Genomic DNA, 288358 nt, shown 5'->3' with positions numbered 1-288358 from the left:
GCAACTACCACGATAAAGACTTTGAGTTAATGAAAGCCTGATTTTATGAAAAGAGAATATGGAACTTTTGTCCCTTATTGTGAAATGTTTGGTAGTTACTGTATTTTGTTTTGATTTGCTACCTTTCCCATTCCCGAAGATCCTAGGTGATCAACTAAATCAGGATAAATAGGATCACTTTAACAGCTATGGTTAAATACTTTTCAACAGAGCAATCCTATGTCAATGTAAGGGATAGTTACAGGTAGGTAGCCGTGTTGGGCTGCCATAGTCAAAACAAAATAAAAAAAATCCTTCCAGTAGCCCCCTTAAGAGACCAACTAAGTTTGTTATTGGTATGAGCTTCCGTGTGCATGCACACTTCTTCAGATACTCAGTATACCCTGCTCTTTGGAATATGGCTTCTGTCCGATCAGTAAGTGTCCTGGTGTGAACCTTGTGTCTCTGGGAACCTAAGCCAGAACAAGAAAATAGTTTTCCATAGCTGAAGCAATATATTGTCTAAGGTTTGGAGGGATATAGGTATTGGCACATTCCTGAAGGAACCTGAGTAGCCCACAAGTTAACTTACCAGCACATCCTTATTTTGGATGACGGTATCAAGGCCCAGTCAGCTGTTACCAGCACTTGCACAGTGCAGAATGAACACGTTGATGTTACACACTGAAAATGGCACTTGAAACATGTTCTAGGCATGCATGCCAAAGGTATAAATCCCTTTACCTGAAAAACGGGTGGCTCTTTGATTTGTGCTGATACTATATGGCTGTTATTAGATATCAAAGGCTGACAAATGCTTTTAAAGTACACTGGATGTGTTTTTGCACTTGGATTACTTCAAGACTGAACCTTTAGAGCTTGATTAAAATCTTCCCCACACATCTTTATCCCCAAATGCAGGTGTGGGGAACTAGATATTGTGAACTACAACTCCTATCAGCCCCAGCAAGCATGGTCAATGGTCAGAGATGTGGCAGATGTAGTTCAGCAACATCGGGCAGGCCAAAGTTTTCCCCCAACTACTAAAATGTGAAACAATGTCCCCTCAAAACATACCTCTTTTTGCTTAGCTAAAGCGGTGTGTATTAGGCCTTATGTCTTCAGAAGGATTGCTGGCACGTAACATGGGCCAGGTCTCTTTTTATTAGTTGTCACCATTCATATCCATCAATGAATGTATCATATTGCATCCAGACCATCTTCTAAGAAGCTCTGATGTTCCCAGGTGATCATCTAAATTAGTCCCGGACTCGCTAAGCTATCTGATAACATAACTTCATCTGATACTACAACACAGATTTTTCCAGACATGGTTATAATACAGTTCAAATGAATCGCAAAACATTTTCCCTGCCACTCAGCCGCAGGTGAGAAAGCCCAGCAGTGCTATTTAAGGTTTTTCCAGCACTTAGCTGGGTAAGCAAAATCACAACTATCAACAAAACTTCAGAATATAATATGTGATAGACATATTCTTTTTTGAAACACAAAGATCCCAGAAAATCAAAGTTGATTGTTTACTGAAATCTTGCATGACCTCAGCTTGGAAGAATGGATTGCTTCACTTTCTAGGTAACTCTGTGATACGCAACTTCACTAAATACAATGGCTTTAAAGCAACCGTTAATCTTTTGTGGAAAAAGTACACTATGAGCTGTGGAATGCATTGAATCTGTTCTCTTTGAAACCTCATCTTTGTTCCTAGCAATTACCATCTGGTTCTGATTTTGGACCGGCTGATTCAGTGACGGAGGCTATCCGAGCTTCTGTACACAGGATGGTGTTGAGGTTGTTTATTTCCCCCCCAATAGATCAAGGGCTCTTTTTTATTTTTAAAGAAGTAAATAGAACTTAGTCAATTAAAGAGGATATAAGGCAATCTGTCAAATGCCAACAGAAGCAGAAAAAGAATCAAAGCAATCTTTTATAAAGTCCCAGTCAATGAGTGCACACATTTTACTTCTCTAATTCACAAGAAGTCACAAGAATCACAAGAAGTTCTTACATGGTAAATTTTGTTAATTTTTGTTTTAAAAAAACAAATCTGATGGCTCTCAGTCAATTCAGTTAGCATTTCAGAGTAAAGAGAGGAGTTTTGATTTCAAAACTGCACTGGAAGGTTAAACACACATTCAGATATTGGAAGAGTTGCCCACATCAGTGATCTCCAAATCTTTGAGCCAGCTGGCTCTTCTTTCAGACTTCATATTGGCCTACATTGGATGGCTAAAAGACAAGACTTCAGTGATTCCTTCACAAATTATAATTTCTTCATTTGTTTGGCTTAAGCTTCTCCTCTCCATCCACAAATTTATATTGTTTCAAAGGTTTCCCCACAAGGTCGTAACAGATTGATCTGCAGGTGGCCTTTGCTTGTGGATTTATTGTTCTGTTGAAATGTCTACTTGATTGGTTTTAGCTAAATTTGAAACTGCCAAAAAAAAATTGCATTCCATAATTTTTATGGTTTCCTTTCTTTTGCCTTCAGCACTGTTCTGCCCAAGGATGAAAGCAGATTCTTTAAGTACTGTTTAAACACAGTAGTAGACTTTAAAATCCCATGATCAGCAGTTACTAAACTATATGGCAGGAGGAGGGGCTCAAGAGCCTTTGTGGAAGGAAATCACACCACCATGTTGAAATCATTTGGATGTAATACTAAACCATGGTTGAGCATGATGTGTACAAGACAGGAGATTGGAAGCATCTACCTTCTGTGTTTAAAGTAGTCAGAGTTTGTTTTTATGTCTTTAAACTAGGATGGAGGACAGATCAGTCTGTTCCCAGTCCTTGTCAGTTTTTTATATGTCCTTTCACAAGCACATTCCCTCCTCTTCCTGCATTAATCTGTCATTTTTTAAAAAAGAAATCTATATATTTAAATACATATTTTTAAATACTTTCTTGAAAAAATTGCACTTCTGAACATACTTTGAGAAGAGAGCATGTATTTCCACATATTTAAATAGGCATTTTGACACATTTTCCAATAACTAGAATGCAAAATTCATAGAAATGTGAAATCTGCAGGATTACCACTTTATGAGCCTCACATTGGTCCAAGAGTTGTGGATCAGATCAGTTCATAACAGAATTCACAGAGTATCCTTTCATCCTCAAGCATCCTTACTTTGGCTTATGGGGAAAAACACAATGGTTTTAAATGTATTCTTTCAAACTATTCCTCTGGTGTCTGTTCCTGGCTTGTACCAATATACCAAAGTTTAAACTAACCGCAGTTGGCTGGTTTTAAGTGGAAAGTGTATTTTTCCAAACTATTCCTCTGACAATCACTAGAGGGAGAAAGGAGGCTAAACTTTGGCTCACTGTTATATCTAAACTAGGCCTATGCTCCTCAGAGCAGGCATTCCTCATGTGCCATTAAATCCTTCTCTCTGCCAAGATAGAAAAAGTGGTACCATCATATGGAAGGAAGGAAGGCAGATGCAGTGAAATTTTCTGATGCAGTTTGAGCTACAGGGGTGGTGGGGGTGGTGGGTGGGGGTGGAGGTTCCCCAAAACACCACCATTGCCCAGAAAGTATGACCCTGATCCCTGAAATCTGACATTCTGGGCAAAGGAAGGAACAACAGACTAGATTGCAACACTGGGCTATTCAGCTGCAGGAAGTAGAATGCCTGCCTTGTATTTTGGGATCCAGTTGCGCGCGCGCGCACACACACACACACACACACATATATTCCATGTGTGTATTCAGAAGAGCTGGTGCAGTGGGGTGGTGCTGTTGAGCTGCCCTCCTGATGTCAGCCTTGCTGATGCCCACCTGAATGGTTTGTGGGTGAGCAGAGGAGTGTAAGATTGGAGAAGCATGGACACACCAGCAGGAGTTCTGAATTGACTCCACCAGTGTGCCCATGTGGCCCTGACTTCACTTCCACCCTGCCCTGCTCATACACCATCCAGGTAAATGGCTGTGATACCTGTTTTGGAAGGGTAGCTCCACAGCTTTGCCCCACCATGCCACCCACTCCTGTGTATATCTGTTTTAGTCCTAGTGAGTGCCTTGAATATCAGTCCAGAAAACAACAGTGCCTTAAATACCAAAATTTGGGATATACTGCCCTAGAGCCAGTGCTTTTTTTCTAAAAAATGTTTAGGGATACTCTCATATTCCTACTCATATTGAAATATTGCCCCTCAAGGAGGCCAAACTTAGATTCACAAAATGTTTCACGTAGCCCCAGAAAAAAGCACTGCCTAGATCTATCTGTCATCTATCTATCTATCATCTATCTATCTATCTATCTATCTATCTATCTATCTATCTATCTATCTATCTATCATCTATCTATCTATCTATCATCTATCTATCTATCTATCTATCTATCATCTATCTATCTATCTATCTATCATCTATCTATCTATCTATCTATCATCTATCTATCTATCATCTATCTATCTATCCATCTATCATCTATCTATCTATCATCTATCTATCTATCTATCTATCTATCTATCTATCTATATCTATCTATCTATCATCTATCTATCTATATCTATATCTATCTATCTATCATCTATCTATCTATCTATCTATCTATCATCTATCTATCTATCTATCTATCTATCTATCATCATCATCTCTATCATCTATCTATCATCTTATCTATCTTTCCATCTAGAAGCTCAGTAGTGATATTGGCTTTGTGGTGGTTCCTTCTCCTCTCTCTTTATGTAGAGTTATATTTTTTACTCCAGACTATAAAGATCTCCAGATTAAAATTACCTCCCTTATCATGCTTGTGTGAAAACACTGTCGCTCTGGCACATGTGTCAGCTTGGGAGACACTCCAAAGTCCACAGAGGTGAATGGAAATACTCCATTTGACTGCAGTGGGCTCCACTAGGTATTGCCATTGATGAAGTCGTCCAACTGGCTTGTCTACCGCACAGAGATCCCAAAGCTGTTATTAATCTTAAACTTGGTTGAAAAAGAAACTAGTCAATAGCTGCATTCAAAAGCTATTTTAGGGAAGTTTGGACAGCAGCTATGAATTCACATGTTGGACAAGGAAAAATTCCATATAGAGGGCTTTATTCCTCTAGAAGAGGAAAGCAAACTGAGGAGGGAACTCTTTGCTCCAACAGAAAGTAGACAGTGGTACCTCGGGTTACATAAGCTTCAGGTTACAGACTCCGCTAACCCAGAAATAGTACCTCGGGTTAAGAACTTTGCTTCAGGATGAGAACAGAAATCGCGCGGTGGCGGTGACGCAGCAGCAGCAGGAAGCCCCATTAGCTAAAGTGGTGCTTCAGGTTAAGAACAGTTTCAGGCTAAGAACGGACCTCCAGAACAAATTAAGTATGTAACCAGAGGTACCACTGTATCTGCAACTCCCCCCCCCCCCCGCCCAGTATTGATGTGCGAGTTACGCTCAGTTCAGTTTTTAGAAGGATTTGCAAATTTTGAGCAGCAACATTGGCTGTTTGGAGAAAAGTGAAGTTTGTTTCCCTGCCCAAGAGTTCTAAATTGGCTGACAATGTGGAAGTTGTAGCACAAAGGTTGTGGAAGGTGGTGAGGACAGTTTCTAAAGGCCCAGTCAACCTGTTAAGAATTCTAGCTTAGCATGGGCAAAGTTTTCTTTTATTCTGAGTCTTGTGTGAAGTTTTGTGTTCATGCTTGCAGCTCATAAAAATAAAGAGCTGGGTGGCAAATGTAGGTCATATCTTGATCAGAAGCTGACAAGTCAGAATTAGTTTGAATTAAATGGTAGAAAGACCTGCAGTCAGCATAACTTGGAACTTTAAGACAAAGAAGTGGTGTTGGGTATATGAGAGAGAGAGAGAGAGAGAGAGAGAGAGAGAGAGAAGGGGGATGTTAATTGCTTTTTTTTAAAAGCATTTCTATGGTTAATATTTCAAAAATCAAAATTCATACTAGATGACATGGGGTTCTAGGAAAGCAGATTAATACTAGGACTTTTGTTCCATATTTTAGGGAGTCTTGGGGGACAATCCAAACTCAAGATCCACAACAAATAACAATAAAACAGGAAAAGCAATATAAAATCCTCAGATATTACAACTAGTATCAGTGGCCTGACACAGCAGAGGCCTACATCGTATAATAAATTACAATAATTAAAAATGGAACAAACATTTCAGGGCAATGGAGTTTAACTTATAATGAAATGAAGTTTTGCCATATGGGAAAATTTGCATCCCAGTTGTCTTGTAATACATTATTCACACTTTAGCAGCATCACTGGGCTCCTGCATCTTTAACAGATAACTGACAAGCAGAATTTCAGCTGGTCTCCTTTTTTGCAGCATGCTGTGATTGTGAAATGCAGCCCCTTTGGAATTCCTGCTTGTCCCACAGCTGTGAGTTGCTAACTTAGCACAGTGAGACTGGGCAATCCAACTCTGCAAAAGGTGTCCCCCAAAACACACTAATTTGTTTCTTTTTCTTGTTTACCTTTACCTGAACCCTTTTAAAAAAAATGTAACTGAGCTCAAATACAGCTAGGCCTTTCTTTTTCCACATTCCCATTAGTGAGCATTGTAAGAAATAATGTTCCTTCTCCTTGCTTCTAGAGTTACCAGCTTTGGTGTTTTGGCTCTAGTTCAGTGCCTCAAACGGCATTCTGACATGCAAAAATAAAGCAGGTGAAGCATTTCCAATGATTTCCTCTCCATGCTAAGAAAAAGTGGCTTCGTTGATTAACAAGCTGCTGTTAACGGCACAGGAGCGGGGCCATTAACCTGTCAAATCAGCCTGTACCACTGTTCAACCTTGTGACACAATTCCAAGCCTTTTTTGTATGCATTCTTTTTGCAGAAATAGTCCCAGAGATAAAAACAGCTGGAGTCCCACAAGAGAAGAGTGGACCAGAGCTCAGTCCTTGCTGCTCTGCATGGAAAAGATCCCTCTCATTCTTCCATTGTAGGACAGCCTTTCCCAACCTGGTGCTCTTCAGATCTTGCTAGACAACAATTCCCGTCATCCCTGACTATTGGCCATGCTGGCTGGGCCTGATGGCAGCTGAAGAGAAGCAACAGGATGCGGAAGGGTGCTCTGCAAAGTGGAAAAACCCTAGCTGTTGGCATGCAGAATGTTTTTTTTACCGGAATGCACAAGACTGACATCTTCAAGATTCTCTGTGAAAAAGGCATTGATGAAGTCGAAACACTTCCCCCCCTCCCAAATCAGGGCTCTCTCTGACATTTAAATCATGGGATTGGTAAAGCCAAAGCTCTGTAAATAAATAAGCCAAGCTTGATGTATTCCCCCTACACGCAGCATTTTCATAGGCAAGAATGTCAGAAAATGTGCCTAACTGGCTTATTCTGTTGGTAGTTCATGGAAAAATGATATGTAGATGGTTAGCATTCAATGCCAGGATCAACATGCTTTCTTTTCCTAGAAGCTGGAGATTTAAAGATTTTTTTTCTCCATCAAATGGATTTTTGCAAGGATTTATATATCCTGCAAAACTTGGCTTGACCTATATTATTCCTTACCCCACTTTGGAAAATTATTTTTTTTAAATAAAAAATACCACCCCCCTCAATCTGTCATAAAAACAGAAAAGATGGACCTGCTTAATGAAATGCAAAGGATTCATTGCAGGCATTTCTTCTTCCCACCTTTTATTTGCAGAATATTTAATTAGTATAATTAGCCGATGTGTCATAATGCTGCTTAATGTAAGGCCACCCAAACTTTGCCCGGCAGGCCCTTTTATGAACACAAATGACCTCTTAAAAAGAAGAAGCAAAAATACATATTGCCTCTGCAAAACCTGCAGGTGTTAAGGGGAGGAAGTGTTTGTAGGAAGAAAACAGCTGGTGAACAAATTAAGCTGCTGTATACTGACTGAAGCTATTGGTCCACCTAGCTTAGGGATGAGGAGCCTGGTACCCCTCCAGATGTTGTTGAAGTTCTCATCCCATCAGGCACAGCTAGCATGGCCATTGGATAAGGTCGATGAGAGTTGTAGTCCAGCAACATCTGGTTCCCCATCGCTGCTCTAGGCCATTGCTCTCTGTGAGAAGCAGCCACTCCTGACATAGCCGACAGTGAGGTAGGACTCACCTGACCTCCCTCTGAGCTGCTATTGCATACTAGGGAGGGATGGTTCACACCTGCTGATGGAGTGAATCCGGTGAACCTGCTACCGTGTTCACACCATACCAACCTCATTACTGCCTCCCTCTCTTTGCCCTGGTATGCCCGAGTGACTCATCCAGAAGGAGGTCAGGTGAGCAGTGCACCCCCATCATGGTGTCTGCAAGTGCTTGGTGGTGTGAAGTGGAGGTCTTCCCCAGTCCTGTAAATACATCTCCCATTAGCAATATGAGCCAAGTGGAGTTGGAAATCCAATGTGTTTAATGCCTTAGGTAAAAATTAGAATAAGTTCACACCACAAAAATTAAGTTGCACAGTAGAAAAACAATGTACTCTCCTGCTTCCTACTTTCATTAATTTAGAATCAATTTAATGCATCTCATTTTAGCTGAGTTAGTTTCATTATAGGTAAAAATCACAAAAGATATTGGAGGACAGAGCTGCCCTGTGCTTCCTAAGCTAGCCTACTGCTCTCAGGGGCAGTAGAAGACATAATCCCTTTGCTAGTGTTCAAGATAGGTTGATTCAGATTCAATAAAGATTCAGCTGACACTAAAGTCTGTTTTCTGCTCATGGAATTGAAGGGAAGGGTGTCATCTTGTACTTTGCCTCAGGCAGCAAGCTGACTGGGCTGGTCGTGACTGTGGTTGCTGGAATCGCTGAACTATCTCTCCCACTTTTGGTTCCTGTTTTGACAGGAAAGTGTGTGGTGCATTTTGAAATAAATAAATAAATATGTCTCCTCACCCGCAAACCATTTGGATGGTTTCTGAGACTGACAGAAAAGCACGTTATAAACAATAAACACAAGATAGTTTAATCTTTAGGAAACGCCTAAGGAGCATAAACAACTGGCCAACCATGTCAACAGATTGTCTCCCAACAAGTTTTTTGTGGTAGGGGTTGTCACTGCATTTAACCGTAGAGAGGCAATCTAGTTATGAAGTCTGTGTTTGTGTGACTACATTGTGGTTGGGAGTGCTTGTGTGAGTATTCTGGGTGTGACAAAAACCAGCTCTGAGTTCACTGATGCTATAGCACCAAGTCCCATTAGAAGTTAGGGAATGAGGAAGCAATATAACAGAATAACAGGGTTAGAGAGGGTCTAACTGGAGCAAGCTAAGTGGATTTATTTTTCTAGTCAGCTCTTGGAGGAGAGGGAGAATTGGCAAACACTCTGCTGTTGCCCATGCTGTTGATGGGTGCCTCCTCTTCCACCCCTTCCAGAAAAGTTGCTTTCTATTAGCAAAACCCATCTCCACCCCTTTGTTATTTTTTAGCCGATTATTGAGTACACTGGTTAAAGTCCCAGATACTGAAAGAAGAATAAAAGTGCCCTAACAGGCACTGGTTTGTTGTTTTTGGTGACTACATGAGAAATGAAAACAAATAAAGCTACTTGCTTTTCTAAAAGTAGCTCTCTTGTGGTGCTTGCGGTGGTTATTCCCCTTGTCCAGTTTCACTGAATTCGTGGTCTTTGCAGCAAGCAGTTCCAAACCCCTCCCCGCAATTCGCACTCAGGGGAGGAAGACTGCACAACTCATCTTGTATATCCTCTCAGACTTAAAAACAAAACAAAACACAGAGAGAAACGCAATGTTCCCAAACTCAAGACTACAGTACATAGTTTGGTTGCTTTGTCCATTAGGAATTATTGTTTCCCATTAGAGTCTATTACATTACAGTTGGTAATGGGTGACCACAACCTGTGGGCATTTCTTAGCTCTCCTTAACAACAACAGCACAGCTGTGTCCTCTGAAGCAATCTTTGAGCAGCAGGAATAGTTGAGAACTGGTATAAATTATAAAGCTTTTGGCTCAACACCCAGGCCCTTTTCCCAATATAAGTCTTTAAAAAAACAAAACAAAAACCAGCCCCTTTTATAGTCACCTCAGAAATACTGCTATGTGCCATACGAATGTTCGTGTTTAATGTGCTTTCCTTTGTTTTAATATGGTTTTGCTAAAGTCCATAATGAAACACAGAGCAGCTGTTTACAGAAGGATACATTAGAGCCTCCATCCCAGGATGACTGCCACTGGCATTTCCATTTTGGCACGAATCTGCGAAGAACTGTATTTAGGAATTTTTAATTTAATAATTGATTCAATTAGGTTTCAAATTAGAATGGGGGCAGTGGTTGTTTTCCTTTTTTCCTCGAAATAGAACACACCTCTCCTGGCAGTTGGGCAAGCACCGAATAGAAGCCAGGCTTCATTCGACGTACAGGCTTGAATCCATTACATACAAAGATGACCCAAGAGATTTCTGTTCAAGCCTTACCTCTTCCACAGAGCTGTTGTTCAGCACTGGGCAAGTCACTATCTCTTAGCTTCAGCTCATCTATAGATTGCACTCTACATCACAGAGAGAACACAACAAGTGACAGAAAGCACACAGTGGCAGCTACAGTCCTCAACACACATATCCCTATTGGACTCGATAGGCCTGGACACTTTCTGCTAAGCACACAGAGAGCTGGAATCTTATACAGTGGTACCTCAGGTTAAGTACTTAATTCGTTCTGGAGGTCCGTTCTTAACCTGAAACTGTTCTTAACCTGAAGCACCACTTTAGCTAATGGGGCCTCCTGCTGCTGCCGCACCGCCAGAGCATGATTTCTGTTCTCATCCTGAAGCAAAGTTCTTAACCTGAGGTACTATTTCTGGGTTAGCGGAGTCTGTAACCTGAAGCCTATGTAACCTGAGGTACCACTGTAGTCCTACAAGAATCAGATGAGATGAGATAGGGCTGCAACTCAGATATGCCGCAACCTGAGATTTGCTCATTGAGGGAGGTTCATCACATTTCATACACATGACAAAGAAATCCCATGACGGCTCTTTGTCTGTTACTACTGTTATTGTTGTTGTTTGCTACTTGACAAAATTTCTATTCTCATGATCAACTCCCTGATCTTTACAGAGCTGCTCTCTAGACGGCAGTGTTGCTGCAGACATTCATTACTGGAAAATGGAAAAACGAGCAACTATTTACAGGAATCTCAACTGTGTAATTTTGGCTTTTACTGAGGTATTGGTATTTTCGCATGGCCTTCTTTGATGGTGTAATCCAGATTAATGCTTTTCTCTGTTAATATAAAATGCGGTCATCCCCAAATATTTTAGCTCTGGTGTGGCCATACCAGCATTTCCCTTTCAAAACCAACTTCTATGGCACATTAAGACATAAATGAACATTATTTTCCATGTTCCATGCAATAAGAACAAGACTAGAGCTTTTTCAGAAATCCCTTTTCTTGCTGTCCTGCTAAATAACTGAAGCAAGACAGGGAGCAGCGTGTCTCGGGGTTGCTTTAGGGTAACCAACGAGGTGGTCTGCCACCACAACCACTTTATATTTTATATAGCATTTTGAATTTGCAATAGATTTGCTTTCCTTCAATCTGTTTCTCACTGAAAAATGTCACAAGGTGAATCATTATTATCCACATAGAGTACAATCCTGTGCATGCCTCCTCGGTGCCTAAGTCCACATGATGCTAAGTGCATCACTGCCAATCATAATGTGGTTAAAAATAATAATGCACCTGAGGGCAATTTTAATTGGGGTACACAGCATGCAGGGCAGGGATGCTTACTGCTCCCACATCACAATAAGAATATTCCCCACTGGTTCCAAGGGCACTACCTGCAACATGGTAGGGGTTTTTCATTGAAATCGGAGTGAGGGCACCCCCCCTTGCTGCACTCCTAAATAAAATCACCTCATGCCCATAGTTAAAAACAAGCAACAATGTGATTTGGCATGATTCAATTAGCATCACAGGTAGGTAATTCCAAATTATTATTATTATTATTATTATTATTATTATTATTAATACCCCGTCCTCCCCAGCCAAGGCCGGGCTCAGGGCAGCTAACAAGCAATAATAAAAACAAGTTGAATGAATACAACTTAAAAACAAGATTAAAATACAACATTAAAATATTGAAACATTAAAATATTAAAATATTAAAATGCAGCCTCATCACAGGAGGAGAAAGGAAAAAGAAAAAAGAGAGGGGGAGGGAATCAAATTGGCTCCAAGCCAAAGGCCAGGCGGAACAACTCTGTCTTACAGGCCCTGTGGAAAGGAATCAGATCCTGCAGGGCCCTGGTCTCATGAGGCAGAGCGTTCCACTAAGCCGGAGCCAGAGTTGAAAAGGCCCTGGCTCTGGTTGAAGCCAATCTAACTTCCTTAGGGCCCGGGACCACTAGGGTGTTGCTATTTATGGACCTTGAGGCTCTCCGTGGGGCATACCAGGAGAGGCAGTCCCGGAGGTACGAGGGTCCTAGCACCTTAAATCTGACCCTGTACTCCACCGGGAGCCAGTGCAGCTGGAAAAGGAGCCTCGCTGCTGCATTCTGCATCCGTTGGAGTTTCTGGGGCAGCTTCAAGGGCAGCCCCGCGTAGAGTGAATTACAGTAGTCAAGCCTGGAGGTGACCGTTGCATGGATCACTGTGGCGATGGATAGGATGTATCCTCACTCACAATGTAAGTGAGGATAAGATTGTATCCTTACAGTGGAATCCTACACACATGTTTTCTCATAAGTCCTACTGAGTTGCCTTCAATTATTACTTGCAGGTAAGTGTGTTTAGGATTTTAGCCTTAATCTTCTCAGCTGCCAGCTCATCACTTCATCTGAGTTGACCCCATAGCAGAAGAAGGAACTGAGTTCTCTCAACCAGACTGTGATGCACCTCTTGTTGCACTCTAGATTTTCTGTTTCTAGCAGTGCTTATAACTTGTCTTTCGCTATAAAGTGGGTGGGGATTGTGCTGTAGGGAAGGGCTGAATATATTCAAGGCAGCTACATTCCAGCTCAGAATCCACATGTCGGGTTACTGTTGCAGCTGTCTTGAATCAATACTCAATATACCACCACTCTGTGCATTTACAAGTAACACGTCACTGAAGTTCCTTCACACCTTTGACTGGTAGTGATGTGTCATTAGCATTGGCTGCAGTTTACCAGAAGAGCTGCTGCTTTTCAAAATGTCAGCCCAGTCTGTGGTGGGAGCTTTTTAAAAAAAACATTGTGCCTTGAGAAAGCTGAACTAAAAGAGATGCAGCTGTCACTAACTCTGCAGACATAGTGCAATATCCCAAAGGAGCACAAACATATATTTCATAGGGGCCTGAGGTGTTTAAGAAAGCATCTTGTAAAATGGGAAGGTAGTTTCCAATCCATTATAAATTACTGGCCATCATTCACTAACCACAACATACAGTAGTTGTGTACATAAGACCAAGATTCTGTTCTCCGTCTCCTATCCACAAGAATCCAGACAGCCACAAAAATTACTGAAATACTTAACGAGTCTTTTACTTGCATCACAACTGACTGGCCTGCCTCCTGTAAGTTTTTCGTCTAAGTTCTGTGGTGGATTTGCTGGTCAGATTTTGAATGTCTTATCTCCTTGCATTGTCTCAGTGGCAACCCTTTTGAAAAAGGGCAGATGTACAGCAGACATAGCAAGAAACCTGTATTAAAGACTCTCCTCCCTGGAAGGGAGGGGAGTGGTTGTGGGCGGGAGCCTGAGCTCCGCCTCCCCCACTCACCTGGCTGGTGCCCGCCCCCCCCTTCAGCAGGCATTGTCAGCATCCTAAATGCTGCGGCGCCAGCTCTTCCTCGGCCTCATTCGCCTTCCTCGAACCACAATCCCAGATTCTATTTGACTTGCTGTCTGAAAGCATATACAGGCGTCCTCCAACTTGTGTGGGGGTTACATTCTGAACCCCTGCACACATAAGTGAAATTGCGTAAAGAGAAGAGAAGAGTTTTGGATTTGATATCTCGCTTTATCACTACCCGAAGGAGTCTCAAAGCGGCTAACATTCTCCTTTCCCTTCCTCCCCTACAACAAACACTCTGTGAGGTGAGTGGGGCTGAGAAACTTCAAAGAAGTGTGACTGGCCCAAGGTCACCCAGCAGCTGCATGTGGACGAGCGGAGATGCGAACCCAGTTCACCAGATTCCGAGTCTGCCGCTCTTAACCACTACACCACACTGGCTCTCAGTGGGGATAAGAATAAAAAACAAACAGCTGGATAACTTATTAGATCCACCGGTCTTGTGCCCATGTATCCCATAGTGCCATAGTATGAAGGTTACCCTCCCAAATGTGCTTTGGTGTCTCTTAGGTTTCATTCCTAGAACTGTGCATGTTCCTGACATCAGACTTGCAATTTTCAATCCGTGATGTTTGAACCTGCAATGACACACAACATATTGATATGTCTTCTCCATTTATCTTTCTTTTCCTACTAGAAAGGTGGAATTGTTCAGCCTTTCATTTAAGTGAGATTTATGCATAGTTTTCAAATAAGGTTCTGCCCCGGAACCTTATATAGGCATCCCTATAGACAACACCAGGTCCTGGAAATCAGGGAAAACCTGGCTGCACTTGATCACCACTGCATGATGTTCATTCATGTGTAAAATGGATACAATTTCTGTTTTTCACCTATCCATCGTTAGTGGTATTTAAAATTTTAGGTAAAGTTTACAGACACGTTGCTGTCTGAAAGCATATACAAGTGTTTTCCAGTTAGCATGTGGGTTACGTTCCGAGCCCCTTCCAGGACTCGATAAAGTAAATATGGAGCAAGATGGAGAGTTAACAATTCATTTCTAATGCTATTATAGTTGCTTTTCAGAAGCTGTCACACGTTCATTGCTACTCTTTGTTAAGATCGTTTTAAGCTTCTTCTTTTGATGGATCTTGAATTGAGTTTCACATTATGAAGTAGTGGTAGCAGCAGTCCAGACTTGATGATTAGCATCTTGTGAAAAATCCTTCATGTATAATATATTAACTCAGTCCAACCCTACACAAAGTAATTTCCATTGAGTTCAATGGGGTCTCCTAGTATAGGACTGCAGCCTTAATTATGAAACTTTTGGGCAGTTCAACTTCTTTAGTGAATGATGTATGTGCTGCTCAACCTTTGGAACAAAATGTACGCCAGCCAAATGCTGTATGTTTTCTTTTCATTGTTTGCTTGACTCTCTCCTCTGCCCGCCTCATGGATTAATATATTTTTCCTTCAAGTCATCTCTGGCTGTATCTTCTAAACTTGGTCAAGTCTAAAGATTGGGAAAAGAACCAGCTTTCTGTTCCCTTCATCAGTCTGATGTCTACATTAAACAGGTGTTTCAATGGATTGTATTTACTGTGTGTGAATACAAGCAGTTGGCTAAAAACCTGGGCTGTATTTCAATATGAATTAAGCTCCAAACCCTTTGTTCAGTTCTGTTCTAGGTTTTCATCCTGAAGGTCTTCACAAAGCTTGCTAACAAAACAGTTCTCATTTCCCCCTTGAGAATAAGCAGTTCCTACTGTTCTTTGCCCACTAGATACCAAGGACTCAGCTACATTAGTAAAAAACAGTGAGTTGAATGTGCTATAAACATGCAACACCAGATGGTGCCAGAGAGCAGGAAATTTTAAAATACAGTTTTCCATAGAGATTTTTTTCTTTTGTTAAAGAGATCTAATTTCTGACTTATTTATAGTGGTCCCCCCCCCCCGTGTGTTTAGATCTACCCCAAGTGAGATGCTTCTTGTGTTTAATAAGGAATTGTGCATTGCTGGTCGGTCCAGTAGAGCTGTGCTGTTAGCAATAGCATTTTCTTTCATTTGTGCTGTTGCTAGGCTTTGTAACAGCATAGCTGTATTGATCAGAACAGGATATAGAAACAGATATGAAAATGCTATGCTTTTCTTTTATGGAGTTCCCTGTATTTCATGTATACTGTATGCAGCATTATAGACACAAATAGATTGTGGTGGTTTGTTGGTATTGATTTTTAATGAAGCAATTGGCTCTTGCCAGGAATTGAACTTATAACTGTGTCCAGATAGCATATCATCTGATTGGTCATTTTCCACTTTGAACCTAAGGTCATTTGATCATTTTGAACCTTAAGGTCATGAGAGCTTCTCTGCTTTCTTTGGCTCCAGCCTCCCAGCAGCCCTTAGAAAAAACAGAAAGGGGATGCAGCTACTGCTAAGCTGCTGAGCTGCTCCAGTAAGATCCTATTCCTTGAGCACGTCCTGCCTGCTGACTTGCTCTGCACCGACTCTTTCTTTCCTGAACCTAATCAGTAACTATTCTGCTCAGTTGTTACCAGTCTGCTTGTCCTGATCTCATTCTGCTTGAGCCTATTCATTTGTCTCCTGATCCAACTTTGCCACTGATTACTCACCCTGTCCCCTAAATAATTGACTGTTTGGCCTTTTCACTGCTATCATTCCAAAATGAAGATTAAGGGTGGCACATGGCACAGAAAGATTCTTCTCCAGACAGTTCACACCAGGCAGGTTGGCACAGTGATTGAAATGTGTGTGATCAGATGGTATCTCAGAACTGCTACATAGTGCAAAACTAACTGGTCATCCAAGCACACTGTTTTCCTCTCCATCCATGGCCAGGAAGTGCCCTGGAGAAGTTCCTATGCAGGGCAAGATATTGGTAGCCATCTTTTGTTTCTAGCACCTGGGTATTTGGGACCATGGGCATAGTGCTCCTAGAGGGGCACTCCCTCTTTAGACGGCAATGTGTATTACAGTACAGTGGTACCTCAGGTTACAGACGCTTCAGGTTACAGAATCTGCTAACCTCGGGTTAAGAACGTTGCTTCAGGATGAGAACAGAAATCGTGTGGTGGTGGCGGCAGCAGCAGCAGCAGCAGGAGGAGGCCCCATTAACTAAAGTGGTGCATCAGGTTAAGAACAGTTTCAGGTTAAGAATGGACCTCTATAACGAATTAAGTTCTTAAACTGAGGTACTTGACTTCAAAATCTGATGAGCCAGTCCTGGTGTGCTTAGGGATCCTATTGCTCGTTCTGTCAGGGTGATATCTGCCCTCAAGTCCTGTCCTGACAGCAAGTGTGGTACCCTCAAGTGTGACAATTCTATTCCTGCTCATCCGACAATATTGAAAGCCAGACCCCAGAATGAGAAAATAATAGTCCCATTAGTACAAGGTACAGTATTCTTGCCTTCATAGAACCACCAGCAAGGTAAAGAGGGAAGGAGAGAGAAAATTTGTTTCAGATTTTTGAATTAAAAAAAGTCAAAAGATAGTGCTGTGCCTTTTTTTTTTTATAAAAAAAGCATAAACCTCTAACATTTGAGCCTGCAAAGCTCAACAGTGTGTCAAAGGGATTGCCAGCCCTGCTCATATAGGCTTCCTTTTTCTCCCTCATCCATGTGGTCCTAATTGACCCTTTGGCACTAAGTCTTCCTGAACTAGTTGTAGCATTTGCAGACTTTTACTCATCCACTAAGTTTTTAGATGGAAACTCTGTCTCTGTGCTTAAAAAAAATATGTGTGAAAACAAAAGGACATTGCTGAGGCTATTTTCAGCGCTTACGGCAGACACTTTCCTATTGCATTCTCTTTTATTAGATATCATGGAGGGGCCAAGTTTACTTCTTGATTATGGACACACTGCTGTATCAAGTCTGGGCTCCTGACCAAGCAGCTGATGGAAATCCAATTATTACCTTGAATAGAATATAGGGGCCATGAGTAGCGCATGCTGGGATTGTAATTAGAAACTTCCAGGCCATCGGCTGAATGCTATTTACTCTGTAAGCACAGTTCTTCACCCCTCTACTACTTCATTTACAGCAGGGATGGCGGAGCTGTCACTTTCCATATGTTTGTTAGACTACAACCCCCATCAGCCCTGGCCAGCATAGCCAATGGCCAGGGATGATGGGAGTTGTAGTCCAACAAGGAAGGTTTCAGGTTCCCCTTCCTTGATTTACAATGAAACCCTACGCATTGGAAGTAAATCCCTCAGTGTTCAATGGGGCTTACTCCCTTGTAATTGCATTTAGGTCTGCAGGTTTCCTGCCTAGTATTGTGCTTCATTTTGCTGTGAGAGATCAGGAAATAACCTACAGTAATACAGCTCATCAGATATATAATTACAATATGGAGACAATTTATATAAAACTTGAGTTTGTATTCATGGTATGTAATCTGAGCCTGGATAGTTAATTCCATTCAGCTGCTCTAAATAAATGGAACAGTTTAAAGGTCTACCTGGTCTGTGTCTTAAATCTCACACATTTCCTGTGCCAGTTGTTAGGGAGAAGCTTAGTTCAAATGTGCATACCCTAGGGCTATATATGTGATCTAGCTTTGCTCTGAGCAATGAGAGTATTACTGTGGTGAATGGGGAAAGCCCTTATTGGATAAGTCAGCAATAATCCCAGCACATGCCAGTCATAAACAGGAGGATGCACCTTACCCTAGCTTATTTCCAAAGTCAGCACCACATCTGAGGCAAGCAATAAATCAGCCAGTCAACTGCATAATAATATAGGAACTGGACTTTTATTGTTGCGGCACCTATCCTTTAGAATTCTGCCCCGTTACATCTTAGAAAGGTGCCGCCCTGGACTCCATTGGGAAGAAAGGGGAATACAGAAATTTAATACATAATAGCTTGAGGACATAATGAGTTGCTAGGTTGGCAAACATTGCAGCACAGGCTTTTCTTGAAGCCACTATGCATTGAAAGGACAATAGGGAGGCTCTGAGAAGGACAGGCCTTGCCATGAGGTAGAATAAGACCCCAGGCAGCAGGTATGCAAAGTGGATGGAGTTGAGTGGGCCATTTGGCCTGCCCTGTGCCCCTGACCTAGGCGCCAACTCTGTGGGGCACCCACAAATTTTCAATGAAGGGAGCCGTCCTGCCCCCCAAGGTTCTACTTGGTGGCACACACATGCTTTAAAGCACATACCACTGTGCCTTGAAAGGTAAGTTGGATAAGCTGAATTTTAGTATGTGAGGCCAGTTAAAAGGTTTTTAGAAGAATTCTGCTCTGTATTCTTCCAGGCCAAGAGTTATATGTTGCACTAATGAAACAGCATAAGACATGGAGGCTGATCAGATCAAAGCACAGGCTTCATTAATTATCACTTCTGAAAGTTGGCCTGTACTAAACTCACAGTGATGATACCTTCGTTTAGTGCAATTTCCTGCATGCCTTTCCTCTGAAAGGGAGACAGCTAAGTCTGGAGTTGCATTCACCCATCTGGACCTGTACTGACGGAGTAACAAGATACTGTAGCTTTCTCTTTTAAGTCAGTGCGGAAAGTGCTTCCCGTGTCAAAAATACTTAAGACATAACAATAATTAAAAGTCCAAACTCTGTTAAAGGAAAGGTTACCCTAGGAGTAATCCAACACTTTTCAGTGTTTGCTTATATGCTGTCGTCATTGGAAAAAAGGAAAGCGCTGCTGTGGACTCAAAGGTCCCACAGAATAACAGTGTGTTGCACCGTCCATAGGAAAACATTGGCTGAAGTGTGCCTACAAGTATTTACAATAGCCTAATATGGAATTGATTCAATGTGGCTTCTGATACGGCGCTCTACAGATGTTCCAATGAATACATGTGGGTCTTGGGTGCATTTCCTCTCTCGTGTTCCAGGCATGTCATGGGAAGCTGGAAGGAGAAAGGAGGAGGGTGGGAGGCGAGGAAGAGGAGAAATGGAGTTGGGTAGGTCAAATGGCACAATATCTTGTGCTAGTTCTGAGCTTTTCAACCCATGGCTGTGCACAGATACACCCATAGCTATCTATGTGATTGCTATGTTTGGCCACATGAGCATCAGGCTTCAGATGCCACATGTTGAGGTATCAGACTGTATGAACCAATTCTTGGTCTGCATGCTTGAGCTGCCTTGGCTTGGCATGTCGGCATGTCAGACCAGTCACACTATAAAACCTGAGTAAAGCTGAGTACAAGTTGTCCCTTAGGCAGCTAATGAAGTTAATGGTGTACATTTTTCTTCCTCATTTTATAGTGTGAACATAATCCTTAACAGACACATTATGAATTCAGCTGGCTTGCTTCATGGAACCCAGGAATGTTTTTGTAAAAATTTTCAAAGGTGTGTGTGTGTGGCAGGGAGTATTTTCTCATTTCACAGATTACTTTTGACAGCGCCATCATGATGCTATGACTTTGACAGGGATCCACGTTCTTAATGGCTAATCCCCTGTTCAGTCCTGGGATACAAAACGTGTACAATGTAGTGTGCAACACTTTTCTCTCTCTTCAAATTGCAGCACTCCCTAAAACCGCAAATGAAATTGCCAAAATGTGGTGTGCCTCATCACATTGAGGGTGTTATTCTACAGAAGCACACAAGTTTGGGCTGTGAAGGCCCATGGCAGAACATCAGCTCATTTCTCCTTACTATTGGGTTTCAGGTGGAAATTTTGTGAGCCAAGAGAAGCCTTTAAAGAAGATTATTTTAGAAGCACATTGTGGCCTTTGATGTTCCAAAAAATGGCACATTTGGGTTTTTAAGTAGTATCTCTTTTTTTGTTTACATCAATACAACAATAACAACAACAAAGAGAATATTATGAGCGGGGTAGAAGTGAAAAGGGGACAGAGTCTTCATAGATTTTGCTAATTTAAATTTGTATCTAATTTCTGTAGTTTGCCATATGGAGCTAGTTCATGTGTGGCAAGTGAGGATAGGTCATTGGTTAGTTGGTCAATTGCAAAGTTTATTTTCTAAGCATTTGTCCTCCAGTTGTATGCTAGTCATTTTAAATGTAAGCAATTTTTAAAATCTCTCTCTTGAAGTTATATATTTTGTCACAGATCCTTCTTCTCTTTCTCTCTGTCCCTTCAGCCCCCCATAAAATATTTGAAGGGGCCAGCCCCTCCCCAGTTGATGAGCATTGCCATTTAAATGGTATGTGTGTGGTTAATTATGTGGGGCAGGACTTACCTGGACCCCCCCCCCAATATTTTATTCAAGTTGGCACCCCTGACCTAAATGCTGGCCGTGCCTAACGTGCGCAGTGTTGAAAAGAGTGTTGGAATGATTTTAGGTCTGTACTTAATTTTCTTTCTCAGAATATTCTCATGGCAGTTATATTCCCTCTCATGGAGAATATTGGGAAGGGTGTTAGCAGTCTCAGTGACATGGTTTATTCCATGAGTGGAAAGAGGAGATTGAAGGGGAAATAGCTTTAGAGAGCAAAGGGTGGTGTTTTCCTAACTCATCCTCTTAGTGCAAGGATTATCACAAGCACAATGAGACTTCTGCTCCTCTCCTGCCACCCTGTGCGCTGCTCCAGAGAATTGAGGAAGCACCTGGAACAGGTTTAAGGGGCACATGTGGAGGGAAGAGGGTGGAAGTCCTTAAGCTGAAGAACTGAGACTAACTGCTACATTGAATACAACCGAAAGTGTTTTATCTGATCACCAGATCCAGAGGTCTTCCAGTGCTCTGTGGTACATGAACACTGATCAACCCAAGGCGTTCACATTCAGTAGAATTTGAAAAGAAAGTATGTTCATACATTATGAAAATACATGAAGCCAGGTTTTTTCCCCCAACAGGAACTCATTGGAACTCAGTTCCAGCAGCTGTCAAGTGGGCGCCATTGCCATTCTAAGAGAACGAGGGAGGTTTTTCATGGGGAGTTCCGGCATCTCTTTTTCTAGAAAAATTAGCATTGCATGAAGCGATCCCTGAGATATACCACATGGATTGCAAACCCTTCTCATGCACAATGTTTTAACAGGAGAACCATGTGCGCAACAGAGGTCCTGCACATGGAAGAAGCCTTTTAACTGGGGCTAGTGAGAGCAAGTATTTGTTCAACGTGCTAGACAAGATTCTTTATTATTATTATTATTATGCAACATTTTGTCTCTTTGTAAAACTCTCAAAGAGTCACGTAAGTTATCATGCGAAGAGGAAGGGAAAATCTGCTTGCTGGAAGACGTACAGCATATTTCTTTAAACTTATGCCAACTCAGTCTTTGCGCTTAATGCTTATGTAGCCATTATGGATCTGGTCTTGGTGGAAGCAGTGACAAAGTTTATCTTCACTGGTTAAATTTATGAGATGAATTTAAGAAAGATATTGTGAGACCCTTGCTAATCAAAAAGGTCTGAACAATTACACTTTTCTGCAAATGTTTCTGTTTTATGTCTAAGTATGTAATTAAGGTCCTGCTGTTCTTGTATACTTGTATGATTTTAGGGTATCTGAGACCATTTCTAGAGTAATTCCTGAAAAACATGATAGCTGCCTTTTTTTTTTAACGGCAGTTCGATACTCCGCGGGCGCTATCTGGCTTTTTTTTTTTTAAAAAAAGAAAAACATGATAGCTGTCACTGATTTTTTTTAAAGCAGTACTGAAATTAAATATGCCAATAATTCAAGTTTCTATTCAGTGAAAATCATGAGAATTCCAAAGTAATCTTCTTGCATTAATTAAGGCAATATCAAATTGCTATCGAAATCCCTCTACTCAGTGTTATTTTTCTAGAAAAAGAGGTGCCGGAACTCACCATTAACCTTGTTCTCTTATTGCGTGTCTATTCCCGCCCCCTCCCACTGAATGGAATAAATAAAGACACAGGACACGGAATTTAGGTTAATGGGCGAAAAATGGCCACAACTTTATTGATTACAGGTAAGAGCGGTATTGGCTTTAGGCATTGGCCCTATCAGACTAACCGGTATAACCGGGAAGGGTTAAGCACCAACAGGGGGAGCCCCCGAGATGCACATCCCTGGGCGCTCCCCGAGGGGTTACCGCTCGGGAGCGCGCTTTAGGCCCTAGCCTCCGTAGGTTTCGGACGAGGCGACGCCCCCCGGAGTCCTTTAACGAACTACCCCTCAGCATTTTGGGGGAGGTGATGGCGTTCCTCCCCCCATCTCATTTGCATAACAATACCCCTGCCAATGCCTAACCGCCAAAACCAAGAAGTTGTGACGTTTGCTACGAGGTAGGCGAAAAAACCAAGTGGCTTCCAAAATATAGCCAATTAGCCAAATGGAAAAATTCCTACCAGGCCCCTTGCGGCGACCAGCCGAGGCCCATAGCAAAGTCCAGCTTAGAACCTAAAGGGTGGGAGGGAGGGAAACCGCAGCTGCTGGAAGGAAAGAAAGAGGCGAGTATGGGCTATCCCGACCTTAAATGTCCCTTACTCGCCCCGCCCCCGCCTCCAGCCGATTGGCTGGCGCGATGAATAATGCATACTAATGATCCCGGGATTCCCTTGTTCTCGCGGGGCTGTAGTCAGTCCCGCGAGAGTGTGAATGGGTCGTGAGAACCGCAAAACCCCCTCCTCCTGATGTCGGAAGTGGCATTATGGCAATGGTGCCCACTCAGGGGCAGAGGAAGGGGGTGCCGTGGGGGCAGGCTGTCTCAGGTGGGCGCAGTGGCGGAACAAGCCGATGGGGCCCCACAGAGCATCCTGCCCCGGCTCGCTCCGCCCCATGGGCGGCTGGCCCTCCCCTGGGTGAAGGGCACGCATGCTGCCCCAGGGGCCCCATCGGCTTGTTCCGCCACTGTGCCCACCTGAGAGGTGCCAGAACTGAGTTCTGGTGAGTTCCAGCTGGAAAAAAAGCCTGCCTCCACTGCCAGCAAATATGGCCCTAATAAAAGACCCTAGTAAAAGAAAGAAAGAAGCAAAGAAGCTTAAAACTGAAAGTAGATTCTAGTAAAAGACCCTATAAATGACTCTAGAGCAGGCATGTCCAACAGGTAGATCGTGATCTACCAGTAGATCACTGGACGTCTGCGGTAGATCACTGGTAGATCATTGGCTCCCCCCAAAGAAGCTGAACAACTGTGGCTCCCCAATAAAAAAGCTCAACATTTTACCTCCTCCCTGAAACAACTCAACAACTTTAACTCGAACCCCTCCCCCAAAATGGGCTTTCCTCCTCCCTAAAGAAAGCTCAACAACTTTGACCTGAACCCCCCAAAAGGGGGGAGATCACTGCCAGTTTTTAACTCTGAGTCTCTTGGGAGTTGGCCACCCCTGCTCTAGAGGAAGGCAGGCAGGCAGGCAGGCAGGCAGTGAAATAAAAGAAATATATATTTTTGGAACTTTTGATAAGGTGTTGTAGGGGCATTATGTAAGGAAAATGGATGCACTGTACCAGGGTAGATGAAAAGATCAGGAAACATATGGTTTCAATTATTTCACTTGTGTTGCACTTATTTTATTTCTTAAAACTATATCTATACTGCCTTTCCTTCCAAAAAGGATCAAAGCAGTTTGCAAACAGTAAAATAGCAGAGATAATATAATCATAAATCATACCCATAAAACATATCAATAAAACACACCATTAAAATATTAACATCAGTGACAGTATTCAGGGTGCTAAAAACTGGCATGAATGGCCTGGGATTGCTTGAGGACAACAGATAAGAGAAATTATATTCATTTGTGAAATGGCCTAATGCTTTTGAAGCTACCAAGTGGAAATCTAAAAATATATTCTAGTTGAACAGTGCACTCAGGAATAGTTTCTAGCTTCCCAGGCATATCTAAAAATAGAGAGGAAATGCATATTCTAAAGTTCAAGCGTGACTTTATGTCTAGTCGCGTAATTTTTAAGAGAAATAAACACAGATGAATCTTTTCCTTCAGCTACATGTTTGAGGTTTATATGAGCAAATTAAGCTATAAATATACCTTATTTAACCTCCATATCTTCTCCAGTGGAAAGTTGGTTGCTGCCACAACTGTTCTTGCCACATTGTTCTGAAACTTTTTAAATTATAAGATTCCCTCCATTATTATTCCCTCTGTTATTGCACAGGGATTCCATTTTGTAGCTCTAGTGCATTAATATGTCTATAAAAAGTTGCAGCAGAGATGGAAAAGCAGTTACATATGCACTTTGATTTTCCACTTTGTATAAGGCATGTTGGAGTGCTTGTACTTCTCAAAAAGAATTCTTCTCCCAGTGGACAGAGTGCTTGTGTTGTCATAAAAATACAATAGAAAAGTGAGCACTCACGGAAAGCTCCACAGTGGCATTCTACACTCTTTAAGAAATAATAAACAAAGTTTCATTTGGCATGATTTACAGTTTTTCTAAAAACTGGCTATAATTTTTGTGACTAATAGGTTTGGAACCAGCTTTGCTCCCACAGGTGAAGGGGAGAAGAGAACTTTTGCTGATATTTATTCCTATTATAGCTTCCAGCAATACCTCTTGCTCTGCGTGGGAAGTACGGTTGGGAGTTGAAGGAGGAGGATTCAGCAAATACTGCTGCTCCCTTCCTCCACCAGTGAGACCCCTCCACTGGCTCAAAAGCCTTTTGTAGACAGAATGACATCTTCTGTCTGTGTTCTGAATGTAATCAATTCCTATAATGCTTTCATAATAGGTAACTCAGTCTTTTGGGCACATTAACATATTAATTATGGCACAAGCTTTCATCGACCAGAGTCTAGCTGCATAAAGTGTTACCCTTAGTTGGGAGGTGTTTGTGTGTTTGTGTGTGAGAGAGAGATCCATTCTGGGCAAGAGAATGGAAATGGGGCCAAAATGGCTGTGAAATGCAATAAGGGATGTCTGTGGACTTAACTGCATGTTACGTTAATAGTATGCAAGGTAATCATGTTGCGGTTTTCTTAAAAATTAAATATGAGGCCTAAAGGGGAAATAATCATCAGCCCTGAAACCCATGGGAAGGTTTAAGACTTCCTTTCCCAGCCATGAGCCGAGTAAAAATCCTTCCCCAATTAGTCTGGAGGAAGAGGGGGCTTCCCATTGGTGTCACTGAGAGTTTTCTTTCTCCTTTAATGCTAATTAATGCAGGTTTTTTTATTTAAAAAACCTGATATTGTGACTGTTTTTATGCAGTGTGGGCATAGATTTTTATAACGAAGAATAGCACAGGTGTGGGATGAGGGAGAAATTCAATTTGGTTCACATTTTAATGCAAAACTCCCTAATGTATGTTAGCAAGTCACTAAAAGAACACAGATGGAGTCCAGAGAGATGAGAAATCCCAAGAAGTGGTGGGAACTGAATGAAAATAGTGCATAGTTCTCTGCTGTGATTGCATCTTGGTTTTCTTCCTTGAATGTGTGGGATAGGCAAAACAGTTTGATGTAAAATTGTGTGTAACTCAAAGAAATTCCACAGCAAAGGTGCTTCTTGATCTGTAGCCCTCTTCAAGTGTTTAGCCTAGACATGTGAGGCCAAAAGTGTTTAAAGGGATTGCTGCATGTATGTCAGACTCAACCTCTGAATGTGTGGGAAATGTTTGGTTCTTGGTAAGTCCATTGGTACTTGCCAAGATCAATTCTAAATGCTGCATAGATGTAAACCAGATCATTTTATTAGCACCATACTCAACACTAAACACTAGATGGGGAGCCAACACACTGGAAGTTGTGACATCAGTTCATCGGCTGTCTTCCAAGAGATGTTCTTTTAAATCTTAGTATAAATCAGAAGATAGATCACTAGGCCCTTTATATTGGCAAATGGACTTACTGCTGAATGAGATAAATGAACAGAGAAGGAAAGGTAAGCCAAAAGCCATCTTCACGTTGCAGACCTTTTCTTCCTGATCTGGAATTTCCTGACCTGACAATGATTAGAGGAGATGCAAGAAAGGCAGCAAGTCTCTGCTCATCTCCAACATTATTTGTCAGCTGGTTTCCAATTTTTATATTTGTTCATTTAATAAATGTAGGCTCAACAGAGCTTCCGGCAGACATGCATTCGTTTTCAGTTCCTTCCCCCTCCCCACAATTTCCAGTTGTGTTGTCTTAGGTGTAGTCTTCCTCTAATATCTTCTCCCACCTATAATACTGCACAGAGGGTTCTCCCTTCCCCTTGTGTACCTTCCTGTTTCCCACAGCTGAATGTTGAAGATCCATCTAGGCATTTGCAACGTAAGAGGTAAAAGTTTCAGCTGTTCCTCTAAACAACCAGCACCCTGGACAACTTCCCAGAAATACTGGGTGGTATCATTAAACCTCCTCACTCCCTGCCCTACTAGATAGATGTGATGGATTGCTGCTGTTAGCAAGGAGGGTGAAGAGAAAACATAAAATTCCTTAAAGAGGTGAGACATTGATCTCTTCCATAGAATTGTGTTCTATTTTACAGTGGTTGCCAGTGGAATCTGGTGGGAATAACCATAGGTAATTGTGCTTTGCCCAAATCCATTGCAGTATGCTTCTATAGGTTTATGTTGCACAATACACAATAATAATGCTGTCCAGCTGTAGCATTTCCGAGCACAATTCAAAGTGTTGGTGCTGACCTTTAAAGCCCTAAATGACCTCAGCCCAGCATACCTGAAAGAGCGTCTCCACCCCCATCGCTTAGCCTGGACACTGAGGTCCTCCGCCGAGGTTCTTCTGCTGGTTCCTTCACTGTGAGAAGCAAAGTTACAGGGAACCAGCAAAGGGCCTCCTTGGTGGTTGTGCCCTCCCTGTGGAATGCCCTCCCTTCAGATGTCAAGGAAATAAACAACTATCTGACTTTTAGAAGACATCTAAAGTTCAGGGAAGCTTTTAAGGACTGATGTTTTTATTATGTTTTTAGATATGTTGTAAGCCGCCTCTGAGAGGGAACAATCAAACCACCCAACTTTGTCTGAAGGGGTGGCAATCACCTCCACTTACCTTGTGATCTCATTCTTCTCTTGAACTTTCAGGTTCTACATGTCATGAAGTAGTGATCCTGTGAGCAAGTATCGCTGGGTGGGGCCCCTCAGGCAGGTGTTAACAAGTAGTCCCCAAAGTGGGAGCATGTGATGGGGCTGGCTGGTTGCCAGCATTCCCTAGCCCCTATAAATCTTTGAGTTAACTTGCTGTGGGAGGTTAACCACGCCATGTTTTAGACTTGCTGTTTGATGTTCTATAGCTGGTGCCAGAGAAGAAGCCAATAAAGCCTGGTAACTTGGTCGGTGCCTTTGTGTGTGTGTGTGTGTGTGTGTGTGTGTGATTGATTAATACCTTGGAGGGGGGACTCAGGAAAGCAACCCGCTCCTTGACACTACATGCCCTGTAAGTGGTCTGTGTGTGTCCCATCAGTATTAGAGACAATTACAATATTCAAGTGGTAAATGTACACATAGTTTGGATCCAGAGAAGCATGAATAATACTCTGTTCACACTATGGGGCTTTCTGGCATCTCTGTCTCTGTTTCTCTCTCTCTCTCTCTCTCTCTCTCTCTCTCTCTCTCTCTCTCTCTCATTGCAGCCTTCAAAGGCTACTCCTGAAGACTGAGGGAGTCTCTGGAGCACCTTGGGGTGGGGCCTGAGGGACCTGCAGCAGAACTGGCGAATAACAAAATGGAGGGGGAGCTGGTTTGCGAAAACAGAAGTGACTTTCTTCTCACGCAAGGCATTTGGATCCAAGCCCACATATATACAATATTGGTTAACCCCTGAAGATGTAGTATTTACAGTAGGAACATCACTTGAGAACATGCAGTGAATTAACGGAAGTCTTATGGACAGTGTAAGGTTATAAAACAAGAACATGGAGCAATTTTAGGGAACAGTCTGCAAACAGAAGAAAGGTAAAAATGGCTGACCCTTTGAAATTTCATTTGGTCAACGGCCAAGATAGATACTTGGGATTAATATATTTCTAATCACTGAAGAGCTGACAAATTAATGGAGGATAAAGCTATCAATGGCCACTATGGGAGAACCATCTGGGCCAAATAATAAAACCTGTTCCATATTGTCTGAAGGCTTGGAATAAGTTTAGATATAATCTGAGCCTGTATATCTTTCCATTTTCATCACTCAAAGTTCAATTCCAATTATATGGGGTTTTGAGTATTACAATTTTGAAATATTTTTAAAATGATTCATTATCTTTTTACTCTTTATGTTTCTATTGCAGGTAAAGAGGATGTTGTAGAAGAGGTTTTCTCCCCAGGATTCAGACTAGAAGGGAAGAAGACTCAGAGGCAAGTAAAGCAAATTAGCACATTTATATTGCTAATCAATAAATAATAGTATTTTGATGCCTGGGCTGAGACCTCATATAAGCCAAGCTTTGAAGTTTCCCATGTGCATTGCGTCAGCTGAGTCAATCTCTGAACTACTTCCTTGGTCTTTAGGGACAGCATTTCCTGATCTCTGTGGCTTCCCAAGTCACATAGCTGGGCAACGCACATATAACCACAATTGTTGTAGCCAAACAAAAAAGCTTAACTGACTGACTATTCTACAGTGCTTATTTTGTGGTGCTTTTCTTCTTTGAATCTGCATCCTGTCTGCAACGTTTACTTAGCCCTGGGATTGTCATTCTCTCCCCCCCCCAAAACCCCCTTTCCTTTCTGAACAAGTATCTGAAGCTTTTTCATACAGAGGGACATAGGAAACTGCATAATACTGAGTCAGACCATTAGTCCATCTATTGTCTGCACTGACTGGCAGCAGCTGTCCAGGATTTCAGACAGGGTTCACTCCCAGCTGTACCTTAGATGTCGGGGATTGGACCAGGGTCCTTCTGCATAAACACAAGATGCTCTGCTGCTGAGCTATGGACAAAGCGAGACCACTGATTCATCTAAGTCCAGTAGTTCCTCCAAGTGGCTGTGGCAGCTCTCTAAGAACTGAGCAGAAACCTCCCCAGAAATACTGTGTACAGTGGTACCTCAGATTACATACGCTTCAGGTTGCATACACTTCAGGTTACAGCCTCCGCTAACCCAGAAATACTGCTTCAGGTTAAGAACTTTCCTTCAGGATGAGAACAGAAATTGTGCTCCGGTGGTGCGGCAGCAGCAGGAGGCCCCATTAGCTAAAGTGGTGCTTCAGGTTAAGAACAGTTTCAGGTTAAGAATGGACCTCAGGAACAAATTAAGTACTTAACCCGAGGTACCACTGTAGTGAATCTGGCTTCCAAAAATGCAGAAGTTGGCCTCCCCCAATATATTACTGTCAGGGAACTGACATCAGAGCGAGAGGCGGAGGCAGGGCTCCAGAGCGATGCCAGAGAGGGGACCAGCAGGGGGGAAGGAATTCAGCGCAACACCAGTAGAGAAGGGAGGGAGATGGAGGAATTGGAGACTGGTCTCCAAGACCCTGCATCAGAGACTAGTGGAGAGAGCGCTGGCACACCCCTGCCTTCCCCTTACTTGCGCAGACGAGTTCCGCGCAGGGAAAATAGGAGGAGACTTGGCGTCAAACAGCTCTTATGCTATAAAAGGTTCAAGAAACGCCCACTGACAGATTCTGCAAGCGACTGACCGGCCACGGATTGTGGGCTGTCAGCCAAGGCATGGTGAACCAGGCAATCGGACACAACTAGCAGGCAACTTACGCACAAGTAACCCCTTACAACCATTACAATTACAAACAAAACCAGGAACCGAAAGATAGATATACTAATGAGCAGGAGTGACCGGCACAGTGGACCAGTGCCTCACTCCTGATCCTAATGTAACTGTGACTTACCTGGACAGTGTGGGGGTAAGCAGAGCTTGTGAGGGGCAGTACCTGCTCAGCCAATGCTCACTTGCTATTCCTGCTCATAAGGTTTCCCCTGGCCTGACATCGAGACATCTCTGATCACCGTTAACAACTCAGATGTTTTGATGTACCAGACAAATCAAGTGTAACTTGAAAGAAGTACAAAATGTTCTCCCCCTTTTTTAGAATCTTACTCAAAAGAAGTGAGTGGAGGAAATGTATAAGTTCACCATCAGAAGGCAGAGAAGGAGTAGCCATCTGGAAGCAGAAATGGTTGGTGGTGTTTCACCGTCACCCATGAAGCCCATCTCAGAGGTTAGTTATGCATGGCCCTGTAGATGTTCGCTGTACAGATGGTACATGACACATTGAAAAAAACTAACACAAAACAGCTGCCTGAGCATAAACAGACTCTTTGAGTGATTGTTCCTTTTCCCTGGGGAAAGGGCATGTTTGTCCTGGTTGGCATGGTCACAGTCTTCTCAGTGGCAATACCAATAGGACTGAGCAGCACATGTTCTGTTCTGCCATTGGCCCTATCTCTTCCCCTTCCTTTGCTGCTGCTGAATTGTGTCAGAAGTAGAAGTAATGTGGATTGATGGATGCAGACAAGGTATGTGGAATCTGTGGGCACATTCCAGCTAAACACTATGTATTGATTTCAATGGGAGAGCAAGGCACCTGCTTAATGGTTTCTCATTGAAATTGTGCTGAATTCTGTGCCCTTACATGCACATCTAAAGGCTCCAATGTATGGGGAACATAACAATTCTGAGTATAATAGCACTGGTGGAATTTGTATTTGAATCACCTGCATTGGAATATTATTTATGAGAAAATGAAAGCGCAGCGAAAATGTTTCCTGCCTGCTGTTACCCAGAAGGTGTAGGGAGATGGGAACAAAAATGAGAAAACAAACCACCTCAGTAAATGGGTTTGGAGATTAAGAACCTGAAATGAAAAAACCAAATTGATGGCAGTTTGTAGATGATCCAGCTATAACTGGACATCAACAGGAACACTTGGCTGCACATGTAGCACTATACCCCTGGGAAAATGTGGCTGTGAGTATCGTGTCAAAGAATGGTATATATTGCCTTCTGGGTAATATACTCCTGGCAGGATTTCTCTTCCTCTGTGAAGGGAAATCATGTTACCAAAAGTTCAAAGCTGCCACCTATGAAAATGTCAACACGGTTCACAACTGGCACATGACAGATTTCAACCTCTTAAAATAAACGTACAGGTTATATTATGAACTCTGAAAATACATATGAACAGTAAAAGTACTGCTGCAGCAAACATACGATAGGTAGTGACCTAGGAAAAATGTCTGCTCTAATGCTTTAACTAAAGAATTTAAATGTGCAAAAGTCATTAAACTGTTTGGTTTTTTAAAAATCTATTTTAGGACGAATTCTCAGTTCTTATATCTATCATATAGTTTCTTATGGTTCCATTCAGAGAATTCCCAGATTGGTCTCTATCCAAAAGCATATTTAATACTCAGACTGTACTGAATTCTGTCCCATGTCGATCTTTTGGCCAAAAATAGTCATTTCTCTCTCTCTCTCTGTGCGCACATGCAAAAATATATCCAGAAAGTCCTTTGGTTGCAAGAATATTTACTTTTAAAAATTCTTGCCTGGTGTTCCAGTTGCTGCTGCATTATTCCCCACCTTCCAGTTACTGTTTCTATTGGCTTCCTGGCTGTAGCCACTGGCAGGTGGCAGTGTTTGTCTCCTACCTTCACAATTAGTCACATGACAGATACTAGCCAATAGGCATCATATAGTGAATGCAACAATACATCACTAAGTAGCCAACCAGATTTGGTTAATATGATGACATGACAAAAGATAAAGGCAAGGCTTTTCCTTCATGCAGAGCTTTCCAAACTTTTCATGTTGGTGACATACTTTTTAGACATGCGTCATTTCGTGACACAGTAATTCAGTTTTACTGACAAACCAGAGGTTAAACTAACCCCTTTCCAGTCCCGGGAGGAACGTGGAGAATGTTCACGCCACACGCCTACACACTGCAGCCAACACACTAACGTGTCATGACATAGAGTTTGGAAAGCTTTGCCTTAATGTGTAAGGGCAATGATTTATGGATCCATCAGATCAGTTCCAAACCAGTCAGACCCACTCAGGCTGCATATGAAGAATACATTTAAAGGACCCCCTTCCAATAATCCTGGAAAATGTAGCTTGCTAAGGGTACTGGGAATTGGAGCTCTGTGGGGGTAGACTATAGTTCCCAGAAATTGGGGGTTTGTACTTTTAATGTATGGTGTGTACACAGCTACCGTAAATGAGTGAGAGCTACACTTCATTTAATTCTTCATTTCAAAAGACTCTATCCTGATTTGGGTGTTTTTTAAAAAAAACCCCAAGCATTTATTAATATAAATTAATTTTGTACTTTTTGTGTTGGTTTTAGTGATGGAGTAAGAATGCCTTCCGATATTTCAGGGCCTACAGACAGATCATTAGTGCCCCAACAGATATCTTGTCTGGATTAAGATTCAATTTATTTACATTGACATTTGTTGTATAAATTTCCTAGGCTCCCTGGGATTAGAAGATAGAAATGAGAGATAAGAGCTAGGTATCATCATCGGGATGATGCCATCCCATCCCAAATCACTGAATGACTTCAACCGCTTGTTAGATGGGAGACAAAAAAGGGTGACTTTCTGAGGCACCTCATAAATCAAAAGGCTACCAGATAATATTGATCTTTTAGCGTCTAATAAACGGAGATTTTTTTTCCATCAAAAACTTTTGAAAGAGTATTTTCTTAGCGTTTGCACAAAATTCACAGGTTTTCAGTCCTCTGAAACAGGGTAGACTGACATTTTAAACATTAGATTAATGGTCTATTCCCAGTGGTGTGGTATAAAGTGTTTCCTTCTCCTATCATTCCGATAATTAATACATTTATACATCACAACACACCCGTACTTAATACTGCAGCACAGTTTCTTTTGCTGCGCCCTCTTTATTCTCCTCCATTCTCTCTTCCTTAATTTCCTTTCTGGTTAGGGTACAGGCCCAAGTCCTACATCTCAGTCGTATGCTTTCCACAAAGATCCTGTTCATTACTACTAACTTCATGACTTGGGCAAGCTGTCTTCAACCCTGACCTCTAATTCACACTGTAACCTTGAGACTCTCTGATTGCCTCAGTACCAAACTGCTCTTCCTCCCATGTTCCTTACATGACCCCTATGGCGATCCTCCTGTCACAGTTTAGACATCCCAAACTCTAACCTTATTGGACCTTTCTGGTTGAGTTGGATTCCATCTCTACCTGCCTCTAGACCACTAGTTCTCAACGTTTCCTGATCCATGACCTACTTTTAAGCCCAAATAGGAGCCGCTTCATTTTTTGTCACCTTATGCTTATTTTTCTGTTCTTTTTTGGGCCCCACTCATTCATTGGCCACTGTTACACATCCACATTCCTTATTCCCTCTGTGACTTTAAATGAAATGGGGGAGAAGTTAGATTAGTGAAATGGAATGAAAGATATATCAAAGCATCTTTTGGATAATATCCTGTCCATGCACTTCAGACAAAGATGTCAAAATCGGGAAGAAGGGTTGTGCTGGGTTGAGAACCAATGAAATAAAAGATTATGAGGCTGTTTCATGCAGTATTAAAACTGATTCTTCAAGTAAATTCTTCAATAATTGCCTTCGAAGAGTTCTTATCCAGATGTAATAAATTTGCGCTCTCCTTGTATCTCATAAAATCTCTGGACTGTGTTGACAACAATTCTAATATGGCTTAACAGAAAGAAGGGAACAGAATAAAAATTGCCACAATGAAAGTTTATTCCTAGCTAACGAACTACAGTGGATGCATTTAACCATTTAAAATGATTTTAACTTTTAACAAATGAAAACATGGGTTATTTTTTATTTATTTCACATGAGTCATTTATGTTGCCTCAAGGCAGGTAGAGATAAACCTTTTAATGCAATTCTATTAAAGTTTGGTCTTTTTCTCTTTTGCTTCTCATAATTTCCATTTGCTCTAATAAAAACCTTTATTTGCTTCATCTGCCTTTCTAGCTGCAATCTTATGCTCCCTGAGAGGGGTTCCCAGAGACCCTAAGGTTTTTTTGGAAGTCCTGCTCTCCAGGGTCAGTGAGAAGTCCAGCCTAGGAGAAAGAGATCTGACCTTATACCTCTTTGAGGTTGTAGAAAGGTATGCAGATAGTTCTCTTCTGATGGTGGAGGCATCCATAGGGGTGTGCTGGGAGATTCTGTGGATCCATAGGATCCCAAACTTTCCTGTTCTCTAGGCACCACCATTCCCATGAGAATTGGGAACAACCTTACTAGCCCTGGAGTTGGCATATTTTATCTCTTTTTGAAATCAGTGGGAAATAAGCTTTTCTTTGAAAGTCAAAGCGCCCTGAACAATGAACGAGGGGAGGCCTCACCACATCCTCTGTCCTGCCAGCATAAGCTGGCATGGTTCCTCCAACTTTGCTTCTCCCTCCTGCTCCAGAACTCCATGGGATCACTCTTGCCCAAGAAGTAATTTGAATTCTTCCAGTTCAACACTCAAGAAACCGTGGCCCTCCAGAGTTTGCTGGATTGCAACTCCCATCACCCCGATCAATTTTTGTGCTGGCTGGGGCTGATTGGAGTTGGAATCCAACAACTTCTGTACTCCCAACAACTTCTGGTCTTTTACCTTCTCATGGTAAAAACATTATTATTGTTTTTGTTTAAGAAGCTTAGGGTGGCATGCATAGGGTAAACAGAGAGTGGTCAGCAACAGCCAGCAAGGATCAATCTTCTTTTATTTTTTAATTAATTTTCTTTTCTCTCATTACAAATATACTTATAACATACAGCTTACATCGCATCCCTCCCTCCCCCTTTTGGACTTCCCTCAACTTCCATTTTTGATTTATTAACCTCATTTGTATATTCTGCTGTTTTCTACAAATATCATATTTTTCCTTTTATTACATTATCTGTTTCCTATCCATAAAGTTGTGAATGTTTATTTAGATCCATCAGGTCAATATTCTCTCTTTGTTTCTGCAAATATAAAATAAAAGGTTCCCACTCTTTTTCAAAATCCCTATTGTCCTTTTCCCGAAGTCTGTGTGTTAGCTTCACCAATTCCGCACAACTCATCAGTTCTTCTTGCCATTGTTCTTTTGTTGGAATTTCTCCAGTCTTCCAATTCTGTGCTAACAGTATTCTCGCTGCCGCCGCCACCACTTACATAAATAGTGTCCTTTTCTCTTTTGGCAGGTCTTGCCCTAGGGATCAATTTTCTTCTAGTCCAAGTTTCTCAAGAAATGGGGGCAGAGGGCCATCCATCTATATGTCACCTGGCTATTCTTACGGGAATGGCAGGATAATCCGATCAATCAGCCTTCCATTTCTTATCTATCAATTTCAAAGAGATGTGTAAATATAAACGCAAAAACAGAGAAATAATAGGTTGGTATTTTTGCTGGGATCAGCAATTAAGAATGGCAAAACCATATGACTGCAAGTGGATTCCAAGAACAGAAATCTGTGTTTATGTGAAATTCATCAGGAAATGAACAAAGAGACAAAAGCTTTTCTTATAATATTGGCTGTCCTGAAACACAGTGAAGTGCAATTCCAGATTACCCTTCATACCCTTTATTTAACCCTTGTGAATTAGATTTAAAAAGAGGGAGGGGTGGATTGTTTGTCAAGTGGGGTGTTTTAACTTTGCAGACTGGCTTCTTTTGCAAGTCAATAAAATGAATTTGCATCTTCCTTCTAGAGGGGAAATTCCCTTTTTCCTCAGACTGTCATACCTTTACCAAATGTGTGTAGATTTATACCTGCCTTGCATTCTTAGTAGGGCAAGTAGTGACCAGTAATCTAATTAAAATGTCAAAGTGAGCAGTCCATTGTGTATATTCAGCTAGGCTGTGAAGAGAAAGCAATTCTGTTTGTTCCCTTATGAGGAGCTTTCATCACATACTTCCTTCCAAAGTAATTCCATTTGTTGGCTAGTAACCTTGCAGAAGAGAAAACAATTACAACCCAAGAATCACTTCTGTGTCCTGGCTGGTCTATTTATCTCTTTGTAACAGGGTTATACATCTGTCATTTCATCAGATAGTTTCCATCATAGTTGGACCTTCTTGATAGACATGTTTTATGCATGTGTCCTTCTAAATCACACCCTTTACACACACACTCCATTCCACTCTACTCCACCAGATTATCGCCGCCATGTGGGAAACATTTTATCGGTGTGTTCCTCAAAGTATCCAGCAAGAGAGGAGTAGTAAAAACATCTGAAAAATAATACTTCAAGTACTTTTGGAATTCAAGCAGTGCATTGCAGCCTGAGGCTGGGACTCACATAGTCAGCCACTAGTTGTCAGATGTGGGTGGGTAATCAAGTTACACGAAAACATACTGCGTGCATATCTGTGAAAAATTGCCTTTCGATTGCAGCTCATCCTCACTCAGGGAAGTTTCTAACTAGAAAATTGTGAGGGCTGTGCATATAAGCACCAAAAGTGTGTTCAATCAAATTTTTTACAATTATTAGATACTAACATCCATTCAGTCTCCCTTTTGTTTTATCTCATAAAGGCTCATTCACAAATAGGGTTGAGAGAACCCATCAATTGTGGCTTCTCTCAGCTTCTCATTTATACAACCTTAAATTTGGTTCTCTGCATTTCCACATCAGTTTGCATTTTTTAAAGAAAAAACCTAATAAATATTCATCAGCATTTTAGTGTGAATCTATTCTAGCAAACATGTTTTTGCAGAACAATTTCCCCTACTGCAATGCATTTTTGTTATTTTCACCAGTGCACACATTACCACAGTATATGCATTTTTGTGCACATTACTTGGGTGGGGAATGGCACTGCAATTTTGGAGAAGTGTGAATTTTGAAAGATGGCCATGTTTCGGTTTGCATATTGTTTCAGAACTGAATGTGAACTGAATGGAGTATCCCCTCTGTCCCTGCATCCCTGTTCACAAAAGCCTGCAGATCACTTGATTGATTTACATTTATTAGTGAGGCTGCTGGTTCACAGTTGTCAGGTTCAGGATACACATTTGTCCAGTTGATAATGCTCAGCTATATTATGAATCAAGCATCATTTCCTTTAGAAGGTCTTTTCTAGCCTGAAATGTAAAATGAGGTTTGGTGCTAATGCAGCCAGCATTCAGCAGACCAGGTGTCCAAATCACTTCAACATTTACCCTCTTACAAATTTCTGTGACACTATAGTACATTTTATACCGTCTTCTCCAAACACTCACTCTATGCATGGAGGAGGGAGCAGTATTGCACCACTGGCCACACTAACAATGTTGTCATTCCTGCTGGACCCACTCCAATATAATACTGTACTGGTGTTCATGATTTGATTATTGGGTTAGGCAGATGTGGAGTGTCAGGGGTAGACACAGAATCATAGAATTGATGCGAGGTCATCATTTGATGCCTTCCCCCCAGCCCTTGCAGCATGGCTGTGGGCTTTGCGAAGAAAGTGCAAGGCTCTGGCAAGATCCTAGAGCCCTTCCTCCTCCTCCTCCCCAAAGCCTGATAAGTGCTTGCTTGGCTTTGGAAAGGAGGCAGGAGAACTCTAGGACCTTGTCAGTGTCCTCACACCTCTTTCATAAAGCCAGGCTTTGAGAAGCCCCCCCCCCGGGCTGTGCACCCAGTGCTGCTGCACCACTCACACTCATAGCTGTCAACCTTCCCTTTTTTTGCAGGAAATCCCCTTCCCGCTGCTATCCCAAATTGTTAGATATCCCGTAGACTGTCCCTGGGACAGGTGAGGCTGCTGATGCCTTATTTTCAAATCTGAAAGTTGACACCTATGCTCACACTGCCATAAATCCTCCTCAGGTTGTGTGGAAAGCTGAAATAGGGCACTTCCAGATTGCCTGTTTATCGAATATATGTTTGAGAGCATGGTGCATCAAAACAGGTGGCATTCCATACTCCTCAGTGCATTTACTCATCACTTTCCTTCTTGCAAAAAGGAACAGCATGATTGGGGACGACATGATTGTTGTCCATAGCTCCTAAACCAACCATAATCATGCAGCTTGATTTTGCTAGTAGGTGGTTGAATCCCACCCCCCAAGGTAGCAAAACTCTGGAAGTGTCCTGTTCATACTTTGGAAATGACACCTTTAACACCTTTTGATTTTGCTCTCTTAAAATGGCCTAGCATCCTGCAAAGCTCTCTCTCTTCCCTCCACCCCCCTCTTAACCAACTGGGTATATTTATTTTATATATATATATTTTACTGTATCACATCTTTCCCCCATATGTTTATTTAAACAATTGCACTGAAGCATGGCTTTCATACTTTGATCCCAGCTTCCTTGCAGTCTTTTATTAGATTTTTTTAAGGAAGCTTGAATGTAGCCTTCAATTGTTATTGTTAATCACCAAGGCAATACATGTACCTCTATGCAGTGTAGACTGTCAAAGGTTCAAGTCACTTAGTTATGGCTAACATTTATGTAGCTCATCATTAGCCCTGTGACTTCCTGAAGGAGCTCATAGTTTAAAAACTACAGTTAACACTACAGTGTCATGTTCAGAACTGTTGCGAGATCCCACGGAAAAAGCAGCTGAGCTGGAGACATGAGGTGAGGCTGAGAGCAAAGTTGCTGAACCAAGTCAGCAACCATTGTTTACATAAAAATGTTCAGACCATCTTAACCAAATGGCATAGGATACGTATGAACGAGTACATGCAAAATTGATTTAGATTGGCTATAGACTGACCTGTCCATCCCTTGTGTAGCCTCGCAAATTGAAGTTGTACAGTGAGGGGAGTTTGCTACTTCAGTGAAAACCTGGCCATAGTTAAAAGCAGGTTAATGGAGAGCCTTTTGTAGATTTTGTGAATGCACAAAGGACAAAAGTCTGTTTGCATTCTTTGCATTCATTTTGTGGCTTGACATTTAAGCATAATCCTTGAATCAGGGCGACTGGAATCTGGTGCATAACAATTTCACTTCCTGCCTGCACTGATTTTTCCCAGGACATAAGGTTGAAACTCTGTGTAGGTTTGAGATGCTGCTGTGTTGCTGAAGAGATAATCAGATATTATCCATCACTAGCAGGATTTATTTTATGAACTTTGATCTTTTATTACATTGTTTCTTCAAAGGCATTGTTTGTTCAATTGGATTTCTCCACAAAATAACAACAAATACTTAGTCAAATAAGAGCACTTGTAATGATGTTAAAAAATACAGGGTATATAATGCCTTTTATTGGGTTCATTAATGTCCAAAATGCTGAAGGTGCGAGCTTTGGAGTCACATAAAACTTATCAGATTTAAGTGCTCAAAGCAACAGTAATGAAAGTATAAATAAATAAATTGAAATTCTATAAAAGAAGTCAGCATGAACTTTTTCATTATTCAGTAAGAAGCAAACCATTGTTCAACTTGCCTGCTGATGTGTCCAATTTTATTTTACCTATAACAAATGCTAATTATATCCTGTTAACATTTGCAAAAGCACAGCCATAATATTTTGAACAGGTGTAGCTTCTGTTTTAAATGCAGAACAATGAACGGGAATGCAGACATCTCTTGAAATTTGCAGTTCTCTCATTTTGGAAATGTAGTTCTTCAGCTAAGTAATAGATACCAAAATGCATATGCAAGAGTAAAGTGTGCACAAAAATGCATTCATATGAGAAAATAACATAAGTAATGCATTACACTGGGGAACATCATTTTGCAAAATTGTATATATTTGGGCATAATTGCATACAAAAATGCATATGGTAGGCAACATTCACATGCAAATGCTGATGAATTTTCATGAGCACCTTTAAAAAAAGCAAACAATAACCATAGACTAATATGGGCACATGGAGAACTGAATTTAAATTTGGAAAAATGAGAAACAGAGAGCAACAAAAAATGACAGATTTGCCCTTCCCTCCTAGTGGGAATCTTTGTAAATCAAGGTGGGTGAAAGGGATGGGGCAGAGGAAAGGAAGTTGCCTTCCTCTATTTTTCAGGTACCCCAAATGGCTGCAGTTTTTTTTCAGCCTTTGCAGTACCAGGAAACATCCATAGAACTGTGAATAGAGTTCCACATATGTAACAGGGCTACCCTGCATTCTCCTTTGTACTGCAGCTTTTTGCATTGCTTCAGAAGTCATTCCTGATTATTGAGGGACCCTCCAGAATGTTGTGGGATATGGCATGGGAAGCACAGCAGGAGAAAGAGGAATTGCCAGAAATCAGAGACCCTTCTTGTACAAACTAGGGTGTCTCCGGTATTAATAGATTTAAGGCTGCCACCCTATAGCCACTCACCTTAGCATAAGTTGTCTTCGTAGCCGAGTAAGATTGTCTTTCATGAACACGGTCTTAACAGTGTGTCCATAGGTGACTGTGGAGGCCAATTCACAACCTTCCACAGTGGGGACATAGGTTTCTGGGTGGGAATTGATCAAACGTGCCTTCTTCTTAACTCGTTTCTCTCTTTCATCCTGAGTTTGAGGGTCTTCAAAGTCCATGACACCTTTGGTAAAGGCTTTCTCTAACTGGAACACTCGCAGGCCAGTGTTTCCCAATTGTCAGTGTTTATACTACAATTTTTTTTAAGATTTGCATTGAGAGAGTCATTAAACCTCTTTTGTTGACCACCAGCATCACACTTTCCATTTTTAAGTTCAGAATAGAGTAGTTGCTTTGGAAGATGATAATCATGCATCCGAACAACATGACCTGTTCAACAAAGTTGATGTTGAAGAATCATTGCTTCAACATTGGTGATCTTTGCTTCTTCTAGTGCACTGACATTAGTTCATATATAATGTATTTTTTTCCGGAGATACCGTTGGTGAAATCTTTTGAGGAGTTGGGGATAGTGTTTATAAGTGGTCCATGTTTCACAAGTGTACAGTAAGGTTGATAGTACAATAGCTTTGTAAACAAGCATTTTGGTTTCTCTGTGAATAAGTAAGCCTCACTGGACTCAATAAAGGACTGTAGCTCAGTATTAGAGCACTAGGACTTTGCATATGAAATCTGCTGGGTTCAGTTTCTGGCATCTCTGGATAGGGCTTAATGATAACTCTGAGCTTGGTGTGAAATCTTGTTCTGAAAGGTAACTCAGAACTCTATTTGAAATCCTGGAGAATTGCTGCCACGCAATGTTGATAACACTACCCTAGATGGACCAAAGACCTTACTTGAGATAACACCTGTTCCAAATAGACATGTATAGGACTGCATTGTAAAGCTATTGTGACATGCTAACGGTTTGCCTGTAATGCACCTTTGAGCATAGCTCAAAACACGACAATAAAATTCGGGAGTCACAAGGACTAAGGAAGAGTGCAAATGCTCTGGTTGCTCATGGAATTATCATTTCATTTTATATGTTTTTTTAAAAGACACCTCTACTGTAGGCAAGGGGATATTTCACTGAAGCTGGGCCTGTCATTTTCTACTGAATGCCTTTACAAATATATTTTAGTTATCAAGACCTAACCCGCTGCTCACTCAGATTTGGCATGCTGGAAAAAACTTGCAAACAAGGATTCAGACTTCAGTGTAGACATGGGGCAGTCAAGATGCTAAAGAGGTCAAATGCTTTGATAGAGGAGGTCAAATGCTTTGATAAGGAAATGGCACAGTAAGCAACAGTTTAAGCTAAAACAATTTTGTCTGGGTAGCAATGGTCATATCAAATTAGTAGTCATGGGAATTACACATACAATTTCCCCAGATGCCTTTGAAACTGCAGCCTTAATTTTTATTGGTCTAAGGAATAAGTTGAAACTTATTGAGCAGATGACTATTTAAAAAGAAGATGCTTTAGCCACACAAAGCAGACCTCCATTGTAAATCCATCCAGAAATAGCTACCATACAAGTCCCCAGTGTGTCATTTTCTTGCCGGCATGTGCTTTTTCAGACAATTATTGTTTGCATGCTATTCTGGAACACCAAAAGTTTACGAGCTGTGGCTAAATATGTCATCAAACTCGTTTGTTAAAGTGTCATTAATGGGGTTTGCTTTGAACAATGGAGTTCTGAAGCTTGCTCTTGGCGCATGGCAATGACCAGGATCTGCTTCGTTAATGCAACATAATCAAGCATGAAGTGGTGCCAGCAGAATTATGTGGCCATGTGTTGTTAGTGCAGCACTGATGCTATGGCAGTGTGACATGCTGATAAAGCAACGGCTTGGATCTAGACTTTGCTCCTGCTGATGGAAGCATGGAAGTGACTTGTTCCAAATTCCCTTCCTCACTGCATCTCCTTGCACCCCACAAAATTCTGCTCCAGAGGGATGGGGGACTCTCCAAAAGCATTCAAGGGATTTCACTAGGTTGTAGGGGGGAAAGGAGAATCTGCCAAAGTCCCCCACCCCACTTGCTGCCCGTGGAACCTCCTGATTGGATCAATAACATTTTGTAGATGTAAGGAGCAGTTCCATTTGTGGAATACCAAGTTTGGATCTAATCCAGTTATGGCACATTATTATGCCCATCTGTGCAGAAGGAAGGTAAGAATATAGAGTTCCACAGGGCTTTTTTTTCAGCCAGACCTCAGCTCTGGCACCTTTCAGGTGGGCACCATTGCTATTCTAAGAGAACAAGGGAGAAGTTCATGGGGAGCTTCGGCACTTCTTTTTCTAGAAACATAGTACAGTGGTACCTCGGGTTAAGTACTTAATTCGTTCTGGAGGTCTGTTCTTAACCTGAAACTGTTCTTAACCTGAAGCACCACTTTAGCTAATGGGGCCTCCCGCTGCCGCCGGAGCATCTGTTCTCATCCTGAAGCAAGGTTCTTAACCCGAGGTACTATTTCGGTGTTAGTGGAGTCTGTAACCTGAAGCGTCTGTAACCTGAAGCGTATGTAACCCGAGATACCACTGTACTGGGATTCCAGCACAAAAGGATTATGACTCTGATCAGCATTTCAGAGGGTATTTTGTGCACTTTTTTTGGTTCCAGGGCTGTAGGGAGAAGGGTCAGTTTTGAAGTATAGCTGTGTTTTGGTTCATGTACCACTTTGAGAAGTGTTAATTAGGAAGTTTCTCATTTAAATGTTAACCAAACTGAAGTTCTACTCCACCCGTGTGAGAACCAGCATGATTAACACTCAGGACTTGTGCTGTGAGCCTTCCACAGGGACACCAGCAGCTTCCCAGAAGAGATTGCAGTAGGTGAAAATGACTTAGAACAGCCATGCGAAACACTACCAGGAGACTGCCACGTGGTTTTGTCACCAGGGACAAAAGGGAATAGTGTAAATGTTGCTATTATAAAATATTTAAATCTGTCCAAGGTGGACAGAAATGTCCTGACAAGCTGCCCAAGCCTTAAGAAAGTGGGCTTATAACAATGAACAAACCCTGCCAATGTTAGGCCCTTCTCCCTAAGAAGCTTCACTGAGTTTAATGAGATACATACATGTGGATTAAGATCCCGAGTGACTAGTTTTCTGTCTTGTTGCATTTTATTGAGTTGCTCGGTAATTCAATCTCAACAAGGCAATTGTCCAGTGGGTGGCGAACAGCATGTTAACCTTTCCACAAGTAAAATATACCCCCAAGTCTCTTGCCTGTTATAAAGGCAGTTGATCTGGCTTGGTTCATTTTCCACTCAGCAGAATGTCATACATGGTTGAACTATAAGAAGCTGTGGAGGGGAGGGTGAAGAATGAGGAAAGCAGCCAATAAAAATCAAGTGAGGTTTACTCATTTTCCCAAAGAGATACTGCTGACCTGCCCTATTCAACTCAACAAGTCTCCTTTACATTCCCCATCTGATTTCAGTACTGCATATGAATGAACAAATGTGTTATATCTTGCCACTAGAACGTTCATTTAAATAAACATGCAAGGGAGAGATAAATACTGGGCAATTGATTGCATACCATAAACTCACTGTTAAGTCATTTAACTGTTGTTTTGATAGGATGGTGTTCTGTCAAATCCTTGTGTTTATTCTTGGAAGAAATTTCATAGACTTTTCAAAATGGAGACATATTTGATAGGAACATTACCATTCTTCATAGCCTACAAAAACAAGAATTACAAGGAAGGATGCATACTTTGTTCCAGCCTTCAATTTCTTCAGCTGCTTTGCATCCCTTATTACCCAAGTGCATGGGTGCATGGATAAAACACTGCAAAACAGTCATCTTAAGGTGATAACACACTGGAAAAAACTTTAAAATCTTTACATGTTATTACATAAGTGTATTTGTGTGTGTGTTTTACAGATGCACTTATGTGCTCCACAGTATAGGTAAGCCACCATTCATGAAATACCTTGATATAATTGTACATACATATTTGTTTTGTGGTCTTTTAATGCACACACAAACATTGGTGAAGCAGCACAAAAAATAATAGTCTTGTAATCACTTGTACAATCAAATCAAATCTACTAATGTCTCCCCTCCCATCTGCAACAGAACTTTCTTCCCCCATCCTCCTTCATGCATGCCCTTCCCCAAATCTGCTCCGGAGGGTAGAGGGACCCCTAGAACATATTTGGCACCAGAATTTTTAGTTTCCCAGGATTTTCAGTCTTTTGGTTTTATTTGTTGTGACTTAGTGGCCCTTTGGATATTTCTGGAATTTTAAGACCTGTGAATCTTTGGTGCTGCCGTGGGTTTGATTTATTGATGTTATCTTCTGTTGCTGGCTTGATGTGGTATTAGATTTCATAGTTTTCATTTCGTACGCAACAGTTTTTAACTTTTTCTGTCAGTTGTCCAGAGAACTTTAGTTATGGGTGGCATATAAATAGTGTAAATAAAGAAATACACCATGCAGAATCCTATTCAGAATTCATATTCCTAAGCACATAATAGGAAGAATACTGTAATGGACTTCGTTAGCACCCCCATGCTGGTAATTGGAAATGGAACCGCATAATATTGTGCCATCCCTTGAAGTAATTTTCTTTGGATGGAGGGGCAATAATGCTATGGTTATTCACATATTGGGGCCTATAGAAAAGCAACAAGAGTGATACTCACCATATAATCTCAATGCCATATTCTCTTCCTCCAAAATGCTGGAGTGGAATCCTAAGCTTCTCAAAAATAAATAAATGCAACTTTGTTTTTCTCTTCTGCAGGGCATAAACAATGGGAACACTTGCAGTCAGTTAATTAATAGTTACCCTATATATCTACTGTTGTGGGGGAGGGGGAAGCACTCTCTTTACTTGCGCCATTTTAGTAATATATTCAATGTGATCGGACTCTTACCAAACGAAACCTCCATGGCGTAAAGTGTTTTCCAACCTTTGCAGGGTTTTTACCAAATTCACTTTAACTTTAAGGCAAGAATCAACTACACTCATTTCCACCTTCATTTTCTTATCTTCCTTCTGGTATCATATATTGTTCGCTCCCTAAGTAGGTATTGAAAGTATGCAAGAACTTTTCAGAATATTAATGGCTTGTCAACACAGGGCCAAAATAAATGTACTGCTATCCATTATAAGTAATGAACACTGATCAAGAACAATCCTAGACGGCCAGAGATAAAAAACTGTAGCTAAGAAACATAACCAAAGAACAGGCTTGTGTGCATTCAAGCCTAGAGACACACACAGCCTATGGTAAACCATAGTTCAGGGCTGCTTGTCTGCTTTTGGTTTTTATTTACTCAGCAGCAGCTCTAGAGACAGAGCAACATCTCTAACAGTTCAGACGTTTGATGCCAAGCCACAGTTAGCACAAATTATTGTTTGTAAATCCACTTAAAACCATTGCTCCCTACGCTGGTTTGCTGGTCCTTTGCAAATCATGGTTTGTCAATACAGTGGTACCTCGGGTTACAGATGCTTCAGGTACAGGCTCCACCAACCCAGAAATAGTACCTCGGGTTAAGAACCTTGCTTCAGGATGAGAATAGAAATTGCGTGGCGGCAGCGGGAGGCCCCATTATCTAAAGTGGTACCTCATGTTAAGAACAGTTTCAGGTTAAGAACGGACCTCCAGAACAAATTAAGTTCTTAACCCGAGGTACCACTGTACAGAACTCACGGTGAACCATAGTTAAGGTTCCTTAACAATGAAGTGATGTGATGTCTGAACTGGGTCTGTTCTCATGACTCAACCATGCTCAACTACTTATTTGTACATTGAGGAGAATAAAGACATATATTGACACTGGGGAACCCCCCCCCCCGAGATAAATGAATAATTTAGAATTGCCCTAATATATAACAGACACATACAGTTAGGTTTGTCAATGTGGAAGGCAGATAGGAAGAGGGCAGTGATCAAAATTATTTTAGATATGAATCACCAAACGTTTACATCGGCCTTACTGATATTACTGGAAATTTCCACATGACTGGTGGAAATTATTTATTATTTACTTATGCAAGTGGATGTATTTCCTGCTGTATCCCAAGGGTTAGAGGTTTGGCTACAGCACTAAGATTAAAATTTGATTTTAGAAATCCTAACTACAATGCCTTTTGAAATACCAAAATACAATATGAGACTTACAATTACTTGCCTTTAAAAGCCAACTGCAAAGGAAATGTCTTGTAATGTTTCTTGACAATGCTAATTAAGTCCCACAGTTGGACAAGTTCCCTAAGAAAGAGAGGCTCCACCACGGAGAATATCTCTTGTTATGCTCTTGTGGAAAAGATGACCTGTGGCAAATGACATCATCTAGAGGTTTTTACCGATTGATCTTTATCAGGCTAAAGCAGACCATTAGAAGGGAAAAATGCCTATAGCTTGGAGAAACACTTAACAACTTTACAGTTTATTGGACCAAAAATATTTTTCTCTTTGTTCATGATTTTGGGAGTACTGTTTATGTTGATTTAAAGTTTCAAAAAACTGATGGAAGTAATTTAATGCTTAATGTCGGTTTAATGTTGCAGTGCTCATTTTACTACAGATGACCTGTGTATTCTCTCTTAAGGGCCAGATTCAACTAAATAGTTCTGCTAGCAGAAGCCAGTGCAACGAGTCCCACTAGCATAATAGGGTCCCCCCCTTCTCCTTTGACCACCCAAAAATTGACTCAGAGTTTTGGGATAACACTCATGGGGAGGAAGAGGGGAGATCGTTCTGCAGTGGAATGATAGTAATGTTGAATTGCACCCTAAGTCCCCCTCCTGGTATTTGGAAGAACCATTTGTGCTACTGATATTATAATTATATACCAAGGAATGCACACCGCCATGCATGAGGATTAATCAAAATACCAGCACATTGGTTTCAGTGTGAGATGCACACTAGTCTTTTCTCTACAACATGTGTTCTTCAGAGCTAGTATCCTGATGACTTGAAAATGTATATGACCCACTCTGAGCCTTTAGCCTTTAGAACAGGGCAGGTTATAAATCTAAAAAAAGAATTACAGTACTGCTGGTAAATGAGGCCAGAGAAATCCCTTTCATGAACCATGCCAATGGAAAAAAAGCCTGCCAAAATATACTATATAGCACAGAGTTTCTACCTCCTTAAAGACATTGTGCAGGACATTGATGAACACAAGCAGTGAGGTGTCTTTTAAAGACATGCACAATTAGCATTAGTGGCATGAAAAACTGGATTAAGACTGTGAAGATATGTATCATCCTACTTCCCTCTGTGGCTTGAATCCATAGAACTTGCACTTTCAAGCCAAGTGGCTGACATCATTACTCTGTCATTAATCCCTGGCTTGTGTTACAGACTTACAATGGAAAGAAAACATTGTTCCAGAAAATAGTTGAGCATGCAGTGATCTAACCTTGAAGTTGTTTACCAATTAGACAGCTTTCCAATACTCAAGTACATGTGTGATTTAAATATCCCAGAAAGGAAGGCAAAAATGTAATAGTCATGTACAGAACTTAACACAGGAATGGGGGAAAGGGAACTATTGAATTGGATCATTGCCATGACATGGAAGGTGGCTGGGGCCCCGTCAGATGGGTGGGGTACTATTATTATTATTATTATTATTATTATTATTATTATTAAATAATCTTTATGAGAATGACACCTAGCAAGTTGAGGAGAAAAGAGAATGTGGCCTAGTTTCCTAACCCCTCCCTGCATATCTATATCTATATCTATATCTATATCTATATCTATATATCATATTAATAAACTAGAGACTCTTGTCTTAAACATCAAATATAAGAGTCTATGTTTGATATACACATTTTAAAGGGGCACAACTAACCTCCGTTTACCCATATGCAGTTGTCATTTTCGTCAGTCTCCCCCCAGTGGATCCAAGTGTACCTCTGTCTTCCTTGCTGTTTAATCTAGTATAATACCACTTTTGTTGACCTCTGTCCTCAGCTAGTAGCCTCTCATAGAGTAGGGATATGGAACCTCAGTCCTGGAGGTCAAATGCAGCCCTCAGGACCATTCCAGGTCATGCCTGACCCGCACCACACACCCCTCACCTGCTCTGCTTCTTCCTCAAGTGCTGTTGCTTGCCTGGAATGTTTACCTGAATTGAGATAATGCCTCTTGCTTGTCTGGATTGAGAGGTGTGCATGTAGAAACCTCTGAGTTACTGTAGTAGAACCTGCTGTGCCAAGGTAAGAGTCACATCCATTGCTACACCCGCCTTGGCCTCTGGCTGCACCCACTGCTGACATGTGGCCCTTGGAAGGGAATGCAGCTTTTGGGGTGGGGTTTCCCACCGCTGCCCTAGAGAATCCACTATTAAAGGATTGCTTGTATCTTTCCCAAGTGTTATGAGATGAATTGCTTAGGAACTATGAGCACGATCCAGTGCAAAGTCCTGCCTCTTGCATAACTCCCACCCAGAGCATGCATAGAACACCTGCCTGGTGGATTGTGCTTCTAAAAACCCATCCATCTGTTTAAATGGGCCTAAGAAGACATTCAGCTCCACTCTGCAAATCTTTGCACCCCATAATTGTCCTGGTTTTAAAGATATTGACCTTGGGTGCATTTTTTTAAAAAAACAAACTCTCCAGGATGTTCTTTGAAAACCAAACAATGGTTTGCTATCATATCTGGAATCAGGATGTGATAATGGGGTTAATGGTGTATTGCTTCTGCTGTTATATAATTCAGTCAAATGGAACATCCAGTTGGTCTGTGAAAGGATAACCTGGTCCAAGGAGAAAATCATAGTGCTGGAAAATATCTCTAAGATTGTTGAATCATTATTGACAGAATTCACCTTATCTAAAGCATACCAACAAAATATGGTCTGAAGCTCAACATCAAAAAACCTAAGATCCTTCCTGGCAAATAGAAGGGGAAGAAATGGAGGCAGTAAGAGATTTTACTTTCTTGGGCTCCATAATCACTGCAGATAGTAACAGCAATCACAAAATTAAAAGACGCTTGCTCCTTGGGAGAAAGGCGATGGCAAACCTAGACAGCATCTTAAAAAGCAGAGACATCACCTTGCCAACAAAGGTCCGTATAGTTAAAGCTATGGTTTTCCTAGTAGTGATGTATAGAAGTGAGAGCTGGACCATAAAGAAGGCCGAAGAATTGATGCTTTTGAATTATGGCATTGGAGGAGACTCTTGAGAGTCCCATGGACTGCAAGAAGATCAAACCTATCAATTCTTAAGGAAATCAGCCCTGAGTGCTCACTGGAAGGACTGATCGTGAAACTGAGGCTCCAATACTTTGGTCACCTCATGAGAAGAGAAGACTCCCTGGAAAAGACCCTGATGTTGGGAAAGATGGAGGGCACAAGGAGAAGGGGACAACAGAGGACAAAATGGTTGGACAGTGTTCTTGAAGCTACTAACATGAGTTTGACCAAACTGCGGAAGGCAGTGGAAGTCAGGAGTGCCTGGTGTGCTCTGGTCCATGGGGTCAGGAAGAGTCAGACACGACTAAATGACTAAACAACAACAACAAAGCATACCAAAGAGATGGATGTTTAATTTCCTTTTTCAAACATCCCACAGAAAGCTGAGTAAAAATATGTTCCTTTTCCAGTTATTCCATTGTATATAGTTAAGCTGCTGAGCATTTCCATAGCTGCGCCCTGCCTCAATTACTGCACAGTAGTGTATATTATCTTGTTATTTGTTTCTGCTGCCTATTTGTCTGGAAATTGTATTATGTTAGCGAAACAGGTTATGCATCCTCCTACTGAGTATATTTTGTAAGCAAAGCAAGGTTTTTTTTGTTTTTTTTTAAAAGAAACTAGGGTTGTTGTTTTCTTAGTGCCTTTGGACAAGAAAAGTAAAATCGAGTTATTACTCAATCATGATGTTCGCAAAATAGCCTCCTGCTGAGTTTGTGGAATTGATTTTTCCATCCAAAAAGATCATCAGAAGTCATTTATCTTGTGTCATAGGTTGACTAGGCTAGAGTGATTGTTCTTATGCAAATGAAGGGACAGATGTGCATTTACCTAGATTCAAACCTTCTGGTGAATTTCCGCAACAGGTTGTTTTGGCCTCTTCTTTCACATAAATCCAAATCAGCAAAGGACAAAAATGGGAGGGTCTGAGCTAATAGACTGCCAAGCCTCTTGCGCTGAAGTCTTTATGATTTGTAATATTTTATGAGCCAAATCCAGATGGACTTAATTAAAAATTATTTCCACTGGTTTTATGAAAATGAGTCTGAAGAAGGATCAGAGAGAGAGAAAGGGAACAGCATAGTGGTCTTGAGGCAATGTATGCTCATAATTGGGTCAACTTTCATGAACTTCCAAATTTCAGTGCATTGCCTCTTGATATGGTGTAGATTTTCTAACCAATGTCCTAGCTCTGCAAAGCAGGATTGGACTCCATTCTGAAACTCCAATCCAATAATTGTTTTCTCCTGCTTGTAGCCATAGGCCATTGAAAAATTCTGCTGCCATTTTAAAAAAGATGAAGTGTATGGTGCAAAAACATACACTTAGGAGAGAAATCAGTAGATAGATAGATAAATAGATGATAGATATAGATAGATAGATGTTAGATAGATAGATGATAGATAGATAGATATAGATGATAGATAGATAGATAGATGATAGATAGATAGATAGATAGATGACAGATAGATAGATGATAGATAGATAGATAGATAGATAGATAGATAGATAGATAGATAGATAGATGATAGATAGATAATAGATGATAGATGATAGATAGATGATGATAGATAGATAGATGATAGATAGATAGATGATAGATGATAGATAGATGATAGATAGATGATAGATAGATAGATAGATAGATGATAGACCCACACCTGAACATACATTTTGAGCACTGTGCATCACAGGTACCACCTGTCTGTCACTTATGTACTGCAGGTACTAAACACGTGAATGAGGATAAGATCACATGGAAATGAAAAAGTTAAAAGTTTTAGAAAGGAGAGCAAAGCATTCAGGAACTTAGGACTTGTACAAGTTGAGATGAACTCTTAATCTTGGACAACATTGTGGGGACAGAGTGCCAAGATACAGGCAAACAAAATAATGAATGGTTTTCTCTTTCACACAAGGCAACCAAGTGTACCCAATGAATTTAAACCCATGCATTAAACATGAATCCACACCTAGGAAAAGGGTAGGAACCGAACCATTTCAAGGCTGCCACACACCCAGGTTGCTTGTGGGGCCCACAGAAGCAGTCTGCAGCGTGGTGGACTTGAGAGCCACTAATGGTAGCCCAGCATGGGGAGAGGCATTAGTCAGTAGGTGGGCTACTGATGGTGAGACCCTTACCACATGCCATGGCCAACTCTGGCTGTAACCATTTTCAACCCATGATGGACTGTGTGTATTCATTGCTCCCACACAATGCATCACTTGTCGCTTGGGGCACAATCAGAGCATACAAGTGTGCTACTTTTATTTCTTACTGAATAAGTGCATTCTGTCCAGAGGTCAAACTCAGCAAACTATCCAAAAATTTAATGTTGCTAATTTGAAATGTGGCCATGTGCATTTCGAACGTCTATCACAGATTCCCATTCTTCCCAGTTCACTTTTCAAATATTATGACACCTTCTGAACTTGAAAGGAATTAACTTCCATTTCCTATTGCAAACTTTCTGCTTCCAGCTCAGCACACTTTAATTTGAGAGCGGGGGATGTATTGGCTAGAAGCAGCTTCTGAATCTGACACAGTAATTTCCTCCCCCCCCCCTCACTCAAATGTCCATGTCTGTCCAAGTTTTCAGTAAAAGCATTCTTTCTGTTTACAGCGCGGTACCATGACATTTAAATTTGTGTATGCGCGATGCCATCGAGACTGTTTTTCATTGCAAGTTTATTTACTCTCTCCAAGAGTTTGACATTTGAAGTGTTGACTTTTGTCAGTGGAAAAAAAATTAAAGGAAAATTGCTTGCAGGGTACCCACTGCTGCCTTTTAGTCATAGAAAACAGGCAGGAGCTGCTGCGATAATATGAAGTGGAATAAAACCCATTTTGTGGTTCAAAGGCACAAATTAGACCTTTCCCCCCTGATGTTCTGACATATGCTGAGAAAGACAAGCATCGTGTCATCTTGTCCCGACCACTTTCTGTACTCTTAGAATTGAGCAACTTCAGTGACGAGCTGCCTCAATGGCACAACGCAGCACATGTTCTCAAGCTAGAATGACTCACCAGTCAAAATGATACATGAGGCCAACTGAAATTAATCTGGCCTGTTCTTCCAGCAAGCATGACTGTTTTTGCAAAGTGTTCTGAGGCGAATACCCTTAAGTTTTCAGTAAATAGGGAAATCCTATTTACTGAAAGTCATGGCACAATAGTGAAGTTCCATTCATTCATTGTAAAAAAGGAAAAAAAGAAACATTTTAATAATAACTAGATTTTCAAAAGCAGAAAAGGTAACTCTGAGGATAAATTTTACACAATTCTTAATAATAATAATAATAATAATAATAATAATAATAATAATAATAATTTATTTATATCCCACCCATCTAGCCAGGCCTCCCCAGCCACTCTAGGCGGCTTCTAACAAAATATTAAAATACAGTAGTCCATCAAACATTAAAAGCTTCCCTAAACAGGACTGCCTTCAGATGTCTTCATATATTTATAAGATGCCTTCAGATATTTATTCAATTTTGATCCTCCCCTTCTTTCAAAAGGAGCCCAGGGCAGCAAACATATCAATAGTAAAAGGCATCATAAAAACATTCTAAAAATTTACCTCAGCAAGTGATTTCAGGGTTGTCAGGAACAGAATGTCTCAGCTATCAAATGCCTAGATCATCCAGAATGTTTATAAATCACTCCTCAATTTAATAGTGATGGATGTACCTGGCTAGAAAGGGCATTACACAAACAGAAGCAAGTTGATACTCCTGTGACAAGTTGGAATCCAGGAGTACCCCCAGATTATGAGCCTGTACTTTCAGGGGGAGTGCAACCCCTCCCAGAACAGGCCATGCACCTAATCCTCAGACATGGGAACTGCCTACCCATAACATCTCCATCTTATAAGGATCCGGCCTCAGCTGATTGGTCCCCATCTAGTGTATCACTGCTTCCAGACACCCATCCAACACCTTCACATCCTCTTCTGATTCTGATGGAATTGAGAGATTGATCAGCATGTTACCAGCATACTGATTACACCATGCTCCATATCTTCGGATGACAGCCACCAGCAGCTTTATATAGAAGTTAAAAAGCATAGGGTGCAGAATGCACAGCTCAAAAACTACGAAGCCAAGCAACTGTCTCCTAGTACTACTTTCTGGTAGCAGTCCTGCAGGTAGGAGCAGGAGACCAATCAACATAATGCAGAGGAATTATGTGGTATGGGAGATTCCGTTCACTTCTGTATGTCTGCTTTTCAGTATGTGGACCACATTTCCCCTTTGATCATTCCTTCTGTGTTTGACAATTTTTAAGATGCTCCCAGTAAATTTCTGCCAGTTGCTTTGCTCATCTGATTCATCCATTGTTTTATCATCTTTCTTCCAGAGAAAATATGTTTGTCCCAACATCTCAGTCTAATTCTTTCCCCAGCTCCCATTTACAGCCAGTTATTTTTAAGCTTCAAAAGCAACTGATTGCATCCACATCCTTTAATGTTGCTGAAAAAGTGGTCAGGAGACAATTTCATAACGTTCAGGCATCTGAATCCACTTTATGAGGCACAACTGTGGAAGCTGATGAAAGTTAATACGTCACTTAACTAAAAAGTTACTAGGGCATGGAGGAGTGTGGGAATTTTCCCCAGTACAACTAAGATTTAGGAATAAACAGAATAACTAAAATGTCTATGATTATTTGCACTTTTCCATCCAGCGCACATGTAAGGGACAGGAGCACACCACTGAACTATGGTTCAGGTCATACTGAAATAGTAAGAAATAGCATGTGGTACAGAACTTGGACTTCCACCTGCAATCGTGTGTGTGTGTGTGTGTGTGTGTGTGTGTGTGTGTGTGTAGATAGATAGATAGATAGATAGATGATAGATGATAGATGATAGATGATAGATGATAGATAGATAGATAGATGATAGATAGATGATAGATGATAGATAGATAGATAGATGATAGATAGATGATAGATAGATGATAGATAGATAGATAGATGATAGATAGATAGATAGATAGATAGATAGATGATAGATAGATAGATAGATAGATGATAGATAGATAGATAGATAGATAGATAGATAGATAGATAGATGATAGATGATAGATATAGATAGAAAATCTCCCTGTCCATAGAAAATGCAAAAGCGTTAAGTATGTTTGAGAACTGGGGGCTTGAGTTGTGAATTCCCTTCTGTGAACAAGATGAGCCTAATTCAAGCCAGGTAAAGACCCCTTTGAACATGGTTTGACTTAAATTGGGACTCACACCCTGCTTCTACCATGCTCTCTATTGCCTGTTGTTCCCCCTCTTTCCCCAAGGTAATGTTTTTGGTTGTTGGGAGGTGGTGGTTTGGAAAGGGCTAACAGGCAATGGCAAACACCTAGCCAAACAGGAAAGGCCATATGGAGCCTCACTTCCAGTAGTAAACACTGCCTGTTGTTTGAGTGTTCCAACGAACCTTTTAAAAAAGCTCTCAGATTTTCAGACAATGATTCAGAGTAATAGTGGAGAGAAAGGAAGGCACCAAATGCTGGGAGGAGACCCAGAAGTAGCTGTGCCATCACCCTTGTTGCCATTTACTACAAGGTTGCAGCTGTGAGTGCGTCAGGGACTTCTGCCGGTGTGCTCATGCTAGTGCACTGATACTCCTGAGGAGACCTCAAGGATGATCATTAATTGCTCAATGCATTTTGAACAGTATAACTGTTCTTCAAGGGTGATGAAAAACAGCCCCAAACTCACGACAGCTCACTTACCTTCAATGTGTTGCACAAGTGCACGCAAGACCTGCAATAACATGCTACAGTATACTTTCACCTCTTAGTAGCAAATAACCTGTTCAGGGTTCAAGCTACCTAGCAATTCCTTCATTTGGGATACCATAAGCTGTTAAGGGCCCAAGAAAGCCAATTCACCACCAACCCCAGTTTTCCAGCTTTCTTTCCCAGTTGACACTCAGAGTTTTCTGGCCCAGTTCCTCTTGACCCCTAAACATGCTAAGTTGTCATCAGACTGCTGGGGGGGGGGATGTCTTTTTGAGTGTTTTTAAGTCTCTCTGTGTGTGTCTGGTTGGTACTTCTGCATAATCTTGGAGCGTGCTGATATGCTAATACCTCCCTATTGTGCCTCAGTGGCTCCATTTTGGATCCAGTCTAGTTGGCACATGGGCACTAAGGATTGTGTTCAAGTAAATGCTACCCAGAGTAGGATTAAATTAATGACTCCGTTTGCTCTTAGAAGGAATTAGATCTGATTCAGTTCTTTCAAAGAAAGAACAAAACTGTATTCCTTACTATTTCTAGACAGTTATGTTGTGTGTGGAAGAAGATAGCTTTTATTTCTCTTTTATATAACTGAACTATATTTGCTAACGTTATGTCAGAGAGAACCTAAACTGTCTCCCACTCTCTCTCCAGGCAGTTTCTGTCCATATGTGGAAAGCAATTTTGTTTTTTCTTTGACAGAATGTTATCAGATATAGTTAACTTAAATATAATTAATGTTGTGCCCAAAAACTTCTCCTACCACTTTTCACCTTCCATAAAAGTAGTGGGGCAGGGACTTGGTTGCTTACAAAGGGGAGGAAATTTTTTCAGCAATGCTTTTTTGGGTGTTGGCTTACTTTAATTTAAGGTAGGTGGTTTAGCAATGGGTGTTGTTTGTTTCTTAACATTTATAAAAACAGTTTGTGGCTACTCACAATTGCAGCATAGTTCCCTGGGTCCAAATGCCACAGGAATGATGCTACATCATGATGTAGTGTCATTTATAGAGCATTATTGGGTAATAAAAGATAGCTTCCTCATGAACTGCCAATGGGACAGCCATTTTTCTTTCTTTTTTATTTTTTTGGCCTAGAAATGCCCATAGAAAGGGCCCAACTCAATGGCATCCCCTTGCTGGTGTAACAAGTTGTGGGGAAACTTTTTCTTAGTGTAAAAAATGGGGGAAGCAAACCTAAGCTATGTCTTTAAAATTTCTCTGTGAATTTCCCACCCAACACCTTGGGTATTTTCTTTTTGCTCCATGCACACATGCCTTCATGCCATGAGCTTTGACACAGACTGAAATTTAATTCAAAACTTTTTAAAGATAATTTAGCTCTTTTGAGTTTTTGAACATTTTTTTTAGTTTCCTCTGAGGGAAAAATAATAATACTCAAAACAGTTTGGGAAAGTATATTTAATTATTCAATCAAGACAACTCTAGAACATATAATTGTTTTCCAAAACAGGTGCTGCCTTTGAAATTTTACCTCAACCGAAAGTTGAAGTGTATTTGGAAGTTCCTTCTTGGGGGGGGGGGATCTGAGATATTTTTGTGGGATCCAAGGGAGTTTCGGTACACTGAGCAAAATGAGGCCTCCGTGAATGTGTTGGAAATGAAGTTTCCATGACCATGTTGGTAAGGCCTAATGCATACCGGCGACATCTGGTTAAAGTAGATTTTAGTGGCTAGAACCCATGAACACAAATAGCAAATGTGAGAGGTCAAAACTGTCTAAACAGGGATTGCAGCCATGGGATGTAAACCAGAGAAACACCATAAGCTCAGTGTCTTGAAAAATGAGGAGCCAGTGTAAATTTTATGACACAGTAATGATATGATTCTTGGATTCAATAAAATTCAGAGTGCATCAAGTTTTCATTAACTGCCAAATAGCCAACAGAGTAAACCAACTTTTCAGAGGGAAATATGCGTTAGCAGGTTTCAGGTATAACAACAAAGAGTCTTGTACCTTGTGCCTTAGAAGCAAACCAATTTTGCTATGGCATAAGCTTTTGTGGACCTATAATCCTCATTTAAACGTATGTATATACAGTACATGAGGGATGGGGATTGTAACAAGCAAAGCTAGAGGGAAGTAAAATGCAAAAATTACAAATCATGACAGTTCCATTAGAGCAGTTCCATTAGAGCAGGCATCCCCAAACTCAGCCCTCTAGATGTTTTGGGACTACAATTTCCATCATCCCTGACCACTGGCCCTGTTAGCTAGGGATGATGGGAGTTGTTGTTCCAAAACATCTGGAGGGCCGAGTTTGGGGAAGCCTGCGTTAGAGCTAGAATGCCTGCCAAAAAACACATTGATCCTGCACAACTGTGATAGTTGATAATTAACTCAGCATTGCCAATTTGATTGTTTAACACCAGAAATGTGAAAGGGGTTATGCTTCATGCATGTGATGTAATGAACTGTTCACAAAAGATTATGCCAGGTGTTTCCAACCTTTTTTTGGGGGGGGGCAGCAGGCACATTTGGAAATTTGAAACAAAATTTTTTTTTCCTTTCTTTTCTTTTTTGTTTTGACTATGGCAGACCAACACGGCTACCTATCTGTAATTGGAAATTTGAGAAAGTCTTGTGAGCACTAGTCACAAAATGGCAGCCATGGGGTGTGGCATGACACAAAATGGGTGTCACACCTGAAGAGAGATGGGACCACAAAGTGGTGCAGCCATGCCTCCCATCAATGAAAAGAAAAATGTGTGTGTATTGGCCACTGCTATGGTCACTTCCAGAGAAGCTATTTTCCCCTCTCCAGAACAGAAGGGAGGGTGAGTGTGGGCATATTTAAGGGGATATCTTCAATGTTGGAGATGGTGAGGCAGTGTGAACAAGAACTGTGCAGGATGAGGACATTTCTCATGAAATGTGAGTTTTTGAGGGGTGAGACCTTTTGTAGATGCCATAGGGGATACTGATGCTCATACAGGTGTCCATAAGTGCCACCTTGGTGATCCCTAGCTTATGCCATAATAAAGCTTGTGAGCATTGAAGGCACCACAAGACTCTTTGTTGTTTTTATTTATATAAAAGCATAAAAATGAATTTATTCTGAATAAAGTCACATCTAACTGAACATGGCCATACAGAAAAGTCTGGGCAAAGTGACTTGAATATAAATAGTGGGCGTGATAAATCAATACATTTTTATTCAGGAAACCAAGGGAGAAAAATCCCCATTCCTCTTTGTAACATATGGACTTTGGTTTTCTAGCAAAGGAATGATGCTGTTGATGCTATTCATTACATAACACTCAAAGGCATGGTTCTGTCAGATCTTAGTTTAGGCCAGTCTTTGAAGTAGGTCTTTGAATTAGGCCTTTCAGGATTGAAAAGAAAATATTTAATTCAGCATATGATCGTGTTTATTCAATTAGTAAATTCTGTCCTCATAGTCAACCAGTAAAAGGGCTTGGTAAAGGCGTTACATTAAAACCTTGCACACCACAAGTTCCTATGTACTTTTAAGTTTGGGGCATTCAACTTGTTAAGTTGTGGGCGAACATATCAGACGACACAGCGATTCTTCAAACAGCTCTTGTTTATTCAGAGGCCAGAACAGAACTGAACTGAAGAGCTCAGTCAGCCTGCTTATATAGAGCTCCAGAACAACATAACTGTAGCAACTTTCTAAAACTATCCAATCACTGAACGTCACTTTCGATCCTTCATTTGCATAACTATCTACAGTATCCCCCTGCTGGCCCAGGGTGAGAACTTCAGTACATTACATAACTATATCTGTTTGGCGCCAGAATTTGACTATATGTTGCCCAATTGCACCTGCTGTACTCCTATTAGTTTTGGAAAGCTTTCCATTTTGGTTCATCATTAGTAAGCTTCAGGGGGACTATATTCTCATTTTATGAGCATCTCCCTAGCCCAGAGAACTATCCCCAAACACAGTAAAGATGTTCACTGTGGAAGGTTTCATAGCTCTTCCATGCACCCTGTTTATTCCAACCATTCCTTTTATGAAAATCATGACTTGCTTTGGGTGCAATGGGCATCATCTAGTGACAAACACTATGGAAAATGGACTGACCATTGCTCTGCTGCATGCATGCTCAGCTAGTGGAGCACAGAGACTGAACTATGAATCTCCTGAATCAGGAAACACCTGATTCAGTTCTCATCTGTGCTATGAACTAGATGATCTTATAGGCAAGACACTCTCACTTCAACTTCAAAATCCCCAGTTCTGGGATAATCTAACGAGAATAATAAAAACCTACCTTACAAGGCTGCTGTAGGAATTACAATATGATCGTGTTTGTGAAGCTAATCATTATTATTCATTGAAATGTTTGCTTGCAGTTGCATAGTGTGTGAAGGAGCCCTAAGATAGGTTTGGGTGCATGCGTGCCACTTACGGCAAGTTCACTGGCAAAGACTCTGTGTCAGGAGCAATGTTTGGTCCCCCACACAGAAGAATGAATGCCTAGAGTGACTTCAACTTGTGGAACACCATCAAACATCACCGCAGGGTTGCAGCGTGTTGCAAGCCAAAATAAAAAAGTAAATAACAAAACTCGCAAACATGCAGAGCTTATCCATGCATAATTTTGTTAGTGTAAAGCCAAGGAACACATCAGCTATTGGCACCTTATGTGTTGTTCACATCCAGATGCTACTGAAAGCACCTGCTAAGCACATATTTGTTTCAGTGTCCATGGCCTGATTTATTTTTGATTGATGCACTGCACTAACTACAGCAGGGGTAGTTAACCTATAGACCTCCAGATGTTGTGCAATAAACCCCATCATCCCTGAACAGGCTGATGGGAGTCCCGTAACATCTGGAAGGCCACATGCTGGCCAACTCTGAGCTACAGATTCATTTAACACCCACACAGCATCACATTTCTCAGAAAACAAACTCTAAAACCAATACTGAATTTGAACATGCAAAATTAAATTGAAAAATAAAAAAGAATACATCTATCCAAAATATTGGGAATTGTACTATAGCTTCTGTTTTATCAAGCACATTCTTTTGAGTTATGGCTTGTGTTAGAAAAGGGGCCTTACAGATAAGTGTGGATTACAGCTATTTAGAGTTGCAATATAGAATTATGGAAATTCCTCATGATGGTGAGAAACTTATCCTTCCTTTAACTGGAAAAGGTGGGGAACCTTAGGCCCATGGGCCAAATGCAGCTTTCGTACAGACCTCAGGACTCTCACCAGGCCATATCTGTCCCTGGCCACTCCCTTTCTTCCCAGGTCACACCTCCCCTCAGCCTTACTGGCCTAGCATTGCACCCTCCACGAGTGTTTATCCCTAGCTAGGGTTGGCACATCCCATCAGAGGTGGTTTTAGGACAGTGTGGCCGGTTCCCCGCACTGGGTGCCGAGCAGAGAGGGCACCTGGTAAGCACTTGCCTGGCTACAGAAAGAAGGCACGAGGGCTCTGACAGGGTCATAGAACCCTCCTGCCTCCCAAAGCCTAGTTAGCACATGCACAGCTTTGAGAAGGAGGTGGAAGGCTCTAGGACCCTGTCAGAGTCCTCATGGCATGAGGACTGGATGGGGGGGGGCAAATTTTGATTTAGCTCAGTGTGCCATAGTACCAAAGTCCGTCTCTGGTCCCATTTTGCCGCTTGAGGTCAAACAGGAATTGCTGCCCTGTGCTGCCTGCCACCAATTTTGGGTGAGGTCAAAATTTCACATCAGAAATTGGTGCTGATGCCAGTGCCATTTCTCTGCCAGCTGGGGTGCAGTGGATGGTACACCAGAGGAGGTGCTGCCTCAGGGGCTTTCTCCAGCTGAGGCGACGGCTTCAGCCCACTGCATGGCTGGGATGGGCCTGTCCCTAGTGTGAATGTGAATGTGTACTTGAATTCTGAGAATGCTTCTTGCTTTCTTGGATGGAGAATAAAGTGTGTGTGGGTGTAGAAACAAGCCTACTGTCTAGAAGTAAAATTAACATTTGTTGCTTCTTCTTCTTCTGACCCTGTCCACCCCTGATATGTGGTCCCTGGAGGTTTGTTTAGAAGGGAATGTGTCCCTCAGGCTGAAAAATATTTTCCTCTGCTTGCTTTGCTGCCATGGTCCTTATCTAAAGATGATTTCAGACTGTAAACAAGGATGGTTGTGTGAGATTTTTATTCCCACCCTTCCTCCCAAAAGTGTCTGGGGTGACCACACAACATCTTAGTTTAACAACAACAACAAAAGCAGCTCATACTTCTTGAGTAATGTGAGGAGGAAGAATTCAAGCACCTTGCCTACTGTTAGAGAAGCACACTTTGTGTACATAAGCTTATGCATCTCACCTGTGAAATACTTGATGTACTGCTTCAAAGAAGTGAATTCCTTATTTCACTTGTTTGAATGTCCCCTCATGTCTGGAGGTCTGAAGTTGTCCAAAGTTCACTCCTGAAATTGCACTCTATCCATTTCTGTTCGTTATAATCCAGAGAGCCTTTTTCCTGTCAAGTTTTGCCAATTATCCCTGTGAAGGCGTCCCTAGATAAGAAAACAGCAAGAGAAACTTTGGTGGTGAAACAAAAGTATCTTGTTGTAAAAAGAAAGAAGGGAAAAGAAGATCAAATGCCCCAACAACTCTGTACTTAAGACAACACTTTTGATGCCAAAGGGAATGTGTTAGGTCACTTCTTTCATCCAGCCTCACTCCCCAGTTCTGCCTAGGCCAACTCCTTTTCAACACTCCTTTTGGTCAGTTCCTCCCAAAAAAACCTCTTTAGAAAGTGCAAAGCCCATGAAATTCTCTGGATCATGTCCTCAGGCTCTTAAGCTTCTCAGCTCACATAAGCAACACACACATTAGCAGCTAAAAACAGAGCACCATAGTTCCCCCCCCCCCGCATTTCAAGTCACATTTGCATTTTGCTGAGAGAGGGCGGGGATGTTATCACCTAATGCATATTACCCGCTTGGTTTCCCCATCCCTTGACACCCCTCCAACTCAAATTTATATGTGATGGCTGCCTCAGGTGTTAATATCTCTATTTAACTGAGAAGTGAATGTGGCTTATGTATTCCTTTTGATTGAAGCTGGTCTGAGGAAAAACACACCACACAGCAGCATTTCTCAAGAAACTACACAAAACTTTGCATCATGGCAACATCATTTGTACACAGATTCAAAAGCCAGTGGTAGGAGCACACTGGAGCCAGCGTAAACAGCAATGTGTACACAGCTTTAATTCACTTTTCAATGACTTCCAAGTTTTACATTTACCTTACTTATGGGCAGCTTTGAACTGCTTCTTAGAGAATAAATGGAGATGCTAGTTTTGTCCAGGTACAAGTATAGCCATACAATTGCTGCCTCTAATAGGCCTGATTCATACAACCGGTTTACCAAGTCAGTTGATGGTAGTGTTAGAAATGCCCATTAAGTGTATGTAAGTTCTTGACCTCCTTTGACTTCACTAACAACAAAAGATATACACTAAACTCTGTTGTTATCAGGTCTTTGTAACACTGGGACCACAAAGCCCTCAGCTAGGTATATCTTTCCTTAGGAAAAGACAGTTAGCAGGCAATACAATAACCCTATTCAACAATTTGAACAGATGTCATTTCAATGAGGGAGCAAAGGTGATTTCTGTTACTCTAGAGGGTCGGACCTGAACCAATAGATTCAAATTACAAGACAAAAAAATTAGACTAAACACTGAATGAATTTCCTGGTGGTATGAGCTGTTTAACAGTGGAACAGACTGCCTTGGAAGATAGCAGACTCTCCTCCATTAGAGATTTTTAAGCAAAGGCTGTATGGCCAGCTCTCAGGGATGCTTTAATAGTCATTTTCTATGGTGGCAGGAGATCTGACTTGATGGTTTTTAAGGTCATCTCTATAATTAAGGATAGAGCGGTACCACAGGTCATAGCTTGGAGTTGGGAGGTTATATTATGTATAATGCCCAGTTGTCTCCAATATATTCCCAAACCATTCTCAGAAGACACTGAATTTTATTTCCATGACATATTAACCTCTCTGTGAATAATGCATTTCAACACCCATGATTAAGGTAGTAAAAATGGTGGTTTTGGCATAAGAACTCCCAATCAGCTAAGCAAAAATTGAATTTTCAGTAAATCAAATTAGAGAGACCTGTTAGTGTGCTGCAAGATTTCCATGTAATATCAAATCAGTCCCTTTGGTGCCATCATTTCAAGAATATTTTCACATGACTATAAATTTCCTGGGCATGCCCCTTAAAGCCCGTTCTAGCCAGCATGTTTGCCAAACTAAGCACTTCTCCTCCACAGCCCACAAGCTTCAAATGATACAGGATAAAATAAGCCAACTCTCCTTTCCTGACTTAAAAATAATCCACAAAAATCCTTCTGACAAACATTCTACAACAGCAAGTGTCAGCCATCATTTCTTTCCAAGATTCTAAAGCCAAGTCAGAAGCAATGGAAAAAGTTGTTCCTTGTACTATGCTGATTAAACAGGCCCATTATGTTCCATCAGCAGCCCTAATAGAGATAAGACATATCTGAAGTCAATTAATGGGGAGCTGTTAGTTTTGACCTCACCACGCAGGTATGCTATTGCCTGCAAAATTATTTAAACAGCCATTTTTTTAACCAAAGAATATGTGGACTCCTGATTACAACAACCTTGGCAAAAATAAGGTGAAAGATAATGTAGTTCTCAGGCTGCAGTTACTTAGGTAGTAAATAAGAGCCACTTGTGCATGCAGTGGCAAAAGTGTGGTTATTAAGAAGGCCATATATGCAGCGCTAGTTGAGGGTGGTGAGGAAATATCATTGCAGTTTTATTCATTGAATGCAAGACACATAGGTCAGACAGAACAAAGCCACAATCTGTACTCTAACTGACATATAGACAGAAGTTGCATGCCTACACCAACATCTGAGGATGCTGTTTATTCTAAGGTTACCAGACATCCCCGTTTCCCAGGGACAGTCCCCAGATTTACAAACCAGTCCCCATACAAAATCCATTGAGGTTGAAAAGTGTCCCCGGATTCATTGAAAGAACTCTGGTAACCTTAGTTTATTCCTTCAAGCTATGAAGTCACCAACCCACTTGTCCCAGCTATGCTAGAATCCATGTCCAATGATAATTATGGTGCAAAATTTCCATGCGCATCTGGGAGACATTCAGAATCCATCAAACCAGCACCATTTAAGGTGCTTCTTAAAGTCTTCCCTTAATCTGGACAGGATGGCTAAATTTCAGGTTGTTTATTGTTTCAGAAAGTACAGATCAGGTAGGTTCGCCTTTAAATGCTGACTCCAACTTAAATTGGGGTTAGATAGCCTGGGATAGTTCTATGTTCAGCTCCATTGTTTTGCAAGTTGCCCTGGCACTTTGGTGTAAGGCAACAAAATAAGCCAGATAGATAGATGAGAGAGAGAGAGATGTTTTGGGGAAGGGAAAGATATATATGTAATGCTTAAGATGGAATAGCTCTGAGTTAGAGGATCAAATCTCTGCCTGTGAATTGTAAATGGCAATTTATGCATGCAGATAAATTATCAGTGCCTCTGGCTGGATCCAATGATGTCCTATATAAAGCAGAAATTCTGTGGGAGTTGATATGTTTCGTAGATACAGCTTGTGTGGTGAGAGACTCACTAGAGATCTAACTGATAAAGTCTCTACTTTATGTAGCCCTTCAGGAGTTTACAGAAGGATCAGAAACTGTTTGAATATCTGTGCTTTACATTCACTTCTGGTCTCTTATAAAATATATTTCACAGTCCAGAATATCTAGCCAGATTCAAATAGTTTTGGATTAGTTTAAGAGAAGGGGCTATCTGGAACCATTCTGGCAAGCTCCCCGCAAGTAAGCATTATGATGTGTTTCTTTAATTAAGAGGCTGTGGCCAACAGCTGTTGTAATCTTATTGGACTGGTAGTGTGGACATGCTTCACTGCCACCGCATGCTCTGCTGTTCTTCCTTCAAGCCATTTGCTTTCAGTAGATGCTGAGTTTTGTTCTCAGCACTTGCTACATAACCCGCAGGATATTGGCAGTAAGCACTCCCGTTACTCACAGCCCTCGTTAGCCCTCATTAGCGTGGTGTCAAAGATAAAATGCTTTCATTCCACCCACGGCAAAACCAGATTAGAATTTTGAGTTTGCAGCTTGAGGCCAGGCGATTCACTTTTGCCAGTTATCTGACATACAGGTCATTCACTGGTGAATACTGCATGAAGAATTTACAAAATTTCTAAAATAGCTCCAGAAGCATTGCAGAAATATCCCTATGTCGACAAAGCAATGGAATCTTGGAAATTGTGACATTAAAACAAGACCGAATATAATCTTTGCTACAGAAAGCTCACTCTCAACCACTCCACCCACTCCTTAATGGCCAGAAAACCCCTCATGGATAGAAAAGTGTATCAGTTTTTCCTACATTCTTCATGGAAAATGCCAGGAAAATTTATACCTTCCACTCTCAAACCACTGTATTCACTTGGGCATGTGTATAAAATCCTAGGAAAGGGATAACTGCGTGTACGTGCTTCTTTGCAAAGATAGTTCTTTTAATATCGAATGTGATATGAAAGCAATTCAGGGAGATGGTAACTCCAACATGAAGTCAATGCAGGACTGAACACATGTTGATGAGGGGAATGAAAGTTTATAAAAAAACTGAAGCGATGGATTGCTGCGACCTTTCGCTACTGCTAAACAAGGGTTTTGATGACGTAGCTGCACTAAACCATTTTTACTGAAGACATCTTGAATTGCTCTTGGTTCAGATTTATCTGTCTCCTAATGTGCAAGGTGCATTGTGACTTTTTCAAGTAAACTGCCTCCCCTTCCTCAAGTAGGAGCATTATATAAATGGGAATTTCATTTGAGATCAGTTGCATCTCCTGGCTGCTTTCTTTCCTTTATGAGAACAGAGTATGGAGAGCAAGGGGAAGTCTATTTCTTAGCTGAAGTGAAAATGAGGAAAAGTTGAAAAATTCCAGTTCCATGGTCCATATACAAGACATGACCTCAAACAAGGAAGCCAGAATTTCAGTCCTCTAACTTGAGGTGTCATTTCACTAAAGACGCTCCTCCCTGGAAGAGAGGGGAGTGGTTGTGGGCGGGAGCCCGAGCTCCGCCCCTAGCAGGGGGCGTTAGCCCCCTGCCTCCTCCTCTCACCTGGCTGGCGCCCACGCCCCTCGGCAGGCACCCAACCAGGTGCCTCCGAGGGGGCGTTTACAGCAGCCTTTTGCTGCGGCGCCAGCTCCTCCTCGGCCTCATTCTTCTCTCCGTCGTCAGCATGAGCAATGGTCAAGGATGATAGGAGTCAGAGTCCAGCAATATCTTGAGGGCACCATATTTACCATTCCTGATCTAATGCAAAATCTGAAGCCTGGATAACTGAGCACAGCTTTTAATAAAACTGAGTGTTATCCTAAACAACATGTTTCAGCCTAATTTACTCCCTTTCTTTATTTTGGATATGACTACAACTTTCCCCCAAAGGCTGGCCAATTTCAACAAACATGTTTCAGCTCAGGGAGATGAAATGCTTTTAGCTATTCCTTTCAAGTTGGGGTTACTGCTATTAGCTTCAAACACACTTGTCTGATTTCTTCACGTTAGAGCCAGTGACCCAGAGTGAAATTTTAAATTTTAAAAAAAATTACTCAAAGACATGTTTTAGATTTTGGAACACAGAAATTGCCAGAAGAAAAATGCTTGGAACCAACCATGGATGCAAACTCATCACAGTAATAATGTAGGCCACTATATTTTATAGGGGTGTGTATATCTGTGTGTGAAATAAACCTTCATTCTGCTGTTTGCTTATGAGAAGTGGAAGTAGTTGAGTGCAAAGAGACATTGAGGAAATGAAGTCCCTCGTGTTGCCGTCAACAAAGCCATAATCTCAAGTCATACACAAATTATTAGAGGACACAATCAACAATTAATCTTTTCCTCATTCCGCACCCTGCCAGCATGACAGCATCTGGTGACACTTTGTTAGGTATAGTTAAGCCAAATACAGAAAACATAATTGTGGATTGTGGGACATTATTAGAATTTCTAGATTGTCCCTAACACCCGTGAATTAGATGCAAAATATCCACTCAATAGAACCATCCCAAAATAGAACCATTTCTCATAGCCAGTCTAAATGTCATTTCCACTGTGGGAATCAACATTCTCTTGATGATGACCTACCTGCCAAGTGGAAGCAGAACTCTTTGTTGGAAACACTATGCAATGTTTTCCCACATAAGTGTTGAGGGTGAGGAAACTCATTGTTCAGTTCACATAGACAGTTTTGCACTTTGATGATACAACCTGAGATTGGGAAATCTACCACAGAATTATTGTGGCAGTCTATGCTACTTTGTATGGTATTTCTGTAGAATGGTAATGAAAAACCTTTTTCAACTTAGGTTATTATACTATTTATATGGTTTCAGTCTAAAGTATCCTTAAGTCACAAGAGTGCTAATATTTATTTAAAACACTTTGATCCCATCTTTTCTCCATGAGCCCAAGATGGCTGCTGTGAGGGGTCGACTATAATTTCTGGGACCCTTTGGGGGAAGTCATGTGGTTTATATGTCCCTTAAATGTATGGTGTGGATGTGATCCCACAGTTTCTCTTTGGTGGTGTATTTAGCAGTAATTCATTTATATTGTAGGGCAAATTCCATTTTCAAATTGCAGCTCGGAGCCATAAAAATGAATGGCTCCCACAAACTATAAACACACATGAATGGCTCCCACAAACTATAAAGTTCTGTTGCCATTATTAATGTTAGTGAAATAATAGTAATGCAAACAATTTATTTGTTGAATAAAATATTGTTTCCAAAATCTTTAGAACATTTAACCACGAGAACAGTATCTGGATTGCATATTTATTAATTCAAATGATCAATTGTGGTTAACATATGACAAGAGATAGTAACCCGTTGGTGGGAATTCAAAAGGAGTAGAATCAATAGAGGCTAAAGGGATTTATTAATAAACCAAACCCCAATGCTTTTCAAGGTGTTCTCTTCATTGGGGTGGACTTGCTTTTTAACAAAGCCGCCAATAACCAGTTCTTCTAAATGTATTTTAAGAGAATGGTAAAGGATCACACTGTAAGGAGTTGATTCCATATGCTAACTGTGACCAAAGCCACAGCAGCTCCATTTTGGAGGGATCTAGCAAGAGCAATTACTTCTTATTGATACATATAACCTGAGAACCTCTAGAGGTCAAAAAGCAATGATAAATTTATTTCTGCTTGGTATTATTTTATTATTTATGTTAATAATGCAGAACATAACCACACAAACCCGGCTTATAAATGGCTGTGGATAATACAACAGAAAGTTACCAGAAAGGAGATTCCGACATCAGAAAGAACTTTCTGGGGATAAGAGCTGTTTGACAGATGAACAGCCTCTCTCTCAAGATGGTGGGCTCTCCTTCCTTGGATGTTTTTAAGCAGAGGTTGGATGGCCATCTGTCATGGATGCTTCAGTTGAGATCCCTACATTTCAGGGGGTTTGGCTAGAGGACCTCAGGGTACATTCCAGCTCTACAATTCTATGATTCACTGGAATTTAATCCCAAGTAAAGGGCGTAAGGTTTATGCTGGCGTCCTAAAAGTTGCCTTGGAGTAACCCCCACTGAACACAATGATACACCCAAATAAATATACACAGAATTGCACTATTAGGCTGCAATCTGAGGCACACTTACAAGGAAATAAATCCCGTGGAACACAGGGAGACTTGCTTCTGAGTAAACGTGCCTAGGATTACACTGTTTTTCTCTTGGTTATACTAATCTCTTCCTCTCATGTTTTACTGGTTTCTGAAGCGGTCAAGTTTTCAGTAAAGCAAAGCCAGCTCGCAAAAGTAGCACGAGGAAAATAAAGGCAAAGGTTGTGACCATTTCATCATTTGGGTAACTTGAAACAGAAGAGAAAATAGCGGAAGGATGAAAGGCTTTCATTTTGTTTCCTTCTGTTCAGTTTAGATCTTCAGCTCTATGTATTAAAAGTCCAGGAGGAAAATATTAAGGGGAATCTAAACGTTGGCTAAAAACCTGACACAGAATCACACTACAATGCATTCAAATTAGATTTCCGTGCAGCTGGAGAGAAGTATTCTGAGATTTGAATAGGTTGGACTCCACTCTCCCCTTGATCAAAGACTGCACATTTGCCAAATAGTTGAAGCACTACTTGAAAGCTCCATCCAAGAGGCACATCATAAGCCCCTTCCAAGAGGCACTTCATAACTGGTGATGTGTATATAAGTGTGTGTGTGTGTGTGTGTGTGTGTGTGTGTGTGTGTGTGTGTGTGTCCATTGTATCCATATTTTACTCAATTGCATATCACAGACTGGCTGGACATAGAGGAATGGTGGAAGGCACCAGCTGGGTAAAGCAATTCACAGATAGTAGTAGTAGTAGCAGCAGCAGCAGCAGCAGCAGTAGTAGTAGTAGTAATAATAATAATAATAATAATAATAATAATAATAATAATAATTATTATTATTATTATTATTATTATTATTATTATTTTATACCCTGCCCTCCCCGGCCAGAGTCCGGCTCAGAGCCGCTAACATCTTATAAATAATACAATATGCATAAAAACAATCAAGTGATTAAAATGCATCCCAAAATAATTCAAATAAATTAAAGTTAAAGTTAAAACTGGACAAATGACAATCCTTAGGTTAAAATTAAAAGCGGTTAATACTAGCCAGGACCAACTGTTTCCATGTATATTATAAGGACCTGTGAGCGGGCTGGGAGTAAGAATGGGAGAAGAGGCATTAAAATGCTGGTGAATTTTTATGAGGACTTTGGAAAATGAAAAAGAAAAAAGAATGATGCAGAAATGTGGAGAACTTAACTTAGAAAATGAGAAAATGAGAAACCATATCTGACACGTTGGCCCATTTATCCTCATTCCTCTTGTACTTCTAATTGTGGGGGGGGGGGGAGTGGGTTTTTTTTAAAAAAATGCCTGAATAGAATTCCTTTGTTCTCGTGTTTGAATATCAGAGGGAGAACCTAGGGCAAAAACAGGGACAATAGCTATACATTATCTATCTATCTATCTATCTATCTATCTATCTATCTATCTATCATCTATCTATCTATCTATCTATCTATCAACTATCTATCTATCTATCTATCTATCTATCTATCTATCTATCATCTATCTATCATCTATCTATCATCTATCTATCTATCTATCTATCTATCTATCTATCTATCTATCTATCTATCATCTATCTATCTATCTATCTATCTATCATCTATCTATCTATCTATCATCTATCTATCTATCTATCTATCTATCATCTATATCTATCTATCTATCTATCTATCTATCTATCTATCTATCTATCATCTATCATCTATCATCTATCTATCATCTATCTATCATCTATCTATCTATCTATCTATCTATCTATCTATCTATCTATCTATCATCTATCTATCTATCTATCTATCTATCTATCTATCATCTATCATCTATCTATCATCTATCATCTATCTATCATCTATCTATCATCTATCTATCTATCTATCTATCTATCTATCTATCTATCTATATCTATCATCTATCTATCTATCTATCTATCATCTATTTATCTATCTATCATCCATCTATTTATATCTATCTATCTATCTATCTATCTATCTATCTATCTATCTATCTATCTATCTATATCTATCTATCTATCTATCTATCATCTATCATCATCATCTATCTCTATCATCCATCTATCTATCTATCTATCTATCTATCTATCTATCTATCTATCTATCTATCATCTATCTATCTATCTATCATCTATCTATCTATCTATCTATCTATCTATCTATCTATCATCTATCTATCTATCTATCTATCTATCTATCATCTATCTAGCTATCTATCATCTATCAAACAATCATGTATCTACCTATCTCCAGGGAAGCATGAGGGTTTAACTATAAACTAGCCTTGAGTTCCACATAGACCTGATTATGAAAACATTCAGAATAGTTAAACCCCACCCCCACCCCATTCTAGGTAACATTTTTCTGGGTTTGTTGGACATCCTCTTACAATGTAAAGATGCCATTGTCTAACTATCCAATATATACTCTGTATGATTTAACCCAGACAAAAATGTTTTCAAATAATATTCCTCAGAGGGGAAATTGCCTCACTGAACTCTACAGGGAGGATGGGGTGCCTGGCTCCGTAAAATTCTTGCAATAATCTGTTTCCTTTGATGCCACTGCGCTTGTTCCAGAAGGCCCTCTAAATGGCACTATGCCACTGGGGTCCCCTTGGGGATTCACACAGCCAGCTCAGAAACACTGAATAGAAAGATAGTTGGGAGCAAAAGCCACCTGAATAAGGTAATTTGCAATACATATTTTTGTACTGAATATTGTACTTCTGACCTTGCCACACTGTTTGAGGGAATGCTTCCTGCTCTCTTTGTTTTGTCTGGCTTGTGGAATTCCCATGGAGTTATTGCTTCAGGCTCTGACAGCTTCAAATGCTTTGAATACATAATAGGGCAACGTTCTGTGGATTGTAAGGGTTCGATATGCAGCAATATCATATGAAGTATGTCTTGGCTTATATCAATAAACCAAGACGGACACTGTACATTTTGAGGGCTGTAGCTAATGTTAGCCATGAAACCAAAGGAGTCAAGTCTCGTGATTTCAATGGCTGTACTCTGAGTATGGCTTAGCTGTCTCCATGACGCTGTAAACTTATCCGGCCTACTCAAACCATGTCCTTGCTATCCAAACTCATATTCTAATTCCCTGCCCCCCAAACCATCATTTTTGTTTTGAACAATGGCAGCTCTCTGGCTCTAGCCATCATGTGGATACATGTGTGCAGATTATTTAATAAATAAATATGGAAGCACCACCAAATTTCTGTGTCCAAGTCTTTCTCTCTCTCCGCCCCCCCCCCTGGTTTCCCATAAAAAAGAGAAGCAAATGTAAATCCCCTTTTCATAGTACCAAACAAGTGAGTGACCGTGGCTCAGTGGACTGACACTTGCCCTGGCCTATGACACCTGAGATATGTGTTTTCAGGATCCACCCTATTCTTGTGACTGTAATCTGTTTTAGCTATTGTTAATTCAGAATTTTAAACTGTTGTAATCTGCCCTTTGAGCTGCTAGTGAAGGGCAGGTAATACATGTAACAACAATTTATTTTTTTATTATTATTCATTTTATAAAATTTGTTTACCACTTGGCTGTAAAAAAAACAAACCCTCAAAGCGGTTTGTGCTGCTGCTGCTGCTGCTGCTAAATGTTTGCATGCAAGAGAATGCATATTGAAAACTGAAATGTTGAAATTTTCAGGATGGGATCTAAGTAAACAGAACCAGAGGAAATCTCCAAATCCTGGGGAAGCAATGCCAGGCAGAGTAGGGATGGAAGAATCCAACAATTTTGGTTCTATTCGTTTCTCATTTTCCAGTCTTAAATTCAGTTCTACAGGTTTCTGCAAAAATATGCTAATGTCGTTTTTAAAAAATCCTCTTGGGAATTCATCAGAATTTTAATACAAATTTCTCCAAATAAACACATTTCTGTCCGCAATTTTAACTAAGGTATAAAATTTTGCAATTTCTCCTATTAGAAGACATTATGGCATGTTATTTCCACTGATATGTTCATTTCTATACACATTTCCCCCCTAATATAGACCTTTGTGTAACCTCTGTTTAGCTGGAGAACTGCAGTGCAAAATTCAGATTAGTGCACATTTTGAAAGATGGCTGTTTCAGACCACGCAAATTTGATAAACATGGCTTTAAATGCAAAGTGAACTGAATTTGCCTCCCATCTCTAAGTCATAGTAAAGGATTCTGAGCCAGACAGACCAGTCCTATGACTCATGATGAATTCACCCTCATATGTTCATAATCATTTTGCCATCCCTTTAGAAGTCTAGCAAAATGGGTGAATGCTCTGATGTCAATATATCTGCTTCTGAAATGCTGTCTAAAATCCACGAGGCTTACTCCCAAGTAAATATGGTTAGTCCAAAAATGCAACCCACTTTGACAAAGATTGAACCCATAATTTCACAGCTGTCATCGCCCCAAACCAAGGGGTGGCAGTGGAATAGGACACACAGCAAAGCAAAGCAAATATATCCTATTCTCTGTCGCTTTTTCTAAAATACTGAGAGTGAACATCTTGTTCAGAACTTCTTCCCCTTATACTACCCACTTTCCAGCACATACTGTGCTCACAGTAAAAGAACATACAAAAAGGGCACTTATATTGATGCACAGAATTTGCAAGGAGAGCCTGGGTGTTTATTTTATTTTAGGAAGGGTTATACAAAAGGAAACTTTGAATTGTTTTTCCACTCTGACTTCAAATGTGTGCTCTTTTGGAATGTTTTTTTGAAAGTGCTAAGTACAAGGTGCCAGATATTTCCATTTTCCTTTAACATAATCTCGTAAAATCAGACCAGCCCCGTCCTTCTCTGTATTTCCAATAAAAATTCCACAAGAATTCACCATTTTCGAAACTTTCACATTTATTAACCATGCTAAACCTTGGAAAGATGTTTTAATTGAGGGTCATCATCATAACAGTAGTTCATGAGGGGGTAAAAGTAGGGAGCAGTTGTAGTGGAGGAACACAGTCTTCGTTGTAATAAAGACCACCCAACAAAAGCCTATCCCTAGATCCATGCCTTTTAAAATGCTGGACTTGCACTCTGTACCTAAACAATGATACTCTAACCTATAAAGTCGTTCCTCATGTGCATTGAACTTAGCTAGACAGCTAGGCTCTCTCTAACAAGGACTCTTAAATCAAATTTCCATGTTTTAAAATCACATTTTGGTGGGTGGGAGTATATGCCAAGGATGGGTAGATTTCCTAGGGGAAAAATCCAAAGCTGCCTTTCTTGGCCAATGTCCAAGATATCTCGCAACCCTGCTGTTCCCTCATATGTGAAGCATATGCAGTCCACAAAAATCAAACCGCAAACTACAGAATGTGACCTCTACATGGGACAATAGGAAGTTCCACGCTGAGTCAGACCTGTAATCCAGTAAGTTCATTATGACTTCTTGACAGCAGTGATCCTCTACACCATCCTGTTAGAGGAGATGAAAGGCATTCCCTTCTCTGCCAGTAAACAGATTTTGAGTAATCTGCTCCATGAGTGGCTATCCTGATGCGAAGCAGAAGCCCAGATAATGTCCCTTTCCAGATAGGGTGGCATCAAGTACATACATCTAAGGTGCAATCCATTGAACATTATGGCACTGTAATTAACATAATTAAGGCTGCAATCCTATACCAACTTACTTTGAAGCAAACTCCATTGAATTAAATGGTACATCTAAGTTGGGCTTGCCACAGTTTTGGCTTGTTTATCTTTGTTTAGTAGCATTTTTGGTAAATGGTATTTTTCATTTCACTGTTTATGGAAACTGTCCACAGAACCTGGTTAGGTGGATGCGAAAGAAAGAAAGAAAGACAGTCTAGGATTGCACTGCAAAACATTAGTAGTGAGATAAAATCACGACAGTCCTGGATTGAGCCCTTGGTATTTTTTAGTGCTCTTCAGTTTTAGAAGGAAACAGTGTATTTGTTTAGGCTTAAAGACCACCTGACAGATAAGCCTCTGCATCTATGAAGGAAGCTTTTGCTGAATCAACAGGATGTATTACTATCCAAATAGAGCAAACTTTGTTTTATCAATTGGGTAAAGTAATTAAATTGTGATGTGCAAATATGTGTTCTCCTCTTGGGAGGCAGCTTGCAGGGCTATATAGTAACCAGGGCTTTCTTTCTGCTGGAACTCGCTGGAACTCAGTTCTGGCACCTCTTAGGTGGGTGCCATTATCAGAAAACAATGGAGGTGTTCATGGTGAGTTCTGGCACCCTTTTCCTAGAAAAATAGCACTGCTCATAGCCTATATGAATGAGGGGGAAGGAAGAAGGGGTGGGTATCCCTTGTACCTCTACAAAGAGCTTGTGGGCTGGCAGCTTCATGTCTGCCAGCAGTAAGAACTGGGCCTTATGAGTGCTGACCATGTAATACGTATTTGGAAAAGCTGATACTTTGTTTGGAGACAGCAGTCAACATTGTCCTAACACCAGACAAAGACCTAAATTCTTGGTGCTTTTAATTTGGTTGCATGAAAATAAAGGGGAGATTCCTCATTTAATTTGTTCCATTATAGTCTGTTTCACCACTGAAATCCTTGCCAGAAAATAAAGGCAATTTAAAGGCCATCAGGCTATAAAATATATTAGTAACCGAGTCATGTAATCAGTTAATGGCCTGGCATTTTCATGACCATATTCCAGGCAGATGTTTCTACTATGCAACAGATCAGATAAAGTCTGACGTTTCACTCTTTCTTAATGCGCTGTTGTGCAATTAAAGCCTAAAAGAATCTAATACCTAATTAAAAAAAAGGAGCAGCATGGAAAAAGATGTCTTGTTTCAAAATGTTGTGGTCTGACTGAGCACTGTTGCTCGAATGAAGAATTGTACTGATAACAAGGGGAACAAGCACTAAAGACAGTGGATAATAGTTTTTGAAACTGATACCCAATCTATATGTGGTTCTTGTGTGAGATTCTGCATGTGCTCAGAGGATTTCTTGAGCCCTTTGATCTTACCCATTTCATTTCAACCACTGAGAATGCCTAAGTTTCAGCAAAGTGCTAACTTGGCCCAGTGAAAGAACTCACCCTGCCTGGGAGCTGTTTGTTTTCCCCTCAAACCTGGAAATGCATGGAAAACTTGGAGATGTGGGTAATCTTCAAATGGAAGCATGTGGAGGTGCACCTGGCCCTGTCCTACCTGTGAGCCGCCGCCTCTTTTACCACTCCAGATTACATCCTGTGGGGCTCTGTGTTCAAAGCATATGTAATATCTCCTTTGAATTTTAGAGACTTAAACCTTTATCCAACTGGGGTATCTCTTCCAAATCACACACAGGCTTTACCTGCGCTTTGAAAATCCACGCAGGGCAATTTGCAGTGATAGGCAGAGAAAGGGTTCTCCTTTTTTTTTCATTAAAAAGCCTAAATTAGATATTCCTCCAATGCCTTCCCACTGGAAACAACAGCAAGTGTTGTTGGGGGAAATACAGTGGTACCTCCGGTTAAGTACTTAATTCGTTCTGGAGGTCCGTACTTAACCTGAAACTGTTCTTAACCTGAAGCACCACTTTAGCTAATGGGGCCTCCCATTGCTGCTGCGCCGCCGGAGCACAATTTCTGTTCTCATCCTGAAGCAAAGTTCTTAACCTGAAGCACTATTTCTTGGTTAGCGGAGTCTGTAACCTGGAGCGTATGTAACCTGAAGCGTATGTAACCTGAGGTACCGCTGTAATCCTGTTTATCTATCAAATTTCACTCAGGATATTGCATAGCTGAATTCAGAATCCTTATAACCATGGGGAACTTCAAACAAAGAAGCTTATTTGTCTCTGTGTGATCACTTACATGACCTCACGGAGAACCTTGAGTGTAACTTAGCCATTTCATCATGCAGATCTTCAGTCACCAGCACTTTGGTGGGGGAAAGCAGCCTTGGTCATAGAAATATAAGCAAGCCTTTTGCATGGTTTCTCCAGCCATATGTATCACCATTAAAAAAATACATAGTGTATTTCGTTTGTGGGAACTTGCTCTTTGAGCTGATAATGGAAATGGTCGTTTTCATTAACTGAGCAATTATAACAGCATTCTCATACATACTTCCTCTTTGGTTTGGTTTTTTTCAGTCTCTGAGTTTAGCCTCAGTCACCTTTGCCCGTTAGGCCATTCTAAATAGTTTTCTCTTTGAATCTGTTTACATCTTGAAGTCTGCTTTGAATTTACAATTGAATCTCTGCAGACTGTGCTTTCGTCTGCTCAGATTAAAATAATAATGAGAAGAAGCTTTACCTACAACATTTTAAGGCGTACTTTTCTGATGGCTAAATCCCTTCCAACTCTTTTTCTCTCTCTTCTAAACAGATTTATTTTAGTAGTACCGAATGCCAGAAATCATCTCAAGGAAGTAATCTTCATTATCTTAAAAAGAAGAAGGGTGAACTAATTTATGCAAGGTATATTTTGTTTTAAATTATCTTGAAAAAGAACTTACCGGAGGAGCTCAATTTTTTTTTTTTTTTTTTGAGATGCAAGCAAGCATTATTTACTGTGGGTTGTGGTAGCAAAAGTACCAATTTCTCATTACATGATGGTGGTGGTGTGACATCATTTCTGGGCATGTGTCAGGGACTGACAGAGCTCTGACGAGAATGTGGGAGAGGCAATAGGTCAGGGGGTTGACCCAAGAGAATTGATACCAAATCCTGTGTGGCAGGAGTCAAGGCAGGGCATAAGAGGAATGGTCAGAGCCATCAGAGATGGGGTTGGGTGTGTAGGATACATCGGAGGAAGAGGCTGTTCAGGTGAGGGACAGGCCAGTTGAATCCCCATCATCCCCTGCTCCACTATCTCCTAGCACCAGGAGGGGTTTGAAGAGGGAAAAACAGTGACGACTTCTCAGACGCTCATTGGACTATCTTAACCGATATCCTTGGCCTATTTAATGATGTATTCTTTGACTGATTCTGAGCCATATTTCATGTATAGTGTAGAGATCTTTGAGGGTATATGTCTGCCATTCTTTGTAATTAATTTCTCAAACTCTGCTAAACCTCCTGTTCTCTGGTGCCCACTAAGATACTCCCATAAAAGTGATCTACTCTGGAAATACTCGAACAAAGGTAGATTTCCCCCTCAAAATATGTTAACGTGATGTTCTCTCCTACACATTTAGACCCCTAGACTAGACCCCATTTATTCTTCTTTTAAACTCAAAACACGTTCTGTCCTAGACATATTTACCCAGGACTAAGTCCCATTGAATTCTTCTGACGAGATGTACAGTATATGAGCCGGTGCTGTTAGATTCAAATTGTTGCTGGTAACAGGAATAAGGTCGCAGTCCAAAGGATACATACTAGGGGCTTATGTTTAGACCCGGGCTGCATGTCCCCTAAAAATGAAAGAAGCCAGGGGCATACCTAGGGGTTGGGCACAGGCACAGGGGACCACAAAAATCATGAAGAAAGAGGGAGAGAGCCTGTGATTGCCGAGAGTGGAAGGGGCATAGATACAGCTCTTGGCCAAGGGTGCAAGGGAGCCTAGGTATGCCTCTGAAAGAAGCGCAGCATAACTAGGTTGTAGTTTTATACTTGAACTCTGAAATAATGAGTTAATACAGTGGCTAAAACTTTGCTGGGGCTACATGTAGAATCCTTTTACAGACTGACTCTCAAACACCTGGGGGAAAAGAAAGCAGCTGCAAAGTAGCTAAAGTTATTGAACGATCGAACTGATAGCTGAGGCTTGACTGTGGGAGCAGACCATAAAAAGAGAAGCTGAGAGGATGGGAGGGCCTTTCGCTCTTTTCCAGGAGCTGCAGGCTGCTGGGAAGGCACCTCATACTGCTTTGAATTAAGAGAGACCTCGAAATGTCAGGGGCTGTTTCTACTTTATTAATTTCCCGAGATTAAAACAGGAGTTTATTTTTCTTCCATCTTAAGAAAACTGTCGCCCTGTTTCCCTTTAGGGTGGTAGTCCTGTCAGAATGAGCCTCATTAAACAGTTCAAGGAGGGGGAAAGACCTCAAAGCTTTAAATAAACTAGGAACATAAGCTCATCGGCTTCCCCTAGCAATTTTCTTCTCTCAATTATATGCACGCCTACTCTGATGTAATACTCACTAGGCATTCATGAGGGATTAGGTGGGGAGGGGGCAGAAATTCAGTTCAGTTCACATTTAAAAGCAAACCTGTCCAATCTGCACTTTCTTTCCAAAACAAGATCCAAGGGATTCCTATACACCAGGTTGATGTTGCCAGCCTTCATGTCCCATTTGCACATAAAAATGCATATGTAAGTGAAAATAACATACAAAATTTCACTAAATTAGGGGAAATTGCTTTTTAAAAATGTGTGTTGGGCAAAATTCCATACAGAAATATGCATATTAAGTTTCCGATTTGGAAATGTGGAGAACTGATTTTAAGATTGGTAAGCTGAGGGAAACAGATTCGGCTCCCCGCTCCTGAGTAAATCTGTTTAGGATTGCAGCCTTCGTTAACTAGGGCTGCCATATTTTGAAGAGTCAAAAAGAGGACCCACTTGCTGACTTCTACTTTTAACTATGGATCGCTATGACAACTCTCACTTTACATACCCATGAAATGTGGCTGTGTCCTGGAAAAAGAGGACGTATGGTAACCCTACTTTTTTTTCATTGTTCAGTCTTTCTGGCAGTTTTATCTGGGGTGTAGTCACTAGGACATCACATAGAAGAGAAGAGAAGTGACAGCCAGAAAAAGAGGATGAAAAAAACTGGCACAGATTTGCATATAATTCTCTCTCTCTCTCTCTCTCTCTCTCTCTCTCTCACACACACACACACACACACACACACACACACATTGCAATATATGTCACCACAGTGCGGAAGCTTGTGATCGGGTCACCTGTGTGTCTGCTCAGTCAGCTGTCCACGTATGAATTACGTAGGAGCAACTTCAAGGTTGCTGCTCCCCATCCTATGGTTTCTGTCTTTAAACCAGACTTGAGCCAGGCAGCCATTCAAATGCAGGACCCCTTTCAATACAGAACTATTCTATGAAAGCCCTTCAAAAGAGAGGTGAATGTTCCTGCTCCACTTTTACCAAACCAGACTTCACTAGCAACAAAGTAGTCATACCCAGCTCCAGGCCATTGATGGTTTCGTCCTTTATCAGCTTTCTAAATGCAAACAGACTGAATTAGTCCTATATGTGCCCTCCCCAGCTATATAATGGGCTGAACCTCTTAGTATAGGGCAACCACCACAAACCATATCAGTTTCAGCTGATCATCTCCAGAGTACATTGTAGACTGGCACGTCTACAATGGTGGTCTTCTCTACATATTACATTCATCATCGAAGGGGGAGAATCCTCACAGGATCGGCCTTCAATTGAGTGTTTGTAGTGAAGTAATAGCAAACAGATAAGACACAAGAAGGCATTTGTAATCTCTTTGTATTGTTAGCACCCAGTCTCAGATTTTGAGAAACTTTCATTAAAAAGAAGGGTGAAGAAAGGGTTCTGTAAGCATGCAGAAAGCAATAGGAATGAACCACTAGCTAGGACCAAGAAACAAAAGCATCACAGACATAGATGAGGTTAAGAATAGCTGTGTTACATCATTTTTTATACAATGCAGTAGTAGGAAATGGGAGGAAATGAGGCCTTGGGAGAGAGATAAATCACAGCCAGATTTGGTAGGAAATTCCTAGAGAAGTAGCTTCTTAGAGAAAGTCTAGGAGAAGTCAGAGTTGTGTTCTGGTTTCAGTTTAAATTTAGGTGAAGAAAGAATAGAAGATAAAATGACAAAAGACATACTGTTAAGTGTGAATACAGCATAAACACAGGCAGGTATTAAGGAACTTAAAATCAAGCAAAAAGATTGCCTCTTAGGTTTTTAAAGTGAAATACAGATACTCATGTTTCTATCAACTGTGGAAGCCATGGCAATGGAAGAGACACCAACCATTCAAACTCTGTAGACTTTGCCTTAGAAAATGTTAGATGCTTACTTTAATTGCAGAATGAAATTGTGTAAAACAAGAGGGATTATGTGGCTAATTCTGAAATCCACACTATGGGCAACACCTGCATTAGACCACCCAAGTTGTGACAAAACAGTGAGCAGCTTTCAAGCTCTCCAGAACTTTTCATCTGGCACATGAAAATTTGTAGTTCAACTATCTCTGGAGGACACCAGCTTGGTGAAGGCTGGCATAGATGTTAAACTAAGTGGGGGAAGTAGGTAAGAGCCGTCTGATCTTGAAGCCCATGGGAGTAATTCGGTCTAGTGCTAACTAAGTCTCTCCGTCAGCACAAGAATTTCTGCTTGCGTGATGGAAAATTTTCCCCTCTCTGCTCCTTCAGGAGGTTCTTCCAGCCAGTTTAGGGGGACATGAGAAGAGGAGAGCAGGGAAAGCCCTGTTGTGCAATCAGACATCCATGTGCAGGCTTCCATTAGAAGGATCAGTTAGTTGAATCCGGCCCATGGAATCTGCACTAAATCATAGTCTAAAACTGGAACGTGGAAGAAGCAAGCAGATGGCTGGATTAGGTACCAGACTTAGGCTGCCATTCTAATCCCACCTACCTGGGAGTAAGGCCCATTACGGTAAATCCAATTGGACTTACTTCTAAGCAGACATGGGGTGCCTCCAGACTTTGAGGAAGAAATGCAAGTGCATACCAGGAAATTTAGTTTTGCACAATTAAAATGGTTTAAACCACTCTGTTACAATAGTACAATATATCCACTAAAAAAAAGGAAACCAAAGCAAAACATGGGCTCTTCACAGTTAAAAAATTGAAGGAGAAAAACACTGAACAAGTTATTAATAGAAATACATATAAACACCCCATAAGTAAGTCAGGTTGGATGTTCATTGTCATATAATTGTCCTACAAACAAATCAGAATGAAACTAATAAAAACCAGGCATAGTCCGAAGGTACTCGCATTACATAGGATTCCTGCTTAATGTGTGATGGCATGAAGATGTAGTTTGTGTCCCAAGGAGAGAAGCTATTTATCTAAGGAAATAATTTGGAAGAATATAAGCAGACAGAAACAGCTTATCTTGATAATGGCTGTATATCAAATAACATTAAAGGGTAACTCAGGTATTTGCCTGGCTTTACTTGCCAGTACTTGATCCTCAGATTCACATGTTTACAGTTTCTTCATCATTCTCTGTTTTCTCTGTTTCTCTGTGTGGGAGCCAAAACCAACAACAGAAATGAGTGATCTTACAGAGGACACAATAATTTTCTGTCAAATGTGAAGTACCTGGAAGGATTAGAAAAGGGAAAAGTGTATTTGTCACAATCATTTTCATTTAGAATAATAAGAAAACCCTTTGGCAGTCTGTTACTTATAGAGCAATCTAGAAATAACATATATTGAAGCATCTTAGTTCCCTTGACAGCTAATTGCATAAACTATATAAGGTAAAACAAACTAAATAAATATGTGTGTTTCTGCACATATATTTACTTAACACAAAAACAAAATCATGGTTTGTATTCCAGATTTTAATTCATCAGGATAGTGAGAAGAGGAACTCATGAAGCTGAAATAAAGCTATCAATGGCTACTAGCCACGATGGTTGCATTTCCCACCCAAACTCATAGGCACTATGCCTTCTGCTATTTATTTTTATTTCTTTTATTTCTTACCCACCCTTTGTCATAAGGTCCCAGTGTGGGTAACAACAATTGTCACAGCCATAACAGAAAAAGGGTAAAATCAGTTCAAAACAGTTCAGTATCTACCTGTCTATCATCTATCATCTATCTATCATCTATCTATCTATCTCACAATCTGTCAACTACTTGAAGTCTTCCCATATGTATCTGGTTGGCCACAGCACAAAGTAGGACCAGAGTGTGAGTCGGTGCTCTGGGGACAAGATGTGCAGCCTGGGGAGAGTTCCAAGGGCCGGATAGAAAGGACTGAAGGGCCGCATTTGCTCCCCAGACTTGAGGTTCCCCACCCATGAAGCACAGCGTCTCTGATAAATGGTAGTTCAGGCTGTGTTTTGATACCTCCAGCATCCCACTGACTGCTGCGCCAAAAAGGGTGCTTGATGTGATCCCCTTCCTCTGACAGTGCTTGTCTTATGTTGTCTTATGCCAGCGTGGTGTAGTGGTTAAGAGCGGTAGACTCATAATCTGGGGAACCGGGTTCTCATCTCCGCTCCTCCACATGCAGCTGCTGGCTGACCTTGGGCCAGTCACACTTCTCTGAAGTCTCTCAGTCACACTCACCTCAGAGTGTTTGTTGTGGGGGAGGAAGGGAAAGGAGAATGTTAGCCGCTTTGAGATTCTTTCGGGTAGTGATAAAGCGGGATTTCAAATGCAAACTCTTCTTCTTCTTCTTCTTCTTCTTCTTCTTCTTCTTCTTCTTCTTCTTCTTCTTCTTCTTCTTCTTCTTCCTGTTGACATGACATGAAATGCTCAGGTCAAGCAGACAGACAAAGCAAAATGCAAATGGAAAGCAAATGAGTATCCATAATGTATCTGCAGGAGGACTCCTTATTGACAAGGGGGACTGACAGTTTGAGAATGGTTTGATTGCCCCCAGAGCTTGTGCAATCCTTTTGAGTATATTGAAAGATCAAGCAGTGAGAACAAAGCCAGAGCTGCTCCGCTTCTGATAGGTCTAGAGGCTACCACCTCCCTCTCTGCTGGAAGGCATCCGTTGCACCAGCTGGAACCTCACCCCACTTAACCTGCCCAGAGATAAGGAGTGGTGCTAACCACAAGCCCATGGAACATGGAACAGGGTGTGTAGTTAGTTAGTCCTGCAAGCCAGCTGTGATTTAGACCTAGGCACCTGCTGCTTGGGATGGAGAGAATCCAAATAGTAGCCGATATTCACCCTTCCCTTCAGGGCGACTCCCCTTGACCTAAAGACAGCAAATTCTTGGGATTAATGTTTCAGACTTTTTAGGCATGCGAGTCCCGATTGTAATCAGCAATATCTCTCTTTTCATCAAGTGGAGTATTAATTTCCTAAGAGTTTAACTTCCCGAGTGGCCTAGGTTGAGCACATTGTTAACATTTTGTATTTCAGTATCAGTTTGCAATCAAAGCGCTGGGTTTTCTTTTCCATGCTTCAACTAACACCAGATTTGCACACTGTGCACCGCGAGCCACCCACTTAGAAAGAAAAGGAAACCCAAGACCAAATGGCACCGTTGCTGGGTGTTGACCATAAGCCACTAGTCACTGATGGAAAACCAGGTCAAGTGATGGAGCACCTGATTTGCATACAGAAGGTCCCTGGTTCAATGCTTGGCATATCCGGTTCAAAAGGTTCAGGTAGTAAGATGGTATGATGTGCCTGAAATCCTGATGAGCCACACAGGCACTCAAAGTGGATAATGTTGGGCTAGATCAAGAGTAAAGGTAAAGGTAAAGGGACCCCTGGCCATTAGGTCCAGTTGTGACCGACTCTGGGGTTGCGGCGCTCATCTCGCTTTATTGGCCGAGGGAGCAGGCGTACAGCTTCCGGGTCATGTGGCCACCATGACTGGTGAACCAGAGCTGTGCACGGAAAGGCCGTTTACCTTCCCACCGGAGCGGTGCCTATTTATCTACTTGCACTTTGACGTGCTTTCAAACTGCTAGATTGGCAGGAGCAGAGACAGAGCGACGGGAGCTCACCCCATAGTGGGGATTCGAACCGCCGACCTTCTGATCAGCAAGTCCTAGGCTCTGTGGTTTAACCCACAGCACCACCCGCGTCCCCAGATCAGGAGTAGGAAACCTTTTTCAGTCAGAGGACCATATTCCATTGGGGAAAACTTTTCAGGAACCACATGGCAGTGGTGACACTAGTTTCTACACTCTCTCACACACAAATGCATGTCATGGACTAGGTGGACACAGAGGAATGGTGGGAGGAACCAGTTGAGAAACCACCAAGGGAAGAAGGCTCAGAGCCCGGGGAGTGGTGGTAGTGGGACAACGATGAGTGATCAGAGGGAGAAGACTGGAAAGAGGAGGTGTCAGTAGCTTAGGAGGTGACAGGGCTTAGTGAGCAGGAAGAGGCTGTGGCAGAGGCAAGTCCAGAATCAGAATCAGAGGTGGGAGGGTGGGAGGAGGGAAGCCAAGAAGCAGAGGTGAGTCTGGGTGATGAAGAGTCACAGGTGTCTCCTGCTCCTGCTGCAACAAGCTGCAACAAGCTTCCTGATCGCTCAGGCTTGACACTCCTGTGCAGAACTTGTTAATAAAGAGTTAATGCCAACTTGCACAGTGTGATTTACTGCTGGCTTGCTCCTGACAACACCTCTCTATGCTACCGACCAGGCTAGCAAAGGGCATTCTCAGTGTTTAAGAATACATTTCAGCCTAGCAAAAATACTCAAGGAGGATGCAAAGCTGGTGAGGGATATTGCCTGGGGAGAAGGGGTGTGGTCTTAGGAAAGTCCTGAGGGCCAGACAGAGAGTCTTGGAGGGCTGCAGTTGGACCCCAGCCTTCAGGTTTCCAACCCCAGGCAGATGGATACATAGTGTGACATGCTATAGGAACAAGTCGTCTTCTTATGTTAACCTATGGTGGTGGTGTTAAGAAATGTAGCAATAAGGTGCCACTAATGAAAGCTTCTCCAGCATTTAATCCAAAAGGAACTGAGTTCTGCATCTTTCTGAACAGAGAAGTGTGCCTGCTCATTGCCAGATGGGTGGCTGCATCTGGCTAGAGCAGCGTTTAATTGTACAGACAGGCAGCTGAGACTGAATGTCCATGATTCACACTCAAGGCCTTCGAGTGAATCCAGAATTTAAACTCAATCACCCTGATTGCAAGACAGCCAAGTGGAATTTGGAAATGCCTAGGCACTCTTCTTCATCGTAAAGGAAAAGGAAAAGGGGGAGGATGGCGAGAAATTTGGTTTTGGCCAGAGTAGCAGTAATAACATTCCATGAACGTGCTTCATACTTGCACCTCTGTTTGGGGATGCTCCTGAACATTATGAACCAAAATAAAGTGTGGCATGGCATATGTTAGCTCTCATTTCCCTCCTCTGAAATCACTACAATTTATTCATTTTCATTTTGCATATTATGTTTTGTACATTCCATCTAATGAGGCGGGGGGGGGGGGAAGGAAGGTAATCTAAACCACAATTAAAATCTGGGTGGCTCATCGGCTCACTGTTCTTTCATCTATGTGCTCTGTGCATGGGGAAGGGGAAGAGGTATCAGAACTTAAAACAATTAAAACTTCATTGCACAATAAGTACAGAGGCAGTTGCAAATGAGTGTTTGCTTGCTGGCATCTGCGTAGCAACATGATGAAGATGAAATCCCCCAGGAGGCAAAATACTAATGGATTTTGTGTTCTATCTGAGTTTGCCTAATTTGCCCTTCTTATGTAAGATGCACTTTTTTGAAAGTGGCTCTATGGCTAGTCCTGTAAGCATAGGAAGCTGCTTTATATTGAGCTAATTATTAGCCCTGTGTTATCTCTGTCTGGCAGCCACTATCCATGGTCTCTGGTAGAGGCCCACCTACCTGAGATCCCTTTAACTGGAGATTACAGAGACTGAATTTTCAACCTTCTGCATGAGAAGTATGGTCTGCCCTACCACTCAGTTAGGGTCACCTGTTCCCAGTCAGGATGGTGGCAAATGAAGACACAGTTAAGCTGGGCACACATACAACATCCAGCACCTTATTTTTAGTTAAAGTGTGAAAGTTAAGGGCAGCACTCTCTCTCTCTCTTTAACCAAAACAGTATTTGCTGTCAAGGGAATTATTTCAATTTAAATTATTTTGAGAACAATGCTACAATCATAGGTTTTGACAAGCTGCATTTCTGAAAATAGACATGTTTAATTTACTCTAGAATTTCCCTCCCCTCCCCCCCCCGTGAGTTCTATTTCAATGGCCATTGACCACACAAAAATAACTGACTACATAGGAATAGGAGAATGAGCATTCTAGCAATTAATAATATTAATTAATAATAATAATTAATAATCAATGGAGCCATTTCAAAGACCCACTAAAAGAAAATGAAAAGGACAGGTCCAATGTTGTGTTTGGCTTCAAACACTGCTGTGCTCTATTTACAGGGTTCAGAAAACAGGTCTGTGACCTAAATTATCCTATTGAATGCATCTGCTGCATATGTTCTGTTGCAAGGCAATCATAAAGACATTATGTTCTTTCCATTTCCTTCAAAATCACATTGTACTAAATAAGAACCCTAGACAGCTTTCTGTCTCTGGTGAGAAGCAGTAAGTCACCTTTTAAGCTGTCAAGCAGAAGTGTTTGAAAACAATAAAAGCAGGAAGGACACCACTGAGAAATAGTTACGATTCCAGTTCAGCCCTGCTCTCACCAAATACTTTTAAACATTGGAGTGCTAGGAAGATCAGATTTACTCAATATTTATCAAATAAATCATTTCACCAGACACAGAACACTGGAGTCTTATTCACCATCCAATTTTTGCTATAGAATTGTATGATATATTGTTGCCATTAAATTGGCATTGGATGAACTGTCTGTATGCTTTCCCAAGACTTCTGGAACGGGGAAAAAGACCACCCCAATTTGTTCTCAATCATGCCTACATAAATCTATCTAAGAACAAGTGTGAGTACAGTTTGTACCAGTGCAAAGATACCCAATGACACAACCTCACGGGACTTCCTATATCTTCCAAAGCCAAACACGTAGCTGTCAATTTAACACGATCCTGTGCATGTATGCTCATTAAAGAAGAGTGTGTGTATAGAATCACACCCCAAGTACAGTGGTACCTTGGTTCTCGAATGTAATCCATTTTAGAAGCCCATTTGGCTTCCAAACGTTCAAAAACTGAGGCACGGCTTCCCATTGGTTACAAGAGCTTCTTTCATTCAACAGAAGCCACGTCGCATGTTCGGGTTCTGAAAAATGTTGGAAAATGGAAGCATTTACTCCCAGGTTTTTGGTGTTTGAGAACTGAAACATACAACAACGGAGGCACTTAGGAACTGAGGTACCACTGTATCTCAGAACTGGGAAAAGTAGCTGTGTTTTGGTTCAGATATTGTTTCCGGAAGTGCCAACCAGTAGATCCAGAGTTGTGTGGTCCCAGAAGTGGATTCTGAAAATCCTTTCAATACACCTTAAGGGTGCAGCTCAGATAGAGGGACTATGGCAGGGCAGGTTGGAGGGCTGTGTACGACAGGCCTTCTGACCAGGGCAAGGATGACTTGTCAAAGGCAGATTGTGTTTAGATTTCCCTTGTGCTGTTATTTCCGGTTACTGAGATCTGTAACAATAAATGTGGATCTAATTCAATCAATATTTCTGTGCCTTGCCTCTTTCCCATTCCAGAAGGCGGAAAAAAAGGAATCCCAGCTATCTGTGTTTTCATCTTCTGTCCTATCAGCACTAGTACAAATGTAGCGCGCGCGCACATACACACACACACACACAAATCTTAATGGATTAGGTACAAAATGTTCCTTCAGAAAAGAATGAGAAGAAGCCAGAAACAGAGGAAGAATGTATGGAAAGTAGTCAAGGGGGGAAAAGAGAGGGAAATTTAATTTAAAAACCAAAGGTACCATCCTAGAACAATATAAACTACTTGGCACTGAAGGATCTGAAACAAACATGTATCCTGTGGGGGTAAAAACAACAACACAATGGAGCATTTTTGGGATGCAAATCCAACAAAATTTGGGGAGGGGGGTTCTTGTTTTTGAGGGAAATATACTCAATTTCCCCCTTCTGTGAATTCTTCATAAGCTATTGAACTATCAGACAATAGTAGTAGGGACACTTTCAAATGACTCACAGATATACATTTCTGACCTATGAGTCAGCTATTTGTTACTGGAATAAGTATTGATTCTGTGCCTAGCTGGGTTTTCGGAAGCCACTTACAATTCATTAGAACAGATATCATTGCTCTGTTTATGGGTCATCATGGTTTTTCACTTGGAAAAAAAATATATCCCCCAAGTGAAGACTCTGATTAGGTCAAGGAATTGGAGTAGAATCTGTTCCCTTGACTTCAGCTGATCCAGCCACATTCTTGAGATTCAGCAACCTTTAATTGTTATTTTCAAAAAAGCATTTCGTACTTGTATTTCTCATGACTGGCTGCGTAACAAGTTCTTGTGCATTCTTTCCAATAGGTTATTATCAATCTCTGGGACCAGGCACATTCGTTCTCTCCACGGTTGAGTGAGCCTTGGTTGGAACATTGGCTAAAGGTTACAAAATCACTGCTTTAGTATAACATCTTTGAGGAATTAAGGTCGCTTTCATGGATTTGTCAGCTGCCCTGGTTTTCTGCCTGTTTCTTTCATGTGACCAAACAAAGGTGTCTTCAGAAAGTTCTTGTTTTTAAGCGGTAACCACATGAAACAAACGTTTGGGACAAATTGTCCACTCAATTCATGTGTACAAAAGATGAAATTTCATTTCATTGCCCATGCACTCCAGTCAGAATGGTGTGGGAGAAAGAAGATATAATAGCCTCCTTACACTGTAGTGTAGACTTAATATGCTTGTAGAAATGATTGTGGTGAATTCATTGGGGGGTTTTAAAGCAAAAATGGAGTGCACCTTTAGAAGGTTCTACACTGTCTCATGAGCAGCACCAGGTGATTACAACCAGCCCTTTACTTTTATTGTGACTGGTCATGATGGCATATATATTACCTCCAGTGTCGAAGAGGGTATGCCAGTCGCTGAGAGTCATGAGTAAAAGATCCAAGAGTGGCTCATCCGGTGGGACAGAGCTGCAACAGTAGCCTTCCAGCAAGAGCACCACTGCCAATTACTGGGAGAGGCAAAGTGGCAGTGAGGTTGGAGCTGTAGGGGTGCTGCAGCTCTACCCACTAGGCAAGCTGTTCCTGTGCTGCCCTCATGTCCTGCTGGTGGTCTTCCTAAAACAGTGGTGGGAGTCTCAGGACTGGAGACCAAATCTAATCCCTTCCCACCTCAGGCCTTGCTATTTGACCCTTGGAACTCTCCCAAGGTCACATTTGCCTGTCTGGAATGTGTCCAGTTGCCTGACTGGATGGAAAATAGATAGGGGTGCATGAGTGTGCATAGCAACTACATAACTGTATAAAGATGGTTTTTTAAAAAAAAATATATGTTCCATACAGTTTTGCTTCTGGTCCCACCTGCCATTGTCATGTGGCCTCCAAAAGATTGCTCAGAAGGGGCAACCCAGTTAGATGGACAGCATATAAATAAAAATAATAAATATAATAATAATAATATTGTGGCAATCTGACTGAACATAAAAAGAGCTTGCTGGATCAGGCCAAAGACCCATCTAGTCCAGCATCCTGTTCTCACAGTGCCCAACCGTATGCTTGTACGAAAGCAGCGAGCAGAACATGAGCAATACAGCACTCTCCCCTCCTGTGGTTTCAGGGACGTGGGTGGCGCTTTGGTCTAAACCACTGAGCCTCTTGGGCTTGCCGATCAGAAGGTCAGTAGTTCAAATTCGCACAACCAGGTGAGCTCCCGTTGCTCTGTCCCAGCTCCTGCCAACCTAGCAGTTCAAAAGCATGCCAGTGCAAGTAGATAAATAGGTACCGCTGTGGCGGGAAGGTAAATGGCGTTTCTGTGCACTCTGGCTTCTGTCACGGTGTTCTGTTGCACCAGAAGCGGTTTAGTCATGCTGGCCACATGACCTGGAAAGCTGTCTGTGGACAAATGCCGGCTCCCTCAGCCTGAAACCGAGATGAGCACTGCAACCCCATAGTAGCCTTTGACTGGACTTAACCGTCCAGGGGTCCTTTACCTTTTTTTACCTATTCAGAAGCATGATTGCCTTTGACTGTGGCCATACAGCATTAGCCATGATGGCTGGTAGCCTTTGGTGGTCCTCTCCTCCTTGGATTTGTCAAATCCTCTTTTAAAGCCATCCAAGCTGGTGGCCATCACCGCCTCTTGGTGAAGCAAGTTCCAAAGTTTGACTGTGCTGTACTTTCTCAAAGAAAGAAGGAGTACTTTCTGAAATGGTTCAGGACCCCTGTCCTCACCCATGTGGGAACAGAATTCTAAACAAGATCCAGCACTGGAAGCCTTTACTCCTTGCTGGAGAAGACAACTATTGTGAAACTCCTTTGCACATGACATCTCTGCCCCCTTTTCATATAATCCAAGCCTTATGTTTCTGGATGAGAACAGTTACGTGGAAAGCCAACACATCTCCTCGACAGCAAATGAATCCTGTTCCTTCCAGACTCACTAGGTGGCAGTCTTCACAGGGCTAAGAAAGCGCCTTACAACATAAAGGGAATCCGTAACCAACCAGGAGGCAGACAAGAGTCTTTGCCGAACAATCTTTATATTATAGTGGATAGCTCCAATTTCCAATATAAATCCCAACACTTGGAACATTGCGCAGATACTCTGCTTCATCAGCAACTTTCAAGTTTCTACAGTCTTCCAAATGAACACTTTCGCCACAATCCCTCATTCCTCCAAGAAAACATTCAACACTGTTTCTTCCAGTACACTAGTATCTGCAAAACATGCCTAGTTTGGAGGAGCCAAATTTATGGGGAATTACTTGGGAGAGTCTAGTGGCAATGCATACATTGGACTTTTTTGTTTTAAAATTAATACAGTTTTTATTACTTTTGTGTAACACCTAAGCATTAAAAGAAAAAATAGATAAAAAACAAATGAGTTTATATTTTCTCTCCCCCCCCCCCAAAAAAAGCAGAAGCTTCCATCCTGCCCATTGTGAAAAATGATACCTCTTTGGATAAGGCTGGTAACATTTGCTCTTGTGTTCTTAAGAATAATCAAGAACATCTTATAGGGCTTTTATGAAAACCTATGAGATGGCAATGAAAGCCGCTAAGAAGTCTTACTTCTCGGCCTCCATTGCATCCGCTAGCTCTCGCCCGGCTCAATTATTTAGTACAATTCGGTCTTTAATGTCCCTTGAAGACAGCCAAATTTAAATAACAATTTGCCACACAGCTGTGAGGCATTTGCGAGCTTTTTTGCGGAGAAGGTCCTGTTGCTCTGCCATGACCTCCCTGCCAATTTGGATACAATAAAGGATCTGGAGGCCCCACGACTGTCCTCGGGTCCAGTATTGGACCACTTTGACCGGATATCCCCGGCTGATGTGGACAGACTCCTCCGAGCTGGAAAGCCCACCACTTGTCCTCTCGACCCATGCCCGTCTTGGCTGATTAGAGCGTGTCCAGACGAGGTGTGGGGCCCCCGGGGGATATCATCAATTTGTCCCTTGGCACCGGGACATTCCCAGGGGAACTGAAGGAGGCAGTGGTGCACCCGCTCTTAAAGAAAACATCATTAGATCGCTTAGATCTATCCAATTACCGCCCGGTTTCGAATCTTCCATTCCTGGGTTAAGGCGACTGAGAGAGCGGTTGCTGAACAGCTTGGTAAGTTTCTGGATGAAACATTGGCTCTGGATCCATTCCAGTCCAGCTTCCGCACTGGTCATGGGACCGTGACGGCTCTGGTCGCCCTAACAGATGATCTCCGTAGGCAGCTGGATCGAGGCGGGTCGGGGCTGCTGATTCTTCTAGATCTGTCAGCAGCCTTTGACATGGTCGATCACAAACTCTTGGACCACCGCCTTGCCGACGTGGGGATCCAGGGCACAGTCCTTCAATGGCTGCGCTCGTTTCTCTCTGGTCAGGGACAGAGGGTGGCGCTTGGGGGGGAATTGTCATCACGCCACTCCTTGGTGTGTGGAGTGCCTCAGGGTGCGATACTCTCCCCGATGCTTTTTAACATCTTTATGCGCCCCCTCGCCCAGCTTGTCCGGAGTTTTGGGCTGAGCTGCCATCAGTATACTGATGACACCTAACTCTATCTGTTGATGGATGGCCATCCCGACTCGGCCCCAGACACACTGATCAGATGCTTGGAAGCTGTGGCTGGATGGTTACGTGGGAGCCGGTTGAAGTTAAATCCTTCGAAGACAGAGGTCCTCTGGCTGGGACGGGATGATATGGGATTGAGGGGGCAACTCCCATCTCTTGCAGGGGTGCAATTAGTGCCAGCACCATCCGTTAAGAGTTTGGGTGTAATCTTCGATACCTCTCTCTCCATGGAGGCGCAGATTGCAGCTATAACAAAGGTGGCATTTTTTCATCTCCGCCAAGCTAAGCAGTTGGCTCCTTACCTCTCTCGCCCTGACCTAGCAACTGTGATCCACGCGACGGTCACCTCCAGACTGGATTATTGTAACTCGCTCTACGTGGGGCTGCCCTTGAGACTGACCCAGAAACTCCAGCGGGTGCAGAATGCTGCAGTGAGACTCCTTATGGGGTCTTCGCTGCGAGATCACATTCATCCGGTGCTATACCAGCTGCACTGGCTCCCGGTGGAGTACAGGATCAGATTTAAGGTGCTGGTTTTAACCTTCAAAGCCCTATATGGCCTAGGATCCTCGTACCTACGGGACCGCCTCTCCTGGTATGCCCCACAGAGGAACTTACGGTCTTCAAATAAAATCATCTTGAAGGTCCCAGGCCACAGAGAAGTTAGGCTGGCCTCAACTAGAGCCAGGGCTTTTTCGGCTGCGGCTCCAACCTGGTGGAATGCTCTGTCACAAGAGACAAGGGCCCTGCAGGACTTGACATCTTTCCGCAGGGCCTGCAAGACAGAGCTGTTCCACCAGGCCTTTGGTCAGGGCGCAGCCTGACTCCCTCCTTTGGCAATCTTTACAGAACTTTAGTTTATGGTTGCCATCAATTTTGATTTTAATTAATTTTTATAATGTTTTTAGAATGTTGCACTATTTTAGTGTTGTTAGCCGCCCTGAGCCCAGCTTCGGCTGGGGAGGGCGGGATATAAAAACCTACAATGAAGGTGAGTCCACCACCTTCTAAGGGACTCTATCCCACTGTCAAACAGATCTTACATCAGAAAGTTCTCCCTGACTTACAAACTAAACTAAACTAAACCAAACCAAACTGTGTGTATGCACAGGGACATGAATAGCCGTGTGTATGCAAAGAATGGAAATATGTAGTGGAGGCCGAGGAGGAGTGATGAGAGGGGAGAGAAAACACAGCCTCCGGAGATGTTCCCTCAAGCTCCACCCACTAGTGTGGATTCCTGGCAGTGGAATAGCATTGTGTATTATGTTTGAAAATGGGGGGAATATGTGAAAGCTAACTTGCCAAACACAAACACAGAAAATTCAGGTCTGAATTATGCATTTGCAGTATAAAGACTCGCATCTGGAAGTACTCCATATCTCGGTGAAATGACCTTGCAGATGGCAGCATACACCCAGTCTCGTACTAGTTGCTCATCATGCATAGAGCATATCAGAGAATAAAAGGTTTTGGAGTTCTATGAGACAACTCTCAAACTCCCCCCTGCCCTGCAGATCTTATATATGTTTGCTCATGGTGTGTGGGTATGTATGCGAGAGAGAGTTTGATATAAAAAAGGGGGGGGAGAAGAACCAGAAAATCAAGAGGCCTTTAAGGAAAACCATTTGCAGCTGCTGACAACTCCGTGAGATTAGCTTATCCTCAACAAGTGAGAAATTTTCCAAACATTATCAGAATGAAAGAAGCTGTGAAATATCAGCCTTGTGTTTTCTGTAACATTAGCTAAACAGAGGCCGGCATGTTCACATTCTGCTGGGTGCTCCTTCTTTCCTAATTAATCAATCATGTTTCAACAGTTTGGACAGAAATTCTGGCTTTGCTTCTCTACTATAGGAAGCATGAGCTTGTGGCAGACACTAGAAGGCAGGGAGCCCCTAAGAAAGGCTGCTCCTCCCAAGGTGTGCTTTCTACTTGGCAATGTTAAAGCTTTAACAGCCAGTCCAGCTGGCTTCTATACCGTATATAGCAGGGATGGGGAACTTGTGGGCCTTCAGATGTTGTTGGACTGCAACTCCCATCAAGCCCAGCCAGCATGGCCAATGGTCAGAAATGATGGAGGCTCATAGCAGCACCATCTGGAGGGTACCACACTGACTACCCCTGATTCATCTGAACGTAAATGTAAAAATATGTTTATTGCTTTATTGCTTTGAAGCTCAGCACCTGACTCTTTCTTCAGCAGGCAAAGATAGAGGCATTGATACAGATGCATGCACACACTTTAGTTATACTCATCAGCATATGGCTACGCTTTGAGAATATACATGTCTGCTCACTAGAACAGAGAGTTAATTTGCATACTTGGTCATACTATTTAAGTTTGCTCTGAAACTGTTTATCTGCTTCACTGCAGTAGCAACAGAACATCTTGATCCACGGTAATTAATTGCTGCAATGACTATTTGGGGTGGGTTTTTTTGGCTTCAGAAACTCTCTTCTTCAACTAAAACCATGGTTCCTTGTCAGTGAATAATTGCTCTCATATGTTATTATGGAAACAAGGCTCTTCTTCAAAGACTGCATGAGTGTTCCACAGAAGCATGAAAGATCACCAGAGTTGAGCATTACCTTGTACTCCGTTGATGACATACCAACATTTCAGCGAACAGTTTATTCTTTCTCTCTTTTTCTTCTTCATTAATGTCATCTCTTTGGCCCTGCCTTCCCTAAGCCTCTCCTGCTTGGCCTTCACATATGTATGTACCGGAGAACATTTTGGGGAAAGAATGCAGGAGATGTGCAGTGTGCTCGGAACAAATCCAGAGAAACTGAAAATGGGAAAGGTTCAGTCAAGTCATCTGTCTATAAGAGGCAGGTTGTTCTGGATGATGCAGAAAGAGAACTTCATTGAGAACACATGTCTTGTCAAAATACATGTGATGGGGTGGGAAGGACTGAATGCAGGCACTCCACGAAAGGGCAAGTCATAGCAGGCAAACTCCAGGGATCATCTAAGGAACAAAGGAGCCCGGGGAAGAGAAAACATGAGGTGCGCACATGTATTAGGGTGGGATATTCCGCTAGTGCCGTTGTGTTTGAGGAGCTTCCAAATGAATTACAGGTGGGAGGGTTGAGCCAGTAGTACATCTGAAGAGAGGAATCTGATGCAAGCAAACTGGTATCTGACTGTTTAGTCTTTTCATTAACCTGGACTGCCTGTTTTGTCACTTTGGACATAAATAAGATAATGATATTTGAAAGTTAAGGCTGTCTTCACAAGTGAGGTTTAAATATTCAGCAACTTGCATTTCTGCTGCTCCAGAGGGTGCCACTCAAGGCAGTGGAATGAAATTAGAAGAGAAAGGATTTAGCCCAGCTATTGCTAACCTGGTGCCTTCCAGATGTTTTGGACTACAGCTCCCACAAGCCCCCACCAGCACAGCATCTGGAGGCTGCCAGGTTCTAGTTGATTTGGATTAAACATTAGGAGCTACTTCCTGATCGTACAAGCTGTTTAATGGTGGAACATTCTGCCTTAGAAAGTGGTGGGTTGTCCTTCATTAGAGCAATAGGTGGATAGATACTGTTCTAGTGGATTTCCCACATCAGAAGGGAGTTCAATGGAGAGAAAGTCCAGTAGCATTCACTGGTAGATCTCTGGCTGATTTGCAGTAGATTGCTAAGGGTTTCCGATAACAAAGAGTAAGAACCCCACCCTTTTTTTAAAGCACACGACGTCCCTCAAAGAACCCTGGGAACTGTAGCTTACCCCTCAGAGAGCTACAATTCCCAGCACTCTTAACAAATTACAGTTCCCATGATTTCTTTGTGCTTTAAATGCATAGTGTGGATGTGATGGACATTTGATTGCAAGGACTCTGGACTCTGTTCAGCTACAATACTGAAAACAAGTTCTGAGGCTCAGAATATGCTCAGATACACACTGTTCTATAATGCTAACTGTAAGTTAGGATTTCACTTACAGCTAAGTTTGGTAGGCTCTGGGGTTCTAGATCTGATGAGCCTAAAGTTTGTGCACTCCTGAACCACATGACCTTCGAAGTGCTGTGCTGTGGATTTATAATCTGTGAGCTCTTATGTTGATGCATAATTGTTGCACAGGCAGGAGAATGCCTATACGCCTCTTTGGGAGTCAAAACAAACAAGATGGACACTATTTTTGCTGAATACAAAGAAACTAGAGGAAGCACAGGGTGGTTTTTGTTTATTAGCACATGGAAACGAAATGTAGCATTTTTAACTGAGTCAGTGTTGCCACCGTAATCTTTTTCTTCTTTTTCTAAAACCATATAAGTCAGCACATTTTATGAGCACGAGCAGGGAGGCCATAGAATATAATTATTTGTTATATTATTTTATGTAAATATTTGCAGAGTGTAACGTTGCATGAAATTTGACTGAGACAGAGTAACCTAATAACTGTTCGCCTGCATTTCTTGGTTAAAAAGTAGACACATGCCAACACTCAAAATGTAATATGCAAACTGGGTCAACCATATTGGGAGGATGGTAGCATACTGTGAAGTCCTGATTTCAACCTGCCGCTGCCTTTTGGTTACAGTGGTACTTTGGGTTACAGACACTTCAGGTTACAGATGCTTCAGGTTACAGACTCCGCTAACCCAGAAATAGTACCTTGGGTTAAGAACTTTGCTTCAGGATGAGAACAGAAATCTCACGACGGCAGCAGCGGGAGGCCCCATTAGCTAAAGTGGTACCTCAGGTTAAGAACAGTTTCAGGTTAAGAACGGACCTCCAGAACGAATTAAGTTCTTAACCCGAGGTACCACTGTGCAGTGAATATGGTAGGAGTGCCTTTCAGTTCAAACCAAGTTTTTAGACTGCTTCTCATTTGTTGGGTATGGTAGTCATTGTTTGAAAATTAGTTTTAACTTCCTTATATGAATATGTCTGTTTGTGGCCAAAACCACAAATATATTAACCAACAGAAACTGGGTTTTTGGAATATCAGAAAACAGAAAACATCCTGTTAGCCACTCAAATTGGGCAGTTAAACTGTCCAAAGAAGAGAACAAATGCCCATTTTGCTCCTGACTTATATTCATGGACTTTGCTCAGCATCCCCTGACTTCCTGCTAACTGTTTCTCTTTATCAGTAGCAAACCCATTGAACAGCAGTGATAATAGACACATGGGATTCATTAAATGAATAATACACTTTGCTTATGTGCCATTTCAGCCCTCTGGGAGGTCTATTTTTCATTCCTGAGAAGGATTTCCTTTCTTGGATAGGATTTCTCCATATCTGAAGAACACCACAACATTATTTGAATTTATTGGAACACACAAGTATTGCCACTAGAACAATTTCCATTTTCAAGTTTCTTCAACTCAAGAGCTGGCTGAAATGCATTAAAATGAACAAACATGACCCCGCAGCAAGACAGTGACAGTCTGCATCCAGTACCTCTTAGGTAAAGTATAAGGTACAGTCATGGATAAGGACAACGACCCTCTAGATATAGATAAGGGCAAACTTATTGGCTGCATGATGGAAGCCCATCTCTTTAATCAGTAAAGGTAAAGGTACCCCTGCCTATACGGGCCAGTCGTGTCCGACTCTGGGGTTGCGCGCCCATCTCGCTTAAGAGGCCGGGGGCCAGCGCTGTCCGAAGACACTTCCGGGTCACGTGGCCAGCGTGACATCGCTGCATCTGGTGAGCCAGCGCAGCACACGGAAACACCGTTTACCTTCCCGCTAGTAAGCGGTCCCTATTTATCTACTTGCACCCGGGGGTGCTTTCGAACTGCTAGGTTGGCAGGCGCTGGGACCGAGCAACAGGAGCGCACCCCGCCGCGGGGATTCGAACCGCCGACCTGACGATCGGCAAGTCCTAGGCGCTGAGGTTTTACCCACAGCGCCACCCACGTCTTTAATCAGTACACGACAGCAAATGATTTGTTGTTTGCAACTATGTCACAATAACTCAATGGCTACCACTCCCCATATAAACCAGCCCAGACCCTGCACTCATCTGAGGCCTTCTTCATGTGTCCCCTCCATGAGAGGTCCAGAAGGTGGCAACATGAGAGCAGGCCTTTTCTTTGGAGGCTTCGTGTTTGTGGAATGCTCTCCCCAGGGAGACTCGCCGGGCACCATCATTGTTCATCTTTAGGCCCCAGGCAGAAACAAGCTTTTAACTATCTGTGGCCTTTTAGAAGTGGGTGGGATGTTTTTAATGTATTTCTCTTTCCTCTTTCTCTTTTAAGGTATCTGTATGGGGTTTATTGTCTGTTTGTTTGGTTGTAGTTTGCTTTGAGTTGCCCTGGGCAAGATAAAGTGATTGACAAATTTAATAAACAAACAATATCCATTAAAAGAGAAAAGCACCTGGATAATTTGAAACAATTGAGATAATAAACAAACAGCTTAGGTTGTCCCATAATTTAATAGTAAGGAGCAGTGGCATAGTGTGGGTTGCCAGGGCATGGGGCCACACAGAGCAGGGAAGGAGGGAGGGAGGGAAACAGAGGGAATCTATATGCATATTCAACTGCCCAACAGCATCCACATCACCCAGGATATCACAGCCACATAGATAAGAAAAGACCATGTTCCATTGTTTGGGGAAGTCACTTCCTGGTTCACATGGAGAAGCTGTTTTCAATGGATCCCAACAACAGAAGTACGCAGCTGTATTGAGGCAGCACCGGGTGTTGAAATTTTCCCCTCCTAACAACTTTGCGCCCAGAGCAACTGCCCCTATTCTCCACACACACACCACACTATTGGTAAGGAGAAGTCAACCAGATATAGCTTCCTATGGGCATCTGGTTGAGCACTGACCAGATGACTCATCTGGCTCTTCTTAGTTCTTTTGCTAGAATGTCAGATAAGGCTCTGCATAATATACAGTTGATGGCTGTTCCTCTGTTTTCTCAAATTGCAGCACTTCAGTATGAAATGCAACTTACAGCTGTCCTATGAGGGGGGAAATGAACATGGAAACACACTCTTCCAATGGCAAGAGGAAGCATATTTCCTCTGAAGTGAACTGCATTGATTTCAGTGAGGCCTATTTTCACATAAATTTGTTTAGGATTCTGCCTACTAAAAGACTGCAAATAGTTAAAAACCATGTAGTTATGTCACATGCTAATTTCTGCTGTTCCCAAGAAACCTGTAGCAAAATAACTGTACAAAGCCAAAGCAGAAGGCATGGTTTTTCCAACGTACCAGGTCCCTGAAAGTGAGACGTTGGCTCTTATTCTGCTATAGAAACTGCTGACCCTCTTGTCAGCAACTCATAGGTTCATTGGCAGACAATTTTGAGAAGGCTGTGAAGTCCAAGTGCACAAAGCTTCTTGCCAGTTGGCTATTTTTCCAGCATCACCCTTCCCTATATCTCTCTTTTGCTTTTCTTTTCTCTTCCTTCCTGCTGTTTCTTGCAATATGAAGGTGTGTTGAAGAACTATAGAATGTGAGGACATGATTTACCAGCAAGTTGTTGGCAACAGCCATGTATCCCCTGTTTCGCACAGGCTTTGCATGAAATCTTTGGAGTAACTTGAGGAAGAATCTTGTATCTGGAGTTCGAGAAAGAGTTGTATAATGTCTGGACCTCAGTGTCTCCCGGTTGTTGATTCATACTGAAGGCATGACAGTTGGAGAAAAGGTTGCTCCATTTGCATTTTATATGTCAGAACAGATCGGTTTGAGCTTGTGGGTAGATTTATTCCCACTAGCTGTAGTTACGTCTAGCAATAATGCACAAATTATCGATAGCATTGTTTGTTTCTATCCTGCTTTTTCTCCCAAACAAACCCAGGGTATTACATGAATAAAATTAAAACAAAATAAAATACTGTAATCATTTAAAAATGTTAAGAACACCTAAAAATATGTAGTGCTTGTATGTTCTGCAGAACATTATTGCCCCAAGCAATCTCAAATATATCCAAGACATGTAATACATTGACTACAGTCTCCTCTCAGGGAGCTTGCATGCTCACACATTCATGCTAAGCCATGATTTGGCTTCATGTGACCTCTGAACCAGGTCACAGCCAAAGAATCTTCCTCTAGATGAAGAATTTCTCCTCACAGTTGAAAGAAACTGGTACCATGTGCATCACTTTAGATGCTTAAAGCCTTTCTATTTTTGCAGGTTTTCTCAGAAGGAGGAGTTATCCAAAGGCAGTATTTGTGTTGGCAGTTTTTGAGCACTGCATTTTATCTATTTTATTTTTTTCTACGTTTATGATGTTGTTCAAAGCTTAGTGGTTAAAAAATATTTCTAATAAATAATATTCCAGGGTGTGGGGAATAAGCTCTGGAGATGCATGCCTGTATTTCTTTTGCTTCTTTTCTTTAAGCCCCAGGCTGAAACAAAAATGCTGATTGTTATCTATTTTATAATTTTATGATATCCACTTGCTTTTAATGCCAATTTTACTGGTACCTTCTTACAAATATTTTATACTGTTTTATGTAAACTGCTTAGAGGCTGCTTTTTTATTTATTAAGCGGTGTATCGGTCATGCTAAATGAAATAAATAAATGGCCAGTGTTTTCAAATGCACTCTTCATGGGGAATATATACACTTATACAGGGTGAATCTTTTAAAAGAGGCCCGTGGAACATGTGTACTCTGTATCCACAGGGCCTCTTTTAAAGTACTCTCCCTGTACATACATTGTGCGCCCACTCACACACATTACATAGGTAGCCCAACTAGTGGGAAAGAGAATTCTCATAGTTTGGTTCTTTCTTGTTTCCACTGTGATACATAAGTATACTAGAGTAATAGGGAGTAACCAGGAGCAGAATACCACAGGTGATAAAATTCAGTGATGCTGGTCAATGACTGGCTTTCTGTGAATGCTGTTTTCCATCCCACTGGTTACAGTTGACATGTAAATGATTGTGGAAGGAGTGACCACACTTCTTCGTTCCACCACTAATAGCTGTTGTACCATTTGAACCTACTACTCACATCTTCAATGGTAGTTATTAGCTAATAACTACACTGCTGGAATTCCTGCAGTGCTGTAATTACCTCAAAACCAGCAGATGCGGCTGACATTACTGTCTCTTTTTCTTAACGCTCATATGTTCCTAAGAGACTCAGCAATGACTTTCTCCTTTAGAAGGTGTTCAGTACTTAAAAATATTGATGAGCTTCAGAAGATCAGATTTTCTTTCTCCGTAAAAGGCCATTGTAGCCTGTGGACAAGACTGGATGGAGAAATAGGCCCTGATGAAGTCAGGAACAGGGATGTAGCGGAGGGAAGATGGAGACAGGGGAGCACAGCTCTAGGGCTTTTATCAGAGCAGAAACAATGACATCATCTGCTGGAGCGCTAGAGGAACTGACTGACCCTCCTTGCTCTGGAAGTAACAATGAGGATTTTAGGTTTGTTTGTGTCAGATTGGCATAAAAAGGTGATACAAGGCTGGACTTAACATTAGGTAGAAGGTGGCAGCCACTTTTGGCAGCAGACACTGGCAGGTACAGAGCAATGATGAGGTGCTGGAGCCCTGCTCTGGAGCCCTGAGCAAACCTGCTGTTCTCAAATAATCATAGATAGTGGATAATCATAGAATCATAGAATTGTAGAGTTGGAAGGGACCACAAGGGTAATCTAGTCCAACCCTCTGCAACGCAGGAATCTTTTGTCCTATGTGGGGCTCAAACCCACGACTCTGAAATTAAGAGTCTCGTGCTCTGCAGACGTCACCGGCAATCAAGTAAGAAGATTCTGTTCCCATCTGACTAACCTATGTTTGTGGAATGTGGAGAGACATCTAGTCCTTTGCGTCAGTCTCCAAAATGATCAATTAAACAATTTGAAAACATACCATAAAAACATTTTAAAATAGTTATAAAGACAGGAAAAGAAAAGAGCTGAAGAATAGAGTACAAAACCAATACAAAATAAACATCAAAGGTTGAGTCTTGCGGATTCTTTGTTAAAATGTATTTCACAAGTTGAATCTGTGGAGCCATAAGCAAGCAGCACTGTTAGTGAATCTCCCTCACAAGAAACTATGCATAACACTGAAACCATGCTGATTGTAATAACCTGGGTATTATGCCATATACGGCTGTTCTTCGGTGTGCATGTGTATAATAATGGATCAGCATGGATGCATGCAGCATTTACTCCTTGGAAGCATGGCTTTCATAGTGCACTTATTGGGAAGACCTAGTTCTCCAAATGCACCCAAATGCAGTGCTGTGTCATCATGGCTCGTTGTTCATCCAGCCATCTCCAGTGGTAATTTCTTAAGACCATAGATTGCACTTTCTGGAGATTAATCTTCATGTCACAAAAGGGCCATGCAACTACCCACCCATGTACAAAGCCCTTCAAATACTACCGGCTTTTCCTTTCATGTCCATGACAGGAAAAGGGATGTGTTACCAGCCCCCAAGTCAGAATAAAAGCACTGAGTACATGAGACCAGCTGCCAACAATATCAACTTGTACTTTTATTTGTGGTGGAAAAAGACATGGGACACAGAACTCTTTATTCCTGGGTTGTAAAAATACAGGCTCTGATCCAGCTACAGTTCACTGGAACAAAGTCTTGCTGAACACTATAGAATTTAAGTTAGCTATAACTAATGTTTTCCATTGGTTTCAATGGAGTTTAGTAAAGACTAGCTTTAGGTGGCTCATGGAAACATTCACATCCTTGACACAATTAGAATTTCTAGGATCCAAACGAGGTCTAACTCCGATTCATGATTTTGAAATCAATCATTACCTGTGTGGTGTAGTGGTTAAGAGTGGTAGACTCCTAATCTAGTGAACCAGGTTCATGTCTCTGCTCCTCCACATGCAGCTGCTGGGTGACCTTGGGCTAGTCACACTTCTTTGAAGTCTCTCAGCCCCACACACCTCACAGAGTGTTTGTTGTGGGGGAGGAAGGGAAATGAGATTGTTAGCCGCTTTGAGACTCCTTCAGGTAGTGATAAAGCAGGATATCAAATCCAAACTCCTCCTCTTCTTCTAATAACTCTAGTTATTGTGTGTCCCACACGTGGAGGATGTTATTGTCAAATCAACACTGAAAGTTGGCAGTGGGGCCAGCACTCATTAGTTCCCATCACATATTGATCATCCCTGGATGCCCTGCTATCCACACAGGGATATATGGTTGAGTCTTACAATATGGTCTAAAAATCAAAGGTAGGTAACTTTTTCTTTCTGAAGAAAAAATAAAAAAATAAAAAATAAATAAAAATCAAACAAGTTCACTTAACCAGGTGTATATATATACACACACAAAATGACTTGTTTTCACTTAGTCAGATTCTTGTTTGCCTCTGCACTTCTAGTAACTAGCCATAACCAAAAGATAAGATGCCAGACAACAAACATTATTCTTACATCTTCCCAAACAAGAAGGAAACAGCATCAAATCATGGACGTTTGTTGTCATGAACTGGCAGGACAATGGGGACAAGGAAGAGGATACTGGTGAGGGGTGTAGTTGGGACTGGGACACACTAAGGCAAGCTAGGGTTGGGGAAGCAGAGGTTGGTGTATGAAGTTCTCATGGGGTCATGCAGGATGGTAAGGGGGTGGGGTCAGTGTACAGGAACCAGAGCCAGAGGGACCCATAACTCCATGAACACGGTGAGCTCTGAGGTGGAGGGAGCAGTGGGCAGGGCGCTCCAAGAGGCTGAGGCAATCAAGGGCCCACAGCCCAGCTCCCTAGCTGGCCAGGTGGGGCTCGCTAGCTCTGGGATGAGGTCTATGATTCCTCAGCTAGAGTAGGTTCAGAACAGGTGAGGGCCTCATGCCTCGTCAAGCCCAGATGCTGCAATCAGCATGCAAAGTACAAAAGGGAAGCAGAGTTGAGGTGCTTTGTCTGCTCAACTGCTCCAGGATATCTTTGGACTATGCTTTGGTTTGAACATGTGGATTGACTCTGGACTGAGGACTTGACATACTGACTTGCTGCCAGGTAGGCCAGGGGACATTTGTCCTAATTAGCCTCCTATTCCCTTGGTATTTCTATGCTAATTTTTATGCTATTTTTTCAGACTGCAAAGGTTCCCAGTGACATAGAACTTTTGACAAACACTTCACTCAATGAGATTTGTCAGTGTTTAAACAATACTTACAACCTACAAGATTAATGAAAAGTTAAGGGAGAGAAACTTTCAAAGTTGATAAATATCATTAGTGGACCCCCCCCCCTTTGTGAAATACTGTATATTTAGTGCTAGGCACCTGGGTCTTTTAATGTGATATTAACATTTCTAATTTTAATCTCTGTTTAATCATGTGTCAATGAGTTTTAGCTTGCATTTGGGGGTTGAGTTTGTGTGTTGATGCTGAAACTTGTCTGTATCTAAACATTTGTCCTTTTCTCTCATTCTACCATGAAATAATTGATAGCAGGATTATGCTATCAATTATGCTCATCTCTAATTGACAACCTGGAGTTTCCTTTGAAATATCCAGCCACTGAGCTATTACTTTTAGATGTGTAACTTTATAATACACTGTTATACTATATTTGAAGATAACCAGATTCTTATATATTTTAACTTCTATTAATTCTGCTTGCTTTCATCAGATTTTATTAAGTCACATATTTTCAGATTTTAGTGGGTTTATTTTATAGCCAGGCAATTTTGGTACATATTTTAAAGGATTAGTTAATGAACGCATTACATCATCAGTGTTTAAATGAATTTTGAAACGGGTAGATTCAGAATTTAGCCCAGTTACATCTTCTGTTGATCTAATTAAGGTCATAATGGTTCAGTGCATACAACAAAAAACAGTGCTGCTGGGAGAAATCCTGTCTTGTTCCTCTATTTACTTGAAAATAATTTGAGTACTGGCTGTTCATACATAATACAACACAGAGATCATTATAGAGTTTTAACATTATCCTGAAACTGTTTACCAGTATCTAATTTCTATAACGGGGAATATGGATACATTCATTCTATATGATCATATGCTTTTTCAGAACGATGGGGGTGGAGACGCTCCTTCAGGTATACTGGACCGAGGCTGTTTATGGCTTTAAAGGTCAACACCAACACTTTGAACTGTGCTGGGAAACGTACTGGGAGCCAATGCAGGTCTTTCAAGACCAGTATTATTTGAACAACAGAGCAGCTACTCAGCATAGCAGCTAAGACTTGCTACATATGTAATACTAAGGTTCCAACTACTTCCTACTGTGCTATGGAGGGAACCACACACAGGCTAGGCTGTGGAGTTTCTATTATAGACCTGACATGCTTCTTAAAGAGACAGGCCACACCCATGTCACAGCACTGCTAAACACCTCGGAATTTTGTGCTCCTTGCTTCTTTTAGGAACACCAACTGCACTCATTTTAAAGTAATTTCCTTGCCTTTTTTCATTTATAATCTCTTACCCTTTCTGGAAAACAGCATGCTGGCTTCTAAAAATAACCATTGCAATTCTCTATAAACACAATGGTCTACCCACAGCTGTATTCATGGTTGACGACAAGTTCACTCCTCAAATACGTCATTACTTTTTGTTTAGCTTCTTGGTGGGCTGGACTTCAGCCCACTAATATGCAGAAGATTTTCCAGTTATGATTGCATCCAGTCTGCAATCAAGTAGACTGGTGAACAGTAAATTAAATGGGAACCAAAACAATTTGATTTTTTTAAAAAAATTAAGTCCAGGCTCTCTCCATTTTTTCAAAAGGAAATGTTCCAGATGGTCATTGATGTATGGGGTTAGTTGCTGAGTTTGTTAACTCCAGTTTGAGAATTACTGCTAACGTTATCATATGGCAAAAGCAGTGGTGTGTAATTTCCTGATTGTTGCAGTACGCCCCAGTACGTTTCTGAGCACAATTCAAAATGTTGGTGTTGACCTTTAAAGCCCTAAACAGCCTCGGCCCAGTATACTTGAAGGAGCGTCTCCACCCCCATAATTCTGCCTGGATGCTGAGGTCCAGCGCCGAGGGCCTTCTGACAGTTCCCTCACTGCAAGAAGCAAAACTACAGGGAACCAGGCAGAGGGCCTTCTTGGTGGTGGCACCCTCCCTGTGGAATGCCCTCCCATCAGATGGCAAAGAAATAAACTATATGACATTTTGAAGACATCTGAAGGCAGCCCTGTTCAGGGAAGTTTTTAATGTCTTGCATTTTAATGTATTTTTAATCTTTGTTGGAAGCTTCCCAGAGTGGCTGGGGAAACCCAGCCAGATGGGTGGGGTACAAATAATAAATTATTATTATTTATTGCAGATTTACACATACTAACTTGGGTCACATCCACATCCATACATTTAAAGCACAAGGCTTCCCTTCTGGGAAGGGAAGGGTGATGAGTATTTTAGGGGATTTAAAAGGGAGTAAATTGTAGTTCCCTGGAATTAAAGCCAAGTTTTTCATTTTTCGTTTAACTGTGCTTTAAAGGTATGGTGTGGATGTGACTGCAGAGTGCCAAGGGGATGAGCATTCCATTTCTCCTACATGGACTCAGCCAGGGTTTCAATGATCTCCGTTAAGCTTCAAGAAGGCTGATTGGGCATCATTGTAATTGTGATAACTAAAGCACAAATCTGAGTAGCATTGGCACCTACAATAAATTGTGCAGGGGGAAAGTAATAAAGGTTTATGAGCAGCCATTGCTTTCCTTGTAAGATATATAGTTATATATTTGTAGTGCAAATTATTTTGAAGGACCAAAGAGTCAGTCCCTTACGGAAGGAATAAGTGGTACTGCTTATTAGTTCAGAACCTAAAATATCTGTTTGAAAGGAAACAATGACATTGTTTGTTTTGCCAGTGTCTGTTTCAGATGAGTACAAGATCTAATTCTAGACGCCAAAGTGTCAAATATCCAGTCAAGTGAACGGACGTCCATAGCCACTCCAACTTTCTAGTGCATTTGTTCATAAAGCTGTATTCTATAAAGACACACACACATATATATCCCATACCCTATACAGTGGTTTGTTGTTTAGTCATGTCCAACTCTTCGTGACCCCATAGACCAGAGCACACCAGACACTCCAGTCTTCCACTTCCTTTCTGCAGTTTGGTCAAACTCATGCTGGTAGCTTCAAGAACACTGTCCAACCATCTCGCCCTCTGTCGTCCCCTTCTCCTTGTGCCCTCCATCTTTCCCAACATCAGGGTCTTTTCCAGGGAGTCTTTCCTTCAGAATGGATAGGTTTGATCTTCTTGCAGTCCATGAAGATCAAACCTATCCATTCTTAAGGAAATCAGCCCTGAGTGTTCACTGGAAGGACAGATCGTGAAGCTGAGGCTCCAATACTTTGGCCACCTCATGAGAAGAGAAGATTCCCTGGAAAAGACCCTGATGTTGGGAAAGATGGAAGGCACAAGGAGAAGGGGATGACAGAGGACAAGATGGTTGGACAGTGTACAACTGTCCACACTGGTACCTTGGGTTAAGTGGTACCTCGGGTTAAGTACTTAATTCGTTCTGGAGGTCCATTCTTAACCTGAAACTGTTCTTAACCTGAAGCACCACTTTAGCTAATGGGGCCTCCTGCTGCCACCACACCGCTGGAGAACAATTTCTATTCTCATCCTGAAGCAAAGTTCATAACCTGAGGTACTATTTCTGGGTTAGCGGAGTCTGTAACCTGAAGCGTATGCAACCTGAAGCATATGTAACCCAAGGTACCACTGTACTGAGGGCATGGGAATGTGTCAGGGATTGTACTTTGGGCCCTGAGAGTGTCTGAATAAAAGAGACCACACAAACCAAGAGTTCCATAACACTAAAAAAAAATGTTGTAACTTTGGTTTGGTTTGCTCACCAGTGGCTCAAACATGTGTCAGAAAGGACTGTTTGGTACAGCATAGGGCATAATTTTGCCTCTGGCATTTTCACTACACCACAAAAACGTGGTGGTGTTTTTTATGCTGAGCCAGGAAAAGGCAAACCAAACAAAAGGAATACCATGTAGCTGAAGATGTATTTTCCTGTCTATATAAGGATTGCACGGTAATTGAGGAATCAAGACAATCTCTGGAAATGAACCTTTAGGAGCATGGCTTATCAATTTACCTTACAATCCAATTATCATAGAATATAAATGGCAAAGCAATGTTAGGTGCTGTGATGACGCTTAGCGTCAAAGAAAATGTTAGTCAGCAAAAGGTTGATGCTCAGTGGACTAATGTCATGTGTATATGACATTAGTGTGCCAATGTAATTTTTATGTAGCCTCTGCAAAAAAGAATGAAAATGTGTTGCAAACTGATCAGCAGTTGTCTAAAGACTCAATCAAGACTTTCTGAGCCCAGTTAGTCAAAACCCTTTAATACAAAGGTTGGAAACCTGTGGCCCATCTGATGGTATGCTGTACTGCAACACCCATTATCCTTGATCATTGGCCATGCTGGCTGGAGCTGATGAGAACTATAACCAAAGCACATCTGGAGGGTCACAGCGCAGGTTCTCTACCTCTGCTTTAACAGGAGATGCAGAAGAACAGGTTGCAAATAAAAACATCCACTGCAGTTTAGAAGCAAAGGTAATTTTTTTTGAAGTAATACAGCTCCTTTACATTTGCCAAGGCGAAGTGTCCCTCCTCTTCTCCCCTAAAATGACTTTCCCAACATTTAGTTACCACATGGCTATTTATAGCCCTTTCCATCTCAGAACTGCTGATTTCATCAGTGACAAATACAGCACTAAGTTTTCCCGGCACTGATTTCTTTGCTTTCTACTTTCTCCAATAATAAAAGCTGTCTGTTATTCTGAGTCTGTATGCATAGAGATGCCCTGCTTTTTTCTGGGGAAGGAAATGCTTCCTAGAAAAATGAGGGTTATCAGCTCTGGATGTATTCATTTCATTCCATTTAGAAGGGTTCTATCCCACCCTGTGGTCAAATGATCCTCAGGGAAGCTTGCAACAGACAGCAGTTAAGACAGGTATAACATGTGCTTAATAATAATAATAATTTTATTATTTATACCCAACTCATCTAGCTGGATTGCCCCAGCCACTCTGAGCGACTTGTTCAAGTGTTTCGCAGAACACAGGTACAAGTTGCCTCTACACATGTACAAGTGTTTGTGTGCAAGAGTGTGCACAGGTTGATGTGAACAGCTCAGCTATTGCATACGCAGCTGCACATTTCTTGAACACAATGCACAAACACCCCTTGTTGGATCATAGAGGCCATTTTTTCTTCCATTCTTCAGTCTTGAAGCAACTGCAAGATGAGAGCGGAGTATTTGTTACGGAGCTGCTCCTTCTCAGATTGATGGATGAGGCTAGACTGCTCTTCCTTTTGCCATGGCCTGGCAAGCAGATTGCACAGCTGCCCGGTAGCTTTTGTTCCCTTGACCAATGGTAGCGGCCAGAGTGTGCTTCCCTCCAGCTCTGCAGTCCCAGGTCAACATAGCAAACCTGCATGTGCCAAACTCCAGGCACGCGGTGAGCCATGCATTTTCTGCAAAACTGATTCCGATTTGATGGGGTCATATCTGAGCCAAGGAAGACCTGGCACAATGTCAACAAAACAGCATCATGGCCTTAAGTACATATAAATAGGAGATCAAAAGGAAAATTCCTATTGATAAACCCTTCCTGGCAGGAATATGACTTGAGCACCCAAGAATATAGAAAGCAACCTAATAAAGGCATGTGTAGGTTGCAGTACTTGGGAATGCAAAGAGCATTCAACCTAGGGACTCAGCTATACAGCTGCAAACAAAATGTTTTGAGTGCAATATACAATGTGACACTAGATGGCGATGGTGAGCCTTATGGAAAATTCAGTGTATTTCTTAAAACACTTTTTTAAAAAAAGCATTTTCAGAACAGTTTTTATGTGTGTTGATTCCACCCAAGTCATCCATACCACAAACTCCCTAGAACAACCTTGAGGAATGTTCCCTGAGCAGAAATCCAACTTACTTTAGGAGCCGAGTTTCATGATACCCAGAACAAATTTTGCGCATATTTGGAGTAACCCAAAATGTGTGTGATATTTTAAGATGGACTATTTTCATTATTCACTGGGTTTGTTGATACAATATGGCCGCACTTCAGAATGGGGTGTTCCCATCGCCACTACTAAGCAGAAATAAAGCAGGAGGGACCTGCCCACACCATGGAATGGTTGCCATGCTGGGCCTGAATAGAGGCTCTAGCAGCACTTTCTTATCATGCCATTACATACATAATAAGTACAGTGGTACCTTGGTTTAAGAACAGCTTAGTTTATGAACAACTTGGATTAAGAACGCTGCAAACCTGGAAGTAGGTGTTTTGGTTTGTGAACTTTGCCTTGGAAGCAGAACATGTTCCGCTTCCAGTTGAATGTGTTCCATTTGTAAAATGAGTCCCCCGCTGCTATGGGAAAGCATGACTTGGTTTAAGAACACTTTGGTTTAAGAACAGACTTCTGGAACGGATTAAGTTTGTAACCCAAGGTATTGGATAAGGGCATAATCTCTCTTGGGAGATGTTTTAAAATGATTGATCTAAGAGAGTAGCTAGGAAACATGCAAATCACATTAGTACAGCAAGGAAAAATGGTGAAAGAGGACAGATGCATACCTCCAACATTCCTCTGATGAAAATAGGGACAGTTCTTACTCCCACAAGTGTGCGCATGCCAGGCGCCTGCCAAAGTTGGGCTGAACTCGGCGCATGTGTAGCAAACTACAATTCCCAGGATTCTTTGAGCCGAAGCCATGACTGTTAAAGTTGTATAATAGGGCTTTAAATGTGTGGTGTGAGTGTGGCCTAAGATTCAGTTGCTATTATGACAGGGAGGGGAGGCTCCAGCTTCTCCTTTGCCTCAAGCAGCCAAAGGTCTGGAGCCAGCCCTACTCTTACAGCAATGCTGTGCTGTGGCAGAGGCCGGGAGGCAGTCATTTGTCCAAGGTCATACAATAAGCTTTCTGGCTGAAGTATTATTCAATCTTTGGAAGCTCATGAAGAGCTATTTATCTCACAACTGTATGTTCTTACCCAAAGAATCCAACAGCAGCCATTTAAACTCATTTGTGTGTGTGTGTTTCACTTTAAAAAAAGCACTTTCTGTGGATTACTTTTTCTCACATGTCTTCTGACTGATTTGATGGGAGCCTAAGAAAGCTGTATGACTCATGTCAGAACTTTTGAAAACCTAGGAGAATATTCATGCAATTTCTTTCTCTCCTTTTTTATGAGTTTACTATAAAAGGTGTGAGAACTCACTTGACTGGCAAGGTGTCAGATGTTGAAGGAGCCCATCTATTTTTTTTTATTTTTTTAATAAAACCTCCATGCACTTGAAAGGGCTTGAAAGCTTGACAAACTGTAGTATGGGCTAGTGCAGTTCTGCAGAAAAGACGTTGTGTAAGATTATAGGAGTCAATTTTGTGTTTCCTGAAGGGACTGCCAATGCAAAAGGCAGAAATGGTGTAGGCTCGTGTTTTAAGAGATATGCTTACAATGTTTTTCTGCGCCAATAAACCAAGAGAGTGATGAGTGAATGAAAAATTAATCACTTTGTGTGTAATAAACTGGGTGACACTTCCACTAACACTTGGCCACCTTCTCCTTTTCCATTGAGTCATCACTGGCTAGAAAACTCTACTGAAACTCAAGAATTATACAGCACACCAGGAAACTAGAAGATGAGCGGTTTTAGGGACCCTTGTTCTGCTAAATGCGGTCCATGAGAGAACCATATGACCACATGTGCCATTTTCTTGCATTTCTAGTCTTTAATTAAGTCTTTAATTAAGATCTCTATCTTTCACACAAAGTGTACAGGGTTGAGATATTCCACTACGTGTTGGAGTATGCCAGCTTCAGTACAACAAACTCTGCCACCACACCTCGGTATGTACAAAAGAAACCATCTCAGGTGTTTGTTTATTTACACATGACATTATAGCATGCCTCCATAGGAATCTTCAGAGACCAGTGTAAAACAAAGATGTGATCCATTCGTGTTCGCATTAGCGTCTTAAGATTGCTTCTCAGGACCACCTAACCTTATCTGAATTATTATTCATACAGTGGTACCTCGGGTTAAGTACTTAATTCATTCTGGAGGTCTGTTCTTAACCTGAAACTGTTCTTAACCTGAAGCACCACTTTAGCTAATGGGGCTTCCTGCTGCCGACACACCGCCAGAGCACGATTTCAGTTCTCATCCTGAAGCAAAGTGCTTAACCCGAGGTACTATTTCTGGGTTAGCGGAGTCTGTAACCTGAAGCGTCTGTAATCCAAGGTACCACTGTACTATGACGACTATTAGATTTATATGCTCCTTAATGCCAAAATAGGCTTCTAATTGGTTCACAAGTGCACAAGCATTGAAATATAAACATCCATAAATAAAATATGCAATGAAACAATCCCATTAAAACAATACGAGAGATCGGCTAACACAATACATTTCCAGTGAGTACACAGGCTTCTGGGGGCTGTGGCACTGTGGGGGGGGGCTGAACTTTTTTCAGGGGGCAGGGCTCCTCAGTGTTCAAAGCCCCCTCCCCCCACGATGTCAGGATGTTGCGAGATGTCACTAGTGTAATGGCAGGGCATTGTGTCCAGCCCCTCTGACTCCAAGAATCTCTTTTTACCAGGGACAGTCAATGTTCCCTGATGCATCACTGGTCCAATTTCTCTCTCTCTCTCTCTCTCTCTCTCTCTCTCTCTCCCTCCCTCCCTCCCTGTTTGTGTGTGTGAAAGAGAGACCAACCTTTTTCCTGCTTTGTTTGGGGAGATAGATAGCTTGTTACATTTTTTGTTAATCTGGGTTTCCAGCATTTTCATTCTTCAGTGTTTACCTGCTTTCCAGGGTCTCTAGAAATTAAACTAGGGATGGAGGATAGATTTGATTCAGTTTACATTTGAAGATGAATCTAATTTTCACTTTCCAAAACAATAAATGAACCAAGACACAGTTTTGAAATTTGTATGTATCCAAATTTTGCAGTGCAGTTCACCAGCCAAGCAATCTGTACAAAAAAATCATAATGTGCATATAAACGCACATGTTAGTGAAAATAACATAAAAATGGATTATGTTAGAGGAACCAGTTTTGCAAAAATGAATGTATTGGGGGGGAGGTGCATACAAAAAGGTGTCTTACTAGGATAAATTCACACTAAAATGCTGGTGAATTTTTATAAGGACTTTTAAAATAGTTGCAGATTGATGGGGAACTGAAATTGCGATTGGCAAAATGAGAAACAAAAACTGACATGTGCACCCATCCCTGTCTAGCACAAATGTAGGCAAAATGCATGCCCAAGAACTCTAAGATGTTATGTAGTGTTCAGCCTGCCATTTCACATACAATGTCTGCTTACTAAGATAAAAATGGCCACTTATAGCTTTCCTGGGTGAGCAGTAGTTGCATCCCCTCGCGTTTGGTCAGCAGCCTGTGCACGTGAGTTTAGCCAGCACTTGGGAATTTTCCTGGCTGGTCCACAGGGCAGGACTGCCCACCAAAGTTAAATGAGCCAATTGAAAACATACAGCCAAATCTGGATTATAACAAAGATCCGTCTAGTGCTGTCTTGTGTTTCCACAGTGGTCACCAAGGTCAGGGAGGTGGCTTGTAAGCATTTAAATAAGCCAACAGTGTGTACTAATGAAGTGTACTAATTGATCTTTAGTATTGTGTGTTTCAAGCATTTGTTTTATTTATTTAATAATTTATTATTTATACCCCGCCCATCTGGCTGGGCTTCCCCAGCCACTCTGGGTGGCTTCCAACAAAATATTAAAATACAGTAATGCATCAAACATTAAAAGCTTCCCTAAACAGGGCTGCCTTCAGATGTCTTCTGAAGGTTTATATATAAATAAGGTTTATATATCCCTTAATTTTTAAAGCAACCCTTAAGCAGTTTCCATAAAGCATAAAATATTCATTTGAAAATGATAAAATCAACTGACTTTAAAAAGTAGGTAATAAAATATTTCTAATTCCATCTGTGAGATGCTGGAAGATACCCATCTATATGAGCCCAGGCCCCCTTCCCTGCACACAGACACTAATGTGCATACATATATCAAGTTTCAGCCAAAACCCTTTCCTCTCAAACAGGAGTGAAATCTTAGATCTGGTGATAAGTGTAGAGCAGTTTCAGGGTGTGGGGAGATAGGCTTGTTGGCAGTATATAAAGCCAAATATAGCTCAAGTTTTGAAAAGTGTTCAGTGAGTAAAAGAATAAAGGCAACTGATCTTTTTTTTTTTAATGTGGTCATGGTAGGAATTACCTCATGAGTAAGTTTCTTTAACTCTGGGGACTGTCTCTTTTCTATAATTGCTCTAAAAGCTGGGTTTGTCTGTGCTGCAAGTGAAATCAAAGTGCAGATGAGTCTATCACATCCCAAAGTACCATGGATAAGATTAGGCACAGTGACACTCCAGTGTATACAAATGAGAAGAGAAATTAGGATTATGGGTTCAGTTTGCCAAAGATGAATTGATTCAAGCTGTTTGAGATATCCATATCATTTGGAACTCTCTTACGTAGGCTGTGCTCCTGAAAAACAGATATGTAAAATTGACTCACTGGAGAGCTTCAAATTGGCACTTCAGGTGGAAGTCCCATACAAAATAAAAATAAAACTCATCTCATGAAAGGGCTGACCCTGGAAATACTGCCCTTTGAGTAAGGGTGTAATATATTCATCATGTAATAAATAAGGAATAAACACATGAATTTATGACTGAAAGGGAAAGGGGCTCAGTCTTCTATTTTATTTTTTTAATCATTTCAGTGACGTTGAGCAAAATCTTCTTCCATTGCAAATGGTGTAGAAATAGGATGCCTCTTACTAGCAAGGAAAGGTTGGCCATTCCTAGGCAATCCTCTTTTGAAAATCACATAAATCATTTTTGGCCCATAAAAAGCTGTCTTCCATGCCCAAAAGACATTCCTGTGGAAAGAATCCCAGCATTTTATGCCATCAGGAAGGAGGATGACTCTGTTATTGTCCTGACTACATGGATTCTTTTGGATTAAGGGAATTTTCCTGGTGCAGCCCTTTGAGTTGAATATATGGAGGAATAAGTCAGGCTTCAGAGGTGGGAATAGAAGAACACAATGGTTTAGAGTGAGATGATCAAAATATGAGTAATATAATCATATTAGATTAAAGAAGAGACACCGCATCATATACCCAGTGAGTCACCATTTCAGAACAGAAGGCTCTCTGTATAAATCATTATATTTATGCAAGGAACTTTGTAGTAGCACCATAAACACATCTGGGATTACCATTTTCACTGGGTGATCCTTTTGTGACAGAGTGAGCCACTTCAAAGAATTCAGTGTTTAAGAACACCCCTAGTTTAAGCCTCAATTCCAAACAATTTTGCAGGAAGTAATTGTGTTACCAACAGATATCTGCACCTCAGATTTATTACCTATTCATGATTACTCATTCTTGGTGATTTAGACAAAAGTACCGCACTGAATTAATGAATTCTGAGTCAAATGCAACCGCCAGACCAAGATACAGCATCTATGTGCGTGCAATTACCTGTCTGAAACAGGATCTGTTTTGATTTCATGTAATGTTTGGCTTGCTATTTAAATAGGCTGCCCTGTTTTATGTTATCTAAGATGATAATTTAAATTCCGTGCAGTTCAGTTCTGTCCTGATGGGAACACTTATTGTATCCTTGGAAGTTGCAATTATTTTCAGAACTAAATTGGAAACTTGAATGCATATCCCCATCCCCACCCCCCATATATCAGTCCTGGGTTCCATGACTCTCCAGTATCAAACCAACAATAAAATCAGCTGGTAAAACGTTGTCTGGATGGTTCCACTTCAGTCTGCAGAATGATGTGTTGTCTGAATGCCCCCACTGAGGATGCAATCAAGTGCATTTACCCGAAAAGAAGCCCCTTTGAATATAATAGAGATTGATGCTGAGCATTTTATTTATTTCAAAGTTAAAATTCTGCCCTGCACTTCCAGTGTTCCTGTACCACTCAGAGCAGCTAAACTGGTTAGGACCGCACTGTTACAAATGCTTAACTTTTCCTGGATCGAGCTGCATTGAGGGTAAAAGTGTGCCAACAGTGGTTCATAAACAACAGTAAGCCTCCGTATGCCCATTGCTAGGAATCGGAAGTGGTGAGTGTGTCATTGAATTCATGTCCTGCTTGCAGGCTTCCTATGGGCATCTGGCTGGCACTTTGGGATAACAGGATTGCTGGACTAAGGGCCTTTAGTCGGATCCTGCAGGGCTTTTCTTAAACTTAATGAAAAGCTGAGGAGCAACTGCCTCTCATCCATCCCATGCCTTTGTTTTGCAGAATCCCATCTTCTCCTATTTCAGCAATAGAGAAGTACAGGAGCGAACAAACATAAGTTCAGCATAGTTACCACACCTGCAAATCTGATGAAGCTCCCAGCATTTCCAACTATTATTTGGAGAAAAAATGATGTAGACAAATCCTTCTCCCCTCCTGCAAATCATCCTTTGGGTAAGATCTGCAAGCTCTTACTAGTATCTGCATTGGGGCAATTATATCTGGCAAGAAACACAGTAGATAATCCTCTTGTTTAGATGTGACAAAACTTGACTGTGTTCTCACCCACTGTATTTCCATTGTTGGGTTTTTAATGTTTGCTTACAGGACCAAAATGTATATGTAGCCTCTACTTTGATGCATTGTTTCTCAAACCAGTTTCACACCAATTGGAGTCCTAAAGCCGTTGCGATAAAGACACTCCCATCAACCCCCATGCCACCCCGTTGTGTACACATGTTGATATGAACCGGGGGGGGGGGCGCAGCAAAAAGGAAGAGCTATGAAAGAAAAAGAATTTTTACTATGCTTAAAACCAATAATATGAACACGCCCTTTGTCTTGAGCCGATCGTGCTGCATTTGGTAAAGGTTAGATAGGGTGAGCAACTGACAGCTTAATACCACCTTCCATAAATAAGCAGTCAGGAATTGGGGTGGAGCTTTGCTCCTCCTCTTAATGCACTGGAAAAAGGAGTGATTACTTAACGTGCTCATATTGACCAAAGGAATGGGAAGGGAATGTTCTACACCTGGAAAAAGGACTGCAGCCCGGAAGCAAGCTGAAGCAACCTTGGACTTCTTTTTTGTAGATAGGCACCACCCTTCTCATCAAAGTGCCGAAGTGCCCTGAGCACTTGACTGTTCTATGTCTCTTTCTCTCTGACAGGAAAGAGCCCTAGAGCCCTAGGGAAGAATTGTCAAATCACACTTGAATCAAATTGCTGCATTCTATGGTTGATGGAGCTGTTTATAGTTTAATCATAGTTTATTTTATGGAAGTGAAGCTCTCTTTAAGAAATATAGCCGGTGGGTACTTCTGTTTCTGCAGCTGAGCTGTCTGGCAATGGGAGAAGAGAGAACAGTTAAAAATGTAAAGGTAAAGGGACCCCTGACCATTAGGTCCAGTCGTGACCAACTCTGGGGTTGCAGCGCTTATCTCGCTTTATTGGCCGAGGGAGCCGGCGTACAGCTTCCGGGTCATGTGGCCAGCATGACTAAGCCACTTCTGGCGAACCAGAGCAGCACACAGAAATGCCGCTTAGCTTCCCACTGAAGCGGTACCTATTTATCTGCTTGCACTTTGACGTGCTTTCGAACTGCTAGGTTGGCAGGAGCAGGGACTGAGCAACGGGAGCTCACCCCGTCAAGGGGATTCGAACCGTTGACCTTCTGATCGTGAAGTCCCAGGCTCTATGGTTTAACCCACAGTGCCACCCGCGTCCCTAGAAAACATTTAGTCTGGTATAAAAGAGCACTGAGCAGTGCTCTCTCTATTCTTATAGTGCATGGAGGCAGGGGGATGAGCTGGAGATCCAGCTGCCCGTCAGCTTATTTTCTCATGTAGCCATGAGCTGCCATTCTCAACAGGGATAACATGCTGCTTCTTTGCTGTTGTTGCATCTGCTGTAGCCACCCAACAGATCTAAATGCAACAGGCAAAGCTTTTGATGGAAGACAGTGAAATTGTTGCACTGCTAGATTTCTATGTGCACAGCTGCACACAGAATGCAGGAGCAGTTTGGTTTTCTGAAGTGACAACCATAAATAGAATGGATTCCTCATGCACCGGTCTGTGTGGTGTCAGGAGCAGCAGCGGAGCAAGTTGCTTGGTCATCTTGTCACATGCCGGGCACTCAGGGGGCAGGGCGAGCCACCCAGGGGGATTTTGTAACCCCCGTCAGGAATGACACCCGGGTCGCCCCCCCACTGCCCCCCTTCCTAGGCCCCTGGTCAGGAGACACAGCAGGGACTGGCGTGAGGTCACATCAGCCTGCACAGCACTGGCAGGTGGTGTGGGAATTAGGGCAGCCAAGCACTAACATTCTTCTGCAGACATTCTTCTGGAAGTGCTGTGACAGAAGTAGGAAGAAGAGTGAGGTTTTCCTTCTGTTTTTTGGTCCTGCGTATGAGCACCTGACTTACGCTACAGCGCGGAACCAGAAAACACCCGTCTTTTGGTCCTGCACTCTGGCATGGCCAGAGCACAGGAGTCAAAACGGAACATCAGGCATTGGAATCAGACTTCTGATTCTGTCAATCTGTGGTGTCATGCTTAAAACGGGACACTTGGAGGGTATGAGTTCACCCGGTGAGATTTCCCCATGCATGCAAGGAGATAAGGGACTGTGACTGTATACAGAAAGTTTCATATGAACTTTTCTGTATACAGAGGCAGCTGCCAGCACTATGCTCATGCATTATTTCATGCTGCCATGATCATGGGAATAATTCCATCTATATCTGCATGTACAGAGCTTGGCTTAGTTTCAAGCCAATGTTTCCCTGTGCAATTGTGTGGCTGAGAAGGCCAAGGAAGGACTGTAGCCCAGTGGAAGAACATCTGCTTTGCAAACAGAAGGTGACATGTTCAGTCTCCAACATTTCCAGGTAGGGTTGGAAAATACTCCTGCCTGACACTATGGAGAGCTGCTGCCAGTGTAGACAATACCAAGCCAGTTGATCATTGGCCTGACTGGGGTCTTGTTAGTGCTTTTATGTGTGTGGAAAATGGACAGGGTTGAATGGGCCCTTAGTACCTAGAATAGCATTGCAGTACCATGAGAAGAGTGATGGATACTCTAAAGGCAACATGATGAGTAGGGAGGGAAATCTGCAAAGCTAGGAATTTAAGTGTAACATGACTCTACATGCCAAGATGAATCTAAAGAAATAGGTTAAATATTTCTTATGATGAGAAGAATTAGGAATGGGTGGGGCATATCAGAAACTATTAACTTTACGCCCAAAAGTAATTTCACTGTTACAATTTAGTTTCAAGAATATTTGGGAGTTCAGCACTTGCTATGTTGGTGAGCATTTGGTGTGAGACGGAGTGGAAGATCTTGGCCCCAATCCAGAGATGTTCATAGGTTGCTTGCACATAAGGGTCTCTTTCCTAATATTTGGAAGAGAACCAGTTTCGTGGCCTCCAGCTAAGGTGTAATTTGGCATGAAGCTCTCAGGTGTAGCTGTGGGCTTTGATCACTACAAGATGAAACAAGAGTAGCAATCATATTGGAGGAAACTGAGCAACAAGCCTTTCATAATTATGATTCAGACAAGTGCATAATCTAGTGACTCTGGCTAAAACTAAAGGCTACTAATCTCAGCCTGGATAGCTCAGTTGGTTAGAGCATGGTTGCTGGTTCGATCCCTGTATGGGACAGCTGCATATTCCTGCATCGCAGAGGTTTAGACTAGATGATCCTTGGGATCGCTTGCAACTCTGATTCTATGAGGGTTACTTCTGCTTCACCATTCAAAGGCAGTATGCTGCTGAATACCCATTGCTAAAAACCACAGGAGGGGAGAATGCTCTTGTGCTTCAGTCCTGCTTGAGGGTTTCTCATAGACATCTTGGTTGGCCATTGTGAGAACAGGATTGGTCTGATTCAGAAACATCATCTTATATTCTTATGTACCCAATCCAGCAGGAGCCACAAGTGCACAATAAGGAATGAATTGGAAAGTGTGTGCATGGAAAATGGCACACCATGCATTTGATACAGGTGGATCTTCAGAAGGAAAGGGGGTCACGGCCAGCTCATCTTTCCAGTCGGTTGACCAGCACTCTCACATCTGACAGCTTCAACCATCAGTTGCAGGGCTAGGAATGATCAAGGAAACCTTCATGTCTCTGGAACAGTGCCCTGCTCAGATTCATGGCTGCAGTAATAGGCATGCTAGGCTTCAATATGACACTTTGTCTTCATGCCCTTCTTCCTTTGGATAGGTGAAGTGTGGGCTGGGAAAATGGCACATGTAAGATGCAGTCAGTTAGATCAGGAGTGGTGTTGATAGCGAGTGTTGCTTGATATTATTTTCCTGATATTATTGATAGAAGTCATTTGTACTCAGTCTTCCCAAACCCCAGCCCTGCGTAGCATCCAAAGCAATTCCATGATAGCTGGGCAACCTCTCTCAGATAAGTTTTCCTTTATGTTAGTTATCACCCACAGTTCTTTCATATTCAACATATGCCCATGTATGTCAATTGATTGCAATGCCTGTACTCCAAGTAAAATAGACTCTGGATATCACTCCATAATTGGGAAAAGCAGAGGTTGTGTTCTCATATGCCTACTGTACATATGTATCCGCTCTGCAGATACACACAATTTCATTTATAATCCACCTTTCCTCTAATAAGCTCCCCTCTCTCAATTTCACCCATCAAAGGATAGCTGCATTTTGGGTTGTGTATTTGTTCAGGAACCAGGGACATGGGTGGCGCTGTGGTCTAAACCACTGAGTCTCTTGGGCTTGCCGATTGGAAGGTCACGGTTAGAATCCCTGCGATGGAGTGAGCTCCCGTTGCTCAGTCCCTGCTCCTGCCAGCCTAGCAGTTCAAAAGCACGTCAAAGTGCAAATAGATAAATAAGTACCGCTCCGGCAGGAAGGTAAACGGCGTTTCCATGCGCTGCTCTGGTTCACCAGAAGCGGCTTAGTCATGCTGGCCACATGACCCGGAAAAACTGTCTGCAGACAAACATCGGCTCCCTCGGTCAGTAAAGCGAGATGAGTGTCACAACCCCAGAGTCATTCGCAACTGGACTTAACTGTCAGGGGTCTTTTACATTTTGTTTTGTTTTATGGTTCAGGAAGTGTAACTTAGGTGGGTTTGCATGAAAATGAAAAGTGAAACATATTTGCCCTCCACACCTATCGGAGACACAATTTTTTTACTTGGAGATTCCATTTATCTGTTGTCGCTAATAGCCAATGGTAGATCTATTCTCTGTTTAATATTTGTCTAATCCCTTTTAAAACTAGTCTCGGAGTGTAACGGAAAAGTGTAACCATTAAGTAAAAGCAGCTTCAAAGGGGGTAATTTTCAATGGCGATACAATCAAAAAAGGGGGAAAGTTCAATCATTTACATGTTTGCCAGTTTTGTTTTTCACTTTTCACCTGCATGGGATTCTTTTCTAAAGACTAATGTCTTGGAAATCCTGGCTGCAGAAGTGGCAATGTGAGAGCTATTATTCTTGTATAGAGGCCATGGGTTCATAGATTATGTGAAAAATGTACATGGCCTGAGTTTGGAACCACTATCTTGATTCTATCATGGTTGGGGCCTCCATAGAGCAGGGAAATGAAGTATTATACCATCAGAGTATGGAAACTACTGCTTGATATATAATGCTGACCTCAGCCTGTAACACAATCTAGTATTCATTGTTCAACATTCTAAACTGCAATGTGCTGCAAGTTTTATATGTGAAAAGGTTATTCTGAAAGTAGTTTAATGTTTCTGTTGATTTATTTCCCATGACAATAAAACCTCTGAAGGTTGGAAGCCTCCCAGCAATAATACTCACAGCCTATATAAATTTTCAGTAGTTTTATTGAAAAATGCCTCTTTTGTTTCAGAAATAAATAATATAAGGCAGTGAAATTCACAATTTGCAGTTAAAATATAAAAGCAGCAATTCTATATCCATAGTCTTGCAAACAATTTCCAACTGCTTTTTTTTTTTTTTGATAACTACGAAACATTATATTCTGGGGGGGAGGGGAATCATACTAAATATACAACACAAACATGCAATTCCATCTCTGCAGGATTGACTGCAATTTGGCATAAATGTTAATGTCTCTAAAAGGAGATTTAAGCCATTATTTCTTTTTTTAAAAAAAACCTGTATCCAGTTGATACAATGATGTCAGCTACATTATTTAAGATTTGTGGTTGTTAAAGAGATGTATAAGAGCAGTATATGCCCTGCAAGATATGAGCAAGGATAGGAGAAACTGAACACATCAAAAGCAGAGTTTTTTTGTTTCACTAGACTGCAGATTTGTCATGTGACTGAACTGTGTGAGTTAAGTAATGGATGAGGTGAAAAAGCATAAAGCAAGCTCCATTGCTGAAGCATCCAGCCTTCAGATCGCTGGCAGCAACTGTGTAGGGTTTTCTTTCTTTTAATTTACTTAAAGATAACGCAGCCCTGTGGTAATTTTAATGCACTTGTTAAAGTTCTATGAAGCTGCTGCAAGCTCAGGTATTTTACAAGCATTGTAAGAGCAAGAATGAAATCTATGGTAACATTTTATTGCTATTCCCACATAAGCATGATACCCTCAGAAGAAGCAATGGAAATGGTGGTGGAGAAATAGGCACACCCAACCAATTCCCGATGAATCTACATATGTAAGAATAGCAACAACAAAAACCACCAGCCAAAAAGAGGGGAAAGGTAAGGAAGTCAATCATTTATGGTTTTGTTTTTGCTTTTCTTGATAACGATCTTTTCCAGCGCATATGCTCGGGGTATCCAGGTGAATGCATATCAGCTCCATAGTCCTCATATTCATCATCTCTTCTTTCTGATTCCACTGGTACTATGTAGGGGTCACTTTCAGGCGGATAAGGTCCACTTTCAGGTGCATATGGCTCTGGTTGAAAATAGTCGTCCGATTGAACATTATAGTTATCAAATGCCTTTGAATCCACAGATTTTTTTAAAAAAATTAAATATTTTCATTTTAGTGATTCTGGGGTGTAAATCTATATGATCCTAAGTACATTTACTTGCAAACTGAGTTTTCATAAAAAAGCAACTTATTTCCAAGTAAATGATACTAAGCCAGTGATTACTGCAGGAATTCTAATACACATAAAGATTTTCCCTTCAGAAAAAGGGAGCTGTTTGTGCAACTGCTCCTTGCCCTTGAAGTGAATGAGAAAGGCTTCTTGTGCAAGATCACCCTAACTGCACCAGAGCTCAGATACAGCCTAACCCAATCGTATTTACTCAAAAGTAAGTCTCCCTGAGTTCAAAGGAACTTCAATCCCAAGCAAGCAAGCAGAAGACTGTGTACAATTAATGTTAGAGAGTAAGTGGCAGAGTACATACAACTATTATTTTTAGTTTCTTTGGGGGTAAGGAGAAAAGGTATAAAACAAACGATGTAAAATGTAATGTGAGTTTCAAAAATACAATGCTATAAAAAGAAAACTAATAGTGGGTCATATTCAACTAACCTTTGTTCAGATTAGACCCATTACAATTAATTAGTTAACACCATTAATTTCAGCAGGTCTACTTTGGATAAAAATTAGTTAATATAGTGCCTTGAAATTTGGGGAACTTTCTAAAGAAGCATTTAGGCTTCAGTACAGCTTAAGTCTTAACTAAGTTACATTAAAGCAATGGGAAAAGTTAATCACAACCAACTTGTTGCAATGAAACCTCAACACTTAACATCAATTGAATCAGACCTTGGTGCACAATTTATTAATCCTTTACATTAGCAGTTAACCTGCTAACTTCTTTAATTAGCTTTCAGTTGAGTCAGGAAGGGAAAACTCACATGTATCATTGTTTTTGTTTCTTAAAAATAGTTTTCTACTATGGCAGGCATCTACAAAAAGTATGACTAGTGGTGATCATATTTAGTAAATATTATTTCATGACAGTGTTCCTTTATTGGACTGAGTAATAGCCGTCCTTGAGAAATACCTAACACTGTAGGAGGACCAGAAGCAAAAGTAATTGTTCTTTTGAGTGCTTTAAAGAAGATTACATATACAAAAAAACCCTTGCCCTGAATCAGATAAGATGATGATGAGAATGATGAAGACAAGCAACAGAGAGAGAGAGAGAGGTTTCAACAAATTTCAGAGTGGTTATGGTAGCACGCAGCAAAAAGCAGCAGCAGCAGGCTTAAATGCGAAAGCATGATGGTAATGTTAACTAATTTTAGCAGACATGATCCCATACAAATCATTTACAAGCCACAATTAGTTTACTATTTACATTAAGTCATTTCTCTTTCATGAAGTTAAATGTATCATGGTCTTAAATTCACTAGTTAGTAGTTTTATAAGTCTCCAATGCAACTGAGTCTTTTAGGGACTTTTTAGGTATGGGGGTTGGAGAGAAAAGTAAGGATAGGAAGATGGACTTTTCCCCTCTGGCATTACCAACATCTTTGTCCTTTATCGTATTCAAGACTTGTTAGTAAGTATATAAAAAAAGAATCTCCCCATCTTATGGTGTTCAGTTAGCCATTATCTATGTGAAATATCCATACAGATTCACTTCCTAATAAGCACGTGCGCAAACATCTCAGAAACAGGATTTTCATTGTTTTCAAACTGTAAGCAGCACTGGCGACTTAGAAAATGTGTTAGCCGGAACCTGAAACAGGTCAAAGAGGATGTTAGTTTTCCAAGGTCAAACAGCTGTGCAATATATATATATTCATTCAGCTAAATCCATCTATGGAGGGTTAAATTATATGCATATATCTATATATGTATACAAGGCTTCTCTTGGGAAGGAGAGCACTGCAATATTGTTTCCCATTTATTTTTAATTCATGTAAATTGTTGATCTTGTGCAAGTTCTGCATGATTACTCTATAAAATTTGTTTCATTCATTAGCTCAAAGTCCACGAATTTGTGTGTACATATATATATATATATTCATTCATGTATACATGCACATTATGATAGTGGCAAACAACATATCAAGTTTATGAATTATAAGGTGCTACAGTGCACACAACAAACTATTAATACCGTGAGCCTGAACTCCTTTCTTGAGAGATGCCCTAGATTTATATGGCACACACAATTTTGGGACTCATTCCCTTCCCAGTTTACAGTGACTTTGGCTGCAATCCAATACAGTTATCTGGGAGTAAGCACCAATGAGCTCAGTGGGGCTTACTTCAGAGTAGACACGTATAGGATTGCTTCATTGGTGCCCACAGCTATCCAGCATTTTTGTTCCTTTGGCAGTTCACTGTCTGAAACTGCTTCTTCTCAGAAGAAATGTGTGCCATTGAGTAATATAATCATAGATGCCATGGAATTTAACCCAACACAAAATTGTGCTATGGTGACTTTTTTCAGTTGTCTGCACTGTACCAAAGAATAGCATTTGTTCTCAGGATATTAGATTTCAGGTACTAATTTTGTATAGATAATCCCAACATTAATCAGAAAGACACAAAATGGCAAACAACTGTGTTCTTTTTACTTTAGATGGAGAGGTCAACCTTGTTCAGAAGAAGTAGTTTGATGGGGGGAGGAGCACAAGGAGAAGAAGAAGAAGAAAATTGTCATTTAAATCCTTAAGCAAAGATAATACTTTTCTAACACTATATTTATTAGAAATAAACTGCTTCTGAAAGGTAATATTTTCCCCTTAACACAAAACACCTATCAAACTGGGGTAGTTCAGTAAATACCAAAAAAGTACTTTTAATAGTACCTGAATTATTAGTTCTAGGCTGGCTCAGTTACGACTACTGAACAGCTGAGCTGGATTCGGTTCATTATACTAGAAGGTCTCCTTCCACAAAGCAATTCAGACGGAACTGGCATATCAATGAGGTACAAAATTAAGTTTAAGTTCTCAGTAACTACCTGGATATCCTTGACCATTGTAAGCAATGCTAGCACACTGGGATGAATCACAGTATCCAGGAGGCCCGGGGGGACCTCTGATACCAGAGTTACCAGGACGGCCAGGTGGCCCAGGTGGTCCCCGTGAGCCTGTAGCACCTGGAGGGCCAACTCTGGATTCTCCTTGTGGACCTAATTATAGAAGGAAAAGGAAGATAATATATCTATATAATTCAACATGCAGCAGTCCGATAAAGTGACTGTCAAAGTCTAGACTCAGACATATGGTTAAGAAATGTTTCCATTTGGGTTCTACATATGGTGTCAATGAAGCGACCGCAGGGAACCCAAGATGTAACTCATCATTAGTTGCTTCCCTAATTTTAAGGTCTTTATGCACAGAAAACTGCTGTGGCAAGATTTGAGCTTAGTGGTTTATATCCATCCTGTGTACAATTCAGGGATCTCATGGGGCACTTCGGTATTAGACAAGCACACTAAATTTCAATTAAAGTGTAGGGCTGCTTCAGTTCTGCTACCCTGCAGCTTTAGAATGGATGAGATCATGGGGTGGTTTTTTTGGAACAAGTTATATTCATGGTTAACAGAAATGTTGAGAGCTTTAACAAAGTGGAGCTAAAATTTGTTGCAAAATTCTTATGGATCTTGTAATGAAGAAAGGTATGTTTCAACTAGTAAATTAAAGACAGAAGTGCCAAGACAGTCTGACTACTCTTGCCAGGACATCGGTAAATGATCAAAATTGTACTGATAGAAAAAGTAACTGTGAAGGCCCTGCCTTCTATCCTAAATTGTAACTATACTATAGAGTAATTTACAACTGAAAGAGAGCACAACAATTTCAAATAAAACCTAATTCTGAGTCAAAAGGCTAAACTAACATTTTGTTTCCCCTGAAATAGGAGGGGGGAAATGTAAAATGTCTGGCTGGATACAAGCTAAAAAGACTTGATGCTCATTTTGATCAAATTTGCATACATAATAAAGCATGTCAATATTATCTTTTACGGTTTTTTGCTGCCGTGTGATACAGAAAACTCACCTGGTGACCCAGGCAAACCTCGGGGCCCTTGTGATCCAATCCCTCTTTCACCTTTCTCTCCAGGTAGCCCTAAAGCACACATAAAAAGAAAAGGGAAACACCCCATGTAATTGTGAAAGTGATGCTGAAGAAATAATTTTCCGTGCTTGTGAAGCATATAATTAACAGCACATTTTTAAATATTGCTCTTATTCATTCAATGAACCACTTAGCATATGCAGGCCATTTTTATACTAAAACATTCTGTTTGGTTTAAAGGCTGTCCTGTGGATGTTAGACTGAAGCATTAGCAAAGGATTCCTCTGCTTGACAGCAGCTGACCTAGGATGACGAAACACACACACACAAACACACACATTTTATACATATATAGCACAACTCACCTCTTTCTCCAGCTGGTCCTTGCATGCCAGGTGTGCCTGGGAAGCCTGGCCTGCCCCCAGACCCAGGTTCTCCTGGTGGCCCAGCAGGTCCAGGGGGCCCTGGTGGTCCTGATGGTCCTGGTTGGTTACGGTTTGAATAGTAATCATTTGGTATTTGATTCAGCCTCTGGTTAAACTGGGCCATATTGGCTTTGGAGAAATAAAACAGGATAATATAAGAATGCACAATACCATTTTCTGTAAAGTGAAAAACAAAACAGAATACTGCTCCCTGGTGCCACAAAGCACCTTCCTGACTACTGTTGGTTAATTTGGTACACGACTTTAGGCTAAGATTAACAAACAGTATAAACTCGTAAATAGATAAATTCAACTAAATTCCACTCTTAGCAAACTGAAATTGATGAGCCTGAGTAAGTCATGCCCATTAGCCTCAGTGGGTCTACTCTGAGTAGGATTAGCATTTAATACCACCCATAGAGTTAGATTTATTTGTGGAAGTGAGTCAGAGCCAGTGTAGGCACCTGCTCTACAAACTGGGTGCTTCCACAGACAGAACATGATTTTCTCCCATACCCACTCTGGCCTGCAGCCGCAACACACTTAGCCCCTCACGCTGTTCTGGAGGTTCCCCAAGTTTCCAGAAGAGTGTGGGTTTATTTTAGGAGGGACACAGATGGTTGGATGTGGGGGTGGGGAGGCCCAGTCAGCCACTCTTTTCTACCCATGGAGACATAGAGCTTGTGAGGTTCCACTCTATGCAACTGTAGATCCAATAAATAGAATGAAAGGAGAAATGTTGGCAGCAAGATGGCATTATAAAAAAGCTGAAACCTGTACAACTTAGCTCCCCAGAAGAACACATATTTTATCAATAAGGTTTTGCCTAAGAATGTAAGGCACAGAATGTAAGGCAGAGCTATGGGTGTCATGTACCTGTCTCCTAGCCCCCATAATGGCCTGATGTACTGAGTATACACAACAGAAGGCAAGTTTGAAGACAAGCTCTAATGCCCTATGATGCAGTATGCCTGTAGTGGACTTGACCATGCCCCTACTTTTAAGCATAACCATTTATTTTCATTTCTGTATTCTCTAGTAGACCATGTATGACAAACACCAGAAGGAGCAGCAAAACATATTCAGTATTTGCCAGCATTTGGAGAATGGGACCTGAACTTGTCATCACTGCTACTGCCACTGAAGAGCACAAAGTGGCAACAGCATAAGGTGGGATCAGACCTAGCCTTCATTAATCATTATCACTACTGCTACAGAAAGGCAGCAGCTGACAGCAAAGCAAGGAATCAAACTCAAACCCATATTTCAATCCAGAATATTAACCACTGACTAATTTTGTGTTGATTTGGTACAATGAAGTTCTTGTTTGCCACATTGAATATGCCAATGGAAAAAGTAGCAAATAAACCTAGGCTTGTTGCGACAGCCATTGGTGTGGTAACTCAGAGTTGCTTTCAGCTGATCAGACTCTGCTGGATTTGGTGATTGAGCTAGCAAGAGGCCAAACATTTGAGGTTTCACCCACCAGCCTAGGCTCTGCCTAATTTGAGAAACACTTAACCCATGTGACTTTAAGCTTTAAGTTCACAACAGAGTCTGACAATATGGTACACGGAAACATGCATATTGTTGCACATATTTCAAAGCATTGTTTACCATTCATCATTTGTTCACAGACTTGTCTTGCAACAGCTCGCATCATATTCTGGGAAGCAATGTCTCCCTTAATAAAAGAAACAGAACATGTATTAGACATGATGTGCTCTTTTGTAGGAGGCATTAGAAAATGCAAACAAATTCATTTTAAGGGTGCACTTACTCTGTCACCTTTCTCGCCTTTTATTCCAGCTGGCCCCTGTAACAAATTAAACTCCATCAGAGTGCATCACAGAAAAAGGGAGTATTAACAGGAGTGACTGCGAAAGTGTGTGCCAGGCACTCCTGGGCCTGAACATGGAAGGTCAGCCCATGAAAGTCAAGTGTCCATCTAGCTCAGCATCATCTAAGCAGACTGGCAGTAAATCTACAGGGTTTCAGGCAAGAGTCTTTAATCTTAGTCTTTCCCGAAAATGCCAGAACCTGGGCACTTCTACATGCACCACATTTTGTGTACCAATAAGCTACAACTGCCTATCTCTAAGTTGCTATGGTGATTATTTTCATTTACTAGAATATGTAGCCTTCATTTAACCACCCCACCAACACTTTGGGTGATTATCTGTCCTTTTAAAATAACAGTGCTAAGGAAGTAAACGGCAATATTAATGTTTCAGTGAGCATGAACATCAGTCTGCAAAAAAATTGTCTCCTTGGGAATAATAGCTTTCCAAGGATATCATAATATAACCCCATGAACAAGAACAACATAACCTATATTGATATTTTTATTGTATTCCTTACTGAAACATCTTCCCGCATGGCTTCTTAAGGGGAAAAAACATGACTTGATAATAAGTTGCCCTTATAATTATTTTCATTAGAATATATAGCCGTGGGGGGGTAGGGGAGAGACAAAAATAATTAAAAATTAAATTATCTCCTGGTTAATTTCAATAAACATAGTCAGTGCATTTAAGCTGTATATTTGCAGATATTCAAAAATGCATGACAATTGTCACACAAATATATTTATTACCTATTTGAAACCAGTTAACGTAATTTCATCTGTCAACAACATGGACTCCCCTTTTCAAATCATCAAAAAAGGAGACAGTGTTGTCTGAACCCTTGGACTGTTATCAGAAAAATATTAACCCACCCTAGTAAATCTTAGTCATTTGAACAAGTTCTGTAGTCTTTCCAGAGGCACTTAATAAATATCTCAAACCAGAGATGTTTCACCCTATACCTCTAGTGCACCATCCACAGTAATGTCCTCCACTTTTGTTGTACTAAGCTGATTTGATGACAAAGGCGGATTGGCATCAGTAATACCAGAACCTCAACTGCTGAATTTCCTTTAAATTCCCTCCCTTCTCCTTTCTGTGGGGACTCCAATTTTTGAAATAAATGATCAGAAATGTGTGGAAATTCTGGGCATTCAAATGAACAAACAAAAGAGAAATTGCTATTAAACCAAACAGATTTTCACTGGTAAGCTCCCAGAGGTGAATCGTTAGTTATTATTTAATCATGCTTAATATTCTGTTGTCAGCAAAAGTAATCACCAAATCTGGCCACAAGTGGTTTCTTTAAAAAGCTCCTTCAGTGACACACCAATAAATTACTCTGCAGGACTAGAGCATAACTGAATATGGCAACATTTCAACAATCTTGCACTGAGATCATGAACATTTAATTTGTGAAAGTGAGAAGTTTACACCAGGGATGATTTCAGATGTGCAGAATTTAGGGTCATGGTGACCCTGGGTGCTGCTGCCAAACATGCAAAAGTCTGTTTGTTTACATATGGCTCTGATTATTTGTTATCCCCCAGGCTGCTTTCAGTGCAGCAACATCAACCACTCTTCTTGCAAATAAAGGGACCCTTAAACTCTTTACCTGAGTTGTCAAAGCAAGGGTGTGAAAGAAAAGGACTCTTCTAATTCACTAAACATCTCTTTGGGAGAGCAACATTGCTAGCAGCTGTACAGAGCTGCCACATGCCCGGATCAGGCAAGTAATTTATGCCTTCTCTCATCATTTTGACCAGCCTTACACAGAATATGATGTGTCGATTGTCTTAGCCTGAGGCAGCATTTACTTTCCAGAAGTAATGTCAACCACATGTGAGAAATGGATCCAATGGGAGACCCTGGGAAGTCTGTTTAAATAATGTTTGTGTCTATGAAGTATAGTTACATTATTTGTTCTTGTTCATTCTAAATACTTAAGAGGCACCATTGTTTGCTTAGATACTTCCTCCTTATTGAATTAATTAGTCTATTGTGTTATAGCTATCTTTGTCTAAAGAATAGGCTTTTCTTTTTGTACGGTAATTAATTAGCAAATTATCAAGTTTGTCCCCATGGAAAGCAAAAGCTCAAAGCAAGTAGGATATTGCTGCTGCTTCCTGTATGTCTGTCTGTCTTCTAAACATGCATACAAATCATTTTTCTCTTATCACCCACTTAGAACTTTTTCTTCTCACCAACTTAGAATTCTCAAGAGATACTTAAAAATGCACTGGTAGGCCAATGAACTCAGGAAAGCTCTCTATTCACTATGGCCCAGAATTATCTAAACTTTTTTGGTGACATACTCATGTTGAAATGATTTCATAGTACCTGTGACCATGATATTATTCTCCCATGCTTGGCTTAAAAGTGTGTGATTTGGATCTTTGTGTTACCAGTGCTAACAAAGATTCTTAGATGGTTACATTATCACAAGAAATATGTAAAGCTGTGTGAGGAAATGCTGCTTTGGAACACAGCCATGTAGCTACAGGAAAAGTCTGGATGACCTTTAAAACTCTGCAGGCTACATTTGGCCCACCGCTTGCACACATGGGCTTAGGTTGCCACTTTGGCATTTCTTGATAGCATACATATAGGTGCTGAAAGCCCATCTACCACATGAGTCTGACAAAACATCTGCACAGACTGTATGCCAGATTCCTGCTGGGATTTGATCTGAAAAGCTGAGAAACAGTATGCGGGAGAGTGGGACAACCAAAGCAAAACACTGCACTCTGAAAACATATTATTAATTAGAAGTTACAGGGAACCAGGCAGAGGGCCTTCTCGGGAGTGGCACCCTCTCTGTGGAATGCCCTCCCTCCCATCAGATGTCAAGGAGATAAAGAATTACACAACTTTCAGAAGACACCTGGAGGCAGCCCTGTATCAGGAAGTTTTGAATGTTTGATGTTTTATTATGTTTTCATATTTTGCTGGAAGCTGCCCAGAGTGACTGGGGAAACCTAGCCAGATGGGCAGGGTATAAATATTTTAATTTATTTATTTCTTTATTTTCCATTATTATGAAGAAGCCTTGAAGTTATCATTACATACAGAGCTCCTAAGCTGAATGGAGCCAACTTTTTACTGGCCACTGCTCTTCTGCCTCTTAACAGCAGCTTGATGTGCAGCAGTAGCAGATGGTGTAGTAGAGCTGTGCCACTTGGTCAACCTCTTTCTAGCTGAGTCACTGCTGCATGTTGGTGGCAAGGTTGGGGTGGTGCAAAGTGCTGGTGCAGCCAGTGCAGCACTCCTGCTGACTCAATTGCACTGCACTGACCTTGTTGCCACCTCAGTGACTTAGCCGGAGGGAGTTCAGGCATGCAGCACAGCTCCAATGTACCATCCATTACTGATACACAGAAATTTGAAGCAATGATGCCTCTCAAGGTGTGCAGAGGTTTACCTGTTTATGACTTTGGATATAACTACTATTAGACAATTAAGCAGGCCAAGCCCTGTTGTTGTTGTTGGTGGTGGTGGTGGTGGCCAGTTGGTAACCCAACCTGTTCCCTTACTAAGACAGCATTAAGTGCTAATGTGAGACATAAAGTACAGAAAATTAGTCACAATTAAGATCTAAGGAAATCAGTGGGACAAGCTAATGTGACCAATTGACTCCAAATATGAGACTGCGTAATCTCATAGAAACTACATGCAAATATTTGCATGGCATTCTAAAAAGCGGGGGGGGGGGCAGAAAAACCTTGATAAAATTCCTCTTTCTCCTTTTCAAGACTATTTTATAATTACTATTATTCTTTAAAAATTTACCACCCTTTGGCCAAAGATCACAGGGTGGTAGACAATATAAAAACATAAAAAAATACAACAAAGTAACAAACATAAATAATACCCCTCCCCCACTTTAAAATTGTGTAATTGGCCAAAGGCTTGGGAGAATAGGACTGTTTTTGCCTGGTGCCTAAAGCTGTGTGGCAAAGGCAGCATGCGAGCCACCCTGGGGAGAGCATTCCACAAATGGGAAGCCACTGCAGAAAAGGTCCGTTCTCATGTTGCCACCCTCTTGACCTCTTGCTCAGGAGGCACACAAAGAAGGGCTTAAGATGATGAACACAGGGCCTGAGTTGGTTCATATGGAGTGAGATAGTCATTGGGGTATGGTGATTCTGAGCTATTTAAGGCTTTATAGGTCAAAACCAGCACTTTGCATTAGGCCCAGAAGCTAACTGGCAGCCACTGCTGTCAGGTTAGGATTGGCATTATATGCTCAAACTGTCTTGCCCTGGAGAGAAACCTAACCGCTGGCTGAAGTTCCAAACCATCTTCAGAGGTAGCCCCATGTATGACAGATTGCAGTAATCTAACCTAGAAGTTACCAGAGCACAGGCAATAGTAGTTAGGCTATCCCTGTCAAGATAGAGGTGCAGTTGGGCCATGTATCTCACGGAAAGCAGTCTGCACCACCAAGGCCACTTGAGCCTCAAGCGACAGCAATCGATCCAGAAGTACTTCTAAACTATGTACCCACTCGTTCAGAGGAAGTACAACCCTTCATTGCCTCAAAGGTACTGATACAAGCTAAGATAATGAGAGAGAGCCTTCCCATGCTGACCAGTGTAGTAGATGCAAACGTTGCAACCTTTGGTACCAAATGCATAATTTTCTAATAGCAGCCTTGACAAAATCAGACAGATTGGCTCTGGCAATGCTGCTGGGACAATCTCTTGATCCCTCATCTGGTATAAGATTCTAGACAGAACCCACAACACAACACCGAGGCTCCACTGTAAACATTCAAACTTTTTCAAACCAACAAGCTCCCAGAATGCTACATATAAAAAATTTCCACCTTAGGGAAGCACATCATACTTGACTGTGCTTAAAAAAGAATAATTCCAGTAATTCTGCTGATTTTGCTCTGAGATGTTTACATAGTGCAGAAATATAAGCCTTGGCATGTGCAGCTTCTGCTCTCTCTTTAGTGGAAAGCCCTGACCACAATTTCCAGACCTGACTTAAATTGCAAAAAAAGATGTGCTGTAAGGAGTGAAGTTGCTGAAAATTAGACTTAACATCTTAACTTTCAGATATTAGCTAGTTGTACTGATAGACTTTTCTCAGACTCACATCACACAATGGCTCTCTCAACATTTGATGGTATTTTTAATAACAGATGCACTAAATGCCAGTCATTGGTTATCTTACCGGAGAGCCACGATCTCCTGGTTTTCCTGGTTTTCCAGTTGGGCCAGCAACTCCAGGAACTCCTGGGGCACCCTGCAAAAATGTACATTGAAAAGGTATACGAAGGAGGACATAATAATAGTCTGTTAAATCCAACAAACATGATACTCACCAAATGCAGGGAATGCATGTGAAAACTTTTCCTACTACTATTTGTTTTCATTTCCTCACAATCTGACACACCTTGTAACATAAACAGTGAGTCTCTGTTTTATTTCTTTAATGCTCTATGAACAAGTTAAGCTTGCATCTGGCAATAAAATTCCATTTTTCTGGTCATCTCAACCCCCATCCCACCACCACCACCTGCCCAATCTGTACTGGTGAACTGCTGAACTGGCTCTAGGTCCCAACAGATGTGGAAAGGTGAGATCGGGCTTCCTCAACCTCAGTCCTCCAGATGTTTTTGGCCTTCAACTCCCATGATCCCTAGCTAGCAGGACCGGTGGTCAGGGATGATGGGAACTGTAGTCTCAAAACATCTGGAGGGCTGAGGTTGATGAAGCTTGGGTGAGACACTCAGTTGCTATAAAGAAGGAAGGAAATATCCAGGTTAATTTTAAAAAGGTTAAAAAAAAAAGTTAATTAAGCCCAGTGTGTTTTGAACTAAGTTCAAAACCAATTTCAGTCTTGCTCTCTGAAATATTTTGCAACAGTGTGAATTGGTTGATCCAAGGTTCATCTGAGGACTCTTAAATGCTTTGAGCTCAATATATGATGTATATGTATATGTATGGTTTTTTTCCAGGCAGAACTCACTGGAACTCAGTTTCAGCACCTCTCCGGTAGACACCATTGCTATTATAAGAGAACAAGGGAGGCATTCCTTGTGAGTTCCAGCACCTCTTTTTCTAGAAAAATAGCACTGGATATGTCCTATGTCTATATTTTGCACCTGGAAGTTGGCATCCTTGGCCATCTCTCTCTGCCCACTACCATCTTCTCTGTCAGTGCAGAGGGAGTCTCATGAGTTACCTTCCTAGGGAGCAAAGGATTGGTCTTTCACTTACTTATTTAACAATTAGTATGGAAGTAATTAAATAGCATCTTAAAAGAAAATAATTTTTAATGCTTAGCCTATTGATTTTTCATGAAAAAGCATTGTCCTAGCAACTAGCAGGCTTTCTTTTAACAGATTTTCCAAGCAGCAGCAAAACACTCACATCTTTCTAATCACATCAAAGGAACAAATTCCATAAGAGAAATTTTCAAGCCTCATAAAACATTATGAAGCTTCTAGTATTCCCAAAGCTTAACTGTACTCGAAATGATTTCCTTTTGACTATTTTCCAGCATAATGAACATGTGCAGATCACATTAGACACAGCCAGATCTTTTTCTTAATAAAACCTCCTGCATAACTATCTGTAGTCATCAAATCTTCTAACTGGATAACAAACAATACAGGATTGATAGGAATAGGACTTAGAATGCAAGAGGGGAGTCAAAAGGGTGCACATTTTGCCAGAGTGATATTACAGCAAAATTTGGCACTGAATAATATGCATAATTATATCAAACCAATTAGGCCTGCAACAAAATGAAGTGTGCCAGCCAGCCAGCCATGACCTTTACCAGGATACTCCTTTATATTACCCCTCCCCTGGTTTTTTCTGCCCTCCCTCCCCTTCAAGAATCAGCCGGCATTCCATAGCCACTGAGCATGCTTGGTCATCATTGGGCTAGGGGGCAGAGTTTCCCCTAAGTTTTGTTTCCTGAGGTTTTTTGTATATGTACGAGCCCTACAGTTCATCCAAGCCTGTTAATACCACACACACACACACACACACACACACACACACACACACACACAGTGTGTGTGTGTGTGTGTGTGTATGTGCATGCATGGTTGGTACTTCTTTTGGCTACATAAGAGTCTACATTTAGATGATGCCTATATAATAGTATGTTGTGAATGCTGTGAGCAGTGATTCCTCTGTTGCTCCATCTGCTTGATGATCTGCCCAGAAGGTTAAGGCAGGCAGAGTGGAAGGGTTGGGTCAAGGCAATGTCATGGGAAAGACAGAAATGCCCAACCAGCTGCATGATAAAAGTTGTGGCGGGGGGAGGAGGAGATAGTGTCAGAGGAGTATAATTGGAGCAGACCAAGGTGAAAAGGAGATGGGGGTCAAGACAAGGACATGAGGGATATTGGATATAGAGATAAGGAAGGGGAAAAGTAAAGGTAGCAGGGAAACAGAGAAACAACAAGGAAGGAAAATGCAGCACAGAAGTAAGTAGCTGAGAAGCATTGCCTCAAATGAGCATCACCCAACAGGGAAGAAAGACATGGTGGAGAGTTCTGGGCAAGCTAAAAAGTGGTGTGTGTGTGTGTGTGTGTGTGTGTGTGTGTGTAAGGGTCCTTATATTACAGATCCATAAGCATTACTGTCCAGGTAAACTACTGTACCAAACCCACAGAGAGGCATGTTGACGAGAGCCCTGAACTTAGAATGAGTACCAGGCTCACCAAATGGTCTGAAGATTCTTGGAACCTTTAGGGTTTGGGTCAAAAGAGGTTACATAGTTGTATGATTTAACCTGCTCAGGTAGTTATTTGCTAACACAAACAATGAGGAGGTAGAGGGAGAACCATAACAGCAAACTGACTTTTACAAAGCTAATCCCTCCCCAATGTCAAAGCCCCCCAGTTAGTCCACAAACAGTCAAGCTAACACTTACTAATGGTCCAGGGGGTCCTCTTGGTCCAGTTGGGCCATCTTTTCCAGTGAAACCCTAGTTGAAAAGTGAAAGTTTATGTATTATTGTTTCGTTTCTTTAAAAAGATAAGCTAATTCCATGATGACTTGTTTAGGCTAATGTCCATTAACTATTAATATATATGTTTAAAATATATTGCCAGCCTAGGTGTGATTTAGTTCTGTGCTTTAGTTATGCTAACATCAACTAGTTATCACATGAATATATCAAGGGTTTTCTCTGATTAAGAATTCATGCTGAATGCTAAAGCTCAATTACTTGTGAGGAAGTTCCAACATCATCATCTTCTCATGTGTTACACCTAAGACTCTGTTGTCCCTCTTTCTCCTGTTGTTGCTTTCTCACATCCAGCCTTTTTTGTTAGTTGGCAGGATTCACCTAACCAGCCTTTTCAACGGAAGCTTTCTGCAAGGATGTCTGCTTGCACAATGGAGCTTCCCCCACTCTTCACATCATGCGCCCCTTCACCCCACCCCCCAAAATGGCTGAGAATAATGAGCACTCATCCAAAAAGTCACACAAGAAAGAGAAATATTAACTAATCAAGAGTAGTGGTCATGGCTGTCATATTAATTTCAAAGAGAAAGCACTATGCGATTTAGATAATCAGACAATATCAGGAGAGTAGTTTATTTCTAATACTAAAACTTTACTGTTCCTCTCTCAATCTAAACTTAGCCAAAGTCTTTACTCTGATGGTCTGCACAGTTTAACTTTTCACATACAACCAAACCAACCTTAAGCATTTGGGTGATGGTGATTGCCATTTTTTAACTGCACCCATCCATTAGGGATTATTTTTGTAGGTTTGGCAGGCTCTCTTCATTCATTCACCCCAACCCTGTGAAGTCCTGCTGAGGAAGTTCTACCCTGTGCTATTCCTAAAATCAAGCCAGGTGACTTCTCCTTACACAATGTTCTATGATGAAAATAATTACCAAGTAGGAAAAATATGTGTCTATTGCTTATACACCGTCAAAGGGAGCAGTGTCATCCATATATTTATTTTGCCATGAGTACATAAAGAAGAAACACAATGTAAGTTAATACACAGTTCATGTACAAGCATTGAAATGGAGCCCCTCACCAGCTCACCTACTTTTGGTACTCAAAAAGGATGTCCTACTCAAAACTAGTAGACTTCCATGTAGGAAATTGTTGTGTAACTAGGAATCTTTGTCCACCAATGGCACAGCCCTAGACCTACTGTGATCATCAACAAATATAAAACAAAAATGCTTACCCTATCACCTGGAGGTCCCATTGGGCCAGGGGGGCCAGGTAAGCCTGGAGATCCCTACAGAAGAAGAAAAGTATTAATCAGAGAGAATTATTGAGTTATGCAATACAAGACACACATTTGAGAGTACCAACAAGCATAGAGACAGAGGTGATCTGGTTGACACAGTTGACTTGGACTTTCAAAAATCTTTTGACAAGGTACATCACCAAAGACTCCTGAGTAAGCCTAGCAGCCACAGAGCAAAAGGAGAGGTCCTATTCTGGAGCAGGAATAGGTTAAGTAGAAAGAAGCAGAGAGTAGGAATTAAGGAACAGTTCTCCAAATGAAGGGATGTAAAAAATGGATAATGAGGCCTCTGAGCTTGAGAGTCTTTTTTCTTGTGCTGTTGCCCAGTTTTTCCTGGAACTTTGATGCCTTCTTTGTTTCCTTAAAACCTAGTCCCATTTCTCAGTACCAATTCACAGCTGATACATGATGTGGTTTTGTACCTGTGTGGTCTTGTTTTATTATTTTGAACTTCAATAGCATTTTGTCTCATCTGTTGAAGAGCAAGTGAAACTAAACAGAAACTTATGCATACCAGGCTACAAGTGAGAACTTAATATATGTTAGCATTTATGGGACGTGTGCAGCATAAGTAGCATGACCATATTATTTTTTTAAAAAGCAAACTTACTGAGCGACCAGGTAGTCCTGGCTCTCCAGCATCACCTTTCATCCCTTGACGACCCTAGGAGGAGGAAATACTGCAAGTTTTAGAAGGTGCCATTCATCATGCACGTTGGGCTGGGAAGACTTGGAGTGATTCCCCCTTGAATCCCAGCCCCACAGTGTACAACCCATCCCATTCACCAGACTGGGGGGCTCCTGGGGAAGGCTGGACTGTTTCTTCCAGCCCCTTTGTCATTCTTTCCTCTGATTTACCTACACAGCCTGCAACACATGATATAGTTTCTCAAAATAGTGACATGGTTAACTATCAGAAAATAGTTCAGAGAATGCCAGATAATTGCCTAACCTTTTGAAAGCTTAAGAATTTATCTGGAAATGCAGAAAGGCATAGCAATGTTCCTTCTAAATCACCACAACAATAGTATGGCTATTTTTTGTGTGTGTAATCTGCCAGTATTGCAATGCTTGTAAATATGATGTCGTGTGTTAAAGCACTTATTCCCAGTATTTTCTACTATGTGACGAACAATGTCAAAGCGCAATAGTTAAAGAGTATCTGAGAGCACTAAATATGCTATGCAGGCTATCTTGCTCTCTCCAAAAACTAGAATGCCTGTTTACTTACTGGTTCTCCTGTAATGGAAAGTCCATTTGGCCCCTGTGGTCCTGGTGGTCCTTGAGGGCCTCTAGGTCCTACATCTCCGTGAGCGCCAGGTGGCCCCTTAAAGTAGAAAAAGAGAGAAACCCATTTGCTAGCTAGCCTTTTATTCTTCCAAAGTTGTTATCTTAAAGAACATATGTAAAAGATGGAGTCACATAATATGTTTTCACAAGGTGACAGCATTTATAAAAGGCCTGTCTAGAAATCTGAGGGTTCCACTGTGTTTCGGCTCTTTGCTGAAACTCTTTTTTTAGTACATTTAGAAACACTGGTAGCCATCAGCTGAGGTAAAACTTTGCCTTGCTACCAATGAGCTTGTCACATTGTAGCAGCTTTATCAAAATATTATGTAGTTTAAAGGTCTGAAAGATGATAAGCCAAGAGTGTCGGCATTATTGCTTGGTGGCATTACAGCGGTGCCCCACAAGACGAATGCCTCGCAAGACGAAAAACCCGCTAGACGAAAGTGTTTTCCGTTTTTCGATGCACTTCGCAAGACGAATTTCCCTATGGGCTTGCTTCGCAAGACGAAAACGTCTTGCGAGTCTTGCGATTTTTTTCGCTTTCCACCCCTTTTTCTAAGCCGCTAAGCTGCTAATAGCCTTTTAGCCGCTAAGCCTTTAATAGCCGCTAAGCTGCTAATAGGGTTGCTTCGCAAGATGAAAAAACCGCTAGACGAAGAGACTCGCGGAACGGATTATTTTCGTCTTGCGAGGCACCACTGTATTTGATACAAATATTGGTGCCCCCATTGTGATGTTGACAACTATTGCCTCAGGTTCCTCCACAAAATATAGGTGATGAACCAACCCCACATAACTTCCTGGGACAGGGAAGAACAATGCAACAGAACTGACATCCTTTCTCTTATATCTTCCTCACATGTGTACTAATGATAGAAACTGAAGGCAATTGAAGGGAAGCAAAGTGACATACAGATATTATAATTTCACATGAATGAGGTTGAGTTCAGAGGGAAAACTGTCACAGAGTGAATTTTCAGTAAGATTACTTCTCCCTGGTGTGTGGGATGGTACAGATATTTGCAAACATATTTCTTGCATTCACAGTATACTAAATATGTAGCATATGATGTGGTCCTAATATATAGAACTAAATACAGATACTTTAACTTTAAATAATTACTTGGTTAAAAGTCTTTAAAAACCAAGGGAGGAGACAAAACAGTTACAAAACAATCCAGTGTACGTCTGCTCAGGAGTAAGCCCCACCGAGTTCAATAGGACTTACATCCACGTAAGTGTGTATTTTAGGCAGATACTCACAGAGGGCCCAGTTAAGCCTCTTTCGCCTCTTGGTCCCTTAGCACCTGGGCCTCCCTAAAACAAAAACATGCAAATAATGAGTATAGATAGATGGATAGATAGACGTGGAAGTCCAAAATCATATATGAATACAAATTTCTTCTTGCAAGTAGCTATGTTACTTCTCGCAAGTAGCTGAATGGTGAAGCAGAAGGTTCATTATGGGCTCATTCAATGCACAAATAGAGACTAACAAACTTTAGATCAACGTATTGTGGGGCTGCGGGCGTCAAACTGCACACTACAAGTCTATGATAAAAATACTAAAAACAACAAAGAAAGCTATGAAGTCTAGCTGTGCATAGATGTGGTTTTTTTCACCAGACTTAGCAGTGATATTGTTGCCCAATGTACACACAGTGATTATTGCCAGTGCATCAATACTGCTGAAAAGGTTTCAGTATTGAAAGCGGTACCTAGAATGGCCAATTTTAGCTCCCAATAGTACAACAAGCATTGCTGCCATAGTCATGTGTACAGTTATTATTGTAGGAATGTGTTGGGTAGTAACATCATCATGGTCACAAGAAGCACACTCCCATTGCACAAAAACAAAAGAAAACCCACATGCACGCCTGGGGTGTTTTTAAACATTTGCTAATAATTTTTAACACAGTAAAGAAATTGTAAATATATACCTCCTCATGCTGCATGTCTATTATCATATAACTCTCTACAAATATAGTGTGGAAGGGTATCTGCTCCCACACAGTAATGTCTCACTATTTCAAGAGAAAGATCTCACTTTTAAAAATACACTTTTACTTTGAATGGTGCGCACTTCCCCTTCTGCAGCACATTCAACAACAAATTTCTCTTTGTCCTTCCTTAAATTACCTCTTAGGAGTGAAATTAATCTGATCAGAAGTGTGACGATACAATCTCATCAGTTTCACCTCTTCATTGACTGGCATGATAGTAGTAGAAGTCACTGTGGTTAGGAAATAGAGGGAAATGGCTCCCCCCCCCCCGCAACACTTCTTCTACCCACCTCCCCCAATACTTTTGTATAATTATCAACCACCAGGCCTCCTCAGTTGGCTCACCAGCCCATTTTGATCATATGCAGTGCTTCAGACTTGCCACCAATCCAAATGCTGGGCTTCTGAAGTGCCAATGGTCAGGAGGACTTCAAAGTGCCATACAGGGCTGTTTGCAAGGGATCCATTTCCTTACACCTGTGCTAGAGCATCAACAGACAAAAGCTGTTGCTATACTAATTCTGGTGCTGCAGCTAATTTGGCTCCCTGTGCTAGTGTGAACAGAGAGGTTGTTGCCATCATCATTGACCTCTGCTTCCTGAAGTCAATGGAGTTCTATGGATTCCAGTTTGTTAATCTGAGGTACTCTACAGAGTCACATGTCTGGTAATCACAATGCAATAATTTTGCTTACAGCAGGTCCTGGAGGTCCTGGAGGTCCCACGCTGTCTTGTGTGCATGTGCAAGCATTTGGTAACGATGGGCATTTTGCTTCATCCCTCTGAAAATTAAAGGACAAACATCTGCCATTTCCCTTGAATATTTTTTAAAGGGTGATCACCAAGAGAATGGTTTCAAATATGTTTTTTATTGTCTGTAGCATGTTTAAATTATATTTTTAAGGGCAGGCAGACAGACAGGAGAGAGAACTGAGACTCAAGGTTGCCTGGGAACCATGATGGCTGGTGTGGAAGTCTTGCTTAGTCCCAAATGCACATTGCTCATTGAGCAAAATACTCAGCAGATGTTTTGCTACACTTTTTATGACTTCCTATATTGTAGGACTTATCCTTAGGACTAAAAACAGATTTAGATAAATCGATTTACCCATATCTACACATATGAATTAAAGAAATTCAGGTTGCTTATGTGTGCCATAGGGGGTTTCTCTAAAGGTGCATCCAGAGTTATAGCTTCCATATAATCTGTGATCGATATGAGGGAAAATTCAATGCTGTCATTCTGCTTCTGAAACAGTTAATAATCCAACAGAAGTGTCTGGTAGCAGAAGAGAAGGGAGAAACAATATTCTCCAATCATTCTTTCCCCTAGAAGTCCCCTGTGCCACTTTCTGGAGTGTTCCCAACCTCTGTAACAGATTTTCAGGGCTGCTTGGGTTTCAGAAAAAAGGTGTATCAGAAAACCATTCTGAAGAACAAACAAAAAACAAAAAAAGAGGACACTTTTGCCAACTTTTACTTTTAACTATGGATTGCTATGATGACTCTACCAATGAAAAAGAGGGTGTGTCCTGGAAAAAGAGAGCATGTGTCTATTCAGAGTAGACACTGTTTGCACTCATTTGGGAAGATGGATATTGAGTTTTCTTAAACACAAACTTTGGGGCAGAAGTCGATAAGAAGTTGCAAGTCTCAAAATGGTACTGAAACAAAAAACACGGAGAACTTTAATAAGATAGTAAATTGCCCAGCATATTTTAGTAGAAACATTTTTTCAGGGCACAAGGTTTCAATTTGTTATTCTTGTAAGACTACATCTCTTTTTCATCTTTTCTCCTCTCTCTGGGCAGAAGCCACCCAGTGTCCTCCACTTGACCATCGCTCAACCATTCTGCCTTCCTTATTTGAACTTTTCTTCCACCTTTAGCCCATTACAGATTAGTGCAAATTCACCCTTTTGAGTTTTGCCTGCTAATTTACACTAGCAGTAACTAAAACATGACTATTTCACCATCCTATAGCCCAACTACCTCATTATTCCATCTCTAATTCGACTCAAACATACACTCACTTAAAAAACCTCAACAGCATTTATGAGGATATGTATGAGTAGAATAGGGCAAATTTATTGCTTATTTTAAAAATAAACCCTCAAATCTTGTCATACGTATGGGAAATATATCTGTAAGGGATAAAATTGGACTGAAATGTGGCCTGACTGTACCTAAGTTCAAAATAGCAGCATTTATAATATGGCTCTGGTAAAGTATCTGCATTCTTGCCCTCTGAGTCTCAGGATGATTTAGAGTCACATAAGCAATTTGTCATTCCCAACAGGGACCTTTCAAACATTATTCCGCATTGTCCTCTGTGCAGGACTGGCTCAGATTGTTGACACGAGGCTTTAAATATTATATTTACCCTAGAAGGAATGTCACAGCACCTATCTCTGCTAGTCCAAACGGCATTACATACAATGTCGAAGCTCTGGATCTCTAACTGTAAGACAAAAACACAAATGTCTTCAATGTTCCATCAGTAGGAAATTTCAAAAAAATAGTTATGCAGGGTGATATTATGCAAGAATCATTTTTGCCATTCAGCCAAGGAAGTAAAATGCTATTCAGCAATACAGCATAGGACAACATTGAATAAATGGTCACTTAATTGCTTACTTTGGATCAAAGACATTTTTAACAAAGCACGTATAAGATTTGTTTAATGCAATAAATGTCTTGTAGCTTTATATATTAGTACATAAAAATAGCAGTGGGAGAAAGTTGTTCAGATAATAGAAATATTTTCCCAGCCAAAGATTATGTGACTCAAGCCCTTTCATGACTGAGTCATGCTACTGTTGACTCATATGTTGAGGCTACTAGATCAGAAGGCCAACTTCTATTCTACAACAAATGCCATGGGAATATCTTTATTAAGCACACAGATAAATTGTGGGGGTTTTTGATGGAGGTCAGAAAACGCTACCTTGTTTATTTACATTTATATTTTGGTCTGAGAATACTCCAGTCAACTTCTCAGAGCTACAGCTTTTGGTTCATATGGTAATTTTGACTAAAACTTACCATTTACATTGTAACAAGGAGCAACCAAGTTCATCCATCTTGGACTGAACATTTATCCTAAGTCAATATAAAAGGAACTGACTTCATGACATAAAATTGGTCCAGAGCTGGGCAGATGAGTAGTTTTTGTGATTTGTGATAGTGTCTTGTGTGTAATCCAAAGAGCATTATTTGGTGAAGTAGGGCATCACTATGAAAACTCCTGCCACAATATATTTGTTTTTAAGATGCCACTTGAGTCTTGATGGTTATTAAGTATATCCTAAACATTGTAAGTAGACTCTTAATAAGGATATCAAAATACATTTTGCATGTGCTTGGAACTGATATAAAGTAAAGCTTGTTACTTACTGTTGCTGTTTTCCTGTCACCTTTCTGTAGTTTACCCAGTATTTCATAGCCATCAGTTGTGATATTTCCACCCTCTTTAATTGGTTTTTCCATTATTTCAACGCAGTCAATGTAAATTTTAGCATTTGTGGGAGTTACAACAATATGAACCTGTAGAAAATTTATTAGAAACATAACTAAATGCATGTATGTTTTTTATACACCTTAGATTTGCTGCTTAAAGTTGTTAACTGTTCTGAAGGAATAGGGGCACTGATCTATGCATGGGTCCTCACATGCAAGGGCTTCTTTACTAAGAAATGCAACAGCTCCATATACAAAGTTGTTCATGGGACTTAAAAGTGGGTGCCCAAGTAAGTTGGTGAGCATTGGTTCAGGCACTAAGGTCTGGATCAAGGTATGTAATTATTTATACAAATGGTTGAGGTGGCTAAGACTAACTATGACCATATGAGTAAAACATTCTCGCAAGATATACTGTAGATAGAAGAATTTAAGTGAGGGTGGGTTTGTTTTGTTCTTTCTTGTCCCGGAACTTTATTTTTCCATTTTTTCTTTCCACACAACAGTGGTTGCATTTGAACAAAATGGGTTCACACGCTCCCCCCACCCCCTCTCCTCCTCTGGCATGACCACAAGGAGATCAAAAGCTTCCACTTCTGTTCTGAGATTAACCACAGTTTAGTGTGTTGTCCAAACCCCAGACTGTAGTTAAATTTAACTATGGCTAATAAAAATAAGACTAGCTCATCAACTCCTTCACCATGGTTTGAAGTCAGCATGTTTCCCTAACTATAGTTAATAATCAGTTGTCTAGATTTGGGCAACATGACAAAACTACAGTTAATCAAAAGTGGATGGGAAGGCTTCCAGATTCCTTCTCACAGCAAAGGTGCAAAAGCTGGGAGAGCACACAGGCCTGGACAAAAGCTAAGCTCATTCTTGTAATGTTAATTTTTTGTGGTCCCTAAAATATGGTTTAGCATTATTTCTGCAGCTGTCCAATGTCTTGGATTTAGCCACAGCCAGTAGAAGTTCCAGTACACAAGAGTTCCAAACATTTCTCCCATTCATAGAAACTGGGTGGAATAGATGGGATGGGGTGGAGAGGATAATGTTCCTCATTTTTACAAGACTAGACTAAGAACTTGAAACATTAGATTTACTTATTCATTTATTTATTTTTTGGAAAAAACTGTGCTACCATCACGTACTAGCATTTCACAAAAGGTATACTAAGAGTTCCATTTTGCATCTCTCTTATCCATTTTTTTTAAAAAAATACTATACTTCTGCTAGCTTTGTAACAGTTACATTTTCCATACTGTTTGTTTTGTACACTTTGGAATGAAAGAGTATCTAGCAGAGGCCTTGCTTGGATAAAAGGGATATGCTTCTGTTGGAATACATATATAACAAAATATCACAGGACAGCGCCAAGAGCTGAGTAATACATTTGGACCACAAATCCTTGAGAAATGGAAATACATTCCAGGACTGTTCAGCTTTCAAACAGAAGTTTATTAAAGTTCCCTCCTCAATTGCTTGAAACCTCATCAAGGGTTTCCTGCCATTTTACCACTTCAAGATCTGGATCTGTATTTCGGTGCAATTTCTGATAGTTTATTTGTAATTATAATGTCATTTCTATAGCTGCATTAAGTCATGTTTAACAGGAAAGAAAACTATATATCATAGATGTTTATATTTATGATTTCTTAAACATTCTTGACAATTACAAATAAAAAGTGAAACATCTGTTTATCCAGAATTAAATCCCATAAATATTTGTTATTATATTATGTGGCACTAAATTGCTGCAAAAAATGTGTGTAGATGCATCTAAATAGCTCTCCATGGTGTTATAGCTATATAGATCTGTCCATGTTTGTAGTCGGTTTATATAAAATATCTATAGCCTGCCCTTTATCAATGAAAGTGATTATACGTTTCTTCTGCTGGAAAGCTAAGGCAAAGGCTGAGGGCCAACCTACAGATTAGAGGCTAATTTCTTTTTACATATTTTTAAAGCAGCTGTGAGAAACTGAGGACTGGCTGAAGGGAGAAGCTACATGACCATTCCTGCTTCTGCTCTTCTGTGCAAAGTAACTCCATCCCAATACTTTTCTCCTGGGAAGGGAATAGATATGAGGACCTTATATCTCTTCCCCTGGTGATGAGACAGTAGCTGCAGGGGGCAATTTTCAGCATGTAAAGAGCAGAAAGCAAAAGCATTTAGGAGCTCTTCCCTTCTGTCAGCCATCTGCCCCCAGTTCCAGCTTCCTGTGTCAGCTATTTTTAATTTTTTTTAAAGTGCTGCAAGGGAGAGTAATGGAACTTCTATCACATGTACTTTGGTTCATAATGGCAAGACACAGAATAAAAACCATATGGTTCTATAAGAGTTCTTTGATACTGCTTTAATTACTGTATTACTAAGCCAACACTTTCCCAAAGTGTCTTGCTGGATTCATCCACTATCACTACAGCAATGCTACTCAACATCCAAAGAACTGTGCCAAAGCAAATTTTCCACAAGTAGCCAATATTAAGTTAGCTATTTTTCATTGAGTGAACGTATAACTCGTTGAATGAACACCACAAAAATGTTTCATATTTTGGAAGGCTTCAATCCAATTTTTAAAAGTTTGGCATATTCTTAATATTGGATATTTTTTAACATCAAAATTACCATACAAAATCTGTTGCAATTTTTTTCTCTTTTGCTATAGCGAGGTCACTTATTTCATGTGCGCGCACACAATCACACACAAACAAACATGATAATTCATTGCATAATTATCCAAACTCATGTGCTGAGGTTGTGCTGCACATAATAAGCAGATGACAGAAAATATGGGGTGCTGGATTTTGTGAAGCGCCCTAAGATCTATGGTTATAAACTTTGTTATACAAATTTTAATCATCATCATTATCTATGCAGGAAGTGCAATTGTAGACCAGCTCTGAAGGTTCCTTCTCTTTAGCTTTGAAACATTCTTTCTAATGAATTACCCAATCTCCTACTGATGACAAACAATACAATGGCATTCAGAAATCATAGCAGACCCATATTATAGTATTTACCACCTTTTAGCTGCGATTCTGAACTCAATTACTTGCAATCAAGCCCCATTGAACTGGACATATTCAATATGTTAACCTATCATAAATATTCAATCTACATTAACGGTTAAAGCTCAAGAATATTTGCTTGAATTGACTTATAAATTATTAAATCTATCTATAGCTACTAACTAGCAAGTATGGTTTTTGTTCTCAAGAAAAATGCTTTTGTTCATAACAATTTGCACACAATTGTCAGCATTTACCTTGTGGAAACTTCCATAAAAGAGTTTCTTAACTTCATCACCTTCAAATGTTACTGTCTGAACCTCTCCTCTTGTGTCCTTGTTAAAGAATGATAATACTTTGCTGGATGCTGGGGGAGAAAAAAAAATTATTGACTATGTGCATGGTTAATTAGTTACAGTTTTATAACACTCCATGCCCCCAGTAACATATGCAGTCTAATTTGATTAAACTTGTCACAAGCAACAAAGAATGTATTACTAGGGCCAAATCATGAATGTTTATTATCAACTTGTCTCAGGTTTACTAATAAAAAATAAACAGAAATAATACCAGATTCATGGTCATTACACATTGTAAAGTACATTATTTGATGTCTCGGGGCCCAAATAAATATCAACCTATCATAAAACTTTAAATGGATAGGACACAGCAAAGCTCACTGGCACAGAATGCAAGCCAATTACTGGAGCACTTTGGGTAAGTATGCTTTGAGATAAGCCAAACACTGTGTTAAAACACCTGGTGCCAATGCTTGCTGCAGGTGGCTGAGAGATGAATGGCTTCTTGCAGTTCCCAACTTGCCAGTTTCCCTCCCTCAAAACTCAGACACCACATAGAAGTAGCATGATTTATGGCAGTTTAACTCTGAAGGAAGATTATTTCAGTATAAAGATGAAAGCAAAACTTCCTGGTATTTACTTATTCTTTTCACATGCCACCAGAATATGATGAACTAGAGAAACATCTGGCTTAGTTGACTGCTCACAAATGCTGACCAACAAACAATATATCTACTGCTGGAACTCTGCCTGGCCTTTGATTATGCCGATATAGGAGCATTGACTTAACATCCTTCTAGTTGGTGTACTTTGGTGAGCAGTATGTTCATTGCTAGAGTTTGCAAAGTATAATTTCAGATAATAAAAATGGCAAGATCTTTCTCAAAGTTAGTGGCTGATCCATTCCTAAGAACTTCTATTTTTAAACCTCAGATTAAAGTATTTCCTAGATGATTTCATCCAAATAGAAGATTTCACAATCAGCTGCGGTTTTGCAAACACAGGGTCCAGGCAAATATTATGCAAATTGCACATAACTGTGCAAATTAGTTTCAGTCTACCTCAGAATTTTCTTCCCTGTTGATTTCTGGTGCTGAACAAATATTGGATTGCAACAATAAATATTTCAATAACATTCTGAGCTTGACAGATTGGGGAAGAAAGGATGAATATTTAGCCATAAAGTTCCATTTAGCGATTCTATTCATACTATAAGCAGGTGAAATCATTCTTACAATCAAGAACAACTCCAACTTGTGGTTTGTAATCTCTGTCTGTTATCTGCCAAATTGCAAATGGTTCAGTGGGGGTGTCCGGGAGAAGGCGGAATAACAATATGATAGTGTAAGCCTTTGGTAATCCATCTGGATGAATCTCCCTATTAAAGAAATCATAGATTACTGCTCATAGAAAATGCATGAAAAAGGCTAAAGAACACCATAATGTTTCATCTGAAACACAGAAAAGACACTGACATTTGCATTACAAATTTCACAACAAAGTTGTGGTTCACTCAAGATCCAGAACACACAGACCTTTGCTCAGCAGTTGATCACTCGCTCCACTCAAACCTCACAAAGACTGATGTACTGAAGAAGATTCAAAAAGAAATTCTGAGAGGGCTACTTTGTATTTAAGACTTAAAGAAGCTCTTGCCAGAAAGGGAGGAAAGGCTTGTTTAAACTTCCCAATATTCTTCGGTTTGCCTATCTGACTGCTTTTCCTTCTCACTGTAATGAAAAACATTATGAATCTGAACTGTTTAGGGTGGGTACATAATTTGATTCTTAATCATTCACTAGAAGTGTATTAAATTCTATTTTTTCGATAAAGACTCTCCTCCCTGAAAGAGAGGGGAGTGGTTGTGGACGGGAGCCCGAACACCGCTCCTAGCAGGGGGCGTTGCCCCGTGCCTCCAGCTCACCTGGCTGGCACTCACGCCCCCCCCCCGGTGGCCGTCCAACCAGGTGCCATGGGGGGGCGTGTCCAGCAGCCTTTATGCTGCAGTGCCAGCCTTTTCCCCGGCCTCATTTCTCTTTGTCGTCCTGTGCGAGTCTCCGTGAGGGCTTCTCCACCGGTAGATTGTTTCAACTCCCTCCCCCTCCCCCTTCGTTACCCCCCCCTATCTAGACCATAGACTGAGCCTATAAGGCAGGTGTGGGGAACTTTTGGCTCTTCAGATGTTGCTAAACTACAACTCCCATCAGCCCCAGCCCAGTTTCCCCATGCCTGCTGTAAGGGGTAAGAGGCAATGGTGACAGAAACTGTAGTGTAATCTTCAGGGTCATTAAGCAACAGGACCCTTAGAATTTGCCTGGAGAGGAGAAAGAGTAGCAACAGAAATATTGTTGGGGAACTAGCTAGGAATAAGAGGCCAATAACGACTTTTGGGAGGCAATTCAAAAAGGAGAGCAATTCAGGGAGGGGGGAATCAAATGTAAATAAAGCTATGAGTTCCTCTCACTTAGTACAATTTGCTCCCCTCAAAAACTGTGGCTTTGTCTTGGCTATATACAGAGCACTGGCATGTTTCTGTAGGGCTTGGGAGCTTCAACCTCTCCAAACTATGCAACTGTTTTATTCTAATAAACCTTCAGAATTCCTCTCCTATTGGCAAATGAGCTGGTGAGTCTGAGTGAAGAATATTTAGCAGCTAGCAATATACTGTATGGAACAACTACCATCATGCATCTATAGCTAAAATTTTCCCCACCACTAATCACTAATAGCCGAGTTTGAAACTGAATAATTGCAACAGATTTCAATTGCCATGTCAATAAAAGCCTGTATAGGGAATGAAGAAACAAAGCAGGCCTGGAAATACTAAATATTTTAAGCAAGAAGAAAAGTGGTACATTGTTTAAGAAAGTTGTTGCAGTTCCTTTTGAGCATATTTCTTAATGTTGCAGACTAAGCAAAATATATCACCCATCATTCCAGAAAGTTATGTGTTCCATGTAACCACACACAGTCAATTTTCCCCAGTTAAAAAAAGAAAAGAAGAAAGGTAGCACAGCTTACATTGTGGGTTGGCTAACAAAGGCATTTTTATTAAGCCTGTATGCCACATAACTGGGGTAGGATCCTGACTGCAAGGAAACGCCTGGTACTGAAGCAAAATACTTCTCCGTTAAGTTGTAAGCTTCCAGCATCCTGAAGCCTGTATCATAAAGGAGAACATGTTTTTCATCACTATTATTATGTTCAAAGGGAAAGAGACTTGTGGAATTTAGAAAATGTGAAGACACTTTACCAGGCTGGGAAACTGGTGTATAAATTCTTACCAGGAGAAGTGTACCCATCCAAGTACATGAGAGGGCAAGCTGAAACAGAAAAAGAAACATGTCAAATGAAATAATGAATGAGCCAGCAGCATTGTTGTTGGAAGGTGCGCAGGGTTACTGCAGAATCTCCTCCTTTGGAAGTTTTCAGAGTGAGACTAGACAAGCTTATATATCGCAGATGCTTTGCCTGGTATTCTAAGAGTTTCAGCATGCACCTAATAAGCTGTTGTGTGTAAATGGGGCTTTCTGTCGATATTCCCTTTCCATTGCAGCCCATCTCACGGCATCAGAGGACAATCTGGACACCCCTCTTCATAAAGAGCAGATTTTTGCGGAGGAGGCATGAGGGAATGTGCTAGAAAGGGTGGTACCAGAAAGAATGCATACAGGGGGTTGTATCTAATTGTGTCCCTCCACTCATGGAAGGCTCTTTGATCACTAGCATCCAATAGGTAAATTTATTCTCAAGAAGATTAGAGAGAAGTGGCATTTGACTTACTTGAGGTAGCTGTCTCACAAACAAAGGTGATGAGGTTATCCTCAATCTTTTCAAAAGCATCAAAGTCATCAACTATAAAGACATGGCGTTCACTGGGTTTGCTGGCGATCTTGGCCAGTTCATGGTAATCAACATCAGCCACACCAATAACAAAGACACTGAAACCTGCAAATGTAGTATCGATTGAGTTAGTGTCGTCACAAGTATATTTCTACATGTTCTTCTCAAAGATAACATCTAAGCAATCTGTTATGAGGGGATGACATACAACTCAAGGGAGACGTGTAAAGTGTGTACGTTTATCATTTCTTTTTTTAAAAAGAAAACATAATATCCTGAAGAGGGTAAGTGACTAAATCTGTGGTGCATGGGCATCAGAAAGGCAGGCAGATATTTCTATAAATAAATAAATGTTCAAATAAAAAGTACAACAGAGTTTACCCAGGGTGAAATCCAACACTGCTTGAACAGATTTCCACTTGCACTACATGGCTTCCCCTTCCTCCCAAATCTTCTTCAAAGGATCCCCTGATGTACAAGTGGAAATCTGCCCTCCTTGTAAATGAACAGCACTGGATTTAGTCCACTGCAAAGTGATACTGGATAAAGTGGTTTACAGATATCAGACTCTCAAATGTTCACTGATTATTTGAACTGTGTATATTACAGCCTTCCTAACAATACAGAATCTGACATTTGATGAAGTTAGCGGAATTATGGTTGTACGAAGTTACGGCACATAAAAGCAACTTACCAGAATGTTGTATGACAGCTGCAGCTTTCCTCACTTCATCCTGTGACCGGCCATCAGTTACAACAACAAGTACCTTGGGAACTCCTTTCCTCATACCACTTTCCCATGTCAAGACCTTATCTTTGATAAATGTAAGTGCTTTGCCTGCAGATGGTAAAACAAAATTCATTGTGGTGATTAAACAAAAGTGATAATATTAGTAGCACACACATTAACATTGGTATGAAATTAAAAGGTTGTATCCAACTAAGTTATACTCAAAGCAGACCAAGAGAAATTAATGTGCCTAAGTTACTCATGTCCATTATTTTCAATGGCTGAACTTTGGACTCAGCTATACAGCTGCAAATAAAATGTTTTAAGTGTGTTGTAAAGTGCATTATACAAATGTGGCACTAGATGGCGATGGTGAGCTATGGCAAATTCAATATATTTTTCAAAACTTTTTTAAAAAAGCATTTTCACTTTTTTTATGTGTCTAGATTCCATCTCTGAGTAGGACTGACATTGGATACAACCCCAAGTCTGTGAAGCATAGAGACCATGTTTGTTTGTTTTTTAAAAACTGAACTTAAATCCTCCCACAAGTACCTGTTTTCGTGTTCCCTCCTCTATACCGAATATTCTGAAGTGCTCCTAGTGCTTGTGCCTTATCATCATATGTATTCAAATGGAACTCAGACTTTGGATCATCACTATATTGCACCAAAGAAACCTGAAACAGAAAATTAAATCTGGAATTATTGGGATGAATGCTCCAACAATGCAATTTTGTTCAATACCACGGGGGGAGGGGAGTGGGGGTACAGGAAATGTTAATGAAGGATTTGGCACATATAAGAATGAGCTAGTTCAGGATTTGGAAGATGTGGGTGTGGTAGTCACTTAAACAGTCTACATCACATACAGGCTTACCTGCTTACTGGCAGTTATTACATGCATGTGATGAGAGGGTTTTTCAAACAGCCAAGCTGTCATTTGCAAGGTACAGTTTCTACAGTCTAACAAGCATTTCACCATACTACAAAGTAAAGGAAGCATACACCCACACCCCACATTGCTGAAAATCAGGCCCCCCAAACTTTGAATGTCTTGCAAGTAGGAAAAATGATAAGAACCAACCCACCAAGGACAGAGTGGCAATTTGTCCAGGGTAGAAGGGTGTAAAGGGCAAAATGCAGCAAAATATTGTGCACCTGTGCTACTCTTTTAAAGAATATTCAATCCTATGAGGGTCAGAATCAGTTTTGCCTCAAGCTAGCCAGTTTTGCCATTTGTTGAGGGTGGGGAAACTGAAGGTCTAGTGAATTGACTAATGCAAGGATAACAAATGTGGTACCCGGAGATACTGAGGACTGCAACTCCCATCATCTCAGACTACTGGCAATGGTGACTGGGGCTTATGGCCATTAGGGAAGCATAAGTGTCTCCCTCTCACTGTATCTTCATCCCCGGAATCAGCAAAATGCCCATCCATGAGCTGGAGAACACCTATGATCCACTCTTTCATGGTCATGGAAAGGGGATGATGCAATCCATAGTGCAAGCATGAAGACAGAATCTGGAAGCATGGGCTATAGACTGAATCACTTTTCTAGCTTTGGCTGAAATTGAAATCTAGCAGCTTCTTTTAAGAATCTTTAGAGTTTTGGTTTCTCTTGTTTATTACTAGACAGGAAAAATAGACAAACCTGAATTCCAGCAGGGTTGATTAGGTCAAAGGCTCCAACTGTATTAAAAACGAATTTCAGCACTTTGTGGAAATTGTCATCTCCAATACTCCAGGAAGCATCAGTCAAGAAGACTATATCTGCTCTGGCACCCTTGCATACTGAAAAGTTCATTGGATTCAGTTACGTCATTTGACACGTACAGAATAATTAAAGAAACAGATGATATTTTGAAGAACAGCATGTGTCAAGCTTTTCAAAGTAACATATAGAATACATCTAAAAAACCATTTCCCCCATTGGAATTTATGAAAAATACATTCAAAGGCTCAAATGCACATGTTTATAGAACTCAAACTAAGAACACAAACATGAACGCTCTGGAAACGTAAAAGACAAGGGAATATATGGGAAGAGTCAAACACAGTTTTAAACAGAACTTACTTCTCTGTTCACAAGCTATCATGAGCACCCTAAATTATAGTAACATCAGAGCCTTTATTCAACAGTACTCTCAAAGCCCTGCTTTCATAGACATGGCAGAAATAAGATAAATGCTTTCGTAAGCACCTACCATCTCGAGCTGGTGGGATTGTTGGAGGAGGAGGGGGAGTTGGTGGCTGAGTTGGTGGTTCTGTTGGCTTGATCACTGAAACAAAAATACTGAATTAAAATATTTTACATATTCAATATTCTTAACTTTGTGAGTTGCAATCAGTAATATCCACTGCAGAGAAATACAATTGATAGACGTTCATTTGGTTGCAACTTATCTGACATGTCCATCTTTAAGAAAATAAACTTCTATTGTTCTTCGTATGCACACAGAGAGATAAGAGAGACAGTGTTTTAAAATCATTTGTAATTCACCTTTTGTACTCAAAGAACTCTGATCATCCCACCTGGGACTGCAAAATCCTGGCAGGAGGTCAAGAAGTGCCAAGCACCTGGCTGGCAACAATACATGATTGGTGAAAGATTTTGAGACAAGAGAAGGTTAGAATCCAAAAGTTTTAGGATCCCACCCCCATGGAAAATATATCTGTTGCCCAATTCATGCATGAAATCTCACAAATAGGAAACAAAGGAAAACTAGATGCTGCCTGATAGCTCCGTCATGAGACTCTTAATTTCAGGGTCAAGCCCCAAGTTGGGCAAAAGATTTCTATAGGGGGACTAGATGACCCTCGGAGTCCCTCCCAACTCTACAATTCTAGGATTCCTTAAAAATACTACAAGCTCAAAAATGATAATATCATTTTTACAAGCTCAAAAATGATAATATCTTACTTACTTATCAAACCTTTATTAGGCATTATGCGAATAAAACCATAAAAGAGAAAATAACATATAAAGGCCTTGAAATATATATAAAAGGGCAGCAGTTGGCTACATACATATATATATATATACATATAGAATCAATGGTTTTCTTTGTTAACCTGCTCCTTGGAGGACTGCTACCAAAAACTCGGCTACCCCCGCCGTTACCCTTTGGTCAACGTCGGATAGGTAGAGTCCCACACATTCACCTTGCTGGGGTTCCAGACCACCCGAGAGAGGGGACAGCACGCGTTGACGGAGCGTACTGTACAATGGGCAATGAAAGAGAATATGCTCTACAGTGTCCGGGACATTCATAGAACATCTGCAGAGTCTCTTGTTTCTAGGAATGTTTTGATATCTTCCCCTGACAAATGCTGAGGGAAAAACATTCAAACGGGCCAGCATAAAAGCCCTACGTTGGGCTGGGATTATTAATTTAGTGACGTAATTGGCTCTGCTATCTAAGATATTTAAATCATAGAATATGGGGGAGCAAATTTTGTTTACAGCTGCCATAATATTTTGTCTCTCGACATCCTTTAGTCTAGTTAGGATATTATGGAAAATGTATTGCTCATTAGAATTGTACAGGGGCTCCAGCTCGATGCCTAAGGATTCAATCTTTTTTTCGAGGTGCTGATACCATCTTGATTTGTAGGAGTCATTGAGCAAATCAGCGAGCAGACTTGATGGAGGGCAGCGAAAATGGCAGCGTAACCAGTACTTTATTGAGGTGGACCATGCCCAATATTCCATTGTGTGTATGCCTATTTCTGCACACATAGTTTCATATTTGATCATAGCTGGGAGTCCAAGAATACGTCTCAGAAAGCTGGAGTGAATCTTTTTTAAATCACTGTTATATGCTTGGACCCATAGCGGGATTCCATAGAATATCTGGGATTGCACTTTTGTTTGAAATATCTGATTGGCCGCAGGAATAAATTGATTACCTTTCTGATAATAAAAACGGGCAACTGCTGATGAGGTGCACTTTGCCTGTTTTATGGCATTTGTGCGATGGGTTGCCCACCCTAAATTGCTCTGGAATAAAATTCCCAGATACCTATAATGATAATATCTCCAAGCACAATTACTTTGACCACATTCATTCAATGTACTTTAAATCAACATTACCACCACTACTACTCTTATTGTTATCTGCCACCTACATGTTCGTTCTCTTGTAGACACCGGAGGCCCCTCAAGGTTTGGAGTCTGAACAAACACAGTAGCATCATACTCTGTGTCTGGTGAAAGGCCAGTGAAACAGTGACTGGTTTCTGTTCCACGCACTGTAATTTCTTGTCCTCTGGATCCTGCAAATAGGTAAAATAATGACTTTAAAATGCTTAGAACGTAGAAGCTTATGAATGCTTGCTGAATGGCTGAAAGCGGAAAACTAAAGTACATATAGCAAAGAAGGGAATGGTTGCGTCAATGGAGTGTTCTGCTTAGCTTCCAGAACTTTTGGAAGAAAGTTTGGAGCATCTGGATTGCAGGCGGGTACAGAACAGTGCCAGGATATGAAAAGGGAAAGGTGTGGAACAACTGATCTCCATAACAACAGAGGAGAAGGATGCTTAGCAGGCAACATGCTTCGAGATTTAAGTTCAGTCCTTCCTTTGATCTGCACTAGTGTTTCTTAATGTCCACATGTACCACATTTGTGAAAAATAAAAGGAATGGGGATTAAAAAACAACAAACTTTTCTTGTTTTGTAGTAGAGATATTGTGGGAGTAGCTGTGGTATAGAAATATATATTCATATCCTGCAGCAAACAGGAGGGGCATATATTATAATGGGAAAGAGATATTATCCATACTACTCAGCTACTAAACTCTCAAGGAGCAAAAATTATTTAAATGAAGGACAACTATGGAATAGCCTGAGGCAGAATATGTTGAAAGGAGGGGAACAATAGGAGCATAACACTTCCTATAAGCAATCAAACACTGGTACTGTTTTATGGAGAGCTACAGGTATTTGCCCCAAGTGTTCCTGCTGCCTCCAGCCTTTCAATGATCAAGATCTCTAATGAGATCATCTGCCATATCCCAGGTTGGGAACACAACCCATTTGTTAAAGTTATCCATCTTCAGAGGAACCTAGGGATGCAACAAATGACAGTAGGGGTCTGTGAGAGGCACACTGACAGGAGATTCCTTGCTCTTCAAGGTTTAGGTGGAAATGTGTTACAGTCTTCACATTAGTTGCATGCACAACCCAATATATATATATATATTTACCATCAGCTGGATTTAGCTTCAGTCTGTAAGAAGTAGCTGCCCGATGAGCTGTCCATTTGATGCAGAAAGTGTCCCATCCCACATTATAACTTGTTAAGTCAGTGACATTTAAATACACTGCAAAGCATGAAAGAAAAATTTCCATGAACTACAAGATGAAAGCTAAAAGCAAATTATGAAACTATGACGAATGTCTTTATTCTTAAAATATCACTTATTCTACCACAAGTAATAGGCTATTTGAACTCACACTGCAACTAATAGGTACTGTATGTGTACTGAGGGGAGGCAAGAATCACATTTTCTCAGCAACAGCAAGTTGCAGTTTTAGTAATTGGAGTATGTGATTTTATGATAATGAGAAATGTATTTGCATCCCTAACATAAAGCACAAGATAGCAGAATGGTGTTAGGTTCCCACACAGTAACCGAGAACTGCACATTTCCTGAACAATGCCATGTTTCTCTGAAAGCCCAGCATAATCCTCCAACACTACCTGTCCCATGGGGTAGGCATGCTCTAACTGATGGAACCTCCCATTTGAGGTTATTTTTCTCACATCTACTAGCCCAGAAAAGGCTCCTCTGTGTTAATATACAGTGAAACCAAAAGCATGAAAAGTAGTCTTACATGTAGTGCCTTGATCGACCAGAGGTGCACTGAGTCCAGAATCATACTGAGCATAAACATTTACATCATAGGAAGTACTAGGAGACAGGTTGTGCAATGTATATGAAGTCACATCTCCAACAAACACCTCCATGGGCTCATTGGTACCTTAAAGGAAAAAATGAATTTTCATTTGCCTTAATGAGAGCAGATCTCCAAGAGCTCAGAGAGAAGACTCATTTTCACATTTATATCAGTCACATTCTCATAGTGTTTAAGTCTTGAAATGAACAAATATTAAATAATGTCAAGTGTACTTGAATATCTTAAGCTCAGCCTTACCAACAGGTTTGTAGACAATTTTGTACCCAAGAACAGGAGATGGTGAAGGATCCCAGGCAACTCTGAACCGTGTGTACCATTCATCTGAAATGCGTATGTTCTGAGGTGAAAGCAACCCAACTGAAGAAGACAAAAATTGAGTATAAAGTTAGAATGGTGGCATAAAATGTTATTTCTATGCCTGTATGACATCTAGCAGACTGGGTTCCTGGCAGATGAATGGACTGGACAGTGATAGTGATTAGATAACCCAAAGTGTTCACAAAGATCCAGGTTATGGCTGTAATTCTGCCATGTCTCTGTGTTGGGACATTCAATCTTTCCCTATGCAGACACACAGCATTTCATGTTGCATGTGCAAATATTTGAGGAATGCTGAGATAGGATCGCAAATGAAGGTCCATTTGGCAAATATCAACCATGGCAACAACTCCTCTACCACTACTTCTGGGTGGGGGGGATAGTTAAGGACCATTTGCACCTCAGTTGTTTGCATATTATTTAACAGCACATCAGATGTACCTGTTTTCCCATTTCCTGTCAACTGTCCACCATCTCCATCTTCATAAACTGCCACAACGGTAATTTTGTAGGGTGTATCTGACTGCAAAGGCTGTAGCAATACATTATTTCTTCTGCCAGGCACTGTTGTCTGGAACATAATGGGAATCGAGTAAATGTTGTAGAACCGTAAATTGCTCAAAGCTGTAGTAGTACAACTTGGAGTTCTACTCCACACTGAACAAGCAGCTATGCTTTTATTCATAGGTTCCATAAGGCCCATTAGCAAGGTTCCACTCACATAAAACATTCCTGCTGAGGAAAGGGATACATAGCATTCTTTTATTCCCCATATCTCTTGAAGCTCCTTGTATAGTTCATATGGGGAGCTTCTGGAAAAATGTGGAAGGTGGCACAGGGGGAAATGGAGAGCATCATTTCTGTCATCTCCAGCCTTCACTAGCAGAAGGATCTGATCCTACCATGAATGAAGGGCAGTTCTTGATCCAAACCAATGCATGGGCATCAGGGATAGAAAATATTTTCACTGTAATATTTATATAGGTAGGTGTTTGTGTGTGTATTAGAAAAGAATAGAAATGAAAATAAAGTAAAAAGAACACAATAGGAAAAGGATGAGGAGCACATGGATTTATAATAAAGAAACATTTTTTAAATAATAATTTCAGACCCATCAAAATTAGGCTGCCTAGGGTAATAGATGGGACATTAATTTATGATATTTATATTTTAAAATGCCATTGTAATGTGGATAAAGTGATGTTTGTTACCAATAAGAATTTTTTTAGAGCAGCATCTGGCAACACTCAAGCATATTGCCAAACATGTCTGGCACACGTCCAGGAAACCAAAGCCTTTCTTTCAAGGATAGCCCAACATCCATTTATATGAACAAACTGCATGTGGGGGAAGGTACTACTGTTGTACATGCACATTTAGAGAAAGAATGGCAAAATAGCAACCAGTAGAGAGTGGCGGCAGACCAGAAAACCCCTTGGGATGGTGCAGTGAGCCTCCAATGTGTGTAACAACTACAGTTTCTTTTGGCATGTGAAAATAACAGGACTGTGTAGAAAAATCAGGATACAGCCTGCAACCAGGGGCTGATGAAGGAAGAGAATGCAGAAGTACAGTAGAACCAACTAGTTCTGTCCTGTACACATATGACTAAGCCCTGCTTATTTCCCTACTCAGATCACTTTCTTAGATCTGCACCTTTGTTAGAAAAACAGCAGATGTGGGAGGAAAATGCATGTTTTAAGGGGACTGGGGAGTTGTGACAGTAAACTATTCACCAGTTTGGAATGCAAAGTGGAACGGAGGGATTGAATTCACAAACTCTGTTCCTTCATCCCTTCCAACCAGATAATCACACTACCATGGTTGTAATGTGCTGTCTTGACTGGCAGCAGGGAAGGGTAGCAGACAAGCAGCTGATGAGACTATCTGTGGATCAAGTCTAGTAACTGCATTTTGTAAATTGTTTCCTTCAAAATATATTTAAGACAATGGTTTGAAGAAGAAGTGACAACTCTTGTCCTTAACTTTTTGTCTGAATGGAAACAGAATGACAGAGAATGTGAGGACCATATCTCTGCTTCTGGTAAGAAACTAGTGGTCTGAAATAACTCCATCCAATTCAGTAGAACTGGATTACACAAGCATTTGATCTAAAATGTGTAAGACAGAGACAGCCCTGGAAGAAAGTAGGGCTGTATACATACTCCCATTAGTTCTGCATTCTCCATACTCCCAATAGTAGTCTGGGAAGCATTGTACACATGATAGCCAAAGTCCATATATATCCTAAATCTATCCTGTTGTTTCTTATGAAATACTGAGTTTGATACACTCTGCTCCAAATCAGCTTTGATCAGAATCGAGAACAAGACTCAACTTAACTACATTTTGAGACAGTAATATGTACACAGCCCAGATGATAAAAGATGAGAATTATGGAGGGTGAGGGATGGGAACTATCATAAGTAATATTTAAATGTGATGGTTAAAATGTCCTCTGAATAGTTCATGTTTATTTCTTCATGTTTCTGGGAAGATTTGCCATTAATTTCTCTCCCCTCCCCCAAGTGAGTGAAATTCCCATAGTGAAATGGAGAGCACCATTTCTTTATTGCATGAGCACCATTTTCAGTACAATGTGCTTTCTGTATAATGCCAAGTTGTAGCAAAATATATTATCATTCAGAAGTAAGTAACCATCATGAACAATTAGGTGGTGTTTTTATGGGCTGAACTAAGTTTCCACAGAAGTCAGAAGTCATGCCATCAACCTCCCTATGGGGAAATAATTTGGCTGCGCTGTGCATCTCTAAGAGAATTCTGCAGGCATTCACCGAAGTTGTGCTGCCAAATAAGGAGAAGGAAGTTCACTTGCAAATTATAAAAATCTTGGCAGAACTCCAAACAAACCAAAAGAAAAAAGAAAAGCTGCAGACTGCCAATACCGCTCATAATAGTCAGATACATGATGGTCTTTAGACACAGATGACAATTAAGGTCGTTCTCTATTGATCTCCCCAACTGCACAGAACAGGCTCACAGAAATATATAGCTTCACAAAAGAGGAATGTGTACTGTAAGGCCAGTTAGAAATTGTCAAAGGGAACCAAGATTATACTTAAGATACAATCCAACACAGAGTTCAGCAAACTTAAGTCCATTAGTATCAAAGACCTTAAACATGTCATTGTGTATGCTTAAATCTGCACTGGATTGTACCAAAAAGCTCTGTACAGACAAATGTTGTTCAGAATAATGTTTACCACTTGCTGCTAAGGAAGTACTAATTCCATTTCAGTAGTCTGGTATCTATGCAAAAATATTGAAAGAAGAGGGAGGAGCTTTGCTACACCATTAGAAACCTGTGCATTTATTTTTCTAACTAATGAGGAAATGTTTAGAGAGAGGAAAGAGTGTACTCTGTCCAAAGGACACATTCTGGGAGAGGGGAATATTCTTGAAAGGGTGTGCCTTTACTGTGGGTGGGCAAGGACTACTGAGCTCAGGCCTGGTGCTCAAAACAGACTCAAAGGTTTGGCATTCTTGAATTCTTTTTCACATCGATCTGGTGGGTGGATCTTATGGCTTGGGGGGGGGGAAACAACCCAAAGTAGATCCCCCCCTAGTTTTGCTTTTGTAGCACCACTAAAGCCTGTCAAATATCAGAGATATCCCCAGGAAATATGAAATAATGAGTGTGTACACTGAAGGGTAAAGAAAACACCATCTCCAAAGATAGCTATTGTCTGTACACAGACTATACACACTATGGTTTGGTTAATTGCACATGCTCATATTTTTGCAAACAGCAGACAAGTAATGTATTTTTCAATCCATCAATACCTATGGGACAGGAAAATGCAAGCTTACAAAGTAGAACAAAACGATTCAATAGGAATGTGAACATGCAGAATTCCTGATAAACTGACTTCCTATGGAAGCTAAAGACAAAAATACTTAAACTGAAGTAAATAAGCTGTGATATATTTCTAACATGCCTTCATGAGAACACTTACATATTCATCTATGGGATCTCCAACCGTGGGAGAATATATGATTCTGTATTGCTGCACTGGTCCATCAGCATGTTCCCATTGAACGGAAAGGCTGTTTGTAGTAGGATTAAAGACTCTTATGTTCCTGGGCCCACTGCGAGGCACTAAAAGAAAAAGGAGAGATAAATAAGGGCACGAAATGAAGTGGAATTTGGAAAACTGAAGTCTAGAAAGTAACCCTTCTTCACTGTGTGAAGCCGTGCAATAGCTTATCTGCAAGTAAGACCTAATGCAGAAAAGTGACAACTGAACAATACCGGCAGAGCTTGGAGAGAATAATAATTCATAACATACAACTATATCCTAGCAATAAAACATGTGTTTTCTGCTTACATGTCCTTCCCTGTCCAGGACTTGGATCTCCTTCTCCATCAGCATACAAAGCAACAACATTGACAGAATAGGGTGTATCAGGAATCAGACGCTCTAGTAAAATATTGCGGGTGTTGCTTGGTACCACAACCTAAAAAGAAAGCAACACTGAAGTTTAAACTGCTGTTTTCTTTTAAATTTTAAAAAAATCTGAGCTTGATAGTATGAGAAGAAAGCTTCTTGAGCTCTTCACAAACAATCTTGCTCTTAGACAATTTTGCTTACACTTGAACGCTTTTTTGTTGTTGCTGCTGTAATTTTTGAATGCACTAGGGGAATGTTGTTTTTTTTTAATGAAATCCTTCCCTTAATTTCTCAGACTAAATTAACCAGGGCCAGATTTGAAGTAGCACCCTGGCAAAGTCCCCTCTGGCTGTCCTCTTCTCAAACCAGTGTCCGCCCACCGGTGGACTTATTTGCTGCCTGTTGACAGCAGCAACAAGCAGAGCTGTAATGTGCTTGCCACTTAATTTTCCACAGTACCACAGACCACCACTATGTCGGGGACTTTGTGGCAGGTGCCAGTCTACACAGTAAGCTGTTTTTACACACTATGGTTCTTGTATGGAGCCGCCATCATGCAGAAGCATTTCTCGCCATCCTTTACTAGGTAGCTATAATGTATGAAGTTGCCCATTCATAAATCATAGAATCATAGAGTTGTAGAGTTCGAAGGGACAATCATCTAGTCCAACCCCCTACTATGCAAGAATCTTTTTCCCAACATGGGGCTTTAACCACAACCCTGATATTAAGAGTCTCATGCTCTATGAACTGAGCTATCCCAGCTGTCATCTATCCCTAACCTGATGACCTCCAGTTGTTTTGGACTCCAACTCCCTTCAGCTCCAGAAACAACAGGAGGGCACCAGGTTGGCAAAAAGCAATACAACAGGATATCTGCTGAATACTGAGAATCTGTAGCATTTTAAGAGGGAAAATGTATTCTTTAATCATAAATTCATGTAAGAGAAAGTTACCCCCAATCATGCAGCAAGTTCAGTGCATGTTGTAGGGTGCAGCCAAGCAGTCATCTGAGAGAGTTATTAGGTGGCGAAATTGGTTTGCTTCCCAAAATAAGCTGATTAACTTTCCTCCCAGATTTCAACAAAGGTCGAAAATAAAACTGGCAGTTAGAAATTTAATGTTTTCTAACAAATGACCCTGACCTTGCATTTAACATTTACCTTCTCTGATTTTGATCTACCGATGTTTACAGTTAAATAAAAATATGTGCAGCAAATATAGAATGACATTCAGAGAAGTAGGATGGAATAGGACACTTTACATAGATATTTATTTTTTCACCAGAAATAAATAATAATAATAAAAAATAAAATTTATTTATATCCCGCCCTCCCCAGCAGAAGCCAGGCTCAGGGTGGCTTACAACAATCAAAAAATCAAATAATCTAACATTCTAAAAACATTTCATTATAAAAAATAATTAAAATCAAATTGATGGCAACCGTTAAGCAAAATTCTGTGCAGGTTGCCAGAGGAGGGAGTCAGGCTGCGCTCTGACCAAAGGCCTGGTGGAACAACTCTGTCTTGCAGGCCCTGCGGTAAGATGTCAGGTCCCGCACGGCCCTAGTCTCTTGTGACAGAGCGTTCCACCAGATTGGAGCCACAGCCGAGAAAGCCCTGGCTCTAGTTGAGGCCAGCCTAACCTCTCTGTGGCCTGGGCCCTTCAGGATGTTTTTATTTGCAGACCGTAGGTTCCTCTGTGGGGCATACCAGGAGAGGCGGTCCCGTAGGTACGAGGGTCCTAGGCCATATAGGGCTTTGAAGGTTAAAACCAGCACCTTAAACCTGATCCTGTACTCCACCGGGAGCCGGTGCAGCTGGTATAGTACCGGATGAATGTGATCTCGCAGCGAAGACCCCATAAGGAGTCTCGCCGCGGCATTCTGCACCCGCTGGAGTTTCTCGGTCAGTCTCAAGGGCAGCCCCACGTAGAGCGAGTTACAATAATCCAGTCTGGAGGTGACCGTTGCATGGATCACAGTTGCTAGGTCAGGGCGAGAGAGATAAGGGGCCAACTGCTTAGCTTGGCGGAGACGAAAAATGCCACCTTTGTTATAGCTGTAATCTGCGCCTCGATAGAGAGGGAGGTATCGAAGATTACACCCAAACTCTTAACAGACGGTGCTGGCACTAATTGCACCCCCGCAAGAGATGGGAGTTGCCCCCTCAATCCCATATCGTTCCGTCCCAGCCAGAGGACCTCTGTCTTCGAAGGATTTAACTTCAACCGGCTCCCACATAACCATCCAGCCACAGCTTCCAGACATCTGGTCAGTGTGTCTGGGGCCGAGTCAGGATGGCCATCCATCAACAGATAGAGTTGGGTGTCATTGGCATACTGATGGCAACCCAGCCCAAAACTCCAGACAAGCTGGGCGAGGGGGCACATAACGATGTTAAAAAGCAACGGGGAGAGTATTGCACCCTGAGGCACTCCACACACCAAGGAGTGGCGCAATGACAATTCCCCCCCCAAGCGCCACCCTCTGTCCCCGACCAGAGAGAAACGAGCACAGCCATTGAAGGACTGTGCCTTGGATCCCCACGTCGGCAAGGCGGTGGTCCAGGAGTTCGTGATCGACCATGTCGAAGGCTGCTGACAGGTCTAGAAGAATCAGCAGCCCCGACCCGCCTCGATCCAGCTGCCTACAGAGATCATCTGTTAGGGCGACCAGAGTTGTCTCGGTCCCATGACCAGCACGGAAGCCGGACTGGAATGGATCCAGAGCCGATGTTTCATCCAGAAACCTACCAAGCTGTTCAGCAACCGCTCTCTCAATCACCTTACCCAGAAATGGAAGATTCGAAACCAGGCAGTAATTGGATAGATCTAAGGGATCTAATGATTTTTTCTTTAAGAGCGGGTGCACCCCTGCCTTCTTCAGTTCCCCTGGGAATATCCCAGGGGAACTGAAGGAGGCAGTGGTGCACCCGCTCTGTAGTATGCCTTTTATACCCGATAATTCATATATGGAAAGGCCCAGGAGGTTAAATTACTTACAGATTCTGATGGCCGTGTGCCAACCAATGGAGCATAGACAACTCTGTATTGCTGCACTGGTCCTGGTGCAGGTTCCCATTGGACATTAAGGCTGTTTGGTGTTGGGTTGTAAACTTGGATGCCTCTCGCTGTTCCTCTAATTACTGAATCAAAAATAATGTCAGATAGTTTTGGACTAAATAATAACTCCTTAGTTGCAGAGCCAGGTAACAGGAGAGAGTGGCTATAAAATGAATGGACTATTCTAAGAATGCTGTTGCCAAGGGGTGGGGAATCAGTGAACTTCAGGTGTTGTTGGGATTCCAACTACTATCAGCTCAAACTAGCATGGCCAATGTTCAGGGATGATGGAATCTTGAGTCCAGCAACATCTGGAGGGCTAGAAGTTCTCCAACCCTGTATTGTGATTCAAGGACCCGATCCCCGCTTGGGAAATAAAGACACGTGAACACAGAATGTAAGGTTAATGGGTAAGGTAAAGGCCACAACTTTATTGATTACAGCATGTGAGACGGTATTGGCTTAGGCATTGGATCACAGAACATTAGACTCCACCCACTCGTAGAGGGGTGAGTCTGAGGAGGGGTTAACCACCAGTAGGGGAAGCCTGTTGATGCTAATCCAACTATAGGCTCTCTTCCTGATGTCACCAAGGGTCGTGCTATGGCACCCCGCCACACGGGCATTGGACAGGATCCACGACCGCCAGATTCCTTTAGCGGAATACCCAAAATTGCCAAGGAAGGCGATGGCCACACCTTGCCCCCTGAAACACCAACAACACATTCCAATGCCTAACCGCCAAATACCACAAAAGTTGTGACGGTTGCTACGAGGTAGGCGAAAAAAACCAAGAGGCCGGGCCAATTTAGCCAACTGGAAAAAACTCCTACCAGGCCCCCTGGTTAAACAGGGCGACCAACCAGAGGTCCATAGCAAAGTCTCACGAACAGCTAATCTAAAGGGAGTGGAGGGTGGGTGACTCAAAGAAAATGTGTGTGCAATGGTGGGGATGGCTGGCACGGATGCGTTTGAGCAGCAAGCCCCGCCCCCGCCAAGCTTCCCTATTGGGTGCCCAACCAGGGAGGGGCATGGCACGCCAGCCCTGGAGTTGAAGCAGGGGGCGGAGCGCCTCCTGCATGATGCAGGAATCGTCTCTCGATCACAACCCCTTCCCTTCCTGGTAGGAGGAAAGGCTTTTTCTCTTTAACACTACAGTTAATTGGAAATAAGTTCCAACAAATAAAATTGCATTTACTTCCAAGTAAACATGGATAGGTTTGGGATGTAAAATAGTGTAATCCTATAGATATTTAACCTGGCAGTACTTCCCACTGAACTACACAGACACAAATAAGATTGCATTGAAAACTCATACATGGTGGCAGAGACCTTATCACTCAGAGGGCTCTAAATTCATGTTCTTATCCTACTCTGCATTAGAGAATTGCAAAATACCCTTTCACAGGTCCCTGTCCATAGAGGGAAGTGTGTGCAAAAGGGCCTCAAAAGGTTTCATCTTAACTATCTGTACAATAGTATAATATGGTGCAGTTAACTAAGTTAATTAAAATAAGTGGGTTTAAGTAGCTCAGCACTGAATTGTGGCTCAAAGCCCAATGCCTCAATATTTTATGAAAAAGACAAAACAACATAGTGTTACTTACAAGTTTTCCCATTGTCAGATGCTCGCCCTCCATCACCTTCTGGGTAAACAGGAATCACAGTTACTTTGTACTGTGTGTCAGGCTGGAGATTTCTTAGAACTGCATAATTTGTGTTGCCTGGAACAGTTGCCTGTTGGGTCACAAAAGGAAAAAAGGAAGAGGGAATGGTTTTATTGGGCTACTTTCTACCATGTAAGGACTGATCTTCATGTTCAAAGGACAACAAGACGAGCCAGCTTAGCCCCGCAGTTCCATCAACCAACGCATTGCTTGGATCGGGTACTGGCTGGTTTGTGGTGGTGGTGGTTGTTGTTGTTGCTGATGCTGCTGCTGCTGTTTAAGGACAACAAGACACCTTCCTAGAATTAAGAAAGTTCAGCATGCAACAGCAGCAACTCACCAGGTGAGGCGGAATCGCTACCTGGCAGGTGGGTCACTGTTGCTTATTGAAAGGGAGAGGGGCATGGTACTGGGGAGTCTGGTGTGGTACAAATGCTCCAGCAGAGCAAATCTGGAGGCCCTGCCAGTGTGTGTGCACCACTCTAACCTTTCCCATCTCCTTGCTGGTAAACAAAAGAAATTTACCCACCAGGAGGCTAGAGTAGTAGCTCTGTCCACTCCAGCAAGCTGTTTCCTGCATGCAGGGAAAGGGTTGCTGCATGTTTTAATCTGCCCTGCCAGATGTCAACAAAAAGGGTTGTGCCCTAGCTTTCTCCCTGGCTTGCCATTGCTCTATGCTCATAGAGTAGGAGTCAAACATATGAACTCCTCACCTGTACACTTAAGTAATACAGTCCCAAGAGGGTTGTACCATACACAATTTTCTGAATGGAAAATTCAGCTCTAAGTGGTGCCCCAGCCCAATTATGAAACCACCTCTAGCAAAAAACAGTTGCAAGTGCAGGGCAAGTATGAAGTATACAAAAGTAAAAAGGAATACCAGTTCATCTGCACCTCCCGCCACTGGTGCATAAAGCAACTTGTACTGACGAGGGTTCCCTTCAGCATGATCCCATCGAACATTCAATGTGCTGGTAGTTGGATCATAGACTCTGAGGTTCTTCACAGTGTTGAGAGGTTCTGAGATAAACAGAATTCATTGTCAGGCTCAGAGAATCTTACTATTGTGCATCATGTTGCCTTCTTATGTGAGTGGCTGTGCTTAGCCTTGGTCAGTGACAAGTAACACTTTGTCCAAAAACTACACTTTGGACTTACAAACACTTGCAAGATGAATCTAGTCTGCCATACTTGAGCACAAAGGGAGTTGAAAAATAGGAGATGCAGTTCCTTGCTGCTGGTTTGACTCACAGGGAGGCTTAGGAAGGAAAGAACAGCTATTCATCCTTCCAACCCAACAGTTAGCCTGGCATGCTGCTCATGGCATGACTGAGTTGCCACTTGTTTTGTGTCTTCACTCTCAAGGGATGGGGCAAATGTGAATTATTGGAAGGAGCCCTGGGGATCATCTACTCTAACTGTCCCATATGGGAATCAAACCTGTAACCTTGGCATTATCAGCACCACACTCTAACCAACCGAGCTATCCAGTTGTAAAATACTGATGTAACTCCATAATGTAGATATGGGGATAGAGAGGGAAGGATTTGTCAGTTTCAGTTCTGTTTCTCACTTTTCCCAACTTAAATTCCACATTTTGCAGAAATTTATGTTCATTTGTTTGTTTTTTAAAAAAACTCCCTCATGAAATTCATCATTTTAGTTAAAAATTCTCTTAATAAATAGATTTTATATGCATTTTGATTAATGTACACATTTTTGCTAACAATTATCCCTACTGCATTTTTGTATGTTTTTTTTTCACTCATGTGTTTATCTTTATTCACACTTTCTACAATAGATGCATTTTGGTAAAACAAAAACAAAAATATTGGTCGGAGAACTGCAACGCAAAATTTGGATATATGTGAATTTCAAAGGATGGCTGTTCTCATATTGTTTTGGAAAGGGCCAATTTGATAGTTTAGCCTTTAAATGACAACTGATTTGAATTTCTCCCCCATCCGTAGATAGGGGGTTTATTTTCAGGTCCAAGGGCTGCTTTCCCTTGTGGGGAACTTTCCAGTAACAGGCAGGGCTAGAGGCAAAAGTGCAGAAGCAATGGATTTATGTCTAGTGAGCTACATTCCAGCCATGCAAAAATCAGAGGCTTCAGTAGACACACAAATCTCTATCCCTCTGTTCAGGCAAATGAGAGGAATTAGCATACTGCAAAGACACATTCCAGCCAGGCAAGAACATTTAAGGAAAGCATAGAGCAGAGCCAGTAAGGTACATGGCTTGGGGAATGGCCTAGGGGGAGCCTCAAGGGCTAGATAGAATGCCTGGGGGCCACATTTGTCCCCAAGGCCTGTGGTCATAGTGAAAAGACAGGATTAAAATAAGACTAATAAATATTCTTCCCCACTCTCAATAATACAGTGTCCCTTATGACACATACCCTTGAACTATTCCTACCATGTTGCCTTCCACTCTTTGGACTAGTGTACTTATCTACTTGTCTCCTACTGTTAAGAAAAAAAGTTATTTCTATTCTAGGTAACTACGAAGTATAATTTGTCTTAATAAAATTCATCTCTCTTGTTCTAGCCAACCATGTCAGAACATTCAGAATGTTCCTCTTTCGCATAAAACTAAAGTTTGAAAATTTCAAAAGATAATTGTGGCAAATTAATCAAGAGCACAGTTTTTGGAGAACATGTACACATACTGGCTGCAGTTTAAAAAAAAAAATCCGGGATTTATTATCCTTGAGTGAAATCCAGTGAGTAGTAATGATAAGCATCCAAAAGAACGTTGACACCAAGGGACTTTCCAGAATGTGGAATAAAAGGAGCACATGTCTTTGAAAGAACTAAATTTAAATAGAGAGGAAAGAGGGAAATGTGAAATATTCATATAAAAGGGCCAGGCACTACAGCAGTGGGAGCAGGTAGCCATGCTGGTAGATATGTTTTGCTTTTTTTTGTTGGATTTAACAGGCTCCATGTGTGCTCCCAGTCTGAGTGATATAGCTGACAGACATTCATCCTTAAGCTTAATGTTGTATTACTTACTTAAACAAAAATAACAGAGTATTGGGATGTGAACTCTGCCACCTATTACCAGTGACAACAAGGTCACTGACCAGCAGGTTTCCCTGAAAACTGTGTAAATGCATTCAGCAGTCCAAACCTGGAAAAATAAGTCTGGAAGGTTGCACCACAGATGAGTAAGAATTGTGTGATGATTGTGCAATAAAAAAAAATCATCCAGAAAGACTATCCCCCCACACTCTCTTTTATACACAAACAAAAAGAAAAGCTGTCAAACCTCTAAGATAAGGATTACAGATATTTTCAATATAAAATCAGACGTGAAAAAAGAAGAAGATATTTTCACTTTCAGAGCAAGTTTTGGCATTTCTCAAAAAAAGGGGGGGTTGCACACAAAGAAATGAATATCTGTGGGGACTTCAACAAAGGAAAAGCCAAGCCTGCCAACTTTATAAGTGATTTAGCATTACTCTTGCATAATTCTTCACAAATGAGAAAACCAAAGTTGTTTTACTTACTGGTTTTGCCACTGCCTGTCATTCGTCCCCCTTCACCTTCTGCATATATGGATGAAACCGTAACACTATAACGGGTCTCAGGTTGCAGCTTCTGTAGTACAACACTGTTCTGCCTCCCTCCTACTGTGGTCTAAAAAACAATGGAATGAAATGTAAATTGAAGGAGCAGGCAGCTAAATTCCAAAGATGCTGAAAGGATACAGTTTGTATATACTACAAGTATACAAGTTTCTGTTTTCCAGACAATACTGTCTGCCTAAGTCAATATACATTGTTTGACTTTTTCCTTCAGTGGATTAAAGAAAAAATACCAGAACTGCATTAGTCATTTGTTAAACCCATGTGAATAAAATATTAAATGTTAAATGATCTGAGCTCTTTATGGATCATCTTTCTTATTTCTACATATTAGTTAGTGAGTACAGATCTCCAAGTCCTCAATCTACAGCTAAAGGGCATATAAGGCCAATTCTGCTACCCAAAGAAAATTAACCTTGATGTTTATTGGAACAGCGAAACATGATGATTCCCACATTGTCTCATGATCTAAATGCTTTGTCTATGGGCTCCAAAGAAATATCTTTGGCTTGTGTTGTGGCCAGTTGGACAGATATTGTCAGCATTTACAAAGACCAGACGCAACAAAGTTCCTACATAAAAAGCATTTCCATAAAGAGAAAAGCATGTACAAGTAATAAATGAACAAGTAATATAAACACACTAGGAAGCTGTGAATACACACAGCAAAATAAGAATACAAGAGTCCTGTTGGAGCAGAACAAATGCCTGTCTAGTCAGCATTCTGCTCCCACAGTGACCAACCATATTGCATACAACTGTGACACATGACAATTTAAAATAATCTACATGCTTTTTCACCGTGGTACGTCAGAAATCTGCAGTGTTTGAAAGAGCCTTTGGACAGAACACCCCAGTAAAAAGCAACCCCTGGCAACTGTTTGTTCTGCAGGCTCTGAGAAACTGATATTTGCCAGATTACATCTGAAAGACCACCATGAGTCATCTTGTGGGTTCTACTTATACAGGAAACAAATCCACTTTCTTTGATTTTGTAATATAAATACTTTTTTGCAGAACTGTAGAACATGAAAACAAAACAATCTGACAAGCTCATGTTTTCAAAAGCAGATATTTGTTCAGGAGCACAATGCTGCTTTCCCCCCATTAGAGAATAGTTTCAGAGTTGGTTACCGATTGTTCAGCACCATCGCCAGTTGTAGGTCGATAGGTGATCCTGTACCGCTGCACTCGTCCAATGGCAGGATCCCATTTGACAGTCAGGCTATTGGACGTTGCATTGTATACCTGAAGGTTTCTTGGGGGACCCGTTGGAGCTGAAATGAATTTATTAAAGGGTTGTTTAGCAAATAGATATAACAAACAACATATAATGAGTCATTCTACATGACATTACTGAAAATCAGCAGCAGCACCACCACCTTGGAATAACAATACACATATAGGGGCCTGCTGAGAACAATAAAATCCACCCAACTGCAGAATTTGGGCAAGATTATATCAAAATGACTTATACAAGAAGGGGCAAAGGAGAATTGAATGGAAATGTTGCATGGAGCTAAACATGATTAACATCACCAAATATACAAAAGTTGATATTAATTCACCGTTGTCACTTTTTTTTAAAGCCACCCTATCCTTTGTATGGGTGGAAAGTACTTCAGTGGACATAGGGTAGTGGTAGCAACTTTTTTCTTCTGGCTGCATTACCTCAAACCACACACCCTCTGAAAAGCCTGCTGAAGTTCAGGCAAACCTCCAGAGCAACATCCCACAACGCATGAGAGAAACTCAAGAAGGGACAAAGCCTGTGTACACACAGGAGTACTTTCAGCAGTAGAGATTAAGACAGTGGTATCTTCCCAGTAGTGATGGTGAACTCGGGGCAGGGGCAGGGGGAACAAAGTGGCAGTGGTGAATTGGGGGAACTCTAGGATGGCAGAAGATCTACAGGTGTATGCACTGCCACCAACCCAGAGGTCACTTGACCTCATCTCCACCTCACCCTGACTAGCTAAGTGCTGCCACTGCCAGAATGACACCATTGCCTCTGCCTCTCTACCCTTTTATGAGTCACCACTAAGTATACTGTACAGAAACATTGGCTTCTCTGCATCCTGGCTTGGTTTGGACTAGCTCTGTCTTTTGGTATCTGTATAATCCTCACATATAAAATGTTATTAATGAATTCAGGCTCTTACCTGCTGTTGTCAGAGGCACCTCGGGCACTATAGGAGGGGGAGAAGCACAAACAGGGCAAGTTTGCATTAAAAACATGTCTTTCATTTGAATACTATTGTTACAAATTGTAATCCATGAATGAATGCATTTCAGAATTTCTTACATGTGGTCTCACTGCCAATCAGTTCATCACTCTCTGATTCATCGGGATAGATTGCAGTAACTCCAATCTCATAGAGTGTGTCTGGGTTCAAATTTTCAAAAACTAGAGTATTTTCATCACCGTTAAGAATTGTCTTTGAAAGTGACAGGGGATGGGGGGGAGGAGAAAGAAAGTTACTCATTGAGGCAATATATTTAACATTTTTCATGGACTAGAATAGATCTTTTAAGTTCTTTAAATACAGAAATCCATCTACAGACAATTGACCAACAGTGATTTATACACAGTTGTGCACTACAGGAAGAGGTTGTTATGTCCTTGAAAAATTAAGCCAACATGTTGGATAAATCTACAACCCTATGTCTTTCAGAGCAAGGAGACCATCATCCTATGAAGTATTAGTCTCCCCCACCTCTGCCAATGGCCACTTTATGACAGAAAACTTTTCATAAACTACACTGAGGGAAATTAGGAAGTGTATGAACATACCCCAGCTTCTGCTTCCAGTTTATTCATAAAGAAACCACAAGCTCTGATTCACACATAACACTAGGCCAGCCACTCTGTCATTTGTTTCCACATTATAGAAAGACAGTGAGTAATATGGGGACTGTTTGAGCTGCATGCACCAGCACACGGCGTGTCCACAGGCTAATTTATCCAACCATGATTTTATGGTCAGCTTTATGTGATAATGAACCATTTTATATGGGCAGTGACGGATAAACCAGCCTCATATAACCAACATGCTTAACTCTAAGTAATGCATGAAGGAGTTAAGAAGAGTAAGCTGCTCTGCCAGGCTTAGCTAAGTCACACCTCTTCACCCTTGGAGGAACATTTACCAAACTCTTTGCTCTTTTTTTCTTCCACCACGTGAACTCTAGTAAGGATGTCAAAGCTAGATGCTCCAAGCTTAGACCACATGGCTTTAGCAAGCCATCTTTGTGTTTCTATACAAATAATTTATAAACATTTTACTACTTTTTGAAACTAAGTTGTATTGCCTGTCTTTTCTTGCTACTGCATGAAAAGCGCATGAATCTGAACTCTGAAGAGTTTTTAAGTAAACCATTTTTAACTTACCAAACTTGTGGTCTCTTTCTATACTAAAGGAAGTAAGTAACTTTGGAAGTCATTTAGAAGGGGATATTTTAAAGATCTAACAGCCTATACTTCCATGCTTTACTTTACTGCATGTTCTGTGATTTTAAATCTCTGTTGGGGATCATTCACTTTACCTCCCTCCAAGTGAGTTCCTTCTGCATACTGAAATGGAGAAGGTGAGGGAAGAGATGGCAGTATGATCAGCACACAGCAGCAACTCAGGCAGAGGGTGGTTAAGTGAGCAGTGCAACCCCACCATAAAAAAGGTAAAGGGGCGCCTAACCGTTAGGTCCAGTCACAGACGACTCTGGGGTTTCGGCGCTCATCTTGCTTTCTTGGCCGAGGGAGCTGGCGTACAGCTTCCGGGTCATGAGGCCAGCATGACTAAGCCACTTCTGGCGATCCAGAGCAGCGCACGGAAACGCCATTTACCTTCCCACCGGAGCGGTACCTATTTATCTACTTGCACTTTGATGTGCTTTCGAACTGCTAGGTTGGCAGGAGCAGGGACCGAGCAACAGGAGCTCACCCCATCGTGGGGATTCAAACCACCGACCTTCTTATCGGCAAGTCCTAGGCTCTGTGGTTTAACCCACAGCACCACCCGCGACCCTACAGTGCCACCATACTATCCACTAAAATTGATCACCAAATGGACCATTGCACAAAAAGTGCAATACTATCCCTGAGAACTCCCTAACTGGATAGAGAGGAAGATGGGGTGCCAGGAGGCAATATTAACTGAGCTAATCTATAGTTGCAAGGAAGAGAACACATACAGTCACTTATGTATACAAAAGGATTCAGTGTGTCTCCAGACTTAATGAAAAAACCGGTTCCCTAGGTATCAAAAGTTTAGAAAACACAGTGACCAGTTTAACATTTCCAGCAAACAGCATTAAACACACAAAAAGGGTTTAAAGTGATTGATTTTGGGGTTATCTTACCTGTAGTTTCTCTTCACCTGGTGGTCCCCATTCTACTCTGTAGAGAGCTACATCAGGTGCTCCATGGTCCCAAGTACCTCTGAAACTTGTCTTGGTTACTTGATCAGTTCTTAGATTTTGTGGTGCTGGTACCGGTACTGCCAGGAAGGGAAAAGGAAGTGAGAAATTACCTCACAAGAGGAAAACCCCTGCAAACTAAACATCACTGGAAATGCAAGGTTATATGCAGAGACTAATCCACCACATAAGACGTTTGGAGTTTGGACACAAACCACATGGGGAATGTACAGAACAGTTACATACCATATACTCATAGGGTGAAATCCTTAATTTCTCTAGAACAGCAGAGATTTTTTTTCCTACAGTAGGATTGTCAGGCTCAGTCTTTTGGCTCCACAGTCTGCACATTGCAGAATGCTTCTGCATCTGCCATGCCCAGAATCAGAATATGGCAAGACTGGATATCCGCCTGGGGCCTATGGGTAGTTGAGGAGCTCAACAAGCCCATTTTCACTCAAACTACAATACTGTACATGGAAACAGGAGTTTTAAAACCTCTTCTTTATCTTCCATAGTGCACTTCTCTATCTGTTCAACATCCTTCCCCCACCCACCCCATGTTTGTGCCAGTTATGAAGTCTCTAGTCACATCTTAACTGCTTCCAGTCAGGGGTAGTCACAGAAATGGCATCATAGTGATTTTTATCTATAGAGACTGTATGTGGATATAAGCTGTCTCAAGAACATGCTTCCTTTATAAACTGAGTGGTGCACTGCAGATGAGTACTGGAACAATCCTACCCCAGTGAACTCTGTTAAGGTGGGTTTGCAGGGGCTCGGTGTACATGGACTGACAGTGTCCACAGTGTTCTAGCTGGGATATGGCCAATTCTATGTTGTCCCCTTTGGCCCTTTTCTCTGCCTTTATGAAACCTCTTCAGGTTTCTGGTCCTCACCTATGTTATTGTCATTATTTATGTTGCTGCTTTTCCCATACTGCACATCCAACTTTATGTTTTCTTTCCCTGTGTTCCTCATGAGTCCTAAATACCAGACCTCCAAGTGATCTGGGGTGCAAAAGTTCATGCCAGGTGTGCCCTACAAAGTGTCCTCCCACTGTTATGTGAGTCTACCATGCCTGTGGGCAGTGGCATGAACTGGCAAATGAAAAAGTTGATCCTTTGCAGCTTTCTTCTTGAGAACCAAAGGCACTATTCACAACAATATACCTGAGGAAAACTGTACCAAAGACACTGTTTAGTCACTGCAGTGGGCGTTATGCCAATCCTGATGCTGTGCCAGAGAGCTAATTAATCGCTTCTACAATGCAATTTCTGGCAGCATGCCTGATAGGAGCTATTGCCAGGGATACTGTCTGGATTTGAATCCATGATCTCATGGGTGAATACAGTTCCTATGTTAATGGCAGCATGCTTGTTACTGACCAATTCGTGGTTGCTACATATACTGTAGAGGTGGGAGCTAGGATGATGATTGGGAGAACAACCTAAGTCTCCTCATCTAGAGTCATTCTGGTCTAGGCCAAAAACTCAACATTTTAAACCCTACATTTCTTTAAGAAACTGACACAACTATGGGGAATTTTTGGTACTCCAGATGTTGCCAAACTACAATTCCTATCATCCTTGGCCATGCTTGCTGGGGCTGGTGGGAGTTCTAGTTTAGTGACATTTGGTGGGCCAAAGGTTTTCTGCACCTGATCTAAGAAAACCTATTAAGCAATAGAGTTGACTTACAAGTGGTGCCTTCTGCAGCTACTGGCATAGACGGTCCTTCATCATATACTGCAACGAGCTCAACATTATAGAGTGTTTTTGAAAAAAGATCAGGGAGAACTGTGCTGGTCTGAGAGGGATCCACTTCCAACTAGACATAAATAAAAGAGATTTATTAAAACGCTGCTTTTCTCCTTACAACATCACTTTCATACTTTTGTTTTCTATGTGGTTGACAGTTCAGGACTATCCTTACAAAGCTATTCCTGGTGGATAGATATCACTGACGACTTGTGGTGAACTTGGTACTAATCTGTTTTCAGTATTTACAAATGAACAGCATCAAAGTGTGTTAACCTGAATATATTTTCTTTTATCCTTCTCCATGATCTAGGACCATCATCCCTAGTGGCTGAAGCTAACAGGAGTTATTGTCCAAAAACACATGGAGGGACCAAGCTGGGGAAGGCTGCTATAAGGACAAAGCCCTGAACTTTTCCCAGCCTTCAATTTAATGAGTGTTCATGATGGTGCTTTTTGTCAAGCTGTTTCACCAGTCTTGCTGTGGTACAATATTCACAGCCGTTCAGTCCTGTACAGTGGTATCTCTGGTTACGTACTTGCTGTGTTATTCTAAAGCACCAATGCGGCAGCAAGCAAAGGCTATAGCAGCCAAGTCTGCTGCTTGTGGCTGGAAAGCCAAACAGGAAGTTTGTGACTGTTGCCATGGGAACAAAGGGGCAGTCCATTCTGTACTGAGCACCGGATGTTAGCTCAGTGGGTTTGTCATATGACCTGTACAGGATGTACATGGGTGGAGTGTTTTGGAGTCTCTCTCTGTCTGTTGAAGAGAGCCGACATGTTTACTGTATGACTGCTTAAAGACACAAATAAAGACATGTAGATACGTTTCTATATGTGTCTGATTCCCCTCCCTGGGGATATGCAGGGAGCAGGGAGAAGGAGGAGAAGCAGTTGGTGTGTTTTCCTCACAGCCCAAGGAAAATCGCCGGAACAGACCTCGAGTATGTTGTTTCCTGCCGGGAGTCGCCGGAGGGAGGTCTAAGGAATTCAGCCGGTGCCTGAACAGATAGGCACATACCTCAAGACGGGCTAGAATTCCAACAGTGGTAGCAGACGCCGGTTGCTGTTTTCATCGACCTCTGCATCAAGAAGTTGGCCTCCATGGAAGCCTGAGGTGAGAAGGCTGATTCTCTGCAGCCAGAAGCTGACCAGAAGGAAGGACAGCCAAGCAACGGAGCCCAGGTATGAGATTTTCGGGCTTAGAAGAGTGAAAGCAGATTGAGTTATTCTCTGCTTCACGGGGAGCAGCGTTTGGGTAAAACAGCTCCAGTCAAAAGAGAAACCGCATTCCAGACATTCCTGTGGTTAATCCTGTTCAAGGGAAGGAATGCTGTTGCTTAGCAACGAAGGCCATGCCTCAGAGAGGAGAAGTGAAAGTTAAAATGGAATGTTTTGACTACACAGTCTGAAGAGCTCTTGGAAATTTCCAACGCAGCTAGCGTTGAGAGCTGCCAGGTGGCACAGAGTGTAAACAAGCCAGCTATTGGATTTTAGAGGCTTGTGTTTGAGAGTCAGTGCAAGGACTCAAAATGGATGCCAAGAGGGGGGGAGGCCTGCCTACTCCAGACCTCCTGACCAGTGACAATTATGCATCTTGGTCTATTAAGATGAAGGCCCTGCTGCAGAATCAGAGACTGTTTGGGGTGATTGAAAATCCCATTCCAGCAGCACCAACGCGTGCTTGGGAGTCACAGGATGTGAAGGCCAGAACTGCTATAATTCTGTGCGTGTCAGATTCGCAGTTGATCCACATACAAGATTTAGACCACGCGAAAGATGTTTGGGATACGCTGAGACGGACACATCAGAGAGATGCAGGTTCTTCAGCGTTGCTGTATTTTGAGAAGCTGACCAACCTGAGGCTTGCGCCTGATGGAGATGTTCAAGCGCACCTGACGGAAATGAAATTTCTGCGTCAACAGATGGTGGAACGTAACTTCCGTCTGCAGGAGGAAGTGTTTTGCTTCATGGTGATCAACAGCCTGAATCGGACTTACAAAACGGTTGCCAGTCAGCTGGGGTCTCTCCCAGCAGCGGATCTCACTTCGGAGAGGGTCTTTGCCGTGGTTCTGAATGAACATGACAGACTTGCCGCCCTGGAAGTCAAGAACAGGGGGAGCCTAGAACGGAGTTCTAACGCCCCCACTGCTGAAGCTACTGGAGGAGACGCTGTAGCTTTGAACCTTGTCCGATGCTACAATTGTGACCAGACTGGGCATCTTCAGCGGAACTGCAGGAAGCCACGTAAGAACAGAGGAGCTAAGGCGAGCTCCACAAAGTCTGAGGCGTCAGACAAAGGTCACACCACGCCAAAGGCAAAGACTGCAAAGGCTTTGATGTCGCTAAAAGCCACACCAGAGGTGGGAAACTTCTTTATCCTAGACACCGGATGCACGCAGCATATGTGTCGACACAGAGGACTATTTTCTACGTTTGAGAAGCAAAGCTTCGCTGTACAACTAGCCAACGGTCAAGAGCTGGAAGCCACCGGGATTGGAACTGTGTATCTTAAAAGTCTGAACTTGACTATAAGCAATGTTTATTTGGTTCCAGAGTTGAAGTTTAATCTGCTCAGCGTTTTGCAGATCGCCAAGAAGGGACTAAAACTGTCCTATGATGATCAGAACTGCAAGATCTACAAAGATGGAGAGCTGTATCTTTCTGCCAAAGAGAAAGATGGACTGTATTTGTTGACTTTTGATCAAAGTGATTACATGGAATGTAATTCTTGTGATTCTAACATGATTTCTTTTACAGGTGTAGCCAAGAAGAACACCAAGCAGGTCACCTCGAGGGTCAACAGGGCATTTCAGCGGGTGTATGCTGATGTGATTGGTCCTCTAGCGCCTTCTAGAGGCAATGCAAAGTATTACCTAATATGTGTTGATTCTTTTACAGGTTTTGTCTGGCTTTATCTTTTGGAGAGACCGAAAGAAGCCTTAGAAAGGTTCAAAGAGTTTTGTGACAAGGTTAAAAATATGCATGATGCTGACATAGATTGTCTTTGCACAGATGAGAAGCCAATTTTCTTTTTGCAGGAGTTCCAGAGGTTCCTGAAGAAGAAAGGGATAAGACACAAAACTGCTAGTTCCGAAGAAGCTTGGAACAAATGTGTTTGTGTTAGGGTGAACAAAGAATTGCAAAAGGGAATGCATGCGCAATTGCTAAGTTCACATCTGCCACATGAGTACTGGGCTGAGTCGCTAATGTCATTCTGTTACACGTGGTTGAGAAAGTTTTCAAAAGAGTTGGGAAGTTCTCCTTTTGAGAAACTGTTCCACAGAAAACCTTCTGTTGCCCATTTCAAGGTTTTTGGGTCTCATGTGAGAACAGAAGCTCCAGGTGGAGTAAAGAATGCCAGAGGCATTTTTGTGGGTTATGAAAAGGGTCTCTACAGAGTAATTTTGTCTGAATCTGGTCAGGTGATTCTCACAAAATTTCTAGAGAGTGCTCCTGAACAGGAGAGAGTGATTGTTCCAACATTTCCCACAGGTGATGATGATTCTGATGATGATGATGAGTTTGATCTTATTGAGTTCAGTACTACTGATGATGACAGCGATAGCTCAGACAGCTCAGTTGTCACAGTCATTGAGAGGAAATCTCACACAATGACTAAACCCTCAGAAGAGGAGGATGAACCACTGTTTACAATTGGTACTGGTTCTCCAAAGAGTCCAAAGGCTGAACCAGAAAGTAGAGAAGAGCAGCACCTCTTACGTAGGTCTGAGAGAGCAACGAAGGGTGTACCACCCAAGAGGTATTCACAAGAGTTTGCTAACTTATGTGTTGCTGTTGTAAACGACCAAGGTCAAATTGAAGCTGTGTCTGAGTCAGAGAAAAAGGCACAACAGAGAGTTGCTAACCAAGGTAATGCAGAAGCACTCATTCCTTGGAAGTCACACAACCAGAGAGGTACATTGGTAAAACCAGTAGCGGGTAGTTCCAAGGGTGGAACTGAAACAACAGGGGAATGTTATAAGTATAACAACTGTTTGTTTTCTTCTCTGGATGACGCTTTGCTCGCAGCACGCATTGATACTTTAGGGGGAGTATGTTATTCTAAAGCACCAATGCGGCAGCAAGCAAAGGCTATAGCAGCCAAGTCTGCTGCTTGTGGCTGAAAAGCCAAACAGGAAGTTTGTGACTGTTGCCATGGGAACAAAGGGGCAGTCCATTCTGTACTGAGCACCGGATGTTAGCTCAGTGGGTTTGTCATATGACCTGTACAGGATGTACATGGGTGGAGTGTTTTGGAGTCTCTCTCTGTCTGTTGAAGAGAGCCGACATGTTTACTGTATGACTGCTTAAAGACACAAATAAAGACATGTAGATACGTTTCTATATGTGTCTGATTCCCCTCCCTGGGGATATGCAGGGAGCAGGGAGAAGGAGGAGAAGCAGTTGGTGTGTTTTCCTCACAGCCCAAGGAAAATCGCCGGAACGGACCTCGAGTATGTTGTTTCCTGCCGGGAGTCGCCGGAGGGAGGTCTAAGGAATTCAGCCGGTGCCTGAACAGATAGGCACATACCTCAAGACGGGCTAGAATTCCAACACAATTTAATGAGTGTTCATGATGGTGCTTTTTGTCAAGCTGTTTCACCAGTCTTGCTGTGGTACAATATTCACAGCCGTTCAGTCCTGTACAGTGGTATCTCTGGTTACGTACTTAATTCGTTCTGGAAGTCTGTTCTTAACCTGAAACTGTTCTTAACCTGAAGCACCACTTTAGCTAATGGGGCCTCCCACTGCTGCTGCACTGCCGCCGCATGATTTCTGTTCTCATCCTGAAGCAAAGTTCTTAACCTGAGGTACTATTTCTGGGTTAGCGGAGTCTGTAACCTGAAGCGTATGTAACCCAAGGTACCACTGTATCCTCATACTGGCTTGCTTCACATAGCTTTTTTCTATATTCCTTGGTCACTTTTTATTTTTTTTAAAAACTATTCCTTTTGCAAGCAAAGTACACATGCTAGCCATTGTCACTCTTTTACTGCTTGTATCTATAACGTAAGAATCCTGTGGCTTAGCAATGCTAACTTCTAAGAGAAGAACAATCCATATATGTTGGTTCAGTACCACTGAAACCAAAGGATTTAAATTTGTTTAAGAGGGGAAATAATTTTACGTATCAGGAACTCAGTCATCTGATTGCTCCTTAATAACACTGCTGCAGGTGGTCATGCTGTAATACTCCACTTAAGCTATCTTCACATATTAGCTAAAATTCACCTACCTCTTTCACGTCATCTTCCCCAGCTGCTTTGTATCTCAGTATGTATTTCCGAACTTTCCCTGGAGCACGTTCCCAAATGACTCTCATGCTGCTGTGAGTAATATCTCTTGTCATTAGGCTTTTTGCTCCACTTAAAGGTACTGTCGAATAATCAGACATACCGGCAAGAATATTAAACGCCATCCCCCAAACAGGTTTATATTTTGGCAAATATTTATCTTTAAATCTCCTAGTCCATGTAACTTTTACATTCATATTAAAAAATTAATTGAAGTGAGAATGCCACCTTTCAAACAGATTTTACAAGTTATTGAAACAATATGTAAACCAGAAAAACATGCTTATGGGAGGTAAAAATGGGCAAGTATATATACACAATAAGAAATGGTTATTCTAATAAAAACCTTCAATTCTCCAGAGGGGGAAAAAACTATCATCTATTCCTAATACGCCTTATGCCTGTGCTATATGAACAGCCATATCTAAAGGCTTCCCATGGAGAATAACATGATATGTGCCTTTTTCAGAACATCTTTGGAATTGTTTTTTAGCAGCCAAATTTCAAGCACTGTATGGGTACAGTAGCACTATCACATTTTATGTATTAGTGGAAGGGTTTAGTGACAATAATCCAAGCCCATAGAATGTGTCTAAATAACTGAGTAATAGTATAACTATGCAGTGGTGGAGCTTCATGCTCCGGCACCGGAGGGTGGAGAGCAGGAGGGGCTGGGGCTGGCATGCATCCTGGGGGTGTGACAAGCATCCTGGGGGCATGGCATGTCGCCTGCGGGGGCGTGGTGCCCAGTGCAGATGGGGGAGCAGCCGCAATGGCACCCCACCGGGATTGCGCTGCCATGGCAATGCGCTCCCACCGCACTCCTGTCCTCTGCCAGTGTAAATATGTACAGGCAACACCTCACTTACCCAGGGGTAATGTTTAGGCCCTCCACATCCATAAGTGAAATGTGCATAAGTGGGGAGAACCCTGTAGAGTCCTCATGGCTCATGAGGAGACCCTCCCCAGAGCCCAACAAGGACATCCTCTTTGGGCTCTGTTGGGAGTCTCCTTATGAGTCAGAGGAACAGCAGGGCTTTGTTGAGAGTGCTGACCCTCCCCGCCTAATAAATGAGGTGCAGCAAAGCAGCTCTCTCCTGTGTGTCAGTTTTTAGGTGAGGAGCCTCAACAAAGCGCTGCTGCTCCTCCATCTCATGAGCAGACCCTCCCCAGAGCCCAGAGGACATCCTCATCGGGCTCCAGGGAGGGCCCCTCATGAGCTGGAGGGGACTGCTGAGCCTCCCCTCCTAATGGCTAGTGAACAGGAAAGTGGCTGTTGCTGTTCCTGCTGCGCTACCCCACAAGTCAGCTATTAGGCAGGGACACTCAGCAGCCTCAACAAAGTCATGCGGCACATCCAGTTCATGAGAGTTGTGCATGCACATGGTCATGCATAAGTGGCAGGTGAGAAGTTGCCTGTACACAAATCACAATATACATTTAATATACTGAAGCATGGCATTACTAAACCAAGAGGAGGTAGATATAAAACAAGCAAGATATTATTCCTACAGGTGACTTCCTGAGTGGTGAGTGGATCACTGATGAGGTCACCAAAAGTTGAATGAATTGTTAAAGTGTATTCAGTGTTGGGAATCAGGTCAAGCAGCTGTACATCATTCACTGATGCTCCAACACGCATCTGGAAAAAGAGAAAAAGAAACAAGGAAGTTTAGAAGAAGCCATTAGAAAGAAAAATAAAATGCTTGGGCTTTTACATTGTTTTTAAAAAAATTCAGCTTCCATGTTTTAATAATGTATTTACAACTTCCTGACTCATATATAACTTTCCAATCAAGCTGCTTTATTTTATAATCTATGCACACAACAAATAAATGTCTCACTGCTTTGGCATATAGAAGCAAATTCAGGTTCTCTCTGTCTGTCTCTCTTTCTTAAATTTGTTGTTACCTGTTTCTCTGTTGCTGGTATTGTGGCATTGACAGGTTCATACAGCAGCACATAGCCAGTAGCTCCACTGACAGGTTCCCATCGCACGCGCATTGTTGTTGAGGTGATGTCATACGCATTCAAGTTTCTGACTGAAGGGATTGGCACTGCAGAACCATAAATGTGATTCACATCAGTTATTTGTGTCCATAAACATATTTTACGTCTTCGTTTTTGAAAACATGCTTGAACTTTCAGCGTTCAGATGGAGAGTAGCTTTTAGTTATTGTATTCTTTTTGCAGTAAACCAGGCCCGCACAACTTATAACCAACTAGTTTGAACACAACCCACCAGCTGTACATACTGACCCAACAGGGCTTAAGAAACCTCCTGTTTTTGCAGTCTCCCAGGGTTTGTAAGAACAAGGGAGATGTTAGGTACTTGGCAGGTTCTGATGCATAGCTAATAGTCTGAACTTAGTTTAGTGGGTCACAAACTGTACATGACTTTCGGTGAACAGTGTTTTAATCCTATGAGAGCATAATACACGTAACTGTCTGGGATAGTTTCTCTCATCTGTTCTGGACTTAATCTACACAGCCACAATCCCAAATTGGTAAATCTGAAATGTATATTGACAAAGCTGAATCACACTCTCAGGGTCACCCAGCTTGATTGGCACTCATCCTTTTCATAACTCTACCCTCTGGACTGAAGAACCAAAAGTCTCCTGTCATATTGCTTATAATATCATAGAATATTAAGTACCCAATGTCCTCTTTCTCATCGTAGGCTCCTTCTTCAATATATGTTTAAAGTTGTGTCATACCACTTTAATCAGTCATGGCTCCCCCCCCCCCAAAAAAAAGAATCCTGGGGACAGTACTTTTTTAAGGGTGCTGAGACTTGTTAGGAGACCCCCTATTCCCCTCACAGAGCTACAGTTCCCAGAGTGAATCATTTTGTTGTTCAGTAAGGTAATGTCTATCTACAAGGAGGTTTCAATTTTTAAAAATATCCATAGAGGTTTTTTTATATGCTTGGAGTTCTCATCTCCACTCCATATTCCCACAAACATTCTATGCAGAACTTTGTTTTAAAAACAGTTTGGAAGTTTTATGAATTATCACATATCTTAATTGAATTTGAATTGACACTTACAAGTCGTATCAACGCCCTCTAGAGGTATGCTACTGGTACCTTCTACCACAGAATATACATTCACAACATACTTTGTTTCGGGCTTGAGGCCAGTCAGAACTGTAGTCGTCTCTGAACGACTTACAAAGACCTGCATGAAAACAAGAAATGGGAGACATAATTGTGCATAAATCTATATAAATCTATCTACTGCTATTTCTGCTCTTGGCCCTGATAGAACAAAAGCAACTTCTAGTAAAGACACTCACACAGGACATTCACTGCCTTCACTAGTTCCAATTTAAAAGAGGTAGAGCTGGGTATCATCCGCATACTGGTGAACACCCAGTCCAAACGCCCCCCCCCCCCGATGATCTCTCCCAGTGGCTTCATATAGATATTGAAAAGCATGGGGGAGAAAACAGAGCCCTGAGGCACCCCACAAGTGAGAGCCCAGGGGTCTGAACATTCATCCCCCAGCACTACTTTCTGGACATGGTCCAGGAGGAAGGAGCGGAGCCACTGCAAAATCAGTGGCATACACAAACATAAATTAAAAATAATAAAATTGGATGTCCAATGCTGACCTCCTTTCGTGGGCCTCCATCTGCAGGATAATATTCAACCCTGTATCTATCAACGCTCTCAGTAGGTGGTGTCCATGATACTCTGAAGGAATAAGGTGTCTCCTCAGAGGTTCTTAGATTGGTTGGTGGTAGTGCCAAATCAGCTGTGATGCAAAAAAAAGGAACAAGACTATAAAATCTTCATTAGGATGGTTACCAAAGAAGGAAATGCAAAACAATAATAGATGTCAACTCAACTTGTTTTTACTTAAGTATTGGATATATTTACTTACTGAACTGAAATGTATATGATTCATATGCATAAAATAATTTATAGTAAAATCTGATGCATTCTTTAATCTCTGGTAATCACACTTGAGATGTTATGGCAAACCTAAGTCCATGCACTGAGAAACTGCAGCCAGTAAAAACTTCAGAGCAAAAAAAAACAATTGATGTGCAAAAATCACAAATGACATGCTGAGGGCATGTTATTTCATATATTTGTTTCTGTGCAGGACTTGTTGTAACATTTGAATTTGCCCTTTTATCTTGTTAAATAATATGTCAACAGATGCTCGTGTGTATCTCTGTCTTAAAACGGCTATAGAATATATTTTCCTCCCAAGGAACTTTTCTCTTATTACTCTGTGATGGAGTCACCAATGTAGTACAACTCCTTCCTGGACTGTGAAACTAAACATTGGCGACTGGGTCATGTGGGAGAAGTCCATCCTATAACTTGTTCTCACTCAGCATTTCCCCATTCACAGAAAATGTGGTAATGCTGGCATGTGTGAAGGGCTGCCACACTGCTGCTTCTCACATGATCCAGAGCTTCAGATGCTACCTGAGAGCTCAGAAAGCAGATGGGCTTTAACAGCTAGCACACCATGGGAGTAATGCAAAAACAAAGTTCCAAGTAAGTAATTTAGGAAAAATTCAGCAGGCATCATATAAAAGGTAAAAAGAAGTTGAAAACGAAACTAGAAAGAGAAACATACCTGGACCTCTTACACTATTGCATAAATTATTAGTGAGGTCATCAATAATCGTAACAAGGAGGCCGAAATCTCCAACATTGTAAACATGAATGTTATCGGGGTCTGTTGCGATCTGCTTCAGTTCATTTTCATCAGCATTTTTGATACCTTAAAAAGGTCACAAAAATAAAACAGTTTAAAATAACCTAGGCATGTTAGACTGTTTCCCAATTCATATAAAGGAGAATGAGTGATTTAGTTTTCCAACCAACTTCTATATTTACCACCTCTCCACATAATACTCACCAACAGCATACAGCTCCACTCCCAAATCTCTCAATGACTGAGATGGCACAACTATATCATCTTGTGATTTGCCGTCTGTGATGAGGACACCAATTTTGCGAGCTCCAGGCCTCATGCCAGCTTCTATCTTAAAGTTGTTGTTTAAGATGAACTTCAAAGCATCTCCTGAAATCACAGCACACACAGGTACCCATTATTCATTAGCCATAGATTCCAGCATAGAGGGTAGACGTCCCTAAAGTAGGATAGGTTACTTTCATTAAGAGACACATAAGCTTTGCCCTAAGTACTTACTTCATTCCAGCTGTTACGGTTACCACTCATAGGTAAAGGACCCCTGGACAGTTAAGTCCAGTTAAGCTTGGCTATAGGGTGTGGTGCTCATCTCGCTTCAGGCTGAGGGAGCCAGCGTTTGTCCTCAGCTTTCCGAGTCATGTGGCCAGCATGACATTGCACTTCTGGTGTAATGGGACACTGTGACGAGTGTCGGAGCACACAGAAACATTTTTTACTTTCCTGCGGCAGTGGTACCTATTTATCTACTTGCATTGGCAAACCAACTTTCTGCCTTGTAACCATAGACTACCCTCTTAGTTTGGAGATCACTTATACAGAGTAAGATTATGCAGTGATGCTCCCTGTGAGATATCTGTAGCACAGACTTTGTTGTTGTTGTTCCTTAAGGGCTACTATAAGGGACTGAAGGTCTTGGCTGAGGAAATTGGGGAAGCGTTGTGAAGAGATTCTGTGGAGTGTTGTTTGAAGAGACTGAGTGGCAGCAGATAAACAGAGGAGATTAAAGAAACACTTCTTTGTCCACTCTATAAAGTCAGTATAATATATTCAAAACAAAAAATCTTTTCAGACCATATAACATTGTATTAATTTCCCCAGTGTACCTTATGATGAATTCAGCAACAGAATGTTACCTGTGAGGGTGTTCCCTCCTTTATAAGGCAAGTTGGCAACAGCATCCATCAAACTCTGTTTGGTTTTGTGTGCATTGAGGTTCCATTCTGTTCTAGGAGATCCACTATACTGTGCAAGAGCTGGGAGAGAAATATAACTTAGTTGCAAAAGGTTCCGAAACAGCAACACCCCCAAATTATTTCAGGACATTCAAAGCTTACCAATCTGCACTTTGTCGGGACCAATGTCAAAAACTTCAACAATGCGACCAATGAAGCTTCTGATTGTTTTAAAATTTTGCCGACCAATGCTCCACGAGCCATCCACCAGCAACACAATATCTGCTTCTACTTTGGTTTTGCATTCCAGGCCTGTCACAGCAATCAAAATACAAGTGTGTTAGTTGCAGCAAACGAACAGCTGTTTTCTATCCTATCCTCTTTTACATTGTCCAGCATGCATGGCTTAAGTAACTGACTAGTGTTCTTCTATATAAATTGGAACTTAAAATTGTTAGGAGCATTCCATAGTGCTACCAATAACACTTCCGAGATTATGTACTGTATTATTAATATCTGCTTTAAAAGGTGTGCTGTGAAGCATATTCTGGTGAGTGCTGCCCGTAACATTGACATGATCTATTAGAATATTACTTAACCTGGGCCCAAGGGCAGTGAGAACCAACACAGCTAAATTATTGAACAACTAAATAAACTTAAGTTAGGTAGCCAGTGACAACGACTACTTCAAAATTGCACATCTTCTCCAGTTAAATATGTGTGAGTATTGATAAAATCTGAGGAATGTTAAACAAGAATCTTTAGAAATTAGTCCATATGCTTAATATGTGGAGATAAATGATAAAATTAATTTTATACTGTTTTGTGGTCTGTTAATGAAGATGGTGCAGACTTTTACACATTTAACACAACAAGAGAAAGAACACAACACATATAAGATACAGAAACACACATAAACACAAAAGAATCAGAAGTGACGAAAACAAACATTTATACAAAGTTTTAAATGCTTCAGAGAGAAAGTAAATAAAATATTGGGGACTGTCCACTTGTAGGATAAAAATAAGAACTGCTTTCTACATGCTGAAAATCACAGTGTGTTTATACAAAGCAGAAAGACACAAGGGTTTAAAATATGATCCTTTCATTAGCCGTTTGAATGGGTGTATGTGTGCTCTTCCTCCTTTTTTCCTCTGGAGATCATGTTACCAGCAGCAAAACCTTCTGGCTTCATGCCATCATAGCTTCTGGTCTTTACATGGAAGAAATCCCATTGAGTAAAATCAGGCACACTCATCAGAGTGATTTCATCTATGTTCCACATAATTGATCCAAAACTGTAGATTCATGAATAGAACTATTCCAGGTACCTGAGGATTTAAAAGCATGATCCTCTTCTGCATAGAAAATACAACACTAGTCTTTAATCAACACAATCATCAATTATGAAATAGGGTATATATTAAAGTTCATGCACTTGCTAACACTGTTCAGGATTCTAAGAGCCTTATGTGAGAGGAGGGGACCAGAAAAGCCCTGATAATTGTGAATGCAAAGCAACACACACAGTTGTCTGGAGTCTGGCCTTAATTTTAAACATTGGAAATATCAATGCCATCAAATCTTTTGTAAATTTAGTCTCCAACCAGAAAGCCACGGCAGAAAGTCTATAGGTTTTAATGCAGCATATGGATTTTTATGAGCACAATTTTCCATAAAGGCTGCCACTTCACCTCAATTTATTTAAAAAAGAAAGAAAGAAAAGCATCTTAGGTTGTAGGGAATAACTGCAGGAATAAAGGGAAATTGCAATGATATAAATGGGGTATTATCCTGCCAATGGGAGAGAGTTAAGTATGGGTAGTGCTCAACTACATTTTACTCAAAGTGGACCCACTGAGATTGACATAAGTCATGTTCATTCATTCCAATTAGCCTACTTTAAGTAAAACTTAGTCAAATAGCAGCTCATGTGCTTAACTGTCCCCTAAGAATAAATAAGACTGAAAAATACCTAGTTTTAGCCAGACTGTAGTTACTGAGTTGGATCCAAGGGTTCCCTGCTGTGAAGGATGGACTTTTCCATCCTCAAAAGTATTCTTTCCTCCATAAGAATGGAACACAGTATAACTCAGTATAAGTGACTTCAGTGGAATTATTTTATAGTGCTGCACTGAACCCTGCATTTCTTTCACTCCCTTCAAAGGAGGAATTAATTTTTCTGCCTCTTTTGCAGGGAGCAAGAGAACTTTGCAAAAAAATAAATAAATCCTAGGATGGAGGTGAGGACTGTATTTAGCTTATCATGTCAGTCAAGTGGCCAATGGGTGTTATCTGTTGTTGTTGCTGCTGCGCTCGCTGCTTCGCATTAAAAGGCTTTAAGAAAGTCCTACACTCACTTGTACAAACTGCCTTCCAGCCTGCGATGTAACCATGCAACAGCACAAAGTCAGATTTTGATTTTATATATATATATATATATATATATATATATATATATATATATATATATATATATATGCTTTCGTAGATTTTCACGGGTACAGGAATGCAGGTTTTGGTGTCCTCGGGTGTCTTCCCGTGTAAAAGTTGGGGTGTCTAGGCGACGTTTCGACGAGGTCTCACTCGTCATCTTCAGGCTGGTGCTTTCGGCTTCTTGTTACTGGAACAGAGCAGGATCTCAGTGTTTGAGTTCCTATAAATACTGTTGAGGGGGTGTGGTGTATAGCCTCCAATGTTCTGGGCAGAGAGGAAGTTCCCAGGCTAGTGTGCCTTTTCTTCTTTTGTTCCTTAATTACTTGAGGGATATCTTGAGTGATTTCTTGAGTGATATCCTGAGTACCACTTAGGTGGGTCATTAGGTGTGGATTAGTTGCTAAAGTCTTTGTGTCTTGACCTCTTGAACTTTGTGAAGAGTTTTTCTGAGAAGATGGCTGTACTGCACTTAGTTGTGCTCTGGCTTGGCTTCGTGTATAGGGGCGAGCTGTGGTTTTGTGGCCTGTGTCAGCCAGATCTGTGTAGGGATTGCAGGGGGGTGCAGCATCCGGAGGTGCCACCATGGTTTGGCTACTGGATGGTGTCTGTAATTTATCTGTGGAGAGGGTCTGGGTTTGGGTCTGGTGTGGTTGATTGGTGATGGCGTTCTGTGTGCCTCTGGATCTGGTGTCAGTTTTTGTGGGGAGGGCTAATTTCCAGATGTCTGGCAAGCGGGATGTGTCGTCACGCTTGTTCATGTTGTGAGGGTGTTTCTCTATCTCGATGGCTTCCATGATTATTCTCTTGTGGTGATGTTCCATGTTAAAGAGCACCAACCAAAAAATAGCCAATATCCTCAGAAACCCCAAGGATAAAATCCAGTTGGAAAACCAAGGGGTCTATGAAATACCCTGCAAAGTCTGCCCAGCCACGTACATTGGACAAACAAACAGACGAATAAATGCACGTATCGCAGAACACAAGAATGCCGTCAAAAAAGAAGAAAAAACTTCCTCTCTTTTCCAACACATGAAAGAAACAGGACACGAAATTAATTTTGCAGATTCCAAATTGCTCTTTAACATGGAACATCACCACAAGAGAATAATCATGGAAGCCATCGAGATAGAGAAACACCCTCACAACAAGCGTGACGACACATCCCGCTTGCCAGACATCTGGAAATTAGCCCTCCCCACAAAAACTGACACCAGATCCAGAGGCACACAGAACGCCATCACCAATCAACCACACCAGACCCAAACCCAGACCCTCTCCACAGATAAATTACAGACACCATCCAGTAGCCAAACCATGGTGGCACCTCCGGATGCTGCACCCCCCTGCAATCCCTACACAGATCTGGCTGACACAGGCCACAAAACCACAGCTCGCCCCTATACACGAAGCCAAGCCAGAGCACAACTAAGTGCAGTACAGCCATCTTCTCAGAAAAACTCTTCACAAAGTTCAAGAGGTCAAGACACAAAGACTTTAGCAACTAATCCACACCTAATGACCCACCTAAGTGGTACTCAGGATATCACTCAAGAAATCACTCAAGATATCCCTCAAGTAATTAAGGAACAAAAGAAGAAAAGGCACACTAGCCTGGGAACTTCCTCTCTGCCCAGAACATTGGAGGCTATACACCACACCCCCTCAACAGTATTTATAGGAACTCAAACACTGAGATCCTGCTCTGTTCCAGTAACAAGAAGCCGAAAGCACCAGCCTGAAGATGACGAGTGAGACCTCGTCGAAACGTCGCCTAGACACCCCAACTTTTACACGGGAAGACACCCGAGGACACCAAAACCTGCATATATATATATATATATATATATACACACACACACACACACATACATACACACTTTATTTTACTTATATACCACTTAATGCCAGAATGGGCTTCTAAGATGTTTACAAAGTACACACACACACTCACTCACACACACACACACACACAAGCAAGAGCTGCTAGGCTGAAAGACTGCTTGCAAAAAGCCCTGTGAGTGAGCGGGGGCGGGGACCTTTCCTAACACTGCTAGATGCAATCCCCGCTGCCACACACACATACAGTGGTACCTCGGGTTACCTGAAGAGTATTTAACCTGGAGCTTATGTAACCTGAGGTACCACTGTACATGCCTGTCCTGTGAATTTTGTTCAAGTTTCACTTTTTGAAAATACGTTCATGCCCACCCACACCCTCTTGAGGGGAAGCACTGTGAAGTTTCAGAACACTGATAATTTTCTATATGGAGGAGTTAACTACTACAGTGGTACCTTGGGTTACGTATGCTTCAGGTTACATACACTTCAGGTTACAGACTCTGTTAACCCAGAAATAGTACCTCGGGTTAAGAACTTTGCTTCAGGATGAGAACAGAAATCGTGCTCCGGCGGCGCAGCAGCAGCAGACTGCAGCAATGGATTTTCAGAACGAATTAAATACAGTGGTACCTCAGGTTAAGTACTTAATTCGTTCTGGAGATCCGTACTTAACCTGAAACTGTTCTTAACCTGAAACACCACTTTAGCTAATGGGGCCTCCTGCTGCTGCCACGCCACCGGAGCTCGATTTCTGTTCTCATCCTGAAGCAAAGTTCTTAACCTGAAGCACTATTTCTGGGTTAGCGGAGTCTGTAACCTGAAGCATATGTAACCTGAGGTACCACTGTACTTAACCCGAGGTACCACTGTATTTCCCATTTAACTTGCAGCATTATATGCCTTCTGACAGTGTTTCAGTTTTGGCCAGTGAACTATTGCACAGTGAATTATATGCACACTTACTCAGAAGCTGCACTGTGTGCACTGGGGCTTACTCCCTAGTAAATGTATTTAAGATTGCACTATCAAGCAGATGCAGTGCAGAAACAGTCCTGGATCTAAAGAACTGAAGAAAGTAATTCCAGATGTCCATGTTTTCTTGGAGTTTTTCAAACACTTGCCATAGAGTAAACCTCTTGAAATTTTGGGGAATGTTCAAACATGGTATGTTATTCACCACGGGGGTCAAAGAAAAATGTTTTTAAAAATTCAATGGGTGAAGTCATTGGACACATATAAAATAGCTGTTTGGATCCTGGCTAAATTTTATTCACCCTAAATCAGGCATAGGCAAACTCGGCCCTCCATATGTTTTTGGATACAACTCCCATCATCCCCGACCACTGGCCCTGTTAGCTAGGGATGATGGGAGTTGTAGTCCCAAAACATCTGGAAGGCCGAGTTTGCCTATGCCTGCCCTAAATTCTCTGAAAGGTTTCAAAATCCTTCCTACAGCATTTTCTAATTTCCAAAGAAAAGGACAGTGGTGGCACCATATGGGCTGTTTATTGAATCCATATAGTGCTGTATGGTTGTGTGTGTGTGTGTGTGTGTGTGTGTGTGTGTGTGTGTAAATCGTGTATTTGACAATGCATGAGTAACTGTATAAGTCTGCATAGCTATAATGTGAAATGGGGCAATAATCATTTAAGTCTTCACAAATAAGAGAGCGCCTTTTCATAAAGATGGAAACTAACAGAGAGGGAAGTTATCTTTAAAAATGGTCGCTAAAGACCAAGGAGTGGTCTTCATGAAAAGCAGCCTTTTCTTTTTGCAATTACTCCTGCAAGTAAATAACTATATCAGTTAATTATGTTGAAAACAGCTTGCTTTACCAGTTTTATAAAGGTAAAGATCTACAGCTAGAATATACAAATAAGAAACCGGCTTCTCATTAAAACCATATTTACCTTCAGGTAAAAAGGGCACCTCGGCAGTATCTGAAAGGGTAGTCATTTCTTCTCCAATCAGTGGTGCACTTTCACCTCCTTCAAACATTCCAAAAACATTGACTTTGTAGGAAGTACCTGCCCTGTGTGATTTAAATGCATACATGAAGCAAATTAGACTGTGAATGGATGGCTTACTTTGACACCTTTATAGATTTATTCACTCTGTTTTTAATCCTGCCATTTCTCAAAGGAGCTCAGGGCAAAATACATGGCTCTCTCCCCACTGATTTTATCCTAAGAAGGATATGAGGTGGGTTAGGCTGGCCCAACAAGATCTTCAAAAAAAGCTTTGTGGCCAAGTGTGGATTGGAATCTGGGTCTTCTTGATTCTCCCTGTCATGGATTTTTAAGGCAGGGTAAATCTTCAGGAGCTGAAATCTAAAGCTTTCTTTTTCACAGAGAACTCACAGGAACTCCTTTCCGGCACCTCTCAGGTGAGCGCCATTGCCATTCTAAGAGAAAAAGGGAGGTGTTCATTGTGAGTTCCGGCACCTCTTTTTCTAGAAAAATGGCACTGAGCAAGAAACTATTACAGAAGCAAGAGATTGGTCCTTACAACTGAATATCTATAGCTGTATCTCCTAGCTTTGAGCCAAGCTTGACCATCAAGACAGCTAACAACTACTACAGACCCAGCAGAAGGGTTTTACAAGATTTCCTGAGGGTCATATTTTAATTCATTTATTTGAATAGTATATCTACCATGCCTTTCTGCCTTTGGCATCTAAGGCAGCTAATGAAACAGACTTTAAAAAAGAAACATCGGATGAGAGAATTTGTATTATATGCTGAAAGAGATGCAGTTGACCGAAAAATACCTATTGGGGGGGGGAATACTGATGAGGAAGGAAATTATGAGTGGCAATACCTGAGCTCCTCCAATACAACAGTGTTGTCATATGGCCCAACTATTAATTCTCCAAGGCGCCTGCTTTCTCCAGTTGGATGGAAAGTTACTTTATAACCCGTCACTTCACCGGGGGCTGGCTCCCAGGTTACACGGAAACTTGACATCGTAGAATCAGAAGTGTGCAGATTTCTGGGAGGTTTAAATGGGGAAGCTGCAACAGTCAAAAAACACACAAAATTAAGTGTTTGTTATATTCAACCATAAAATCCTCATTTCAGTTTTTTAAAAGTGAATGCATTATAGCACCTGTACGCTTTGCCCCAACAGCCCAAGAAAATCGGTTCCAAGGAGTTGAGGGATCCTCCAGAACAGGGTAGAATGTGGCATATGAGGAAGGAGATATGGTAAAAAAAACAACAACCCTACCTTCCTCTTCTATTACCAGATCCCTCTATTGGATCAAAAGCCCTTACATATGCACAATATTACCAAATGGATTCCACCATAGGTTCCCCCCCCCCCCACACACATTATGATTGTTTAATGAGCAAAGCTATGAAGGTGGTGCTATCACTCATTATAGCTGATATAAGTGATTTCTTACAAAGTTGTATACATTTTAGGTTTTCATTGAAATGTCACAGACTGTAACTCTTACATTCTATGCTTCAGATGAAGGGGGCTCTAATCTGTAAACTCTTATGTTTTCTATTCACCTGTAAGGCGCCACAAAACTCTCAACCATTCTCATTTTTGAAGCAATTCAGATGACCTAATCATTGCCATGCCAAGAGGAACAGGAGCAGAGAACTAGTCTCTAAAGCTCCAAACCATTTAGAGCACCTTAAAGCTAGTTAACACTCATCATCAATTTTGCACTGTATCTGGAAACTGGCAAGCAGTGCAGCCAATGCAGATTAAAGAACACTGGAATAATATACTACTGGTTTGACAAGCAATAGATTCCTTCCTGAGCCAATTTTTCCTAGTGGGTTGAATGCTATCTCATTTGCAGTTTGTTTGTTTGTTTTTTAGCTAAAAGGGCAGCAATCTAATCTCAATGAGCAAAAGCCAAGTATTCTAGTAGGGGATGAAACAGACATCTTCTTGGCTTTTTAAATGCGCTAAACTCAGAATCTTAGGGGAGAAGATAATGTGAGCCCACTTCCTGGATCACTGATAGCAAGACATAATTATAACATCCTTTCAAACCACTGTTACTGCAAAAGGCTGCTGTTTTAATAGCTCCTATGATGATTCATAATCAGAGCCTCTGAAAGAAGAGCATCAAACCTAGATCTCTAGTGGAAAGCCATTTAAAAATATTTATTCTATGCAGAGTTTGGAGAAACTAAAAGATAAAGTGCGAGATTGGTTACATTATGCTCAGATTAAAGAGGTTTTTAAGTTGGACAAAAAGATAGGATTCCAGGTGGAAAAATCAAAGTTGGAAACGGAATTGTTAGAACCTAAGACTAAGGTACTTTCAAGAATGTATAACTTGCTGTTAAAATGGAATACACAAGATGAAACGGTCAAATCGGCTATGATAAAATGGGCACAGGACATTGGGTACAATATCATGTTTGCTGACTGGGAAAGGTTATGGACCACCGGTCTGAAATTCACGGCATGTAATGCCTTGAAAGAAAATATTATGAAAATGATATATAGGTGGTACATGACCCCAGTCAAGCTCGCAAAAATATACCATTTGTCTGATAATAAATGTTGGAAATGTAAAGAAACTGAAGGAACGTTCTTTCACCTCTGGTGGACTTGCCCTAGAGTTAAGGCTTTCTGGGAAATGATATATAATGAGTTGAAAAAGGTATTTAAGTATACCTTCCCTAAGAAACCAGAGGCCTTTCTTTTAGGCATCGTCGGCCAGAGGGTGTTAAAGAAGGACCGAACATTTTTTATGTATGCAACAACAGCAGCAAGGATGCTTGTCGCCAAGCACTGGAAAACCCAAGATTTGCCCACACTGGAAGAATGGCAGATGCAACTGATAGACTATATGGAACTAGCAGAAATGACTGGCAGAATCCGAGACCTGGGAGAAGAGGTTGTGGAGGAGGACTGGAAGAAATTTAAGGACTATTTACAAAAATATTGTAAATTGTATGAGTGTTAAGAAAGATGTAAGATTATAAACAATATGGCACCATTAAGTTAGTTGAAAGGAATATGAAGATAAGTGAAAATATAAGAAAAGATAAATTTTGGATAAATATTATGTCAAAATTAAGCTTTTAAGGTTTGGGTAAAAATATCTAAAATTAGGGACACAATATTGGATAATTATAAAATAAGAATTGAAACAAGGTGATAAATTGCTGGGTAAAGTTTGATAAACTTGGAACGCAGGAACGAGAGATGCGAGGAAGTCCAAAGAAGCGAAGAAAATATGGCTATTGTAAAGTTACATGTTACTTTGTTTGTTTGTTTTCTATTGTATTAAGAAAATCTTTAATAAATATCTTATAAATATATATATATATATATATTCTACTTTGGCTGAAGCAGCCTCAATAGAAGCTTAACATAAAGGCCGCTTAATTTCTAAGATCAGAGGAGTGAGGGTTCAAGACCCTGTGGAAGTTGCTCTGTAAAATACTTTCTCCGGGTGTGTGTTAAAGGCTGGCTCCCAGGAGAACCAGCTCAAGTTATCTGTCCTTTATTCATAATTTATACATATTCCATTGTGGAGCCCTGGAATTGAAAATGTTCCTGAGATTAAGTGTTACCAAATAATTCTGGCTCAGATTGAAAGCTTTGAGCACCACTAAAACTCCATACAAAACAGTTAGAAATCCAAGTAGGTAATTTCTAATTGCTACACGGTCAAGCAGCTTCCCATACTGCTAAACAAGGCATGCAGGAAGCAGCACTTTAAAAAGAGGTATAAAGCTGCTTGAAAATGTGTGCCAAAAGAATCCCATATAAATTCCCTGTTTGCTCTTTGTGCCACTTTGCTAATCTCCCTTTCTGTCACTGGGCTTAACCAAGAATTAACACAGAGATCAGCAGAATCCTTGTGTGGTTTGCAGGAGACAAGCGGCTTATACCACATCTGACGAGGCTGGCCCTCCCATGTCACCTTGGGAGCAGATAGGGAGCATGTTTAAAAATAGCTAGAATATTGTAAACACACACATAGATGACAAAATATGACATCTTAAACTAACATTTACAGTCTTTGGCAGCCTTGCTAATGCTCATACAGGGTGAGTCCTTTAAAAGAAGCTCTGTGGATACAGAGTACACATGTTGCATGGGGCCTCTTTTAAAAGACTCAACTGTACATGTTGCAGGAATGAATTTACACACACACACCCCTCTCTACATTCATGCAGTGTAGAAATCAATGTACCTGTTGTTCCTTCGCCTTGTCTGTGTTTTCCTTCACCAGTTTTATACATTGGAATGACAGAGATGTCGTAAGTAGTCAGTGGCTGGAGCCGTTTCAGGACGGTGGTGGTGGAGGAAGGCGGCACTTTTGCGACCATTTGTCTTCCTCCTCTACGGGGCCGGTAAACTACACGGTAGCTGACAACTTTTCCAGGTGCAGGCTGCCAGGTAACTCTCATGGTGGTCTCTTTCTCTTCATCCACTCTCACGGTCCTAGAGCTAGGAGACACTTTTCAGTGTAAAATAAAATGAAAGCAAACATATTGGGGTGGGTTGTTTTTGTTTTTGGTGAAATTTAACTTGACATATAAACTGCTGCTACAACCCTCTGTAATAGTGAGACTCTTAACCTTAGGGTTGTGGGTTCAAGCCCTACATTGGACAAAAGATTCTTGCATTGCAGGGGACTGGACTAATTGACCTTTGTTGTCCCTTCCAACTCTACAATGCTATGATTCTATGCCATGCTTCTATACTATCTCCCCATGTGAAAGTTGGTAAATATCCCTTTTAAGAGCAAAAATTTCTCAAATTTGGGAAATGTGCTCTCAGTATTTAGAAAATCCAACGGCTCCTCCATATTTGCATTTGGCTCTGGAAAGACCAGGCCTTCTTGGCTTCTCACAACCACAGACTCTTCACCCATATATAATTAAAATGCTGCAGCAATGGCTCTCAGTGCTTTGAACAAACAGTTCCAGGTTCACACAGGGTATACTGTTTCCCTGCAACTTTGGAATTTCTGCTTTTATGCCACACTAAACACTGTTTCCCATTTCCTGTTGGTTCATTCAGCACAATAAAAGAAGCCATAGCAGGTGGCTCTATTAATTACTACAGCACTACTGAGCAAGTAAACTCCTCCTGGATGACTTTAATGTTTGATGGTGCAGCAGCAAAGTTGGCACAAGCTTGAACTTTCCAACCCATAGCTTCTGGCATAGGATGAATGGAAGCAAGCAAAAGGAACAATTCTCTGCTGTCATGAATACAAGGACTGTCTGATAAAAGAAGCGGGTAGCCCACCTACACTCCATCTGCTAATCTCATTGAACTATGCCCACAACCAAACCTCAGTTCAAGTTTTAAGACAAAAATCTATGGAAACACTTCTGAGGCGCTAATGTCCTTTTCGACGAATCCTTGAATTGGAACTCAACTAGGCAACATGGATTGCTTCATATTCCAAACTTGGGTGCAAATTCTCCAGGATTCAGAATTATATTATAACTAATAATTAGGTATTTAAGAACTAAATAGATAGGGCGCAATTCCAGCAGGCACTGCCTTTTTTAATCCTAGTATGGTCCCTACCAATATTAGGTGCGTTGAGTAACATCACTATTGCAAACTTACCTGTACAATGCGCATGCTCTATTTCTCTTCCCACATGCTTTCACCAAAATCTGCTCTGGGGGTTTGGGGGAACCCAACAGCACAGATTGGGAGATGCAGAGTGCAAGGAGGACATCTCCTTGCATGTCTTCTGGCACTACACTAGATATTTCCCATTAACATTAAATTATAAATTATAAGAAAATGAGAAGTTTTGAATCGTTGTTACCAGTGATTCTATATTCTATCTACCTTCAGTTGTAGCTTCTCCCTCTAAAGGAGCTCCTTCTCCACTTCTGTAAGAAGCCAAGACTGAAATTTTATATCTGGTCTCAGGCTGAAGGTTTTCCAGTACAGTGTTTATTACATTTCCAGGAACGGTTTTCTCTCCAGACTGATCATCATAAAGTGATTTCCATATAATTCTGTACTGATTAACTGATCCTGGAGCTGCTGTCCATGACACTCCAATAGTAGTATCAGTTATGTCTCTGGTTACCAAGTCACGAGGGGAGCCACGTTCTGCAAGGGAGAAATGCAAGAAATGTAGATTAAAATGCAGTAAATAAATGCTGCAATAAACCAAGAACAGTAAAGGCCATGAAATAAAACACAGCAAAACTAATGCATATTAAATTCATTCATTAAGAAGTTGAATTCCAGGTGCCTGAAGTCAAGAGAAAACTTTTGCACACACTAAATGAATATACATAATGTAATTTAGCTATACATTGGGCCAAAGTCCATTTTAACTACTTTCCTGATCTCAAAGCAGTTTTACTTCAAAATGTGGGTGTAAATCTAGTGACTCTCTCAGATACCGCAATAAATTATTGTTCTGAAATAAAACATACAAACTGTCTGAATTACAAATAATTTGGCGCATCTCTATTATGAAGATCATAGACTTTGAAACTCCATTGCCATTTTCAAAAATAGCAGATAGTTCAGTTCACATTGGGTGGTATCAAATAAACAACAACAATTATTCTATTATTTATACCCCGCCAACCTGGCTGGGTTTCCCCAGCTGCTCTGGGAGGCCTCCAGCACATGCAAAAACAAAGTAAGATGTCAAACATTAAAAACTTCCTGATACAAGGCTGACTTCAGATGTCTATTAAAAGTTGTGTATATGTTTTGTGAGTGGACGTCTCCCCTGCAGATCCCAATACATCCTCAAAATCTGTTCCAGGTGGTCTGCAGTGGGGAGGAGCATATGGGGAAGTCCTGTTACACTAACAGAAATCCAATCCACTGATGTAAGGGCAGAATTGGATACAATCCATTTTATTTTAATTTTTACTAAACCTGACTGTGCGAACCTGCTGTCAGTTATGGGGATAGCTACTTATTACCATTGGCCATTTCCTATGCTTCACTTCCAACAAGGGCAGATGTAGGGCTGTGTGTGAGTGATGTGCACGCACTGGGCACTGAGTTGAGGGGACATTGGGGACATCTTCTCAAAGCCCAGTAAGCAAGGTGCTGGGGCTTTGGGAAAGAGGACTGAGGCTCTGACAGGGTCCCAGAGTCCTCCCAACTCCTTCACAAAGCCTAGTTAGTGCTTTTCCAGCTTTGCCTGACTACAACCCCAGGAGAACAACCTTCCTGGAGGAGTGAAAGGTGCTGGATTTCAAAAGAAACACACAATTTTATTTTATTTTTAACTTTGTTCTGTAAAGCTTCAGCTCTCAAAATATGGCTTTTTCATTCATTCAAAAAAATGACTTCAATCCAAATGGAAAAATATGGAAAAATTGTGTTGATATAATGTACAGATGTCTCAAAATAAATGGCTTTTCTTTCCATATTTTAATGTAATATGAATACATAGGCCACTTTACATTGGCTACTTTACTTCAAGCCTCTGCCATAGTGTGCCTTCAGGATTAAACTATCTGCAGTTATAATAATATTTCAACAATTAACTATGGAAATCTGGATGACTACATCTATACACTGGACATACTGCAAAAATAATTGTATGTTTGAAACAATTGTCACCTGAACTAGGATATGTACCATTAGATAGAAGAAGTGATTTATTTCCAATGAAGTATAATATATGTCAATGATAATAATAATAATAATAATTCAGGAGTCATAGGATGTTCTGTGGTTTTAAAAATACCATGTTTTTCTTGAATGAACTATTACTGTGAGTTTCCAAGAAAGCCACAAGGGCTAAGTGGAAAATGCTGACCTCAGATAACTGGGAACTGCTGGTCAGACACCTTTCCTAAGAAAGTTGACTTGCTTTTCAAGTCAAATAATACATTTAGGAAAAACATATTGAATAGCAGCCTGATGCTAAACACATTTTACATGGAAATAAATATCCCCCTAAATTCCAACTAATTAAAACCTGTGGCATTGTGCAACAGGACTTCCCCCATCTCCTCCCCTGAACACAGTCCCAAATTTGCTCCTGGGGGCAGGGACACAGTGTGGGGAGGGTCAGGGGGTATAGTCCCTACCTCTGGGGGTCTCTGGGCCCCAGAGCCTGGCCCATCTTTTTTCCCCATTCATCATAACTCCCAACCGCTTCACCTATGCTTCTGACATTTTGCAGGTTACTTTTCTAGGGGCACTTCTATGGTGCACATTGGCTAGGACTTGATGGAAACTGGAGTCCAACAACATAAGGCAGGTCACATATTCCCCACCCTGAAGTACATCATTTTCTATCCATAAAACCACAGGAAGGGAAGTAAATCTCTTTTAATCTTCCACCAGAAAAAGAACAACTTCAAAGGTACCTATCAAAAAATAATACAAAATCCTGGATCTATTTCTCTGTAACTTGGCAAGTTTCTGCCCAAGGGGTACTGCTGTGGTGTGCATTATTTACACATACAAAATGCCCATAAAACAAGAATGGGGAGGGTAAATGAATCTTTTTTTAACTATCTCAAAACTGTAATGGTTGATCCTTGCAGTTAAGACTACAGAAGCCATCATTCCGAAATGTGACAGGATCCAGCACTTCAAAAGAGGCCAGTGTGTCTGCAAATTTTATTCAATTCTGCCAAAAAAATAAAAAGTTTTTTTTAAAAAAATGTTCTTTAAATAAAAGCAAAGGTCCAACATAAAATTCCCTGAACCTATTTGTCTCTGCTTTAGCTGACTTTCTCCAATCAGGAGGGATTATGCCTGTAAATTTCAACCAATTCTGTCAAAATGGAAAAAAGCCTGTAGCCTTTCTTTCAATTCCCCATAGGAGTGAATGGTAGCAGCATGAAGTTTTGATTTTCCAAACTGGGATTCAGTTGCAGATCATCAGCTAAACTAAATCTAGCAGCTTTATGAAACACCAGCTTGAGGTCTGAACCAAGTCTTGTGGTCAGCACACACTAATGTATTCACCAGTATTCTTTTCTTCTGAAGGGTTCTTATTCCTTAGAAACATGCCAGATGTTTCCATCCTCACCATTAGTGTCCCAAGGAAATCTGAGATGCACTGTGAGACTGAGGCAAAGACATATCAGAATTTGCGCCAGAATGAGATAGTTCAGTTATAGGCAGGCATCAACCACTGAGAGCATATTACATTGATTCTGAAGCAGTTCCAGTGGATCCCAGTTATATTCCCATATGTGAAGATCATCAAATGAGGGTCTGCTCTCACTACCACAACCTTCAGAGGTGAACTTGGCAAATATGAGGAACAGGGCTGTTTAAGTTGCACAACATATTGTTTTGAAGGCAAACTTACAATGTTTTATAAAGCTCACTCTTTCGTTGTTTTTGTTTCGTTTTACAAAGATCACAAAAACCTTTCTGTTTCAGGGGACTTTTGATCCACCTGACTGGTTTTCTCCCATTATGTTGTTGATTTTCAGGCTTAGACACAATGGTGTCAGTTCACTGCAGAATAGAATTCACTAGTACAATGACTTCCTTCCTCACCACCACCACCCCCAGTCTTCTCTGGAGGTCCACTGAGGCAAAATTGCCATGGGGAGGGGTCTATCTTGGCTGAAACATTAGCGTATACTTTTGAAAAATAGATAAGTGATAGAATTTACAAGCATTATCAACATGAAAAGCTATTCCATTGTGATGCAGGCAAAAAGGCCAAGACCTACTATTAGCATTGAGTCAATGTGCCAAATCACTCCAGGAGCAGTCAAAGTCTCCATCATTCATGCAACTAGAAATCATTAACATTTCATCTGTGTCACAGCATGGGTACATTAAAATATGGAAAATATTTGAAGCACTTCATAAAGGCCTGGCTGCAGCTAGATGCAAATGTTTCCAAAATTCCATATCCACTGTTTCCACCTTACCCAGCCACAAACCATAACTTTCTTTAAGTAGTTTCCCTATTCTAGGTTAACATCTTCCTATCACTAGATGGGCAGTATCTGTATCTATACAAGCCTCAGAAACTACAGAAAGTTACAAGTGAATCTTCTAACAGGGCTTCCTCTGTTCTCCTTGCACAACTCCATGCATCTTCTCCCAGAGATTGTTCTCTTACTATGTACATTCCATACATTTAAAGTACACCCCCCAAAGAATCCTTGAAACAGTAGTTTACCCCTCACAGAGCTGCAATTCTCAGCACCCTTACCAAACCACAGTTCCCAGGATGCGAGTGCTTTTAATGTGTTTTAAATGTATGGTTTGTAGTATGCGGCCAGTATCCCCTCCAGTCCAACCTGGCTCACACTTCCCTTTCATTCAAGGCACAATCCTTGAGAGTAAGCCACATTAAATATAGTGGGATTTACGGTATGTCTGAGTAGACATGCCTAGGAATTGGACTGCCAATCTCCATATGAACATCATTTCTGGCAACAGCACAAAATAGGGTCATTGGAATGAATTGGGCAAATGAATTTACTGCAAATCCGTTTTTATATATTAGCTTCCCTGACACTGCAGCCTGTAACTGGCTAACATGGAAATCAATGAAGATGACTAACTTAAGTCTATTAATTTCAGTTCGGCAAATGCAAAGCTTTGTCTTGGTGAACCTGCTTCAACCACAAATGCAATGATCAACGTTATCTCCTACGCAGGACTGTAACAAGACAAGGAGGAACTGTATACCTGGTGCCTCTGGCTGATGCCCTCAATCTAGGAACAAGGAAGTTAAAATAGAAAGGGAAATGGAGTAGCCACAAGAAGCTATGGGGGAAAGGAAGGAGCATTACAACATTGATTCCTAGCACTGGCAAATGGATAGGAGGCACTATGCCTTCTGGTCCAAGCAAACTGCTTGCTGGAAAGGTGCCAGGAAGGATGTTCTGCATCCTCTGGAAACAATGTGTATCTTTCATGGTGAGTAGAGGCTGCCTATAATACATAATTTGTGGAATTAAGACAGAAGAGAAGTCTGGTCCAGAACCTCAATTTATTCATTATCATTCTGCTGGCTGGGATCATTTAGGTTACATGGAAATGCCTCCATTTCCTTACCACATAAAATTCCAGCAGTTATGCAACGTGCCTTTCTATTCTAGAGGCATTTGTAAGAAGCCAGTAACACTTTTATTGCAGAATGGATCACTTCCTCTAGGCCGATTTGTTTTTTCCTAGAAATATGGCATTCCCACAGAAAGGACAAGTGACGTGATTGTTTGACAACTGGCAAAAGTCTCTTGAAAATGTCAGAATCCAAAAAACTAAGTATGCAAAATTTAAATAATGCATGAGACAGCACTAAATCTCCTCAGCAGAAACAGAGTCTCTTTGTGTGGTGCAAGCCCTTTGCGACTCAAAACATGTACGTAACGTTCCTATGTTATGCTAAAAACTTCATTGTAAAGAAATGTCACTTGTGCTGGTACCAATTCAATCTGTAGGAGGTCCACAATCTCTAGAACATTTTTAATTAACTGTTAGAATATCAATAGAATAGAGAATATCTAGAGATTGATAACTCTCTACAATTAAAAAGGCATGCTGCAAAAAAATCTGTAACTAAAACATAAAATATGATGAGCTCTTTTGCAAAAGAGTAAGTCTTTGAGCGTTGCAGTTCTCAGAGATTGAAAACATGAGTGCTGTTTCCTTCAGCATTGGAGGTATAAATCATTATTCAGTTTTATGGGGGGAAAGGAAAAATTATCCAATATTTACAGAGAGATGCATTGGACTCTTATAACTTTGTTAAACTAAGTTTTGTAACCTCAGAAGGCTAAATGCATTTGCAAAAGGTAGGCTACATCATCTCCTGGAATAAACTGGCCCAAAACACATCAACATTTACCTACAAAAACTACACTGTGCATTAATTTCAATTCAAAACATAATGCAGTTGTTCACAAAACAAGTATAAAATGTTTGAGTGCTTGTTCTGATGACTTGCTTTTAATGACATGGAGTACTTTAAATGGTAAATTGGTTCCTCTGCTTTGATCAGTTATTATGAGACCCTGATATCCAATATTTGTAATATCTTTAAGACAATGCTGGGATATTATTTTCAGACATAGGTCAGTTGTCAATTTTTCAAAGAATGGTTATGCAAATTACAGTTAATAGTATAGTTTCTGTCAGAAGTTTTTGTCCCAAAATTGCAGTAATAATAATAATAATCTTATATTCTGTTTAAATTAATCTATTTAACAGATATAGTATAGAGCATGTTCTTGTCATTTGACATTAATACCTCAAGGCAAACAAGTTAGCTCTTGCCAGAACTGCTCTTACCACCTCCTCTCCATGGGAAAAACAGATTAGAAAAACAGTAGCTCTCAGAAAAAGTTGATTGTTAGCCATCTACTGGGTTTCCATTCTTTACAATTGCTGTGTTTATCATTATGTTTTATTTCTAGTGTATGACCCATGGTTTTGGCTCAGGCTATGAAAAAAAGGGGGGAAATGGAAAACTCCAAGGGGGGTTGGGGCATAGGAAGGAGAATGATGAGGTGAAATATTCCAATTCATTTTTTAAGCTAACTATGCCAAAATGTGAAATTGATCCAGCACCAACAATTGCAAGGAAAAGCAGTAAGTAGCTTTGTAGAATATGGTATTATATGGCAGTGCATCTGCCATATAATAACAGCAATACTATGTTCCATTTCAGGATGAAATCTTAGTATTGGTTACATGAAGGATGTGTGTCAGGTACAATGTAGTCCTCTGGTGGACCACTGGCCAATTTCTGGTAGACCAGGGTTTCTCAAATTTGGGTCTCCAGGTGTTTTTGGACTACAGCACCCATCATTCCTAGCTAGCAGGACCAGTGGTTAAGGATGATGGGAATTGTAGTCCAAGAACAGCTGGAGACCCAACTTTGGGAAACCCTGTGGTAGAGCTTCTAGCTAGCACCTGCTGGTTACTGGGATTTCTGCAAAGTGTGTTGAACTCTATGAACTTTAATCTGATTTCCAACATGAGGCATCCCTTACGTTAGTGGTTTTCATCCAGTGTGCCATTGCACCCTGGGGTGCCTTTAATGATGGTCAGAGGTGCAGCAGGCAAAACTGACCTCTGTCCCTCTTTCTTTCCTTTTCTTTCTTTCTTTCTTTCTTTCTTTCTTTCTTTCTTTCTTTCTTTCTTTCTTTCTTTTTCTTTCCCTCCCTCCTCTGATGCCCTCTTGCATCTCTGCCTCCCAAAGGCTTACACAGCTGTTGGTTGCAGCAGCCCAGGCTACAAGCTCCCCAGGTGAATAGGTGGTGAGTAGGTAGTGCTTCCCAGGCCCCTGTGGGGCAGTGTGAGGAGGCACCTCTCTTTGGGGCAGTGGGGGCAGCTCAGAGACCAGGGGCAGCAGCAGCTGTCCATAGGGCTCCCAAGGGGAGAGGAGAGGAGGCTGAGGGAACACTCCACAAGGGAGAGTTTCAAAAAAGGGTGAGAGGCTGCCAGCTCTTCAGGCAAGGGGTGACATAACTGGGCTCCGGAGCCCCACTGGGGTGCCGCAAAAAGAATGTAGTTGGTCAAGGGAGCCACAGACTCAAAAAGTTAGAAAACCTCTGCATTACGTTATTAAGCAAGAATGTACACTCAGGATCACTTAACATAGTTATGCCTTAACTATTAACAGACCCTGAGAACACACTCTTTATACATTTTAAACACATTACAGTGGTACCTCGGGTTACATACGCTTCAGGGTTACTCTGCTAACCCAGAAATAGTACCTCAGGTTAAGAACTTTGCTTCTGGATGAGAACAGAAATCGTGCTCCGGCGGCACGGCAGTAGCAGGAGGCCCCATTAGTTAAAGTGGTGTTTCAGGTTAAGAACAGTTTCAGGTTAAGTACGGACCTCCAGAACGAATTAAGTACTTAACCAGAGGTACCACTGTACTTTTAGCAGCTTCTAACTCCCAGACAGTGAGCAGCTTCCAGGAAACAGAATATTCTTAGGGTGGGGAACAAAGTTATATTAGGGTCTAGGTGGGTAGACAAAGAATGCAGACATACACACCAAGTCCCATACTATGGGGTGAATTTAGAAGCGCTATAAAGTAAGTTTGTGTGTGACTCTGTGGGGTCAGTACAGAGATCTAAAAGTTCATCTGCTGTAACATGGATCACTCTTACAAAGTTATGCATCGTTTGTCCATGAAGCCAGACTGCCAGGGACACCATTTCAGGTTTCAATAGTGAAGAGTTTTCAGTGTTGGGAAAGACAAGATGCATAGCTAGTTAGGAACATAAGCAACTAGATAGCTAGAAATGTGACGTTGCGCAACAATGGCCTCTGGGCAGTTACGGCATTCCAAGCAGTCACCTTCCATTAAACTAAACTTTATGTTAAATGAATTATGGCAGTGGGAGGTGTCCAACCAACCAATTCCATTAGCACACAAACTTCTGACTACACACTGGATCATCCAAACAGAAATCCTTGCACTAACAGAACTGGTTCACTGAATACCACCCAGTGTTTTCCACCAGTTGGGCTTGAGCCACTTTCAGATGGGCCTCAGTGGCACAGCCCACAAAGTGTCTCCTCATAGGCCTTGCCTGGCCTCTAGCCATGTCATAGCTTTCCAGCTGGACAAATGCCAGTGCCAACAACTCCTTGCTTGCTAAGAAAAGATGACTGAGAGACAGTTAAGTCTGATGGGAGGAGGAAAAAAGGCCACGGCAGGTATTGAAGGAAAATTAAACCACGAAAGGCTAATATTTATTAATAACGACTAATTAAGCAAGCGAAGTGGAGTTATAAAGGAAGGTGATAAGACTCTGCATCTCTTATTCATGGGCTGGACATTTCCAGATCACCATCTGAAAAAAGGAACTGCATTGTCAAAAAAAAAAGAGAACAAGAGGACAAACTTGCATAAATCTGCACATACTAATGAGTATAGAAATAAACCTAGAAATAATTGCAAACACAATACATCTCACCATGGTAGGGAAGATTGTGCCTTGGCGATTTGTGTACCTGCTCAGTCCACAGTCCAGTCCAGCTGATGGGCAGCTTTATGGTACTTTACCTCCCTTCTTATGGCTCTTTCTCTAAACCAGAATTGGAATGGACAGTCCTTTAAACAGAAGACTGTCTTCTGAAAAGTAGGACATGTGTCCATCCCACTTACAAGTTTCCATTAAGTTATCAAGCTAGGAGTAACCTCTATCTTTTCTTATGTTTTTTCTTATCACTAAGGGTTTTTTAATTAGCCCTTTGTGAAAATCCACCCTATTCTAGTACTTTTTTGCTTTCCACCCCTTGTTCTTTCAAGACCATCCTTATACTGTAACTTGGTGTTCTCTCACACACAATAAGCCTACAAGTCTTTCATCCCACCCATTGAAGGCAGCTTGCTCTAAGAGTATACAGGATGGGCTGGGGAGAAAACTATCTCTATTTCTGTGCTGTTAATTGTAATCATCATGCCCAGTTCAAAACGTCGCCACGTCTCCTCTGGCACTCCAATTTAATCATATATATTTTTTGACATTTTGTTTTTTATGTGCTCAGCCAGAGCTCTGTTCACTTTCATCATAAAACAATCCAGAAGCAAAAACTTCTCAAGAGCTCCAAAAATTCAGCTACAACATGTTTGCATAGCTTTCTTATCCAGCTGAAGAATAAACACATTCCAGAGGATGAACATTCTAAAAACTATTCATATAAATTATAGAAGTCATCATCATCTGCCACCGAAAGAGGCAAGCGGGATTTCCAAGTTATATTTCGATAATGGAGAAGTTCGCACAACACGTGATATTTAAGTCTGGTAGATGGAAGCCAGGCCATCTACAGACCCAAATATATGTAGGCTGTATACTTCATTATGCCTTATCAATAAAGCTGAATAGTTATGTTAAACATGCATATAAACAGAGATTTAAAAAATTGGAGGATTGGAGGGAGAAGGGAGGGTTTTGATTAGAGTCATATTAATGTTTATATTAAAAAGTTAACTTGTAGCAGCTGGGGGTTTGTTTATTTTAATCAGTATTTAGGGAATAAATTATTAGGGCATCAAGGATGTTTTTTATGCATTCCCTTGAGTTCTTGGCCTGACTTTTCTGTTTAAATCAGTGTGTTATTTTAATCGGATTTCTTTGTTTGATAATTTAGTGGGATTGTTTTATTGTGTGTTTTAAAAGAGCTACTCCCAGAAAAGAAAATTGAAAATTATGCACCCTAGACATGGCATGGTGCATGTGCAAAGGCCTCTTAGGATTCCAACTTATGAATATATTAGGAGTAAATAAGTTTGTTCACTACCTTCTTTGATATGGGGGTGGGGGGAGGAGTCTGGAAATAAAACTCAGTTTTATATGGCCTGGGATGTGCTTCCTTGTTTCATTGTATTGTGCTTGAATCTTTTGACATGTTCTGTCAGATTTTTATTGGCACTCTTAATCCCTCAATAATACAAAGTTTATCCTTATTTCTTGATACTGTACTGCTGCAATTCCTGCTTCTCTGCATTCCTCTCCCTGGTTGGTGGGTGGGGGGCATGTGGAAGCATCTGTAGGGGAGTGTCTGCATAGCAGTTCACCCCATAAAATGGGATTGTAAGAAACAGCCATTCATAAGCAGTGCATAGTTAAACTATGGCATTCACCCAGAAGAAGTAGTGATAGCCACCAACTGAATGCTTTTAAAGGAGGATTAGGCAAATTCTTGGAGGATAAGGCTATGAACAGCTGCTAGCTATGATGGGTATGTTCTACCTCCATTGTAGAAGGAAGCACTGCTTGCTAGGAAACACAAGTAGGGAGAGAGCTGTTGCACTCAGGTCCTGCTTGTGGGCTTCCTGTATACATATGGTTGGCCATTATTAAAGGAGGAGGATGGGTTACATGGGCCTTTGGCTTGATCCAGCTGTATGTAAAGAATTGCATAATCTTTACTATGTAAATGGCCGCACTCCTGTGCGAGATAGTGAGAACCCAAGAACTTCTGAAGAGGAGCCAGCTGTCTGGTGTTGCCTGCTTCCCAGAGGGATGCCTGAACTATTCTTCTCTCCTTGCAGGATTGGAGCCCTTGCTGAACAATCCCTCCTGCTCCACCCCCAGCTGAACTGGGTCATCTAGCTGGGTTGATGACATAAAAGCCAGGCTGCAGTGGGGGCTGGCACACCATTGGCAGGGGTGAAATCAGCAGGGGGGACCACAAAGGGAAGCTTCCTGTTGCCTTGGCAGGCAATTCTGCTGAAGCGTTGGTGGATCTGTATAATGGAGAAATGATCAGGGCGGTGGACACAATTGCTCCTTAGCACCCCCTCTCACAGGGTAGAGGCAAATCAGCCCCCTGGTTCTCTAGGGAGTTGATAACAATGAAACATGTGAGGCAGTGACTACAGCGAAGTTGGCGGAAAACTCAGGGTAGGTACGACCAGGGCTTTTTTAAAGCTGGAACTCACTGGAACTCAATTCTGGCCCCTCTCAGGTGGGCACCATTGCCATTCTATGAGAATAAGGGAAGTATTCATGGTGAGTTCCGGGACCTCTTTTTCTAGAAAAATAGCACGGGATACGACGAAGACAAGCTAGAGCCTCTTCGAAGACCTACTCTGCAGCATTGTGAGCAGTAACAAATAAAAAATAAAAAATCTCTCAACCCTCCAGAGCATATTTGGGAAAGGCGTAGGGCATGCATAGTGGGAGAAGGGGTGGAAACATCATTTTGCAACCACGTGTACATTTTTGTCAGCATTATTTGGTTGGAGAAGTGCATCACAAAATTTGGACAAGTGTGAATTTCGAAGGATGGATGCGTTTTGGTTTTCCTGTTGTTTCAGAACATGTGAATTTGATAGATTTATCTCTAAATGCAAACTGAATTAAATTTCTCCCCCATCCCTAGTGGGGATACAAAGAGAGATAGGATATTGCTCATGATTTCTGATGGAATAAAAAAATAATACTTGTATAAATACAGTGGTACCTCAGGTTACAGACACTTCAGGTTACAGACTCCGCTAATCCAAAAATAGTATCTCAGGTTAAGAAATTTGCTTCAGGATGAGAACAGAAATCACGCCACGGTGGTGCAGCGGCAGCGGGAGGCCCCATTAGCTAAAGTGGTACCTCAGGTTAAGAACAGTTTCAGGTTAAGAACAGACCTCCAGAACAAATTAAGTTCTTAACCCAAGGTACCCCTGTAGCCTGGAAAATGTCTGGGATCACTATGGGATAGCACTGTAATAAACCGCTTCTCTTTGCACACCAGGCTATATCCTTCACAAGCAGAAACATTGCATTCTGAAAGGGAGCTGCAAACAAAGCCTCCCTCTTGCTGGCTAGGATCACGGAGGATAAGGTTCTAACTCGCTTAACCAATCTATGGCACACTTCTGATTTGAAAAGCTCCATATGTTTTGTTTTGTTTTTAAAATTCTGACATGATTAATGTGCCCATGCACTACCTTGACATTGCGCATATCATTAGCAATGAAAATATTATCACTGAGAACTCACATCCTGTGTGGTAACCTGCTGCATCCCACAGTATAATGATTCATTATCATTTTATTTCTGACACCTTACTAACAAAACCAAAAACCTACACAGATTCACAGTGCCACTGCAAAGCTGTGTTGGCAAACAGCAGAAGCAAAGAGAAATAAAGTGGTTCATTATGTTGCACAATGACAAGCAGAGCCACACACCCTGCTCCACACACACACACACCCCACTGTGGGGTAAGCATGGCAATATAAACATAGGAAACTGCCTTTATGTCTTAGCATGGTTTCCTCTAGCCCAACCTTGTACACTCTGTCTGGCAGCCCCCGGCCAGGTTTATCCATTTCTCCTCCAGGCCTTTTAGAGGACTCATGCATACAACAGCCAGGGGGAGATGAAAGGGACCCTTATACATCTAAAACACACTCTGTTACTTAGCTATGGCCCATTCCCCACAACTGTACCCCTCCTTTTCCCCAGAAACATAGCCTTGCCTTGGAAAAAGACCCAGGACCGATTCACAATCAGTGGAAGAATCATATATCCAAACAGTGAAATGCTAAGAATGTGTCCAATATCAATACAGTCGTACCTTGGAAGTCAAATGAAATCTGTTCTATAAGTCCATTCGACTTCCAAAATGTTCGGAAACCAAAGCACAGCTTTTGATTGGCTACAGGAAGCTCCTGCAGCCAATCGGAAGCCACGGAAGCCCCATCAGACATTCAGGTTCCAATGAACGTTCGCAAACCGAAACACTTCCGGGTTTGTGGCGTTCAGAAGCCAAAACGTCTGAGTACCAGGGGGTTCGGGATCCAAGGTGTCTTTCAGTCATATGTCTACATTAATGGTTATACAAAGAAAGGTGGCAGAGAAACAACTGAAAATGACTATGGCAAAAAAAATAAAAATAAAATCCTAGGTCTCCACATGTCATAATCCAAGAGGGATATCTGTTCACAAGTGTATCTTCAGTACCAACTACCAGCATCAGCAGCAAGGTATGTGATTCAGCTGTTTTTACCTTCAAGAGTGACTCCTTGTCCAGGAAGAGCATCGCCTGCTCCAGATGCATACAACGCAGCCACAGACAAATCGTATCTTGTTCCTGGCTCCAGGTCTCTGAGAACTGTACTGGTGGTAGTTCCGCTTACGGTCACTTCCTTAGTTTCACCTCCTGTTGCTGGAGTATATGTCACAAAGTATCGCTGTACTTTGCCAGGTGCTGGACTCCAAGATAATCTCAATGAGGATGTCGTAGCATCAGAAACCTTCAAGTCTCTTGGTCTTCCCAAAACTGCACATGTTTAAAAAAAGAAGAACATTAGAAACAGACATAGAACTTCCTTGCAATAATAATTAGCTATCTTTAAGGTCTCCTGTGAAATATCTGTGATGTAAACTATTAATCACAACTAACATTTAGGAAAGCAGTCAATCGACACAGGGTAGCATTTAAATATGGCAGCCAAGTCAGGACAACAACCTCCTGAAGCAGCCTGATAATGCAAGGTGTCACTTTTTAGCTGAGTGAAAGCAGAGCAATATGTGCATTTCTGACAGGAGTGAAATGCAAATGAAACTGAATGAAATCTGAGAGATGGGAGAAAATGTGGCTCATACGGCTAGACAGGGATGGGGAACCTGTGGGCCTCCAGATGTTCACAAATCCCATCAGCCCCAGAAAGCATGGTCCACGTCAAAGATCATGGGAGTTGGGAATCCAAACAAACCTGGAGGACTACAGATTCCCCACACCTGCCCTAGACAAAGAACATAGTCGGTTGAGGCTTTGCTGCCGTGATAAGAATTGCTAGACACACTCTTTTTTCTATGCAGGGGGGTCAGCTTCAGCCCACTTCACACACTGAAGTTTTAAATACAATGGTCTAATATATACCAAGTGCCAAAACACCCTGAATCACAAAGATACATGCACAAGGGAGCCAGCTGGGTTTATTATTGCTTCCTATCATATTTAAATGTCACAGCAACTCTTCTGCTGTTGAGTTTTGTGTGGAGTCCCAAAAACCATTACATTGATGGCTTACCTTCCTCAGTTTTTCCATGTCCATTCAGTGGCTTTCCAGCCCCAGACTGGTACTCAGCAGTAACAGAGACTTCATATCTTGTATCTGGTTTCAGATTCTGTAGTGTCGTTGCTCTTTCATTTGCTGGGACTGTCACTTGTCTTCTCTCACCACCAGCGACTGGCCTGTAAGCAAGCCTGTATCTGAGAACACTGCCTGGAGCAGGTGACCACCCAACCTTGAAACTATCCGTTGTCTCATCTGTTACTTTTAAGTTTCGTGGTGATCCCCTGACTATAAAAGAAATATAAAATATAAAAGCACAAATGAAATGGTTTTATCTGGTTGTTTTTATTGTTTTTCATAAAATTTTATCTGTTTTGGTTTTTATGATTTTTACTTATATTTTATTGCTGTTTTGCTGGTTAGATTTAATATTTTGCTGGTTAGATTTAATGTTTTGCTGGTTAGATATGCTGCTTTCCTATTAAAACAATGCTCAAAGCAGATTACACAACACAAAGCAACAAAAATGTAACACACAACATTTTTTATATTAGCTGCTTTGAACACCAGTGGAAAGGTAGGGTCCAAATTTTACCAATAAATTTAATTTTAAATCAGATTATCTCATTGGGTGAGGGGGATAGTACTATATTAAGTTATGCCTTTCAACCAGAACTGGGATACAGAGGATTCTGCACATACTGTTCCTTGACATCATTTGATATTCCACCCAAAAAATAGCACAATAAAACCACTACTTTCTACATCAATAGTATTATCAAATAGTATTATCAATATGTAGGAGGAATGAGAAAGAAAGGGCATTGGCAGGAAAGTGGGATTTCCCATAAATATGAAATTTAATCCATTTGAAGTGCTGAAAAATCAGCTTCAATATGGAGTTATCCGTCTTTGTTCTACCACCTCAGGAACACCAAATTGGTTTGTGATACAGAACTTTCCAAATAAGAAAGATACAATGTATAGCCTCTCTCTAGAAAACACAGGGAAGTGGACCCAAGAAACTCAAATGACCAAAGGGTTTTAATGTTAGATTAGTAAATACACCTTGCAGCCTTGTACCTTTTCTCATTTACCAATGGTAAATATCTTGGTATGTTCCTCATATACAGTTCTGCCTTAGACAGACGTTATCTGAACACAATACATACTGATTCATATTCAACCATGGCTACTTGGTGTGTGCCAAAGCCTAGAGCTAATTTTGGTGGGGCAGGGGCAGCAAACACATCTCTATGGTAACACATACATAGGGCCCCTATCTTGATTTTCAGGAAGGAGAATTGATGCAGGACAATAGGAACAATACCTTCTAAAGTTGTTTCTTCCCCATTCAAAGGAGGTCCATCGCCATCTTCATATTCTGCAATCACACTGACGGTGTATGTGGTTTGTGGTAGTAAATTGGTAAGAACTGTACTAGTAAGCGGAGCTGGTACAGAAACAAAGTATTCGTCTTCTCCAATAGCCACCTTGTACTTGACAAGGTAAGATAAAACACCAGGTCCTGCTGGAGACCAGCTCGTTTTGAAGCTGTTAGATGTCACTTCTGAAAACTTCAGATCCCTTGCTCCCAAGTGAATTGCTGAAAAAAAGCACATAGTGAATAAATGAAGGCTTTAGAAAATCTCTTTTCAATTTCCAGTAAGGTGTATAAACACAATTGGTTGCTATATATACAGAAACATCTTGATTTAACAGGCTGTTACAGAGGAACCTGTGGCCTCCATATGTTTCTGGATAATCACTCCCATGATTCCTCTTAATTGGCCATGACAGGTGTGGCTGATGGAAACTACAGCCAAACACTTAGAAACCCACAGGTTCCCCACTCCTAGCCTAAAAGCCTACTGGGGGAGGGGGCAGAGCTGGGGAGAGGATAAAGCTATCATTGGCTAGCCATGAGGGCTATGCTTTGCATCCACAGCTGGAGGCTATAATGCTTCTGAATAAGTGGAATTGAGAGTATGGAGTGATGTGCTATGCATAAGGGGAGTGTGATTGTTGAGTTGGGTGTGTGTGGTTTTGTGTACATTGTTAATTATCACGATTGCATTATAGAGGGCACTTCTGCAATATACATGGGATTCTCTAATGATATTTTGATGCTGTATTTTTACTTTTCTGCATGATTTCCTTTAATGGTTCTTATTTTACTAGCATTGTTTTGAGATATTTATCATTGCATAATTATGTTTCACTAAATTAGTAGTATCAGTGTCTAGTTCAGAATTAGTACTGTGTTTTCTATATTCAGTTTTAGAGTTTTCTGTTTAAACTTGCATACCATTTCATATTTCACCAACCAATATTAAATTAAAAATTCTGCACAGCAAGAGCGACTCACCTTTCTTCCTAATTGCCTCAAGTTCCTGTTCAATTCGTAAGCAGATAGCCCGTGTAAGCTCAAACGATATCCTTTGAAAAGCATCAAAATCTTCCACTGTGTACACATGGGTTTCTGTAGGCTCTGAAGCAATTGCTTCCAACTCTGATCGTACTGCATCTTTAACACCAACTGCAAATATTTCTACATCTGAATTTCTTAGTCTGTCAGCAGGATCTTTAAAGGCATCTGACGATTTCCCATCAGTAATAAGAATCATGACCCTTGGGACATTTGGTCTTGCGCCTCTGCTTTGAACAAAGACTTTCTCCCTTACAAAGGTCATTGCTTTGCCTGTGTTTGTAGATCCACCTCTGTAGGGGAAGGTGTTAATAGCATGAAGTACATCTTCAATTCTAGTGTATCTGTTCAAAGTGAATTCTGTATGAGGATCCCTGCTGTACTGAACAAGGCTGATTTGGACTTTGGCTGGCGAAACATCAAAGCTTTTAACCAGCACTTCCAAAAATGCTCTTACTTTAACAAAATTGGCGATGCCAATACTGTAGGAGCCATCAACCAGAAGCACAATATCAGCTTTTATATCCACGCCTTCTGAGCATTCTGTGTAAAGGAAAGGGGGACGGGGGGAGAACACTTAGTATTTTTATATATATTTAGCACTTCAGAGTGTTCAAAGCATTACATATCACCATCATGAATTATTCCTATATTTCAGGGGTGGTGATGAGGCAGAGAGACAGCAGCTTGTCTCTTGTGTTCACAGGGGTGGCAAGATTCGAAGAGAGATTCACATTCTCTTAGCTACTATGCTAACTACATGAGCTCCGATATCACCTACTAAATAGGCAGTCATACAGCTTTGGGGGGGGTGTACACTTTGGGGTAGAGATTCCTGGTATGAATAATAGTCTAGTACATAGGCTTTATTTCCCATGCCATTTCTGCAACAAGTTAGATGATGGCAAACAGAAGTTAGATTTCTAATATTCCATGGTGGGGAAGCCGAGAGGCTGAACTGGTCCAGGATCTGCTAAATCCCAAGCCAGCACCACTCCCATCAGTTGACAGCATCAGGCCCAACCATATCTTATTAGGCATTGAGAGCCAGTGTGGTGTTGTGGTTAAGAGCGATAGACTCGCAATCTGGGGAACTGGGTTCGCATCTCCACTCCTCCACATGCAGCTGCTGGGTGAACTTGGGCCAGTCACACTTCTTTGAAGTCTCTCAGCCCCACTCACCTCACAGAGTGTTTGTTGTGGGGGAGGAAGGGAAAGGAGAATGTTAGCCGCTTTGAGACTCCTTCGGGTAGTGATAAAGTGGGATATCAAACTCTCTCTCTCTCTCTGATATCATGTAAAATATGTACGCAGCAGTAAGTCCTATTGTTGAGTGGAACTTATGCTTAGGTAAGTATGTATAGGATATGAACCTTTGTCCTCCATTTATTTCTCTCTGTGCATTTTAGATAAAGTAATAGAAGCCCATTTTTTTGCCTTGCAACAGCAGTCCCCAAAGCTTTTCTAAAATACAGTTAAAAAGAAAAATATGAAATTATATTTTATGTCTTTTACATCAACTATCTTTTCCCAAGAATGCTTTGTTTTTATGCAATTCAAACACGATTCTGCAATCTTAGTAGCCAATAACTTACCCACTTGAACTTTTACTGCCTGAGTTTTTTCCATAATAGTCACTGCCTCACTGGGAGTCAGTCCTTTCATTGCATACACATTGATTTGGTATTCAGTGTCTGGTGAAAGGTCTTTTACATTAAAAGCAGTAGTCTGAGGTCCTACGCTCAATGAATGTTGCTTGGCACCAGCTATCATTGGAATGAGGTCCACCTTGTAGCCAGTTATTTCACTGGGAGATGGATGCCAAGTGATTCTAATGGATCTTGATGAGACTTGCGTAGCTACCAGGTTTGAGGCAGGCTCTATAGCTGAAAAAAATAAAAACAAAGATCCAGTTGGATCTCAAGAACAAGGAGATGAAATGCTTGATTATGTACACAAGTAGTCTAGTTCTTGTGAAACTTTAAAATGTCCCTTACCTTCTTCTCCACTGACCAGTTCACCCAATTGTTCATCAACACCTGAGCACACCTGCGAGATTATTTCATTCTGTATATTCACAATGCCATCAAAGTTGGCCACATTAAAAACATGAGTCAGTGAGGGCTGAGAGGCAATTAACTTCAGCTCTTTGGCGACCGCAGCTTTGATTCCTTCAAAAGAAGAAAGTAACAATATGTGAATATGTTTGCCAGTGATACACCAATGCTCCAGATAGCATTTTACCTACCCAGGCCCCAACATCACCAGCTAATGTTGAGTGTCCTCCACAATATGAGATTCAGAGGGCCTTTTCAGCAGAGAACCCCACTCCTGGTTGTGGGACAACCTCCCTAGAGAGCTACACATAGTGACTTCTTTTATATCCTTTAATTGGCAGGCATACATTTTTCCAAACTATTCCCCAGGTCTTTTAACACAATTTTAATATAATTCCATAATATTTGTACTAATACTTTAATTGTTGCAGAAATCTGACATACCCAAAGAAAACACTTCAACTCCTATGCCCTGAAGTTCTCTTGCAGGGATTTCTACTTCATCTTGAGATTTTCCGTCGGTTATGACGATTGCCACTTTAGGAAAGCCTTTTCTTGCTCCAGCAGATTCAATGAATGTATTCTTAATCAGATAATCTATTGCTTCTCCTGAAATTTGGAAAAATGGGTTGTGATTTTAAAATCCACAGATGTTCCAAGTTTAGATGAAATTCAAAATTTGTAAAATCAAGAAGGCAGCACAATCAATGAAGAAAAATTATAAGCTCTTGAAACTCATCCATGTTTTCAGCTCTGTGTCCAGCCCAAAATGACAAGGCAAACTGAGTTGATTCTGATGAGGTTTTCATATGTCCACATTGGATTGCACTATTAATGATGCATCTTGAGCTGGATCAGAGTCCCTAAAGCTCTGTGACACTGCATTTTGCTGTAAAATTAAAGCAATCACTGCATTTGTTTTAAAAAACTGACTAGGGAAACACCCTGAATGTGGAGGAAGTGTAGAGTGCAGTGCATGGGTAGAGAGGTCACGGCATATTTTCATGTTGAAGGGCAAGTCCTGGTTTTAATCAAAGTGATTATTTCTCCAGGGCACTCAAACCACAATAATTTGGGGGAGGAGTGTTAGCATCCTTTCTGTTTTCTAACAAAATTTAAAATAAACACTACAATAAAATTGTTTTCATTCTTCTGTTTTTCTACACTCACACAAGTGATTTCTATTTTACCCACCTACCAAATGATAATGGGAGAACCACTGCAGCTATCATTATGATAATTCTCAGGCTTCATCCCCTCAGGAGGGGAAACTATGCCTACCAACTGTCTCTAATTCTGGCAGAAAAAAGAAAAAATGTAGTTTTTAAAATAACAAAATATATTTTAAGGGTTCCCTGCACACAAAAAAACCTGGTTGGGTCTGCCTATCGCTTGGCAGATCTATTGCCTGCAATTTTCATCCATCAGTTTCTAGATTCCTCTTATAGTCAATTGGAGGGAATGTGAGCTTCAGATTAACAAGTCAAATTAGAAAAACAATGAGCGCATCCAAAACAGATCAGGCTGCTTTCCAACATTACTGATACAAGGTGAATTTTGAGAATGGTGCACATCCCTGATTACTATAATATTTAAAAGTCCATACCTGTCATTGTATTGCCTCCTTTGTATGGTATTCCTTTTATTGCCTCAATGAGATCTCTCTTTTTGAAATACTGATTTAAGTTGAACTCAGTCCTTGTATCAGAGCTGTACTGAACTATTCCAACTCTTGTCTTATCTTCTCCAATATCAAAGGCCGACACAAGGGTAACGATGAAATCCAAGATGTATTTAAAGTTATTTCTGCCCACACTCCAAGAGCCATCCACAAGAAAAACTAGATCTGTAACAGCACTGAGGGAACATCCTGAAATATAATTTTATCAAAATTAATGACCATTGCCATACACCCACATAAGTAATGTAGCATACGTAATGCACTACAAAGAAATATGAGGCAATTTTCATTGACTCCTGCACCACCTCCCACACTGACTAGAAGGGATAGATTTTCAGAGGAAGAATCCACATATTTCCTCTCCTTCCACAAGCAGGAGATTCCATAAGTGAAACTCCACCCACAGGATCTCTGGATCCAACCTATAATATGTATACAGCCCCTTACTATACAGGCAATATATGACTAAAAATAAAATTGTTTGTTGGCACTTCACAGTTAGAATCAGATTCTTGTTCATTTATAGCAGGCATCCCCAAACTCGGCCCTCCAGCTGTTTTAGGACTACAACTCCCATCATCCCTAGCTAACAGGACCAGTGGTCAGGGATGATGAGAACTGTAGTCCCAAAACAGCTGGAGGGCCGAGTTTGGGGATGCCTGATTTACAGCAACCGTAATGAAGTCCTCTGTGTGGAATGTTAGTATCCAAAATGCATATGTAAAGAGTTAATGGCAAGAGCAGTAGAACTCTATGAAATCATACACTCTGTGGCAGTTATGGCAGTTGGTACAGTTATGGCAGTTAGTAGGAGCAATCTTAACAGTCAGAGCAGCAGGTATGAACTGTTCTGCTGCTGTCTGCCTCAGAGTTAGTCTGTAACAGTTTAATCCAGTGATGGCCAAATTTGGCCCTCCAGCTGTTTTGGGACTACAATTCCCATCATCCCTGACCACTGCTCTTGTTAGCTAGGGATGATGGGAGTTGTAGTCCCAAAACAGCTGGAGGGCCAAGTTTGGCCATCACTGGTTTAATCTATATAAAATGTTTTAGCAACTTAAGTATCACCCATCTGCATTGTGTATTTTAATCTGCAACTGCAACTACACTAAGTAAAAGTTACGTGTTATTTGAACGTAAATACTCTTTTTATTTAAAGAGAGTGTCTTGTGTAGTTTTTATAGGAGGGGGAAAGAGAATTAATTTAAAGGTTCAAACGACCCAGGACTGTCTTCCGCATACTCTGCAAACGGGAACTAGAGTCTAATTCCCACACTCTGAACCAAAATTTAAATGGTTGGAAAGCTTGAGGAATAAAACAAAAGCTGATAGCTCACCAGGCTAAATTCAATTTTGTCCATAAATGGAGAAAGGAAGATCAAAAGAGAAAAGGAAAATGGAGAGTTTAAGAGTTTAAGGAAACAAAAACTTGCAAAAATAAGTAAGCAAGCAAGCAAACCAACAAATAAATAAATAAATAAATAAATGTTTTCCTCCTTAGCTACCAGACCTAGCAGTCAGCACAAGGAGTGATACAGACTAGTGTCTGTAATACAGTGATTGGGACAGGGTGCAACTAAACACTCTTTTCCCTGTCCAGTAGACATACTTATTGAGAAAAGGGAAAGGAAGAATTTGCACAGCTCAATGGGCAACTGGTGGTGCTGATTTAGAAAGAACTGTCTCATGTTCCTAATATCATTTTAAGTGATTTTAAATCACTTTAAATGGGCAAAGTCACTTACTCTGTAACCGAACTTCTTCGATTTTCTTTTCTGTTGTTACTAAACCACCTGTTTGAACTGGAACAACAAAATAACATAGGATTAAGAAGTATCCCATATCGCTGATAAACTGTCAGAATCTAAGGATGTGCTGGGAGAGTATGTAAATAGGGCCAAAAAACATTTGGGCTTCTCCAGTGATTCACATCCCATTATTCTCCTTCAAATTCAGAACAGATGGGGGCACATTTACTACAAAAGTCAACATGTGGAGAAAGCCTAGCAAAGTCATACCAAGGGTGGGTTCAGCCAACATACTGATAACCCCATTTATCTGATAACCTCATTGCAAGTGACAGTTTTCTTGCATGCCTTCAGGTTTTTGAAATATTATTTTGGAAGTGGGGGGAATGATGGATGCTTCAGGTGAATGCTGCTCATTACATGACAGAAGCATATGGGGACAGGAAACTGTGCCCAAATAATACCAGGGTCATAGAACCATAGAACTGTAGAGCTGGAAGGACTCAAGGGGCATCAAGTCTAACTCCTTGCAATGCAGGTATCTCAGCTAAAGCATCGATGACAGATGGCCATCCAACCTCTGCTTAAAAAGCTCCAAGGAAGGAGAGTCCACTACCTCCCGAGGGAGACCTTTGTGACTCTCTGGATAAATCTAAATCAATAATGCAAACTTACTTGTAAGTTGTCCAGAGACAGATATGCTCTCTTCTCTGTCATCATATGAACTTATCGTTACAACGTATTCAGTATCAGGTGTAAGGTCTGTTAATAAAGTTTGGGTAGCGCTATGTGCTAGGGTAAATTCTCTAGTAGGTCCATCTGCAACACAATATATGTAGAACAATAAACACATCATAGTTGCAAAGTTTCATTCAAAACAATAAAAGAGAGCTTTTACCTATTTAACAATGAAAGAAATGTAGAAACTTCACGGTCACTTCTTTTCCTGAAATAGGTATAGTAGAATGTCCATAGTACAGTGGCCCAGCAGAAAGTGGCTGAATTGCACTGATATCAGAGTGTGGCCATAGGGGCAAAGCTGTCATGGCCCTTCTGCCTACTACCCAGCTACTCTAATGGCAGTTACCCCTGCCACGTTCTATCGCATTCAGCAGGGTTTCCCAAACTGGGGACTGGCACTGCCACGGTGGGAACATGATCAGGAGGAGGCCTTGCCCAGCGCCTCACAGCTTCAATAGCTGCTGCTCCCCTTTTCTCATGCTTAGGAGGAGCCTGCCTTTGATGCTGCACTTGGCTAGGTGATTTCGCTAGTGAGGGCTTAGGCTTGTGCTAAGGGATGTGGGTGGCGCTATGGGTTAAACCACAGAGCCTAGGACTTGCCGATCAGAAGATCAGCAGTTCGAATCCCCGTGACGGGGTGAGCTCCCATTGCTCGGTCCCTGCTCCTAGGAGATCGAAAGCACGTCAAAGTGCAAGTAGATCAATAGGTACCGCTCCAGCGGGAAGGTAAAGGCGTTTCCGTGTGCTGCTCTGGTTCGCCAAAAGCGGCTTAGTCATGCTGGCCACATGACCCGGAAGCTGTACGCTGGCTCCCTCGGCCAATAAGGCAAGATGAGCGCTGCAACCCCATAGTCAGTCACAACTGGACCTAATGGTCAGGGGTCCCTTTACCTTTAAGGAATATTAAGATGCCTCCGCCCTCTAGAATTAGTGCACCTGCCAGGAAACCATTCTGAACATGATTACCAGGCATCGTTTAGGACAAATTACAGCTGTCCCTGGTATGTATTTTCATATTGTATTTGGACATACCCCCACCCAAAAAAAAATCAGCTAGGAAAAATGAATGAAATAGAGCAAGACTGCATTATTTGAGGTTTCAGCTTATTAGAACACCAAAACTTACCAGCTTCAGGTGTCACTGTTATCCTGTAACCTTCTATTGCATCAGATGGTCTTGTCCATGACATTTGAACAGTATGTTCATCTATAATTTTAAAATTCAAGTCTGACGGCGGATTAACTGCAAAAGATTTACACCAAGCAAGAGTGTGTTTAAATGTTGAACAAATGAACATTTTGTTAAATTTTAAAAAAATGTATGTTAAGCAAAGCTTGCTAAGATATGTCTTTGCATAAATTTGTTTCCAACACATATAAGGATATGCTGTTGGCAAAGGGAGGATACAAGCTGATGGACTATGACAAAACACATCAAAGAGAATACACATTACAGAGGACAGCACAGAACATTTGTTTCTTGAATTGCCAAGTCATTCAAGAATGGCCAGCAAAATCAAGCACAATAGAAAACACATTTGGATACATGTACAATGAGTTCACAGATAATAACCACATATGCAAACATTTCACATAACAATTAAAAGAATGTTTTTAACATGCTGGGTGCAATTCGTAGAAGCATGCCAAATCACAACCTGCTTACAACACCATGAGATCACTTGACATTAACACAATAATCCCTTTCAATAAGACATCAAAGAATTTATCGGTCTTTTAAAAAATGGTCTCTGCACATTTGAAACTTTTTTTATAAAATAAAAGCTTGGCAGAGAAAAAGAGAAATATGTATTTTGGAATGTGGTAAAGATTTGAGCGGTTCAGAGCTCAATTTATACCATACACACATATATATGCATATATTTGTTCTTGGAGTTTAACCCCTCAGTTCCAAAAAGCTGCCCGAGTGGCTTATCTTGAATCTGCTTATACATAAAATTGGGAATGAAGGGGTTAACAAATTAGAAATTATTACCTATCACATTTGAACTATTATGTATAACTTTTTTTAAAAAACCCACACATTTTCTGTTTACACCACCTTTGCTATACTATTCCTGAGGTGTAAACTTTTTGTTTATCTTTTATCATGTCCCCTTTGCAGCAGGTGTATCCATACTAAAGAATGGCATTTTAACACAAAATGCCAGTATGGCGTTTACACAACAATGGTTAATTATGGAAAGACAACATCAAGGTATATTTATAGACATTTATTTACAGAATGTATGGGGGGGGACAAGGAAAAGGTCATCAGTGATCCAAACGAATGACTGCAAATAAATTTGTGGGAGCTAATGAGACGATGAACGGAACAGTACAGAAAGGAATAGTTTACATACGCTATCTTGCAGCATCATGCATGTATGTATATGAAAAGTCAATTTTTTTATTTTGGTTTAGCTTCCCACAATGGACGGAAGCTTCCATGTACAAGGATCATTACGCAAAGACGTTTCATAGTAATATTTTATAATGATATTCTCGTGGTTAAACTGTTCATGCTGAGTCATGCAGGATTTTACTGATTCACTGTCAGTGCATGGTAGGCGTTCTATAAATAACTATTTAAACAAGTCTAACAAAGGCAGATGAAATTCAGCTGTGCTTTCCTTTAATACCTCAGATTGTTTGGCAAGCATTGTGAATGAGCCATATCTTGTGGTTTTCTTGGAAGATGTCCATTTTTACTTAATTTGGCCTTTTTAAATAAAAAAAAACCCAACTTACTGAAAAGTGGGCCTCTGAGCAATCAATGACAAAATGTTAACTACTTCCAGGGAGATAATTCACTCATCGCCTATGACACTGCAGTTCCATTGACCACAGAAGCACTTCATCGGTGTGCATTCCAAATGATTCACAGCTTTAAAAATGCATAACAAAATTTCATACAATTATATGTGGGGGAGCTTGAGGTCTTGAATAAATACTGAATGTTTTTTAACATATGGTCATTTCCAATGAAAATGGGATAATATGGCTTTGTGCTGTTGCTGTAGTAGATATAGTAGTAACTAGAATACATGTTATTCTTCCTATTGTCCATACACAGGCAGTGAGATTAGAATATTAATCTGCATGTACAATTGACTCTTCATTCTCTTTAAGCCAGTCACACTTCTGCAGTCAAAACTTAAAGCATACATTTATATACTATACCAAAGCCATGCAATAGGTGTTAATAGTAGGATGCACAACAATTTAAAGAATACCATTATAAAATATTGTTTCCATAGCAATGGCTCAGGACAAATTTAATGCAAAGGCAGAGACAACTGACCTGAGCATGCTCTTTTTTAAATAATCAGTACATGGGAAAAAAATAGCACCACCAACCTTGAAGGTAAATTGACCTGAAGCAGCAGAGGTCTTAGGCTGTAACTGCTGAGGGACAGCAGCAGCCCACCTTGATGATATCCAAATGACCGGATTCCAGATAAACTGAAAAAACTAACTGTGGGGAAAAGTCTTTAACATTTCAAAAGACTGTAATTTGCTTTGTGAAGACTCAGATGTGGCACTTGGCATATATATATATAGTGTGAACATCACTTTTAACTCTCATATGAGATCATCTGTTTGTTTGTAGCAAATTCAACGGCGCAATTATTATTTACTTCCATAGGAGTATGGATCATACATGAGTTTATTCCGAACTTGATCATACATGAGTTTATTCCAAAGAAATTCAAAGTTCAATAACCAAGCTCAATAGGGCTTACTTGCAAGTGAAGTGCGGTGGGATTGCAATCTATACTTCTGCTAGATTTGGACAAAGGGCACACTTTTTTTAAAAAAAAATTACTTCTTGTCAATGAATCTAGAACCTATTGGTTTCTCACAAAAAGGCAGGCTTGCAGCCTCTGGCTAGGATCCAAAGTACCATGCAACCATTTCTGTGCAACTAAAAGATCTTCTATTTCTCAAACTGCATTCCCCTATGCATCATAACAAGCCACTTTTGAAACAGAGTGGTGTTTTTAAAGCAGTTTCTGATGTGGCATAGGTAGTCTGCATCTGTTTCTCAGAAGCCCACTAGACATGCACAAGCCCTTCATCATGCATAAAGTGATATGTTGGATCCAAACCTGTCTTTTAACTTCACTACTATGGATGACTGAGGAAATCAGACTTCAAAATAGCGAAAGTAAGTAATATACTAATAAAATGTAGTCTTCTATGAGCCAATTTAATTACTTTTTTATTACGTTGTCCTTCCTGACTGTGTGATTGTTTCTAGTCAAATAGCTGTACCAGTGTATAAAATACACTGAAAAAAGGAGCCCACAATGCAATCCTGCACGTGTCTACTCTGAAACAAGTCCCACAGAAATCAAGGTAACTTGTTCCCAGGTTCAGTTCTCTCACAAATTATTCTATACCACTGAAAGTATTGTGGTAAAGCCAAGAACAGGGGTATGATTTATATTGTTTTCCACATATTTCTCTCACAAAAATAAACATAAGCAAAAGTACCGTATTTTTCGCTCCATAGGACGCACTTTCCCCCTTTTAAAAACTAAGGGGGAAAGTCTGTGCGTCCTATGGAGTGAATGCAGGGGGGAGGCAGGCAGGAAAAGCCCCCAAGAGCTGCACACAAGCTTTGCGCGGCTCTTGCAGGCTTTTCCCCAGGAGGGAGAAGGGGCTTACGCGGCCAGTCAGTCCCTTCTCCCTCCTTGTAGAAAGCCCTCAGGAGCCGTGCGCTCCTTAAAGGGTGTGTGGCTCCTGTGGGCTTTTGCAGGAGGTGGGAGAGGCTGTGCAAGGCTGAGAGAGGCTGTGCAAGGCTAAAGAGGAAGCCAAGGCAGCGAGCGGGATGGATCGCACTCGCCGCCTTGGCTTCTTTAGCCACGCTTCTTTAGTCTCACTGGAGAGGTTTAGCTCCCAGCTGGAGAGGTTGCGCGGCTATGGCAGAAGCCAAGACAGCCAGCGGGATGGATCCCGCTGGCTGTCTTGGCTTCTTTGCTCTTTGGGATTGGGGAAGAAACCCGGGCTTCCCCCAGGCTTCCCGAGCAGCCTGTCCACTGCTCTTTGGGGGTGGGTGGGGAATAATTCCCCCCTTGATTTCCCCCTCTAAAAACTAGGTGCGTCTTGTGGTCCGGTGCGTCCTATAGAGCAAAAAATACGGTAGTCATTATACTGATCAAGTTCACACAACTATTAGCATTGTAAACATATGCTGACTAGTTAAGATGAGGAACACAAGCCCTTCATGAGGTTGTCTATTCCTCATATTGGTTTGGGTATCAAATGCAATAAAAATTAATCAAAAGACAGCATTTTTACAGGTGACACTATCTGGCTACTCCCTGTGAATATCTAACGAGATAGGAAAGCAATATTTAAAAGAAGGCTAGACTCAAGCTACCAAGCCATGACAGAAATGTATAGTGCCCATGTCGTGTGTGTATGTGTGTGTTTTTATTTAATATTTAAGGAATAAGGAAGAGGTAATTTGCTATGTAGCTGCTAAGTAGTTGCATACTGGCTTACTTCTTAACATGCCCCCAGTAGCGCAATAGGCCCTTGCCTCTGGCTGTTAATCAGAAAGTTGGTGGTTCGAAACCACCCAGGGACACCTATAGGCAGTATTCCTGCACTGTAGGGGGTGGGACTAAATGACCATGGGGGGGGGGGTCCCAACCAACAATGCAATTCTATAATTCCCCCAGCAGGTGAGTTGCTCCTACTTACCAGGAGGAAGAGGGAAAGGCATCAAGAAAGGTAATGTACTACCTTGGTGGTTCAGCCAGCGCCATCTGCCCTTCCCCAACCTCACCACCATCTTGCTCCCCTCACCCCAGGTAGGCAGCAGCAACTCACCTGCTGGGAAGGCAGGTAAGTGCCTCCACCTTCTGGTTCTATACTCCACATGATCAGAGCTCTAAATCAAAGAGGAAACAACCTACACATGAAGAGCACAGCTTTAGACATGCTCCCCTAAAGCATAGACATCTGGGGAGGTGGTGGGGGGGGAAGGGCCAGCAGTCAGAGACCCACTCATGGAGGCTTAACTTAAATTTATCACCTCTCTGAAAGTCTGTTCAGTGCCAAGTCATTATTTCAGGTGAAAACTCACATGGTGGAATACTCCCCTCATGGAGGAAAAAAGAATATTCAAATATATACAGAAACCAAACCCTGGCAGAGGCGCCCCACTGATAATCATCAGATTTGAGGGGGATAACGGCACCTATTGTTGCCCCACTGTCCCAAATTGGGAAGAAGAGAGCTCAGAAAAAGCTGCTTCTTACGTCTTATGTTTCACCTCCCCGCTGTGTGTGGCTTTCGGAGGGAGAGAGTGGTGTTATTAGCTGATGTTCTAATGCTAGATGAGTATCCCCATCTGCAGGTCCTAGTGTGCACCAAAAATGCACAGAACTGCATAGAAGGATATTGTCATGCTCGCCTGAATAACCCAGACGTTGGTTCTGCATTGGGGGTAGAAAGAACTGTAATTCTAGAACGGGGGGGGAGGGTGCTGAAAACATTTCAAAATTAATTACTGCCTTGTAGAAACAAGTAAACCAGTCTGGATTTAGCTGGGAGGGTTTACACGTTTTTATCAAATTACAGTGCTTTGGGCTGCTAGGAGCTACATCTAAAACAGTAAGCTTCTTTCAGTTTTATACCCATTTAACAGACATGGTCCCTCCCCACCAAGAATTACAGTTTCTAGGGTTCCTTTGAGGGAAAGAACTGTTTTAAAAGCCGTCTGTAGCAGGGCAAAAAAACCAATGTCTGTGTTGTTTTATGAGATACCAATATTTTGGTTTTGTTGCAACCTATAATAAAAACAGGAGCCAGCTAGAAGCTGAAAAGCAGTAATCATTTCAGATCTGCATGAGAGGAAAAAAAAGGTCAAACCACCTATACTGGACTAGTCTCAATGACTTCTGTGGTCAGTGATTTGGGAATTGTGGCCTTAGGTTAGAACCAACCATAAGTACAAGTCAGACATTTGAGGTCATGTATGGATTGGAATGTTGGTTTGGATTTCGACACATTCAGTTAAACCACATCTTATCCTTCAACACAGGTTTCCAAAGGCTCCCAAGCAACTTGAACGAGATAGATAAATGTTACCCTCATACATACTTGATGCATATCCCATCAGAGCGGCACACGCTACTCCCAAGTTGCATGCATTCAGTTTGTACTCTTGCACGCCATGACAGCATCGTGGTGCTATGTCCACAAGTAGTCCTTTACTTTGTGTCTTCGGCTGTAGCTAGGATAATGTTATGGAGCTGAAGTCTCCAGCAGGACCTCCCGCAACAGATCAAATGTGGTACAGCACGACCACCACCCTCCTCCATGGAATATTAAGAAAGAATGGAGCATGCAGAAGGTCTGAAATCTGCCCCAGTGTATCAAAGGCTTATCTTGAAACACATCCACAATGAGAGGCCACATGTGCCCCTCACCAGGATTTGTAAACATATTGCCTAAATGCAGTTTACCCTAAGTCTCTTCTTAACCTAAAGTATTTTTTTCTTTAAAGACTATTTATGGGCACTGCCAGGATAAATATGCTGCACATAGATTGCTAGAGGCTGCATCCTGGAAATTTCATTTGTGTCATTTTTTGAGCATCATCAATGAACATGGCACTTCATAGCATAAGAACACAGAAGAAAAGGAAAGGTCCAGGCCCCAGGGTGTATGCAGGGGGTGGAATCTAATAGTAGGGAGAAAACAGAAGCAGCAGAGTTTTGGATAGTGGTGATGGCACCGAGATGTGACAAGGCAAGGCTAGAGAGAAGGCTGCAGTTGTCAACAACAGAGATGACCAAAGTTTAAACAGACTTGAAGCTTCCAAAACTGGATGCAGCAAATTACAATCTATACAGAATAAGATCCTGGAAAAGTCCCATCAGCACAAATCCACAGTGCTGGCAATATTAGCTACTACCTCCCTCTGGATGCAGCAGCAACAGTACATAGGTTTTTTCCGTCAGCTATGCAGATTAAGAACAGATATGCAAAAATTCTCATATATGTGTAAGAATCAAGAGGGTCCATACAAGTTACCAGACTACATTTTTACTCTTGTATTAAAATTTTTGAGCATTCAGTGCTACCCAGTACAATGCTAATTGTGTGGTTAACAAATCTCAATGAAGAGTTTTGAGTGGAAGAATGTGATGGATGAGTTCACGGATAAATTAAGGAGAGGTTTTCTTTGCTCTATTTCTATTTCCCCAGCCAGCAATGGTTTGCTGTGCACATGTTTGATCTGAATATCCCCTCCTTCACAGCAGCAAAGCATGGGGAGAGGGCTTTCCCACCTCTCCTTTCCTTTGGGCCAAAGGTGGGAAACCTGTTACACTCCAGCTGTTGTTGGATTACAACTCCCATCATCTTTGACCATTGGCCATGTACCTTGGGCTGTTGGGAGTTGGGAATCCAGCAAAATCTGAAGGGCTCTAAATTCCCTATCCCAGCTTTAGGTAGACTGTTCACCACTGGTGTTGCCACTGAAAAGGAATAATAATAATACTAATAATCTGAGAGGTTGAAAGGAGAGAAGGGAAAACATTCACCTATTTAAAGTATGTTATGTGTGGTGTTGTGTGTGATGGCAGCATGGGGATGAGGAACCTATGGCACTCCAGATGTTGCTGGACTTCCACCATATGGAGAGCCAGAGGTTAGTCCCACCCCTGGGACAGTGGATATGCCAGGGGTCATTCAGCACTCCCTGAGATGAGAAAGGGAAATCCCGGGTTAGAGATTTTCTTTCTCCTTTATGAGCACACTTTCTAAACCAGGACTAAGATCTCTGAGGTTCTGGCATGAAGATTCCAAGTTACTAATCTGACAACTGACAAGTGAGGACCACAACCAGCACTGTCCTTAGCCTCAAGGAGCCACTTGCCTCAGGTGGCAGTGTGAGAGAGACATCAGAATGACATGCACACACCCTACCTCATATGCCCAAGGCCCTCCTGGACCACCAGAATGAGTGTGACTATTTGCATGCTTTCTGAGTTCCTGGCGCCAGCAGCTGCCTGGCCAGGCACTTTGGCATGACCTCAAGAGACTTGGGATCGATTCTCTGCAGCACCTGCAGTAAACAGCCATTGCCGGCACTGGGGAACAATAGCCCAGAGTTTCCCAAACTTGGGTCTTCAGCTTTTTTCGGATTACAATTCTCATCATCCCTAACCACTGGTCCTGCTGGCTAGGGATGACAGGAGTTGGGTCACCAGCTGTTGCTGGACTACAAGTTTGGAAAAACCTGCAATAGCTTTATCCCAGGCAGCAAACCAGCTTTGAGGTGCCTTGCTGGAGGCCAGTCTCCTCTGTGTGAGAAAGAATGGCAGGAATGTCATGTTAATTCTAGGGATCCGGTTATTGCTCCCTACACAGGAGCAAGTGTGATGCCCCACATGTTTGACTCATTAGGAAAGACTTCCCACCCTCCTCACCCATTTAGCCCCACCACCATTCAGACAAAGATGCACAGGTAGCCAGATTCTGTTGGAGTACTTTATTTTATAAAGGGTTTGTTTTTTAAGAAGAGAAGGGGGGGGGACTGTGCATGTGTCTATTATGTATTCACAGTACAAAGCAAAGCAATTAAGCATCAGGAGGGCGTGTGCGAACGCTCCAGGGTTTCTCTGGCTTATTAAGGAGAAGGTTCAAGTTTGTACAGGTGTCCTGCTTCTCCCGGGAGGGAGGGAAAGAGGAAAGGAGGCCACGGGAGGGCAGAGGCCAGCTTCTGGTTGCAAGGAGACATCCAGTGTGGACAGCACACTGGGAAGACAACAGAGAAGAGGAAGGAGAGTGGAGCTACTCAGCTGGAGTTGCTCTCTGGAAGTAAACAAACCACAGAAAGGAAGGAAAGGGACGGAGGGAGGGAGGGAGAGAGAGGAAAGGGCGTATTGGTGAAGCACTCACACTTAGAGAGAAATTGTTTCCTTCTTTAATTCTGCACCATCACTTTTTTCCCAAGGAATAAAGGAAGGAATGACTTACCTTCAGCCTCTGTCACACAGAGGAGAAGAGCACACAGGGCAGCAACTGCTGCAGGAAGCCTCGTCTTCATTGTTGTCGGTTTGGATCACAACCACATGAATGAATCTATTGGAAGAAAAAGAAGGAAGAGAATCAGCATGCATTTCTTTCAGTAGTTTAAATGGATGAAGAGAAGAAATCACATAGCACCAGAAGGGAAGCTGCTGAGCACTGAGCAGCTACTATACGCCTCTGTTCCCTCTTAGCTCTTTTTTTTTACCCAGTGTTATACATAAGATGGGATGCGGGTGGCACTGTGGGTTAAACCACAGAGCCTAGGACTTGCCGATCAGAAGGTTGGCGGTTTGAATCCCCACGATGGGGTGAGCTCCCGTTGCTCAGTCCCAGCTCTTGCCAACCTAGCAGTTCGAATGCACCTCAAAGTGCAAGTAGGTAAATAGGTACTACTCCAGCGGGAAGGTAAACGGCGTTTCCGTGCGCTGCTCTGGTTTGCCAGAAGCGGCTTTGTCATGCTGGCCACATGACCCGGAAGCCGTACGCCGGCTCCCTCGGCCAAGAAAGCAAGATGAGTGCCGTAACCCCAGAGTTGGCCACGACTGGACCTAATGGTCAGGGGTCCCTTTACCTTTATACATAAGATATGGATCACATCTCTATTTGAAAGTGCTTTAATGATCAGCTGGGGTTTTCCCCTGCTTCATGCACACTGCCACCATACATACTATGTTCCCTTTAAATATCCATAATGTCTTGCCAGCTAGAGCCAAGCTAGAAGATATATTAGCTATGTATTGATGCCCACAAGTGCAGGGAATTTTCACTAGAACTGGGGGCAGGGGAAACAATCCAAGATGGCTATGTATGCCTTTGAATACCAGCTCTGGGAATCACTATTGAGGAGAGTGCTGTTGCCCTCGGGTCCTCCATCTTCCTATAGACATCTGGTTGGCCACTGTGAAAACAAGACGTTCGACTAGAAGAGCCTTTGGCATGCTGTAGCAGGGCTCTGGAGAGAGTAGGTAGCCCCTCTATCCCCAGGCTTCAGTTCCCATCTAGATTAGGATGCCATATCTTCAATTTGCATTGGCAGTGGGGTGGGGTGGGGAAAATTCCTGTCCTTCCAACTTGGCTGTTCATCCCATCTGATCCACTACTGGCAGTGCAAAACCATCATCCATGTCAATTTCACACAGTCTTTTGTAAAAATAAGTATTTGAAGTGACTAGAAAGAGGCAGAAGGGAGAAGATCTGCTGAAAGTTACATGAATTGGTTTCCAGCTGTGCAGTGGTGGATTGAGGGGAGCACAACCACTTTGGGGAGCATCAGGGGAACCTCAGTTGCACTGCAGTGGATGCTGCAGAGGACCCCAGAACGATTATTTAGAATGGAGCGTGAGAAGAGAAAGGACACTGAATTCTGGTGTCACACAGGGCGCCGCAGAAACTTGAGTCCCCAAAGTGTGCCACTGAGCTACATGATGAATGATTAATAGTTAAACTCTCCTGGACAGATCAGAGACCAGCAATGTATGGCTCAAGGGCCAGATTTCATGCAGGTGGGGAGAGCCAGGAAGGAGAGGAGGAGGGAAATATGGAGTGAAGCTGAAACAGACTGAGTGAGGAAAGAAAGTCTTCTTTAAGTAGTAAGTTCAGGCTTTTTGGCAAGAGCAACCTGTCCCTCTTTGGCAGCCTTATAGGTGGTAGGAAGATGGAGAGACAGAGAGAGAAGGAAGTATCAGAAAGAAAGAGAAAGAATGAGACAAAAAGGAGAGAAAGGTGGGCCCCACCCAGTTTTGGCTCTGGCCATGCCCACTTCTGGTTTTTCCCACCACAACCCCAAGCCTCCTGACAAATTATCTCCAGAGAAATGTAGAGGTTCTGTAGCCCTCAGTGCTGAGAAAGACAGGCATTCTTTAGGGAGCGGTATAGGAGGGCTGGAGCATATCCTTAGGAGGCAAGGGAGCCTGAAAGCAGGATTTGGTGCTTGTTTGTTTTTCCTTTTCCCTTCTCTTTCAAAAACTTTGCCCACTAGAATGGCTGGAGGGTAATTCATTCTTAGGGAGGCAGAAGTGTGTGGGCAAAAATGTCTAGCTTATAAAATGCAACGCCTGTTAAAAGAAAGTGACCAAAGAGGCTATTAAATGGAAGACACATCCTCCCAAGCATACACAACTTCTGCTTTTTTGAAGAAGTGCTTTGCAACTGGCACCAATATCCCAGAAAAACAGGCATGCAACTTCCTGGCATGGTCATCTATAGATTTTCTAAAAAACAGACACGAGCAAGAAGCATTTTTTGCCCTTCACACATGCACACCAACAATAGGAGAGATAACCGAAAGCACTTCAACTGGCATGCATGAAATCCGTGGTCTTGGAAGTGGTGGGGGATTCCATCTGTATCCTCCTTCCTACCCCTGACCCAGAGCAAATGTAGAGGCCAGCCGTGAGTTCCAGCAACTGCTAATTCAGAAGTTTCATCTCTCTCCCAGCCTTCCCCTTCACTGGCTCCAATTCAGCTGGGAATTTTATTTGGCTCCTTTTTCGTAACTGTTGAAGCACTTAAGGATGACTTTAGAAGTCTAGGGTAATTTGGAAACTGCAATAAAAACACTCTGCCTACAAATATGCAGCTCCTTGATCCTGTCCCCCTCGCCTGCCTGCAGTAAGGTCTGAAACAAATTATACACAAGGGGATGTAACATACCAGTGAAACCCAACGCCTAGGTCTAGCACCCCTCTGACGCAGCAGCTTGATCGGGGGGGGGGGGTGTTTGTTCACACAGATGCAGAGAAAGGAAGAGAACTCTAAAAACACAGGATGGAGGTGAGCAACAGAAGATGTATTTGGTCTAGAAATATGCAGTTGGCTGCAAATCTACAAACCACTTAACTCTACTTATTCCTTTGAACAGTTCTGAAAGAACTCATTAACTAGCCCTACTTATTGTTAACGGAGCATTCTGAGTGTATTCCAAGCAAGCAAGAGAAATGTGCGGAATTCAGCAAAGGGCGTGGAATTCAGAAGCTTTACAAATCTCAGATTTCACTTTTAACCAAAAGAAAAAAGTGGTTGGCGGGGTGTTGTTTTGGCTGAAAACACAGACGCAAAACTGTGGGTCCCGTGGTCTGATAAAATCTCCTGAGGAGAAGGGAGAGAAAGCCTTAAGAGGATGTCTAGTAGCCAAGGTACACTGCATTGCTCTTCCCTGCATCCAGCAAACATATTTTCAAAGTAAGAAAATCTATGCAAATATTACATTTGTGTAATTTATACCAGTTGCAGAACTCAGAATTTTGCACTGAGGCAGAACATACTGTATACTAAGAAGGGGGGTTTTGAGGGGGTATGGGGGAGTTAAGTGATGCTTTTCCTTGTCAATACTTGATTTATCAATCTATTGTAGGCTGGGTGGCACCCACAACACATTTACCACATTATAAATGTTTAAAAGCAGCAGTAAAATATATATTTTAGCATCAAGGAGATTTTTGTATTTCCTCTCTGGAAAAAAGCTACATGGGTGGTTTAAAAAAATCTACTTGCTTAAGACCTGGGAGATTGGAAGATCCAGCACAGACTCTAAATCCAAAGTGATCAATGCTGCAGTCCAGTGCACACTTACTTGGGAGTAAGTCCCATCCATAGGATCAGGTTGGCAGTGTGCCTAATTCTGCATTTAACTGTAGCCTTCCTACTGGGCCTTGAGCCAAAGTTCATTGTCCTGATAGGCAAATCTGTCAAGTTTAATGGTCTTGCAGAGTTTTCAGAGCATCCTTGTCTTCACTCTGAAGCAATACAAGGGAGCCAATAAGGGGGGTGGGATGTTGAGTGGTATAAACCCCTGAAACTTTCGCACACAAGTCTAGACTAAAAGGCTCTTACATAGCCCAAAATGAGAAGCGGAGACGTTTGTAACCCGTATAAACGAAGCATCCGAGATCTGGTGTATTTTTTTAAAAAAGAGGAAATACCCAACAGCAACTTTTAGCTTCAGCTTTTCGTTTACCCATTCGCGCGAGAAGGAAAGGCGCGAGTAATTAAGCAATAGACTTGAATCACTTATAGCGCTGCCAAGACCAAACCACAAAGCAAGACAGTTGGCGTAAATCATTAGGCGATTAACAGCTCAGGAGGAAGAAATAGTTTCTGGGCTATGGAAAGAGATGTTTTGTTTTGTTCTCTTAAACACACACAGCCAGAAGGTACGTTTAATCGCTCTGCGAAACTGACAAGACTCGACAATACCTTCCCAGTTCCTGCCCGAGACCTGACGCTCAACAGAAGCGCACAGGCAGCAGAAGCGGCTGCTCAACGGATGCTTTTAAATATATATAAATATACCCCCAGCCCAATATACACACACGCGGTGCTAATGCAATCCCTCGCTTCTGTAGCAGCCAGCCAACGTGAGCGATCTTGTTCGTTGCTCTTCTCGCTGCCTACCTGCATACATGCACGCGCACGCTCTCCTCTCCAGCGCTCCACTCGTGAGCGCGTCTGCTCCTCGGCCGGTGCGCACCCAGCAGGCATTTAAAGCAGCGAGCTCGAAGGAGGACGCGGCTTCTGTCCGGGGTGTGTTCTCTGAGCTTCCAGCGCCACCTGCCGGGCAGAAGCAGCAACGCAGCTACTCGCCCCCCAAAGAACCCGAGCGGAGCCAAAGCATTATAAGGAGATATATTCCCAGCGCCCCCAACCCGCCCCGGCCGCTCATTCCAGACTGGAGTTCCCACCACCAACACCCTTCGAAAACGTTTCTCTTTTTAGTTTGGCCAAAACGCCGATCCGATCGCTTAGCAACAGTTTCGCTGACTTTTCTGCTTTCCACTGCACAATTTATGAGCTGCCTTTCTTGAGTTGGCAGCAGCCAAGAAACGCCGCCGCTCTGAATTTATTTCAGTTTATATGCAGTCACCCGGACCTTGAGAAAAAAGAAGCAGCAGAAGCAGATCTCTTTCAGACGCGTCGATCCCCGGCCAGAGAATCATTTCGCACACAATGAAAGCAAAACGCAATCTTGCGCACACAAAAACTCGAGCCCAAACCTGCAAACGTGAGCGATTGCCCCCCACAACAAAACTACCAACTGGAAAGGAGAAACTTACATATAAGGAGCTGTTACCCAGCCAGAGAAGGCGCGGTATGAGGGCGAGAGAGAGGCAGAGAAAGAGCTTCCGACGCCCAGCCAGTGTGAAGCAGTTGGGATTTCCCTTGCCCACGTCGAGGGGGATTCCTTGCCCACCCCCAACTCCCACTCAGCTTGATAAAAATGGGGCGCAGGAACTAAAGATCCCCAGGCACAAACGATGCGCGCCTTTCTTTTTAAACGCCACTATTCTAAGCAGTCGCCAACGGAGAGAAAAAGGCAGCAAACCAGTAACTATTTGCGTTTCACAGCCCATAACTGCAGAAGCAAGAGCTGATGAGAAGCCGTCGGATGCCACGCTCGTCTTTCATTCCCTCCCTCCTGAATCATCTGCCCTTTAGGGGGAAAGCTGACCGGAGACCCTCGACGACCTCCTGCCATCAAATCCGAGGACATGCCCCCCCCCCTGCGCGCGCGCCCTATAAAATCCACGCTTCCACCGCAGGGAGCCCGCGCGCTCCGGCTCGCCCGTGCCGCCAGCCCCGGCGCGCCAGCAGCGCCTCTCGCCTGGGGCGCCTTCGCGCGCGGGCTGCTGCTCCTGCTGCTGCTGCAAGGGCTCGGCCGGCACGAGGCGAGAAAGGGCTCCCTCTCCGCCGCGCGCGCACAGACCTGGGCTGGCAGGGCTGGCGGGGAGGGCGGCGGCGACGGAGCCGGCTTCAGGAAGGAGGCAGCAGCGGCAGCAGCAGCGGAGGGAAAAGGTCCTGGGCACCTTGAGGCAGGAGCGGTGGCGGCGTCGAGAGGAGCGGCTGCTGCTGAGGCGGCGGCGGCTGCTGGGCTGCGAGGGGTCGCTCCGTCCGGCAAGCCTCGCCTTCTCCGAGTGGGAAGAGCCTCTCGCCAAGCGCGCTCCTTAAGAGAGGGCTGCTCCCAACTCCGCGCTCGCCTCTCGTAAGCGGTTACGAAACGGCGGCGGGAAAAGGTGGACGGCTGCCACGGGATGAGCTAGGCGCTCCTCTCCTCTCCCCTCTCCTCGCTCGTAGGGGAAGAGCGAGCAGCGCCCGCGCGCCTGCTTGGAAAGGGGCGCATACCTCGCCGCATTCCTGAGGCATGAGGAGTCCCGCGCGAGCGCAGCCGCAGCCCCCGCCGCGGAAGGGCTCGCGGGGAGGGGGCAAGGAGGGGCGGGGGCGGGGAGGGGGCAGCGGCCGCCCAGCCAAGAACACACGTAGCTGCTGCTCTCCGGGCTCCTCCGCGCCCCAGCCAAGCAGCAGCCGCCGCGCGGCGGTGGCTTCTGGCTGAGGCGGGGGCCGGATGGGAGCCCAGGACAGAGAAGCAGCCAGCCTCTGGCTGGGGACCTCCGGCGCTTAGCTCGCACCCGGGAGGCTGGCGGGGGGGGGGGGAGGGGATGTCCCTGAATCCACAAGAGGAAAGATGTGGACTTCACTGAGAGAAGTTTGAAGTGGAAATACTTGCGGGAAATTGAAGTGACCCTGAATTCCTTGGCAGCATTTATTATTCTTATTTTGCGCGAGGGGATTATTTCGTGTGGGGAGCTCACGCATTCGGGAGCCAAGGGGTGTGAGACACGCGCCTTTCTAGAAAGTCCAAAGTCTCCTTGGGCATTCACAAGTTCTGCAAACTCGCGGGTGCGAAATTGAGTGAAAAGCAGGCATCTGGACTTGGGGAGCGGGCCGTCCCTAGCGCACAGGATTGCATTCCCTGGTATCGGGGAGAGAGGGGGGGAAACCCTCACTCGAGTGTGAACTTTGCTGGGAACCCGGAGAATGCTGTTCTCGTGCGGCAAATTAAACGTTGAGGGGCGCCCTGAGGAGAGACCAAAACGCACGGGGTTTTCTCATCTCCGGTTTTGACACCGCCCTCTTTCACACGTTGCTCCCCCATTTCTAACCAGTGTATACTAATCCTTCTACTGCAAGGTCGCCCTTCCCTCACTCACCCACCCTTCAAGTCATCACCTATAAAAAATAAACAAACGCAACTCAGGAAGCCGCTGCCCAGTGCATTTCTTTGGCTGAAACTGGCGCGCTGCCGCTGAAGTACTTGGATTCCTGTCGACTCGCAAGTCCCACTGGGGAGCGAGCGGGGCTCCCACCCGACTTAAATCTTCATTTAGTTTAGTTTGAGGCGGAAGGAGAAGGAAGGAGTAGCAGGAATGCAACGTCCAAGTTTGACCAGCCATCATTTCCTCAGACCCTGGAATGTGGCGCCTCGCCTCCCGCGCCTTTCGCGCTTCTGCTCGCCGGCACGTGGGCCGGCCGGGCAGCCGGGATTTTGGGCGGGAAAGGCGGGACAGAGCCTGACGAGAGGAGCTGCGCGAAGCCCGACATTCGTGGAAGTTTTTTTGGGGGGGAAGCCTTCCGAGAGCGCTTCTAGTCATCAGCTCAGCAAAGCCCACTGGGCAACCCAGTCAGATGGGCGGGGTACAAATAATAAAAACACTACTACTACTACTTGACAGCCCTTCGTGTGATTTTTACAGCCCATTCGGGGAGGGGGGTCTTTCCTTCCACAGCAAAGCATTAGAAAAACCAAAAAAGTCTCGTCCTCCAAAAAAGGGTGCCTCACACCGAATCAGTCCGCCTGGTTCAGTATTGCGTCCACTAACTGGCAGCTGCTCTCTGTGGGTTCCGACAGGGGACATTTCCCAGGCCGACCTGGAAAGGCCGGAGGTTGAATCTGGGTCCTGCAGAACAGATGCTCTGCCGCTGAGCTCCGACCCTTCCGCATTGGGAAGCCTCCAGAGAGGCGCGCGAGAGAGCGCTGCCGAAACTGGGTCTTTGACCCGGGTGAAATAAAGCCTAGTTTGGCCCCGGCCCAAAGTATCCCTAGACATATACAATGTGCCACTGAAAGGAAAGGTTGAAGAGAGAAGAAAGGTTGCCACTGTGTCTCCCTGCTAGAACAATGCCGCTGTCTCCCTGCGAGGGGAAAGGAAGAGCCGAAGCGAGTCGAACTCCATGGCTTCCGCCCGCCTGTGCCCTAGGATTTATCCCCGTGGAGGCAACGGGGAAAGTGGACTCCTATTTCCACCAACAGGACGCCTAGGCAGGACCCAGAGGCCTGCGGTTAGGCTGCTCCACCGAAGAACCTTTAACGCTCTTCGCTTTCGGGGTAGAAAAGCCCTGATTAGGACCGCACGGCAAGAGGGAGCGCCCGCAATTGCCTCGTGAAAAAACCAAAGTGAACAGCTATGCTTTTGGAGAACGCTGCAGAACAGTCATGTACAAGCTCGTCTAGGGGCCTGTGCCTTCTCTGAAGGTCTAGCTCTCCTGGCTTTTCTCATGAGGGCTCAGCCTGACTGAGACCCGCTCCCTGCTCATAGAAAACGAGGGCGTTTTTAGAACACTAGACCACTTCTCCCGGGCCTCTAGCCTTCTGCGTGCAGGATCCATCCATTGACTTGATGGTGGACAAGCATTCCATCAGTTAGGCCTCCACCTGGTGCAGCCCAGACACGGGTCTACCGCCTCAGCCCTGGAAAGATGGGAAATGCACGCCTTTATCTTCCCCACACTCCATAGGCTACAAACAGAGAAGCGCAAGAGCCCAGCAAAGGGTGTCGCTCCTCACAGCGGCAGATCCATTCCGCACCATATAGTTAAAGCACATTCGATGCACGTGTAAGGCGCATGGCCTCGCCCCCAAAACAATCAAGGAAGCGCTTTCAATGTATGGCGCGCTTTTGCACTAAATCCCATAGGAGGCGGGGTGTTTATAATCCTCGCAACACTACCCCAAAAATTGAAATAATCCCCTTCCGTGAGACACAGGCGCAACTCATCTTGGCCAAGCTCGTGTCCAGAATCTACCCGGGAAGCGAAAGAATTCTGTATGTCTCTGGTGGCGCAGCGCACACCTCAGAATGAGTCCACCTGGATGCGCGGGCCCAGTCCTGAAGCGCAACGTGCATCCAGCTACAGAAAAGGGAAAGTGGGCGAGAAAGAGATCCTGGAAGAAAAAGGATAGGAGGACAGCCAGGCACTCCGAAGCAGTCCCTCAAAGGCTCTGACGCACAGCAGCATCTGCTGCCCTTTGCCTACCTATAGCCAGTCGCTTTTGAATTATGGTGCTGGAGGAGACTCCCCTGGACTGCAAGAAGATCCAACCTCTCCATTCTGAAGGAGATCAGCCCTGAGTGCTCACTGGAAGGACAGATCGTGAAGCTGAGGCTCCAATACTTTGGCCACCTCATGAGAAGAGAGGAAAAGACCCTGATGTTGGGAAAGGAGAAGGGGAAGACAGAGGACGAGATGGTTGGACAGGGTTCTTGAAGCTACCAGCATGAGTTTGACCAAACTGCGGGAGGCAGTGGAAGACAGGAGTGCCTGGCGTGCTCTGGTCCATGGGGTCATGAAGAGTCGGACACGACTAAAAGACTACAAAAGCCAGTCGCGCAGGATGGTGTAGAAACGCCTCCCTTGCACCTGGGAGAAACGAGGCCCGTTTCCCCCTACCCTGCCCGTGCTTTCTCTCGGTCCCAACGATGCATCAGGCGAGGCTCCTTCTCCCAAGCCAGTGCCCCCCCCCCACCTTACCTGGGTTTGGAAGGAAGACAGGAAGCGCGGGGCGAGCAGGAAAAAGTGGCCCCGAGGCTCCGCTGCGCGCCTGCCTCCGCCCCGGCGCAGGGGTGCCTGATTCTGATTCCCAGCCCCTCACCCAAGCGCTGGAGGCGCAGCATCAAAAAGACGCCTTTCTTCGCGCCCCCCGCGGCCTTCAGGAGCGAGCCGTCGGAAGCGCCTGCGAGTCGGGCGGGCCCGAGAGACGGGGGTGCAGCGGGCAGGGCGAGACCCGGGAGGGGGAAAGAGGGGAAGAAACGCAAAAGGAGGAGAGCCCGGGCCCAGCAAGCCTCGTCTCCTGGCGCAGACTCCCCGATCCTTCCGACTCCCGCCTGGACATTCAAAGCAACCACGTACGCGCTGCTCGCCGCCGTCGGTCCTTTGCTCCGCGCGGGTTAAGGCTCAAGATTATCTCCAGTGTTGCTGCTGCTGCTGCATCTGCCGCGCCCACCGAGGGAAAGATAAGCCGCCCTTCCGAGATCGAGAGGTCCCAGCTGCCCAGAACTGCCACATCCAGAGAGCTCCCAAAAGAAATGGGCTTCCTTTTTGCCAGGGACCGTTTAGAAGGGCTTCCCTTTAACCCTCCTCTGCGCGGAATTCTGCGTAGGAGGGGAAAAGCGGAGCAAGTTCCATTTGTTGTCCAATAGCCCTCCCTAGTGGCCACTGTTGTTATTACAATCAACAGGAAATCTTGCCATATCCATTCACCTTTCCATCTGGCAATAACGGGTTGCTAACAGCTAGGTTGGGACGCGGGTGTCGCTGTGGTAAACCACAGAGCCTAGGACTTGCCGATCAGAAGGTCGGCAGTTCGAATCCCCGCGACGGAGTGAGCTCCCGTTGCTCAGTCCCTGCTCCTGCCAACCTAGCAGTTCGAAAGCACGTCAAAGTGCAAGTAGATAAATAGGTACCACTCCAGCGGGAAGGTAAATGGCGTTTCCGTGCGCTGCTCTGGTTTGCCAGAAGTGGCTTAGTCATGCTGGCCACATGACCTGGAAGCTGTACACTGGCTCCCTTGGCCAATGAGCGCTGCAACCCCAGAGTCGGCCACGACTGGACCTAATGGTCAGGGGTCCCTTTACCTTTAACTAACAGCTAGGTTTGGGGTGCTGTTGCCTGGCGCAACAGCATTAAAGCCGCATTTCCTTCCGCCACCCCCCTCACTACATGGCAAGAAAAGTCTCCAAGTTAGCAGGGGTAGAATTGGATGACATTGGATGACAAGTTAGCGGGGGTAGAATTGGATGACCATAGACTCCTGTGAGGGCATGAACTATCATGCCAAATCTCATCAGGATGGTTGCAGTACAATGCAGTACACCTACATTGGCAGCTTTTTATAGGGTAAAAAAAACACAATATATAGGTTGTCACACTATATTCCTAACTATATTACTGAGGGCATCGACTTAGTAGAATGATGTTTTTGTTTGGAACAGATTGTTGCCCCTAAGGCAGTTGGTGTCTTGTGTGCCTCTTTCTGGCAACTCCTGCAGCCAAGCTGGTGCCAAATGTATAATTCTGCTTTCCTTTGGACCACATTGGCAAGGCCAAGGGGGTGGGGTGGGTCTCATTGTCTGCTTTGACTTCACCTCCAGAAGTGCACTCCATTGTCTCTTGAGACAGATGGATGCCAACAAGCTACTGATTCAAGAGCCTGTGCTCCAGGGGACCCCCCCCCCCAAATTTGCCTACCTCATTATTCCCAACAGCCTAGATATCTATTTGCAAGGCAACCTTAGTTATTTCGTTGACCTGGAATCTATCAGATCATATATCCATCATGGGGACTTAGACTGTCCCAACGTCGGAACCTTCTGGGCTTGCTCCAACAATTTTGAGCTTACCCAAAGACCTTGTACTAATTAGGGGTCAGCAAACATTTTCAGCAGGGAGCCGGTCCAATGTCCCTCACATCTTGGGGGGGGGGCGGATTATATATATATATATATATATATATATATATATATATATATATGGGGGAATGAACGAATTCCTATGCCCCCCAAATAACCCAGAGATGCATTTTAAATAAAAGAGCACATTCTACTCATGTAAAAACACGCTGATTCCTGGACCATCCGTGGGCCGGATTTAGAAGGTGATTGGACTGGATCTGGCCCCTGGGTCTTAGTTTGTCTACCCATGAATTAGCCCATGGACCCACCAAGCCCCCCTGTTTGGCTGTCAACTGATTGGTGGTGCCTGCAAAGCCCTGTGGGAAATGACTTCACAAGACTTGACCATCACCTGATTGTCAATTGTTGCAAAGCCCTTTGCAAAGCACTCTGCAGACTACCTGGCTGCTCTGTAGTCATTCCTATACTTGCCATTGCTATGATTTACCAACACCATGCTATATGGGTGGTTCGCACAACTATTCTCCCCACCCACCCAAGTTAACCCAAGAAAATTACTTCAGTGCATTTCTGTGTGCTGAACCAGTCTTCAGAATGCTTAAAATACCTTGTCCAGATCACTGTGCAATGTGTCACAATCTGAAGATACATTGATAACCATGGGTGGACACACGTAGATCTGCATTGCACAACCACGCACAGGCCTTTAGCCTGAAATAAACCAGCATGTTAATCCCAAAGCATCGATGGTTGCTTTGGACATTGTTAGTTGGGAGAAGGAAGCAGCACTCTTAAGTGAGGAAAGAGCTCCAGAAAGATAGAAAAGACTGTGATAGTCTGACTACATTTCAGAAGTCTTAAAGCACAGGGATCTAGGTACCTTCTCAAACATGTGTTTCTGATATGCAGCATTTGAATGGATTTTCCCTGGCTATTAAAAGAACAAATGAATGAACCATATTGTCACGCTTGCCTAAGATCTACACCACACTGTTTCACAAGAGGCATGTTCAGGGTGAAAGTTAATATGATTTATAAATGACTCACAAGCACTTCAAACTTCCAATTTTTTCACTTTCATGATAAGGAAAAATCACAACTTTTTAGCTGCTTATGTTTCTCTGTAAAACACTGCATACATTGGCAGTGCTAAGTAAACATTGATATGTACCTAATACAAAAAAAATATTTCAGAGGACTTTGTTTAGACTTTCAATTGGGTCTGTCCCAAATAGGTAGCATCAGCTAAACCCATCAGTCTGCAAAGCCCTCACCTGAGTATAGCTGCCTTGTTGCATGAGTAAAAGTGAGGGATAGAAACTTCTGAATGTGCTGTGTATTTTACCAGGCTGTTACTGTGTTTGCTGTTAATCCCAAACTCGGCCTTTCTATGTATGTTCTAGGAGCCCATCATTATCCTGGGTTCCATTCTTTTCATTTCCCACATCCTTTAGCCACTTGACCAGGTAAACCCACCTGTGGCTATTTTAGCACAATCAAATGTGCAACGAAGGCTATTTGTAGCAAAACGTTGGTTTTTTGCATTTAATATGCTGAAATTCTAGTCTAATGAAACATATTTGACGTTACTGAAAACTATTTTGTTCTGTTTACTGTGTGCCTACGTGCTGAGTACACAATGTGCTATTCAGAAGGCATTCCTGAAATGCGCAAACATTTACCAGCATATTCTGGTCTGCCTGAATCTTGGATAATGATGTTAGTTTGGAATCTTAATCCACCTATGCAGAAGTCATTTGCTTAAACTCTATGCGTCTTACTTCCAAATAAATGCATTTATAAAGTATTGTAAGATTCTCTAGGAAGGAACATGTGGCTCCAACGTTTTTCTTCTTATTCAGTAAACAAGACAGGCGGAGAACTTTTATCTAGATGTAACATCTAACATATCCACATGCTTAATTTTCTATTTTGATAAACTTAAAAGAATGTTTTTCTTCACGGAGGAAAAAGCCTCTGGAACTGAATCCAGTGAAAGATAGTTATTCTCACAGCATCTTTTCCAATGTTTCTTAAAAACTTTTTTTCAGGGTGACATGTGCAAGTTGGCCGTGTATCTTGGAACCACGGGTATTTTCTCATCTGTCAGGCCTGAGCAATGTGTGATCTCCCCTATGGAGCGGAATGTAGCCAGGGGCAGTGTCCAGCAGCTGATCAGGAGCTCGATAAGCCTTCTGTTTGTGATTCCTGCCTGGAATGACAAAAACAGGGGTGGGAGGAGGATTGTTCCTGGCAGGCCACCGTCCATGATGAGTGGAGTGTTTGGCTTGGCAGGCCAACATATAGGCATGCTGATTAGGAATATTCACACCGACACAAATTCTGTGCCTTCTCATAGTGGAATACCAGGGGAGGCTGGTCTCCTAGAGAGCAAACAGAGCACTGCTGCACCTCAGTTTCCCCACAGCCAGCTCCCACTGGCCTGCCTTCTTGCAAGATGCCCAGAGAGTGGCAGTGACTGTCAGCTCCTTCCTCCTCCTCATTGTCTTTATAGAACTCAACAATGAGGAAGATGGGGACAAAAGTAAAATTAGCTGAATCTACCTGCCATTGTCTTTGGCTTTAAACTTACTACTGCTTTCCTTGTCTTCCACCCTACCAGTCCCAGTCTGGTGGGAAGTGTCCTCCTGATCGTGGTTTTTCCTCCCCCCTGATCCAAGTTTACTATGATTTTGTAGGTGATGTCCTGGAAAGGTGTAGCATGTTATGTGATCATAAACTTTTTATCACTCTACGTATCCCAGACAAGGAGAGAAGCCCACCTTTTCCATGGCTGCCATGTTCAGGTCTTTTTAATTGACAATATATCCATTCCTTCCAAAAATAAAAAAGGAATGAAACAAACTATGCTTTTTGGTGCTTTTCTTAGCAGCTTAAAAAAGCAAGCAGGACAACTGCATCATGGGCCATTTAGATATTTACGGTACATTTTATTCCTATAAGGCAGGGGTAGCCAACTCCCGAGAGACTGTGATCTACTTGCAGAGTTAAAAACTGACAGTGATTTACCCCCTTTTTGTGGGTTCAGGTCAAAGTTGTTGAGCTTCTTTTTATGGGCTGCAGGGCTAAAATGTTTAGCTTTTTTTAGGGGAGCCAAAGTTATTGGGCTTCTTTGGAGGCAGCCAGTGATCTACCACAGACGTCCAGTGATCTACCGGTAAATCACGATCTACCTGTTGGATGTGCCTGTTATAAGGTGTCAGCACTCTTTACCCTATTTGCATAAAATAACCAATGTGAATTGATGATGATGATGTATTACTTATGTCCCACCCATCTGATTGAGTTGCCCTAACCACTCTGGGTGACTTCCAATGGAATACATAAACATAATGAAACATCAGACATTAAAAACTTCCAGATAGAGGGCTGCCTTCTGGTCTCCTGAATGTCACATAGCTGTTTGTCTCTTTGACATCTGATGGGAGAGTGTTCCACAGGGAGGGTGCCACTGCCGAAAAGGCCCTCTGCCTGGTTCCCTGTAGCTTTGTTTCTCACAGTGAGGGAACTGCCAGAAGGCCCTCAGCGCTGGATCTCAGTGCCCGGGCTGAACGATGGGGGTGGAGACGCTCCTTCAGATATACTTGCTGAATAATGAAGTTCAAACTTCCAGCATTAGCCTAATCTTTTAAACAGGATGCTGGAACACTAACAGACTAACAGTCATGGGGGTGGTAGATGTTCTCTCTTCTTTTTCTTTTAAAGTGGAAAATTATTTCCCTTAGTGACAATTTATTATACCATTCTGGCTTTTTAATCTGATCTTTCCTTTACATAATGCTCTGAAAGGAATACGCCAACGTACTAATAAATCAAAAGCCTGGGAAACAAAACATGGCAAAACGGTTCCACTAATAGAAAAGACAATGTTCATGAATACTTACTTGTCTGTAGGTGAACATTTGTTTTCATGTAATTAAATAACTTGCATTGGCTCTGACTTACCTTTCTGAATCTTCTAAAATGAACACAATGGTTTAAGAAAACAGGCTTAAATTTTAAAGTTGGATGTATGTGTCAATGAAACACGCATTTAACACTTAATTGACTTCGCAGCATGCCCAGAATGAAAAATGTATGAAAATCTATATAAAGCTCTTTTACAAAATCAGTTTGCCTAGAAGGTTTGCCAGTTACCGTACTTCAGACTTTGGCTTCAATCCTTTACTCACTTACCTAGAACCAAGTCCGATTCAACTCAGTGGTGCTTCCTTACTTATTCAGTGCAATTACCTTAGGAATTTGTTCTCCATCATTTAGCTACCTATAGTTGGAAAGTCATTTTGGATAAACACACTGGACCTGAGCTGCATTTAGGGCCGTGCAAGTGGTTTCCCCAAACACGGCACTGAGTGAAGGGGGCACAAAATTGAGAAGATCCATCATTGGGCAGGGTACAAATAAGCAATCTATTATTATTATTATTATTATTATTATTATTATTATTATTATTATTTCAGCCCTCTGGAGCTGCTATGGGTGCATGTGCAGAGACGGTTTTAGGGTAGTGCATCCGGTTTGGCCGCATTGGGTGCTGTGCTGCAGAGGGTGCCACAAAAATGCTGTAGAACAAAACAAGAGAGGCAGGGGGCATATAATTTTAGCATTGTGCTGGGCACTGTTAAAATGTGAGAGCACCATGGGCGGAGTTCCATTGCCCAAGCAGAAGTTATTTCCCTCACACAATTTCACTGAATGCAACCCATGCTATTTTTCCACTGAAGCTGAACAGAACACCATGGATGCAGCTCCTGGTTTGCTCTCCTTCTCCCCCACCCCACCCCCCGCCACCTCCCAGTTAAGTAAGACCAGCAACTTGCTCTGCATTAAATTACGTTTGAGTTTGGAACCTCCTGGAGAATGGGTTCGTCAACAAGGCATGCTGCCTAGAGAACCTCCTTTATTGTAGTGCCAACATTCACGAACATGCTCTAGCTAACGTGTCCTTGGTTTTCCAAAATGGTTCCTGTCAACAGTGCAGTGCTGCTACCCCTGCCTTCACCACCATGAAATGTAATCTGTGGTGTGTCTGGATGGGTTGTGGTCTCTAGCCAAGAAAGAGATGGTGGAGGGATCCAGGCTGGGGGGGAATCTTGAACAGAGGTCTGGGGGACAAATCATATCACCCCAAAGTAGCTAAGCAGGTCAACGCAAAAGGGAAGAGGCCAAAGGGGCTCACCTCCCCTTTCCTGTAATTTGAGAACTGCAGCAGCAGCTGCTGCTTTTTTGGGGGGGGGGTTGGGGACAAGATATAGTGGTACCTTGGGTTACAAACACCTCAGGTTACAAACACTTTGGGTTACAGACTCCGCTAACCAGGAAGTAGTACCTTGGGTTAAGAACTTTACCTCAGGATGAGAACAGAAATCATGCGGTGGCAGCACGGGAGGCCCCATTAGCTAAAGTGGTGCTTCAGGTTAAGAACAGTTTCAGGTTAAGAACGGACCTCCGGAACGAATTAAGTTTGTAACCAGAAGTACCACTGTATATCGTTTAAGTACCTTTGCATTTTATGTCAAGAACTCAGGCCAAGCCACCTGGTTCCTCCACCCTGCTGACAGGCCAGTTACACCAGCATAAAGCCCCTATATCCCTGACATCAACACTGGGGAGTATCTCAAGATACTCTGGCTGCTGGTGGCTTCAAAATCCAAAAGCTCCCCAACCAGCACATTTGGAGCACAGGATGGCATTCTAAGGATGGCTTTGTGAAAGCCTGCTGCCCAGCGAATGGAAGAGTGTGAACTTAGCACACAATAGGGGAGAGCTTTTTATTAATTTAGACACCCAAATATGGCATGAAAGTTTCTAAGCTTACATGCTCGCTGCTGCAACCCTAGCTTTGCTACGTGATTATAGCACCGTGTAAATTTAGGTTCATGATGTCACATTTTTGAAGCCACAAGGGACCTTTCAAATTGGCCAACGGGATGAGCTATGCAGGAGCCATGGAGAGTTGTGCAGCAGTTCCTTCATCAAAAGCATTAACTTCCCGTTGAGCTAGATTGTATCTTTTATAAAGATAAGAACATCCGTACTATGGAGATGAGATGACTTCAAACAATATTTTGCAGTGTGTCCAATTCATGACATTAAATGAGAGAGAGCACTGAGAAAAATGACAGCCGCCAGCATGGCTCCTCCAATACTCATTTTTTCCATTGAGCACAGATCAGTAAAATATTTTAGTCATGCATTTCCATTTATAAATAAAACAGCTATAGATAAGATGAAATACAAGGTCAATCTTTCCATTTAAAAAAGAGCAACATTTCCAATGCTTAAATTATAACAGGAGGGGCAGAAATCACAACATGAGTCAACTTGACAGGGAAGCATTAGGGAGTTTTAAACAGTTTTGAAAATGAACTTAAATTGGATTGGATCCAGAGTGTCTGTTTCATGAACAGAGGGACTCCTTCAATATGTATAAGCTCCTGCTGGACAATGGCGAGGGGTAGACAATTAGCTGTTCCTAATCAGCCTTCACATTACCTCCTACACTGATCTGGAGAGTCTTGCAACCCCCTGGAGCCACTTTTGGGGATCCACACTGACCTGCTGGAGAAGCTCATTCCCCATCTTCCTTCAGTGGGAGCATCTCATAAATAAAGTTCCACTATAGAAACTCTGTATCTAAGCAATGGCATAGCGTGAGGGAGTCTACAGGGTGGTTGCCCTGGTGCAAAATTGTTAGGGGCAAAAAAAATTAACACCCGCTGCTGCCTCAATACAGCTGTGTGTTCCTGTTTCTGGGCTCCGTTGAAAACAATTTCTCCATGCAAACCAGGATGTGACCTCTCCAAACAACGGATCAACTATCTCTGCAGCTGTGATCTCCTGGGTCACGCAGGTGCAGTTAGGCAGCTGAATGCACATACGTACTCCATCTCTCATGTCCTGTTCCAAGCACTATACCACACTGGAACCACCATTTTGTTTTTGGATGTTGTTGTTTTTTTAAAAAAGTCACATGCCTTGACTGCTGCTCTTTCTCAGTTTCATACCCTAGAAAAAGTTTGGATTTGCTGAGGCAGGACATGGGAATTAAACACTGCTGTTGCTGTGACAGAAGAAGTCATCCAATTTTTCACCCTATGGATTTCAGTATCAAACTGGATTTATGGGCTAGGATCCAAAGAACTATGAAACTAGTATGATGAGTCCAAATTGACTTTAAATTTGCTTTTCTCAAAACCTTAACCCCCTCCCCCTGCCACACGGCAAATGGACTTCTGAAACTGACGTGAGTTTCAAAAACAGACAATAATGTGACATATGGGGAGGCACAAAAAAGGAAAACATTTTACTGGGCCTTTGTATGAACCTAAGTAGTTCTTTGGATACCGTCCACAACATTCCAAAACTATATATAGCTTTTGTAACATCTGCCTTTTGAGTCACACCTACCTGGATTAGTTGCGGCTATGCAGTGCATGCTCCATTTTCTAATGTGCTCCTAATTATTATGCTTTTTAAAAAGAGTTTCTTAGCTCATTGCACGGAGAGTGACAACTGCTAACAACACTCCAGTCTGTAGTCTGTGCAGAAGCAGGGGTGGGGAACTGCAGGTGCTGTTGGACTGCAACTCTCCTCAGCCCTAGCCAGCATGGCTGATGGTCAGGGGTGATGGAAGTTGTAATCCAACAGGATCTGGCTGTAATCTTACAGGTTCTCCATCCTAAAGCTCAACGGCTGAAAGAAAGCCCAGAAGGAAAAGAGAATATGTCAGACATGCATTGCAAATCCTTCTAGCTACAGCACTTTTCAGAAGAATTTTAAGTGCCTGCTTAAGATGGCCTTTGGCGGAGAGTCTTCGAATTAGATGAAATCTTATTATTTTGCTGATACTGGTCTTTGTCCCCCATGACATGCTTGCAGAGAAGCTGGTAAAATGTGGTCTGGATGAGGTAACCGTTAGGATTGAGGGGTCTTAGTAGACCACAAGCTTAACATGAGTCAATAGTGTGATGCAGCAGCAAAAAAAAGCTAATGCTATTCTAGGAGGCATCAACAAAAGTCTAGTGTCCTGATCAAGGGAAGCAGCAGTACTGCTCTATTCTGCCTTGGTCAGACCACACCTGGAATACCGTGTCCTATTTGGGTGCCACAATTTAAGGATTTTGCCAAGCTGGAGCAAGTGCAGAGGAGGATAACCAAGAGTCTGGAAACCAAGTTTTATGAGGAATGGTTGAGGGAGTTGGATATTTTTAGCCTGGAAAAGAGGAGACCAAGATATGATAGCCATCTTCAAACATCTCAAGGGCTGTCACATGGAGCAAGCTTGTTTTCTCCTGCTCCGGAGGATAGGATTCGATCCAATGGCTTCAAGTTACAAGAAAGGAGATTTCGACAGGAAGAACTTTCTGACAGTTAGAGCTATTCAACAGTGAAATGGGCTCCCGCGGGAGATTATGGAGTCTTCCTCCTTGGAGGTTTTTAAGCAAAGGTTGGATGGCCATTTGTCATGGATGCTTTAGTTCAGATTCCTGCTTTGCAGACAATTGGATTAGACAACTCTCTGGGTCTCTTCAACTTTACATTCTAGGATTTGTGATCCACTGAGTCTTTGGGGTGGGACAGGCCACACATCTAAATAGCATAAATAGTGCTAGTGACACCATTTACTCTTTTGTGCAACCTCTACTTATTCCATACTGAGATATATATATATATATATATATATATATATATATATATATATATATATATATATATATTTGTAATAGGAGGGGCATTTTCCACTTCACTTAATATGCTAAGTACACAGTTTTCTCTCTTTTCCCATCACACTTAAACTAAAGCTGTATTTCTATAGCTTTCACAGTGCAAGAGTTCTTATGTATTTGTGTGAGAACGCAGTCTGTTATACAAGTAAAACTGAATGTACATACCTTAACTCACAACTGCTTGGCATCCATAAAGTTTAAATGACCATGACTTTTGTCTGAGTGAGTTAGCTATACCCATAGATGTTCCACCCATAATTCTTTACTCCTCTACTTCCAACTTCAAACACCCATGCTCCCCATAAAAAAAAATCTCTCTGATCACCTTACACATAATCTCTGAACAACCTTGATCTTATTTCACATAAAGAACACGTTCTTACCTGTTTCTTCCTTGTCATCTGGTTTTTGTGTCCTCCAAACATGTTGAGGTTTTAACACACACGGATATCTGACCTGACTTGATGTGCTGGCAGATTTGCTCCATCAGCAAAAATAAATAAATAAAATAAAAAAATCCACCAGTGGAATTCCAAAGCTGTGAATATTCAAAACCATATTGCTAAACAAGTATTTTTGAACCAAAAACAAAATTCCAGGCATCGTAGAGACAAGACAGCACAGCATCTTGTGAAGAGACAGTCAAAAGATAACACTTTTCTGAAGAATCAGACAGACCATGGAACTTGAAGAAAGGGAAAACTCAGGTCAGCTCAAACTCTTTTTCCATCTAGTTTCCTAATTTGATTTAAGCAGGTGGTACCCTAACAAGCAATAATAGTCATTTGTGCTGCAACATATTTGCCTGCAATGCCATTCTAGTGTTGCTTCAACGTCTCAATTTTAAAAGGTGCATTTTTTATGGTTTAGTCTGATCCACTGCATTCAATGAACTGGGCAGTGCAATCCTATGGATATTTCTACAGAATTAAATCCCGCTGTGCCCAGTGGAGTTTACCTCCAGGTAAGTGTGCAGAAGAATGCCACCTTAACCCTAACTTACTCACATGAGGAAAGGATAAATGTATTGGGGGAATTTAGTGAAAAAACCAAGGGCCCACCCACACTTTCGTTTGACCCGTGTCATCAACATATTCTGTGTCAATCTCTTATGCCAGGTCTGAGAGCTTTCCCCCTCACACTTCTTGCTCCAGTTAAAACCTGATGTTTACCACTGAATTGGGTTTGACGAGATCCCCGCGTCCTAAACTGCTGTGAAAATACGATTCCTCATACTTTCCCTGGAACTGTGTTTGGAGGCCATTTGATCTCACCTCCTTTATTTGCTGCCTACCCCTCAAGGATCATTTCCAGTTTCTGGGCATTGCACTTCCAGTTCTCAGAACGGCTGACCTGACCCGCATTCTTGCAGGTTCCATCTTTTTTTTCTAAATCCCCTCTAGTTTAGTGCTCACATGAAATTATTGATCGTATGATATATGCACAAAATATTTGCTCCATTTATTGCTTTAGGCCATAATTCAGGCCTTCATTTTCCCCCATTCCATATTAGGAAATCTAAAAATGGGCTATAGCTTTCCCCACCTTTGACAGAAATGGGTATATTATGGGCAAATAGGTCCAGGATTGTTTTTGGTTTGGCTTCATTCAGCTTGGGACTGGGCATCTTTAAAATGTATTCTTTAAAACATAACCACATATAGCTTTTAATTTTGCGGGAAGTACTTAATCAAATTTGCAAGCATATTAGACCCACCTGAAGGGGGTGAATCCTGCCAAAATTCAGGAGGGCGGCTGTAATGATTTTCCTGCATGGGCAGCCTGTACTGTTTTGGACTGGGGGAAAAATGAACCCCACTTGAAATTGATGGGACTTAAGTTACAGCACAATCCTAACTGTATCTAGTGAGAAATAAGTTCTATTGCATGCAAGGGAACTTACTCTCAGGCAGGAGTGTTAACTTGCATGGGGTGGGGGGAAGCGCCACCCTGCATAATTGCTCACACGATGTGGGGCATGGACACCATTTGAATGACAATGCTCATCAACATGGGGGGGGGGGCAAACATTTTATTAGTGGGGGCTGAAAAGACCTCAGCCCCTAGTAGTTGGCTCCTATGCTCTCAGGTAAGCGGTGCTGCCTTAGACAATGATTTAAATCACATTGGTTTCAGTGGCTCTGCTGTATTGTATGAGACTAAGGCTGCAAACTTCTTAGCTGGGAGTAAGCCCCATTGAATTCCACAGGACCTACTTCTGAACAGATATGAACAGGACTGAGTTCTAAGCCTGGATTCAAGTCATTCTTCTCCCCATGGCCCTCGACCGCACAAGGCATCTACAATTTGAAGTGCTCATGCATTAGACTCTCTCCTCTGTCCTCTGCAAAAGAAAAAAAAGTCAGACTAGCTTAACAAAAGCAAGAGACTTTCTAGAAAACGGTGTACAAGCATACACACGAAATGATGTGTAACACAGGAGAGAGACTTTCGACTGAGTCATAAAGGAGTCTCACCACAACAATTATTTATGTACTGTCTGATTTCACGGCCAGTAATGTGTCTGAGCATAATTTCAGGTATCTGACTCAGTAGGAGTTATGCAGGCGAAATCCATTCTCTTGTATATGTCACACATGAAGGAAAATAACAGGACTATTAAAGCAGCTGGAAAAACAGACGAATACAGAAAACATTTGCTCAATTAGGCTTCATAAGAATTACCCAATTTTATAGCTTATTAGAAAACATTATTTGGCATGGTCCCATTGCAGGTGAGAAAACAGGACCTTTAAACATGACTGTATCATTTAAGAAAATGTAATTAGAGGGACGGTATTTAAACAGAAATTCAACAGTGACATCATGTGGTGATACTTCAGTTGATTGCGACACAGGGAAGGTATCTTCCTCCTACTAACTGTAGCTTCCATGCTCTTCTAAAGGCAGTTAATAAGCATTGCAAAGTTCCTGCAGAACCCTTAATCAGGAGTAAGGCTCGCTGAACATACCAAGACTTCTGATTAAAGGCACATATGGCTAGGTTGCATTTTGCCTCAAAAATCGCACAGTGTGATTAGAAATAATTTATATAGACCACCTTTCATTGCAAAAGTAATGGTCTGTAGGAAGAATCCAAGTGCTTAGCTTAGACATTGCTTTATGCAAATCACATCATAGTTCGAGTACTCAGGGAAATAAGTGAGTCCTTATTGGTGAAATAAACTTCAATTGGCTAAGCTTTGAAGAGCTATAGGAGATGAATTAGAATTTTGTTCCATGATATTAAGGCTGTGTGCTTCTGTTTATAGTATGACATTTACCCAATCCATGTTTAGCTATTTTTGATCCTGAAGACAAAAAGGGTGGCAAATTAGCAAGCCGTACAAATTCAAACTTGAGCCTATTATTTCTGCTTGAGATTAAACTGCAGGCTTCATAAAAAAACACATTAAATTCAGCAAATAAACTTTCAACAGATTCGAGCACACAGGAATGTAAAACTACTTTATTGGTCACAGCATAGAACGTTTCAACTCAATAAATATTGATCCCCAACACAGACATCATTTATGACAAGGACAAAGTAGGTCCCTGAAGAGTGTTTTGGAATGGTGTGGAGAGGTGTTACTCCAAGATGCATCCTGTAAACTGGGGTCAATTGTTTTTCTTGGGCATTGCTGCATTGAAGAGCACATAAAGGAGATAGCCTGTTCCTGAAGAGAAGACACACAACATTAGGTCAGATCAAGCACAAATGCTTTAGATGATGGCAATTTATTAGCATAAGCTCTCTTTTTTAAAAAGTATTCATGCCACTCTTTTGCTCTAATCTTATTAGACTGACAGAAAATGACACAATATATGTTAAGTTTCTTCAGGCTAAAAGGAGCCCGTTTTCCCATTCCTTTTATATCGCCAGACCAATTAAGTACATAAAGGGAGGATTATGACATTTCTGAGCACAATTCAAAGTGTTGCTGATGACCTTTAAAGCCCTAAAAGACCTTGGCCCTGTATACCTGAAGGAGCGTCTTCAACCCCAGCATTCAGCCCGGACACTGAGATCCAGTACTGAGGGTTCCTTCACTTAGAGAAGTGAAGCTACAGAGAACCAGGCAGAGGGTCTTCTCTGTAGTAGCACCCATCCTGTAGAACACACTCCCATCAGATGTCAAAGAGATGAATACATAAACCTTCATAAGACATCTGAAGGCAGCCCTGTACAGGGAAGTTTCTTAAGGTTTAATGCTTTATTATGTTGTCATATAGGTTGGAAACCGCCCAAATGGCTTGGGCAACCCAGTCAGATGGATGAGGTACAAATAAATTATTATTATTAGGCAAAACTCTAAAAATGCCGTAAGTTTTATGATAAAAACTGCCATCTTAAACTCTTGAGCTTTCAGAAATTCTGGTAAATTAAGTGCTTCCAGCATGCTGTTTTCAATACAGGGATAGGGAACCTGCAGCTCTCCATATATCACTGTACTCTAGGCCCCATCAGTTCTGGCCAAGGTCAATGATTACTGAAGCTGTAGTCCAACAACATATGGAGGGGCACAGGTCCCCCATCATTTTCCTGGCAGCTGCATTTTAACCTGAGCTTCCATTCAGAAGTTTCTGCCTCATGTTTTGGGGCTTTAAAAAGGTTCCCAACAAATGATTGTAAAGACTGCATTCTCAAAGGTGTCAGAAACCCACTCAGCCAAATAGCTAAGTAAAGTAGGCATTATGGGAAAGTGGCATAGGAAAACCTGCAAGCTTGAATGTAAACGCTCATCCAAATTTGCCTACTGAACAGAGTGGGGATCTGGGTTCCTTTAAGACAGAGCTCTTATAGACTCAAGTGATGTTCACAACAGAAAGAGGAGAAAATAATGTGGAGAATATTCACAAACAGCAGCCTGGTATCTCTTGTGCTTTTATACTGGTTTTCCTAAGCATGTTTTTAATAACACGGTAACATACAGCACAGAATTTCCAAGTTCCCAAGTTCCTGTTTTAGATTTATGCAGAGGAGTGGTACTTTCTCTCTTAGAAATATGAACACATAACCAGAGACATCTATGACAGCTCTGCTGCTTCTCTGTTAAAGTCTTACCAAAAACGGAAAGGATCATGGTGGTTCGATACAGCATTGCATCCATTGTTCCACCTTTTAGGTACACTGGAATGCCATTATCTTCCTAATAACAACGACAAAGATGCAGAATTCATGAGTTAAGACTCTTCTCTTTTAGGATTTATTTTTTAAAATTGAAACCTATTCTGCTAGAGTTACAATGTTAGAAAGCTAACTCCGGCTCTGTTTACTCAAGTCCAGGCAAAAAGTACAAAAAGTTATTTCCTGCATAGTTGCCAGTTATTCAAGGCTGAATACTGTAATTTGGAACATCTACCTGATATTGAAAGTTCACCAATACTGAAACAGCCCTCTGTTGAAAGCATGCTACCATATACTGTAAAAAGAGACTCTGCTGCTCAGCTATATATGTCATATGAGCAGTACGGCTGGGCGATAACTGGTTTTCAGCATCACAGTATATAACCAGCTCAACATCACAATAAACCAATATATAATGATGTCTGAAATAAGGATAGAACCATGTGGAGCAAATGGGCTAAGGAACTGCTACCTAGACAGAGAAAGGTGGGGAGGAAGAAGCAGCCAAACCTTGTGTTGATTCCTGGATGGGGTGGAGTGGAGGTGGAAAGCAGAAGAGGGGAACCCCCACATCCGTATTCTCCTAAGGATAAGCCTTATACCCTAAATATTTCTGGGTATAAGAAATATTTCCTCAGGACAGGCAGGCTAAGATGAGCTGCAAGGAAGCAACCAGAGAGGAAAGGCAAGGAGTGGAAGAATAAATCAACCAGCTCTAACGAGCAGCCTATTTGCAGCCCATTCCTGTGCTTGTTTACACCAAGTTCAATAAAACTCAAGTCCCAAGTATGCATACACAGGACTTCAGCCTAAATTTAGAGTGTATTGGGACACCGTTCAACTGATTAGTTACAATATTCTTTTTATTGACCCTAGTCAAATATGATCAAACTTTCTAAAGAATGCCCTTATGTAAGTGGCAATACATTGAGTGCAGAACTGGTTAATCAACCAGCAACCGTGAAAGCAAGGAACTGTTCCCTCCTCAACCCTTATCAGAGCTTGTGTCACTCACGGATCTCTCATTCAGCCACTATGAGGGTATGCTCCAGTCAAACTGTCCCAACCCCATCTACTCTGTGGAAAATGTTTGGTGCTGGCTCCTGCTCAGTGGGGTTGGTTGTTTTGTGAGAATGTGAGTTTAGGTACACCTGCTGTGTTTCATAAATGCTATTAACTGTTGTAAGAACTCAAATCAGAAAACAGGCTATAAATCTACTGAATAAATTTTAGGAGCAGGTATCACCTGCATTCTCTCTATAAAGAATTTTTGTCCTCATCCTTTCCAGTTAAGCAACATGTCCTGGTTCTCTGGCCATTTGCTAAACTGCTGGCATCTCTAAATGGGAGCACAACAGTAAAGAGGAAACACAAAGCATGTGCATACATAATCATAAATTAGGGTCAGCAAATTAGCTAGAGTCAATAAGGATTGAGTCAGCAGCCTACATAGTGCAGGGAATGTGAGCACTGTAGCACAGGACAGCAGCGGTGCAGTGAACGTCAGCACTGTGGACGAAGGCATGTATGCACACTGCAATATACTGCCTTAAAGGGTCATGGAAGACATCATTTCATAGACAATGGTGACACTACTTACTTGTGGTTCTGATTTTCCAGTTAACACACAGATCAGCCAGCAAGATTAGAGACCAACTTTCTCCCTCTCAGTTAAATGACCACCTGTCACTGCCCAAGGCCACTTTTCAGGCAGTGCAAAGTCTGTGGGGCCACTGCCACCCTCAGGGAGCAAGTAAAGAAATCAGCCAGCAGATTCCACAATGGCCACAAGGAAAGGAAGAACCCGTTTTATCAAGGCATACCACTCTTTGCTTAATCCTTCTGCAAAAGTTTAGCCACATTTCACATGCCAAGGGAGATGACATTCAGTGTGAAATTTGCTGTTATTTTGCAAAGACTGAGAGAGGGACTAGACTCTGAAGTCTTCTAGATTAAATAATGAAGGAAAATACTTTTTTGTAATTAGCATGCTTTGCTAGGGTTTTACTGGTTAGGGGGTTGATCAAATAACTTATTCCTTTAAAATTCTTGATCAATTTTTGACTAGTCAAATGCCAACACAATGTACCCACCACTTTTGAAAAGATGTCCCATTTTGAACTACTCAACTTAGATGGGCTGATGCTTTAGTGGGCATGGCTTGGGATGCAGAGGGGAGGGGGCCAAGAAAAACTATTTTATGAAAAGTATTTGATTATTAACATTAAGGACAACACAGCTGAAATCACAACTTTGGGAAAACCAACAAACTGTCAAGTAAAAATATTACAGCACATTTTTTACTAGCAGAATAGTGTCTTCTTACATTAGGGATAGAAATCTGTAGCCATCCAAATTCCTGCCCACCCTGACCATCAGTCATGCCATCTGGAGGGCTGCAGGTTCCCCACCTCTACCCTGTACTGTTCAGCATGACAACCGAGAATGATCAAAGACTGTTAGTACAGCTGTCTATAGAACACACAAAAAGGTTTGAGTTCTAACTTATGATACCCAGCACCACATAGATTATTTATTAACTAGTCACAATTTGCTAGCCAGGTAGGACATTGCCTATATTTTTTAAGATACTCCCAGAAGCGAAAATTCGGATTTGTCTTCAACAGCTATTGCTGTATCTTTCACATGTAACTTAATTGCATTCGTAAGCATAAATTCATTCATACAAGCATGCTATTGGATTTCAGATAATTTAGCACTACAGAGAAAATAAGCAGCTATCACACAGCAATCAGACTGTGTGGTCTTAAAAGATCAAAAAAAGAAAGATGGCTTGGACGCTAAATGCCATTAGTGGTGCTACGTAAAGTATGTTCATCGTAAAAAAAAATCATATATATATATATTTATATATAGAGATAAAAACAATATTAAGAGGTTCCATTACAATGTCATTTGTTCTCAAAGTATACATGCAACCATACCTGGAAATGTTTCTGTAATTCCGGAACCTTGTTTGTAACCTGCCTGCGGGAGGCAGTGCTTATGGATTTCTGAGAAATTTGCCGAAGAGTCTGCAAAACACACAAAAAATATTTCTGTTTAAATTATTATTAGAAGTAGTGCTTCTTTTGTTAAGGGTACACTCATATGCACAATTACTTGGGAAGCAAGTAAACTAAACACGGTTTAGACCAAATGTAGTTAGTGACCGCACTAGTGTACACAGAATGATAATCACAGTTTTCTCTGAAACGAAAATGTTAGATATAGCTTAATGAGGCAAGCCTACTTCAGACTATGGCTAACAACCCTAGCTAGTTTTAATAAGCCATACTTAACACTATCATTTTTGTTCTGAACCTACCAAACTGTAGTTAGTTAAGAATGAAAAGAAGTGTTTGATCTTATATGTCAGTGCTGGGTGTGGGGAGTGTATTGTTCAAGGGCTTGCTTACATAAAGCTTAATCGTGTTTTGCTATTATGTGTAAAAACAGCTATTCTTGTATATATTTAACCTGTGCTGACCATTGCTGCCTCTTTCATTGCATGGCCATTAGGCCCCACTGTTTCACCCCACATTTCTACCAACTGAAAATACAGTAAATCTACATAAATCTGATGAAAGGCACACAAGCTTGTGTCACATGCCTCTTTAAGATACCAACAAAAAACCTGTTGCTTCTGCCAAAAGCTAACAGCTACTTTGTTGAATTCCTGCTTTTCCCAACCCAATGTCTGCTTCTTAATCTGCACCATGTAAAAAAGGAAGTTGGTGCACCAAGTGAACAGTACCCAAACCACCAAACTGGGAGATCATAGACCAACACCTATCTTTGAAAATCAAAGGACTTTGACATGGCAAACATTACTAACCAATGAAAATATAAAGTAAAATACATTGGCTTAGATCCCAATATGTGAACTTAAGACCCATGGAAATAAAATGCCTCATCTCCTCCTGGAAGCCACCTTAGCCCACCAACACCTTCCCAGATGCCCTCTCCTCCATGAATGTGTGACAGCCACCGTGGAGGAAATAACTGCCCCAAATTGGGCAGACTTCTGAAACCTGATATTGGCAAATTTCCCCTTCAACCCATCCTCCATGGCACCCTCCCCAGCCTTCTTAAAAGAGGTTTACCAGATCCCGCCCCCTGACCATTTACAAGGCCCAAACCAGCCACAATATGACCACCCCGACCCCCCCAAACCCCGATAACTTAACTTAAGTATGGTTCCTTTTTAAATAGGCGTAGTTTAGTTTTAAGCAGCCATTTCGACAAACAAAAATACTATTTACTATTTTATTATAGCTGTTTTTGTGGGAATTGCTGAGGGTGCGGGGTTCACCTTTGCTGCATATTTGCTACGCTGTGTTTTCATTTTTCGCTTTTAACACTGCGTGGAATTTGCAACCTTGAAAAAGGCAGTTCACAACCGCAGGAAATGCAATAACAGGGGCTCCCTTCACTCGTCTATCTCGCTGCTTCCGAGGCTACTTTCCCAACAGCAAAAGCCCCCCAAGTCACAGGCCAGACCCTCCTCCTCCTCCTCCGGCCATACCAAAAGGTTCCGAAGCATCTTGGCAGCTCTTCCTCTTCACCTTCCTCCTCGTCTACGCCGTCGCCTTCAACGCAGGAACAAGGGCACCGGAAACAGGAAGCGAGACGCCGCCTGACGTCACAATCCCCAGCCGACCATGGCGACCGGCGCGTGCATCCAAAGCGAGAGCTTCCGGTATTAATCAACAAGCCGCCGTTCCAGTCTTTCTAGCCGTTGGCACCTCTATGATTAATTTTTTTAAAAAATCTCCATAGCTGCGAAAGGCAGATAGATCAGTTTGAGATCGGAAGTATCATATATAACCTAGACGGGTACCGTCTTTATTTGTAAAGTCTATGAACCTCCTTGTCATTGAGAGACAGAGAGAGCGGGACTTCCTCTTAGCCTGCGGAGTCGTGAGCCAGAGGGAAACCTAGAGCGCCACAAGCGGGCTGGCGGGTGAACTGCAGTGTCCCGCCGCCTTGCTTGATTTACCCGGCTCCTAAGCGCATCCCTGGGCAGGGCAGCCAAGTTCTCCCGAAGACGGGAGGGAGGCGCTTTTGAAGAGAAGGGTCAGGTTTAACTGTAAAAAGATGCCGGCCCAACTCTCCTCCCCTCCCGGTCCCTTCTTCTTCAGGACTTGGCTAGAAAATGGCAATGCCCCCCCTTTCCCCTCTTGAGTACCTGTTTTATAGGGATAGGGTGGGTATAGCGTTCTTCCCTAGCACGTTTGTTAAAGAGAGGTTTTGCTTTCCTTTTAAAAACACTGCACAGAAGTTGCAACCTTTCAAGGGCGGTTATTATAATTCCCATAAATGCAAGAAAACGGGCACCGCCCCTTAAACCTTTCTCAGCATCCCCACCCGGAAGCGCCGCTTGACTGCTGGAAACTGACGAGGCGAAGGTCTTGCTTTGTAGCTGCCGCTGCTGGTTCCTCTGCTGATTTGCTGCCTGGCGGGCAACTTTTAAGGGTGCAAGAAGAGCCCCGAGAAGGAGGTGGATGGGCAGAATTCAGCTGGATAATTTGCAGTTTGGGGACAAATTGTGAAATTCTTCTGGCCTGCCACAGGTTCAGCTACAGGGAGATTGCTCCAGGCAAACCAAGCAGCTAACTGGCTGGCTCAGATGCAGGCGATTGCTCCCAAGAAGAGGACACTGAACACACAGAACTTCCACTTCAGACTACTGGATAATTCCAGTGCACCCTCACTGGAAAATTTCTAAGCCCAGTGTTTTTCAGTAAGCAACTAGAGAGGGCAGTTGTGCTTTGAGTGTTTGAGGCACTTCACATTATCTCAGTAATTGTTAGCAATCCTTTATTCTACTTTTGCCATTGCCCACACCAGAGTCACATAACTTTCCATCCTTATTTGGTTTGTGGAATCCTACAGCCTAAGACGGTGAAGGGGAACTAGCAACCTTCCAGCATTTGGGAAACTGTTGTTTCCTATTTATGATCTGTACACCACCCACCTTACAATGGGGTCTTGGACAGTTAATACAGTGGTACCTCAGGTTAAGAACTTAATTCGTTCCAGAGGTCCATCTTAACCTGAAACGTTCTTAACCTGAAGCACCACTTTAGCTAATGGGGCCTTCCGCTGCCATTGCTGTGCAATTTCTGTTCTCATCCTGAAGCAAAGTTCTTAACCCAAGTACTATTTCTGGGTTAGCGGAGTCTGTAACCTGAAGCATCTGTAACCCGAAGAACCACTGTAAAGGATAAATAAAAAGCAATAAACAAGGGCACTAAAATGAAAGTGTAAAATAACCAAAGTATAAAAACCAATAATTGAGATTTTGCTGCGGCTGGCTTTAACAAAGAAAACTTTAGCACGCTAAAGACTACAGCACCTATCATCCCTGACCATTGGCCATGCTAGCTGGGACAGATGGGAGTTGAAATTCAACATCTGGAGTAGCCTAGAAGAATGACATTGTTTGACTTAGTTTGAGCAATTTCTTGTATGGAACTTTAGATAAAAGTGTTTCCTTGTTCTAGCTTCTTTCCTCTGGGGTTTACATTCCCAAATGACCTACTAGTAGAGGCAACATCTGACCAGCTCTCAGTCTTCAGAAGAGTCTACTTTTGCACCTGACCTGGTGCCAGTGGTTTGGCGCTGCCTGGGCCCCCCAAACTTGGCAGCAATGGCAGTGGTTGGCTGCCATTTACATGATCCAAAATGCAATGCCCCATTTCATATATTAAATTAAAACAGTGGGCAGTCACCACAGATGGGATACATACTTGGCTCCTATTCAAAAGCAACACTGATGTGCACCTATCACTAAAGAGCCTACAAAAGAGGGCAGCAAGTTGCCACTGCTGTCGTGTCAAAAGGTAAGTGTAGTCACATTAGAAGGGTTATGTATTGGGGCCCATAATTCCTAGGCAAATTGAAGATGCATTATTAGGTAGACTTGGAACATGAGGGCTTAGATCCATATTTGTGTGAGTAGGTGCAACTCTCACTTCAACTTACTCCTTGGAAGAATGTCCAAATCCATCCATCTTTCTTTATTTCTCTTTTTCTCTTTCTCTCTTTCTTCACTTACTCACTCACTTATTTAGGATTGTCTCTCCTGAGCCTGTTGGATAGCGTCTTCGAAGCTACAAACATGAGTCTGACCAAACTGCGGGAGGCAGTGGAAGACAGGAGTGCCTGGCGTGCTCTGATCCATGGGGTCACGAAGAGTCGGACACGACTAAACGACTAAACAACAACAACAATTCCTGAGCCTGAGGGGGAGAAAGTGGGGAGGCTGTAGTGGGATGAAGAAAAGAGGCAGCCACCATCATGTTGGACCCATATAATCAGGGCTGTTATTTGTTATATCTTTGTAATCATGCAAGTTTGGCAAGGCTTGTTGCTGTTTAATTTTAGTTCGGCAATGCTCAAAGAGGCGGCCTTACAATGGCATAGTTTCCTGGAACTTACTAGTTATTTGCATGACAAATTGTCCCTAATGACTGTTAACAAGCATCATTACTAACACAACTTGAAATACATTTTGAATGTTGTGACATTCCACTACCACAGTGGCGTAGCGTGGGGGGTGCAGGGGGGGCTGGCCGCACCGAGCGCAACATCTGGGGGTTAGGGTTAGGGGGCGCAAATCCATGGGTTAGGGGGCGCAAATTACTTGCCTTGCCCCGGGTGCTGACAACCCACGCTACGCCACTGCACTACCATTAGTGTAAACAAAACAGGTGATATGACCCTTTTACTGGGGTTAAACTCCTGCCAATAAAAATATATAACCTCATTGGTGGGATTTTTTCCCCATGTCCTGTTATATGAATATGCTAGTTACTGTTAGGAAAATAGTAATATGAAAAAAGATTCATAAGTAATCCTTGGTATCAAGAAATTAGTAGACTTTTAGAAAATTGACTTCTCCCAGCAAACGCAAATTGCTTCTAGTTATCACTCACATGCTGTCTGATGTGGTATTCAATATAATAAATGCATCTTTGTACTTTTATTTATTTGCTCTGACCATTAAGTTATTTCTGATATAAAAATGAGAATTACTTTTCCGGGTCTGGTAGTTTTATTTTGACTTAACAGAACATTTTTGGGTTGCAATGGATGTTAATTTAGAATTGAATGATAAGGAAATTGATTCTCTGAAGAGAATCCAGGAACACTTGCTATAATGATTATCTTCATGATTTGAAGACAACAGTCTGCCTTTCATTAGGGCATAAGCAGTGCCTCACTTCTCATGAGTAACACATTTATGCACAACGGTAGCTAACAACACCTGGAGTTGTGGTTAGTACCAACTGCGGACATGGTGAAAAATTCACAGCATAGAAATAGGAAGAAGAAACCAGGGCTAATCATTTGTTAGCAAGAACATTGTACACCTCAGGGGGAGGGAGGCAGCCACATGCAGTTGAAGATAGGCAACTCTTAATTGTATTTTTCCTTCTAAGGTACTTGCTTAAAAACAGCCAAACAATGGAGCCAATTAGATCAGCAGCCAATTAGAACTCTTAAAAATCTTTACTTATCAGTTGACTCAAATTACAAAGAACAAAATCAACTAGTACCTTGGTCTCTAAAATAATATCTCACATTGCTTCATTCAAGCCTTTTATCTTGATTTCCATCCACTAAAATCCCAAAACCTTTCAGATGAAAGTATGAGGAACTTACCAGTTCAAGCAGCTGCGTCTGTTTCAAATGAACGAAGGTAATCCTAAATTAACCTCAGTCTCTATTAAAACTAGAGCAGGAAACTTGTTATTCATCTTTTCTACAGAAGGTACAACAAATTAGAATGACAGCTCTTAGGTAATTTGCTGCTTTAAAGACACCAGTGCCACAACACTAACAGACTTTCGAGCTTAAATGTTAATTAAGCCCATAGTCTGCAACAGAGTTACTGGAAGTTGGGTTTCTGGATTGTCTTCTAATTTTTTTCCTCCCCATATGTGAAGCAAACACAAGACTCGGAAAGAAGTCAGTATTATAGTGCAGTTACTTGCCATGAACAACAGTGCTTTGTGTTGGAGCAAGATTAAATGCTGGATAGCAGGAAATTTGGAAAGAAATCATTTGACTAACTGCTGAGCAATATTTCTGTGACAAGAACAATATCCTGCTTGTGCAACACACAGTAATTCTGCTCTGTAAAAGACTAACTGGATAACCCAAGTTAAATCTGCTTTAACAGTGGCATGTGGTTAAACAGGAAGCAGGTGACAAAGTACACCAGTCATGGAGAAACAGATGCCAAATCACCGTACCTGTTTAACCAAGCCCTGTTCTTGTTGGACACGTGACAGCAGAAGAACCCTAACCCTTCCCAGCTTTGTCTAGGAATAACTCTCAGGAGGTGGCTGTAGTCAGATGTAGTCAACATGAAATAGGAAAGTCAGCTGCTAGCAAATTCGTTCCAATGAGGTTTTTCATTGCCAAATTTAGCAGTTCATCTTGTTCTAGAGCTAAAAAGCTCTTGATCTATATTCCAAACCACTTTATTTATAATATGTCTCAGAATTTGCCTTCCAGGAACTGTAGAGTTGGAAGGGACCATAAGGATCATCTAGTCCACCCCAACACAGGAATCTTTTTGCCCAACGTGGGACTAAACCCACAACCCTGAGATTAAGCATCTCCTGCACTACCAACTGAGCTACCCCAGGTGAGCTTTGTCATTGCTATTATTACTGGGTTAAGCCAGCCAGTAGCTTTTCCGTAGGGATGTTTGAGACAGCTGCAGATTTTGACAGGTACAGAAAAGGATGACTGGAGCTAGGCATGATCCAACACTGAAGCTGAGATTATATTAACATGACAGCAAGTTTTAAGGCACTAGGGTAAACTGGTGCAAACTGGGTAGACACGCTCCATCTACATCACTGTTTTCAAGGAGAACAGACCTGAGATACAGCTTAGTCAGGTTTTCTGAAGGATTGTCTTTCATACATACTTCTCTGGACCTTCAGATGTTTACCAGAGGCCCTTCTCCAGCACCTCCCATCAAATGAGGTGAGGCAGGTATCTACCAAGAAGATACCCTTTTTGGTGGTGGGAGCCCCAGTTATGGAATGCTCTCACTAGCAAGGTTTGTCTAATGCCTATACCAAATTATTTGCAGTGCCAGATGACCTTTTTATTTTCCCAAGCTTTTTAGGACTATGTTTTTGTTCCAAGGGCTAAAATAAACCAATTGTCAGCTGTTTTTAAAACTCATTTTTAGAAGGAATTATGCTGCTTGCATTGATTTTTAAGTGGTAATTTGTATTGATCTCACTGTTCTAACTTTGGATTGTTAAATGTTTTTAATGGGCAGAGGGTAAACAATGTTGAGGAGATGGTTGATGGGCAAGTAGCAAATGCTTAAATAAATAAAATAGCTATCTCATTAAGGAGTGTTGAGTTTGGAACAGGGAAAACCCCTCTGGTTAAAAAAGTCTCAGATAGCTTTTCATAATGTGATCTAAATCAATGGAATTCAAGGGTGTTTTAGTTCTACTGGTTCAGATTAAACCAATTCATATTAAATCCCTACTGTAATTGGAATGCATGTTCTAGACAGTTAAGTTTATAGGCAGCCACTGCCAAGTATTTACAGCAAATCTGGCATTCAATTTGCACATTATAGCAAACATACAAGTCAGGTGTATGTAAGATTCAATTTGGCAAGGAAGTGTGTGTATTGAAGGAAAGAAGTAGTGTAAACTAACACAACTGACTGCACATTTATTTGTGAGTCACTTAGTTTTCTAGGAAATGAATTCTACTGTGCCTCCAACTGAGTGATCTCAGCTTTCAAAATCCGTCTACAGAATTATTTCCGCATTTAACGTTCCTGTATTTTTCTGGTTCCCAAAAGGATCAAAGGCATGAGGTTTTTGCATTATCCCTTTTCAAGTCCTCTTGAAAGTTTTCATGACTGCCACCCAAAACTGAGACACTTCTGCTAAAAGATTGTTTCATAAAACAAATGACAGCATTTATTCAATAGCAAATATTCAGATTGACAAATCAGTTTCACATAAAACAACTTCCATATACATAGCAATTTAATAATTTAAGATCAACGGGCTGGGTTCTTACAATCCGGAAAGACTTCAGTGAAAATTTGCAAGAAGGGGACGTCCCCCACACCCCACCGCAAGCAAGCTGTAACAGACTTGCATGACACTTCAAGTTTCTTTCGCTGACCCTCAAGTACTTGAATTCAGGAGCTCAAGCACCTTCTGAATTAAATTTAATGCTTCTTCCCCAATTAGGAATGTTAAACGGGGTCGAACCCTTGCTTTTAACCAGAGATGGACATTTCTGTACCGATACAGACAGCTGTTCCTGCCTTTGAGACAGAAGCTCTTCATTTCTGTAGGAGCCACGCTAAGAGTTTTGGACCACACAAGGTGCTGGGCACAGAACAGAGCTGCACGCGGAAGAATTTAAAGCAAGACTTGCATAGGCAGCAGTTGTTTCCGTGTGGGGGGAAAGCGGCTTTAATGTAATGAGGAAGCCTTTTGCTGCTGCAAACGTTCACATGGCAAGCACACCTTGAACGTGAAGCTGGGCTCAGAGAACAAATTGCACAGGTTTAATACAGCAAACATTTCAGCCGCGAACACAAAAGCCCATGCGCACCATGCGTGACCAAAAAAACCAAACAACAAACCAGGCAGGCCTCTTCTCCTTCCAAAAGCACCAGCACACCTGACATCCTTGAAACGTGAAGCTACTCTATCCTAAACACGTTCTCGCCAGGCAGTCTATACACGGTATGGACATGTTACAAAGCACACAAGCAGCAGATGCATTAGGTGAGGAAAGACTAAATGCGCATCATGGCACCTGTCCAGCCAGAGGCCAAGCCTCAAAAAGTCCTCTAGGCAGCACTGTTTTACATAGGTAACTTTTTTATAGCCATTATCTTCAAGTTAATCCACCGTAAGGGAAAACAAAAGGCTTCATATATACTTATGCATTCTGTGTCAGAAGCAACTTTTTTTATATATATACCAGGGATAGAGCTTTCCAAAGCTGTGTCCGCTCTGGACTGGCCTTGATGCACATGCAGTACATGTGGTTTGGAGAGGCGGGATTAATTGGGAATGTCTGCGCTGTTGTTCCGGTTCCCGTACTTGTGATGAATGATTAGCAGCACTACTCCGAGGAAAAAGCAAATGGAGCCGACGGTGATGTAGGCGATTCCCAGAAACGGATTCTTGCCCCCCATCCATGAAATGGTGCTCAAGATCATCCGTTTCCGCCCGTCAAAGCTATGCACAGGATAATCTGATTCGGGTATAGGAAAAACATTCGCCAACAGTGACTGGCTGGCGTCACAGTGCTAACAAGAAAGCTTCGTATCGGCACAAAGGAAGGAGATTGGGTTACTTAAAAACAAACAAACAGTAAGTGTTCTGAAGAACATGCTGTATCATAGTCAAGGCTTGATAGCCAGGGGACACTTTATTACTCGAAATATGAGCCAACAAAAAAACAAAACACCTGGGAAGCAAATTACCCAGAGACAAGTCTGCTGGCTGAAGAAGTTTCAAGACAAGGAAACCAATGGGCAGAGGGGGCTACCAAAGATGTAGATAATATCCGAACCATGACTATTGTTAAAGCAGCCATGAAGCTATGTGTCTCTTTACTTTTGAAGGCTTTTTGTTGCTGTTGTTTTTTGCAGAAAGATAGATGGCCAGACCTCCTATTCCAAAAGCCACATGCAGAATTTATCAAAGAAAACCCCCATGGGCTTTGACCTGGTAGGAAACCAGTACAAGAACCAGTAATCAGCTACTCAATACACCCAACCTTCTGCATCCAATAGCCTTGTACCATTCAGCCATAGCTTACCTGCTAAAACTGCATCAGCACCACCACTGGGCTGAGCAAAGCCTTAGAGCTCTTCTCCTCCTCACAAGGTCATGCTGTCCCTTCCAAATACCTCTCAAATGCCCCTCCTCATCCAGTCAGCCTAAATATCAAGGTGTTCCTTTTCCTACTAACCAAAAAAGTCACCACCTCCTATTCCACCTTTGCATGAGCTGCAAATGCTGAGGAAAGAGCAAATTTAACTACTCAAAAACGCGGAACACCAACACTGCAGATTTAAGTAACAGTGGCAAAGAGTGAATGAAGCTGACAAAGAATAGCAGGCCTCAGTAAGTTGGCCCCTCTGCCCTACCGAAAACACAGTTTTCTACTCCAGGAGAGGGTGTTGAGAAGCAGAAGTCTGCCATGGAGATCCCCCCAAAAGGACCTTATGTTTGACCTAATTCTTGGAAAAGATTGCAAGGGGTGAGAATTATACACAGGGATTGAATTCTATTTGGGGTGTGTAGAAAACTACATTCCCTTTTTGGGGGGAGGGTTTGGACCAGAGGTACAAAAAGTGAGTGCGGGGGGCACATCCTTCTCTCCCCTCTCCACACGGGATGCTGAGGGAGGGACAGGTACTTCTGGCCAGAGGTCTGAACTGATTACCTGCAGGAGATGTCTGACATGAAGGCAAGGGCCACAGATAAGCCAACCCAACAGTTAATGCAACCTTTTTTAAAAAATAAAATAAAATAAGCTGAGTGAGACAATTTTGTGCATGCTCCTATTGTGACCTTTGTAGATTTTTCATTCAACCCTAAAATGGTTCTTATCAGCCTGCTATGCTACCAACAGTTACCTATTTAATGACTTCAAGGTTTACAAGAAAATTCAATAAAAGACGATTACAGTGGTATCTCACTGCGCATCTGCGCGGGTCGTGGTTTGCCGCTTCCGCACGTGACGTCATTTTGAGCGTCTGCACGAGCGGCAAAGCCTGGAAGTAACGCGTTCCGTTACTTCCGGGTCGCTGCGGAGCGTAACCTGAAAGCGCTCAACCTAAAGCAACTTCAACCCGAGGTATGACTGTACAAGGTTTACTGACTGCAATTTCTTAGACCTTTTAATAAAAGGATACTATATTCTATTTCCAAGGAATAATTCCCAGCTGGTAGAGTAGGCCGTAAGTTATCTGGTCTCTCTATAAGGCGATACAGCTTCCGAAATGTAGGCAGCGCTGCAGTACGCATCCACACAATGAAGTCTTCATTGATGAATCCATTGTTGTCTGCATCCTTGTCTAGCTCATACACCGGTTTGGGCCAATTGACAGGTTTTGCTGTGCCTTAAAAACAAAAAATGTAAAGCACTAATATGAGATTATGATTTTTCTTAGAAAGCATGCATCTTGGGGAACACAGCCAAGCAATCAAACGCAAGCATAGTTGCTATTAAATAATTTGGGAGTGGGGTGGAGAGAGACAAGAGGTATGAATATATTAGCAGAACAAGAAGAAAGCTAGTAACAAACTGTTTGAATAGAAATTTTGGACATTTGGAAGGAGAGAGAATTAAGCAAAGCAAACCCATAAATGAGCGGGCACACAAGAATGTACATCTAACTTTTGTTTACAGTTTCCCCAATAACTTGCACTAATCAATACAGTGTATCCCATTCAAAACATTACAGATAACTTGCAACTTAGATGCATTTAATTTGCATGCCTTCAGCTTTACGAGCTCAGGAAATTTTATTTTAAAAATTAAGAAGGGGGCAGAAAGGGGACCATCACCTGGAGGAAAAAAGACTTTGGCAGTCCCACCCACAACTGAACCTAATGTGTTTTGACTATATGCAATTTTGGCTTTATGCTCTATTCTTGGATTGTAACCCCCACATAAACTGAGAATTGGCTCTTTTATTATTTTTCTGGAAAAATAATTCAATTTCTACTTCAGCCTCCACAATACCTTCCCAGGAAGGTCTTGATCCAGATTGGAGTCTTTATGTTCTCTCATACATGGGTCAATTCATTGTGTTATCATTTTACCTTGGAAAAGTATTGCCAAATCCTTTGTAGGTCCAGTAGGATTCCTGAATTTCACATTTTTGTCTGTCCACCAAGCAATGCCTTGTTTAGTCAAAGGAATACGTATATATTTGGTTTCATTACGGTCAATACGAAACAGTGTCAACGTATCTAGAAGGAAACACAAATAGACGTGCATCACTTTCAAGGTTCATTTTCACATTCCATGCCTGCTGTATCCAAAAGCTTCAATGCATCATATACAAGACCTAAGTGTTCAGATAAGACATCAAATTCTGCAGGTAGATGCTATTTCAAGGTGCATAAGCACAGAATATACAACTTTGTAAAACAACAACAACAAGCAGCAATGGCATGTCTTTATTTACACATAAGCACACACTCATAACTTAAAGCTAATATAGACTGTCAGCCCAGTCTAAAGGCCCTCCCTCATCATGGGCTGCTGACGTGTCCCAAAAGCCTCAGTGTGACACCTAACTGAGCCAACTGGTTTACTGAAATTAGCATGGCAGCCATTTTTAGGAAGCTGCCTTATAGCAAGTCAGAGCATTGGTCCAGCTAGCTCAGCACTGTCTGCGGTGATTGGCAGCAGCACTCTAGGGCTTCGGTCAGGAGCCTTACCCAACCCAACCTGGAGGTGTCAGGCACTGGACCTGGGATAAGGCGCATGGAGCTATGACCGCTCCTGCCGTAAGATGTGTAAACGCTTAAGAAAGCTAACTGCTGTGGACAAGGCTTCTAGGAGTACTACTGGATTGGGGGAATGTACAGTGCTCCCTTCAGGTGCATCTATGTGCATACAGTGTTGATAGAAAGTGTGACAGCTTAATAGATATCTCCTTGCTTTTATTCAAAATCCAACACAAAATCATACCATTAAACATGCTGTTGGCAATAGCGCCACAAGGAGCAATAGGTTTGTCCCCACTGGTGCGGTAAGGCTCACATTCCTTACTGGGGTGCTAATTGGTAAAAAAGAAAAGAAAAGTCAGTCTTGATTACACACTAGTCAGAAATATAATCGACACATCGGGCTGCCTAACCGATACCACAACAACCCTTCCTCCTACTTTCCATTGCAAAAAAATAAAATAAAAAATACGGTTTCAAGTTACAGGACGAAATGCTTTGGCAATCACGCCAACAACTATAAAGTATTCAGTCAGCAGTTGCCTGCAATTAACGCTACAAGTCCCAGTGCTGCAAGATAAATAAAGTTACAAAAGAGAAAGCCAATATGCTGCATTAGGGTTTCATCATTGGTGATTTAAGGATAGATCTGGAAGGAAGACTAGGAAGGGTATTGTAATTGGGAAGGGAAGCTTTTTGTGTTTTTATATTGTAAACTGCCCTGTGATCCTTGGATGCAAGGTGGAAAGAAATTAATGTAACCACAGTTGGGCACACTGCTAGTATATCAAATACTGTAAAAGCTGAACAATGTTTACATTTTCAGTGAATTCACATCTTGCTGCTTGACTACTAGTAACCAAAATAATGATTACAGAGATAACAACCAATTTTAATTTGAGCTATTTGTTTCTAGTAAATAAGAGAAAACAGACATTTATCTTCTAATCTGAGAATGTAATCTCTCTGAATTGTGGCTGTAACATGACATCTTAAAAGAGGGTGCTCCACTTCTAAACACACCCAAAGCACACACAGCCCACACAGGCTTCAGTCTGCATGGCAGAAGGAGGTTATGCAAGTGTGCATTGTTCCCCCCTTTGCCTAATCTTTTTATAGCTATCTAATCACACTTAATTCTTACTCTGTGAAGGACACATTGAGTAGCCTACAATCTCATCACAGTTAGAGAGAGAGAGAGAGAGAGAGAGAGAGAGAGAGAGAGAGAGAGAGAGAGAGTGTTTTGACACTCTCCCAAGTGTCCTTTGCTGTAGCTACTCACTACCAAGAAGGAAGAATAGTATCCGGACACTCATTAAAAAATAGCACTATTTCCTGCCCACACCCAGCAAGCAATTTCTTTATTTGGACATTTGTATCTTGCCTAGCTATGATAAACATCAATCACAAGACAATACATAAACAAAACTTTAAAAACTAACATTCAAACAGTAGTAAAACAAACTATCCACTCTGAAAATCTTTAAAGTAGATATAAAATTCTTAGAGCCAACTGCTTCTATAAATCTATCATCAGCTTATTGAATAGAAAAACAGCTTGGACAGTCAGCGAGGCTTAGAATGCTCCCGTTTCCTTTTCATCAGATGCCAAAGGAAGCAAGGAGTTACAGTAGCAGCCAGCCTTCGCACCCAGCGGTAAGAGGTTCTCTCAAGCACACTCCAAGAAAGAGTGCATGGAAATACTTTCAAAGACCAATAAGGAAAAGCTTGCCCAATAAGAATCTAACAAGGTATGCCTTAAGACAGAGGGAGTCTGTATTGTTGTAATTAATGTGAAAGTAAGCGTTCTGAAGTAGTTTCTACACATCAGGTATAGTATACTAGGCAACAGACAGATACAGCGCCCCAAAACAGCCTAACTTGTTATTTAAAGTCAACTGAAAATGATTTTAAAAAATCTTAAGGGATCAATTGAACACACAGGGATGATTCCCATCATATGGATTCTCAGTGGAAGGGGGCTCTTCCCTCCACCCCCACTACAGTTCAAGATTTCACTGGAGAGCACAGGAGTGAATGACAATGTTGCCTTCCATCAGGTTTTTCCCCACCTGCAGCTCTTAAGCTTTCTCAGTGATATAAGTGGGACCTTGTGAAGGCTTATTTAACACACATAGAGAGAGGGAACGTATGGTGGACAGGAGTCAAATAGCGAAGCCTATGTAGCGTTCAATTATGACAACATAAAAAAGACATCAAATGACAGTCTGTGCATTTTCCCTTTAACATTTAAAAAGCTATTGTGTTTTATGTATCAGAAGCCAGAATCGGTGTCGTTATATGCAAAGAGTTTCACTTACATGTAAAGAATTGTTGTCTCCATTTAGCTGGCTGTCATCCCGAGACTTCACATAGCGACGATGGTTTTGATAAAAGTTGGACAGTCCATAGTACATAAACACGTTGCTCTGCCATACACAAATTAAGATGCTTCACCAATGTGCACAGTTAATGGTGGCTTCAGATGAAACAAAAAGCCTTTTTCAAATTCTACAATGAATATCTGGTTGCGAGAGGAGATTGTGGGACAGGAGTACACCTTCAATCTCTTAGAGCAGAGGTTTTCAAGCTTTTTGAGTCCAAAGCTCCCTAAACCAACTACTTGCTTTCAGTGGCACCCCCTGTGGGGCTCAGGAGCCCATTTATGTCACCCCTTGCCTGCAGAGCTGGCAGCTTCTCACACTTTTTTCAAACACCTTCCCTTGTGGAGTGTTCCCTCAGTCTCCTCTCCTTGGGAGTCCTCTGGGCAGCCGCTGCTGCTGTCCCTGATCTCTGAGCTGCCCCCACCCAAAAAGTGGTGCTTCCCAGAGGCACCATTTGCCTGCAAAGCTTATAGCCAGGGCTGCTGCACTAAACAGCTGTGCAAGCCTCTGGGAGGCAGAGACGTGAGAGGCATCAGAGGAGGGAGGGAAAGAAAGAGGGACAGAGGCCAATGTTGCCTGGCCATCATTCAAGGCACCCAAGGGTGCCACAGCACCCTGGCTGAAAACCACTGTCTTAGAGCAAGTTTCGTTAATAATGTTGTATCCTGTATATTCCAATACCACTGCAGTATGTCCACTGGTTTATTTGATTTTGAATTTCTTCTTACTACTAAACCAGCTGTTGAGATTTTTTCCAAACCATTCTCATTTACCATGACTAGTATTTAACTAAGTTTTACTCAGAGCAGAAAGTGAAATTAAGGAACCTAACTTATATATAGTCTTGCATATAGTCTGCAATGTGGAAAGAGGCCGGTATGAAAGAATTCCAGTTAAGAGTTGTACATGAGCACAGACAGTCAAGCAGTTATTTTGCCATATATACACGCATTTAAGGTAACATACCTCAAATGGCTGATCCAGTGTAAAGTGTATGGTGCACGTGCAAGAAGGTGTATTGTTCCAGGACACATTTAAACACTTGTTGCAGGGACTACCTGGCTCTGTTCCTGTATAATCAATCTGCAGAGAAAGGGCAGATAAAAATAAAAAGAAGAAAAAAGTTTACTATAAAATACAAGAGCACCAAACCACAAACATAAAGCTGATTCACTGCTGAAGCAAAGTTGTTGACTACGGTAATTAGTAGATAATGCGTCAAATGTGGATCATGTTTTGAGGGCTGGCTTTGCAGACATTTTATGGTGGTGGCATCTAGGCCATAGCACACTTGAAGGCACTACAATAAACTGTCTAAGTTTCTACATGACCAAACTGCAGAAGTCCAGAGAGATACCTGCTTTGAGCAACCCCACTCTTTAGATTTCTATGAGAAAGCAAGGTTTATATGCTATAAAATAAATAAGAAAATGTAGGTGTTTTATATCTATCTATCTGGTCCTGGGAATGCCACAAAGTTATTGGCAGGAACTTCAATAGCTGCCCAGTTTGGGGAAGAAAGCTTAGCTGGCACTTCATAATGGGATGATCTTTGGTGCAGTTCACTGCCTCTTGTCTAAATCTTCAAAACAGTTCCACATTTTAAGTGGAATAACTCCCAGACCTCATGACTTTACAGGAGCACCTGAGCTTGAGGGAAAAGATGTGGAACAAGTTGCCCACTCCTGGCTTAAAGAAGTCTCATTTTCATGCTTATCCCAAGATGCTTCTCTATGGGAAGCCGACACACCTGCAGTCTTGGAAGTACTGACAAAATCTCACCATTTGATAATTTATTTAAAATGAAAGCTTCACTTTTGTTTTCTGGTGTGGATATCAGGGCTACATTATTAGTGGAAAATAAGGAACTACACAAACAAGTTTTACCAAAAGAGGACAATATAAAACAGCAAGTCAATGGTACTTCCTAGTTTTGTCCTTAACACCTTAAACTCTTAAAATATTTGCAGTGGGTTTTTAATATTTTCAGAAACACTTGACTGATATTCTGCTTAAATGATGGTACTAAGAGAGGGGAGGAAAAACCCTGTGCTGTACTGGACACAAGATTATGGTCCATTATATTTTTGTCCTAAAGCAAATCTAAAACAAGGTCTCATTTTAGTAACCGTACTGGAGCTAGCAACATCTCAATATTGACAGATTTGCTTTGTATCCTTAAACATGGAAACAAAGGTGCTTATTTTTAGAAAGCTATTAACAGCGCACAGTGAGTAAGGGAGGACATTAAGTACATGTCAACCTTGTCTTTGGTTTTAAAGAAGTTCAGAGTTTAAAGACGAATATCTCCCTTAATTAGAGACCAATACAGAGTATTCGTTCAGGATTACCATTATGAACTTACATCACATGAGATCTGTCCCCTATTTGTTTTCTGTATATGTATTCAGTTTGAAGCAAAACAACTGTGTATTTAGTCCTAAAGAATGGTAAATTTACAAAAAAGAATTTTGAGACTGTTGTTCCATAGTCTCTCTTAACACACAAACCATCAATGTATACCATAGCAATGCTCCCCCTTTAAATGTTTGTTTGCCACAACAATAATGTATGCTTGCTGCAGCAACAACAAAAAAAAGCACATTTAGCAATGTATCCAGGTTTTGGCCCAAGCTATAAAGACTGGATTAATTATAATACTTGAAGTCTGCACTGACAGAAAACTACCACTACATCTGTATATCTTTTTCTTCAATTTGGCATATTCATTATGGGCTATATCATGCACTGCACATGTCAACTACCCTTTCCTATCCCTGTGCACAGCTCAGATCTGCTCCAGAAGGTCTCTCGGCCTTCAGAAGCAGATTTTGAGGATACTTGGAGTGGGGTGGGGGTGGGGAGGTTGCAGGGAAGAATGCAAGCAAGCATGTCTAGAATAATACCTGAACTGCCCCTCACACCAAAGGAATTTTGTTTAAATCCACCTCCCCATTTTATGATAAAGGATTCTTTTTTGGGGGAGTCACTTGAAAGCAAACCACCTTTTTTTTTTTGCAACAATCCAATGGAAAATAGAACCAATAGTACCTTCACCCCACCCTCCTCTGGACCATGTATTTTTAGCTCATGAGGCATTCTCCATCATCCATTTTTTTCAAGCAATATGCCAAGTTTGGTTTTAAGAGTCTTGCTTCCCTTTCCTGAACATTTCTTGCATTTCAAGTCACCTTCGCAATTCTAAAAGTAGAAGCGTTGGTGCCCATTTTGCGGCAAGGCCACTTCCCCTAAGCTCTACATTTTCCCATGAATTGCTACAGGCAGGAAATACTGGAGATGGGATGAATGCATCCAAATCAGGAGCCACTGCAAGATACAAAGCAAGCCGCTGGGTGGAGTGGAGTTTGCCCAAGGGCTAATTTCTCAAGACGCTGCTGTCCATTTGAGGCCCACAACAAGACTCTCAAATCAGAATATCAGAGAACTAATTAACATTACTGTGTGCAGCCAGAGAAGTATGTACCTGTCAATGCCTTTCTCAGGCTGCAATTATGTCAGTGTGCAGAAATAATGCTGGGTGCACAGGGGCTACCTGCCTAATTGCTGTACCCACTGACATAGTAACACACACAGAAAACTAGGGGTGGAAGAACTGCAACTGTTTGTGAGTTCTTGAGATGATCAAACAGAATGATGCAGTTGTCGTTACTATACACTGATCAGCTACATCAAAGACAAAATAAGTCTCCTATAGGTTTCTATGCCTGTTGAATAGAATCAGGAGTTATTTGCCAAGACATTCACTGTGCATTTCTCCCTCAATTATACCTACACACACAACCCAAATAAAAAGGTGGGAAAGCCCTGCACCCATTATCGTAATACGTAAAAGGTTTTGTGCGGGTCTAGGACACAGTTCTGGTTAGCTGTCTGCATCTGGCCCACAATATTTCAGCTTTATTGGGACCAAAGGTGCGGATTTGTGGTTTGGACAGGAACATATGAATAGTCCTGCTGGATCAGGCCAAAGGCCCATCTAGTCCAACATCTTCTTTTCGTAATGGCCAACTAGATGCCTACAAGAAGTCCAAAAGCAGGAAGTGACCACAACAGTATACTACCTCCGACGGTGGAGGGAGAACATAGCCAAAGTTGCTAGTAGCAACTATCTTCCATGATTTTGTTGAATCTTCTCTTCAAGCCATCACTACATCTTGTGGGAGCACTACATCCCATATCTTGTGGGAGCAAATTCCATAGTTTAACTTTGCACTCTTGGGTGTCTATTTGTGGGGGGCAAACCTTCCTTCTCAACTTGCATCAACATACAAAGAGCGTCTGTTTTAAGTGGCCCTTAAGAGTGGCTTTAATTCCTCTTAATTGTATCGCCCCCCCCCTTATTTCAAAGAGTGCACTCTCCTGACATCAGTTCTTTTGCACTGTTGGTTTTACCCACTAACCCCTTTGTCCTCTCACAGCCAGGCCTTATTTCTCCCTATTCATCCCTGCATTTCCCAATGTTTTTTCCCAGTCCCTGGCTACTTCTTGCTTCTCTTCTCCCTCCATCTCCCACATACATCTTCAGTACTTCCTTCTCGCTTAACCTGCACCATCTTCCTCCTGCATCAGCAGAGCTTGCCAAATCAGCATTTCAAAACACCAGGAACTTGGCAGTAAATGGCAAAGCCAGAGCTTAACCAAAATGAAATGACATAGAATGAACACAATAATGCATTTAAACATTAAAAAGTAGGAAAAATACTCAGTGAACTTTACTCAAGACACAACAACAGTCTCCACCAAAATATACTTAAAGTGTACACGCAGACTCCAAAAATAATGACCACTCACAACTTAATAGCAGCTGGTGCAGGAAAAATAAAGTAGGAAAAACACCAAAGTTAATAACCCAGGGGTTGGCGAACCTGTGGCACCTGTTGTCAGACTCCAGCTCTCACCAGCCCTAGCTAACATAGCCAATGGTGATAGATGCTGGGAGCTGTAGTACACCCACATCTGGTGAGTCACAGGTTTCCTACCTCTGTGATAAACCGAGAACCAAGTACAATGCTTACTAGTCTTTCAGACAACAACTGGCAACAAACTGTAGGAGGTGTAGGGAGTCTTTGGCCCTCCAGATGTTGCTGAACTATAACGCCCATCATCCCTGGCCACTGGTCATGCTTTCTGGGGCTGATCATAGTTCAGCAACTTCTGCAAGATCAAAGATTCCCCTGTCTGGGGAAAAGGCGGGGGGGGGGACAACTGCTCCTTTATAAAAAGTTAAGATCCAACTGCAGAAGCAGTTTTTATTTTCTCTTGTTTTGCATTCTATTTAATACACCAGTTATGTACATTGTTGCTCATTTCTATTTGTATGCATTTTGTCCATCTTAAATATGCGCTTTATGGAAACACTTCTGTTCTTTTGCATCCCTTGGATCAATTACATTTTGGAAATAGTCTCTGAAACTCCAATATGTTTTCTTAAACCAGAACTGCAAACAATGGTTACAAACTATCCAACTTGACCATCAAAGACCCGTTTTCCTTTGAAACTCTTCTTCAGAGTAACAGCCGGGGGCGGGGCAGTACAACCATAACAGTTTTTATGGAATTTTATGGTGGTTCCCTGTTACACAGGAAGTTGCTATAGTTGAAAGTTCCTATACACCTCACACACTTCTCAAACCCATAAAACAACTAGGAGCCACGAATTAGACAGGCCTTAGGTTGTTAGTAAAGGCTTTATTTGTGTAAGTGTTCCCCACACGCCTCTTTGTGTTTAGAGTACACATGCGCTGACCCATGCCCATGTAATATAAAACTCATCAGTGCCCAAGGTGCTTGCACTGCTAGTGTGCCAGCACATCACAGGTGTGGAACAGCACACATGATATGCCTGCTTTACCTACACCCTGGACAAGTCAGCCCAAAATGACAGAAAACGTGAATCGGCCCCAAGTTCCCACAGACACTGCAGCCACAAACCAGGCACCACCTGGAGGTTCTTGTCTACAATATCTGGGCACTGACAGAAGCTGTATCCCAACACCACCCAGAGACCACCAGGTTGGAGACAGATGTGCTACCTGGTGCCCTCGCCATCCTCAAGTTCTCTGCATTATCACCACAAGCGCTTATTATTTCTTTCAAGGTGCTTGACGGTGCCATACCTGTGATGATGAAAAAAACTGCCCTATCCAGTTGGGCGGCATATTTCTTCCACGTCGAAAGGGATAAAGTTGAAAGACATTTAAAGAATTTTTCTTTTCTTTTTAAGGCTTCTATATAAGCCAAAATCAAAGTGTATTCGTTTCTTTGTTGCCATGCCACTCACTGGCTTCTAATGTTCCACCCACGGCGCTTGCTCCCAAGAAGTGGGGGGCTGCCCCCTTCCCTCTCTGACAAGGGGGGGCGTGCCCCCCAAAAGTGGGGTAACCCCCCCTCATTGCCTGCCCCCCCCGCCCCCGCCTACCTCGTACTCGCGGATGTTGTTGGAGGTGACGAAGATGCCGATGCCGATGGGGATGAAGATGAGGCCGATGACGAAGAAGGCGGGCAGGACGGTGCCGGCCGTGAGGATGGGCTGCCAGGCCGGCAGGCGCTGCTGCTTGAAGGCGGTGTTGTCGGGCTTTCGGCTCTTGACTCCGGCCCCACCGGCCACGCTGACCCCGACCCCGGCTCCCCCCACGCCGCTGCTCCCGGGAACCTGCCCGTCCACCTCCTCCTTCGCGTTGAAGTTCATCGCCATGGAGAGTCCGGGCTTCTGGGTCGAGCGCTAAAGGGAGGCGAGGAGGAGGAGGCGGCAGGAACTGGCACTACGGAACCACCACTCGCTCGGTATAAGAGCAGCTCGCACTGCGCTTGCGCAAGCACGCCGACGACGTCAAAACAAAGTGGGGAGGGGTGGAATTCCGAACGCCGCCGCCGTCGCTAGCGGCTCCTTCTGGGCATGCCCTCTCCCGCATCGCCCGCACGAAGGCTCCCTGCGCATGCGCGAACTTGCCGCGTAACTCTCGACTCCGGAACGGAGTCTGGTTCCAGCTCCTCCTCCGCCCGGGTCTTGATAGGGTTAAAGAACCAGTGGGAGCGGCTTAACAAGTCGGACGGCCGGGAGCGATGGCGGAGACACGCCTGCGTAGTAAGCATCGACTGGGTGGAAAAAAGGAGCGGGCCCGCATGGAGCGTAATTGTGCTTGAGGATCATGGTGCGCAAGCAGAAACGCCTTGTTTGCATCAATAGTGTTGTTTGTAGTTTGCTTTTAACTCTTTTGGATAGTTTTACATTATTTTATCTACTGTTTTTCAAATTGAATAAAAGTATGATTACTGTGTCGTGTAAGTGATCTATGTAGGAAGCATATATTAATAATAACATATTGGAAATATAAAATGAAGCCTTCGGGGGTTAGGAGGGAATAGTGAGTGTGGAGAAGCCATCTTGTCAGTCATCTTGTCGCTAGCCGGTATCTGTCACCTTTTAAATTTCACTAACTTTTGGCGAACGGAGATCAGTGCAGCAGATTTCAAAAAGCCACGGGATAAAAGAATACAGCTGCTTAAACAGAAAGGCATGGCAAAACCCCATAAAAGAGGGGAGTGAATGGCCCTTCCAAACATAGCGTTGGGGAAGGACCTGATTGTAGAGAAGGACCTGATTGTAGAAACACTTGACTTTAAGATCTTGGAAACATAGAGCTGATGATGCAAAACAAGCTATCAGACGGTATACACTCCACAGATGTAGAAATGTATGAAGAACCTGGTGTTTTAGCCTGGATAGCTCAGTTGGTTAGAGTGTGGTGCTGATAACGCCAAGGTTATAGCTTCGATCCCCATATTATTTATACTCCGCTCATCTGGTTGGGTTTCCCCAGCCACTCTGGGCGGCTGCATATTCTATCATCTCAGGGTCCCTTCCAACACCGCAGTTCTGTGATCCTATGCTTATCACTTTGGAATGAACTGAAGTTAGGCAAAATTTATCAGGACAGATTTATGGCGCCTATGGAAGGCTGGATTAATCTTGGTTATGAAGCATAAATTGGTGCAGAACATACTGTAATACAGTTCTTTTTTAATCAATGCTCCTGATACATCTTAATGACAGAGAAAATAATGTGATGAAGAGCAGCCTTTCCCAGCAAACCACTCAACATTTGAGAAACCTCCCTTTATGCTTGACTATGTTTGTAGATTGAAATATATTACTCTAGGATTCTCTCACACCAGAATATATCCGGTACGTTATATATATCCGGTACACCATTTAGACACAACTCCAAATGAATCAATTTGTTAACATGCCGCCAATAAAGAACAGGAAATGTTTCTACTCAAACTAGTGACTCAACATACCTATCTACTTCCTCTGTCTTGACCACCAGTCTTTCTTTTTCAACCTCGTCCATTCCCTCTAACTCCTCTCAACTCCTCTCTCTAATTCAGGGGTGGGAAACCTGTGGCATTCAGATATTGAACTTCCATTACCCCTGACCATTGGCCTTCCAGGCTGGGGCTGAGGGGAGCTAGAGTCCCATAGGCCAACCCCACCCACACCCCAACCCCTCTCTCATTCTAATTTCTGTCCTCTTCCTGCTCTTAATTTACTTTGTTACAGTGAGTTTGCTTTTCTGTCATGCTGAATTTTGCAGAGAGAAAGAACAAAGGTGCTTCCCACCCCAAGTATGCTTTGTCTATTTTCATCTCCCCCACTACAGGTGAAGCACATGCAGTTTAACTGATGCAGGACAAGGAAAGCATTCCTCCTCAATTTCCTTTGTGTCTTATTTCTAAAGTGGATTCAGAGGCACTTTATTGGAAATCAGTAGAGCCATAACACCAGCTTTTTTGAAAGGATGGAAAGTTACACTGGCCTTCTACATCTGATTAGAGTCTTCAACTATCTTGCGTCATACCGTATAAAATTAGGGCTGTTTCCAACACGAGACGTGATAGATAACTCCAAGCCTCGCTCGCTGTAAGATGCTGGTCGACGTCACCAAATAATAACCAGATAGGAATCTGTTTCACTAGCAACTCGCATAGCCTGAAGAAAAAACGCTCATCTTGGTGATGAAATAGGCATGCACGTGTCCTTGTTAAAGTGACCCTTATCAGCATCTTAGGGCACAGGTGCCTTAAGGCACACTATGGGGAGAAAGACCAGCACAGTATAGCCACTGTCCATGGGCTAAGTTGGGATATACAGCTCAGTCCACATCCTCCC

General features: G+C 41.9%; 3 protein-coding genes across 7 annotated transcripts; all 3 read right to left on the bottom strand.

The window, feature by feature from the left end:
* Positions 1-122952: 122952 nt before the first annotated feature.
* On the bottom strand, positions 122953-246045 carry COL12A1 (collagen type XII alpha 1 chain). 5 transcript variants are annotated; one of them, XM_081904779.1, is made up of 66 exons: positions 245905-246045; positions 235891-235995; positions 227012-227128; positions 225820-225963; positions 225142-225198; positions 223322-223585; positions 222160-222324; positions 221656-221829; positions 221254-221544; positions 219599-220201; positions 218561-218836; positions 217246-217518; positions 216219-216491; positions 202609-202878; positions 200984-201250; positions 197626-197818; positions 196716-196837; positions 190693-190842; positions 190492-190611; positions 189563-189727; positions 189278-189424; positions 188295-188437; positions 187729-187858; positions 186588-186733; positions 186189-186318; positions 184619-184758; positions 179320-179449; positions 177563-177699; positions 175509-175641; positions 175366-175392; positions 174338-174480; positions 173126-173255; positions 170492-170631; positions 169552-169681; positions 167885-168027; positions 164818-164947; positions 164446-164588; positions 160910-161039; positions 160388-160507; positions 160067-160213; positions 159436-159552; positions 158358-158504; positions 156434-156508; positions 155881-156020; positions 154781-154904; positions 154190-154333; positions 153436-153600; positions 152937-152975; positions 152674-152812; positions 150888-151030; positions 149611-149720; positions 146279-146428; positions 145266-145343; positions 143579-143665; positions 142145-142198; positions 140823-140918; positions 140202-140255; positions 139526-139579; positions 138244-138297; positions 135523-135594; positions 130272-130307; positions 130109-130175; positions 128432-128620; positions 128049-128117; positions 127007-127177; positions 122953-124022 (listed from the first exon to the last, which is right to left on the bottom strand). In XM_081904779.1, the coding sequence occupies exons 2-66, from the start codon at positions 235958-235960 to the stop codon at positions 123841-123843; spliced, it is 9369 nt and encodes a 3122-aa protein (XP_081760905.1). In that variant the 5' UTR covers positions 235961-235995; positions 245905-246045; the 3' UTR covers positions 122953-123840. The 5 variants fall into 5 exon arrangements, with proteins under 5 accessions (XP_081760905.1, XP_081760904.1, XP_081760906.1 ...); XM_081904778.1 differs by lacking the exon at positions 245905-246045 and adding an exon at positions 241646-241703; XM_081904780.1 differs by lacking the exon at positions 245905-246045 and adding an exon at positions 240337-240352.
* A 13552-nt stretch (positions 246046-259597) lies between these two features.
* Positions 259598-265971, bottom strand: COX7A2 (cytochrome c oxidase subunit 7A2). Its single transcript, XM_081905308.1, has 4 exons — positions 265813-265971; positions 264230-264319; positions 261222-261306; positions 259598-259833 (listed from the first exon to the last, which is right to left on the bottom strand). The coding sequence occupies exons 1-4, from the start codon at positions 265828-265830 to the stop codon at positions 259775-259777; spliced, it is 252 nt and encodes an 83-aa protein (XP_081761434.1). The 5' UTR covers positions 265831-265971; the 3' UTR covers positions 259598-259774.
* A 7193-nt stretch (positions 265972-273164) lies between these two features.
* TMEM30A (transmembrane protein 30A) lies at positions 273165-286010 on the bottom strand. Its single transcript, XM_081904919.1, has 7 exons — positions 285605-286010; positions 280132-280248; positions 279103-279210; positions 277026-277113; positions 276149-276298; positions 275236-275442; positions 273165-273563 (listed from the first exon to the last, which is right to left on the bottom strand). Exons 1-7 carry the CDS (start codon positions 285878-285880, stop codon positions 273370-273372), a joined length of 1140 nt encoding a protein of 379 aa, XP_081761045.1. The 5' UTR covers positions 285881-286010; the 3' UTR covers positions 273165-273369.
* Between the last annotated feature and the right edge of the window lie 2348 nt (positions 286011-288358).

This window comes from Podarcis melisellensis (genome assembly GCF_964234715.1).
Source record: "Podarcis melisellensis genome assembly, chromosome: 3".
NCBI lineage: Eukaryota > Metazoa > Chordata > Lepidosauria > Squamata > Lacertidae > Podarcis > Podarcis melisellensis.
The sequence above is the reverse complement of the archived record's forward strand: the minus strand, read 5'-3'. Positions and strand labels throughout refer to the sequence as shown.

Excerpts from the sequence above, each read along its gene's own strand:
- COL12A1 (XM_081904779.1), bottom strand. The coding sequence starts at position 235,960 with ATGAAGACGAGGCTTCCTGCAGCAGTTGCTGCCCTGTGTGCTCTTCTC. Across the intron at positions 186,734-187,728 it reads AGAGGGCGTTGATACGACTT|TGCCAATCCCTTCAGTCAGA; the intron begins GTAAGTGTCAAT and ends ATGGTTCTGCAG. Across the intron at positions 153,601-154,189 it reads AGCTGTCATACAACATTCTG|GTTTCAGTGTCTTTGTTATT; the intron begins GTAAGTTGCTTT and ends CTACATTTGCAG.
- COX7A2 (XM_081905308.1), bottom strand. Across the intron at positions 261,307-264,229 it reads AATTACAGAAACATTTCCAG|GAAGATAATGGCATTCCAGT; the intron begins GTATGGTTGCAT and ends CGTTGTTATTAG. Across the intron at positions 259,834-261,221 it reads CATGATCCTTTCCGTTTTTG|GAACAGGCTATCTCCTTTAT; the intron begins GTAAGACTTTAA and ends TCTTCTCTTCAG.
- TMEM30A (XM_081904919.1), bottom strand. The coding sequence starts at position 285,880 with ATGGCGATGAACTTCAACGCGAAGGAGGAGGTGGACGGGCAGGTTCCC. Across the intron at positions 280,249-285,604 it reads ACAACATCCGCGAGTACGAG|ATTGATTATACAGGAACAGA; the intron begins GTAGGCGGGGGC and ends CTTTCTCTGCAG. Across the intron at positions 279,211-280,131 it reads CACTGGATCAGCCATTTGAG|AGCAACGTGTTTATGTACTA; the intron begins GTATGTTACCTT and ends TGTGTATGGCAG.